Below are 225,033 nucleotides of genomic sequence, written 5' to 3'. Positions count from 1 at the left end.
AACCAATTGAACTAAAACAGCACACATGGCTGGGAGGACCAAGGTCAATTGCAGGGACTGTGGAGATGGCTCATCCATTAAGAGCATTTATTGCTATCTCAGAAGACCCACAGGACACCTAACAAACCTTTTTAACTTAAATTCCAGGTGGACTCTGCCCTCACCTGGCCCCTGTGGGAATTGCATGTACATGGTGGCAAAACACCAGAAGTATAAAGAAAAGCACCACAAAATATCCCAACATGCATTAAAGGAATTATCTCTGCTGTTCGGATATCACTCATGTTATATTTCAAGAAAACCAGAGGCAGAATGCTTTTCATTTCTTTATTTCTTTTATACAATTTTAATTTATTCTTATTTCTGGAAATGCCTGGATCAATATACTTGTGTTTCCCTTTAATTTGGTGTACATTATGATTTCATGAACATGTGTGTATAGTGTACCACATTTTACTGGTAGCTAAATATATGACCTCAAGCATACAATACATCTAGTTTTTCTCTATTATGTAGTGGGTATACATGGAGCAGGCTATGCCATCCACATCCAGGTGCAATCCTTCTGTGTATCCCTGAGGCTCATGAATGGAAAATCCTTGTGCAGCCTGAGCTTCCTGGAACTTACTGAGATAAGTACAAGCCTGTGAGTTCTGGGTTTACAGGAGTGTGAAACCTCATCTGACTAAAGAAGAGTCTTAGAGTGAACAGTTTGAAATTTATTTTATTCAGAAAATACATTCATTTTACTCAATGGGGGCTTTCAAACAGCATCATTATATACAGTGTATAGCCTTAGCAAACTATTAAAACAATGACAAGATAAAAGCAATAACAAAAATTAACACAACCTTAAATGAAAATGAAGAAAACCAAAAACCAAAGCATAAATATCCCAAGATATAAAACAAAAAAAATTGTGGAAATTACAACTTTCTTTGGAATTTCATTATGGAAGAGCAAGAGCGATGAGGAACTGGCTTATTCTCTGTAGAGAATTATCTTCAGCAACACTTGCCCATGACATGGTGTCAGCATCAGCACTGCATTAGAGAGGATCTTATGCTTTTGGTGTGGTCTGTCTGGATGGCAATGTGACATTAACACAGTCTTTCTTGTCAGATTTCCCATCACATATGGACTCAGGGTTTTTAGTAATTTATTTTGTGTTCTCTGTATCTTAGACTTATTTCTGACACAAACTTTTCTCTGGGGATAGTGAGCCAACAGATGTGGATCAGATTATGGCTGGATCCCCTGATGGTAGGTTGATATTTGCATCACTAGTGAGTTCAAAGCTGAAAAGAGGTGGCATTTTCTGAGGAGGCCTTGAACCTGGAGTGTAGAATGTCATGCCTTCAAGGTGTCCTGGCTGCTTCTTGCCTTCTCATTCTTCTTAACAGGTGCTGTTATGGAAAATCATTAGAAAAATATGATTCAGAAACAGTTTTGCTGTGCCACTGGCAAGAAAATCAGGGCCTATTCATCCGTAGTAAACAAAAGTTAAGGAAGGAAACACACCCCATGAACACCCTGCTGTTGGAGATGGGGCTCAATGGTGGATTACTTGCCTGGGACATAGTATTTCTGCTTCAGCAGCTCCATGTGCAGGAAGCTATTATCCTGGACTGTAGTCTGCTCCGTTCCTGCTGGAGGTTTTCAAACCTAAGGGAAGAAGGCAGCAAGAGCAGAAGTCCATGGGGGCGGTGGAGACCTGCCATGTCAGCTTTTGAGCCCCAACTAGATCTACTAAGCTAGACAATCAAGCAGTACCTTTCAGCTGAGTTAATTCCCTGCTTCCCCAAGGGAAAAGGGTCAGAGAGGTCCTGGGCAAGATTTTTTTCTCAGATTTTAAAAACTGCTAGAAGTTGAACTGGAAAATACACACCGTGCTGGATTAGAAAAAACAGCATATTTCTCCAACAGTCCAAAGACATCATTTTGGAGAAATATAAGTATGAGAAGGTCTGAGGCACAGGTCAGGATAGATGCAGCTGACCTTGATTAGATACCAGGTGAATGTGAACTTCCTGGAAAACTCTATGCCTGCCTTCTAGTGGAGCCTATACAGCAATGCAGAATAGCCTTTGATTATTCCTAAAGCTCAGACCCCTGCATGGGATTAAATTGTCAACTCCTACTCTGTTTATGACCAGTGTAAATCTTGTCATGAGAAACTGATAAACAGTGCAGAGAGCCAGCAATCAGCAGTAGGCTGCTGTGTGCTATCTACCAAAGGGTAGAAACATCTCTGAAGTGATGTTCCTGATGAAAAATAAAGTTGCAAGAGGATGCACTTCCCTTCATGATTGATGATCCCCTCTAGGTTTCTGGCTACCATGGAAATATTTGTGAAGAGATCTAACTTAAGAGATGAGATACTCAGCCGGGCGGTGGTGGCGCACGCCTTTAATCCCAGCACTCGGGAGGCAGAGCCAGGCGGATCTCTGTGAGTTCGAGGCCAGCCTGGGCTACCAAGTGAGTTCCAGGAAAGGCGCAAAGCTACGCAGAGAAACCCTGTCTCGAAAAACCAAAAAAAAAAAAAAAAAAAAGAAAAAAGAGATGAGATACTCAGAGCATACTAGAGGTCTCAAAATGGAAGAAGGGCACACAATCCACATAAGACAAAGGAGAAAGCATATTGTTTCCAGGACATAAGTTCCTGTTGACTGAGCCAGTAACGACACTCTGAGGTGTTCTTTCCCTGGCGGTGGCTGGAAGCTTTGCCAATGGAACAGAAACTCAAAGAGGACAGAGATCCAGGTACAGTGAACCCACTTGGATCCACCTGCTTCTGGAAGCCTAGGCTCCTACCTCATCTGGTACACAGTGAAGTGATGCTGCAGCTTTACTGCCAAGTCCCTTTGCCAGGTGAGCAGCTCCTTCTGCTTCAGCAGGGACTGAAGATTTTCCTCAAGTCTTTGATGTTCCTGCTCATTAGAAGATTGTGTTTTTAGGAGAGGGTTTCCTGCACCCATGAACATACAGAAGCATGAAGACACACACACACACACACACACACACACACACACACACACACACACGAGAACACATATATGTACATGGATGCATACATACAAGCACACTACATTGCATCCTTTTTTAGTTTCCTAGATAACACTGATGTAATAGGACATCACCTGGGATAGTATGGAGAAGAAAGTGACCTTTCATTGACCCACAGACTCTCTACTCATATTCCAGCCCATAGGCAGGAAAACACAGGAAACTCTGAGCACAGGGATGTGGAGAAGATGGTGTTCTTTTACTCTGTTTTGATAATTTTCATTTTATTTTTAATTTATATGTGCAGGTGTTTTGCCTGCCTGTGTGTCAGACTAGCACATGGGAGAAAAACTCAGTGGACCGATAAGTCAATGTAGTGCTTGCCTTATAAACCTGTACACCGACAGGTGAACCCCAGGGTTCCTTGACCAGTAATCTAAGCTCTCCTAGCAAGTTCCCAAGTCTGTACATTGAAGGCTTAGTTCCCCAGCAAAGGACCACTGGATGGCAGTGGACCAGCCCCTTGCTCTCACTCAATGCTTCTCAGTGTCTCCAAGGGCGGCAGCTTCCTCCTAAAAAAGCTCTCTAAACCACAGGTTGCCTCAATTTAGGCCCAAAGGAATGAGCTCAGAAAACAAAACAAAACAAAAATGTCTAAAGTCAGAAGTCTATATTAACCTTTTCTCCAAGTAATATGATTATGTCAGGAATTTCTTTGAGTAACAGAAGGTTGATTAACTCACATCCAAAGGATTGCATGTATTATTCCATGCTTCACAATATTCCATGGACCACATTGTATGTTTTTCCTAATGAAGGATGGGCATCTGAATAGTTTCTAGCTGGAGGTGTTCTGATGAGTCCTGCTGTAACCCTGTTGACCCTATTCTCTGAGGACACCTACTTTACATTCTGGAATCAATGGACCACTGGAGTCTGCATTCAACATTCTGAATAATTATATATAGCTTCTCACAGGGCTGCACCATCTTACACTACTAGCAATGTCTGAGAGTTCTCATTTCTCTCAACCTTCCATCAGGCCGATTTTAACTCAGTATGAAGAAGTTTGGAATAAAAGCAGGTTCTGAGTGCTGCAGACACAACATGGAGTGGGTGCTTTAGAATATGAGGAGCCTAAGGGGTGCACTGAGACAGCCTCTCCTCACACCTCAGCATAGCTGTGGGACTTCTGCTGGGCTGAGATGCAGCCACAAGCACCTCTGCGGTGCAGAATTTCTTAGAGAATAAAATCCAGGCCAAGCTCCATGGTCAAGATTAGCTGAACCAAGGTTAGGCAATGGTGAAAGGAAAATGGCGGCAGGCGATGAGGAGAAGAACAAAACAGGATGCAGGGAAGTCATCAGTGGTCAGCCACCATTCACCCAGAGCAGAGAAGGACACAAACCCTCAGGCACCTTTCCTGCCTCTCAGTAACCTCTTTCTCACCTTCATGTACCCTATTACTTTGTTTTCTCCAGAGGATTTCTTTGCAGATAAATAATTCTGCCTCTACAAAGACCTGAAAAAATTGTTAGCTTGCATCAATTTTGTGGCCTTTTGTTGTTGTTAACTGTGTGGACATGCAGAATGATGGGCAGCTCCATCTGTTCTTTGACTGATGAAAAGCGGTACTAACCAGGTTAGGCACAGTACTTTCTCATTAAGTCTCTCTCCATCATTGTTAAAGATGTTCCATTGTTCCATGAGTGAGTGAACATACACATAGAGGCTCAAACACATATTCCCATACCCCATAGAAACACATAAGACAACACATAGGCACACACACACACACACACACACACACACACACACACACACACACCCCTTTCTTGAACCCAGAAGGGCAAGGGAGAATACTGGAATCTTGCAACACCTTTTGTACTACAGGGAGAGGGAGTGTGTCCTCCCTGTTGTCTACAAGCCTCTTAGACTCAGCCAGGCTTTTCTGCCCTGGCCTGAGCTTGTTTCCCCTCCTAGGGAAGTTTTTATCGCCAGACTCACTGATTGTACAAATAAATAACAACCTCTGCACAACTGAGTTTGACCACACAAGACCAAGTGCCCATGGAAGATGGCTGGACAGGAAGCCTCCCGATAGATCCAAGTTGACCCATCATAGACTCCTCCCAAAACCTACCCAGACTCCTCCACAGAAGGCAGTGATAGACCAGAGAATGGAAGTCACCCATTGTCATTACCCAACAACTTTTGACCAGATTATAGTGCATGTTATATTAAAACAGCCCAGGTCAGACAGTAGGAGGCTACCTATGTCACCCACAGCACTTTCCTGAACTACAGCACTCTATAAAACTATGAGAAGGGATCTTTCCTAAGAACACAGCCATATACATGTTAGAGTGAGCATCAAAATGTCAGGTTCCATGTGTGAAGCTAGTAAGACAACCCAGACATTTCCTGGGAAGTTACTTCTATGCCGTGAAAGAAGAGAAGTCTACTTATTAATTTTAAAATAGATCCATTGTTTGGCTTTTGTAGGGGATGTTCCTCCTTCCATACTGTTTCTGCCTCTGATCTCATATGACCTATGCAAAGCAAGTGAGACCCAGACCCTTGACCTCACTCACTCAGATCTCTGTGCTACTCCTTATGTGGCTCCCATCATAGCACTGCTCTTTCCATACTAGCATATCAGTGAGTGAAATGTGATTTACCCGTCTCCCTCGATGGACTGCAGCTTCTAGCAGAGCAGTAGGGTTTCCTTGGCAGTCATGCAATGCCTTCCAAGAGGCTAACTCCCCAGAAAGACTTGTGAATGATCACAGAAATGAACTGTTGGATGGGATGGGTCAGGTGGATAAGTGAGTAGATGGTTACATGGGTGTGTGTATATGTATGTGTATGGTTAGACAGGTGGGCAACTTGGCCCTCCTGCTTCAACCTACCTGCTTCTGCTTTGTCCAGAGGTCATAGGTCTTCCCATAGGCCTCCACATTGAGCATCCTCGCCTCGTCACAGGATTCTTGTAGTAAAATATGCTCCCTCTGCAGCTTTCTGTTGTTCTTTTTCAACATGCTCACTTTTTCCTTTAGCTGAGTCCATTCCCTCAGGAGCTGACTGTAGAGGGTGCTGAAATATCACCAAAGATGATGAGTTCCACCTGCTTCTGCACTCCTGATTCTAATACCATTATTCCTGCAAGGCCCCACATCCCCATCCCCATGACCCTGGGCAGGAACCCACATTAGTCATGCCAGCATCACTCAGGTGCAGGCCAAAGCCAGAGAATAGCCAAATTCCAGATAGATTCAAACTGCTTCTGAATACCCTGACAGCAAAAGGGATCCATGTACCTATGAAAACTGGATCCTCCACCTCCCCCACACACACTCTGGTGTTTAACTGTTCACAGTATTGGGGAAACATGAGCAGGTAGAGTCAAACCATGCTCTAAGGCGGACAGAGGACCCAATGGGAATACATTCCATGCACGCTTCCCATAGAAACCAACTCTGTAAGCTCCTGCCAGAGCCACAGCAAACATTCATGGTGCAAACCATGTTTTCTCTCTGGAAGCTCCAGACTTTGACAGGAAAATGTTGGGGGTGGGGGGGCTCTAAGACTCTTCACTCTTAGGAGAACTCAGTTTAGGAGGCACAAGTCCATGAGCTATGAGGCAGGCTGCTTGCTAAGAGGTCAGACTAGAACCACAGCCCACCTTTGTTCAAAGGTGTAGAAAGGGAGAAGCTGCTGTGGGATGTCTCCTGTATGCTGTGAATATTTGTTTCTCGCATTGGTTAATAAATAAGCTGCTTTGGCCTATGGCAAGGCAGGATGGAACCAGGCAGAAAAATCCAGGAGAGACAGAGAAGGAAGTCAGAGGTGGAGGAGATACCAGCTGCCACCCAAGGAGCAACATGCCAGCAGCCTGGCCATGCAGCAGCCATGTGGCAAACATAGATTAACAGAAATGGGTTAATTTAAGATGATAGAGCTAACTAGCAAGAAACTTAAGCCATTGGCCATACAGTTTGTAAGTAATATAAACCTCTGTGTGTTTATTTGGGACTATTTGACTTCAGAGGTGAGTAGGACAGATTTCTCCTGACAGCTGGGTCAGGCAGGACTGGAGAAACTTCAGACTAACAGAAGCAGTCCCTACCAATTTTTGGAGTCCCATCTAAGTTAGACACTCACCGGTAGGAGGTGGTCTGCTCACTCAGCTCCTTGCACTTGTACGAGGCCTCACAGATCTCCTTGGGGAATTTCTTGACATCTGACATCTCCTTCTCATGCTGTGTTTTCAGCATCTCAAGCTCAGATATCAGCCTGTGGTAGGGCATGGCCCCAGGAGCAAAGAACCCCATGAACACGGGTGTCAGGGACCACATGAATTAAGGTTCTGATTTATACTACCCTAGCCCACTGGATTTCACACCCTGAATTCTATGTACTGGACCTCCTGATGTGCATTAGACTTGCCTCACTGTCCCAGGGCCAGGAAAGGCCGGGTGTCAATAGGAAAGGAGACAGGACTACATGAGCTCCCTCAGTAGGCCTGGAGGGGTAGACTAGCCAGCTAAGAGGGTCTGAGGAGTCTGTGCCACAGATCGGGGTCTATCTGAAATCTGCAATGACATTTCCACTGTCTTGAGAACAGAGATTCTTTCTCCTTACAAGGATATCCAGAACTCAAAATCAATAGTGCCATGAAGGAGGCACTACATGAGGATGGCTTTATAAACTCCCAAGGGGATTCCAATGAGGCACCAGGGTGAGCACAAAGCTGAGAGCAGTGGTGCTCAATGTGGGGCTCCCTGGCCTCAGCACGTACATCACCAGAAATCTTTGAAACATGTGAATATTCAGGCCTACTATCAAGCTCTGACTCACAGGATCTGGAAGGACACACACACACACACACACACACACACACACACACACACACACTGTAAGTAAGCCTCTCAAAGACAGTACCGAACACACTCAGACACACAATCCTCAGCACAAAGAGATTTATTACCCCACAGGACAAGCATGGCATTGGGAGCATGTCTCTTGATCAGGCAAAGGCAGACAGCAAGCAGCAGGCTTTTTTCAGCAGTGGGTTTTTAAGAAGAAAACGTTAATCTGTGCTAGGGTGAGTTGTTGAGATCTGATTGGATCAGTTAGCCAGTGTAGCCAAGTAATGAATTTTGATTATGAGATTTTGGTGTTTAGTTTCAAGAATGAGTCAGTGTCCACTAAAGGGAATGGACTTTGGGGACTAAATTTAGGAATGTAATCTAATGGTTTATCAAGGGAGAGGGAAGTGAAAAGGGAAAAACCTGCCACTGCCATGTTTGGGCCCCTTAGAGAGCACTTCACACACATAAACAAACACACAGTTAGGATGTCAGAGAAACACAGGTAAGTGGCATTGTCTCATAGTATAAGGAACAAGCTGAGAGGAGAGGAGATGAATTCCAGGCCTTCTGGTGACACACAGATGGACTGAGTAGGCCCACCAGGCCATTCAAGCTGCTGCCATAGCAAAAAGCAAAAATAAATATCAATTCAGAGCACTGAGCATCTCCTAAAAGCCAATGCCTGTCAGGGCCTCTTGAAATGCATGTTGTGATCTTACACCCTACTGCCCCTCTCTGTAGATTGTGATTCAGGGCACAAGCTCTGGTTTTCATTGGGAGGATTCAGAACAGACTATGTCCTATCTCAATCATACAGGCTTCAGTTCTGCCTCTCAGATGCACTCAGGACACAGTAGGTTCAAGACAGTCACCAGAGAAAAGGGCATGTTGAGTACCTGTTGTTCAACTCATTGTTGTTATAAAGGGCCAGGAGTTCCAGCAGTTCATTCCTCTCATTGGTCATCATCTGTAGCTGAAGGGTCAGTTTATCCACCTGGTTCAGCTGTTGCTCCTGCTCAGTGAGGAAGAAGGGTGTGGATGATGCCTTCCTAGTAGTCCCTGTAGGTACATAAACACAAGTGAATTAGTCCAGATGAATGGCATAGGGCCAAGAGAGATCATGTGGAGTCCCAAGAGGAGTCCTGAGGAAGAGGAAATGCAAGGCACCCAGGGAAGCCCTCAAAAATCGGAGCAGATATTCTTAAACTGGGGACCATAAGCCATGTGTCTATCTCTAATCTCTAGGGATAGATCTATGCCTCAGGCCCTACTGCAGCCCCACTGTCCCTGAAAGGCATAAGCAAGGCCAGCCATGTTGGTTTGGAATTCTCACCAGATACCTAATGTGATGCAAGAAAGTTCTGGACTGCCTGGTGCTTCTCATCTCTCAGCCCTGATAATCTGTGTGCAGGACTAAAAGCAACTGAATGTCTCAGACCTGGGGACATGGATGGAAAGTTTCCCTTCCTGGTATTTATATCAGATATCCATGAAATCTACAGAAATCCACTGAGAATAAAGTGTAGCAACATGCTACCCTGATACCTCATTAGTGGTTCTGGGCCTCCTTTAGCATTATTTGCCAATCATAATGAACTGGAAAAGGTCCCAGCATAGCAGCTGCATCCCTGACATTTCCTGGCCCTCTGCCCTCAGAAATCCTCCACTTTGGATCTGCTCTTTAGCAACCCAGGTAAGCTGCATAGGGCCATTGCTTCAAATGTTCACAGCTACTGCACCCCATTAAGAGAAGTACCAATTGTGGCATCAACTCCTGCTTAGAAAACCAGTGCTTTCTATGTGAATCAGTGTGCTCAGTTTTGCCAACATGTCAATTGGTGAACCCTGTGAGCTCTTAATAAATGCTGCAAGGGCAGTTGGCATTGCCACAACACTGGTGATTTCACAAAAGATGCCAATGACTCTCCAGGATACAATAGAATTTCCAGAGAAGGGACTGTTAGGGTCACTGCTAATGTCATCACCTATCTGATAACAAACTCTTCCCCAATTCACCAAAAGCCAAGCTCCTCTTTCCAGCAGCCTTCCCTGAGACAGAGCAGGGCCTTCAGCACCTCGTCATTTCAATCCAGAGATCTCAATGATTCATTAGAATCTAGTTCATTCTAATTCAATAGTTCATCATGTATGGAGGGCAAGACTCAATTTCCAAACACTGCCCAGGAATGGCTCTTCTCATCCTGAAGAATGCTAACTAATAAGATGAGAAATAGAGGATACTAAGAAATTAGCTCAGGATAATGAGGAAGGAAGATCAGTTCCACAAGGTGAACAAGCACTTCAGAGAAGATCCACAGGGCTGTTACAATGTATGGGGGTGGTGAAGGATTATGTGGGTCCTGTCAGAACAATGATAATCATATAGGTAATGATGAAACTTTTGCCAAAAGCTTCAGCAGAATACATTCTAACCATCATGATGTTAGCAAAGGAGTTATCAATTATTGAAAGGTATGACTGAAAATACCTATGAACTGGGCATCCACAGGTGAGCCCTCTGACACCAAGAACAAATACTTACAGGAAGAGTGATGTCCCAGTTTGCACTCAAGGTAGAGGGAAGAGGACTGGAGAGTGAGAGGAAAGAAACTCAGAAACCTTAGGGGTCACTGACATGCAGCAATACTTGGTGGCTCCTGCCCTGATAGTGGGTTGTTATTTAAACTGTGAGAACCTCTAGCTCTGGCCAGAGGACTTTACTCTCCTTGTTATTAGTGACACACACCAAAAGACATCCAGTGTGGGTGAAGTACAGGGCTGGTACTGAAACCTCTTTAGTCCCTCTGTGCTTCCTTCCCACTCAGAGGGAAAGCAGAGGGCCCTCAACAGAACAGCTGCAGCCTTGACCATCCCTGGCTCTCTGCCAAACTAACCTTGAAAAATCTTCAACTTTGTTCTGCTCTTGAAGAACTCAGAGGACTAGGATAGGCCCATGGCTTCTCAGAAACTCTCACCCCCTTAGCCCCACTCCTAAAAGGATCAGCTGAAGCCTTCCTCTTTCAGGAAGCTCCCCATCCCTTTCCCAGGACTCACTGTGCTTTCCCCAGAACCATTTATTTCTTGATGTGTGGCATGGAGACTGAAGGCCATCTTCCTTCTGCCTCCCTTTGGTCTCCATGTGCTCTCCATCCTGTCTCCCAAGAATCCTGTTCAGTCTAGTCAGCATGTCTGTAGGTGAAACAGGAGACACTGCACAAATGCCCCAATGACAGTTGGCGTTGCCACAACACTGGTGACATCACATGGAATGCCAGGGCTCTCCAGGATACAGTAGAATGTTCATGTGCTGATGTCACATGGTATAGCTGTTACATCCCTGTCTCATACCTCACCCAAAAGTGACTTGAAACCAAGGTGCCATTTGCAGGAGCCTCTGGGTTCACAATGGAAGCCTTTAGGTAGATCCTCCTTCCAAAGCCAGAAATCTAGGCCTCTGCTTCATTAGAAACTTCATCTAAGTGAAATTGAAAGCTCATTTTGCATGCGCTGTCTAGGGTTGGATTTTCTCCTCCTCAAGATTAATAATCAAAAATTTGAGAAAGAAAGGATGCTTAGACATGAGATCGGGATAATGGGGAGTAGTAGGGATGAGACCTCTGAAGTGAACATTCACCCAGGGAAGATCCTCAGAATTTTAGAGATTGGTGGGCTCCAAAAAAGTCACATGGTTATGAAGATTCCCCCAGTGTCAGTAGAGCTCACTCAAGCTGTGAGTTTGTTAGTGGGATGGTATCTTAGTGTCATTTGATTTGCATTTTCCTGATGGCTAAGGATTTTGAGCAATTCCTTAAATGTCTTTTGGCCATTTAATATTCTTCTGTTGTGAATTCTCTGTTTAGAAATGTACCCCATTTTTTTTAAGTTGGATTCTTTGGTTTTTTTGATGTCTAGTTTCTTGAATTCTTTATATATTTTGGAGATCAGCCCTCTGTCAGATGTGGGTTTGGTGAAGATCTTTTCCTATTCTGTAGGGTGTGATTTTGTCTTGTTGACCCTTTCCTTTGCCTTACAGGAGCTTCTCAGTTGCAGGAGGTCCCGTTTATTAGGTGGTGCTCTCAGTGTCTGTGCTGCTACTTTTCTATCAGGTTCAGTGTAACTGGATTTATGTTGAGGTCTTTGATCCATTTGGACTTGAGTTTTGTGCATGGTCATAGATAATGGATCAATTTGCATTCTTGCATGTGTCAACATACAGTTATGCGAGTATGCCAGCACCATTTGTGGAAGACGCTTTCTTTTTTTTTTATTGTATAATTTTAGCTTGTCAAAAATCAGGTATTCAGCCGGGCAGTGGTGGCGCACACCTTTAATCCCAGCACTTGGGAAGCAGAGCCAGGTGGATCTCTGTGAGTTCGAGGCCAGCTTGGCCTACCAAGTGAGTTCCAGGAAAGGCGCAAAGCTACACAGAGAATCCCTGTCTCAAAAAAACAAAACAAAAAAAAAATCAGGTATTCGTATGTCTTTGCATTAATGTCAGGGTCTTTGATTCAATTCCATTGATCTATGTGTCCATTTTTTGCCAATACCAAGTTATTTTTATAATATAGCTCTATAGTAGACCATGAGGTCAGGGATGATGATGCCAGGCATGCCTTCATTGTACAGGATTGTTTTGGCTATCCTGGGTTTTGGTTTTTATATGAAGTTGAAAATTGTTCTTTTTAGGTCTGTGAAGACTTTTGTTGGGTTTTGATGGGGATTAAATTGAATCTGAAGATTGCCTTTGGTAAGATCTCCATTTTTACTATGTTGATTCTACCTATCCAAGACCATATGAGAGCTTTCCATTTTCTGATACCTTCTTCAATTTCTTTTTTAAAAACTTAAAGTTCTTATCACACAGGTTGCCCCAATGTATTTTATGTTGTTTGTTGCTATTTTAAAAGTGGATGTTTCTCTGATTTCATTCTCAGCCCATGCATCATTTGTATATTTTAGGTCTACTGATTTTTTTTAGTTTGTTTATCTTGTATCCTGCCACGTTACTGAAGGTGTTTATCAGCTGAATGAGCTCCCAGGTAGAATTTTTGGGGTCACTTATGTATACTATCATATCATCTGAAAATAGTGAATGTTTGACTTATTCCTTTCCAATTTCTACCACCTTGATCTCCTTTTGTTATCTTATTGCTCTAGCTAGAACTTCAAGTAAAATGTTGATAGATTTGGAGAGAGTGAGAAGCCTTGTGTTATTCCTGATTTTAGTAGAATCCCTTTGAGTTTCTCTTCATTTAGTTTAATGTTGGCTGTAGGCTTGCAGTATATTGCCTTTATTTATTTTTTGTATACAATATGCATATCTATTTTTAATTTTATTTTATAATTTAATTTAATTTTACATATCAGCCACCGCTTCCCTTGTTCTCCTCTTTCCCGCCGCCCAGCCTTTGCCCCAGCCTACCCCCATTCCCATCTCCTCCATGGCAAAGACTCCTCTGAGGATTGTGTTCAACTTGTTAGATTCAGTCCAGGCAGGTCCAGTCCCCTCCTCCCAGGCTGAGCCAAGTGTCCCTGTATAAGCCCCAGGTTCCAAACAGCCAGTACATGCACTGAGGACAGGTCCAGGTCCCATTGCCTGGATACCTCCCAAACAGATCAAGCTAATCAACTGTCTCACTTCTCCAGAGGGCTTGATCCAGTTGGGGGCTTCTCAGCCATTGCTTCCCAGTCTATGTGTTTCCATTCGTTTGGCTATTTGTCCCTGTGCTTTTTCCAATCTTGGCCTCAACAATTCTTGCTCATACAAACCCTCCTCTATCTCGCCAATAGGACTCCTGGAGCTCCACCTGGGGCCTGGACATGGATCTCTGCATCCGATTTCCTCAGTCATTGGATGAGGTTTCTAGCACGACAATTAGGGTGTCTGACCATCCTATCACCAGAGTTCAATGTTCATGAGGGAGATCGGTCTGTAGTTCTCTTTCTTTGTTGTATCCTTGTTTGGTTTAGGAATCAGGGTAATTGTATCCTCATAGAAGGAGTTTGGTAATATTCCTTTTGTTTCTATTGTGTGGAACAATTTAGAGAGTATTCGTATTAACTCTTCTTTGAAGATCTGGTAGAATTCTGCCCTGAAACCATCTGGTCTTGGGCTTTTTTTGGTTGGGAGACTTTTAATGACTGTATCTATTTCATTAGGGGTTATTGGACTATTTAAATAGTTTATCTGGTCTTGATTTAACTTAGGTATGTGGTACCTATCCAGAAAGTTATCCATTTCTTTTAGGTTTTCCAGTTTTGTGGAGTAGAGGTTTTTGAAGTATGACCTGATGATTCTCTGGATTTCCTCAATGTCTGTTGTTATGTCCCCCTTTTCATTTCTGATTTTGTTGATTTGGTTGCTCTCTCTCTGTCTTTTGGTTAGTTTGGATAAGGGCTTGTCTATCTTGTTGATTTTCTCAAAGAACCAACTCTTTGTTTCATTAATTTTTTGTATTGTTCTCTTTGTTTCTATTTTATTGATTTCAGCTTTCACTTTGATAATTTCCTGGCATCTATTTTTCCTGGGAGCTTCTTCTTGCTCTAGAGATTTCAGGTGTGCTATTAAGTCACTAGTGTGAGATTTCTCCAACTTATTTATGTGGACATTTAGTGCAAAGATTTTCCGTCTTAGTACTGCTTTCATAGTGTCCCATAGGTTTGGATATGTGGTGTCTTCATTTTCATTGATCTCTAGGAAGTCTGTAATTTCTTTCTTTATTTCTTCCTTAACCCATTGGTGATTCAGTTGAGTATTATTCAGTTTACATGAGATTGTAGGTTTTCTGTAGTTTTTGTTGTTGTTGAAATCCAACTTGAGACCATGGTGGTCTGATAGAACAGAGGAGGTTATTCCAATTGTTTTGTATCTGTTGAGATTTGTTTTGTGGCCAAGTATGTGGTCAATTTTAGAGAAGGTTCCATGGGGTGCTGAGAAGAAGGTATATTCTTTTTTGTTAGGATGGATTGTTCTGTAGATATCGATTAAGTCCATTTGAGTCATGACATCAGTTAAGTCCTTTATTTCTCTGTTAAGTTTCGATTTGGGAGATCTGTCCAGTGGTGAAAGTGGGGTGTTGAGGTCTCCCACTATTAATGTGTGGGGTTTTATATGTGATTTAAGCTTTAATAATGTTTCTTTTACATATATGGGTGCCCTTATGTTTGGGGCATAAATGTTCAGAATTGAGACTTCATCTTGGTGGATCTTTCCTGTGATGATTATGTAATGCCCCTCTTGATCTCTTTGGATTGATTTTAGTTTGTAGTCTATTTTGCTTGATATCAGGATGGCTACGCCCGCTTGTTTCTTAAGACCGTTTCATTGGAAAGTCTTTTCCCAGCCTTTTATTTTTAGGTAGTGTCTAACTTTGAATTTGAGATGTGTTTTTTGTATGCAGCAGAAAGATGGGTCCTGCTTTTGTATCCATTCTATAAGCCGATGTCTTTTTATAGGTGAGTTAAGTCCATTGATATTGAGGGATATTAATGACCAGTGATTGTTCATTCCTGTTATTGTTTGGTGGTGATGTGTGTGTACTTCTCTTTGTTGGGGTTTAGTACTGTGGTTTTATCTATTGCCTGTGTTTTTGAGGGTGTATCTAACTTCCTTAGGTTGGAATTTTCCTTCTAGTGCTTTCTGTAGGGCTGGGTTTGTGGATAAGTATTGTTTAAATCTGGCTTTGTCATGGAATGTCTTGTTCACTCCATCTATGATGATTGAAAGTTTTGCTGGGTATATTAGTCTAGGCTGGCATCTATGGTCTCTTAGTGTCTGCGCTACAACTGTCCAGATCCTTCTTGCTTTCAAAGTCTCCATTCAGAAATCGGGTGTTATTCTGATGGGTTTGCCTTTATACATCAATTGGTCTTTTTTCTTCTCTGCTCTTAATATTCTTTCTTTATTCTGTACGTTTAGTTGTTTAATTATTATGTGGCAAGGGGACTTTTTTTGGGGGTACAGTCTGTTTGGTGTTCTATAGGCTTCTTGTATCTTCATAGGCATTTCCTATTTTAAGTTGGGAAAGTTTTCTTCTATGATCTTGTTGAATATATTTTCTGTGCCTTTGAGTTGGTATTCTTCTCCTTCTTCTACCCCTATTATTTGTAGGTTTGGTCTTTTCATGGTGTCCCAAATTTCTTGGACATTTTGGTTCATGACTTTGTTGGCTTTAGTGTTTTCTTTGACTGATGAATCTATTTGTTCTACTGTATCTTCAATGCCAGAGATCCTCTCTTCCATCTCTTGCATAATGTTGATTATACATGCATCTGAAGTTCCCAAACGTTTACTCAGATTTTCTATTTCCAGCATTCCCTCTGATTGTGTCTTCTTCATTTTTTCTTTTTCCCTTTTCAGGTCTTGGACTGTTTCCTTTATTTGTTTCATTGCTTTTTCTTATTTTCTTTCAGTACTTCATTGTTTTCTTCCAGGACTTTATTGATTTCTTCTAATTTGTTTGCCCTTTCCTCTAGTTGTTTACAGCATTCTTCCCATTTTTTTGTCTTTTCCTCTACAGAAGCCACTACCTTCTTCATGATGTCATTCATGAGGCTGTTTTCTTCTGCTTCTTCCAATTTCTGATGTTCAGTTCTAGGTGTTGGAGGAGGGCTAGGGCCTGGTGATGCTGTATTGCTATTCATTTTGTTGTATGTGTTTCTGCCTTGACGTCTGCCCATCTCCTTGTGGTTCGTTCTTGGCCTTATCCGCACACTTGGTTCAGACAGAGCTGACAGATTCAGGAAGTCTCTGTCTCTTGTCCAGATGGAAGCTCTCTTGTCCAAATTGGAAGTCCAGGGCAGGATGGGAGCTCTTGTCCAGAAGGGAAGTCTGGGGCAGGATGGAGGATGGGAGCTCTTCTCTCTCTCTCTCTCTCTCTCTCTCTCTCTCTCTCTCTCTCTCTCTCTCTCTCTCTCTCCCCTCCAGAAGGGAAGTCCGGGCAAGATGGGAGTTGGGGGCCGGCCTCTAAGTCTCAGGAAGTGGCTGGGGGCTTGGGCAGATGGGCGTGGGGGCAGGGTGTGGAGATTGCAAGGTCTGCCGGGGGTCTTGGACACAAACTGTTTTCCTCCTTTCCCTTCTGCAGGACAGCTCTTATCTTAAAGATCATGAAATCACTCAAACTTATGCTTTTGACATTTCTCAGCCATGAGCCACTAAGTCATTTTACATGCTGAATATTTACCAAATCACTTGGAGAGGTGAATGATAAGAGTGCAGTCCGACTGATGCAAGCTCCCTATCCATGCTGAGTCACAGGATTGCCAAGCTGGTGACCTGATACACTGTCAACATTATTACATACCACTTCCTCACTGGGACTAAACACAGCCAGTTCTGCGGGATAGAAGTCAACTCTAATCTAGCTGTCTGTGGAATTGACTTGACTAGGGTCCCTGTCACATGCAAGCAGCTGTATGATTTTGAGAAAGTGACTCTCTGGTTGTCATTTTAATTTTCTCCTCTTTGCAATAAAGCAGCGCTATCTGGTGGCCTCCCAGATGGCCAAATGGGTTTTCTGCTCCAGGAAAGAGGATGTGAGGCGAGGTCAGATAGGATGAGGCAAGGTGAGACAGAAAAGAACTATGGGATGGCAGGTGTGCAGCTCTGGCCACAAGGCCTTCCTCTGTAACTCATGAGCAGACCACGGAGGCCTGAGCACCCACTTGTCCTGTGTTGAGCTGGAAGCCTGCAATGTGCAGAACCCCAGTGTTGAGAGGCTCCACAACCTTTGTCCCCATTGAGACACTGCGGACCATTCCCACCAAAGCCACATCCCACCAGAAAAGGCCAGCCTCCAAATAGAGCCCCATGCAACACATCCAGTCATAAATGGCATGTGAGGCTTAAGCCCGCCCCTGAAGCACTCTGGCCCAATGAGCATCCACGCAGAGACTCTAAACCTCCCCCATTCCACCTGTTCTTCCGGCCTGGTGCATTGAGCATGCTCAGACTTGAGGACGTGAAGGAACTGCTGAGGAGCTGCTGAACCATTGTGGAGGAGGTCTGTGCAGTTCATTCTGGTGAAGGCCGCCCCAGGCCAGGGTGGCCAGGCTCAGGGTCTCTGAGGGGTGGACCACACGGGTGGGAGACCGCCATCTCCTCAGAGTCTGGACTTCCTCACAGCCCGGGTTCTGGGGAGGCTGAGGTGAAGGCAAAGGCCTTCTTGGCAGCAGTCTCCTCTTAGGCCAGGTCTAGTGAGGGCTAGGGCAGTCTTCTCAGAGCCTGGAGACTCCTCACAGCCCAGTTCTCATGAGGCCGTGATGCCTGCTGTGAAGATCCAGGATGGCAGGATGCAGTTCTGAAAGAATGATTATAGGCTTTCCTCCAAATTGTTATAGGCTTAACCTTTTCTGTATTTCTTTACTTCATCTAGTGCCTGTGGGATCTGCAATATCCCTTTTCTCATTCCTTATGTGAGTAACTTTAGTATTCTTTCATTTTTCTTCTAGTGTGTCTAGAGATTTATCAGTGCTATATAGATATGTATCTTTCTCTTACTTCTTGTCATATTTATTTTCAATTTATTGAATTTTAAAAATTGACTAGGGGCTTCTTAGTCACTTTCTTTTTAGTATTTATACAAAATTTATGTCACATATTACAAATTACTTAAGTCAGGTGTTAAGTATTTCATACCTATAATCCAAGCCCTTGGGAAACAGGATTCCACGAGTCTGAGAACAGACTGGGCTCCACACGTAGCCCTGGCTACACTGGGCTATGCTACAGAGTGAGATCTTATTGTAGAACATACACACAAAATCCAAATGTATTCACATTCATATACAATCATTTAATGTTTTAGTTTTTTTCTAATTATGGTTTAGCTTTATTCCATAAATTTTGTTATCTTAAATTTCAACTTCGATACTTTTACTCTCACTATGACTTTCTCTTTTAATCTATTGATTATTTTAAGAATGAAATGTTTAATTTTCATTTATTGGGGATTATTAAGATATTGTTCTGCTATTAATTTATATTTTAATTTCCCTGTAGTCACATTGCACACATCACTTTATATCAGGTCTTTTATGTTTATTTAAACCTGTTTAGTACCTTGTAACATGGAGTGTGTTGAAAAGTGACTTGTGTGTTCTGGAAATGTTGTCTTAAGCTGTCATTTGAGGAGGTGTTCTGCAAAAGTCTGTTAGGTGAAATTGATTGACAGCAGTGTTCATGTTCTCCTTATCCTTAACGACTTTCTCTGCTTCTTTCTTATTTTCTCCTTTTATAGTACAAGAACTTAATTTAATTATAATTTAAATTTTTTCTTATTACCCAATCTTATCCTGTGGATATATCAAGGGTAAAATGGAATTTTCTGTTCCAAATGCATCATCTTTAACCCTTGTTATATAGGAACTTTTGTTCCTATGTCAAAATTGCACTGAATTATTCCATATGTTCATGTTTTTTAAAAGTCAAAAACCTCATTCATTTGACTTCTTATTGTTTAGTTCATGTTAACAAACGGTAGAAAGTGAAATTTGATTTTTTTAACCTATGCATTTTTTCTTTTTTTATTGATTCTTTGGAATTTCATACCATGTACCCCAATCCCACCCATCTCCAAGTCCCTCCATATCTGCCCCTCACTCTTTTAGAGTCCCCCCACAAAGGAAAGAAAAGGGGAATATAAATGAGACAAAATAAACAATAATTAAAAAGAAGAAAAAAGTAAAGCACTTCACTCCCCCGACCCCCATCTTTCCCACCTCTCCATCATCTCTCCATCATCTTAGTGGCATTGGGAGCTGCTGTGTCTCATGCAGGTCTAGTATTGATGGTGTACTGAAGCCAGGGACCTTGAACCTGACCAACATTTCATTACACAATGAACATTTGCAAGTGAAGCTGTTGGACTTTCCCTCCTTTTGTTCTGTCGACTCCCATCTCCAACTTTAATTGTGGATTTGTCAGTTTCCATCCACTTTCTCATCCAGGTTGGAGGATTCGTAGTTAAATACTTTTCAAGTGGAGTGTTCTGTCTGCCTGGAAAATTGATCCTTTTTCACCGCATACATGTATATTATAATATTTGTGTTATTCATAATAGATACTTTCCCTAGTAAAACGTATTGTTCAGCAGTTTACTTTGGTAGAAACATGGGTACTAGGACATTTTAAAGAATTCTGCCTTTTCCTGCCTCCTAACTCTGACACTCTGCCCATACATTTGTTTTCTATTCATCATAGAGTGAAATCCTTTGTGGTTGTTTATCTAGTCTGGCAATTTCTCCCATCTAGACCTTTATGTTTAATGCAATTACATGGTTAATTTGAGTCTTCTATCTTGATAGTTTTAACTTCACGGGTTCTGTCCAAAATGTCTTTCTGTGTCTGCTTTTGGGTTTTTATTCTATGTATCCCCTCACCTAGCTTGCTATTCAGACATCTTTTAAGAAAATTAATAGCTGTTTTTCATGCACTGTAGGCCCATGGGATACTAAACTCAGAGCTCCTTCCTTGGTGACATGTCAGAAGCTGCCAGAGCTCTGGAGCTCATCTATTGTGTGTTATGTCAGCCAGACCAAATAATAGTTTATAGTTTACAGATTATTCATGCCAAAATTTGTCTTTTGTTATGGTGGACTTCAAAGCTTTTGTAATCCTTAATTAAACATACATGATGAATGACAATATGATGATGGAATTTAGGCACACTGTAACTTTCAGTGACTAAAACTAATGAAATGCTAAGAAAGCCCTTATAATGTTTAAATTTTATGCAGATTTATTTGCATCAACTTTATAAAACTCAGATTTCTTACGTGGTCCAATTATTTTATATACTGGTGTTAATCTTTTATGATTCTAGGTTCTAGAATGACTTTATAGTACTTATAATTTATTTAATTACAATCCTTTATTCTTATAACTGAGAGTGTAAGAACGAACTGACATCATGTATAGCATACATGCAACCCTCTCTGCCTCTCTGGTTCCATAAAACTCAATAGGGAAATTTTGAGAGAATACTTTTAAAATTCCACATATGTATTTATAGGGGGAGGTATGTGCACAGGAGAGCAGTTCTCACAGAGATAAGGAGAAAGCTCCAGATTTCCTGGAACTAGGGATATTGGTGTTTGATTATGAATCACTGTGATGGGTGATGGGAACTGAACTCAGGTTCTTTGAAAGAGTACAGTGTGTGTTTTTCAGTGAGGCCACTCTAGCCCCATCATTCAAACATTTTAAGAGAAGTTTAGAAGATAGTAAAAATGTAGTCATTATGTTTAGTTTTATAAAAATCTATAAGCCCTTATGCATATAAGTAATTCTTTTTCTGTTTTGTTACTTCTAAAATTAATCTTATTATTCTGTACATATTAATTATACAAAGTCACTAATTTGTTCATATACATCCCCTCACTACCCTGTTATACTCCCTCCATCTAAAATATGTGCCCTCACGCTTCCTCAAAAATTTTCCTCCTACTATGATATTTTTTCTAGATTCCATTTATGAGAGAAGGTATGGGATATTTGTATTTTGGAGAATTGTCTATTTCTTAAGTTTGATGATACATAGTTGTAACAATTTTCTTGAGAATTATATAATTAATTTTTTCTATAGTTTTTCTTTCTTTATTGAATTATCTTGCATTATTTATGTATAACATGCTTTCTTTATCCATTAGTGTATTGGTGGTCTTCTAAGCGCATTCCATAAATCATCTGTGTTGTAGGTAGCACAGTGATAAAAATTATACACAAACCCACATACACACATATACATGATTCAGTATAGTGAGTTCACTTTTAGAAGTAGGCACACCCAGGAGTGACACAGCTAGTATGTCTTTGTTAAATTTTCATTTATAACCATCATTATAGCATCCACAGTACCCAGGATGTTTTATTTTACAATAAACATAGCATATATGATCTTTTTTACACTTCCTATGCAGCATTAAAAAATTAGATTTGGTGAAAATTGTAATCATTAAAAAGACACTTAGAGCTGGAATTACGGGGCAATCTAAATATTATTCATCACCAAAGGATCATTTGTCCTCTTCTGTGTTTCCATTTTTTTTTTTTTATTTTACTAGTGTGAGAATGGGTCTGGGGACCCAAGAAAATGACCACATAATCTGTAGCTTTTAAGCCAGGCTGTAATTCCTGCTGCAAATTTATTTTAATGCAAGTGGCTGCCATGCCTTCCTTACTCTGAGTGGTCAGAGCTTGACCTCATATTACTGCATGGCTGGTTCCCTCAAAGTGGTCCACTTGGTAAGCAGAATGCACTTGTGAGTACCTAGTATAACTTTGCACACATATTTGTATCTCACATGTATGTTGGCATTTGAGATACTGTCTCAGATATGGTCATTATGAAAAATTGTTTTCAGCATGCAGAAAATGAAACTCTGCTCTTTATCTTCTACCATACGCAAGCTCTGCACCAAATGCATCATAGATGTCAAAATGAGACCTGATACCCTGAAATTGTCAAAAGTCACAGTAGAGAAAATACTCCCACTTCCAAGAACAGGTAAGGGATTTCTGAGTAGGACTCTCATCCAATAGTAAATGAGGCCAAAAATCAACAAATAGGATCTTATGAAATGATGACTCTTTATTTCAGCATAAGCAAACATAATTGAAGTGGTGGCTACAGAATATGAGAAAATCACTGGTGCAATAGTGACATGGGAGTCACTGTTGAATTAACTTCCTTCTGATCTCGTGAGGCCTGCACTATAGGAAGGAATTAATACCTAGTACTGTGTACCTGGTCAAAAGTCACTGGCTTGACAGGTCATAACCCTTAAGAGGATGCTACTATTGTTATTTTGTGTAATAGCAACTGCTTTGTAAATATTTCTGTTTCTACAGCTAGATCTCTTCAGCTCTCAGTCTTGGTCAGAGGTCCTTCTTTCGGTAGTGGGCATCAGTGAATGCACAGCCTCATAACATTAGAATGTTGAAGTGACCATGAATGCTCATTGCTAAATGGAACCTGTAGATTAACCACTTCTGTTAGACATAGGAAACATCGTGGAAATGGGCCCTAAGTGTCCTGACTGAGCGTGAGGGGAACTGCTGTGACATGCTGTCTTTTGGACATGACATAAGCCATTGCTCACTCACAAGAGCTGTGATCACCTGAAGCTTCAGGTGACCATGTTCGGGACTGACTGTGAACATACCTATCTGTCCTGAACCAGACAGCTGGAAGAGGCAGTCTGCTGGTGGAAGACAAAGCCTACTAAGCCTTTGTCTCAGTACGGAAAATAAAAAGGAAGCCAGAAGTTGGCCATTTATATTACTTATCAGTTACCCTTTACCTGTCTGCCTTCCAGGAAAGACTGTGTAATTCCTATTCCCTCAAATTAATGAGTTTATTGAGGTTAATACGGGAGAATAGGTATGGAATTAATTATAAGAATATGAATAACTTTAATGTGTGGTATCACAAAGTCTCACATTAGAATGGGTGACTCATGAAGACTAGAACTCTGAATGTGTCTGCATGACTTGTTTGCAGCTGAATGAGACAGAGTGTCTCATTTCTTCAGTTCTCCTTAGTTACTACCTATTTAACCTTGGGAGTAGAAGGGCCTTGTTAATCCTGTAAGTTTCAGCTTTCCCAGCCATAGTTTAAATTGCTGGTTATTGTGAACCTCCATAGAACTTTCTGAGACTTAAGGAAATAGCCCTACCCAGGGAAGAGCACATCAGTTGGATACTCAATATCAAATGATCAATCTTGAAAACATATATTCTAGCTATACAGAATGATTGGTTTACATTTAGGAATATATAACTGCATGCATATACACATATGTGTATATATGTATATGCTTATAACAGCAATTAATGAAACGGCAGGTCATAAATTAGAAAGAGAGCAAGGAAGAATATAGGGAAGGTTTACAAGGATGAATGAAAAGAGAAAATAATGTGATTATAGTCTCAAAAATAACAGAAAAGAATATCATGTCATAGTAAGGAAAATTGTTATGCAACACTTTACCCTTAAACTGTTAATTGTTTCCACAAGATCACTTTCTTTCATGGAGCTCTGCAAAGGCTGGAGAGCCACACACCAGTCCTGAAGTCCCTCATGAAACAACCATTTAATTTTCATCTCTTCTGTAAGCACAACTCCTGAATTGGCCATAATTTACTGCTTCTCTCATACATATATTTTTGTTTCTTTTTTTATAAGAATTTTTTTCATTTTATATAACAACTACAGATCCCCCTCTCTTCCCTCCTCCCGCTTTTCCAGAATTTCTCCCTTCAACCCACCCCGTACTCCCTCCTCCAACAAGGTAAGGCCTCTCATGGGGAGTCAGCAGAGACTGGTCCATTCAGTAGAGGCAGGTCCAAGCCCCTCGCATTGCATCAAGGCTGTGCAAGGTGTACCACCAAAGGTAGTGAGCTCCAAAAACCAGCCCATGCACCAGGGATGGATCCGATACTACAGCCAGGGGGCTCCTTAAGCAGATCAAGCTAAACAACTGTATTGATTATGCAGAGGGCCTGGTCCAGTCCCACAGAGGCTCCATAGATGTTGGTCTAAAGTTCATGAGTTCCCTCTAGTTTGATTTGGTTGTCTCTGTAGGTTTCCCCATCATGATCTTGACGCCCCCTTACTCATAGAATCCTCTTCTCTCTCTTTGACTGGACTCCCAGAGTTTGGCCTGGTGTTCGGCTGTGGATCTCTGGATCTGCTTCCATCAGTTACTGGATAAAGGCTCTATGATGACAGGGTATTCACCAATCTGATTACTGGACTAAGACAGTTCAGACACCCTCTCCACTATTGCTAGTCATCTAAGCTTAGGTCATCCTGATGGAGTCCTGGGAACTTCCCTAGCACCCAGTTACACCCTATCCTCATGATTTTTCCCTCTATCATGGTCTCTCATTGCTCCTCCACTATGTCCCTGCTCCAGATCGACCATCCTGTTCCCTTATTTTCTCATCCCCAACCCCCCACCCTCCATCGCCCCCCTCCTCCCCAGTTTACTCATGGAGATCTGCTGTGGATATTTTTCTGTATAAATAAAACACTGATTGGCCAGTGGCCAGGCAGGAAGTATAGGCGGGCCAAGCAAAGAAGAGAATTCTGGGAAGCAGAAGGCTAAGGAAGGGAGTCACTGCCAGCCACTGCCATGACAAGCAGCATGTGAAGATGTTGGTAAGCCACGAGCCATGTGGCAATGTATAGATTTATGGAAATGAATTAATTTAAGATATAAATACCGTTAGCAAGAAGCCTGCCACGGCCATACAGTTTGTAAGCAATATAAGTCTCTGTGTTTACTTGGTTGGGTCTGAGCGGCTGTGGAACTGGCGGGTGACAGATTTGTCCTGACTGTGGGCAAGGCAGGAAAACTCTAGTTACAGAGATCTCATCTATTTTCCCTCCCAGGGTGATCCATGTGTCCCTCTTAGGGTCTACCTTGTTACCTAGCTTCTCTGAAGCTGTGGGTTGTAGTCTGCTTATCCTTTGCTTTACATCTAGTATCCACTTATGAGTGAGTACATATCATGTTTGTCCTTCTGAGTCTGGGTTACCTCACTCAGGATGACATTTTCTAGTTCTATCCATTTGCCTGAAAACTTCATGATGTCATTGTCTGTTATTGCTGCATATTATTCCATTGTGGATATGTACCACATGAAAACTTCATGATGTCATTGTCTGTTTTTGCTGCATATTATTCCATTGTGGATATGTACCACATTTTCTCTTCAGTTGAGGGTCTTCTAGGTTGTTTCCAGGTTCTTGCTATTACAAATAATGCTGCTATGAACATAGTTGAGCATGTATCCTTGTAGTATGACTGAGCATTCCTTGGGTATATACCCAAGAGTGGTATAGCTGGTTCTTGAGGTAGATGGATTCCCAATTTTCTGAGAAACCTCCACACTGATTTTCCAAGTGGCTGTACAAATTTGCATTCCCACCAACAGTCTAAGAGTGTTCCCCTTGCTCCGCATTCTCTCCAACATAAGTTTTTATCAGTGTTTTTAGCTTAGCCATTCTGACAGGTATAAGATGATATCTCAGGGTCATTTTGACTTGTATTTTCCTGATGGCTAAGGATGCTGAAGATTTCCTTAACTGTCTTTTGGCCATTTGAGTTTTTTCTGTTGAGAATTCTCTGTTTAGATCTGCACTCCATTTTTAATTTGATTGTTCAGTATTTTGATGTCTAGTTTCCTGAATTCTTTACATATTTTTTAGATCAGCCCTCTGTCAGATGTGGGGTTGGTGAAGATCTTTTCCCATTCTGTAGGCTCCCATTTTGTCTTATTTACCATGTCCTTTGCCTTACAGAAGCATCTCAGTTTCAGGAGGTCCCATTAATTTAATTGTTGCTCTCAGTGTCTGTGCTACTGGTGTTATATTTAGGAAGTGGTCTCCTGTGCCAATTCATTCAAGACTACTTCTACTTTCTCTTCTACCAGGTTCAGTGTAACTGGATTTATGTTGAGGTCTTTGATCCACTTGGACTTGAGTTTTGTGCACGGTGACAGATATGGATCTATTTGCAGCCTTCTACATGTTGACATCCAGTTATGACAGCATGATTTCTTTTTCCATTGTATAGGTTTGGCTTCTTTGTCAAAAATCAGGTGTTCATAGGTATGCAGATTAATGTCAGGGTCTTCAATTCAATTGATTGGTCCACATGTCAGTTTTATGCCAATACTAAGTTGTTTTTATTACTATAGCTCTATAGTAAAACTTGAGGTCAGCCCATCTTGCCCCGGACTTCCCTTCTGAAGCACAGGTGAGTGCCCTAGCTTGCCCGGACCCCATCCCTGGGCACCAGCCACTCCGGGGAAGACCTGTCCAACTTGGCCCCAGGTTCTGGCCACTCGGCAGGTTCCCTTCTAGCCCCACCTGGAAGGATCCCCTTCTCCAAGACCCCTGACAGACCCTGCAGTCTCCACGCCCTGCCCCCACGCCATCCGCCTGAGCCCCAAGCCTCTTCCTGAGACTTAGAGGCCGGCCCCCAGCTCCCATCTTGCCCCGGACTTCCCTTCTGAAGCACAAGTGAGTGCCCTAGCTTGCCCCGGACCCCATGCCTGGGCACCAGCCACTCCAGGGAAGACCTGTCCAACTTGGCCCCAGGTTCTGGCCACCGGGCAGGTTCCCTTCTAGCCCCACCTGGAAGGATCCCCTTCTCCAAGACCCCTGGGAGACCCTCCAGTCTCCACGCCCTGCCCCCACGCCCATCCGCCCGAGCCCCAAGCCTCTTCCTGAGACTTAGAGGCCGGCCCCCAGCTCCCATCTTGCCCTGGACTTCCCGTCTGGAGGATACAGAGAGAGAGAGAGAGAGAGAGAGAGAGAGAGAGAGAGAGAGAGAGAGAGAGAGAGAGAGAGAGAAAGAGAAAGAGAAAGAGAAAGAGAAAGAGAAGAGAGCTCCCATCCTCCCCCGGACTTCCAATTTGGACGAGAGAGCTCCCATCTGGACAAGAGAGAGAGACTTCCTGAATCTGTCAGCTCTGTCTGAACCAAGTGTGCGGATAAGGCCAAGAATGAACCACAAGGAGATGGGCAGACGTCAAGGCAGAAACACATACAACAAAATGAATAGCAATACACCATCACCAGGCCCTAGCCCTCCTCCAACACCTAGACCTGAACATCAGAAATTGGAAGAAGCAGAAGAAGATAGCCTTATGAATGTCATCATGAAGAAGCTAGAGGCTCGTGTAGAGGAAAAGACAAAAAAATGTGAAGAACGCTGTAAACAACTAGAGAAAAGGGCAAACAAATTAGAAGAAATCAATAAAGTCCTGGAAGAGAACAATAAAATACTGAAAGAAAATCAAGAAAAATCAATGAAACAAATGAAGGAAACCGTCCAAGACCTGAAAAGGGAAATAGAAAAAATGAAGAAGACACAAACAGAGGGAATGCTGGAAATAGAAAATCTGAGAAAACGATTGGGAACTTCAGATGCAAGTATAATCAACAGAATGCAAGAGATGGAAGAGAGGATCTCTAGCGTTGAAGATACAATAGAAGAAATAGATTCATCAGTCAAAGAAAACACTAAAGCCAACAAAGTCATGAACCAAAATGTCCAAAATTTGGGACACCATGAAAAGACCAAACCTACGAATAATAGGGGTAGAAGGAGGAGAAGAATACCAACTCAAGGGCACAGAAAATATATTCAACAAGATCATAGAAGAAAACTTTCCCAACTTAAAGAAGGAAATGCCTATGAAGATACAGGAAGCCTATAGAACACCAAATAGACTAGACCCCCCAAAAAAAGTCCCCTCGCCACATAATAATTAAACAGTTAAACGTACAGAATAAAGAAAGAATATTAAGAGCAGCAAAGGAAAAAGGCCAAGTGACATATAAAGGCAAACCTATCAGAATAACACCCGATTTCTCAATGGAGACTTTGAAAGCCAGAAGGTCCTGGACAGATGTAATGCAGACACTAAGAGACCATGGATGTCAGCCTAGACTAATATACCCAGCAAAACTTTCAAACATCATAGATGGAGTGAACAAGACATTCCATGACAAAGCCAGATTTAAACAATATTTATCCACAAACCCAGCCCTACAGAAAGCACTAGAAGGAAAATTCCAACCTAAGGAAGTCAGATACACCCTTGAAAACACAGGCAATAGACCACAGCAGTAAACCCCAACGAAGAAAAGTACACACACATCACCACCAAAAAATAACAGGAATGAACAATCACTGGACATTAATATCCCTCAATATCAATGGACTTAATTCACCTATAAACAGACATAGGCTTACAGAATGGATACGAAAGCAGGACCCATCTTTCTGCTGCATACAACAAACACATCTCAAATTCAAAGATAGACACTACCTAAAAATAAAAGGCTGGGAAAAGACTTTCCAATCAAACGGTCTTAAGAAACAAGCGGGTGTAGCCATCCTGATATCCAGCAAAATAGACTTCAAACTAAAATCAATCAAAAGAGATCAAGAAGGGCATTACATAATCATCACAGGAAAGATCCACCAAGATGAAGTCTCAATTCTGAACATTTATGCCCCAAACACAAGGGTAACCACATATGTAAAAGAAACATTATTAAAGCTTAAATCACATATAAAACCCCACACATTAATAGTGGGAGACCTCAACACCCCACTTTCACCACTGGACAGATCTCCCAAACCGAAACTTAACAGAGAAATAAAGGACTTAACTGATGTCATGACTCAAATGGACTTAATAGACATCTACAGAACATTCCATCCTAACAAAAAAGAATATACCTTCTTCTCAGCACCCCATGGAACCTTCTCTAAAATCGACCACATACTTGGCCACAAAACAAATCTAAACAGATACAAAACAAATGCAATAACCTCCTGTGTTCTATCAGACCACCATGGTCTAAAGTTAGATTTCAACAACAACAAAAACTACAGAAAACCTACAATCTCATGGAAACTGAATAATACCCAACTGAATCACCAATGGGTTAAGGAAGAAATAAACAAAGAAATTAAAGACTTCCTAGAGATCAACGAAAATGAAGACACCACATATCCAAACCTATGGGACACTATGAAAGCAGTACTAAGAGGGAAATTCATCTTTGTGAGTTCGAGGCCAGCCTGGTCTACAGAGCGAGCTCCAGGAAAAGCGCAAAGCTACACAGAGAAACCCTGTCTTGAAAAATTAAAAAAAATTAAAAAAAAAAGAGACCATGATAAATGAAAACCCCATCCGAATAGGAAGAAGCAAAGTGCTAGAGAGGTCCCCAGAAATCCACAAAGATACCTCCACAATAGACTACTGGCAATGGTCGAGAGAAAGCCCGAACTGACCTACTCTGGTGATAGGATGGCCAAACACCCTAATTGTCATGCTAGAAATCTCATCCAATGACTGAGGGAACCGGATGCAGAGATCCACGGCCAGGCACCTGGTGGAGCTCCAGGAATCCAACTGGCAAGAAAGAGGAGGGTTTGTATGAGTGAGAATTGTTGAGACCAAGATTGGAAAAAGCACAGGGACAAATATCCAAACAAATGGAAACACATGAACTATGAACCAATAGCTGAGGAACCCCCAACTGGATCAAGCCCTCTGCATAAGTGAGACAGTTGATTAGCTTGAACTGTTTGGGAGGCATCCAGGCAGTGGGACCGGGACCTGTCCTCAGTGCATGAGCTGGCTGTTTGAAACCTGGGGCTTATGCAGGGCCACTTAGACTGGACCTGCCTGAACTGAATCTACCAGGTTGAACTCAATCCCCAGGGGAGTCTTTGGCTTGGAGATGGGAATGGGGGGTGGGCTGGGGTCAATGGGGGGCAGGAGACAGGAGTACAAGGGAATCCGTGGCTGATATGTAATATTAAATTATAAAAAAAAAACACGAAGTACAAACAATATAAAAATGATAAATCACAGTTGACTTTCTACAACCTCGGTGTTCCCTGAGAAAACTGAGCTCATCAATCTTCCTCCCAACTAATCTTTTCAACATTTATGATTTCCTAAAATAAATTAGAAACTGGGAATTAAAAAAAAAAAAAAAAAGCATGGAATGTTGCATGCTCCACCTGCACATGCACAGTTCAGGAGCTAGGCAAGGGGTCTTACATCATCAATGCGCACTGGTGATTGTGTGCTACGTGTGTGGCATGGTCACGCAATCTGTGCATGTGTGGCATAGCTCCATAAGCCCACTTGTGCATGTCCACGAGAACCCTTAAAGAGCCAGACACAGACGCTCAACAACCCCCCCCCCCGCCCCCGTTCTGTTCTCTTCTGTTCCCTCTATCTCTTTTTCCCTCTCTCTGCTCTCTGTACGTGTCTCCCTGCAAGGGCCTGGTTCTTCTGCCTCCCCTCCTCCTAATAAAGCTCTGAAACTGGGTTTTTGTCGTGACTTGTGACTTTTCCACATGGTAACCAGCACTGCTTATCATTTTTAAAACCATCAGAAACAGCAGCCTATAATTGAACCTAAGCTGTCAATCCTAAAGGAATTAGTTTCAGAACAGCTAAAAATAGGGCACATAGAACCATCCAAAAGTAAACATAATACCTTCATGCCTTATTGCCAAGAAATCAGGACACCTACAGCCCCCTGCAGGATCTTTGTTAATGGTCTAATGGGAAAAAAATGGGGTATACACAGCCAGGCCTCCCCCACACTAGTGCTATTCCTCCATCTTATTACATACCAGTGTTAAATATTAAGAATTGCTTTTTTCAATTTTCTCTGGTGCCACAGAATTGTTACCATTTTGCCTTTACTGTGTGGGAACCTCATATGCATAACCCAGCTAAGAGGTATCAATAGACCGTTTTGCCCCAAGGAATAAAGAAGAGCCCCACTATTTGCCTCTTGAGGTGAGAAATGTTAGTTTAGCATGCTGGGAGCTGGCTAATAATATTAAGGCCAACTAAGTTTCTATATTATTCATTACAGCTAACATTTTCAAGTTAAACCAAAGAAGGGCAGAGGTTATGGCCTTTGACTCTTCATTTTTTAAAAGGTTTGGCATAATATGAAAGGCTATTTGATCCCTCCTGTATGCTCACACATGCCTTAATTGGCAGGGTAGTATTGTTAATCCTTATTCCCTTAAATGTCTCCTGCAGTGTATGTGAAAGCAGCAGGCAGCAACTCTTCAGGTGATACTAGCTCTTAGGCATCCTTCTCACTGTGCTCCCCAGGAGATTAGGAGATTATGCACACCTGTTTATCTGAAATTCAAAAGGCTATCGCCTAGTCCCTGGACCCTGGCAGCTCTCCAGGAATGATGCTCTTCGAGGGCTGGTAGTCAATGACGGGTAGGAGCTTGTTTGACAGGCCAACCTAAGATAGGTACGGTCTGATTCCAAGTCCTCCTGAGGCAGGGTCAACAAGGCTTGAGCAAAGCACTCTGGCTCCCACTGAGCACCCACATAATAAATAGAAAAGGATGGATATGTAGGAAGATAAGGCCTATAAAGGCCAAGAGATGAACCAACCTGGAGTCTTCCTGAGGGCCTAGCAACAGGCACTGTCAGAGGTCCTGATTGTGCCCAGCCAATGAGGTATGACCACACAATGTCATTGGATCTCAACGCAGCAGGGGTTCTTAGAGGGGAGTATATAAGGCTCTCTCCATTTCTGAATAAATGAGTCGGCTGTTGCCTTTTACCTGACTCCCATGTCTGTGCCATTGACTCCATGCCTTCTTATACTCTTCCCCCAAGGGACCCACTAGGACCCAGCAACAATAAACCTCTCCACTTCATCTCTCTCCAACTCCCTTTGTCTGCCGGTAACTATGATTTCCCAATTAACACTTTACAGGCAGGCCAAATTTACAATGATTTCGTCTCCACCCACGGGCCTTAACAGGGGTCATGTCTGCTGGGCAGCCTTCCTTCTAGTAATGGTGGGCATCTCATAAGCCTCATCCCTGGTACTATTTGGCCTCCCTACTAGGCCAGAGGACTCAACAGCTACCAGAATCACAGGCCACTAAGACCAGAAGACCAGAAAGGAAACAGAAACCAAGGGAAAAAAACATTCATCCAACAAAGACAAACTCAGAAATTGGCACCTAAACCTATAATTACCCCAAACCCAGATGCCTAGAGGCCAGCAAATGAATGCAATCAACAACAGCCAGGGCAATATATCACCAGAGTTTAACTATCCTACTATAGCAAAGCCTGAATAGTCCAACACAGCTGAAGAACAAGAAAATGACCTTAAAACCAATTTTATGAAGATGATAGAGGTCCTTAAAGAGGAAATGAATAAATCCCTTTAAGGACATCCACGAACTGCCAGCCCAGTGAGCAGAAGGGGAAAAATGGGGATGGGGTAATAATGAGGTCATGAGCCCCACCAGCCTAGCAAGGTGATGCGAGGGCACTCAGTCCCCACCCAGGTCAACCAACTCAGCTACCATCCAGGTCCAAATGAAATGTTTTGAGTCAGTCCACCCCAATATCCACTCCATGAATGAGATGTTGGAGCACATGAAGGAAGCTGGTCTTGCAGAACCAGAGCTACGTAAGATCACCATGACTCTGAGCAACAGCAGAATAACTGAGGAGTCTTGGTGATGATCCAGTACTGATGTTGTGTTAGAAACCAGGTGCCTTTCAACCAGACCATCAATTCATTGCAGGGAGTATTTGCATGTAAAGCCGTTTAGGTAAAAAATATACCACGTGACAAACTGTAGGGTCCGATGACACTATAGCTAATGAATATGTGGAGGAACGAATCAGTGCATTCACAGTAGAGAGGGGTGGACCAGAGACATGACAACAGCAACAGTTGCAAGAAGGCAGCAGTCAATGGAGACACAGGTCACTGCCCAGGAGGGTCAGAACTGGTGTGCAGCAGCCAGGAGCTAGTGCAGACTCAGCCCCCAAACAAGCTGCCAGCCACATAATCATCTTGGCTCTGAGCAGTGACAGGATGTCCAAGAAAAATGGATCATTTTGCGGATAGGATCTCCTCAAAAGACCACCATGGTCTGTACTTTCCCAGGAATCCATATTGATATCAGTGGTTCATACTGCTACCCCAGGCCACGATGAAGCCTGAGGGACAAGTGGATATACATGATCCATGCTGCTGCCCAGGGCTATGCTTGGACTGTGGTCTTGCTGCAGCTGAGGGCTGTATTGACCACCAAAGGCCATTCAAAGGCCATTCAGTTATCCAAGGCCATGTTGATCTCGAGTGCTGTGCTGCTGTCAAGGGCCATGTCTGGACACATGGTCCTGATGCGGCTAGAGACCATTTTGTTGCACATGGACCATGTTACCACCTAAGGCAGTGAGGATGTCCAGGGTCTGTGCTGCCTGGAACCTTGTTGATGTTATGAGATCCGTCTGTGGTCTGTGCTGCCATCTGAGGCTAGGTTGGTATCCATGGGACAAGCTGCCACCAGAGTCCATGTTGGTGTCCACGTCCTGTTTTGCCCTGGAGGTGATGTTGATGACCTTGGTCTGTGCTGCTACTGAGGGTGTACATGATGGTGGACATAGCCTGTGCTTCAGCAGAGGGCCATGTTGATGTATGTGGTCAGTGCTGCTGACAGAAACCAGGCAGTAGTCCTTGGCATGTGCTGATGCTGAAGACCATGTGGATATCTGTGGTGCATACTATTGCCAGAAACCATGTAGAGGCCCAGGATCCAAGCGTTCCCGCTGACTGTGAGAGGCAAAGAAGCTACTTTTGCAGTGGTACTGATGACTACACACACATAGTTGAAAAGAAAGAACAAAGGAGGTTTCTGTGACGACTCCTATCCCCACCTGACAAACCCCGCCCCCCCCAAAAAAGGAACAGCCTAAAAAGAAAGTCATCCAAGGTAACTTCTTAAAAACTGTGGTAAGGATGCTGAAGTGCAGCTCTCCACAGCAGATGGCTTCTGGCCGGGAGCAGTTGGAAGACTCAGTTTCTTTAGGGGGCTGGAGACTAGGAGTTTGACCATGCTCCAGTGAGTATATGGACAACACAAACTGCACAAACTGAACTTGGCATTTTCCTTTCTTTCTCTCCTTTTTTTAGAGGGGAGGAGGTATCAGGGGTAGAGGGTAGACATGAGTGGACTGGAAAGTGTGGTTTAGGTGCATGAAGTGAAATTCCCAAATAATCAGCAGACATGTGTTTTAAAAATTGTGTTTTGAACTTCAAATTAATGAAATTGAAGATACTGTAAAGAGAAAGAAGAAAAAAAGAAATCCAGGAAAACACAAAGTTGTATGAAATGAGTAACTCCTTCAAGGAAAACACAATTGTAGGAAATGAAAAAAAATCCCTTAAAGCCGAGACAAAACAAACAGGTGAAGGAAATGAATAAAACTGTTCAAGACCTGAAAGTGGAAACACAAGCAATAAAGAAAACACAAACTGAGAGAATCCTGGAGATGGAAAAATCTAGGCAGGCAAACAGAACTACAGATGCAAGCATCACCAAGAGAATACATGTGATGGAGAGAAAAATCTCAGGCGCAGGAGACACAATTGAAGAAACTGATACACTGGACAAAGAAAACATTAAATCTAAAAAATTCCTGACACAAAACATCCAGGAAATCTGGGATACTATGAAAAAACAAAACCTAAGAATAATAGGAATAGAAGGAGGAAAGACTCTCAGCTCAAAAGCACAGAAAATATTTTAACAAAATCAGAAAAGACTTTCCTAACCTAAAGGACATGCCTATAAAGGTATAAGCAGCTTCCAGAACACCAAATAGATTGGACCAGAAAAGAAAATTCCCTTGCCACATTAATAATCAAAACAATAAACATGCCACAGATGGAAACCACCCACAGGCCACCCTTGGCTGGCTGAAGACATTCATAGGTCCATTGTGATGAGCAAATGTGTGGTGGATAAACGGAAAAGAGAAGTGGAATGGTTCATGTGCTGTGGAACAGAAGAAGTGAAGGCAGTGAGGAAGGAGCAGACTAATATGGGTGGCCTACCATCATGGTTGATGTCCTTGGCTGTGGTTACTACCAAATACCTAGGGTCTGGCCAGCCACCTAAGGCCATGTTTGTATCCAAGAACCATGTTGCATCTGTTCCATGCGGATCTGGGTGGCCACTTGGGGTCATGATGACTTCTGGGCCTCGGGCTGAGGTTGAGGGCCTTGTCTGGGTCCATGGTCCTACTGCAACCAGGGCCTGTTAATGTCCATGGCCCATATTGCCACCAAAGGCCACGCAGATGCCAGGTCTGGGCCGCCACCTGTGGCCACGTTGCTTTCTGAGGGCCCCGTCACTGGTGGGGTCATGTCAATTTGAGTAGCCGCACTTCCACCCAGAGCCATGATGATGTCCAGGCCTGGGCCATGTTTGGGACCGTGGCCCTGCAGCACACAGGGTCTGTGTTGATGTCCATGGCTTCAGTTTGTCACTGAAGTCTATGCAGATTCTGGGGTAAGGTCAACCACCTGAGTTCAAGATAGTGTCTGAAGACCATGCTGCCTCTGGGGCCATAATGATCTGGGTGGCCTGTACTGCCACATGGGGCCATAGTGACATCCTGAGTAGAGCTGCAGCTGAGGGCCACGTCTGGGTCCATGGCCTTACTACAGCCAAGGACTGCGTTGATGTCCTCGGCTCCTGTTACCATGGACTATATTACTACCAAAGGCCACACAGATGCCAAGTCTGGGCTGCCACCTGGGGCCATGTTGTCATTCAGGGACCATGTTGCCACTAGGGTCATGTTGATGTCAGTGGCCTGTACTGCCATCTGGAGCCTTGGCGACATACAAGCCCGGCTGCTGCCAGCTCTGGGTCCATGGTCCTACTATAGCCAAGTCTGTGTTGGAACTCCGTAGCCTCTATTGCTACCAAAGGTCAAACAGATGCCCAGGGTCTAGGCCACAACCTATAGGTTGTTGGTATCTGAGGGCCATGCTGCTGCTGGAGCCATGCTGATCTGAGTGGCCTGTGCTGCCATGTAGGGTCGTGGTATCATCTATGCCCAAGCTGTTGCTGGGGGCCATGCATGGATCTATGTCCACACAGCAGCCAAGGAGTTGATATCCATGGCACCTTTGGCTGGGGAGGGTCATGCAGATGCCCAGGACCTAGTCAGTCACCTGAGGCCATGTTGGTATCTGATAGCCATGCTGTTACTGGGACCATACTAATCTGGGTAAACTGCGCTGCCACAGGGGCCATGGTAACATCTGGGTCCAAGCTACTGTAGAGGGCCATGTCTGAGTCTATGGTCCTGGTGCAGTTGGTATCTAGTGAGGAGAAAAAAGCCAGTTGGGCTGGCAGGGCCAACAAAGCCTTGGCGGTTCGCATAAGCATACCCAATAACAACTTCCCTTAAGCCAACCTGGAGTCTACTGCTGCGCTCGGTGACCTACGAACTTCTGATTGATGAGGCCAATGAGAAGCCAACACAGCCAAGGAAATGGCTGATAGCCAATGGAGTGCCAGGAGGGAGTATTTAGGCTTGCCCCACACCAGCAATAAAGGAGTCTGCCGATTGCTTCTCACCTGACTCCTGGTGTCTGCGTCACTGAATCCACGCCTTCTCTCCCTCTCCCCAAAAAGGTGTTCACGTGGTTCAGCCCGTAACAACTGGCGCACAAATGTGGGGCTGGTACCCATGCAAGCATTGGTATTGACCCCATGTTGGTTAGAGTCAATTTTTTGGTTGCTGCGATCTTTATGGGTCCCGGTTTTTGCCCTTTGCTATTGGTACTGCATCAGAAGTTCCTAGGTCTGGTGCATACCCTGTCATTCTTCCTCTGGATGTCCCCTTCCCTCCATGGTGCAGTTCGGGATCCCATGCTCGGTGATTGTTGGGTGAGTTGGCCCCTCAGTGTTTTGTGTTTTCAGGTCCCTTCGGAGGTGAGCCTTGGAACCCCTCTCCCCCTTTCCCTTTCTTTGTCCAGTTAGGGAGGCATGTCGTTTTCCTTTCAGTTTGCCCAGTGGCTCCATGTAAGCGCTGACCCCACAGAAGGTGGAACCCAGGAATGGCTCCCAAACACTGATCTCTGTCCAGAGTCATGTGTGGGCTTATGGCTATAGCCTAACAAACCATGAAAATCTCACACTAAGCATAAAACATTTGGGTCCAACACATTTTCTGCTATTGTCCTCTACTGTCTGCTGTTTTCCCTCTCTTAGAAGTTGGGCAATCTCATCTCCCTGCCTCCTGAGGAAGGAAGCCCCTCCATCTTTGGATGATGAGGAAACAAGCCAGTCATACCCAACAGCCCCACCCAAACCGCCTTGTGTTTCTCCATCCGCCCCTGCTCCCCTTCCGGCTTCTACCCCTCCACCACAATGTCTTTGACAGGAAATCTGCCCTCCCACTTGACCTATTCAGCTCCTCCCTCCACCCAACCCCTCACACATCCGATCTCAACCCTCCTGAACTGATAGAAGATACACTGAACCTGATAGAGGAGAAAGTAGGGAAAAGCCTTGAACTCACCGGGCCCAGAAGACACTTTCCTGAACAGAACACTGAGCACAGACAGTGAGATCAAAACTAATAATGAGACTTGATGAAAATTGAAAAGCTTCTGGAAGGCAAAGGACACCATCAATAGGACAAAAAGCAGACTACAGAATGGGAAAAGATCTTCACCATCCCCAATCTGACAGAGGGATGATTTCCAATATATATAGAGAACTCAAAAAACTAGACATCAAAGAACCAAATAATCCATTTAAAAAATGGGTACAGATCTAAACAGAGACTTCTTAACAGAGGAATCTCAAATAGCCGAGAAACACTTAAAAAAAAAAAATGTTCAACATCCTTAGCCACCAGGGAAATCCAAATCAAAACAACTCTGAGATTCCATCTTACACCTGTCAGAATGGCCAAGATTAAAAACACAAATGACTGGCTGGAGAGATGGCTCAGAAGTTAAGAGCACTGGCTGCTCACAACCATCTGTAATAAGATCTGGTGCCCTCTTCCGGCATGCAAGCATACATGCAGGCAGAACACTGTATACATAATAAATAAATAAATAAATCTTTAAAAAAAAAACACAAATGACAGCTTATGTGGGAGAGGATGTGGAGCAAGGGAAACATTCCTCCACTGCTGGTGGGAATGAAAGCTTGTACAGCCACTCTGGAAATCAATGTGTTGGATTTTCAGAAAATTGGGACTCAATCTACCTCAAGACCCAGCTATACCACTATTAGACATATACCCAAAGGATGCTCCATCTTACCACAAGGACACTTGCTCAATTATGTTCATTGTGACTATATTCATAATAGCCAGAACCTGGAAACAACCTAGATGTTTCTCAAAGAATGGGTAAAGAAAATGTGGTATATTTACACAATGGAGTATTACTCAGCAGTAAAAACCAATGAACAATGACATCAAAGAAACTTACAGGCAAATGGATGGAACTATAAAAAAAAAAAATCATCCTGAGGTAATCCAGACCCAGAAAGACAAACGTGGTATGTACTCACAAGGGGACATTAGCTGTCAAGTAAAGGACAACCATGCTACAATCCACAGACCCAGAGAGGCTAAGTAACAAGGAGGGCTCAAGGGAGGAAGCATGGATCTCCCTGGGAAGGGGAAATAGATTTTGTGGGTGGACTGGGGGTGAGTGGGGATGAGAACAGGAGGGGTCAGGGAATGGGAGGGACGGAGAGAGAATAGTGGGAGATAGCTAGAATTGGGGTTCACTGGGGGTTGGGGGGTATGGGTGGGGGTTTTTGTCCCACCAGCCAGCTCCCAAATAACCACACAGAGACTTATTAATTATAAATGCTTGCCTATAGTTTAGGCTTGTTACTAACTAGCTCTTACAACTTAATTAACCCATATTTCTTATCTATGCTCTGCCATGTGGTGGTAACTTCTTTCTCACAGCATATTCATCTTGCTTCTCTCCACATCCTTTTTGTACACTGTGAAAACACGTTACTCTCACTGTTAATAAAGAACTGACTGGCCAATAGCTAAGCAGGAAAAGATGAGGCAAGTCAAACTGAAAGGATACAGGGAAGGTGTGGGAGTCCACAGAAGTTTCCTAGTGAAATCTGAGCTTGCTTTACCCAGCAAAACTGCCTAAGAGGATGACTGACCTTGTCTCAAAAAAAAAGATGACTGTACCACAGGCCTGGGTACCAGGAATTTGGAAGGGTCTACATTTGACTGTATCTAGCAAGAGGGAAGTCTTTTGCCTCACCCCTTGGCATTGTTATAAATAGCCCTTTTGAATAAGGTTCTGGGCTAGTGAGATATTGATCCAGGACCTCCCAAAGCTAGCCTGCATTTCTCTTTTGCCTCTTCTCGGCTAGGCCTATCTACAAGTTCCTTATTCCTCTCTCCTCCTCATAGGAACCCTGGAAAAGGTAGGAGCTGGCCTCCCATAGTAAGGACAGAGTCACCAGGAGACTTGGAGAAAAGACTTTTATGCATCAATCAGGTCTAGTACAGGAAAATGCTAGACCACTGCTAGAAAGAATAAAAAAGAAAATCTTTCTGAAAGAATACTTAACACTACTTGAAAGTCATGGATCACCCCACTGATAGGCCCAATAGTTATCATCTTGCTCGTTTTCATATTTTGTTCCCAACTTTTCAGATTCACCAACTTCCTAACCAAGACTCTACCAACTTTCACTGGCCAGAGGGTTGCAGAATTCTCATGGCAGAAATGGGTAACAACCACTGACTGACATAGATACCACCTCTATGGGTCACCTCCACCTCCCAAATCATAGATCTTTGCCCCCAAATGGCAAGAAAGTCCTTCCAGAAATAACCTTATCCCCAACCCCTATGAAGACCCACCTATAAAATTCCCTGCCCTGAACCTTCTCTAGCTCAGTTCATATCCCTTCCGAGTTGGGATATGTTGGGCTAAACTTAGTTTGACTTGCAGACGTTCTACTCCCCCAACCCTGGTCAAGGAACCCTCTGCTGGCTGGGAGCCTACTGGACCACCACCACCGTCCCAACCCACTCCCCGAGCCCTGCTGCTCGTTTTGATAAAACCATAACCGGCCCAGAGTCAACACTGCAACTCCCCTACTGAGCACACTACTACCACTACAAGGCAAGGCTGAGGCCCTTGCTGTTCCAATAAACAGTCTCAGCCTGTTGGGATGGAGTCTGTCTTTTCCCTGCCTTACTTCCCTTGGACAAGAGGCAGGCATGTACCAACCCCACCACCAGCACCCCATATAGGATATGTATTACTCCACAAGAAAATACTCTGAAGGTGGAAGCATTCTTGGGCTTACTCTGCACACTACCTCACAGTCCCGACTGCGAAGGCAGCCATGTATATTTGGGCAACTGGGAACCTGTAAACTTACTCCTAGATTGTAAATATCAGCATATAAACTACCTGGAGAAATGTAATTAAAGAAATCCATCAAGGAGCTAGAAATAGTAGAGATTATTCACCCAGACCAGAGCCCTTTCTACAGCTCAGTATCACCTGGGAAGCCACACACACAGTTCCCAGAGAATGACAAATTATAGTGTTAGCTATGGGAGTTCCCAATCCATGCCACTGCGCCCTACAATGCTCTTTGATTGAACTGATAGAAGTCAGAGTCTCTCCATGTTGTGTGAAACTGTACTAATACGTTTTTCAGTATTGCCTTGGCTCCAGTACCTCAAGACTGATTTGCATTCACTTGGAATGTCAGATGTGGTGGACCTTTCAGAGAACTCCCTAGAGTAACTTAATAGCCCTACTGCTTATTATGGCATAGTGGCCCAGGACCTTGTTTTTTATTAGCCTGCCAATTCTCTGAAGAGAGGTTTCACTACAAAAATGACATAACGCTAACCTCTGTTTTACAGAATTAGAAAAAAGCATCTAAACAGGCAGGTGCTAGAATGAGGCTAGATCAACCCACACAAAGTACAAGGGCTAGGCACAGCTTTAAAGTCTTGGGAGTATTATGGTCCAATGAGACTGATATGACACCTGACAATGTAACTGAAAAAGTCCTACAGCAGTGATCACTCACGCTGGGGTGGGCGTTAGTGATTTGGGGAGGAAAGGAAGAGATGAAGTCCTGAGTGGGTGTTGTTGACATGGGCACAGCACATCAAGGACCCCAATGCCTCAGACCCATGGCAAAGCCTTCCTGGGTGGGGCTCAGAGGAATGGCGAAGCTTTGCTTGGCCCAAGTACCAGTGTTCATTCACCAAAGATTGACCACTGTATGTAAAAACTATTAGCCTGAGCTTCCTTCTCCAGGATGTTTACAGTCTGACACTGCTCCCCTAGGAATCCTACACTAAGATTAGCTAGGCCTGCTTCCTTCAGATGTATACAATGAACCCACCTCCTCAATTCAGATGTATAAAATAGTTTCCTAGTTGCTGCTAGTTTTGGCCTGTTCCCATCAGATCCCAGGTTTTCTGTATGTATGTCTGGGATTATCATTTCTTCATTTCCTATGTGTCCCCATCCCCCACAACCTTAGGTCAATTTCAGTCATTTCTGCTATTCATCCGCATTCCTGTAAGTCACCTCAATAAAGCTCATTGGGTCAAAGTCAGACTTTACTGATACCTTCACGTCCGCCTTCTGTTAGTTCCCTATCTGGGGAGAAGAGACGTTTGTTCCTGTCTTCCCAGGTAGTGTCACACACCATAACTGGTACCCTAATGTGGATGTACAGACCAAAGAGGAGTTGTAGAGGAGTAATCCTGTTGTCCTGGCCATGGACATCAGTATGAAATCAGGAGCCTGAACAGCCTGAGTGTAGAATTATCTGGGGGGGAAAGGTGGATTACAGATGTGATAGGAAATAAAAGAAATGACAAATTATATCACCCAGTTACAATGACAAAGACAGCCTGGTTCTGGGACAACCAATCAAACAGAATTAAGACCTGGAAACAGACCAACAAAGTTATAGCCACTTAACTTGTAACAAAAGTGCCTAAAACACACAATTCAAAAAGCTTATTTGCCAGGCGGTGCTGGCGCACTCCTTCAATCCCAGCACTCAGGAGGCAGAGCCAGGCTGATCTCTGTGAGTTCGAGGATAGCCTGGTCTACAGAGCGAGATCCAAGACAGGCACCAAAACTACACAGAGAAACCCTGTCTCAAAAAAAAAACCAAAACAAAAAAAGGCTTATTCAACAAATGGTGCTACCATACCTTTCATCCTATACAAAAATCAACCAGGGCTAGGCAAGGTGGTGCACGCCTTGTTTCCCAGCACTTAGAAGACAGAGACAGGCGTGTGCCTGTGAGATGAAGGCCAACCAGGTCTATAATCAATTCTAGATAAGCCTACATAGTGAAAGACCCTGTCTCCAAAAATAATGTTTGAGAAATCCACTCAAAGTAGACCAAAGACCTTAATTTAAAACCTGAAGTTGCTCCAGGAAAACACGGGGAATGCGCTTTAAGATGTTAGTGTATACAAGAACTGTCTGAACATAATTCCAACAGCACAGAAACCAGCTCGGAGAAAACTGCAGGGGCTACATGAAATTCAAGTTTCTTTGCAACAAAAAACACAGAATGCGAGAAAAATCTTTACCATCTATACTCAGACAGAAGGCTAATATCTAAGATTTACAAAGAACAGAAAAAAATTAAATACCAAAAGAAGCAAAATTTCCAATCAACTAATAAGCTAACGAAATGAACAGGTAGTTCACCAAGGCACAAACACATGGACTGCAAGTATTTAAAAAATAAAAAAACGTTCAGGAGGGCGGTGATGGTGCACACCTTTAATCCAGTACTCGGGAGGCAGAGCCAGGTTGATCTCTCTGAGTTTGAGCCCAGCCTGTTCTACAGAGTGAGTTCCAGGACAGCCCAGGGCTACACAGAGAAACCCTGTCTCAAAAAAAAAAAAAAAAAAAAAAAAAAAAAATACAAAGACAAAGAAAAAAGGCGAAGGAAAAAAAAAAAGAAAGAAACTGTGTGACTATCTCTAGCCATCAGGAAAATGTAAATTGAAACTACCTCAGTCAAAATGGCTATCAGGAAATCTGACAAATGCTGGACAGGGTGTGAGGGAAGAGAAATCCTATTCACTGCTGCTGAGAGTGCAAATGAGTTTAGCCGTTATGGAAATCATGGAGAGGTTTCAAAAAATTAAAACTAGATCTACCACATGACCCAGCTATACCATTCCTGTACCCAAAGGGCTCCATTTACTAGCAGAAAGACAACTGCACATCCATGTTTCCTGCTGCTATATTCATAGGAGCAAGGACATGCAGCCAGTCTAGACCTACCAAGAAACAAAACAAAAATGTGATACATACACACACACACCAGAGTATCACTTAGTTGTGAAGAAAAATGAAATGAAATTTGCAAGAAAAATGTTGTGAAAAAAAATGAAATGAAATTTGCAAGAAAAATGAGCCTATCTAAAAAGTATATTAAGTGACTCAAACTCAGACAAAAACTCCTATATTTCCTCATATAGAGATCCCACCCTATAATGTATAACAAAAGCAAACAGGTATAAAGTCTTAAAATCTAGGAAGGAAATCAGGAGAGTAGTAACTTGATAAGGACAGACAGATGGGACAAAAGGATAAACAGGACACAGAAAAGGAAAGGAGTCTGAGCGGTAGGCCACATGAGGAGATGGGGGACCAAGGACGGGGAAGATGGAGGGCATATTTATTCAAGTATGTCGATAATGGCGTTCACTTTTTAAAAAGCTGAACGGAGCAGCCTTGTGGTTTTGTAGACAGACACAGTAACTAGTAACTGACATGGTACGGTCATTGAGAAAATCCTGCAGCGGCCTGTGACAATGGATAGATTCTGGGGTACTGGTGTACCTTCACACCTCACCCTCCTTCAGTTGCTCAGCGCGGCATAACTTGACAGGGAAGCATGAAATCAGAACACAAGGGAGCTTGAGGTTTTAGATAGGGTCTTAATGTGCAACCCAGGCCAAGGCCAGCCTTAAATTCTCAATTCTCCTGCCTCAGCCTGAGTGCTAGGACTGTAAGAATGTGCCACCAAATGCTTTTAATGGTTTTGTAAAATATCGAGTTTATTCATTTTTTGACAATTTCATACATGTAAACAATCCATCTTGATCATCTGTACCCAACACCCTTTCCATCTCCCCCAACATGACCCTCTTCCCTCAGAAGTTTTGAGGAAACGTAAGATTCTTGTGGGACAGCTTAAGCAACTATGTGCCTACTGTCCTGAGGCCTACCCCACCTGAAGAGACAGTTTCAATGGGTTTCATATCCCTGTCATGGAGAGGGATATAAGCCAATATCCACGACACTGGAGCAACCGCTTGACAAAGAGGGAAACCCTGGAGCAGGTGGAGCAGGTGGGATGCGGCAGAGTCTGTCCGCTTCACAGCCGGTGAAACCAGCGTATCTGAAAAAGGTTGGAAAGCTTTGCTCCAAGTCTCTAATAAGGTGCCACAAAATCACACTACAGAAACGGCACAAATACTTAAATGGTAGTTCATGTTTCAATAAAGACACATGTACATAAATGGTGCTTCCAGCAACCATAAAGTTGTTAAATAAAAACGCCAATGTGAGGGTGGTCTACCTTCCCAGGAGTTGTTGGCCAGACAGACAGACCCCAGAGGTCCCCACACTATACCGACTATTGTCACTATCCCCCACTGCTAAAGACGCCACATGCTCGGACTTCAGGAGACTGGAACACCAACCTGGGCTTAAACCAGGATACACTACCCCATCCTCAGTCGTTAGCCGCCAGTGCCAGGGGCACTATTCAGGCCACAAGGAGGAGCCTATTCCTACAGCCTGGCTTTGCTAGGGACCCCAAGTGCTCCATTATCTGCTTGTTACACGGGTAACAGCAAATTCAGTGTTGGTGCAATCAGCACAGGTAAAGTCAACATTCTCCCAGTTGTCTGTCCAGCCCACTCCATGTTAGAACTCTCCATCGGGTCAGAAACCCCGGGGATCAAATAAATCACACATTCAAACAATGGCAAGACCACCACTGCTTTGCTAAACACAGATGTACCCCATCAACTACTGTGGTGGTTTAAACGAGAATGGTCCTTACACATTTGAATGTTGGGTCCTAGTTGGTGGAACTGTTTAGGAAGGATTGGGAGGTGTCATCTTGTTGGGAAAAGGGGTGTCACTAGGGGTGGGCTTTGAGGTTTCAAAAGCCCATCCAGGCCCAGTCTCACACTCTGCCTCCTGTTTGTAGAGCAGACGTAAACTGCTGCTACAGAGCTCTGCCTGTTTATCTGTATGCCTGCCCAGAGGCATATCCCCGCCATGATGATCAGACTCACCCTCTGACACTATAAGGAAGCACACAACTAAATTCTCTATTTTACAAGTTGTTGTGGTCATGGTGTCTCTTCACAAAAATAAGAAAGTAAACTAAAACAATTATCCTCTCAACTATTTATGTGTATTGGAGTCATATTGCAGCTGCCTCTTCTTGCATTGGGCGGCAACCACTGTAGCCCATGATGATGATACTCTGACTACTGCACACATGGTGAACTCTCTCTCTAGTCAGGTAGGTATGCCGTAAAACATTTTGCTCCCTCCATCAGTCAAAGTGAAGAAATTTCACAGATCTCCCCACTATCAACAGAGGCCCTCCCATATGAATAAAAGCCCAATATGACAATCCTGTTCTAAACATGAGCTTCTGGTAGAATGGGAACCCATAACCTGGCCTAACGTGCTACCTTCTGGGCATCATGAAATTGGACCTAATCCCGACATGGGCATTTATGATTATGACCCACTGTGCCTAGAAAGACAGAATGAGAGACACACTACTATTAGTAGGTACATGGATAGAGCTGTGCAAGAGTACTACAGGTAAAGCAAACCACATTGACAGGGCTTTCTACTCCTGTACGAGGGGATACATCTACAGCCACTCCTCCAAGTCCTCTCTGAGCTGTCAGCCAACTCCTATCTGTAACCTAGCTGTTATCCCAAAGCAGCCACTAACCACCCATCCAGTGTTCGTTATGCAAACCTAAGAACACCCGAGAACCTTCCCCAACCATCTCATCTTCATTCACGATGTAGGCTGTCCCTCAGGATGTTCCCATTTGCCACCTTTCCTCTTTGAGCTATGACCTAACTGAGTATGCTCAGGAGGGAATGCATCAGTCTCCAACATGCCTTCCCTTTATTATTACATGAAGGCTTCCCAAATCAAGTGCCCACTGTTTCTTTGTTGGGGAGCATGTCCAGTGTGAGAACAATATATAACCTTTGTTCTCCTGTACATGGTAATAAAAATGCTTTACTCTTTTATGCCTCAGCTGTGGTCTTGCAGCTTGGCACTCACCAAGATGTGAAGCCACTGTCTTTGTCACAGGAATACCAACTTTCTGTATTTAGTCATTAGGCAGGAGCCCTATTATCAGAAATCTAAGCAAAGCCCTGCCTAAGTTTATTTTCAAGTTCCAAACCACACCTATACAGATGCTTCTTAAACCAAGAAACCTGGATATTGGAAAAACAGGCTACAGACTGGCTCTGGGTATATGCACAGCTGTGCTAGGGATCTGTGTGTGGACACTGGATACCAGAAAACCCAGTTAAGATGTGATACTTGCACAGATGTGCAAGATGTTTTTGACCACTGGCTTAGGTCACTACCATGGGGGTATGTGCCCTTCTGACTGTATCACTTAAGGAGTATGCATCCATGGCTGTAGTCTTTCCTCTTGTTTTGGCACAGCAGCCCAATGGCTCAGTTCTCAGGGGGGAAGATGAACATAATACCTCTTTCTAAGGCTCAGGACTATGGAAGAAGGTGCAGACAGCGCTGGAAGGTGGGAAACTGGGTCCAGGCCTCATAACCTGTCTTTAGAGACCCTGGCTCAGAGGAGGCAAGGATGTAAGCATCAATACATGGAATGTCAAACCACCAGAAGTGAGAGGGCTGTTACCATGTCCTCCAGGTAATGGGCATGCTCCTATACTCAAGTAGCCTCCTGGAGGGATGGTTCATACTCCCACCTCTGGCACTTGCTAGCTCTGACAAAACACAATCAGGACTGGTGAGTCAGAACAGCTACCCACGTCACCCACCACTCTGTAAGCTTACTAACTGGAGAACTGGAGTCATTCTTTCGGCTGTCGGTACCATCACAATTTGAAGACAATGTTTACATGAATTCATATACATATAGCAGCACACAGTGATACAGCACACAGAGATTTGTAAACACTAAACCTCTTTACAGCAAGAGCTCAGTATGCCTTTACAGGATCTGAATGCTGTCCATTTACAAATCTTTAAAAGGCAATTTTGGTTTCCTTTAATAAAATCTAGCCACCATCGCCGGGCAGTGGTGGCGCACGCCTTTAATCCCAGCACTCGGGAGGCAGAGCCAGGTGGATCTCTGTGAGTTTGAGGCCAGCCTGGGCTACCAAGTGAGTTCCAGGACAGGCACCAAAGCTACACAGAGAAACCCTGTCTCAAAAAACAAAAACAAAAACAAAACAAACAAAATCTAGCCACCATCATACCTTAAATGGCAGGGGCCATTATTCTGGGCTGGTCTCTAGTACCCAGTTCCTATATAACAAACTGCAATCTGCCTTGGTATAGAAACAAACCAAAACCAAAACCCTCAATTTGGAAGCGGGAATGTTCTAACTAGTAGCCGGATTTTAGTGTAGATGGGCTTCACTGAGTCACAGGCCACACTGTTCAGACCATGTCAACTTAGGCAAATGCCTCATGTAACCAACCAATCAAAAGTTATTTCTTCCCTATTTCCCTTCTCAGTACCCAAGGGTGCTGCCCTCTCTGTAGTCAAGATCGAAACACTTCCTATTTAGAACACACCCAGACTTGCGAATTTTTCTTTTTGACACTGAAAGAGCATCACAGGGACCCTGGACCCATCACCCCAGAACCACCTTCCCCCAGTCGCAGGTAGGGAGGACCTGCCTCTTTTCACTGGCCTATCTCACTGCTTCTTTTTTTTACTTGCCGGACTGTCTAAAACTTCAATCTTGCCTCTGCCACCTTCTGCATTCGGAAGCTTTATGGTGTCTATGGTGACTTCGGAGGGGATGCAGTCTTCATCTTCAGACTCTGAGCTGTCCTCAGAGCCGTCCTGTGAGCTCTCTTCTGAGCTGTCCTCTTCTTTTGAATCTGACCGGTTCATCTCAAATAAGGCCACATCCTGTAAGAAGTGTCAGGTTGAGAAATCTACTTCAGGGCAGTTCTGTAACATGTTCTAGTAAAGCAACAGCTAGTGCCGGGCGGTGGTGGCGCATGCCTTAATCCCAGCACTCAGGAGGCAGAGGCAGGCCGATCTCTGTGAGTTCGAGGCCAGCCTGGTCTACAGAGCGAGATCCAGGCCAGGCACCAAAACTGCACAGAGAAACCCTGTCTCAAGAAACCAGAAAAGATAAAGCAGTACAGCTGGCCCCAGGGAAGGCTCGGCAGGTCGAGGTGCTTGTCCAGAGGACCCCAGTTCAGTTCCCAGCACCCATGACCAACCAAGTGGCTCCTAACACCTCAACTCCAGCTTCAGGAAATCTAACGTTCTTCTGGTTCTGCTGGCCCCCACGTGCACCCACCCACCTAGGTGCCGGACACACTGACGTGCACACAAAAAATAGTAATTCTTAAATAAAAGCAGCAGAGGAAGCTATCAATATCCATTATAAATTCTGGAGCGCAGATTGGGCTGTGTGCTTAATTATAAATGGCACGTCCATGTTCTCAGGTGCCAGAATACATCGTAAGAGAAGTTTGAAAGATTGATTTTACTTATGCCTTTAAAAATGCTTTTCCTAGGCAGGAGAGATGACTCAGCAGTTAAGTTTACTGGCTGCTCTTTCAGAGGGCCTGGGTTCAATTCCTAGCAACCACACAGTGGCTCAAATCTGCCTGTAACTCCAAAGGATATGACACCCTCACACAGACATACATGCAGGTGAAACACCAACGCACATGAAATTAAAAAACAAAAGGGGACTCCTCTTGCCTAGTACACATCCAACAGCATTCGCTCAAAAAATGGACTACAGCAGTGGTTCTCAACCTTCCTAATGCTGTGACCCTTTAACACAGTTCTCCATGCTGTAGTGACCCCCAGCCAGGAAACTATTCTCACTGCTACTTCATAAATGTAATTTTGGTGTTACAATCATAATGTAATATCTGTGTTTTCCAATAGGCAGGTCGAGACCCACAGGTTGAGAAGCACTGGCCTGGAGTCAGGCACGACACTGGACACTTCAGACTTAAGTGACACATCTACCATCCCAACCTGTAACCCCAGCAGTGGGGATAGGCAGGAATGACAATGAGGCCAACCTGGGCCACAGGTAAGGGCTGCCCCCCAACCCACTCCCTCAAAAACACTCCACAACTCTTGCCTTAATGGGATTTACATTTCTGAGCAAGGGTCAGCAAATTACAACCAGCAGGCTAAATCCTGCCTGCTACCTAATTTTGTTCAGCTCTTCAACTAAGAATGGTTTCTATACTTTCAAAGTGACAAAAAGAGGGAAAAAGTATTGAATAAAAAATGAAATTGTAGCATGCCACAAGCTTCTGCCACCACAGACGGAGCCTCAGGCACAACTTCCTACCATGAAAAAAATGGTCCCCTTGAACTCTGAGCCAAATATATAGCCCTTCCCTTACAAAAGGGTTAGTGGCCGTCACTGTACCAAGCCCTGCTTCTTTGTTAACGTCAATAGCTGTGCTCAGCACTGAACAGCAAGTAAAACAGGGTAACGTGACTGTGCAACTCCCAAGTACATTCCACCATCTTGCCTGTGTGAAGGTGTTCACAAACTTTAAAATAACCTTTTATTTTAGAACAAAATTTCAAAGTATCACTCTTTCCCGTTTTGGTGACAAGCACACTAACTCCATCCCATGAAACAGAAATAGGGCACAGTTACCATCTGTATGATGTTTCCGGATGTCCCATCAATATTCTCAATATTGAAGCAATCAGCTGGAGCAGCCGCCATTTCCTTTCGTAGCTTTTCATTTGCCTGGGCCATCTGTGGGAGGAAGGCCTGAACCTGGTCTAACACTGTGGAGAGCAAACACAGCATGCAGACGTTAGTAAATCCCAGACTCCACAACTCCCGGTCGAACACTTCAGAGCAGAGCAACAATAAATCCACCCACTTTTTTTTTTTTAATAATTTATTTTTATTTTATTTGCACTGGTGTTTTGCCTCCAGACATGTCTATGTGAGGGTGTCAGATCTTGGAGTTATAGACAGCTGTGAGCTGCCATGTGGGTGCTGGGAATTGAACCCCGGTCCTCTGGAAGAGCAGTCAGTGCTCTTAACCACTGAGCCATCTCTCCAGCCCAATCCATCAACTCTTAACATCCGTTTGCTTCTCAACTGCCTGGGGGGGGGGGGGGGGGGGGTAAGGGGAGATCGCTGGGGATTGAACCAGGGCCTTACTTTTGCTAGGCCAGGGGCTCTGCCAATCAGTTATATTCTCAATCTCGAAATTCCCAAAGCAACAAGATCACACATTTCAGCAATTATTACTCAAATGTTTTGTGTTTCTCTTCCATCCTGAAAGTATAAAATTCTACAAGGCTGGTATTCAACCTGAGCTTTCACTCAATTTGCAATTCTGAATTCTATTTAATGCATCCAATTTCACCACCATCCTAGCTAGTTTAGTCAACTCCACACCAGCTAGTCATCTGAGAGGAAGGACCCTCAACTGAGAAAAGGCCTCTGCAAGACCTGGCTGCAGGACATTTTCTCAGTGAGTGATCAGTGGGGGAGGGCCCAGCCCATTGTGGATGGTGCCATCCCGGGTTCTGTAAGAAAGCAGGATGAGCAAACCAGTAAACGACACCCCTCTGCGGCCTCTGCATCAGCTCCTGCCTCCAGGTTCCTGCCCTGACTTCCCTCAGCAATGAACAGTAATACGGAAGTGTAAGCCAAATAAACCTTTCCTCCCCAAGTTGCTTTGGTCACTGTAGGACAGAAACTGGTACCACAATAGTGGGGTATTGCTGTGACAGACCTGACCATGCATTTTTAGGATTGTGGAAAAACTTTGGAACTCTGGGCTGTTAAAACCATTAAGTATTCAAAGTTTGGCGACCTGTTCTGTGGGAGTCTGGAAGATAAGAATGCTGAGAGAGCAATGCAGATGATGGAGGACTGGCTTGAAAAGTTTCAGAGGTCAATTTAAAAGTCCTTTAATGACTCTGTCTCTGCCCCCCAACACCATAGGGGTTATAGGTTCATGTGGCCACACAGCGTTGTAAGTGGGTTTTAAGGATCTGAATTCTGTTCCTCGTGTTTCTTAACAAGCACTCTTAGCCTGAGCACTCTCCTAGAGCAAATAACTGCCAGGTGTGGTGGCACACACCAGTGTAGGCAGAAACAGGAGTATCTGTGTTAGAGGCTAGCATGATCTATATAGAATGTTCTAGACCAGCCAGGGATAAACACGGGAAGACTGTCCAGGAGCAGAGAAAAAAAGAGTAACTAAAGCTAGACGTGGCAGCAGTAACTGTAATCCTAGAATTGGGAGGTGGGAAAATCTGGAGTCAGGATCACTCTCAGATACACAGTGAAGTTTGAGACCCTGCCTCTAAAACGAACAGATAAATACATAAATAGCTAGGCCTTTTAGTGAAAGCACATACATCACAGCTACTTGGTACAAGGCAAGAAAATCTCAACTTCATAGCCTGCCTGGGCTACAGAGGGAGTTTGGGGCCAGCCTAAGCAACTTAAAAGAGACCCTGTCTCAAAACAGAAAAATTCTCCTGGACAGCGGCAGCACACGCCTTTAATCCCAACACTTGGGAGGCAGAGGCAGGCAGATCTCTGTGAGTTTGAGACCAGCCTGGTCTACAGGAAGTTCCAGATCAGCCAAAGCTACACAGAGAAATTTAGTCCTGAAAAACAAAAGAAATACAGAAAGGGCTGGGAATACAGCTCAGCACAAGAGTGCGTGCACAGCCTGACGAAAGTTCTAAGTTCAAGTTGTAACACCACCACCAAAAAACAAGGCACATTACTGCATCGAGCACTGGGAAGGCGGAGACAGAAAGATCTTGACTGGACTTCTGAAAATAAAGGGGAAGGGCCCATTACACAGACACTGATGACTTTATGAAAGCTATTTCGACAGTCTCAACGAGGAGCACGTTTATCAGCATGCAATTCAGCAATATTATCGTGTGATTAATGAAGGGGGCTGGCTCTGTTAGTTTGTATTGTTAACAAGATTTACCATGTAAAGGTGTGAGGGGTACAACTGATGCTTGCAATCCCACAACTCAAGAGGCTGAGGCAGCAGGGTCACAATGAGTTCAAGGCCAGCCTGAGCTACATAGGGAGTTCTAGTTTAGCCTTTAGAAGACATGAACTAACATGTGTTCACCCTAGACAGGGCTCTAACAACAGACTAAAGCAAAGACTCCCCCAAAGAGCAACGTAGTGAGCCAGTGAGTTTACTGGGCTTACTCAGAGCAACAAGAGTGACAACTCATAAAAGCTGCCTCCCTGCAGCTCCCTGCAGGAGTCACATGCAGCTAGGCTTCACTATTACTGTGGATGTAATCCTTAGGGAAGGGGTCTTGGGATTCCTGCAAATTTACTTCCAGAAGCTTGTTTACTGTCTATATCCTTTTTTTTTTTCTTTTGTTTTTTTCAAGACAGGGTTTCTTTGAGTAGCCCTGGTTGGCCTGGAACTCGATCTGTAGTCCAGGCTGCCCTCAAACTCAGGAGATCTGCCTGCCTCTATCCCCCAAGTGCTGAGGTTAATGGCGTGCACCACCACTGCCCAGCTTCCTTTGTTATCTTAAAAGTCTCTTTGGCCGGGCGGTGGTGGCGCACGCCTTTAATCCCAGCACTCGGGAGGCAGAGCCAGGCGGATCTCTGTGAGTTCGAGGCCAGCCTGGTCTCCAAAGCGAGTTCCAGGAAAGGCACAAAGCTACACAGAGAAACCCTGCCTCAAAAAACCAAAAAAAAAAAAAAAAGTCTCTTTACACTATTTAAGAAAATGTTTTAATTTAGGAGTGAATGCTTCAATTCTGAGGCCACTTCTATGCTACATAGACTGTCACAACAGTTAACCAATAGTGGTGTTCTCCATAACCAAACTTAATATTCTAAAACGTGAACAATAAATGCTTTTTTCAAACAAGTGAAGTCTTGATAACTGCCCAAGCTGATCTCCAACATGTTGCAATTCTCCAGCCTCAGCCTTCCAACTGCAGATGTGGGACATCTCACTCAGCCAGCAACATTATTTTCGGTTTAAAGAAAAAAAAAAAAATGTATTCTGAAAAAAGTGCAGGCAGGGGATCAAGACGAAAAATCCTATTTCTTCAGACAATGACTTACACAATATTAGACTTGCTGTATTTGACTCTACAGTTTGATATAAGCCATGAAGACAGACTATTCCATCAAATAAAGGACTAATTAGCCGAAATTGGAGGAGCGCCCCCTAGAGTGGAAAGGTAGTACTTACAAGGGCTCCTCTGCATCCTAACTGTTTGAAGAGCAGAAGTCTTCTTGGAATGAGGCTTAGAGCTGATGAGCAATTGGTCCCAGATACCTGAAAACACACACAATTTACATCATAAATACACTGCAACTCAGTGCTGGGATGACCCTCAGCCCTGCAGAACAGTGAGAGGGGGACATCAGCAACAGCTCCTGTGACTGTCTTCAGTCTGGACCATTCGATACCTTGAGGGAGAAGGGGCAAACACTCTTCTACAACATTTTGATTCTTCATGTACAACCATCTCCCCCTCCTCTGTTCAGTCCATCTCACTCATCTCCATCACTCATCTGTAACAAATGTACATCTGATTCCACCTTCTAGATTAATAATAATAGTAAGCCGAGTGGTGGTGGCTCATGCCTTTAATCCCAGCACTCGGGGAGGCAGAGGCAGGCGGATCTCTGCGAGTTCGAGGCCAGCCTGGTCTACAAAGCGAGTTCCAGGAAAGGCGCAAAGCTACACAGAGAAACCCTGTCTCAGTGGGGGGGGGGGGGGGGGAATAATAATAGTAATACTAACAAGCTAGCACTGTGGAGCAAATCTTTAATTCTGGCACTCAGAAAAATAATAATAGTAATACTAATAAGCTGGCACTGTGGAGCAGATCTTTAATTCTGGCACTCAGAAAACAGGCAGGTGGGTCTCTGAGCTCCAGGCCAGCCAGGGCCACATAGTAAAATGTCTCACAGCAGCTGCTCTTGCAGAACACCAGGGTTTGATTCCCAGCACCCACATGGTGCTCATATTCATCTGTAACTCCAGTTCCAAAGGATTAGACACCGTGGGACTTCTTCAGGCACCAGGCATTAAATAAATAAAGTTTAAATAATGAAGTTAACAGAACGTGGACCTGCAATGATAGTCTTCACAGAGTTTAAAGTCAGAAATGGCAGGAGGTGATGGCACGTGCCTTTAATAGGCAGAGGCAGGCGATTTCTGAGCTCAACGACAGCCTGGTTTACAGAATAAGTTCCGGGACAGCCAGAACTACACTGGAGAAATCCTGTCTCCAAAAAGAAACAGAAATCAGAAATTGGGCCAACAAAGACAGCTCAATGGACTCAGGGGCTTGCCTCCCAAACCTGAAGACCTTAGTTCCACCCACTACCCACATAAAAGGAGAGAAGAGCCTCCCCTCTACATACCTGTGATCATAAAATAGAACCAAAAAGTTACAAGCTATGCAGAACTGGGCAAACTGAACCACACTGAGCACGTTTCTTCTTTTACAGAACATACTTGTCTGCGAGAAAGCGTCAATCTAAACAAAAACACCCCTGGAGAATTTTGTGCTTGCTCGCACCTGTCCCGCTTACCCATTCCAAACAAACCAACTGTCCAGCTTACCCAGAGAGCTTTGGGACAGACACTGACCACTCAAGCCTTTGCCCACTCTGCTTTTCACACACAGAAAATCTCTTTACTTTCTAAATCAAAAAGCCTGTCACTCCCAATGCAGAGATGACCCAAGAGCCTCCGAAGTCTCCTGAAAGCCTAGCGGTTTGATTAGTGTCAAGTTCGGAGGAAAGCCAGAGCTTGGAGTCAATATCCAGCTTTGCTGCTTTCCTGCCAGTGTCCACAGTTATCTGGGTAACACCTTGCCGGTTTCATCATAGAACGGGGTCATCAGGATACCTCCGCAAGCGGTGAGGCTTGAGTTTGTAAATTCCTGACACTGCCACTACACAAGCTTTAGCAATCGTTATTGTAACTCCTTCAGACACACTGGATTCTTAAATCATGTCCACGATACTTAATAAGCAGGCCCAAGAACTTTTATGCATTCTATTCATTGAAATTCTATGGGCAGTCTCACCTGTTTGAATCAAAATGTGGGAACAGAGGCCTAGAGAAAGCAACTTTCATAAAAGCCCCACTGAGTAAGGATTTCAACTTACAAATTTTCTTTTTGTTTTCGAGACAAGGTGTCACGCATTATAACTCTGGCTGTCCTGGCCTCAAGAGATCCGCCTGCCTCTTTCTCCCACGCTTTTCTCTTCTGTATCACACTATCTGAAATGCTGAGTGGATTTCCCGCACACAAGTCTCCCTCCACCAAGGTGACACTAAGGTAGTGAGTGCCTAAGGCAAAAATTATTAAAAATGGTATTCATCTGTTACCTACCATCCCGGGTGGGCCAGTCCCGGTCCTCAAGCATAGTCGACCCCCGCGTCCAAGCTTCGCAGCATTCCCCACCACCACCAATGTGCTCGACCCTGCAGCATCCCCGGTCCCCCGCAGCTTCCCGGGCTCCTCAGCATGCCGCCCCGCCCCGCCCCCCCTACCGAAGCGACCCGAGCTCTGCAGCGTCCCCGGTACCCCAGCCGGGTTCCAGCCCCCCCCCTCCCGCAGCGTCCCAGGCTCTGCTAGCTCCCGGTCCCCCCGCAGCGTCCTGGGCCCTGCTAGCCCCCGGTTCCCCGGCAGCGTCGCCGGTGCCCCCGCAGCATCCCGGGCTCTGCTAGCCCCCGGCTCCCCCGCAGCGTCCTGGGCTCTGCCAGTCCCCGGTCCCCCCCGCAGACGCTGGGCTCTGCCAGTCCCCAGTCCCCCCGCAGCGTCCTGGGCTCGGCCGGTCCCCGGTCCCCCCGCAGCGTCCTGGGCTCTGCCAGTCCCCGGTCCCCCGCAGCGTCCTGGGCTCTGTCAGTCCTCGGTCCCCCCGCAGCGTCCTGGGCTCTGTCAGTCCTCGGTCCCCCCGCAGCGTCCCGGCCCCGCCAGCCCAGCCCTGTCTCCGCCGCCGCTCACCTCCCGAACCCTCGCTCCCCGCGGTCAGCAGCTCCCTGGACACCGTGACCTCCGAGCAGTCTCCAGAAGACGACGAAGCTGTGGGGCCGGACACGCGTTCGCCGTGGAGCTCCATGCTTGCAAGACAGCACGAGAGACGTGAACCCGGATGGACGGAGGCGCGGGGGCGGGGGGCGGGGGGCGGGGGGCGGGGGGCGGGGCCAAGGCGGCAATTGGCGGAAACTCGGAGGTGGGCGGCGACAATGGGGGGGGGGGACAGGGCGGAAGCTCGTGCAGGAGGCGGGGCTGGAGCCTCGGGCAGGCGGGGCCGGAAGCGGGGGTGGGGGAGCACACAGCGTGGGCGGAGCGCTGCGGAAGCAGAAGCACCGTGGGGGCTGTTCCTCCCCCGCCCGGGGATCTCCCTTGTTATTGTTATTGTTGGAAAAGCGTCAGCAGGGCTTGGTTTGGTAAAATAAATTCAAGCCGATGAACGCAGTGTGAGGCCTTTGTTATTTTATTTTTGTTCTTGTCTGGGGAGATTTCTGTGGTCTTGAGTTGTGGCAATCCTGCTTCAGTCCCTCAAATGGCCAGGATTATAGGTGGGAGCCACCATACCCAGCTGCTCTATCCTGTTCTTAAGAAAAAAAAATTATTTTATCATACTGGCCCAGGTGGGCGTCAAACTAACCACACTGCTTCAGTGTGTACTTAGATCTACCAGCACCCATCACCATGCTTGATTTAAATTATTTGTTAAATGAAGCTTCACTGAGTTACTCGGATTGGGCTGGTAGTCAAGGTTGGGCAGCCTCCTAAATAGTTTGCTTCACAGACCTGGACTACCAGACCCTGTTAAATTTACTATTGAATTGTAAACACAAAATTCAGCATTATGAGTACTGTTTACATTGCTATGCAACAAGCCTTCCAAACATTTTTCATCTAAAATCCTAAAAGATTGTCCCAGGTGGTAGTTAAATGGTAAAGTGTGTAATGGGGGGGCCTGAGTTTGGTCTCCAGCACCAAAACAAACAATTTTTTAAAAAGCTGAAACTAGACCCATTGAACATTGATTCCTCCTTTTTTCCTGACCCTGGTACCCAGGTTCTGCCTTCTCTTTCCATATAAACAGAATCAAAAACCACTTGTTTTTGTGACTTTTATTTTACTGAAAATAAAACCTTCAAGGTTTACTGGAAAGGATTCTTTCTATTTTGATGTTGAATAATATGTCATTGAATTATGTACCACATATTCTTTGTGGGGAAAGGGATTTGTTTGGGAGGACAGGATCTCACCATATATATATATATATATATATATATATATATATATATATATATATATATATCCCAGGCTATAATGTTGAACTCCAGGTTATCCTCAAACAATCCGAAAGTGTTGAGATTACAGACAGACAGGCTTTGTACCAGGGCTAGTTCAACAGCACATTTTTTTTATCTTAGATATTTGAGTTCCACCTCATGCCTGCTGTGAACAAGGAGCTGCAGTGAATATGTAAAAGTTACTTCAATTGTAGTAGCACACTCCTTTAATTCCAGCACTCAGAAGGCTGAGAGGCAGGTGAGTCTTTGTGGGTTCAAGGCCAGCCTGGTCCACATAGCAAGAGCTAAACCAACTGGAGCGGCAGGGTAAATCTGTGTCTCAAAAAACTGTGTGCTGGGGACGGGGGTTGGGCACATGGCATGGAATGGGTGTAGAAGCCAGGACAACTTGAGGGAATCAGTTCTTTCCTTCCACTTTGTTGATCCTACAAATCAAAAAAACTATAGACACCTTTACCTGCTGAGCTATCAACCAGCCCAAATAACACAATTAAAATATGATCAAAGGGCTTGAATATGTCGAGCAGTGGTGGCACACACCTTTAATCTCAGCACTCAGGAGGCAGAGCCAGGTGGATGGATCTCTGTGAGTTCGAGGCCAGCCTGGTCTACAGAGTGAGTTCCAGGACAGGCACCAAAACTACACAGAGAAACCCTGTCTCAAAGAAAAAAAAAAAAGGCTTGAATATATATTTCTTCTTTTCAAAAGTGGGAAAATTTTTATTGTTCATTTCTTGCATCCGAAATACTCTTCAATGACATTTTTAGCCTGAAATTATTTGTCATATTCCTTCCTCACAACAAAACTGCAACCAATCACTTGAACATTTGTCTTGGGCCACATCTGAGCTCACACACACCATACACAGACACACACAAGTACAGGAATGCCCCCAAACTGGCTGAGGGACTAGAGAATATGTTACGATCCCTGAAAGTAGTACGCACGGGATAGGGACCCAAGTGGGCTAGGATGGCCGCTGCCTGGCCTGTGCTGTGGTTAAAGAGACATACAAATGAGGCTGTGCTGACTGCCAAGAACTGTTCCAGGAAAGAGGTGGATGCTTTCCTCCACACCGGATGGAGCTGGGGGTGGAAAGGGGGAGGAGGAGCCATGACATCAGTCCCCTTACTTCTGCCCCTGATTTCTGGGATCACAGGCTTTTGCCACCATCAACTCCATTGTTTTAGTTCGTTTGTAAAGACAAGGTCTCAAGTAACCCAGACTGGCCTCAAACTCACCGTGTAGCCAAAGATGACCTGATACTCCTGTCTCTACTCACCACACCTGGTTTATGTAGTTCTAGGGTTCAAACCCAGGGCCTTGTGCCTGTGTACTACACAAGCACTCTGCCAACCAAGCTACATCCCCAACCACTGTATTGTTTATTTAAAAAGTCAAAACAATTTTGTTTACTTCCATACCTTTTCAATTTTTCTCCTGAGTAAAGTTCCTAGGATCTTGTCCTAGGACAATAATGCATTTAACACTGGCTTTTCAGCCTCTGCTCAAAAGTACTTATAAAATACGTTGAGAATTAGGACACTAGCCCTGCATTCTGGTAGAAATGTTTACTACAATGCAGACATACTGTAGAGGATGGAGCCTACCTCTAGGTGGAGACATGCCCTTGTCTCCTCTTTAAAGAGTTAATCCACTGGGGTAGGTGAGGACTTGGCTAGCAGACCACCACTAGGAAGACTGCTTCATCTTAAGGTAGTTTGCTTTTCCTGTCCAGAATTCCCACCCCCTAACATGTCTCCACTACCTGAGCTGCCTTGCGGTGCTCCCAAGCCAGCCTGCCTTTCTGAGGCCTATTTCTTCTTCTTCTTCTTTTTTTTTTTTTCAGATTCTGACCAGAGGATGTGCTTTGGGCGTCCTTATCTTTTGCAAAGCTCCCCTCCAGGGCATGTGGCTCCATGCCACTGTGTGACTGACCTCCTTGAGGCCTTATCTCAGGCAACATGGGGTTTGTTCCTTCTCTTCTCCATTCTCCTTCTCCTTTCAAGCTTGGGGGTTCACCTGGAGTTTTCCTTTTAAACCTAATAAATTGTCCCCCAGCTTCTGTTGGTGTCCATTCTTAAATGATTTTACCAACAAAACTAAGACCCCTGAGGAAGGTCCCCGATTTCTCAGATATTCTGTAACAGCTCTGCTGGGATTCCCAAGGTTTCAGGAACGTTCCTTTCCTGTCCTTTAATTCTTCAATTGGCAGAAAAGACTGTTCCTGTGACTCTGGACTGATCAAGACAACACAGCAGACGTGAGCTGGAGCGGGGCACATACAAGAATTGAGCTGTGGGAGAGGACCGGCTGAAGGAGAGGACCAGCTGACGCGCTTGTTTTCCCGGTTGGCAAACTGTGTACAGCTTGTACTGTTTCTTTTCCTCATCCTACAGCTGCAATCTCTTTTGATCTATTTCCTGTTGAGAATGTTTTGCAAGTTTACACATGATGATTACAAGCGGGTATAGGCCCTCCAGTTACAGGCCCTATCCAGGACAGAGAGGTCTCCATTATCATAAAATAAATACCTTCACATGGTCATAATATCTGCTACTCCCTTTGAAATGGCCCAAACAGAACACTACACAGTGGGTATGAACTTCAGATTTATTTAGCCAAGAACTTGGAAGGGATAAGGCCAGAGATGGCTTGTGGAGACCTGCTGTGGGCAGTTACATCTTTGTACCTCTTTGCTTGCAGGAATTCGGCAGAGTACAAAGCACCTGCTAAGTCCCTATTCTTCCATTCTTCTTCTGCTTGTTTTGCTATAATTACTTTTATAGATAAATTGTAAAAGCAATGCTTGTATTCCTACTCTGCAGATTCCAAATGGGTGCATTTTCCCTCTTTTTTCTTTTTGATGGGGGTGCACTAGGAATTCAACCCAGGAATTTTTTTTTTTTTTGAGACAGTGTCTCATTGTGTTGCCCTGGCTAACCTTGAACTCACTATGTAGTGTTGAGTATATTTTATCACACTGAGAACCCCAACACTGTATTATTTACTAGAAAAACCTGTTTCTAGTTTTGGTGTGGCTCAGCTCTAGTATACACCTTTAATCCAAGAGCTTTCTGCTTGAATATTGTAAACAGGATTAAATAAAGTCAACCCATGGGTCAAGAGGCAGAGCAAGCAACCAGTTTACAGGAAGAAAAAAAAACCATAGAGAATAAGAGAGAGTCGGGAGGACACATAGACCCACAGGAAGTAGAAGGGAAGGACATTCAGTTTGAAGCGTTTTGTTAGAGATGGTGTAGGAGAAAGGCCTTTTTTTCTGGGACATCAGCAGAGGAGGGTCATCTGGGTACCCACTCTGCCTCTGAGCTAGCAGATATTCACTCCAGCGTCTGGTTCCCAAGTCTTTTTGGTAAAATCGAACAATTGAGATTTAGTTAAACCACAGTGTAGACCAAGCTGGCCTTGAACTCACAGATATATACTAGCCTCTGCCTCCTGAATATTGGGCTTTAAAGGCCTGCTCCACCACACTTGGATTTTTTTTAAGATTTTATCTTTATGTGTATTAATGTTTTGCCTGCATGTAAGTGCACTCCATGTGTGCATGATGTCCTGGAGGCCAAAAGAGGGAGCCATATCTCCTGGAACTGGGGTTTACTTACAGTTGTGAGCTGTCATGTGGATACTGGGAATTGAACCTGGGTCCTCTGCAAGAGTAGCTAGTGCTCTTACCTAGTGAGTTATCTTTCCAGTCCCATCTCTTTCTCTTCTTTGTTTGTTTGTTTTGTTTTGTTTTGTTTTTGTTTGTTTGTTTGTTTGTTTTTCTGGAAACAGGGATTCCCTCTGTAGCTCTGGCTGTCCTAGAACTTACTCTGTAGACCAGGTTGGTCTTGAACACAGAGATTCCCCTGCCTCTGCCTCCCAAGTGTGTGCCACCACTGTCCAGCTTCTTTATTGCTTTTTAAAATAAAACTTTTAGTTTAAAGATAGAAATTCCAGGCTAGCCTTAATTCATTATCTAGCCTAGGCAAGCCTTGTAATCCTCATGAATCAGTCTCCTGAGTTGCTGGGACATGGGCCTGTGTCACCAGGTCTGGCTTTTTTTTTCCCCCTTTTCCTGAGATAGGGTTTCTCTATATAGCCTTGGCTGTCCTGCTGTCCTGGAACTCAGTCTGTAGACCAGGCTGGCCTCAAACTCACAGAGATCTGCCTGCCTCTGCCTCCTGAGTGCTGGGATTGAAGGTGTGCGCCACCACCACCCAGCTCTGGCTTCTTTATTAGGATTTTTTGTAAGGTTTTATTTTTAATTACATGTATATGTGGGTGTACTATGTGGATGTGTGCAGTGTCCCCAGAGGCAAGAAGAGAGTGTTGAGTCCCCTAGAGCTGGAGTTACAGGTGGTTGTGGGCGTTACACCATGTGGGTGCCAGGAAATGAACTCAGGTGCTCTGGAAAAGCAGTATGCCTTGTGTCCTTAACTGCTGAGCCCCCTCTTCAGTCCCCATATTTCACATATTTTTGAAGATAAGCCAGAGGAACTGGGCCTGGTGGCACAGGTTTGCAATGCCAGCTACCAAGAAGCAGGGTGATTACAGAAAGTCTGTGTCCTAGCAAAAACTCAACCAAGGCAGCTTAAAGCATGTAGTATGCAGTTAAATGCTTTTTTTAAAAACTAAATATCTTCATTTATATTATATGAATGTTTTGTCTGCAAGTATGTCTGTTTGCCATGTGTCCCTCAGAACAGGGCATCAGATTCTCTGGAACTGGAGTTAAGCAGCCGTGAGCCACTGTGTGAGTACTGGGAGTTGAACCTGTGTCCTCTGCGAGAGAAGCCAGTACTCTTAACCACTAAGCCGTCTCTCCAGCATCCTATGATTAAACTCGAAATTAAATAAATAACATCCAGCACAGTGGTGTAAGCCTGTAATCCAGAACACTTGAGGACTGAAGCTGAAGGATTTCAAGTTTGAGGCCAGCTGGAGCTACCTAGCTCTTTTTTTTTTTAATTAATGAATTATTCCACTAGGAGTAGAACCAGAATCCAAACCAAAATGTAAGTAAAAGCACCATCAACAGAAGAACTTCCAGATGAGTTCATTCATTCGTTTCAAGTGGATAATTATGGAAAATTCACTTAGGGTTGGCAACGTCAAGCAAATATGAGGTAATAACATACCTGACGGACTCTGAGAGGTGGAAAGCTTCATGAGTTGGTGGTTTGCATGCTGTTTAAGTATTATTCAATGGCTGCTGTGGAAACAAAGAGGCTCGATCTGTCTGGTGAGTGTAGATCAGGGCATCTTCCTAGTTAAAAAGAACAAGAAGCTTAAAGCCTGGAGGCAAGAACTCAGTGGTCAAGGTTGATAGAAACCTAATGAGTGCACAGGGCAGAGCACCTTCTAAAGACACTGGGGGCAGGGACATCTCAGACCATGATCCATGTGCTCATGGGAGAAAAGCCCAGTTAAGGGTCCATCACCAAGAGACTCAGCTGTCAAACAGAAACACCTCTGGTCATTCCGGATGTCCCGCCCCCACAGCAGTAGTTCTTTTTGCTTTTCCCTTGGTGTGTGTGCATGTATTTGTGTCTGTGTGTGAATGCAAGCATGGGTACGTCCCGACACGTGGTAGATGTCAAAAGACAACCTTGGTGTTGGGTCTCACCTTCCAGCTTATTTGAGAAAAGGTCACTTGTTCACCTCTGCGGATGGATGAAGGACTAGCTGCACTGGGAGCTTCTGGGAGTTCACCTTTCTCATCTCTCATCTCGCAGCTTTGTGTGGGTTCTGGGGGAGTTGAACTCATGTTCTCAGGCTTGATAGCAACTGCTTTACCCCCAGGCCATCTCTCTAGCCCCTTTCCTTCCTTTCTCAACCCCATTCCAAAAAATTTTCCCCTTGACTATTGATCCTTCCCATTTCAATCTATTATTATGTCCCCTTACATCATGTCCTGTATTGACTCCGTAAACACCTCCAAACTTCAGAAGATGCTTCTGCTCTGTAAACTATGGCCCCTCAAATGTCCCCTGGCTTCATAGATGCAGGTGTTGTATCCTGTGTTAAACTGTCTTCTCTGATATCAAGGCATTGGTAAACTCGGAGTGTTTATCATTGCTTTTTGGGGGTACTGGGAAAGAAGCCCCCAAAAGCAAGTGTTCTGTTAGTGCTCTACACCTCAATTCCAAACTCTGGAGGTTATTATCTGTTTCATGGATGTGGAGTCTGAGAGTAAAGCCTCAACTTATCGTTCATGAAGTATGACTCAAAACAGCACCTCTACTGCAGGACTACTACTGTTGGACATGGCTGTCCCATGGCTCTCATGAACCCCCATATCCATCTCCATGACAGAGATCCATTCTTCCAGTTGATCCTTTTGTCTCCTTTCCCACATTTCCATGAGCATCCTGCCTTTTACCTCTCCTTCCAAACAGACATGTCCAGAGCCCAGCACCTTCTTACTGTTTCCGGTTTGACGCCCAGGGCTGGGCTGGGCCACCATACCCCTCACCTGGATTTATGAGGAACTGTCTTAGGGGTGGTCTGTCCTTCTTCTCCCCACAATCCCACTGAAACCAAACTTACAGTGGACTGCTACTCAGATTCTTTCAGGGGCTCTTTCTCTTCATTCTAGACACAGGATTGTGCCCGTTTCTATTTCTACCCCCACCCCACCCCCATGCCATTTGTATGCCAGGCAATCATTGTACCCTCTGAGGTACATACCAGCCTATTGATGTCTCCTGAATACAACACATTCATTTCTGTCTCAGGACATCTGTGTTTGCTGGATTTCCCCCTACATATCATAACTGCTTTCCTATTTCTTTCTGCTCAAGGTATGAAATTTTCTCTGATTTTATTGTAATTGAGGAGGATGTTTACTCCAAATGAAACAAAGCCCCTCCTTCTATGGCCTCCCCATCCCCACTCTGAAACTCTTCTTTTGGGGGTAGGAAGGTGACAAGGTCTCGCTCTGTAGTCCTGGAACTCACTCTATAGACCAGGCTGGTCTTGAACTTACAGAGATCTACTTGCCTCTGCCTCCTGAGTGCTGGGATTAAAGATGTCTGCCACCACACCTGGCCCAAAACTTTTAACTCTGCTTTCTTAGTAATTCTCACCATATGGCTAGATATACTTAAATTTTTGTTTTGTTTTGTTTTGTTTTGTTTTCGAGACAGGGTTTCTCTGTGTAGCTTTGGCCTTTCCTGGATCTCACACTGTAGACCAGGCTGGCCTCGAACTCACAAAGATCCACCTACCTCTGCCTCCCGAGTGCTGGGATTAAAGGCGTGCGCCACCACTGCCCAGCAAAATTTTTATTATATATATTGTGTGTGGATGTGTGTGCATGTGTGTGCATGTGTGCATGTGTGTGGATGTATGTGCATGTGTGTGCATGTATGTGCATGTGTGTGGATGTGCCACAGAACATATGTGGAGTCAGAGGATGGCTTGCAGGATGTTTGTTCTCTCTTTCTACCAAGTGTGTCCTGGGGACTGAACTCATTTTGGGCTGGGTGACAAGTGCCTTTACTGGCCATCCCACAGGTAAATATTTTGTAATGTTTGAACACAAATCCTGTGAGATAGACACTCATTTATTTTTCCATGAATGAAACCAGAGCTGTAGTCCCACAGCAGAGGATGGGGATTCACATTTAATTAAGTATTTAATAAGTATTTGTAGATGGATGAATGATGACATGTGTTTGGCACATAGGAGTCTTGTAAAACCTACTTGTGTGAATACTGTTGGGTCCCAAACCCTGGACAAATGGCTGAGGTGCCCATTAGCATATCAAAGCAGATGCTAGCCACCAGCTTCTCCCAGCATCCCTTAGTCCTACCTATTACAGGGTATGGCTGGCATACCCGCCCTACCCTAAACTGCCCTTCCCCCAGCTGCCCTTCACTATATAATCCAGCCATTTTGGTTACCTGGCCCTTTTGTCTACCTTTTACCCTCTTGGCTCAGGCCACCCGTGAGGTCAGCAGCTCCTTTCCCCTGTCCTCACAAGGCCTAGCTCAGTCTAGCCATGTCCACTCTGGACTCCCCCAGATGTCCCTGCCTCTGACTATGCTGACCCACATATCTACAATAAACTTCTCCTCCAACATACCTAGGAGCAGCCATGTCCTTCCTTTTTTATTTCTTCTTCTCCTCCTCCTCCTCCTTCTTCCTCTTTTTCTCATTCATCTGGTGCTGAAACCTGGGGGAATGTCATAAATGAGTTCCCTTCTAGGGAGCTCAGCCATTCTGAACTAAGCTGCGGATCTGACTCTCCTAGGATATATATGGATCATTTGTTTCTGCTGGCTTCTGCCACCCATAAGATTGGATTCCAAATTCTAGAGCCAGATTCTTCAGCTACTGCTTCCTTCTGCTGTGGGATGTCTTTCTGCATACTGTAAATATGTGTTGCTCTCATTGGTTGATAAATAAAGCTGTTTGGCCAATGGCGAGGCAGAATAAGTTTAGGCGGTACATTCAAACTGAAGACAGAGATGAAGAAGGGTGGAGTTAGGGCAGACACTTCGAGCCACCTAAAAAGCAAGATGTGAAAGAACTGGTAAGCCATGGGCCATGTGGCGATACATAGATTAATAGAAATGGGTTAATTTAAATGTAAGAGCTAGCTAGTAATAAGCCTGAGCCACTGGCCAAACATTTATAAGTAATATAAGCCTCTGAGTGATTATTTAAAAGTGGCTGTGGGACTGGGTGGGACAGACAAAAGCCTCTGATTACATCCTTCCACCTTTTTTCTAACCATTTGCCTCTAGTCTACTCCTTGTAAGTGTCTCTCCAGACTCTGGCCTGCTATGCCCTCCACATGGGCACCTCTACACTCTGTACGTGTTTCTCCTCTGGCCTGCTGCACCCACGTGTACATCTCCCTTTTCTCCTGCTCTCTCCCCTCTCCTCTTCTGGATAAGTGTCACCCCTACCTGAATTTGTTTACTGTTACTACGAAAGCCACACCAGTGTGCCAGGAAGCTCCTCTTGCCCCCACTGGGCTCCAATAACAAGGACAAGGCCTTTCCTCTATGATTTGGAACATTCTTCAATCTGACGAGTTTCCCATTCTGCTTGGGGATGCCCCATGGAAATTCTTGTCTCACTTCATCTCTTCCCCAGGAGCTGCAGTCCAGCCTTCAGCAGCCTGGGACCCTTTTCCTTCCTTCCTCCCACTCTACCTGATCTTTCTCTCTTGTGAGCCTTCCTGGGTCTATACATTGTGAGTTTCCTTATCTCTTCCTTCTAGAAACTGCAGCCCTAAACTTCTGTTCTCAGCTTCCTCCTAAAGTTTCCTCCAACCCCTGGGATCTGCCTGCTCTGTCTGTTTCTTAATCCCTCCTGGCACCCACCCAAAACCCCCACTCCCTGCTCCCCCCCCCCCAGCTTCTGCTCTCAGCACCCTGTTGGAGCTTATAGAAATTCCCTCTGCTTTCTTCCTCCATGCACTCAGGCTTTATTACTACAGCTTGGCTTCTGTATAGATCAATGGCCAAAAACTGGCACACTTGATTTCTGAATTCTCACAAATCGTAACAACTGCCACTGCACAAACAAATGATCCCAAATTTTTATATCTAAACTTGCTCTGCTCTACGTTTCCAAGTCTCTTATCTCTAAGGTTCTACTTCCTACTCTGTTTGTTTGTTTGTTTGTTTGTTTGTTTGAGACAGGGTTTCTCTGGCTGACCTGTTACCCACTCTGTAGACTTAGCCTCACAGAGATCCGCTCTGCCTCCTGAGTGCTGGAATTAAAGGCATGTACAACCACAGCCCAACATCAAAAGATCTAAGACTATGCTGTAAACTCTGTCTTAGGATTTGTAAGTTCTTTGGGTATGGTTTAAATATCTATAAAATCTTTGACAAAATTTGGATTTAAACTTATAACAAAAAAGCTTATAATTAAAAATCTATACATGAGTATATATGTGATTCAACTCTTGTCTAGAATATCCTGTGTATGTAACTTAGATTCTACTCTTGTTTAGGAAAATGCATGTTTTTAAATAGCAACCATGTGGTTCTCCTGCATCTTGGCTGATGACCTCATCAATATGGAAGCAACCATGTGACTGTCAGCCATCTTTACTAAGGTTAAAGAGTGAGGGGATCCCTGCAGGTGTCAGACAGGGAAGTGAACTGCTCAAAGAGATAAGAATGAAAACCCTGTGCAGATTGACTTCACCAACTTGGATCAGATTTCAGGGAGCCTAACCCCAGATGGTTCATTGTAGGTATATTTAAACATAATATAATTTGGAAAAGGGTCTCCAGTTAACAAAATTCCCATAATTCCAATTCCAGGTGTACAATAAAGCTTAAGATGTGACTACACAGAAACTCTTTTTACAAAGTACATATGACCATGAGGGTGGGTTTCTTAGTTAAAAGACCTAGAATCTAGTGTGGTCTCTGAGGATAGCATAGAGGTCATCCGGCCATAACGAATGTGTGACATCTCCCCTAAGGATGGATAATGGTCTAGGGAGGGAAGAGTCATAGGGAATAATCATTCTGGGGGATTAGGGTGGGGGCTGTCCCTTCAGATAGTAAAAAGGTCACCGGGTCATTAACAACCTCCACTCTCAGCTTTCCGGATGGAATGGAGGTATTTGATTTTATCTCCTCCATTGAGGAGACACTCCTGCATGATTAACATTCTTGGTTCTCTTAGTGTTCTCTATGAGTACAAGGCCTTTCTGCCCTCTACAAAAAAAAGTGCATGCCATGTGACGTCACCATCTTAAGATGGCAACATGGTATAAAGTAACAATTACAAAACTTCCCAGTCTTACTGAGCCCTCTGCTTATCATTGTCTCTCCCTTCAGACTTAGGAAAGAACAGACCTCTAAAATATTTTGGACCAGTATGGATTTTTGTATGATGATAAAATTTTAAAGCTATAAAGATCTACTCAGAATAACAAAAATTGGCTTAGAGATTTACACCTAACTACTTATGTCTTTGCTAACTGTTCAACAACAGACTTCTACAATAGTTATATAAGTAACAGCATACGTTCGATAAATAAGATACATTTGGTAAATAAGATTTATACATTCCTAGGGTCTACTCAGGTTCACAGTAATGTTTGCCTAGCTTCTTTGTCTTTGTTCACTCTGTTAAGCTTTAGCTATTTGGATAAACTAAGTCATGTAGGAAACTATGATATTCTATAATAGTATACTGTAAAAGTCCCCAGTCTCTCTATGGGCTGTATTTATGGTTTAAATCTTCAACTCAAAATTTTAAGGCTCAAACTTACAGAGATAAGTCTGTAAATCTGTAATCTTATGAAAGCTACAAACTTACAAACTATTATGTAATTCATTTAGTAGCAAGCTTTATTTAGTTTCCTGTATGTGTTTTCAAGGTTAAGCCTAAACTCAGGTATACTTAATAGATAGTGGTCCTCAAACTCTTCAGAGTTCTGCAGAATATGGTTTAAAATGTTAAAGAAAAAGCTTCCTATTATAGAGACACTTTCAGGGTGATTGTCCTACTCAGCCTGGTCAACGGTCAGTCCCCCACATTCCTCCTCTACAGGAAAATCTCTCAGACCTGGGTCTGACCGTGGAAGGCCTGCTGCTGTGTGGTGGCTGAAGATTAAACGCTGTCCCATATCAGGGCTGAAGACCCAACACCACTGCCTAGCCATGGAGACAACAGGAGCCTAGAGCAACCTCCATAATGGGGAAGTTTCTGTCAATTTTTAATTGATACATTTTAATTATACCTCCTGCTATAATTTATTCTTCTCAGGTCTCTGATGATATTGACTGACTGTACTAGCAGCAGCAAGCAACCAGCCCCTCCCTCAAGGCTACACCTCCCTCAGGCCTCACTCTCCTAGAGTTATTACTAGGTCTCCAGCAGAGAAGGACAGTTTGCCTTGCTAACAGACTCCTGAAAAGAAATAAACCCACAAAACAGGTTTCAAAGTAACTTTTTACTATTCCTTTATTTAAAGGAACTTGCTTTGCAATGACCGCTCTCAGTAACCAACTGCCTGTGTCTCATGGTAAATGGTTGGATGGGAAAAAAAGCTTAAAGTTCATACGAGTTGTAAGAAAGTGATTTAGCCTGCAGTGGTAGTGCATGCCTTTAATCCCAGCACTCAGGAGGCAGTGGCAGGTGGATCTCTGAATTCCAGGTAAGAAATGTAAAAAAATAAAAACACGTTTCAGATTTCTTTCCCTCTCTATGCTATTGTTATATTAAGACTTAAACATTTTCGAGTTTTAACATTAATCAATGAAGCTCTGATGAGTTGTTGATCTAACTCTGATAAGCACTGGCTACTATTATCACAGTCACAAGCCCAAGATTTTAAATTTCCTTTGGTTGTCTTAGAAGTATATAGACTTAAAAGTGCTTCTCATTGTGCTAAAAACATCTCTGTCTAATCTATATATTCAGCCATCTGGAACGAGTGTTAATACTTTTTTTTTTTTTTTTTTGGTTTTTCGAGACAGGGTTTCTCTGTGTAGCTTTGCGCCTTTCCTGGGACTCACTTGGTAGCCCAGGCTGGCCTCGAACTCACAGAGATCCACCTGGCTCTGCCTCCCGAGTGCTGGGATTAAAGGCGTGCGCCACCACCGCCCGGCTGAGTGTTAATACTTTTAACCCAGAATCATTTTGGGGTCCCTGAGTTTCTCCTATAACTCAAAGGCATGATGAGTCTACTGCCTTCTCTACAATGTGGATTTTAGTACAGATTACAAACAGTGGTAATGTTAACATATCTAAAACTTTTATCTCTTTTTAAACTTCAAAAAGTTCGTGTGTTAATCCCACCAATGAAGAATAAGCCCACTACCACAGTTGAAAGCCAAATTTGAAGCAAGCTTTAATTAAATACTGGGCAGGTAGATAAGCTCTGGGCAAGTCCCAGGTACCCAGAAAATGGCCCAGAATCAAGTAGGGCAAGGGCTTAAGAAGGAAAATCCGTAATTCATTGCACTTTCCATTAGGTCCAATCAGGGGCAAGTGTACATCCTGATGTATTTCTTTCCTATGTACTTCTCACCACATGTGATCAAGCTCATCCGGTGCAGATGGGTCAAACAAACTTGTTTAGGGGAGTGAAAACATGTGACTTGTTATCTCCCATAAACAGTAGCTGCCAGCATTTCAGGAACTATCTGTCCTTGGGCAAGGGGCTTGCAAATCAGAGACATTTTCGTTCCATGGATCTCTAAGGCATGGTAATTAAAACTTAAAATGTAACTTTGGCTCTCAAATAAGCTTCAGGGAGTCAATGTGGATCCATCCCTCACAGTCAAATGGACTCTAGGTAAGTACTCTTGTCAATCAACAGACTCACTTACTGCCTATTCTTGAGGGTAGGATCTTTCCCTGGTCTTGGAACTCCCCTCTCCCAACTGCCAGACCATGGGTCCAAAAGTTTCAAATGTACATGCAAGATAAAATATTTCCCCTAAACTCCTTAACTTTACCGTCTCTCCGTGGTCTACCTGTCCCAGTAGATTTCAAATCAACTGCCCACTGCTCCAGCAACTTGTCAGCCCCAGGTGTTCCCTTGGAATCTACCTCTCAGGTGGCTCCAAAGCATCTAGCCCCAGGCAGTCCAGCTTCATAAACTGCTCAAACACTGCCTGCACTTACCTAGCCCCAGATAGTCCTGCAGAGCCTAGACAGTAAGCAAAACAACCTTTATTCCTCTCCCTCTCTCTCTTTCCAGCCTTAGCCAGAACCCCGCCCCTTACCCTAAACTTCTCCAGCCCAGGGACTGTAAGTATAATCAAGCCATTTTGGTTACCTGGCCCTTTTGGTCTGTACTATACTCTCTTGGCTAGTCTCTTGACCCAGGCCACCCCTCTTCTTGGTCAGAGGTTCCTCTCTTCTCTCCCTTCTCTGCACATGGACCAGCTCAGTTTGGTGATGTTCACTCTGGACTCTCCTACATGTCCCTGCCTCTGGCTATGCTCATCATATCTAGGAGCGGTCATGTCTTTCCTTTTTTATTTCTTCCTCTTTTTTTTCATTCAAATACCCAGGAATAGTAGTGATAATGGGGGCAGAAAGCTTGGGTCCTTTGCTGCAGGGGCTGTGTGACATTTGAGTGATAGCACTCCCTAATGCTTTTGCTTTGGGGGTATTGTATACAGTTTGTGGGATCACTCGCAAGTAGTTCACACTGGTTCTTTGTGTGTGTGCACATGTGTGCATGCAGAGGTCAGAGTACAGCCTCAGGTGACATATCTTGGGAACCTTCCACTTTTTGTATGAGTCAGAGTCTCACATTGGCTTGGGACTTTGCCAAGTAGGCTAAACCACCTGCCTATTGAGCTTTCAGTAATCTACCTATCTCTACCTCCCTCTCACTGGAATTAGAAGTGCATGCTACAGATGTCCAGCTTTCTTTTAAAAAAGGGGAAAAAAAACAACAAAGATTTCCTTAATGTGATTCTATGTGTCTGAACGTTTTGTGAGCATGTACGTATGTGTACCATTGTGTGCACAGTGCTTGAGGAGGCTGCAACAGGGCATTAGATCCCCTGGAACTGGAGTTACAGTTGTGAGCTGCCATGTGGACGCTGGGAATCAAATCAGGACCTCTCCAAGAGGACCAAGTGCTCTTAACTATTGGGCCACCCCTCCAACTCCATGCCCAGCTTTTTACTTGGGTTCTGGGTATCCTGGCTCAGGTCCTGACATTTGTGAGGGAATCATTGGGCCAAGTGAGCTGTCGGTTTCCCTTGCTGCACACTGTAGTTCTAGACTGAGTGGGTATCAGAGCTATTCACAGACATCTCAGGGGGAAGCTCAAGAATCTGTCTTTGAACAAGCATTTACTCCTCAGCTCCCTTCTCAATTATAATGGCATCTTAATAGGGTGAACAAAATGGCTTCTTCCCAGTATCTGATCCCATGAGTCTCAGCGCTCCCTCAATTCTGCTCAGGCCTTCTCTAAAGTTTAGAAGTCACGACTTCACAGGTAAGTGCCAGTACCTGCCCTCTTAAAAATTACTTTTACTCCATCTCAGGCTGCATCTCTGTTCTGGGAGTTGAGCTCAGCAGATCACTCTCTAGTGTTTTGAAGATTTTCAGTCCCAGGCTCATCATTCAAACACATATTCAACATTTTGACTTTAGTGACATTTAAACTCAGTCTACCTAAAGCAACTCAAATTGTCCCCTTCTGATTTCCTAGTGAACAAAAGTTCTCTGGAGAAGCTATCTCCACAGTAACATTCCTGCAGAAGGCTTGGCCTTGCTTGGCTAGAACCTTCTGATTCTGAAGACAAGCAACATTGTAAGTCAATTGAGATGTCTTAGGCCTTCTAATATCAATGATCTTAACTCCGTATCTCACCTAACACTCTTATTACTAAACTTTTCAGAGGCCAGCCACAGCAGTACTCATCTGTAATCCCAGTATCTGGGAGGCAGGAGGATTGCCATAAGTTTAAGGTCAGCCTAGTATATTGATACATAGAGAAACCCTATCTCAAAAAGACAAAACAAGGGCCTTAGGAGATGGCTCAGTAGGTAAGCGTGTTTGCTGTGGAAGCAAAAGGACCCATGTTCAAATCCTTAGTACCCATATGAAAGCCGGCCAGCTGTGCCAGCATGTCCCTATTGTGGTCCAAGACTCTGAATCAACCCAAGCGACACAAGAGGTTACCAAAAAGCAAGATTTAATGCAAGGCAGCATAAAAGAAAGAGGGAAGAAAGAGGCCGATCAATCAGGATCACAAAACAACCTTGGAGCTGAACTACGACTGCAGTGAGTTGAAGCAAGTATTTAAGCATAAAAATCATAGACATTTGTTGACAAGTTACAGTTCCAATTTTCACCAGTCGGAGTTCAAAGATTGGGGGCTTTCCTTAAGTGTTTCATCGTTGTCCATGGACATCCAGTACAAGCTTGTCAGTCCAACCAATCAGATTCATTTGTTCCTTCTGTTGTTAGGAACAGCCATGGTGTTTCTAGAGAACTAAAGATGCGTAACAACTATTTCTATGGTTTCCGGAAGAGGTTGGTCAGCCATTGGAGAGTTTCCAGCTCCCCTGAGGCTTGGGAACCTGAACTTTATTTCACCCTACAGGTAAGATGGAGTCTGAAGTCAAAATGCCAGCACTTAGGACTGGTGCATTTGGTCTGTATCCAATATCCCAACACTTGGGCAGCAGAGAGGGCAGACTGATCTCAACAGCCCCCTGATTAGGTGTCCTAGTTCACTTTCTATTGCTGTGAGGGGAAAGTAGACAAAAAACAGCTTGGGGAACTCAAGCAGGTCTGGGACCTAGGGACTGGACCTGAAGCAGAGGCTGTGGAAAAACCCTGCTTACTCAATTGTTCCCCAAGGTTTGCTCAGCTCGCTTTCTTACACAACCCAGGGCCACATGCTTAGGGGTGGCACCTCACACAGTGGGCATGGCCCTCCAGCATCAATCAGTAATCAGGAAAATGCCCCCACAGCTCTGTCTAGAGGTAAATCTGATGGAGACATCGTAATTGAGGTCCTCTCTTCTCAGATGACCCTAGCCTGTGTCAAGCTGACATAATACCCAAAACCTAACAAGCATGCCAGATTAGCTGAAACAGCAAGCTTCAGGTTTGTTCAGAGAGCCTGCCTCAGAAAACAGGCTGTAAAGTCACACACACACACACACACACACACACACACACATGCACATACACAATGCATAACTGTAAGAAAAATTAAATCATGACATTCATAGGAAGATGAATGCAACTTGAAATCATTATGTTAACAAAACAAAACAGGACAAACCCTGCATGCTTTATCTCAAATGATTTCTGTATGCCATTAAGTATGTGTACATAGACGTGTCTGCGTGTTTATACAAACTTCTCAGAATCTAGCTTAGCCGACTTCTAGCCTCCTGGACAGCTTGAGAGTGCTCTGAGGTGACATCTGAAAGGGATTAGCTTGCTGTGCTGGAGCCCACCTCTCTGATGCTCCATATTTATTGGTAAATGTATTGTTTTGTGAATTTCTGTTCCCTGCTGACTACAGAAATTTACGCAACCCCTTCCAGGATGGAAGGTGTCACTTAAGGTAATGGCTCTGTGTTCTCTAGGCCACAGTGACTTGTATTTGGCTCTTGGTTGTCTGTCCAACTTTTCATTCATTGGGCTCAGAATGCCATTTCTTCCAAGAGAGCTCTCTTAGCCGACAGAAGACAGGCCCCTTGGTCCGGCGCCGACCACCTCCATCATCGCTGCTGAACCTCAGCTCTGAGATACTTGCTTCACCTTCAAAGTCACCAATAGTTAGGCAAAAGGAGTTAGGAATGTGATTCCTGCTGCCTGCGTGAGCCAGGACCTATCCAGGAGGGGGTGCTTCTTTAGCAGAGTTCAGTGAGTTAGTTTCAGGATGAAAACTGAATTTCCATTTGAGTTCCAAGTTGAAGCTCAACGAATTTTAAAAATCCACACCAGACTGTGGTATACAGAATGAAGCGTATGAGCAGAAAGCTGCCTTCACAGCCAACTGATTGAGATGGGCAGTACTTGGAACCTCTAAGCTTTCTCAGGAAAAATGGCAGAGGTTGACTTCCAATGGGTGTTTTTGTATGGTTAGTTTTGGTTTTTCGAGCCAGAGTTTCACTGTGTAGCCCTGGCTGTCCTGGAAGTCACTCTGTAGACCGGGCTGGCCTGGAACTCACAGAGATCTGCCTGCCTCTGCCTCCCACGTGCTGGGATTAAGGAGTGCACCACCACTGCTCCCTATGGGTGTTTTTGAGTGGAAATTTTAAGAGACTCCATGAGCAAGGGAGACACACTTACCTGTTAGACTTTCTGACCATTTTTGGAGCAGCTCATTACTTTCTAGTAAGATGTAGTTGTGGGTGGTTTGAATAAAAATGGCCCCCACAGGCCCATAGGGAGGTGTGGCCTTGTTGGAGTAGGTGTGGCCTTGCTGGAGGAAGTGTGTCAGCTGGGGCGGGCTTTGAGGTCTCAGATGCTCAAGTCATGCCCATTGCGATCCGGATGTAGAAATATCAGCTCTTTCTCCAGCACCATGTCTGCCTGCCTGCATGCTTCCCGCCATGGCGATAATGGACGAAACCTCTGAACTGTAAGCCAGCCCCATTTAAATGTTTTCCTTCCTAAGAGTTGCTGTGGTCATGGTGTCTCTTCACAGCAACAGAATCCTAAGATAGTAGTTAAATCAAAACAGAGACATCTGGAAATGCCACGGAATCACTGACATTACCATGTCCCAGGACAAAACTACAGCCATTTAGTTTAAGGGTTTTATTGGCTTTATCTTCAGATTGTAAAACTAGGCCATACATACTTCATTCCTCAAAATACAATGAGCGTTCCAGTGAGGTAGGTGGAGGTTTCTTTCACAGACACAAAGGGGCTGAAGAAAGTGGAAAGAAGCATGTGATGGGCCGGGCGGTGGTGGCGCACACCTTTAACCCCTGCACTCGGGAGGCACAGCCAGGCGGATCTCTGTGAGTTCGAGGCCAGCCTGGTGTACAGAGCGAGCTCGATCCAGGACAGGTACCAAAGCTACACAGAGAAACCCTGTCTCAAAAAAAAAAAAAAAAAAAAAAAGAAGCAGCAGCAGCAGCACAGGAGCAGACTGATCATTTGAAAGTTCCTCCCCTTGTGATATATGGAGAAACAACATCAGATTGCCTTTGTGCCTTTGTGTAAGGATTAAGGCAGAGGCCGCTTCATTACCATGCCAACTCAAACAGCTGTTTCTGAGAAAGTGGAACAAACAGTTCCAGTTAGTGGTAAGTGACTCCTTTTTGGGGTTTAGCAAAGAACTCCATATGACTTCCTGCAATTTCTATTCAGCAGCCATATTTTTCATAGTAATGCTTTCATTCCTAAAGGTATTTTAAAATCCTTTAAAGATTTTAAATTTTATTTTAAATGAGTATATATGTGTGTGTAGAGACTGGGTATGTGCTCCTGAGTGCAGACTCCTGTGGGAGCCAGAAGAGGGCTTTGGGTCCAGTGGAACCGGACTTTCAGATGTGTGCTGGGGGAGAGTTGTGGAGGTGGGTGCTGGGAACTGAATTTGTGTCCTCCCTCTACAAGAACAGAACCTATTTTTAACTGCTTTTTAACTGCTAATCATCTTTCCACCCTCCCTCCCCTGACACCCCCACTTTAAAATCCTTTAGAAAATGTTCTAGGGCTGGGCACAAGGGTACATACTGTAATTCCAGAACAGGAGGGGTAAGAGTTTGAGGCCAGGTTGGAGAATGGTGGTCTCTGTCTTTAATCCCAGCATTGAGAGGCAGAGGCAGGCAGGTCACTGTGAGTTCAAGGGCAGCGTGGTCGACAAATCAAGTGCCCAGCCAGCCAGACCTACACAGTGAGACTGTCTCAAAAAACAACAACAAAAAGAGTTTAAGGCCAGTCTGGGCTGCACAGACTTTGTCTTCTAGAGTTCAACAACAGCAAAAACCCACAAGAGAATGACTATTTTTTTTGTTTTTTTAACACAAGGTTTCACTATGTAACCTTGGCTTTCCTGGAACCTGCTCAATAGAGAAGGCTGGTCTCAAGGAGAACCACCTGCCTCTGGGATTAAAGGCGGGTGCCACCATACCCAGCCTGAAAGAGTGTGTGTGTGTGTGTGTGTGTGTGTGTGTGTGTGTGTGTGTGTGTGTGTGAGACTGCAGATGGCCAAGAATCATTCAGCAGCTCCCTTACGGGTCAAAGTTAAGTTCAAGGTTTGACTGTGACACAGAAGAAGAAAAAGAAGGATAAACAGGGCAGTGTCTACCTCAAAAGCCGCTAAATCACCGCTGTCCCAGTCCGGTGAAAGCTTTGGTTTGAGGCCATAGAGTAGCCTCAGGTTAAAACCGAGCAGCTTTCCCCTGGAGTCGGTGCCCTAGGGCTCACACCTTTGTGGGGTGGGGTGAGGTGGCGGGAGCCCCACCAGCTGAATCGCACATAATAGGTGCCTAACAAACAGTCATCGAAGCAGCTCCCGGTTTTCCTTGGCAGATTCTGGCTCAAGCCTACCTCGACTACCAAACTCGAGCGTGGGCAAACTGAAAGGCTCGGCTGGGCAGCGCCCGCCCGCCCGTGCACTTGGCTCTGACCCTGCCAGGCGCTAGGAGGGCGTGACGCGCTGCCCGCACGTCTCCTCCCCGTCCTTTGGCCTCCGAGAAGCGCGCAACGACTCCCACGTCCTCGGTTGAATTCCAGTCCGTAAGGAACACGAAGCCGGACCCCGGCGAGGCCCGGGGCCGACGGAGCGGTGAGCCGAGGATGCGCGGGCTGGGAGGCGGCCCGGAGGATGCGCGGGGGCAGCCTGAGCTAACGCTGCCAGCGGGAGCCCAAGCCCGCGAGCGGCTTGCCAGGGCGCGGCTGCGGATCCGGGTAGCCGCCGGGCGGCCACATCAGCGGCGTTCGGCGGGCTCGGCGGGCTGCGCGCGTGCGCGGGGCGGGGCGGGGCGCGCGAGTGGCCGTGGGCATCGGGCGGCTGTCAGCGGCGGGCCCGCGGGGCCGGGCCGGGCTCACCGACTCCGGGGGTGTCGCCGCGCTGGGGCTCGGCGGCTCCGGCGTGGCTCGGTGTGTCGGAGGGTGTTAGAGCCGCGGCCGGCGGGATCCGAGACCGCCCCGACTCTGCCCAGCCCTGCCCGCCGCTGCCCTCGGGCTCTGCGTCCCACTTGCTCGGGAGGCCACGGTAACCAGGGGCGCACACCGAGGGATGTAGGAAGGTGAGCTCGGATGCAGATGCTGGGAGGCGGGCGGCGCTCACCCCTGGAGCCCGCTTTGGGGCTCAGCAGCGTCGCCACCCCGTTCTTGGCTATATATGAGTGTACAATATGTCTCAATTTCAGAAGCCTCAGTGTTCATTTATGGCGAGAGCTGGCATGTTCGGATGTGTTACATATTATATTCTTAGGTATGTTACACCTATGCCCTCTTTTTGTAAATGGACGTTTGATCCACTGATACATCAGGTGGCGAACGTGCTACTTATCCCTCCAAAATGTGGCTTTTCGTACATTCATCTAGTTTTGCAACTGTCACCACTATCCAGCTTTTTTTTTCCCCTCCGTAATCTCCAAAAGAAACCCCGTACCTGTTAGTTGCTACCCATTCCCTCACTGTGCCAACCCATTGACAACCACTAATCTTTCTGTTCCTATGCATTTGCCCTTAGTGGACACTAATGAAATCTAACAGTATTTGGGGGTTCCCCGCCTCCTCCATTTAAAGACAAGATTTTGGCTCTTCCCTTAGGGGAGCAGTTCTGCTGTATAGTTCAGGCTAATCTGAATTCGCGGTCCCCTTGCCTCAACTTCCCAAGTGGTGAGATCACAGGCTTTTGCCACACCCACCTAGTGTGTGTGTGTGTGTGTGTGTGTGTGTGTGTCTGTCTGTCTGTCTGTCTGTCTTTTTTTCTGGCTTCCTTTACATAGCCTAATGTTTTCAAAGCTCATTCATGTTGCAGAAAGTGTGTGTCTGTTCTGTACTTTTTTAAAGCTGAATGTCTATCCGGATGTGGTCACTATCACATCCATTCACTAGTTAATGAAGTTGCATTGTTTGTCACCTTTTAGCCATTGGATATAATTAATGCTGCTACAACATTTGTGGATGTGTGCTTTCAGTGCCCCTGAACACAAACCTAGGCATGGAATTGCTCAGTGCTTAACTTTTTTGAGAAACTTTTAGGCTTTAATCAAAGTTGTTGCTGAATTTTATCCTCCCACCAAACAGTGCATGAGGGTTGCGGTTTCCTTAAATCACCAACGTTTGTCAGTTTTCACTGTTTTTTAGCCACCCTAGTGGGTGTGACTTGGTATCTCTTTGTGGTTTTAATTTGGATTTCAGACCAGGGATTAAAGCAGTCTTTCCCATGCTTATTGGCCAAGTGTGTGTCTGTTCTGGAGGGACGTCTAATGAGATCCTTTGCCCCTGTTTTTGCTCTTTTTTGTTGTTTTTGTTGTGGTTGAGTATAGGAAAAAATTCTAGATTTTGGATCAATGCAGGTCATACTTGGGTAAAAATTGACTAAGTGCCGTTTGAGTCTTTCAGAACACCCTTTACCTGGTAATTCTTGGGCATTGTTGTCCTTTCTTATTTTTAGATTTTTGGCTTTCTTGAGAAAAGCCACAGGAGGTCTGGAACTGGGTCCTGATGAGACTTACGTTACTGTTTTCCTGTATCCTGTGTTAGCTTGAAAAGTCCAACTTATCATTAACTACAAGTAATTTATGGTGGATGTTGAACAAATTACTCGAACAAAATTTCATGTGCGTCTGTCTCAGTAAAGTGAAAGGTCTTTCTCCCCACTTCAGTTTGTGTAGTTCGATTGCAGTTCTGACATGTGTGGATGCAAGATAATTTGTTTGCTTTTTGAGGTGAAGTCTCTCACGCTAGCCCTGGCTGGCCTGGAATTCACTGTGCAGACCAGGCTGGCCTTGAACTTGCCGCAGTCCTCTTGCCTCTGCTTCCCAAGTGCCGGGATTGCAGGTGCGCACCGGCACACTCAGTGACATCATTTTGCCGGCGCTGAGGTTAAAAGTCACCTGGAAATGAGTGAATGCTACTGTGCTTTCTGCATGGTTGACTGCGGAGTGTGTACAAATCCAGCCTCAGTCTTTCTTTCAAAAATTAGTAGAAGGGATGACATTTCTCTGAACTCGGGTTCAAGATCAAGTTCTTGACCTCATTGCTGCTAAAGAAAAAAAAAATTTAATGAAACTTGCTGAATGGTGAAGAATAACTGTATTCAAGACCATTGTAGCAATATAAGGGCCATGACAATGGGCTTGGCACTGGGGGGACAGATTGGGTTTAACCCTGAGTGAGCTGTAGTTAGCAGGAATTTATAGGTGAAGAGCAGGGGCAGGGGCCCTGGATAGAGATGTATAAGAGGAAGCATTCCCAGTGAGGGGGATTCTGGGTAAGTCATCTTAGGATGATGATTCCTGCCGAAGACAAGCCTGGGCTCTGGGACACCTTGGTGAAGGATGAGGACCTACCTCCATCATGGGTTCTGGGACACCTTAGTGAAGGATGAGGACCTACCTCCATCACATACCTGGGGAGGACATTCTAATTAAACTGGCTCGGCAAGGCTCTTTGCTAAAGATGAAATTTGTAAGATGTATGGAAGACTCAGGAAACTGAATAGTTTGGTCATGCAAGCAATCTGTTACTGTTGAAACATATGCTATACAATTTCAGGAGCTTCCTAGAAAAGGAGGTTAAAGATTTCTCAGGAGAAATAATGGAGAGCAAGGGGTGAAAAGGATGGGAGAGACGGCCTAATCCTGCTGTTCATCTGTAACTTACAAAGCAAGTAATCTTTAACTGTGCTTATGCCTCACAGCCTTTATTAGAAATCAGCTGACGACGTCACTATGTAACCTCAGTGTGCTTTTGCTTTGATTTACCTGTGAGCTTAACACTGAAAGTATAAATATCGATCTGTTGTTGATTGTCCCCCGCATGCCCAATAGATGCTTCCCCTCAGCTCCCTGCAGTCTTAACATCACTTGTTGAGAACAGTTCCTTGTAAACCGGGCATGGTGGTACATGCCCGCGATTTCAGCACTGGATCTCTTGTGAGTTTACGGTGAGCCAGGGCTGCCTCCTGAAACCCTGTTACAAACAAAGAAAATGACCCCCCAGCAAAAGTGTCTACAAGTAGGTGGCCGTGCAAACTGACATGTTTGGGGGAATCGATCCCTGGTTGTTTTTTGTTTTTGAGGCAGGGTCTCTCTTATGTAGCTCTCGCTGTCCTGGAACTCCCTATGTAGACCAGGGCTCCTAGAACTCACTTTGTTGACCAGGCTGGCCTTGAACTCCCAGAGATTCACCTGCCTTTGTCTTCCTAGTGCTGGAATTAAATGTACCACCATTCATACCTCAATCCCTGGGAAATGATGGTCTGAGTTGGTTTGCCTGATTTATGTAGTGGACTTCTAGGGACCCCCTCAGCTCTGTGAAATTACTGTAGTTAAGTTTATTTACCTTTAAAATGCATAGAAATGAACATTGATAATCTCTGTGGACATGTGTAATGTATGTATATGTGTATATAGATATACATATGGGAGTGGCTAGTTTATATAGATATACATATGGGAGTGGCTAGAACTGTCTAACTCTATTTTGATTTTTAAATTTTTTGTTTGTTAGTTTGTTTTGCTTTTTAGAGACAGGGTTTCTCTGTGTAACAGTTCTGGCTGTCCTGGAACTGGCTTTGTAGACTAGGCTGGCCTCGAACTCACTGAGATCCACCTGCCTCTGCTTCCCAAGTGCTGGGTGGGATTAAAGGTGTGCGCCACCACCGTCCCACGATTTTTAAATTATTTTTATGCATGTATGTTTTCATCACATGCTTGCCTGGCGCCTGTAGCAATGGAAACCCTAGTGGTTGTGAGCTGCCATGAGGGTCCTCGGGAAGAGTCGTTAACCACTGAGCCATCTCTCCAGCCCCATCTATTTTAATTTTAATGTGGGTGGATTTAGTCATATTCCTTACTTCATGATCAGCTACTAAGGACATAGGAACTTTGTGTTAAGGAGGAACAGGACAGGTAAGTATTGAAGACTGTTTTAGCCAGGCTTGGGAAGCAGAGGCAGGAGGATCGCTCTGAATTTGAGGTCAGCCTGGCCTATATAGTGAGTTCAAGGATAGCCAGGGCTGTGTAGAGAGACCTCTGTCTCAAAAATGAAACAAAAGCCGGGCGGTGGTGGTGCACGCCTTTAATCCCAGCACTCGGGAGGCAGAGCCAGGCGGATCTCTGTGAGTTCGAGGCCAGCCTGGGCTACCAAGTGAGTTCCAGGAAAGGCACAAAGCTACACAGAGAAACCCTGTCTCGAAAAACCAAAAAAAAAAAAAAAGAAAAGAAAAGAAACAAAAAATAACTAAGAAAATTAAAATTACAGAAAGTACATTCTAGAGTGTTTTGGGCAAAACTTGATATATTTCAGAAAGTGTGGTTCAGATGATGAAGAGGAGAGCAGGAACAAGAAGTAATTGGAAGGCAAGGCTGTAGTAAGGACAGAGATTTTGCTCCAAAAAGATGTCTGAGTAGGAAAAGTGGGGAAACCTTCTTTACTTAATTTAGTTCTCACTCTTTTTTCCCAAGTTCTGGTCGTTATTTGCCACTCTTTTTAATATGTATTCTCAAGGACTTATTTTTGACTGAACTCAGAGTTAGAAGTGGAAGCTCCCAGTGAGGATAGCCTACGTCTCTTAGCAATCTGTTCCTGGTGTTTATCTTCATTCATATTCCCCCCCCCCCTCTCTCTCTCTCTCAATCGTCTTTTTTTTTTTTTCTTTTTCCAATACAGGGTTTCTCTTTGTTGCCCTGGCTGTCCTGGAACTCCCTATGTAGACCAGGCTGGCCTCGAACTCAGAGAGATCCACCTGCCTCTGCCTCCCAAGTGCTGGGATTAAAGGCGTGCGCCACCACTGCCTGGCTGTCCTTCATTATCTTGGTCATCATGAGTTTAGCATATCCTGCAGCCTCCTTGATTTTCTTAGTTTGCTGTTTCTTCAGAGCAATATGTCAGCGTTTGTGGTGCAGGATACCGGAAGTAACAGGACTCTGAATCTTCGGTGCTTTGGTCCTGGGCTTCTTCCCTTCTTTGTTTAAGGGCTCCCTGACAACATATTGGCAGGCATCATCTTCAGAGAGGCTGAAAAGCTTTCGGACTTTGCTGGCTCTTTCGAGCCCCAACTACCAAGGCGAGGTCCAGGAGTATTCCTCCCCTCTTCTTGCAGTAACCAAGTTGAGAACACTCAGGTTGCATCCACAACACATCCTCGAACACACTGGTGCTTCCTCTTGCCAGTTCTCTTTGGTCTATAACAAGAGTTCCCCTCACTGAACAGCGGGCGACTCTGCCATGGGCCAAGACACCTTGCTCCATGGGAAAACCTCGTTTGTCGTTCCTGCCACTGATTCGGATCACGTAACCCTAACACTCTTTACTCAGTGCATCAGCAGCTACCTCTGTGGCCTTGTGCTTCTCTCATAAAATGTACAACATTTGCATTTCCTTCACCTCAGTGGGTTCCTAACAGCCCGTGGCTGGGAAGGAGACAGGCATCTTTATCTAGACATGACTGACTGCTTAGGAGATGCCACAAAAAAAGAGACTTCTTTTTGAGACAGCGTCTCACCATAAACCTTGCTGGCCTGGAACTTACTATGTAAACCATGCTGACTTCAAACTCATAGGAATCCACTTGCCTCTGCCTCCTAATGCCAGGACTGAAGGTGTGTTTTGCTGCACCGGACCCAGTCCTTTGTCTTTCTCCATGATGGCCTCTCCTAAGGCCCAGCAGTAAGTCTAGGGTTACTGTCATTCATGTCGGGAGTTTTTCAACATACTAATTACCTCCCCCTCCAGAGCCTAGTAAAATTAAGATCAGGCCTGGGGGTACAATCCCGTGACAGCATGTTTGCCCAGCTTGCAGGAACAGCTCTTCAGCAGCAGCAGAAGTTGAGATCAAGCAGAGTACGGTGGGGATGCCTGTAGTTCCGGCTGCTCTGGAGGCTAAGGCATAAGGTTCCCGAGTTTACCATCACATCTAAAGAGAACAATAGAGATTAGACTTAAAATACTGATAGAATATTCTAAGATTCACTTCTGGTAAAGCCAGACTGGAGAACTAAGCTTAAACCCACACTTGGTTTCTTTTCCTTTTTTGTTTTTTTATTTTTGGTGTATGTGTGCACGTGGTGTGAGCATATGCCTGTGCGGTTGTACGACAGGTGTCTTGCTCAGTTAGTCTTTGCCTGATATCCTTTAAGTGAGGGTCCCTCATTGAACCTAGGCATCTGCTGACAGGTAGCAAGCCCCAGCAATCATCCTGTCACCATCCTGGGGTGACAGGTACAGGTGTGGCCACATCTGGCTTTTTGTCATGGGTGCCGGGGATTCAAACTCAGGTCCTTGTGCTTGTATAACAAATGAGTCCTCTTGCTCAGTGAGCTATTTCCCCGGCTCTGAGTCAAATTTACTCACTCAGATGAAATTGTAGTGCCTGAAAAACTCCAGGAAGGAAAACCCTGGGCTTTCCTGAGCTTAACTGATAGGCATTGGATGGAAAGGAGGTACAGGCAGGCTCATCAGACCTCTGTGAGTTTGAGGCCAGCAAGCTCTATATAGCAAGTTCTAGGCCAGCCAGGGCTACGCTGAGACTCTGTCTCAGAAAGTAAATAAAACAGAAAACAAGAATATGTTGTATAGCTGGGCGGTGGTTGCGCACACCTTTAATCCCAGCACTCGTGAGCCAGAGGCAGGTGGATCTCTGTGAGTTCGAGGCCAGGCTGGTCTACAAAGAGAGTTCTAGGACAGCTAAGACTGTTACAGAAACTTTGTCTCGAAAAAACAAAAACAAAAAAATGTTGTACATAGATACTGCTAGACCCTAAGGGTTAGGGGCTGTTATTGGGATTTGGTTAGCTTTCTTAAGGAATTTGGGTTTATCTTAGAGGAAATAAGATGCCATTGAGACTAGTCAAGACCTGGTTGATGAGATTACTATCTTCTGAAGATCTCTAGGTTCTTTGTCTTTCTCAACTCACTCATGAACTTCAGATTTCTGGCTAGTGATACAGGTATTTCCAGAATCTCATTCCAATCCGAAGAATCTTCCCATTGTTTTTGTCAGTAAGACCTCCCATTTCATAAAGTTCCTTGTTTGCCTTCCTTTCTTGGCTCCAAGATGGAAAGGTCTGAGAGCAGATCCTGCTTCGGCCTTTTCACATCGAGTCTGTTAACCAGCATATTACCTAGTGCATAGTAGGGACTAAACACCTTTGTAACCAGCATAATACCTGGTGCATAGTAGGGACTAAGCTCATGTTCACTGAATTTCATGTTAGACATTTATTACCCTAATATTTGAAATATACATTGTGCTCCTAGTGTGGTGGCTCATTTCTGTGATTCTAGCATGTGGAGAAATTGAGGCAGGAGGCTTGTCATGAGTTTGTGGGCAGCCTCAGAGTGAAACCTTATCGAAAAAGAAAACAAAACATAACAAAAGGGACGGGGTCTTTTGCCACCAAGCCTGGCAACCTGGATGGGACCCCAGAACCCCTAGAGTGGCACGAGAGAACCAACCCCTTGAAAGGAGTTCCCTGACTCATGACGTGATACACACACGTTCACAGACTACATATATGTACACATATACACACACACATACACACAAATAAATGTCAAACTAACTACAACAATGGCACTGAAATGTGGTGTCACACACTGTAGTTCTGGCACAGAACTCCGGGTTGGCCTTGTCTTCGCAGGAAGTTCCAGGCTAGCCTGGACTACATACTAAGATGCTGTCTCAAACAAACAAACATCTCAAAGAAACAGCAACAAAAGACAGAAGGGGAATATTTCCCAGGAGCAGGAACGGCTTTGAGGTTTCTAGTTATACTGCCTTTAACAAAATGGTTTTATTAGAATGTTTTCTCAGTTGAAATACTAGGGTAAAACTAAATTCACTTCATTAAAAGATAATCAACCCAAAGTTTTCTCTTACCGTAAAACAGTGGTAGGGAGGATGGGAAGGTGCTGGGGATGGCGAGCTCTCCAGCAGGCCCAGCCTTTGGAAGCAGGAAGATCAGGAGTTCAAGGTCATGTCAACCACATAGTGGTTCCACGCCAACCTGATACACCCCAAACCCTGTCTCAAAACAGCAGCCGCAACGGTGAACAATAGTTACGGCAGTAAGTCTTTGTTTTTCCTGAGAAGTCTAGAAGAACGGTTCAGGTCGCCCACAGGAACAGGCGCTCTGAGCACTAACAACAGCGGCTTTGTACAGACGCTGGGGACAAAGGGATAAGATGGTTAAAGTGTATCAATCACCAGTCCGGGGGAGAGGTTTTGCTCTTGGAAGTGGTGAAATTAGGACATCCATACGCCAGAAGAACTTAGGGGAAGAATTTGGATGATGTCAGTCGTTTCTAGAGAACGTTTCCGCTGTCACCTTACTGTGACTTCACAGAATTCAACCGAGAAACCGAGCTGTAAAGGTAAGAGTCCTTTGGTGTACGGTTCTGATAACTCGGAAGAAGTTTTCAAAGTTTCGTGAGAAGTAGAGAGACTTCAGTTCAAACTCGTTATTTGTAGATTTTTGAGGTATTGAAACTTGGCTAGTTTTGTAGTAAGTTTATAGAGATATATTTTAGACTGGACCGTCAGAATCGAACTTTGTTAATATGCAAATGGCCTTATAATACTCACTGAACTAAACTGAAGCTGTTAACGTGTAGATTTCTAAAATGTACTTCTCTGCGCATGTGCACGCGTGTGCGTGTTTGTGTGTGTGTGTGTGCGGGGTGTGTCCCACGGGCACAGGCGGAGGACTGAGGACACCTTGCAGGAGTGGGTTCTCACCTTACGCCATGTGGGTCTTGGCAATCGAATTCAGGTCTTCAGGCCTGGTGGCAAGCACCTTTATCCACTGAGCCATGGCACTGGCGCTGTGTAATTATACCTGAGGAACTCAGACGTTGGAAAGTATTATGCACAAACTTGCTCATTTCATTGCAGTGTAATTTAGTCAAGAGAGTCAGCTCTAGGGAAATGATTCATTAAAATGTGCCAGCCCTTTGAAGGGATTTCACCGGCTCCCTGGCTCTTCCCCCAGGGGTAAATGCTTTGAGCACTTAGATGCCTCTGTGCTTTCCTCCTGGCTAGGAATTCCAGGTCTTCTCTGGATGACCAGCCGATGTCTGGTCACTTGAGTGTGTGACTTTGACCTCGCTGTTCTCTGTGTGTGGCTTTCTGTCTGTCCGCCATTGTATCCCCCTTCTGTTTGTCCTTCTGTGTATGGCTTCCTGTCTGTCCACCATTGTATCCTCCTTTTCCTGTTTCTCCTCCCCACACCCCAATTTCTTTGAATCCTACTTGTCCTTTAAAGCTTTCAGTCTGGTGGGCACATTTGTCAAGTCCTGGGGAGTACATGAAATTTTGTATCAAGAGCTCATAGACAGGCACAAAACTGAGTAATTGGGTGCAGGGGGTAGGTGCTTCGTCTGTTTCACGTGACATGTAGAAACAAAACTGCTGTGGCATGCATATCTGAGGTGTCAGAAAACGTGTGTTCACTTATTACTTAGTAGACAATAATACCAAGTGAGTTCACCTGTGAACCAGAGTGGACTCTTTGTACCCTTGGCCTATCTATGTGCTGGCTACAGGAACATCTGGAACACCACAGTAGCTTCTATGTGTCCCGCTGCCAAGTCAGAAAGCCCTGACAATCTTACTAACTTTATAACTGTGGGAATATTACTTAGACCCCTTGTGACTCAATTTCCCAAGTGTAAGTTATGAATATATAGCAAGAGGCCAGCCTGGGCAAATTCCAGGATAGCCTGAACTACATAGCAGGACCCTGTCTTAAAAGCATTTTTATAGTAGTTTTTAAAATTATTTCAAAAAATAAATTAGAGATCTCTGTTCTCTAACCTTCCTACATTAGTGATGTTTCCTTTTAGAGCTCCCTGCTTCCATCCAGTGTAACTTAGTGGTAGAGCATGTGCTTCACATGCATGTGCTCGTGGGTCCAACCCACATCCCCCACACAGGCAAACAAGCTAAAAGACTGCTGTGGTTCCTTAATGGCTAACACTGTTCAGTAGATGGATGTACTTTTTTCCCCCAGGTTTTTTGTTTTTTCAAGACAGGGTTTCTCCGTGTAGCTTTGCACCTTTCCTGGAACTCACTCTGTAGCCCAGGCTGGCCTCGAACTCACAGAGATCTGCCTGCCTCAGCCTCCTGAGTGCTGGGATTAAAGGCATGCACCGCCACTGCCCGGCTTCCCCCAGGTTTTTTTGTTTGTATTTTAGGCAGGGTTTGAACCTAGGACATGCTAGACAAGCACTACATCCCCCTTTTGTTTTTGAGACACATCTGACCATGTATCATAAAGTGACCGGAACTCCTCCACAGCCTGGGCTACCCACAAACTTGTCATCCTCCTGGCTCAAATCTGACTTGAGCCAGCTCAAGCCTGACTCAGGCTTATGACCAATGCTTGGCTCAGCGGGCCAGTTCCTAGTCAGCGTGGTACCTCCCACCCAGCTTACGAAGATGTTCTGATAAAGACTGACCTGTGTTCCCCTGGGTCTGCTCTCATTTCTACCATCTCTGGACCTGAGAACAGTGTGCCAAGGATGATTGTCTCTGGAGACTTCATTCCCACAACAAATAGTTCCCTTTGTCTTAACTCTTTATTTACCTTGCAGATAATCTATGTAACAAAAAAGAAAGAAAAAAAAAAAAGAATGCTGTGCTGTAGACTTAGGGAGTAGGTTTTTGAGTATGTTCTGGGACTGTTTCATACATGTACACAATGCATTGTGATTGCGCTCTCCCCTCCCCCCTCCCTTTCCTGCCTTCATGTCTTTTTGTTTTGTCTCTGTCTCTCTCTCGGGGTTTGTCCAGGTGCGTCTGTGTGGCCATGGGATTGGAAATAAATATCCACTGGAGCTGAGTTGGGGCAAGTTCTGACAGTGAGTGGGTTCACAACTTAAGACAGTGGCTCCTCCTCCAGAGGCTACCAGTCCACAGTAGTTCACCAGTAAGGGGTAAGAGCCATGAGCCCCTCCCCCATCCCCACTGACTGCTGAGAGCTTGTCCTGGGCCGGCCTGGTGTAAGGGAGCGGTCTTATCTTCAACTTGGAGTTGTGCTGGGATCCCTTCCTCCAAGGGTGCCTTGTTTTGTTTTGTTTGGCTTGTTTTGTTTTTATCAGTTTTCAACTGATAGTCAACTAAGAAATACTTAGCCTTGACCAAAGGTAGAGGAGAGATGTGATTGCCAGAGTAAAGATAGGAAAGGCCAGGTCGTTATTTCAATTTGATGCCAAGATAATTGAGTAACCGGACACACCGGGTCCCTCTAATTGGCCTAATCAGCGTGTCGACGTTCCTAGTGAGTTTGAGCACCTGAACTGACAGGGAACACATAGCTGCGGGGTGTGAGGTCTGGTCTCATCCCCCCGGAAGGTGCCCCTGTGAAGGTGTCCCTGCTTGGGAACGTGATGGTCGTTGTCTGAGTTAGACCTGCCTCAGCGTGGGAGCTGTCCTGTGTCACTCATCTCTCCACCTAAGGAGGTGAAGTACTTCAGTGCCTGGGGCTCGATCCTGTGGGAGTCCTGCTTGTTCAGGACAGAAAATGAGAACAGGCTCTCGGGAGACTACAAGTACTGAGTAGACATTTGGACTATCAAAGTGATCAGACTTTGTATCATTTTCAGCTAGCCTACAGAATACTGGAATTCGTCATGACACTTTCATACATGTGTATATGACTTTTTTTTTTTTTTTTTTTTTTGGTTTTTCGAGACAGGGTTTCTCTATGCAGCTTTGCGCCTCTCCTGGAACTCACTTGGTAGTCCAGGCTGGCCTCGAACTCACAGAGATCCGCCTGGCTCTGCCTCCTGAGTGCTGGGATTAAAGGCGTGCGCCACCACCGCCCGGCCATATATGACTTTTTATGGGACATTTTCAATCTTAAAATAGAGAATAAAAATGGAAACTGTACATGGAGCAAGAAATCTTTTTGTTTGTTTGTTTCTCTTTTAAACTTTGTTATGTTGGCTTTGTCCTTTCTTGATCTTTTTCTCTCTCTCTTTTTCCATTCTGAACTTTGACCTGTTGGCATCTTTTGTGTACCTGGCCATTCTGGAAGGTTTTATTTTACCTTTCAGTTTGATTATACAGTGAGTCAAATACAGGTTTGTTTGTTTTTGGTTTTTTTTTTTTCTTTCCTTTTTTTTTGGTTTTTTGAGACAGGGTTTCTCTGTGTAGCTTTGCGCCTTTTCCTGGAACTCACTTGGTAGCCCAGGCTGGCCTCAAGCTCACCGAGATCCGCCTGGCTCTGCCTCCCCAGTGCTGGGATTAAAGGCGTGTGCCACCACCACCACCACCACCACCACCACCACCACCACCACCACCACCACCACCTGGCCAAATACAGGTTTTAAGTTGGTTTCAGAAGTGAGTTTGCATTGAAAAAAAATTGAACACTAAAGGGGGTGGGGGTGGAGGGTGGTATGTGAGAAGGCATATAAAGTGTGCGTTGGTGTGGGTTACCAGTAACAACCAATTTTCACTGATGAACTACTCTTTCTTAGTCTCTCCATACGTCTGTTCAAGGGCTCCAAGAGCTTGGGAAACTGAGGAAATGTGATTCATATTATTCTTTTTTTTAAATAGTAATTTCTGTTATAACTAATTATTGGAAAGAAGCAATTAAGTTGGGCATGGTGCCACACACTTGTGATCTCAGCACTCTGCAGGCTGAGGCAGGAGGGAGGATTGTGAGTTTGAGGCCAGCCTGGGCTCTATGGTGAGACCCTGTGGCAAGAAGCAAACAAAACAACCAGGAGCTGAAGATGGGGGCTAGAAGGGAAATGGAGGGGCCAGATTTAATGAAGGTTGCGTGCTTTTAGTTTTGGACTCAGTGTGAAGGGAGTGGTGTAGCTAACAGGATTCAAGAAGAACGCCAAACACTGTGGGGCACGTCTGTAGTCTCAGCACTTGGGAGGTGGAAGGAGGAGGATCAAGAGTTCAAAGTTCTCCTTGTCTGCTTAACAAGTTCAAGGCCCACATGGATTATCTGAGACCGGACTCAAGAAAAAAGAGGAAAGAGTTGATCTGAGGAGTGAGGGGCGACCATGGGATAACCATTTAGAAAGGACAGGAGAAGTGGCTGGTCAGAGCTGTCCTCTAGATCAAGATCACAGCGTTCATTAGAGGAAGGGTTGGGGAGGTGAGAAGCCTGATCTCTCACCTCCCAGACTGTCGGTTTGTTTTTATACCACAGCTTGTCAAAGGACTTGAGAGAATCAAAACTCTAAAGGGGGTGGGGGTGGAGGGTGGTATGTGAGAAGGCATATAAAGTGTGCGTTGGTGTGGGTTACCAGTAACAACCGATTCTCACTGGTGAACTGCTGTCTCTTAGTCTCTACATACATCTGGTCAGGGCTCCAAGAGCTGGGGAAACTGAGGAAATGTGATTCATTTATTCTTACATATGCCATCCTGTCACAGGTAAGTGTTGAGTCAGCTTGTAGAATCACCTTATGAGAAGTACTGATCTTGCTTGAAGTTTTTTTTAGTCAATTTCACAATATACACAATACACACTATTTTTATTTATATTTGAGGTATTATCTGAACTGTAGCCCAGGTTGGACTTGGAACTCACTACGTGGCCCAGGCTGACCTTAAACTTACGGTAGTTCTACACCTGGCTGGCTACACATTAGTCTTAAAAAAGAAGTATAGTTGGCCATGGGAGCCAGAGGCAGGTGGATATCTGTGAGTTCCAGGCCAGCCAAAGGTGTGTGTGTGTGTGTGTGCGTGCATGCATGCGTGCGTGCGCGCGCGCGCCTGCATATGTGTATATACATATATACATATATATACATACATATATGTGTGTGTGTGTATATATATATATATATATATATATATATATATATATATATATGGTGAGACCATCTCTCAAGAAACAGACAGCAACAAAAAAATAGAAGTATAGAATCAGTAGTAGCAAAACTAGGAATAGGAATGTATTAGATGAGTAAGTTGATGGTGACTTTGAGCTTCAGGTGTGACCGGAAATTTCCTTTCTATGAAGTGAAAAACAAATGTTTTGACTTTCATTAGAGAAAAGCAAAACAATCGAGTTTTCAGCAAGATGTGGTGTCACGTCTTCCATTCTAACCCTTAGGAAGTAGAGGAGGGGGCATCCTTGGAGATTTTAAGGCCACCCTGGGCTACATGAGAGCTTGTCTCAAAAAACAGGCCCACCATAGGTTTAATGTTGCATTTCTTTAATCCCAGTACTCACAAGGCAAATTTCTGAGTTCAAGGCTAGCCAGAGCTAGATAGTGAGACCTCGTCTCAAAGAAACAGAAGTCTAGGCTTCAGAGGGCTCAGTCATTAAGGGTGAATGCTCCCCCCAGAAGACCGGAGTTTGGTTCCCAGAACCCACATTAGATGGCTGGGGCTGCTTCTAATTCCAGCTCTTCTGGTCTCTGTGGCACCCACACATCCAAAGCATACACTCACACAGACACACATACACATTTAAAAAGAAAGGAAGGAAGGAAGAAAAAAGAAAGAGAAGTCTAAAAACAGAACACCCCCCCCCAGGCTTCAGTAGCAATACCTTGTGTATAGTTTCTGAATAAAGTTTACTGTGCCTTTATATGGGGTGCTAAGTGGTGTAATATTCTCCAAAACTGCAAGTAATTAATGAACTTTACATGTCAGTTGCAAGAGAGTATATTTTGGCAGTTTTTACAGACTACATGTAAGAATATTTAAGACAGCACAGTAGAAGTGTGGTTGTTTAAAAGCAGTTTTTCAACTCAAAACGGTTCTGTGATCCACCTTCTCTGCCATTACAAGCCTGTGTAGTCTCTTTTTATTTCTTTTGCCTTTTAAAAAAATGACTTACATTTTTATTTTGATTGCATTGGTGTTTTGCTTGTATGTCTGTGAGGGTGTCTGATCCCCTGTAACTAAAGTTAATAGACAGTTAGGAGCTGTCATGTGGTTGCTGGGAATTGAACCTGGGTCCTCTGGAAGAGTAGCCGGTGCTCTTAACTACTGAGCCATCTCTCTAGCCCTCTTCATTTTGTGACAGGATCTCTCTATGTAGTCCCAGCTGTCCGGGAACTCACTTTGTAGATCACGCTGGCCTTGAACTCACAGAGATCTGCTTTTCCCACCCTAGTACCCACACCCAGCCCTGCTTCTTAAATTAAAAATAACTACTTATGCATAATTATGTTTAGATGATTTTTCACATTTCAGCTGGTTGTTTTGACAGGGGCTAGGTATGACCTAGCAAAGGATACTTGATGGAGTACTATGTTTATGTGGTCCTTCTCATTCTGTGGGCACATCTGTATTTATTCTGTCAACATTTTCTTAGTAAATATGAGGTGATTTAAGAGTTGATTGCATGTTAGTCGATCTGGTGATTTGATGTTTGGTTTTTTTTTTTTTTTTTTTTTGAGATGGGTTTTATTAAGCAGCTTGGTTTAGGCTTGAATTTGTAACCCCCTCCCTTCCCCTGCAGGGTACTGGGATTGCAGGTGTATCCATCATTGCCCCCTGCCACCCTTTAAAAGGGGGATCTTGCTATTTTGCCCGTGATGGCCTTGAATTCTGGCCGCTATCCACCAGCGGCACAGACCACAGTTGCACATTCTCAGCCTTCCACATGTGTTTGGTGTATCTGTGTTCCAAGTTCCAAGTATATATATATTTTTTTTATTTCTTGTTGTGAGCCTAGCCTTTAATGGCTGATCTATCTTTTCTTTTTTCTTTCTTTCTTTTTTTTTTCTTTCCAGAGCTGAGGACCAAACCAGGGCCTTGAGCTTGCTAGGCAAGTGCTCTACCACTGAGCTAAATCCCCAACCCCCCATCTTTTCTTTTTTAAAAATCTCTCTCTCTCTCTCTCTCTCTCTCTCTCTCTCTCTCTCTCTCTCTCTCTCTCTCACACACACACACACAGAGACAGACAGACAGACAGAGACAGAGACAGAGAGGGGGGGATGAGAATATGCTGGAGATTGTGGTCCTGAGAACGAAATTGGCTTCTCTGAGTCTCCTGTCATTTGAAAAGTCTGAGATTCAGCACACGAAGGGTTTGTTGTCTTCACTATTATTTCTTCAGGCGTCAACACAGTTTTACAAGCGCTTAGCCTGCCTTCCAGCTATGCAGCGCTTTCGGGCTGTGGCATCTGACCACGTTTTACGGTAGTCTGCTGGCAGTGGCTGTTGTTGAGAAACCACTGACTCAGGCCTGGAGCACCCCAGCCTTCTGTCTGTGCAGCATCCAGGGCCCCAAGTGTTGTATGGTGGCCAGTTGCCCTTTCATGCTTCTTGAATTTTCCCCAAGTTGTCGAGAAGGTTGACGTCACCTCCAATTACCTAAGTCAAACTTGTGAGTTCTTGAATTCAGTTCAGGTGGAAAGGTTCCAGTTGAAGCTAACAAAACCAAGATGTTTCTTAGATGCAGGCTCTGTGTACTTTAGCCCCAAAGGAGATGCTGCTTTTAAGTGTGTGTGTGTGTGTGTGTGTGTGTGCACATGGGTGCACTGTGTATACATGTAAGTGCAGATGCCCATGGGGCCTAAAGGTGTTAGATTCCCCTGGAGCTGTTACTGGAGACAGTCTGAGCTGCCTGATGTGGGTGTTGGAGCAGAACACGTTATTTATTGCACGTTAGAGGTAAACATAATCAGGCAGGACAGTGTTTGGAGGAATATTAATTCTTATATTTCTGAATACTTGTAGATCAGCTGAATAAAATAATGATAGGTAAAGCATGTAAATTATTGTAACATCCCCGTTTTTCACCGATATGCACAGGATAGTTGCTGACTCAGTCCTTCATTCTTTACACTTTTGCCTGGGAATAGATTTTTTTCTTGAGCTGCAGCAGCAGAAGAAAGTCCTCCATCTGCCCCCATCTCTGAACATTCTAACTGGATGCCACGGCCAATCGGCGACAACAGAGAGAGCACATTTGGAGTGGTGGAGAGCTCCTTCACGTTGTCGTGTTGTTTACTTTCTTACAGACCTTGTGCGCGGTAGACAAGCGCTCTACCATTCAGCTACATCCCCAGCCCCATTTTTTTAGACATCTTGCTAAATTACTCAGCCTAGTCTTGAGCCATTAGTATTCTTGTCTCACCTCTGTGAGTTTGAGGCCAGCAAACTCTATATAGCAAGTTCTAGGCCAGCCAGGGCTACGCTGAGACTCTGTCTCAGAAAGTAAATAAAACAGAAAACAAGAATATGTTGTATAGCTGGGCGGTGGTGGCACACACCTTTAATCCCAGCACTCGGGAGCCAGAGGCAGGTGGATCTCTGTGAGTTCGAGGCCAGCCTGGTCTACAAAGAGAGTTCTAGGACAGCTAAGACTGTTACAGAAACTTTGTCTCGAAAAAACAAAAACAAAAAAATGTTGTACATAGATACTGCTAGACCCTAAGGGTTAGGGGCTGTTATTGGGATTTGGTTAGCTTTCTTAAGGAATTTGGGTTTATCTTAGAGGAAATAAGATGCCCCATTGAGTCTAGTCAAGACCTGGTTGATGAGATTACTATCTTCTGAAGATCTCTTTAGGTTCTTTGTCTTTCTCAACTCACTCATGAACTTCAGATTTCTGGCTAGTGATACAGGTATTTCCAGAATCTCATTCCAATCCAAAGACTCTTCCCATTGTTTTTGTCAGTAAGACCTCCCATTTCATAAAGTTCCTTGTTTGCCTTCCTTTCTTGGCTCCAAGATGGAAAGGTCTGAGAGCAGATCCTGCTTCGGCCTTTTCACATCGCGTCTGTTAACCAGCATATTACTTAGTGCATAGTAGGGACTAAACACCTTTGTAACCAGCATAATACCTAGTGCGTAGTAGGGACTAAACACCTTTGTAACCAGCATAATACCTAGTGCGTAGTAGGGACTAAGTTCATGTTCACTGAATTAGTTAGAACTAATAGATTAATTTCATTTATTACCCTAATATTTGAAATATACATTGTGCTCCTAGTGTGGTGGCTCATTTCTGTGATTCTAGCATGTGGAGAAATTGAGGCAAGAGGCTTGTCATGAGTTTGCGGGCAGCCTCAGAGAAAGACCTTATCAAAAAAGAAAACAAAACATAACAAAGGGGACAGGGTCTCTCAGCAGGTGCAGGCTCTTGCCACCAAGCCTGACAACCTGGGTGTGACCCCAGAACCCCTAGAGTGGCGCGAGAGAACCAACCCCTTGAAAGGAGTTCCCTGACTCATGACGTGATACACACACATTCACAGACTACATATATGTACACATATACACACACACACACACACACACACAAATAAATGTCAAACTAACTACAACAATGACACTGAAGTGTGGTGTCACACACTGTAGTTCTGGCACAGAACTCCGGGTTGGCCTTGTCTTCACAGGAAGTTCCAGGCTAGCCTGGACTACATACTAAGATGCTGTCTCAAACAAACAAACACCTCAAAGAAACAGCAACAAAAGACAGAAGGGGAATATTTCCCAGGAGCAGGAACGGCTTTGAGGTTTCTAGTTATACTGCCTTTAACAAAATGGTTTTATTAGAATTTTTTCTCAGTTGAAATACTAGGGTAAAACTAAATTCACTTCATTAAAAGATAATCAACCCAAAGTTTTCTCTTATGGTAAAACAGTGGTAGGGAGGATGGGAAGGTGCTGGGGATGGCGAGCTCTCCAGCAGGCCCAGCCTTTGGAAGCAGGAAGATCAGGAGTTCAAGGTCATGTCAACTACATAGTGGTTCCAGGCCAACCTGATACACCCCAAACCCTGTCTCAAAACAGCAGCCGCAACGGTGAACAATAGTTAAGGCAGTAAGTCTTGTTTTTCCTGAGAAGTCTAGAAGAACGGTTCAGGTCGCCCACAGGAACAGGCGCTCTGAGCACTAACAACAGCGGCTTTGTACAGACGCTTGTACAAAGGGATAAGATGGTTAAAGTGTATCAATCGCCAGTCCGGGGGAGAGGTTTTGCTCTTGGAAGTGGTGAAATTAGGACATCCATACGCCAGAAGAACTTAGGGGAAGAATTTGGATGATGTCAGTCGTTTCTAGAGAACGTTTCCGCTGTCACCTTACTGTGACTTCACAGAATTCAACCGAGAAACCGAGCTGTAAAGGTAAGAGTCCTTTGGTGTACGGTTCTGATAACTCGGAAGAAGTTTTCAAAGTTTCGTGAGAAGTAGAGAGACTTCAGTTCAAACTCGTTATCTGTAGATTTTTGAGGTATTGAAACTTGGCTAGTTTTGTAGTAAGTTTATAGAGATATATTTTAGACTGGACCGTCAGAATCGAACTTTGTTAATATGCAAATGGCCTTATAATACTCACTGAACTAAACTGAAGTTGTTAACGTGTAGATTTCTAAAATGTACTTCTCTGCGCATGTGCACGCGTGTGCGTGTTTGTGTGTGTGTGTGTGTGTGTGTGTGTGTGTGTGTGTGTGTGCGGGGTGTGTCCCACGGGCACAGGCGGAGGACTGAGGACACCTTGCAGGAGTAGGTTCTCACCTTACACCATGTGGGTCTTGGCAATCGAATTCAGGTCTTCAGGCCCGGTGGCAAGCACCTTTATCCACTGAGCCATGGCACTGGCGCTGTGTAATTATACCTGAGGAACTCAGACGTTGGAAAGTATTATGCACAAACTTGCTCATTTCATTGCAGTGTAATTTAGTCAAGAGAGTCAGCTCTAGGGAAATGATTCATTAAAATGTGCCAGCCCTTTGAAGGGATTTCACCGGCTCCCTGGCTCTTCCCCCAGGGGTAAATGCTTTGAGCACTTAGATGCCTCTGTGCTTTCCTCCTGGCTAGGAATTCCAGGTCTTCTCTGGATGACCAGCCGATGTCTGGTCACTTGAGTGTGTGACTTTGACCTCGCTGTTCTCTGTGTGTGGCTTTCTATCTGTCCGCTATTGTATCCCCCTTCTGTTTGTCCTTCTGTGTGTGGCTTCCTGTCTGTCCACCATTGTATCCTCCTTCTCCTGTTTCTCCTCCCCACACCCCAATTTCTTTGAATCCTACTTGTCCTTTAAAGCTTTCAGTCTGGTGGGCACATTTGTCAAGTCCTGGGGAGTACATGAAATTTTGTATCAAGAGCTCATAGACAGGCACAGAACTGAGTAATTGGGTGCAGGGGGTAGGTGCTTCGTCTGTTTCACGTGACATGTAGAAACAAAACTGCTGTGGCATGCATATCTGAGGTGTCAGAAAACGTGTGTTCACTTGTTACTTAGTAGACGATAATACCAAGTGAGTTCACCTGTGAACCAGAGTGGACTCTTTGTACCCTTGGCCTATCTATGTGCTGGCTACAGGAACATCTGGAACACCACAGTAGCTTCCATGTCTCCCGCTGCCGAGTCAGAAAGCCCTGACGATCTTACTAACTTTATAACTGTGGGAATATTACTTAGACCCCTTGTGACTCAGTTTCCCAAGTGTAAGTTATGAATATATAGCAAGAGGCCAGCCTGGGCAAATTCCAGGATAGCCTGAACTACATAGCAGGACCCTGTCTTAAAAGCATTTTTATAGTAGTTTTTAAAATTATTTCAAAAAATAAGTTAGAGATCTCTGTTCTCTCACCTTCCTACATTAGTGATGTTTCCTTTTAGAGCTCCCTGCTTCCATCCAGTGTAACTTAGTGGTAGAGCATGTGCTTCACATGCATGTGCTCGTGGGTCCAACCCACATCCCCCACACAGGCAAACAACCTAAAAGACTGCTGTGGTTCCTTAATGGCTAACACTGTTCAGTAGATGGATGTACTTTTTTCCCCCAGGTTTTTTGTTTTTTGTTTTTTCAAGACAGGGTTTCTCCGTGTAGCTTTGCACCTTTCCTGGAACTCACTCTGTAGACCAGGCTGGCCTCGAACTCACAGAGATCTGCCTACCTCAGCCTCCTGAGTGCTGGGATTAAAGCCATGCACCGCCACTGCCCGGCTTCCCCCAGGTTTTTTTGTTTGTATTTTAGGCAGGGTTTGAACCTAGGACATGCTAGACAAGCACTACATCCCCCTTTTGTTTTTGAGACACATCTGACCATGTATTATAAAGTGACCGGAACTCCTCCACAGCCTGGGCTACCCACAAACTTGTCATCCTCCTGGCTCAAATCTGACTTGAGCCAGCTCAAGCCTGACTCAGGCTTATGACCAATGCTTGGCTCAGCGGGCCAGTTCCTAGTCAGCGCGGTACCTCCCACCCACCTTACGAAGATGTTCTGATAAAGACTGACCTGTGTTCCCCTGGGTCTGCTCTCATTTCTACCATCTCTGGACCTGAGAACAGTGTGCCAAGGATGATTGTCTCTGGAGACTTCACTCCCACAACAAATAGTTCCCTTTGTCTGTAACTCTTTATTTACCTTGCAGATAATCTATGTAACAAAAAAGAAAGAAAAAAAAAAAAGAATGCTGTGCTGTAGACTTAGGGAGTAGGTTTTTGAGTATGTTCTGGGACAGTTTCATACATGTACACAATGCATTGTGATTGCGCTCTCCCCTCCCCCCTCCCTTTCCTGCCTTCATGTCTTTTTGTTTTGTCTCTGTCTCTCTCTCGGGGTTTGTCCAGGTGCGTCTGTGTGGCCATGGGATTGGAAATAAATATCCACTGGAGCTGAGTTGGGGCAAGTTCTGACAGTGAGTGGGTTCACAACTTGAGACAGTGGCTCCTCCTCCAGAGGCTACCAGTCCACAGTAGTTCACCAGTAAGGGGTAAGAGCCATGAGCCCCTCCCCCATCCCCACTGACTGCTGAGAGCTTGTCCTGGGCAGGCCTGGTGTAAGGGAGCAGTCTTATCTTCAACTTGGAGTTGTGCTGGGATCCCTTCCTCCAAGGGTGCCTTGTTTTGTTTTGTTTGGCTTGTTTTGTTTTTATCAGTTTTCAACTGATAGTCAACTAAGAAATACTTAGCCTTGACCAAAGGTAGAGGAGAGATGTGATTGCCAGAGTAAAGATAGGAAAGGGCAGGTCGTTATTTCAATTTGATGCCAAGATAATTGAGTAACCGGACACACCGGGTCCCTCTAATTGGCCTAATCAGCGTGTCGACGTTCCTAGTGAGTTTGAGCACCTGAACTGACAGGGAACACATAGCTGCGGGGTGTGAGGTCTGGTCTCATCCCCCCGGAAGGTGCCCCTGTGAAGGTGTCCCTGCTTGGGAACGTGATGGTCGTCGTCGTCTGAGTTAGATCTGCCTCAGCGTGGGAGCCGTCCTGTGTCACTCATCTCTCCACCTAAGGTGGTGAGGTACTTCAGTGCCTGGGGCTCGATCTTGTGGGAGTCCTGCTTGTTCAGGACAGAAAATGAGAACAGGCTCTCGGGAGACTACAAGTACTGAGTAGACATTTGGACTATCAAAGTGATCAGACTTTGTATCATTTTCAGCTAGCCTACAGAATACTGGAATTCGTCATGACACTTTCATACATGTGTATATGACTTTTTTTTTTTTTTTTTTTTTTTTTTTTTGGTTTTTCGAGACAGGGTTTCTCTGTGTAGCTTTGCGCCTCTCCTGGAACTCACTTGGTAGCCCAGGCTGGCCTCGAACTCACAGAGATCCGCCTGGCTCTGCCTCCCGAGTGCTGGGATTAAAGGCGTGCGCCACCACTGCCCGGCCGTATATGACTTTTTATGGGACATTTTCAATCTTAAAATAGAGACTAAAAATGGAAACTGTACATGGAGCAAGAAATCTTTGTTTCTCTTTTAAACTTTGTTATGTTGGCTTTGTCCTTTCTTGATCTCTTTCTATCTCTCTCTTTTTCCATTCTGAACTTTGACCTGTTGGCATCTTTTGTGTACCTGGCCATTCTGGAAGGTTTTATTTTACCTTTCAGTTTGATTATACAGTGAGTCAAATACAGGTTTTTTTGTTTTTGTTTTTTTTTCTTTCCTTTTTTTTTGGTTTTTTGAGACAGGGTTTCTCTGTGTAGCTTTGCGCCTTTTCCTGGAACTCACTTGGTAGCCCAGGCTGGCCTCAAGCTCACCGAGATCTGCCTGGCTCTGCCTCCCGAGTGCTGGGATTAAAGGCGTGCGCCACCACCGCCCGGCCAAGTACAGGTTTTAAGTTGGTTTCAGAAGTGAGTTTGCATTGAAAAAAAAATTGAACACTAAAGGGGGTGGGGGTGGAGGGTGGTATGTGAGAAGGCATATAAAATGTGCGTTGGTGTGGGTTACCAGTAACAACCAATTTTCACTGATGAACTACTCTTTCTTAGTCTCTCCATACGTCTGTTCAAGGGCTCCAAGAGCTTGGGAAACTGAGGAAATGTGATTCATATTATTCTTTTTTTTAAATAGTAATTTCTGTTATAACTAATTATTGGAAAGAAGCAATTAAGTTGGGCATGGTGCCACACACTTGTGATCTCAGCACTCTGCAGGCTAAGGCAGGAGGGAGGATTGTGAGTTTGAGGCCAGCCTGGGCTCTATGGTGAGACCCTGTGGCAAGAAGCAAACAAAACAACCAGGAGCTGAAGATGGGGGCTAGAAGGGAAATGGAGGGGCCAGATTTAATGAAGGTTGCGTGCTTTTAGTTTTGGACTCAGTGTGAAGGGAGTGGTGTAGCTAACAGGATTCAAGAGGAACGCCAAACACTGTGGGGCACGTCTGTAGTCTCAGCACTTGGGAGGTGGAAGGAGGAGGATCAAGAGTTCAAAGTTCTCCTTGTCTGCTTAACAAGTTCAAGGCCCACATGGATTATCTGAGACCGGACTCAAGAAAAAAGAGGAAAGAGTTGATCTGAGGAGTAAGGGGCGACCATGGGATAACCATTTAGAAAGGACAGGAGAAGTGGCTGGTCAGAGCTGTCCTCTAGATCAAGATCACAGCGTTCATTAGAGGAAGGGTTGGGGAGGTGAGAAGCCTGATCTCTCACCTCCCAGACTGTCGGTTTGTTTTTATACCACAGCTTGTCAAAGGACTTGAGAGAATCAAAACTCTAAAGGGGGTGGGGGTGGAGGGTGGTATGTGAGAAGGCATATAAAGTGTGCGTTGGTGTGGGTTACCAGTAACAACCGATTCTCACTGGTGAACTGCTGTCTCTTAGTCTCTACATACATCTGGTCAGGGCTCCAAGAGCTGGGGAAACTGAGGAAATGTGATTCATTTATTCTTACATATGCCATCCTGTCACAGGTAAGTGTTGAGTCGGCTTGTAGAATCACCTTATGAGAAGTACTGATCTTGCTTGAAGTTTTTTTTAGTCAATTTCACAATATACACAATACACATTATTTTTATTTATATTTGAGGTATTATCTGAACTGTAGCCCAGGTTGGACTTGGAACTCACTACGTGGCCCAGGCTGACCTTAAACTTACAGTAGTTCTACACCTGGCTGGCTACACATTAGTTTTAAAAAAGAAGTATAGTTGGCCATGGGAGCCAGAGGCAGGTGGATATCTGTGAGTTCCAGGTCAGCCAAAGATATGTGTGTGTGTGTGTGTGTGTGTGTGTGTGTGTGTGTGTGTGTGCGCGCGCGCCTGCATATGTGTATATACATATATACATATATATATGGTGAGACCATCTCTCAAGAAACAGACAGCAACAAAAAAATAGAAGTATAGAATCAGTAGTAGCAAAACTAGGAATAGGAATGTATTAGATGAGTAAGTTGATGGTGACTTTGAGCTTCAGGTGTGACCGGAAATTTCCTTTCTATGAAGTGAAAAACAAATGTTTTGACTTTCATTAGAGAAAAGCAAAACAATCAAGTTTTCAGCAAGATGTGGTGTCACGTCTTCCATTCTAACACTTAGGAAGTAGAGGAGGGGGCATCCTTGGAGATTTTAAGGCCACCCTGGGCTACATGAGATCTTGTCTCAAAAAACAGGCCCACCATAGGTTTAATGTTGCATTTCTTTAATCCCAGCACTCACAAGGCAAATTTCTGAGTTCAAGGCTAGCCAGAGATAGATAGTGAGACCTCATCTCAAAGAAACAGAAGTCTAGGCTGCAGAGGGCTCAGTCATTAAGGGTGAATGGTGAATGCTCCCCCCAGAAGACCGGAGTTTGGTTCCCAGAACCCACATTAGATGGCTCTCAGCTGCTTCTAATTCCAGCTCTTCTGGTCTCTGTGGCACCCACACATCCAAAGCATACACTCACACAGACACACATACACATTTAAAAAGAAAGGAAGGAAGGAAGAAAAAAGAAAGAGAAGTCTAAAAACAGAACAGAATGCACCCCCCTAGGCTTCAGTAGCAATACCTTGTGTATAGTTTCTGAATAAAGTTTACTGTGCCTTTATATGGGGTGCTAAGTGGTGTAATATTCTTCAAAACTGCAAGTAATTAATGAACTTTACATGTCAGTTGCAAGAGAGTATATTTTGGCAGTTTTTACAGACTACATTTAAGAATATTTAAGACAGCACAGTAGAAGTGTGGTTGTTTAAAAGCAGTTTTTCAACTCAAAACGGTTCTGTGATCCACCTTCTCTGCCATTACAAGCCTGTGTCAGTCTCTTTTTATTTCTTTTGCCTTTTAAAAAAATGACTTACATTTTTATTTTGATTGCATTGGTGTTTTGCTTGTATGTCTGTGAGGATGTCTGATCCCCTGTAACTAAAGTTAATAGACAGTTAGGAGCTGTCATGTGGTTGCTGGGAATTGAACCTGGGTCCTCTGGAAGAGTAGCCGCTGCTCTTAACTACTGAGCCATTTCTCTAGCCCTCTTCATTTTGTGACAGGATCTCTCTATGTAGTCCCAGCTGTCCGGGAACTCACTTTGTAGATCACGCTGGCCTTGAACTCACAGAGATCTGCTTTTCCCACCCTAGTACCCACACCCAGCCCTGCTTCTTAAATTAAAAATAACTACTTATGCATAATTATGTTTAGATGATTTTTCACATTTCAGCTGGTTGTTTTGACAGGGGCTAGATATGACCTAGCAAAGGATACTTGGTGGAGTACTATGTTTATGTGGTCCTTCTCATTCTGTGGGTACATCTGTATTTATTCTGTCAACATTTTCTTAGTAAATATGAGGTGATTTAAGAGTTGATTGCATGTTAGTCGATCTGGTGATTTGATGTTTGGTTGTTTTTTTTTTTGTTTTTTTGTTTTTTTGGGTTTTTTTGAGATGGGTTTTATTAAGCAGCTTGGTTTAGGCTTGAATTTTAACCCCCCTTCCTTCCCCTGGTACTGAGATTGCAGGTGTATCCATCATTGCCCCCTGCCACCCTTTTAAGAGGGGGATCTTGCTATTTTGCCCATGATGGCTTTGAATTCTGGCCTCTATCCACCAGTGGCACAGACCACAGGTGCACATTCTGAGCCTTCAACATGTTTTTGGTGTATCTGTGTTCCAAGTTCCAAATATATTTTTTTTTATATTTCTTGTTGTGAGCCTAGCCTTTAATGGCTGATCCATCTTTTCTTTTTTCTTTCTTTCTTTTTTTTTTTTTTCCAGAGCTGAGGACCAAACCAGGGCCTTGTGCTTGCTAGGCAAGTGCTCTACCACTGAGCTAAATCCCCAACCCCCCATCTTTTCTTTTTTAAAAATCTCTCCCTCTCCCTCTCTCTCTCCCTCTCTCTCTCTCTCTCTCTCTCTCTCTCTCTCTCTCTCTCTCTCTCTCTCTCTCTCACACACACACACACACACACACACACACACACACAGACAGAGACAAAGACAGAGAGAGGGGGGATGAGAATATGCTGGAGATTGTGGTCCTGAGAACGAAATTGGCTTCTCTGAGTCTCCTGTCATATGAAAAGTCTGAGATTCAGCACACGAAGGGTTTGTTGTCTTCACTATTATTTCTTCAGGCGTCAACACAGTTTTACAAGCGCTTAGCCTGCCTTCCAGCTATGCAGCGCTTTCGGGCTGCGGCATCTGACGACGTTTTACGGTAGTCTGCTGGTAGTGGCTGTTGTTGAGAAACTACTGACTCAGGCCTGGAGCACCCCAGCCTTCTGTCTGTGCAGCATCCAGGGCCCCAAGTGTTGTATGGTGGCCAGTTGCCCTTTCATGCTTCTTGAATTTTCCCCAAGTTGTCGAGAAGGTTGACGTCACCTCCAATTACCTAAGTCAAACTTGTGAGTTCTTGAATTCAGTTCAGGTGGAAAGGTTCCAGTTGAAGCTAACAAAACCAAGATGTTTCTTAGATGCAGGCTCTGTGTACTTTAGCCCCAAAGGAGATGCTGCTTTTAAGTGTGTGTGTGTGTGTGTGTGTGTGTGTGTGTGTGTGTGTGCACATGGGTGCACTGTGTATACATGTAAGTGCAGATGCCCATGGGGCCTAAAGGTGTTAGATTCCCCTGGAGCTGTTACTGGAGACAGTCTGAGCTGCCTGATGTGGGTGTTGGAGCAGAACACGTTATTTATTGCACGTTAGAGGTAAACATAATCAGGCAGGACAGTGTTTGGAGGAATATTAATTCTTATATTTCTGAATACTTGTAGATCAGCTGAATAAAATAATGATAGGTAAAGCATGTAAATTATTGTAACATCCCCGTTTTTCACCGATATGCACAGGATAGTTGCTGACTCAGTCCTTCATTCTTTACACTTTTGCCTGGGAATAGATTTTTTTCTTGAGCTGCAGCAGCAGAAGAAAGTCCTCCATCTGCCCCCATCTCTGAACATTCTAACTGGATGCCACGGCCAATCGGCGACAACAGAGAGAGCACATTTGGAGTGGTGGAGAGCTCCTTCACGTTGTCGTGTTGTTTACTTTCTTACAGACCTTGTGCGCGGTAGACAAGCGCTCTACCATTCAGCTACATCCCCAGCCCCATTTTTTTAGACATCTTGCTAAATTACTCAGCCTAGTCTTGAGCCATTAGTATTCTTGTCTCACCTCTGGCGCCTTGGATTACAGGTATGAACCGCCATACCCAGTGCCAATTTGGGTTTTAACCTATGGGAGCCAAGAACTACTTACATATCACAGGAAGTACAAAGGTGCCTGCTGTCACATAAGAATTGGTAGTGGGAGACCAAGTGGATACTTTTTTAAAAAGATTTTTATTTATTAATTATGTGTCCAGTGTTCTGCCTGCATGTATCCCTGCAGGCCAGAAGAGGGCACCAGATCTCATTACAGATGTTTGTGAGCCACCCTGTGGTTGCTGGGACTTGAACTCAGGACCTCTTAGCCTCTGAACCATCTCTCCAGGCCCCCTAAATGGATACTTGTAACTCTAACAAGCTATTTTAAAAAACTGTAGCTGGGTGTGGTGGCATATTTCTTTAACCCCAGCACTCAGGAGGCAGAGGCAGGTGCATCTATCTCTGTGAGTTTGAGGCCAGCCTGGTCTACAGAGCAAGTTCAGGATGGCCAGGGCTATTACACAGAGAAACCTGTCTTAAAAAACAAAACAAAACAAAAGCAAAAAAACAAAAACAACAAGTAAATGTAAACAGGGCTTTATGTGGTAGTAATAATCCCAGCACTCAGGAGGCGGAGGCAGGAGGTTTGCTGCAAGTTTGAGGCCAGCCTGGTACATGTGCAGAGTTCCAGGCCAGCCAGGGCTGCATAATGAGATACTGTCCGAGAAACAAAAACCTGAAATAAAAATTATGAACAGTGTGATGTAATGGCTATTTTTCACTGTCAGCTTGATTAGATTTGTAATCACCATGGAAACACATCTCTGGGTGTGACAGTGAAGACATTTCCAGACATGTGTACTGAGGAGGGCATATGGGGGCACAGTTTCGTGGACTGGGTCAAATTGAGTAAAAACGGAAATCAGGTTGAGCACATGCACTCTGCCTGCCTCCTGACTGGATCCCACTCGGCCATGTACCTCATGTTCCTGCCTTCCTGTCTTCCTTACTGTGAGCCAGATAAGCCTTCCTCCCCTGAGCTGCTTCTGTCAGGGGCCAGTCACAGCATCGAAGGAGCGGGAGGGGGATGCTAACTGTGTTTGGGTCATTTTAACGTTTGCTGTTCTCTACTCTCTGTGCGTTAATCTGGGAGATTTTCTTGAAGTGGCATACTTTCAGTAGGGTCTTTGAAGTAGGCAAAAGTTCTGGGTGTTAGGGACAGTGTGGTAGAGAGTATAGAAGTGAGGGAACTGTAAAGGAGTCTGGGAATATAGCTCAATTGATAGATTGCTTACCTAGCATGGGCAAGGACCTGTGTTCAATTCAGGAGAACACACACACACACACACACACACACACACACACACACACACACGCTTAGAGCAGATTTTGGTTAGTCTAGGTAACCTGCAAAAACATTGTAGGGAGTCCAGTGGATAAGAATGATGAAATCAAAGGGTTAAAAATGAGAAATGGACTGGGCCTGGTGGTGTCCATCTTTACTCCCAGCATGAATCCCAGGCAGATCTCTTTGAGTACTAGGATAGCCTGGTCTACATAGGGAATTCCTGGCCAGCCTGGTCTACACAGTGAGACTTTGTTTTGGGGAGAGGGGAGGGGAAATAGATTGAGGGACAGAGAAGAAGAAAAGAGGGAAGGAGGGAGGGAGAGAGGAAGGGGAGAGAAAGCAGGAGAGAGAGAGATATTGATTGATTGGTGAGGACTTACATTTATTTTGATTTGAGTCTTTAAAGGAAAATTGAGCAGCCATGGCATTATTCTGCTGTTTGGGTGCTGCATAAAGCAAATTAAATAGAGCCAATCCTTGTCTCTAGAACCTTCTACACAATTAAGTACTTAGTGGATATTATTAAAGGAGTTAACATTTTTTAAGTAAAACAAGGAAGTAATTTGTTTGCTATCAGGCGAGTTTAGTTTGGCATGACCCTTCTGAAGCAAACTTGAGAAAGTGCAAGGAGCAGGATGCATTCCCATAGACGGCAGGAAGACCGCATGAAGCACTGGTAGCCGGTAGCCCAGGCCTCGAACACACCTCTTTTCCCTTTTAAAAAGAAACATTTTAACATGAATGCTGAAATTCTCATGATCCAAACTGCTTTTATGCAGAGTGTCTGGTGTTTATTTCTAGTAAGTGTGTCACCCTGGCACAAGTCTTTCACTAGTGGTAAGCTGTAGCAAGACTTTCAGGGAACATAGAATGAACTTTTCCGTAAACCTAAATGTGTAGTATTTTTAACTTTCAAAACCTTTTATTTATCATCATCATTATTGTTGTTGTTACTATTATTATTATTATTATTATTATTATTATCATCATCGTGTGTGTGTGTGTGTGTGTGTGTGTGTGTGTGTGTGTGTGTGTGTAGGTCAGCGGACAGTTTTGTGGAGTTGATTCTCCCCTTCAACATTATGTGGGTTCCAGAAATTGAACTCGGAGTCTTCGGCTTGTATGACTGGGCTACCAATCACCCTTCGTTGCTGAGTCATCTGACTGGGCCCCAGGAAGTACTTTTAACTTGGTAAAATTTGTGAAGAAATTGTTCTGGTTTTTGAGATTCAGATCTTCGGAAACTGTTATTTTGAAGCTCTTGACCATTGATTGGAACCTTCAGTTTCTCATTGTGTCAGAGAGACTCTCCTAAAGGAAAGACGGTAGCCATCTGGGGTCAGATCAGCTGGCTTATTCCTCCTGGTGTGTGTGGCTGCTGCCTTTATTCCATCAGCCCACATGAATCATGGCTAGACCCGATGCCAGCGGAGATAAAGATGTGTCATCCTTATTAGTGTCTAGGAAACCATGGCAACAGGTAGAGCTCATCATCCTCTCCTAGGAAGGGAGCAATGTCTGGGATTAATGGTAAGATCTGCCTCAGCACCACTCACGCTGGAGCACTCTTTAAAAAAATTAGTTATTTTATGAGTATGAGCATTTTGTCTACATGTATGTATGTATACCGTGTGTGTGCCTGGTGTCTGAGATCAGAAGAGGGTGTTGGATCCCCTGGGGCTGGAGTTGCAGGTGGTTGTGAGCAGCCATATTGGAGGTGGGAATTGAACCTGAGTTCTCTGCAAGAGCACCAAGTGCTATTAACCACTGAGCCAGGACTCTAGCCCCAAACACTTTTATAAGACATATGCGTGACTCAAAGAACAGTAGTAAATGCTTGCTAAGACCATGAAGTTTAAGCTACATAGGTGGTACCCATGAAGGGCCCCCGTGCTTTTATACCATTCCTCAAACAAAACCATTCTCTTGAATCTTGTCATGGAGCCATCCGTTGCAGTCCATTCTTTCTCTCTCTAGTCTTTTTTTTATCTTTGCATTTTACACAGGGTTTCTTCAGGGTAAGTGCTCAGGGTGGAATTCTAGGGTTGTAGGGTTGTAGTGTGTCTTCTGCTTCCGTTTTAGTAGGTCATGCCAGGTTGTCTTCCACTGCTAATCACCATTCTTGCTTTGACTAGTTGTGTGTGTATTCACATTGTTTACACACTAGTTTATAGGCAGACTTTTCTGTCTCACCAGCTAGCTCTCAAATAACTACATGGAGACTTATCGTTAATTGTAAATGCTTGGCCGATAGCTCAGGCTTGTTACTAACTAGCTCTTACAACTTGAATTAACCCATTTTCATCAATTTACTTGCTGCTACATGGCTCATCACTTGTTACCTTATCTTGTACACGTTCTGCTTCCTCTGTGTCTGGCTGGTGATTCTACCCTTCATCTTCCCAGCATTCTCTGTCTGGCTCTCCCATCTATACCACCTTCTCCCTAGCTGTTGGCCATTTAACTCTTTATTAAACCAATGAGAGCAACACATCTTCACAGTGTACAAAAGGATTGTTTCACAACACTAGTTCACATTCACATTTGGTCTTCAGGGTAGATCAGATTATTGAATGTATTAGAAAGTGCTTCTCACACTTGATTGTGTATGCAAATCACCAGGGATATCAGGAAAAGTTTATCTTCTGACTTATGTCTCCCCCACTCCTTTCTTGAGACAGGGTTTCACTACATAGCCCTGGCAGCCCTGGAACTAACTGTCTAGACCAGCTTGGCCTCAAAGTCAAGGAAATCTGCTGGTCTGCCTCCAGAGTGCTGGGACTAAAAGTGTGTGCCACCACACCTGGCTTCTCTCTCTCCTTGAAGTCATCTGTATCTGGGTCTGGTTGTGCATACTCTGGAGAATGAGGCAGGAGGATTACAAATTCAAGGTCTGCCTGCACAATTCAGTGAGACTCTGCCTCAACATAAAAAAGTAAGAACAGCTGGGGTGATAGGTCAGAGGTTGAGTGTTTACACAGCTGGTATGAAGTGCATTCAGTCCTCAGTGTTACAGAAAATAAAAGCACTCAAATTGTTAATAATATAACATATTGAAATAATATAAATGGCACATATCTTAGTCCCTGTTCTGTTGCTGTGAAGAGACACCATGACCAAGGCAGCTCTTATGAAAGAAGCATTTAATGACAGGCTTGCTTACAGCTTTAGAGGGTTAGTCCATTATTATCAGGGCAGGGAGCATGGCGGCACACAGGCAGGCATGGTGCTGGAGTAGCTGATCTTCAGGCAGCAGGCAAAGAGAGACACTGGCCTGGTGTGGGCTTTTGAGGCCTCAAAGCTCACCCTCCAGTGACACACCTCCTCCAGCGAGGCCAATCCTCATCACCCTGACAGCTCATCAGCTGGGGCCTAAGTATCCAAATCTGTGAGCCTCTAGGGGCCATTCTCACTCAAACGTCCAGAGCATATAAATCGTATGTATACTGTGTTGTTCAGGGACCGATGACAGGGACAACCAGTAGTATATATTCAGTACAGATACTTCCCCCCACTTTGAGACAGGATCTCATGTGGCCCAGGCTGGCCTCGAACTCCATACATCTGAGGATAAGTTTGAACTTTTGATTCTCCTGCTTCTACCTCTTTAGTGCTGGGATTGCATCATGTACCACCAAGTTCAGTTTCTGTGGTTCCGGGCCTTAAACCTAGGACATATGTTTAGGCAAGAACTACACCAGTGAGCTATATCACTAGCCTCTAGATACATCCTTTCCCCAAAATGTTTTCCATCTGTGATTGACTGGATTTACAGATGTGGAACAACCCTGGTATATGGAGGTCCAACTGTAGTACTTAATCTAGCTACTAGAGTCCTGGTGTAACTCCATAGGACGTCAGTACAGTACCCTAATCCTCTGGGGAAGTTAAAAAGAATACAGGACCCATATAGACATAGATATTCTGAGTCAGGAGGCGTGGGGTCTTAGAGCCAATGCAGTAAGAATATTCGGTATCAGGAGTTCCCAGGCTTCCCCAGTATTAAAGTAGAGGGGACAGTGAAACAGGTAAGCCAGTCCTGAGCACCTGCTTGTCTCACAAACCCCCATCTGTTTTTCCTGTGGTCAATCACCCCACCCCAGGAGAGGACACACTGAAGAATGAAAGTGTGGTTACGTCAACAGTACAGTCTAACTTGGTACATGAGTAGTAGGCAGTGGGCCATGTGTCCTGTGGAAGGGTATGACAGCCTGGGGGCGTCTGAGAAACATCTGAGGCCTCTACGTCCTTTGTGACAGACACGGCCATGTTGTTACTGTGTGGTTAGGCGCTGCCCAGGCAGGGGCCATAGCCTTGCAGCTCCGTGCCGGTTGGTGACTAGCTACAGTAGCAATCTGTTGGTCTTTTGAGACTCCAGTCACTAGCCAGCTAGTCAGAGACTACTTGGGGACTGTAGCCCACAGCAGACTTGAGGAGCATGGAAGGGCATTACCAGCTTTGTTTTGGTTGGCCTACAAAATGGAGGACTGAGTATTTATCATCATTCTTTTGAGTTATTTCCCAAATAATCAAAAGAATATATTCTTAAGTCAATTTAATGTGTGTGTGTGTGTGGTTTTTTTTTGGTATGTGAGAATGATAGATGAGTCTAACCTAATTTCATTTGTGGAATAAATGCCCTGTACTATATTCAGGATACCTATAAAATGTTTTTTACAGTGAATGTCAGCTTTGTCTCTTCTTTTTTTAATTTTTTTTTTAATTTTTTTTTCTCTTTTTTTTTTTTTTTTTTTTTTGGTTTTTCGAGACAGGGTTTCTCTGTGTAGCTTTGCGCCTCTCCTGGAACTCACTTGGTAGCCCAGGCTGGCCTCGAACTCACAGAGATTCGCCTGGCTCTGCCTCCCAAGTGCTGGGATTAAAGGCGTGCGCCACCACCACCCGGCTTCTTTTTTTAATTTTTTAATTTTCTTTTTTTGAGACAGGGTATCTCTGCATGTCCTGGAACTCACTCTGTAGACCAGGCTGGCCTCAAACTCACAGAGATCTGCCTGCCTCTGCCTCCCAAGTGCTAGGATTATAGGCATGTGCCACCACTGCCCAGCTAGTCTCTTCATTTTTTTTTATTAGAATGCTTTATTTATTTGTTCTTCCCGTAAATTTTTGTCATAAAATGTCAGCAATTTTTTCAAATTCAAGCATTTACAAAAATAAAAATAAAACCATTGTAAGTGGGCTTCTTTTACTTTTGCAAGTATTCTAGGAGGTATTTTGCCTCCCTAAAAAATGTCAAGCTGGAGTTTCCCACCCTTCAGCTAAGTATCTAAGTTCAACGTCATACATTGCAAAGATCTTAAATTCCACTTATAGTCTCTATAAAAATCAGTCCCATATTCATGAAAACATAACAACATAGGACTTGTTTTCCTATTCCGTGGCTCCCCCCATCCAGGGAAGAATTGGCTGATGGGCAGGGGGTGGAAAAACCACTTCCCAGTCTAGAAGTATAACAGTTGTTATCAGGATGCTGCCTTTGCATCCATTCTTCCCTCATCCGGATCATCTTCCCTGCTGGCTGGAAGGCCTGTGGGAACCTCCCATAGCCCAGGAAGTTATTCTAAAAAAAAAAATCTTCTCCTGCATTGTTCACAAGGCTCATATACCCAAATCACCATTCAGAGGGCCTGATCGTCTCTTCATATTTTAATGAGAAATGTGTAATAACCTTTAAGTAAAAGAATATGGTTTATTAGTTAGTATTTACAATTAGTATAATGGTGTATACTTTATTGTGTCTTTTATGTTGACATGTATAAGTTGCTGAGACTATTTATTTATTTACTTATTTATTTTGGTGCCGAAACGCAGAAACAAACACCATTTAGTTTTGAGTCCTCTCCATGGTGACTGGAACCATCACCTTTCTTCCTCTTCCTCCTCCTCCTCCTCCTTTTGGTTTTGTTAGAAGGACGGTCTCACTATGTAGCCGAGGCTGGTCTCTATCTTTGGGCAGGTCTACATTGGCCTTCTTAGTTCTACTACCACAGAGTGTACCCCAGGTCCAGCAGATGCCATTACTGCATTCTTAAATGTATCCACTGTAGAACTTCAGAGTCAGTGGGAGACCTCATACTGGCTTCAGTTACGTGAAGTATACAAAAATAAAAACACTTTTAACCAAGAGAAATTACAAAACGTTTCTGTTTGTTTGTTTCATTTTTGAGGCAGGATCTCACTGTGTAGTCCTGGCTGGCTTGGAACTCACTGTGTAGTCCTGGCTGGCCTTGAACCTTTGCCTCCTGAGTGCTAGAATTAAAGACGTGCACCACCGCACCTGGCTTCTGCACTGTATTTTTGTTTGTTTGTTTGTTTGTTTGTTTCTTGAGATAGGGTTTCTGTGTGTAGTTTTGGTGCCTGTACTGGATCTTGCTCTGTAGACCAGGCTGGCCTCAAACTCACAGAGATCTGCCTGGCTCTGCCTCCCGAGTGCTGGGATTAAAGGCGTGTGCCATGACTGCCCGGCTCTGCACTGTATTTTTATTAAAAACCACTTGTATGTCACAAAACAGATCTGCGTCCAACTCATGGAATAGAGTGTGACTCCTGTGCTTGTATGAAAATCAATATAAGTGTAGTTAATCGAAGTTTTACATTTTATTTTTTTTTTCTTTGCAGATTGAATCCCTCTCTGGAACTTCTGAATGTTTTTTTAACTAGTGGGAACATTTTCTACACAGCAAAGCCAATGGCTTAATTTTGGCAAGTGCTGGTGTGGCTTTGGTTCTGCTATGCTTCACGAAGCTTGAGTCTGAAGGATACAGGGCTTTCTGGGATGACAATATGACTCACAGTAAAGGAAGATCTGTCACTCACAAGACAAGTGGCAGTCCAGACACTGGAGGAGGCTTTGTAGACTGGACTTTAAATTTCAACACAATTCAATCGGACAAGTTTTTAAACTTGCTTTTAAGCATGGTGCCAGTCATTTACCAGAAGAACCAGGAAGACAGGCATAAAAAAGCAAATGGCATTTGGCAGGAAGGATTGTCAGGTGCAGCGCAGACCTTCAGCAAGAGATCAGAGCCACATCTGGACTACCACGAGTTCTCGGAGCAGGCCTTCCACGGTGGCAGCGGGCACGCTCCAGCCAGCTGCAGCCCCAAGTATGACGACTACGCCGGCTATAACTACTGTGATGGGAGGGAGGCTTCGGAAACCACCGCCATGCTACAGGACGAAGATCTGTCCAGTGAGGGCGATGATGTTATTGTGGAAACAAACCAGAAGCTGCCGAGGGAGTCCAGCGGCATCATGGCTCTGCAGATTCTCGTGCCGTTCTTGCTGGCTGGGTTTGGAACAGTTTCTGCCGGCATGGTTTTGGACGTAGTACAGGTGAGTGTACATCTTTAGGTTCATTGTGTGTGTGTGCATGCGTGCGTGCGTGCGTGCGTGCTCGCTCGTGTGATTCCTTACATGCTTTGACCTTGTTTTGTGAGGCAGGGCCTCTCACTTGTACCCGGAAGTCGCTGACTCAGCTGGCAGCCGGTGAAGCTCCGAGGGCCCGGCCTATCTCGGCCTCCTCAGCATTGGGGTTATGTCGGTGCCACCATGCTTGGCTTTCTGGGTTTTTAAAAATTAATTAATTGATTGATTAATTGATTAAATAATTTGAAACAGGAATTTCCACATGACCCTGCCTATCCTGGATGGACCAGGCTGGCCTTGAACCCACGGAGATCCAATTGCCTCTGCCTCCTAAGTGCTGGGATTACAGTGTTCTATCACTCCCAAGTGGCTTTCTTTTTTAAAACATAGGTTCTGAGGATTGAATCTAGGTTCTTCTGCTTACTCATTCCAACCCCTTCCTCCCTGCCTTCCGCTTCCCTCCCCTTCCCTTCTTCCTCTTTTCCTCTCTTCCCTCATCACCTCCCTCTTTCAGTGGGTCTCACTGTCTAGCTTTCACTGGCCTTGAACTTACAGTCTTTTCTGCCTTAGGCCCCCCAACCCAGGGTTAGAGGTGTGTGCCTACATCTGGTTTGACTTCACGTATTTTTACTCAAATGCTTGACATAGGATACATGTCTCAAACATTTATCTATGCAGTACTGAGCCTGGAGCATTGTGTGGTAGGAGCCTGAGCGATATCCCCAGCATTCAAGCGTTATTTTAGATTTAATTTGTTCCTTTGTGAAGTGAGTGACCTGAGAATTCTGTTATCTCTGCTAACTTCTCTTTTAGAAGTTAGAAAAGAAAAACAAAACATTGTCGTCTTTTCCCATGCTGTGGATTGAACCCACATTCCAAAGAAAGTAACTGTTTATTACAAACCCCAAAATAAACCGAGTGAAAGAAAAGCCCAGTAAGCAAGGAGTATGTTGAAATATTCTGTTTTAAAATAAAAACTTCCACATGCTCATTAAAGTGTGTTCAAACAATGTAGTGCTAAAATAAAGACCAACTTCTGTTCCCCATCTCCACACCCAAAATGCTCCCCTTCTTTGTCTTCATCTCCCTCCACCTCGTCTACCTCCTCCACCTCCTCTACCTCCTCTACCTCCTCTACCTCCTCCACCTCCTCTACCACCTCCTCCTCCTCCACGTCCCCCTCCTCCTCCACCTCCTCCTCCACATCCTCCTCCTCCTCCACCTCCTCCGCCTCCATCACCTCCATTTGTGTGTGGTGCTGGAGATAGTGCCCAGGGCCTTATCTGTCAGGCAGGTCTTCAATCCTGCTCCCAGTGACTGAGACACTTTTACACTTGTACTTACTGTGTGTGTGTGTGTTGTGTGCATATGGTGCTAATGTGGAGGTCAGAGGACAACTTACAGGAGTTGGCTCTCCCCTTCTCTGAGGGGTCTGGGGTAGAACTTGGGTAGTCGGGCTTGTCGACAAGTGCCTTGACCCACCCAGCCGGTGCTTTTCACATGTCCGTACTAACTTTGAACCCCAGATGGATTCCCACCAGGGTCTGAGGAAGATGGATGGGATGCCTGACTCTCTAGGTCCCAGGTCTTCTTTTATTTGGAGCAACCCCCAGAGCAACTTTACAGGCAAACAGCAGGGGCTTGTTTCCCTGCTTAGCTGATGGATTTTCTTCTGCCTTTCTCACCTGTTACCAGTGACAAAGGTCTTTCTGCCGTGAGTAGATATGCCAGTTCATGAAGTCCTCTGCTGGGTAATCCCATTTTAATTGCATTTGTAAAATACCCCCTGTGTTATTAAGCAGTTATATGATCTTTTCAGTTTAGGAAGCAATTTTGTATCTGTTAACTTTATGGTGTTTTTCCTTTTTTAAATTTATTTTTTTAATTACAGTCATGATATTCATTAATTGCACTCATGATATTACATTTGTGGTATTCATTGATCACACTCACATTATTCATTCAATAACTATATTTATGATATTCATTAATTACATTAATTGTATTGATTTATTACATTCATGATATTATGCCCTGATACTACGGTCCATTTGTGGGGTTTTCCCATCACACAAAACAGATTCTATACTTAGAAAATCACTATTCTATATTTATGGTGTTTTTCTGAGGCCACTTATTGCTATGTTCATTTCATAGATGGAGACGGTGACATCTCTGAGATCCGACTCCTCCAGGATCTCAGCCAGCTGTGACAGGTCCATCCCCAGAGGCATGAGTTTTGTTTTACCGGGCATGGTGGCACACCAGGGGAAGCTGAGTCAGGAGCATCACGGGCTTGAGAGCAGCCTGTTCCATTGTATAGGGAGTTGAGGACAGCCGGAGCTACAGAGTGACGCCTTGTGTTAAAAGACGCATTTCCAGTTTGGTGGTGGTTTTATGATCCTGTGTTAACGCTTCCCTTAGCTTCTTACCGTAAAATGAGGACCAGAACCTAGGACTGCGAGTTGCTTCAGATGTTAACTTTCAGTGTTTTCTTTCTTTTTCTTTTTCTTTGTCCTTCCTTCCTTCCTTCCTTCTTTCCTTTCTTTTTTTTCTTTTTTTTTTTTTTTTTTTTTGACCTTGGGATGTCACCATACCTCTTGGAATTTTCATCTCCTCATCTGTAAACTTAGTAACAACAGTGTAATTTTCTTACGGCATTGTTCGAAGTAGTGCTGGAACCCAGACTCAATTCCAGATGACCCAGTCCCGTAGCCTGAGCTCTTAGCCGTTAGCTACATGGGCTCTGTCACCATGAATTGATAAAGTAACTGGGAACGGTGGTACATGTCTGGCATCTAGTATTTGGGATGCAGAGGCATGAGGATCACAAGTTTAAGGCTGGGCTACAGGAGTGAGTTAATGGCCAGCTTGAGCGGTCTTAAAAACTCAAGGGCTGGTATGTGGCTCGGTAGTAGAGTGCTTGCCTAGTATGTGACAGGCTGTGGGCTCCTCCATCTTGAGTACTGCCAATAAAAGAAAAAAGTATGACACAGTAACTCTTAGGAGCCTCAGGGTTAGTGGTAGTTACTGGTGTTAGCTGTAGAATGGGATGGAGTGATGGCAGATGTTAAGCCAACACCAACCGAATCTTCTCAAGTCACTCCGATCCTGACCCCAGGAGGGTACATGTTTGTGATTTAGATAACCAGTGCTGCCCTTTAAAACATGGAAGCAAAGCCAGGTGAGGTGGTGCACACCTCAATCCCAGCACTCAGTAGGCAGAGGCAAGCAGGTCTCTGAGTTTCAGGCCAACCAGGGCCACGTGGTGAGACCCTGTCTCCACAGCAGTGATAGCAAAAACAAGAAATGAGACGCAAAGTTGGAAATAAACCCTGGGGTCTTTAGAAATGCCCTTGTTCTGAAGAGTGGTTGTTTTCTTTGTTCCACAGCACTGGGAGGTGTTCAAGAACGTGACTGAAGTCTTCATCTTAGTCCCTGCACTTCTTGGTCTCAAAGGGAACTTGGAAATGACACTGGCTTCTCGGTTATCCACTGCGGTAAGGTTTCCCTACTTCCTAGCACGTGTATTATTTATTCCTCTCTCCTTAGAAGAGCCTGTGTGATAAGCGGGTTGTTTTCTCTATCTGGTAAGTCTCTGCACCTCAGAGTTGTACCCTGAAAATCCTTGGGGTCCTCTCCTCTGAGAATATAGGTCTGCTTTCTCTTATCGCCAGAAGCAGCAATATGTCTGCCTCCTTTGATGCCAGGCCACACTGGCAGCTTTGATTAGTGTGCAATGCATGGGGTGGGCAAATTCTGAGAGTGTATATGGTGTGTGGTTGGTAGAGTTGAAAGTAGAGCTGGAATCCTATGTATTCTCTTCTATAATCTGACAGATTGAATATATAGTGCTTTGTTTTTTCCCAGATAGGGTCTCAAATTTACTATGTAGACCAGACTGGCCCTGAACTCACAGAGATCCTCCTGCCTCTGCCTCCTAAGTGCTGGCATTAAAGGCATGTGCCATTGTGTACATGGCTATGTCCTTTCATAGTCTATAACCCTGATGTTGATTTATCATCCGTTATTGGATATGTAAACACTTTCTAATGGTCTGTCATTGTGGAAAGATATGATGGGAGCTGGAGAAATGGCTCAGGGTAAGAGCACTTACTAGATTTCAGTTCTCACCACAGGGCAGGACACAGCTATCCATAACTCCAGTTCCAGGAGATCTGATGCCCTCTTCTGGGCTTCAGGCACCAAGCATGTGGTATGCATACATGAGGCAAACACTCACAAGTAAATAAGTGATGCTGAATATTCTTTCTTTTTTCTTTTTCTTTCCTTTTCTCTCCTTCCCCGCCCCCTCTTTCTTTTTGAGCTAGTGTATCATTCTATAGCTCTGGCTGGCCTGCAACTCATTATTATGTAATCCAAACTGGTCTTAAACTCAAGAGACCTTCCTGCCTCTGCCTCCCAAGTGCTGGGATTGAAGGTATTTACCGCCACACCTGGCATGACAATTAATATACGTGAATGACGGTGCAGGCATAAAATTGACATAAATCTGAAGTAAAAAATAAAGTAGAACAGACCACTTGTTAGATACTGATTTATCTAGTGATTTACTTAAAGCACAGCTTATACTGCCTATTTGCCAAGCATGACTTCACTTGCTACCTGAAACAGAATAATCTGGAAAAATACCTGAAACAATGCGTCGTTGCCCTTAACAACCTGCTGACCGCCATTTATGCTTCTATAAAATCTTGCTTGCCTGCCCCACCTTGTGGTTTTAGTGTATAAAATGAGACTACAAACCGTACCTGGGAACTTTAGGAACTGCCCTGGCTTCGGTCCACTGGTGACGACATCTCCTCTCTTTCACTCTCATTGGTGCTGAGGTGCTTATTCCAAAGATCCCCGTAACAGATCATTTCAGACATCCATAGAGGAGTGAAGAAAATAAAGGCAGGTCGTGTGGTGAAGGGTAATTCAGGAGGGCAGCTAGCTGCAGGTCACGTCTATGGAGATCACTGATCTAAATACAGAGCTCATCCTTCTGAGAGGATGATGTGAATCAGTCATATCAGGATCTGAGTGGAGAAGACCATTCTGCAAACCTCATTTAATCAGTGTAATAATGTCAACGGGTTTTGTTATTAAAAAATTGTATGTGTAAATATTTTGCTTGAATGGATACATGTGTAACGTGTATGCAGTGCCCCCAGAGGCCAGAAGAGGGCATCGCTTCCTTGGAACTGCAGTTACAAATGGTTGTGAGCAGCTTCACAGGAGCTGGGATTGAACCTGCTTTCTCGGCAGGAGCAACAAGAGCTCTTAACTGCTGAGGCGTCTCTCCAGCCCCAGCGTCAGCTCTTCATAAGCATTCCCCATAGGTCTTCTTTGTTGCTTTGATTTGTTTTTCAGACAGGGTCTCTACGTAGCCCTGGCTATCCTGGAACTCACTGTGTAGACCAGGATGCCCTCAAACTCACAGAGGTCTATCTATCTCTGCCTCCTGAGTGCTGGGATGACAGATGTGCTCAATCATGCCCAGCTTAGATATGGTTTCTTTAACAGTTGGGCTTGGGGCAAGAATACAATGGAGTTTCATATGGCATATATTTACATAGTTTAAGATTAAATAAACTTGAAAAATTTTACTTTTTTTTGTTTTTGTTTTTGTTTTTCTCTGTATAGCCCTGGCTGTCCTGAAACTCACTATGTAGACCAGGCTGGCCTAGAACTCAGAGATTCACCTGCCTCTGCCTCCGAATTGCTGGGAACAAGGGCATGCGCCACCACCACCTGGGAATAAATTTTCTCTTAAGATCTGAAAGTCCAACCTAACATTTAGAATTCATGATTTTCCTGGGTTCTGTTCTGGAACATGATATTGTGGAGAGAACCAGACCCTGGTCCAGGTTTGTGTCTCCTCCACTCCCACCTTCGGGTTTCTGTTCACACTTGGAAAACCCTGAAATCATAGCATTCAGGAAGCTAAGGCCTGGGGGGATTGTCGTGAGCTTAAGGCCTGTGAGGGCTACACAGAAAGACCTTCTCACAAAACAAAATACTACCAAGGGGCTAGACAGATGGCTCAGGAGTTAAGAGTACATGTTGCTCTTACAGAGGACCTGCTTTTGATTCCCAGCACCAACATGGTGGTTTATAATCATCTAACTCCAGTTCCAGGGGATCTGGCACCCTCTCTGACCTCTGAGAGCATACATGTGGTACATATGTGTATGCACAGGCTGCCTTAGTCAGTGTTCTGTTGCTGTGAAGACACACCATGACTGAGACAACTACTATAAGAGAAAGCATTTAGCTGAGGGCTTGCTTATAGTTTCAGAGGTTCAGTCCATTACCAGCATGATGGGGAGTTTGGTGGCGTGCGGATAGGTGCTGGAGCGCTAGCTGAGGGCTACGACCTGATCCATAGATAGAGACTGAGCTTATCATGGGCTTTGGAAACCTCCGAGCCCACCCCCAGTGATACACTTCCTCTAATGAGGCCACACCTCCTAAGCCTTTACTCCTTGCAAATTGTGCCACTCCCTGGTGACTAAGCATTCGAATATATGAGTCTATGGGGCCATTCTTCTGTTTGGTTTTGGTTTTGGTTTTTTGAGACAGGGTTTCTCTGTGTAGTTTTGGTGCCTGTCCTGGATCTCGCTCTATAGACCAGGCTGGCCTTGAACTCACAGAGATCTGCCTGGCCCTGCCTCCTGAGTGCTGGGACTAAAGGTGTGTGCCACCACCACCTGGCCTATGGGGCCATTCTTATTCAAACCACCACACAGGCAAAACACTTTTACACATAAAATAAATAAATCTAAAAGCAAGACGAAAGAAATAAACAACAACAGCCAAACACCAAGGAGGTGGAGCTAGGCTTGGTGGTGGGTGCCTGTAAGATTTAGGAGGTGGAGCTAGGCTTGGTGGTGGGTGCCTGTAAGATTTAGGAGGCTGAAGCAGGAAGAACATGTATGTGTCTGAAGGTAACCAGGGCTATGTGAGAAGTCAGTCCAGCTGGATTACATCATCAGATCCTGTCTCATGATGTAAAACCAAGCAACCAACCAGGCGTGGTGGCTTATGCCTTTAATACCAGCCCTCAGGAGACAGAGGCAGGTGGATTTTATGAGTTCAAAGCTAGCCTGGTCTACATAGATGTTCTAGGACAGCCAGAACTACATCATGAGACCCTGTCTCAAAAAAAGGGAAGAAAGGAAGGAAAACCAGGCAATCCCTCCACACCCCTCACCACAGTGGCAGTAGAAAACCAATGTGGAAGAGAAGCTGTACATTTAAAAGGATGATCCTTAATATTCTACTCTGTAAAACAGTGCGGGTATGATAGCACTTGCTAGTAGCTAGTCACTGCCCACAGAGAAAGTGGTTATTTTTCTGGAAACTTCTGGAGTAACCAAAGGTGCTTGGAAGAGGGTGAGTGTTTCTTCCATGGCGTACGACAATTAAAGTCTCTTACCCACTTTTGAAAAGACTCCGAAACTGGCCTGGTGCTGACACGTGGGTGGAAATTCATTCTTTTCCTCTCCTTCTGTTCCTGTATTGTATTTTCTTTTTTCTTTCTTTTTTTTTTTTTTAAAGATTTATTTATTTATTATGGATACAGTGTTCTACCTACATGGATGCTTGCAGGCCAGAAGAGGGCACCAGATCTCATTATAGATGGTTGTGAGCCACCATGTGGTTGCTGGGAATTGAACTCAGGACCTCTGGAAGAGCAGCCAGTGCTCTTAACCGCTGAGCCATCTCTCCAGCCCTGTGTTGTATTTTCAAACCCAAGGTTTAAGGATACATTTTTCTCAAGTGATGATGTGATACAATAAATGCATTTACAACTCTTAAAATTAAAAAATAAGGGGCTGGAGAGAGATGGCCAAGTGGTTAAGAGCACTGGCTGCTCTTCCAGAGGACCCGGGTACAATTCCCAGCACCCACATGGCAGATCTGTAACTCCAAGATCTGATACCCTCACACAGACTTACATGCAGGCAAAACAAATAAAATAAAAAAAATTAAAAAATAAGTTCCAGGGCTGGAAAGGTAGCCCAGTGTGCAGAATACCTGCCTTGCAAGTGTATGGATCTGTGTGGGGTCCAGAACCTGGTTTTTAAAAGCCAGATGTGGCGGTGCATGGTTGTAACCCCAGGACTGGGGAGACAGAGACAGGGGAACCCCCGAGACTTGCTGGCCCGTCAGCCGGGCAAGTTTGGTCAACTGCGATGACACCTGGGGAACGACATCTGAAGTTGTTGTGCCCTGGCCTCTGCGTGCATGTACACACAATGGGCATGTGCACCTGCACACACAAAAATCCATGCATACACCACACACACATGCACACAGCACACACACATGCGCACCACACACACACACACACAGACACACACACGATTTCTTAAACTAATGTAATAATGAAATTTTGATAAATGCTTACAATTTAAATTTCATGCTTATTCATTACTCCAGCACCTTATTATTTAATAGTGGCATTGACTGACATGCTGAATTTGGGTTTTACCCCTTGGTCATTTGGCATCCAGATGGAATGTGTGTTGGTTATATCCCGGCCTTTGCCTTTAAGAGGAAAAACAAAAAGCATGTATGGTGTTTACTGTGGTTTTGAGGAAGAACATGAGGATTGCCGAGACCCGAATCCAGGAGGTGTCTTCCAGGAGTAACTGAGGAGAGGTCTTGAACAACCCGAGTGTAAGCATTTGAGGAGGACGAATGTTACTGGAAGGGAGCTAGAAGGTGGCTTCTGCTGCACATGGTGCAAAGCGGACTTTGTTCTGGTAAATGCAGTTAAGCATACAAGCATTTAAGCAGCTTGACCACTTTGCCAGGAATAGTGAAGTTTTGGTTCCGTTACCTCAAAGAAAATTGTTCTAGGAGCATTTGTTGTTCTTGAGCCCTGTCTAGCATTTGTTTAGACTCACAGTAGATAAGCTCTGCCATTCTGTTTTGAAATAGGTATGCTATAGGGAATCCAGTTAAAGAAGAATATATTTCAAATAAGATTTGTTATCTTTAATCCACATGTTTTTGTTTGTTTGTTTGTTTTTGTTTTTTTTTTAAAGATTTATTTATTTACTATGTATAGTGTTCTGCCTGCACGCCAGAAGAGGGCACCAGATCTCATGGTGGTTGTGAGCCACCATGTGGTTGCTGGGAATTGAACTCAGGACCTCTGGAAGAACAGTCAGTGCTCTTAACCTCTGAGCCATCTCTCCAGCCCTTTAATCCACATGTTAATGTTAAGTCTCATAGAGGTGAATCTATTTTTTTTTGGGAGGGGATGAGTATCAGAACAGTGTGGGCTAGTTTTATGTCAACTTGACATAAGCTAGAGTTATCTGAAAGGAGGGAACCTCAATTGAGAGAATGCCTCCATAAGATCCAGCTGTAAGACATTTTTCAATAATTATTGATCAGTGGGCCAGGGACCAGCCCATCGAGGGTGTTACCACCCCCGGGCTGGTGGTCTTGGGTTCTATGTGAAAGCAGGCTGAGCAAGCCATGGGGAGCAAACCAGTAAGCAGCACCCCTCCATGGCCTCTGCATCAGCTCCTGCCTCCAGGCTCCTGCCCTGCTTGAGTTCCTGTCCTGACCTCCTTCAATGAAGAACAGTGCTGTGGAAGTATAAGCCAAATAAACCCTTTCTTCTCCAACTTGCTTTGGTCATGGTGTTTCATCACAGCAATAGTAACCCTAACTAGGACAGTCAGGGTCTCACGATACAGCCTTGGCTAACTTGGAACTCAGCATGTACAGCAGGCTGGACTGGTACCTGTGGTCTTTGGCCTCTGCATCCTGCATGCCGGGATTGCAGGTGTGAGAAAGCTCACCCAGCTTGGTCTTCATCATTTTTAAAGTTTTACTGTGGTGTCTCTATTTTGTACTAAATATTTTCCTCATAAGTCTGGATATATCAGGTTTTCTGTTCCTATTTTATGAGTTTTTTTTTAAAAAGATTTATTTATTTATTATGTATACAATGTTCTATCTGCATGTACCCCTGCCTGCCAGAAGAGGGCACCAGATCTTATTATAGATGATTATGAGCCACCATGTGGTTGTCAGGAACTGAACTCAGGACCTCTGGAAAAACAACCAGTGCTCTTAACCTCTGAGCCATCTCTCCAGCCTTTCTGTTCCTATTTTAGAGAGGAGAGTTTCAAAATGGTGTAGAAGCCCAGGACTAGGAGGAATCCTGTCACTGAGGTCCCTAGTTGAGGGATCAACCAGAGCCTGTCTTTACGGAGGTAGGGCTAGAGTTACTATGCTCTTAGGTTAAGAATTATGTCAATAGGTCGGGCTTGGAGGCACATGCCTTTAATCCTACCAGAGGCAGAGGCAGTTAGATCCTGTGAATTCAAGATCATTCTGGTCTATATAGTGAATTCCTACATAGTGGGACCCTGGAGAGAGGGATCAAGGGAGGAAGAGAGGGATGGAGCAGAGAATGAATTGTGCCACTACAGATATTTCAGTCATAATGTAAATGAAATAAGAAAGTGGGGGTCTGGGGCTGAGATAGGAATATTCCAGACTATGCAAAGGGACAGAGGCTAAGTTGTTGTCGATATGCTGGGTGGATAGTCTTCCTGTGTGTGAGAGTCTGTGGAGGCATGCCATGTGTATGCAGGTGCCCTTGGAAGCCAGAAGAGTATGTCTCATTTGCCTGATGTGGGTGCTGGGAACTGAACTCTGGTCCTCTGTAATGTGCTCTTAACTGCTGAACCATCATCTCTCAGCCCATTTTATTTTTGAAACAGAGTTTTTCTGTGTAGGCCTGACTGTCCTGCAAGTCTCTCTATAAACCAGACAATCCTTGAACTCAGTGATCTTTCTGCCGCTGCCTCCCTAGTGCTGGGATTAAAGGTGTGCGCCACCACTTTATCCTGGCTAAAGTGGGTATTTGTTGAAGTATTGTATTTTAATGTCAGCACCAGCAGCCTGTTAGAAGTGTACATTTTGGGACCATTCCAAAACTACTGAGCCAATGAACAGCTAGTAACCTGTCTTAAAATGGACTCTCTAGGGGCTGGAGAGGTGTCTCAGTGATTGCAAGCACTGGCTGCTCTTGCAGAGGACCTGAGGCAGGTCCCCAGCACCCACATGGTGGTTTACAACTTCAGGTTGTTTGTAAATCAGTTTCCAAACTGGTGTTTGGAGCTCCAGTTTCCGGGGACTAGGGTGCCTTCCTCTGACCTTTGAGCCCTGCATTCCCGTGCTGCACATATTTACATGCAGCAAAACATGCACAATGTAAAATACATCTGAAAAAGTTAAAGAAGTTCTCCAGAGGTTGGTACAAAGTACACTATGTTTTTTGTTTTTGTTTTTTTTCAGAGCTGAGGACCGAACCCAGGGCCTTGCGCTTGCTAGGCAAGCGCTCTACCACTGAGCTAAATCCCCAACCCCATACACTACGGTTTAAGAGGCCTCGTGTTAAACAGCACTGGGAGCCCCTGGGGTTGGGGCCAGGTGAGAGAGGGGAGATCTTAGAACACGAGGTTTGCGAGCTAGCCAGGGGCCAGCTGACCAAGGTCTGGTGGCCTGTTGTAAGGACTTGGCTGCTTTGTGGGTTGGGGCCCATGGGAAGGTTTTGAGCAGAGGAGTGATGTGACCTAATAGGCAGTCTTAACAGATTGTTTTGATTGTAGGGTTGAAACATGGGCAAAGTGTCCAGTCTGTTGCTATAATGTAGGCTGAAAGTGGTGTTGATTTGGATTATGGTGGCACCAGTGGATGTGGTGAAGTTGGTGGGACCTAGAGCTAATTGCCAGAGAATGACAGAAGATTGGCGAGTAGTCCCTCTACATTCTCGTTATCTGAAAAGGATAAAACAACTAGTTAGTAGATGGAAAAGTGCTAGCTAATGGCACTGAGCTGTGATCGTAGTCGTCACCTAGAGAGGCTGGTGTCACACACGTGAGGCTGAGTTTGTGCATCCTCAGACTGTCGCTGGTAAAGTCACTCCATGCTAGTGACTCCTTGGAACAGCCGATCCTCACCGTCTCCTCTCTCTCTTGCTGCTCTCACGTCTTTTGTTCTTTTTCACCTACTTGTTTTCATTTCTTTTCCTTTGCTCTTCTTCATAATTTAAAGGTTTAAAAATATTTAATTGAAATATTTTTTCCTTTTTCTTCCTTCTATCCCCTCCCATGTCTGCCCCCATCCATACTTCCTCCCAAGTTCATGGTCTCTTCTTTTTTTTTTTTAATTTAAATATGCATTGGTGTTTTGCCTGCATGTCTGTCAGTGTGAGGATGTCAGAACCCCTGGAGCTGGAGTTACGGACAGTCTCGAACTGCCACGTGGTGCTGGGAATTGAACCCGGGTCCTCTGGAAGAGCAGCCAGTGCTCCCAACCGCTGAGCCATCTCTCCAGTCCCATGGGCTCCTCTTCTTTAAGCCTTGTTGTTACGTAGACGTATAAACACACACAGAAACACAACTTACTGAAGCCTTTCAGTATTTCCTGGATGTACATGTTTCTAGGGCTGACCACTTGGTACTGAGTAACCAATCAGGAGACTCATCCCCGGAAGACTGATTTCCTTCTCTCAGCAGTTGGTACTTGTTGTGCCTCTACGTCTAGGGGTGAGGCCCTGTACGACTTCCCCTATCTACATTGTGATAGCAGCTGGTATCAGAATTGTTCAGGTTGTTTAGGCAGCCATGTTGTCAAGATTTCATGGATGTAGCTTCCTTGTCCTTTCTAGAAAACACCACCTCACAGCAGACTTTGTTCTTCTGGTTCTTACAACCTTTCACCTCCTCTTTGGTGGTCCCTGAGTCTGTCCCTGGGGTCAGTTATGTTGTAGATGGATCCGTTGGGGCTGGGTACCCTATGGCCAGTTGTTCTCTTCACTTTGGCAATTGTGTGGTTTCCTGTAATGGTCTCTGCTGCACGAGAATCTTCTACACTTCTCTGTGGCTATAAGGGTAACTCTTTGGAGTACAGTTAGGAATTATACTGGCTCAGGAAAGTACCAGAAGTAGGTTCATCTCTAGGATCCGTGACCTCATGAGCTGTGTGTAGTTTATGGACCTGTGGTAATGTGATGGTTGTTGGTGGGTGGGATGACCAGAGAAACAGCCTAAGCGCTGGGTTGGGGAGAGAGCCGTGTGAATGTGGCAAGGGAATGTCTGGATGCCCATTATTTCTGACTGCCTCCCAAAAATCATGGCTTCCCCTTTCTCTTGTATTTCCCCAATTTTAGGTAATTCCTGTCATGCAATAACCTGGTTGTTGTATGGACAGGAATTTTGTGGAATGTAGGTCCCGCCTTGGAAGAGGTGGATAGTGATGGTACCAAGTGAATCTGCTACTGATTCCCTAAGGGAGTAGTCTCATTCTGTCTCTCTGCCATCCTTGATCTCTGTAGGCCCTAATACATGTGTGCCTCTGCTCCCTGTTAATGACTGCAGAGGCTTTATGTCTACTGCTTTTTATGGAGTCGCTCAGATTGCTAACTGCAGCCATCAGCACCTTTTTTATAATCTTTGCCTGCCTCCTCAGCTCTAAATCTGAGGTGGATTCACTCTTTAAACATTGCTTTCTTGAATAGAGCCTAGATTGTTAGAGCTATGGACATGATTGAATCAATAATTATTGTCAGCTTTAGTAAGTAATCTATAAAGGCTGCATGAATAGTTAGTTATTCTAAAGCACTGAGAAACCTCAGTATTTGCATTAGCTGGATACTTTGAGGTCAAAGTCCAGAGGGAGATTGCAGAATAAAAAAATGGTTTCTAAGCTGAAGAGATGACATATTGATGTGACACTTACCCTGCTGGTCTGTTTCTACTGAGACAGCACTAGTCTGTCCATAGTTAAAACTACCTGTAAATATGATTTTATGTGTTTCTGTGGCGCTGGACATCCAGCCCAGGTCCCTGTGTGTGTGTTATAATATTTGTTTAGTGTGTGTGTGTGTGTGTGTGTGTGTGTGTGTGTGTGTGTGTGTGTGATATCAGGACAGCTTGCAGGAGTCACCCCCCTCCGTCTCCTACCATATGGCTTCCAGGAGTCCGGTTTCAGTTGCCAGGCTTGGACAGTGAGCACCTTCACTGCTGAGTCATCTCACTGGCTCCAGATGTTTTTATAACATTTGAAAATCTTCCATGACTAGATGATGGATAATTAAAATCTAACTCAATGTAATGTATTTATAAATGTGTATGTGTGTATTGCTAATGATTGTCCATTGCTTTCCAAACAACTACATTACAAAAACTTGGGACATTTGGAAATATATATATATAAATATATATATATATAAATATAAATAAATATATATATATTTAATCCTGAGTAGTTGAGAAAATTATCTGGGCCACAGAGAAGTAGAATATGTGAATATTAATCTTATTTAGAAAAGTATTCTTCCAGTTACCAGAAACATGTATATATGTTTTGATAACTGGAAGTATATAATAAAAATCTGTGAACTGAATGAATTCTTACTGCTAATAATTATACTCATGATTCAAATACAGAATTATGTACACATGAATGATTTGTTTATATCTTGCTCTTTGGCCAATAACTCTTTGGATTATATTAGTTTTATGCTATGGAGTTATGTACTAACAGCTCAAAATTATAGCATTATTATTTCTATTGGGCCTCATTATATCAAATTTGGCATGTGAGGATGATAATTGATGTAGTTATAACATCTGCCAGTAGATGGATGACTACAACTTGTCGACAAGCCAGACAGTCAGCTAGTGGTTAGTTCAGAATGTTCTAACACAGGCTGCATGCAGCAGATTTGTTTTGTTTTGTTTTTTGTTTTTCGAGACAGGATTTCTCTGTGTAGCTTTGCACCTTTCCTGGAACTCACTCTGTAGACCAGGCTGGCCTCAAACTCACAGAGATCCACCTGCCTCTGCCTCCCGAGAGCTGGGATCAAAGGTGCGTGCGCCACCACAGCCCAACACACACAACAGATTTACTAAAGGTGTGTTTGTGCTTTAAGATTTGGGCTTTGTTTAAATAGAGCAGACAAAAGAGTGATGCTAATATCCTCCTTAACAGGTAAATGTTGGGAAGATGGACTCACCCATTGAAAAGTGGAATCTAATCATTGGCAACTTGGCTTTAAAGCAGGTAAGTGACACATTTATTCATAGATCTTGGGTGTGAAATTTACCATTTGTTTCATGAGACACTAAAACAATACCCTGAAAAGGTGATGAAATCAGTTGATGGACATGGCCTTTGAAAGTTACTCTATTTCTAGAAACTGATCAGCTTCTTCCAAATGTAAAACAGTATAAGTACTGAAAACCACGCAAGTACACCATAGCTGTAATAGAGTCAGCTTTTGTATTAATATTTATACAAATGGTTAAGAATTCATTCAGTACTGTCTTAGTCACTGTTCTAGTGCTGTGACAAGGCACCATGACCAAGGCGACTCTTACAAAAGGAAGCTTTAATTGGGGGCTTAGTCCATGATCATCGTGGCTGGAGGCAGGCAGATACAGTGCTTTAGCTGAGAGCCTTACATCCTGATCTGTGAGCAGCAGAGAGAGACTGGGACTGACGAGGGCTTTGGACACCTCAGTGTCCTCTCCCAGTGACACACCTCCTCCAGCAAGGCCACACTTCCTAGTCCTTCCCGAGCAGTTCCACTAGTGGGTGACTAAGCCCTCAAGTATATAAGCCTGTGGAGGCCGTTCTCATTTAGACCACCACATGTGCTGTGCTATCTCCTACTCTTATTTATGACTGTGATTTTTGGTGGGGAGACAGGATCTCATGTATCCCAGGCTGGTCTTAAACTTTGTATCCAGGTGAGGATTCTCCTGCCTCCTGAGTGCTGGGATTGCAGATGGAATCACCAGTCCTGGTTTATGTGGTGATGGGGTTTGAACCAGAGCCTGTGTATCCTACGGGAGTACTCCAGTGATCCACATCTCTAGCCCTGTCTTTATGTTTTTTGAGACAGATTTCCACTGTTGCTCAGGGTGACTTTAAACTCAGACAGAACGCTCCTGCTTAATTTCTGAGGCCTAGCATCATGCCCTGCTTTTTGTGTTTTGTTTGTATTAGTTTTTGGTTTTGAGGTGATAACACTGTTTCTCAGTCTGATCTCAAACTTCTGGGTTCAAATTAATCTTCCTGGGTCTACAGGAACAGAATACAAGACCGCCTTCTTTAGTTGTTGGTTTTTTTGTTTTGTTTTGTTTGTTTTTGTTTTTTGTTTTTTGTTTTTAGAGATAGGGTTTCTCTGTGTAGCTTTGGAGCCTGTCCTGGAACTTACTCTGTAGACCAGGCTGGCCTCGAATTCACAGAAATCCACACATTAGTTGCTTAATTAAACTGAGCTCTTTTCTGGATATCGTGGTCACCCATTTGTTCATGTTGATTTTCCTTAGGTAATGTTGCCGTTGTTCATATTAATAAGTTCATTCAGTTCCCAGTAACATATGTAATGAACCAGGAATTATGTATCTTCTGTGGCTCCTTCTGCTCTGAGGTGTTTCTGCCTCTTCATCTGTTCTCTCCTGACTCTTAAGTAAATGACTTCAGCTGTCATGAGTAACTCTTCAGCTAGTGTGAGCAGCAGGAATATGTACTCGTTTTTAATGTTAGCTCAGCTAGGCCATAAGATTGAGAACATGGTTGTGGGAATATATAATTTCATGCATTGCATTTCAAGGACAAAAGAGTTCCTGAAATAAAGGCCTTTTCGTATCTGTGCAGTTTATTCTAAGTTGTAGGATTGGAACTAAGAAAGTCTGAGCCCTAACCTCGCCTCTCCCTCTAACATAAACCAGCTGTAAGCCTTTGTTAACTTACATAACTGTTCTGGGCTTCAGTTCTGTCTTTTCAGTCTTAGTATTTTGTTAGAAAAGTCTAAGAACATTTCAGCTTGACCATGTAGGAATCTAGGCGGGCTGGTAAAAACATTTATGGACTGGACTAGGTAGGAATATCAGTATATCAGTGGGAGAGTGCTTGCCAAACCCGCAAGAAGTTTGTCCCCAGTAACAAGAAAAACACAAAACTAAGACCCTTACAAATATTTATAAATCAATAGAGTTCTCTAACAAATCAAGAAAGTGAAAATATATTGATTTAAATAGTGAACACTGAAGCCATGACTGTCATGAGTGATCTATACAGGTCACTGTGACAGTCCCCACCTCAGCCTTTGGCATTCTGTCTTCCCATAATCTCCACCCTCCCTTGCCATCCTCTTTTGCAACTGTTGTTTAGGATGGTTGCCAGAGATGGCCGGGAATGTTCTGGTCCTAGTTGCCAAAATTCAACGCCCCTTTGGCTTCCTCCCCCAAGGATGTGTGATAAACAGGGACCTTGGACAGATCCATCAAGACACAACAGGTGCCCAACCAGTGAGGCTGTGGTTGGTTGGAGTGTTTGCCATAGACCAAAGGAAGAGGAGAAGATGCGGCTGTGGGCTGGGTTAGGAGAAAGGTTATTTTCTGCATGAAGCTTCACCAGCGATGCTTGTGAAGATGAATGTGGAGCGCTTGGTTAGGACGGACCTGGAGAGATGGCTCAGCAGTTGAGAGATGTACTCTTCTTCCCGAGGACTTCTCAGCACTCACCAGGTGGCTCACAACCATCTGTACCTTCAGCTCCAGGGGATTCATCTTTCAGTGTGTGGGGCAGGGGCAGGCAGATCCCTGTGAGTTGGAGGTCAGCTTGGTCTACATAGTGAGTTCCAGGGCTGCATAGTGAGACTGTCTCAACAGCAAAATTAACAAAGACCATGTGGTCCTGCATTCCACACCTGTTGCCGTAGATTGGGGGGATTTGAGAGGCCACTGCCTTAAGTATTATAATTTATTTAAAAATGGCGAAGATGCCGGGCGGTGGTGGCGCACGCCTTTAATCCCAGCACTCGGGAGGCAGAGCCAGGCGGATCTCTGTGAGTTCGAGGCCAGCCTGGGCTACCAAGTGAGTCCCAGGAAAGGTGCAAAGCTACACAGAGAAACCCTGTCTCGAAAAACCAAAAAAAAAAAAAAAAAAAAAACCTAAAAATGGCGAAGGTGACCTTGGCAGGTTGGAGCCAAGGAGCCCCAGAGTCATGCCACACAACAGAACTGACATGGAAGGTTTATTGGGGAGATAAGAGCTGAGGAGAGAAGAAGAGAAGGGGGCAGAGACCAGTCCCTGGGCAAGAGAAAGAGATGGAAGGTGGGCAAGGCCCACCTTTTATAAGGGAATGTAACAAGTGCACGCAGGGGTTGCTCTTAGTGTTTGCAGCCGAGGACATATCCTGTCAGGACCCTAAGGTCCTGGACAGTACAGATGCCTGAATGCTAACCTTAAGTGCTATTAAAACTCCAATCCAGTAACCTCTTTAAAATGAAGGCAGTTCCATTACCATGTACAGAACTTCTGACTGTCTTGTAATGATTAACTAATGAAAAGGTAATGTTTTAAAAATCACTGATCTGGATTTTACAAACTATTTTCAGGTCCAGGCCACAGTGGTTGGTTTTTTAGCGGCCGTGGCAGCGATCATATTGGGCTGGATTCCAGAAGGGAAATATTACCTCAGCCATTCCATCCTTCTGTGCTCTAGCAGTGTGGCCACTGCCTTCATTGCGTCGCTTCTGCAGGGTAGGTGAGCTCGTGAGTGTCTGCTTGGCAGTTTTTGAATTTTTAATAAAAGGATTGATTTCCCAGGATGGTGACTTTTTTTTTTTAATTCATCTATTTATTTTACATCCTGGCCACAGCCCCACCCACCCCCACCCCCATACTCCCCTCCCAATCCCTTTCCCCCATTCCCCAATCTCCTCCTCTTCCATCTCCATCCAGGAAAGGGCAGGTCTCCTGTGAGCATCAATAAAACATGGCATATCAAGTTGCAGTAAGACTAAGCACTTCCTCATGTATTAAGACTGTGCAAGACAACCCAGTATGAGGAGTAGGGTCCCAAAAGCCAGTAAAAGAGTCGGAGGCAGCTCCTGTTCCTGCTGTTAGGAGTCCCACAAGAGGACCAAGCTACACAGCTGTAACATGTATGTAGAGGGCCTAGGCCAGTCTCATGCAGGCTCCCTGGTTGTCAGATCAGTCTCTGTGAGCTCCTATGCATCCAGGTTAGTTGATTGTGTGAGTCTTCCCATGGTGTCCTTGACCCCTCTGGCACCTACACGCCTTTCTCCTCCTCCGCAGGATTCCCAAACTCCGCCTAATGTTTGGCTGTGGATCTCTGCATCTGCCTCTTCCTCCAGGATGGTGACTTTTTTTTTTTTTTTTTTTTTTTTTTGGTTTTTTCGAGACAGGGTTTCTCTGTGTAGCTTTGCGCCTTTCCTGGATCTCGCTCTGTAGACCAGGCTGCCCTTGAACTCACAGAGATGCGCCTGCCTCTGCCTCCCGAGTGCTGGGATTAAAGGCGTGCGCCACCACTGCCCGGCGATGGTGACTTTTAAAATGGTATTTGTTCATGATGAAAATGGCCACATAAACTTTAAATAATCTTAGTTCAGATGTATTTTTATGTTACTATTAATTTATTTATTTGATTTTTCAAGACAAGGTTTCTGGCTGTCCTGGAAATAGCTCCGTAGACCAGGCTGGCCTCAAACTCATAGAGATCCACCTGCCTTTGTCTCCTGAGTGCTGGGATTAAAGGCATGCACTATCAACACCTGGTTTATTTCATTATTTGTAAACACAGTGGAGAACAGGTTTTTGAGGTTGTCTCCTTGGCTATAGGTGCTCTGGCTCAGTTTTCAATAAGAACAGTACAATGGCTCACTGTTGTCCCTAAGAGTTAAGAAAGGCCTTCCTGGAAATCACCTGGACTTTCTGGCCTGTCACAAGATTTCTAGGAATTCTCAGTTTTAAAAGCAATTCCTCATTTAAATTATTGGTTGAGGGTACTTCCTGCACTCCCAGAGGACCTGAGTTCAGTTCCCAGAACCCACATGAGGCAGCTCACAATTGCCTGTGATTACAGCCCAGGGTAAAGGGTGACTCCAACACCAACTGCCTCTGAGGGTCCCTGCACTCACGTGTGTACTCTGTCACACAAACACACAAGTATGCACATTAAAACACCCTGAACTTTAAGTGACAATATAAATATAATATAACATAGCATATTTATGGTTATATGTTAAAAAAAACAGAAGTTAAAAATTAACTGAGCTGGGCAGTGATGGTATACACCTTTGATTCCAGCACATGGGAGACAGAGACAGGAGGATCTCTGTGAGTTCGAGGCCAGCCTGGTCTACAGAGTCAGTTCCAGGACAGCCAGGGCTGTACAGAAATCTTGTCTCAATACCACCCCCAAATAAAAATTAACTGCATTAGAATTTACAGGATTGCTTCTTTATATTTATTGATATGAGCACTATACGAGGCACCTTGTATGTTGTGGGATGTAGTCATCAAGCTCAGTGTTTACTATGGTTTTTTAGCTTCGTTTTCTGAGACAAGGTTTCTCTGTGTAGCCCTGGCCGTTCTGGAGTACTCTATGTAGACCAGGATGGCCTCAAACTCACAAAATCTCCCTGCCTCTGCCTCCCAAATGTTTGTGATCTAAGGCATGAGCCATCAGGTCTGGATAGTTCTAGCTGCTTGCTCTATCTATCTGTCTATCTATCTATCTATCTATCTATCTATCTATCTATCTATCCATCCATCCATCCATCCATCCATCCATTCATCCATCCATCCATCCATCCATCTATCATGAGCCATCAGGTCTGGATAGTTCTAGCTGCTTGCTCTGTCTGTCTGTCTGTCTATCTATCTATCTATCTATCTACCTACCTACCTACCTACCTACCTACCTATGTTTTTTTTGAGACAGAGTTTCTTTGTGTAGCCCTGGCTGTCCTGGAACTCACTCTGTAGACCAGGCTGGTCTTGAACTCAGGGATCTGCCTGCCTCTGCCTCCTGAGTGCTAGGATTAAAGGCATGCACTTGTTGAGTCTGAGTTCATATGCAAAAACGAAGAGCCTTTATTGCAAGCTAGAGCTTGGGCTTCCTGTCCATTCCAACACAGCAGTTGGATAGGGAGAGCACTGAGATCAGTTATGGCAGGGTTTTTAAGGAGTAAAGGATGGGGGTGTAGGGGAATTCCAGATTCAGATGGGGGTTGAACTCCTGATTGGGCAGGAGTGAAGCAACAGAAGTTTTGTCAAACAGTATTGGTATTAGTGTTGCTGCAAGGAAATTGGCAACATATACCGATCATGTAAGCTATCTTTTATGTCCTAGAGCATTTAGTACTTGTTTGTCTCAATTCTGATTGGTTCTCTGCAGGGTACAGTTTGTGGTTTCTCCTGGTTATTGTAATGGTGAGGCCTAGTCCCAGTATTGTTAGTCTGCAGCCTATTATAGCTGCACTAATTTTTGTTTGTTTGTTGTTGAAGACAGGGTTTCTCTGTGTAGTTTTGGTGCCTGTCCTGGATCTCTCTCTGTAGACCAGGCTGGTCTTGAACTCACAGAGATCCGCCTGGCTCTGCCTCCTGAGTGCTGGGATTAAAGGCATGCGCCACCACCGCCCGGCCACTGCATTAATGTTGTTAGGCCTCTTCATTCCTGCTCCCTAACACTTCACTGTAAGACAATACGATGAAGCATTTTTAGTTACCATATATGAGTGTATTTGTTTTGTTACTATGCTTATAAATAGGATTTCTCTTTTTAGTGTTTTCATTCTTCAAGGGTTAAAATGAAAATCTGTGGTTTGATATATATATATATATATATATATATATATATATATATATTACATTTAAAGCATATGCCTCATTAAATTCAAAATTTTAGTTTTAACGTAATTTTACAGTAAATGCAACAGTGAGCGGATGATATTCTTCTGGGATCTCTTGCAGTTTGCTGAAGGGCATTTTGCCAAAGGGGTTACAGTAAAATATTTTGTTTGCTTAATCAGTTTATTTGAGCATTCTAACTGGAACTGGTGTGCTTTTTCTCCAAGCTGTGTATTTCAGTGTTTGGGGAATGGATCTTCTGAGGCAGCATCAGAAGTAACGGGTGTTCTTTCTCCTAGGAATAATAATGGTTGGAGTTATCGTTGGCTCAAAGAAGACAGGCATAAACCCTGACAACGTGGCCACACCCATTGCTGCTAGTTTTGGTGATCTGATAACTCTTGCCATATTAGCTTGGATAAGTCAGGGTTTGTACTCCTGTCTTGGTAAGTTGACTTGAAACTAAACATGGCATTATTCAGTCTTTAAAAGTCATTGTTGTAAAATGTCATGAATCCCTGGTGACCTTCATCTCTTAGAACCAGTGGTAGAATTGACTAGAACACTGTAACTTGTACATTTATTATGTGTTTTTTTTCTCTTACTAAGTTCAGAATGCTAAGAAAATGTTTATCCTCTGTAAATTCTGTTTCTTCCTTTCTGCCCTGCCCGGCTTGCTTTCTTGAGGCGGCCTCATTCATGTAGCCCCAGGCTGTCCTCAGACTTGCAATATGGACAACTCTTGATCCTCCTGTTTCTGCCTCCTAACTCCACCTCCCAAGTGTTTGGGTACAGGTGTGTGGGATACAACACCTAGGTATCCTTTAAAATTTTACAGTGGAGGACCGTAGAAGTTCTGCGTGCTCCCATGTTTACACTTCCTGCTGTTGAAGTTTAACACAAGCGTGTCATACTCCATGGTGTCTGTGCTTCCTTCTTGTTGGAATCACCCTACACTGTTCTCTTATGAGTTTTGAACATGACAGTACAGGGTTACCATGTTTTTTTTTAAAATTTACCAGTGAGTTATTTTTCCCACATCAAAACCCTATACTGATAAGTAGCTTCAAGACAATTAAAAACAAAACAAAAATCCTGAAAATTAGCCTGAATACTAGGTGAAATTAGAGTCATCTTATATATACATTCCTGATGAGTGCTGATGGGAAATGTGTAGAATCCAATGAACTATTTTAACTGGCTCGTGTGCTCTGGGACAAGTGGTAGTGAATGTGATTTGTGCACGTGAGTTAAAGGCAGAATGTTAGTTGTGCTTTCATTTTCATGCCAAGTTTGTGTGTGTGTGTGCACATGCATGTGTCAGATGTCCAGTTTAAAAAAACCCACAACTTTACTATAATAAAATTATTTACAAGCCAATCCCAAAGCAAATATTTATTCACAAATTGCCCATGAGTTCTATACAGCCTTATGATATAATTTTGAATACATCTGAAGTACATTTAAAGTTTGAAGAGGAGCTTCAGATGCATTTTGAACCAGAGAAAGGCTTTATCCTGTCAAACGCAATAAACTTTGTATGACTTTGGCAGCAGCATGGAAAACTTCATTCAGGATATGATTTGATGGATGACATAAAGACATACTGTGTATGTTCAGATAAGTCGTTTCTCACTTGAAGATAAAGATACATCGCCTGAAATAATGGATAAGACAATAAACGGCCAGTGCTGTGAACTACCATTGTGTTCCCATTGGCTGTGGCTCTTGTCACTGTACAGTATGCAGTGACTGACCCTCAGGGGAGTGTTCCATTCCCTTTCCTCTCAGGAAACACAGAAAAGGGGAGTTATGTTACTAAAGAAATAACCCTAAATCTTGTCTAAGTTTTGTTGTTGGGATAATAAATTGATTCTGCTTTTTCCTTCTCTGAATTATCATGCAATTTTAGATACAGATGCTACACTCAGGGAGTAAATGTTAGCTTATAGCTGGTGTTGGAGAATGTGATGTGTTATTCTCTTGCTCTGTTAAACTCACTGCCCAACCCACAGGCAGACATCTGAGCAACTTATAGTCCTTACCCTGAAGGCCAGGCTGTTCATTGTAGCGGAGAAGGGAGGTTGTCTAGCCAGGCATGGTGACGCACACTCGTAATCCCAGCACTTGGGTCGCTGAGGAGGGAGCACTGAGAGTCTGGGGCGGTAGATGAGAACGTGTCTCAAGACTGTCGTCAACAGGAAGCCAGTAAGAGCCTGAGCAAGGTACTCGGTGCCCTTTGACCAACATCTGAAGTTAGAAATGTTTCTCCTGCTTTGAGGAGGAGATAAGAGAAAAGGGACACACACACACACACACACACACACACACACACACACACACACACACACGAGGATGAAGAGGTTTTCCCAGCACTATTAAGAGGATGGAAATGCCACAGACTAACTGGGTGTGATGGTGCATGCCTGTATTCCCAGCACCCACATGGCAGCTGTCACATGACACATGACATCACAACTGTCTGTAATTCCAGTCGCAGGTGATCTGATGGCCTCATCTGCCTCCTTGTGTACCAGGCATGCAAGGGGTGTACAGATATACTTGCAGATAAAACACCTGTACAAGTAAATTCAATAAATAAAAGACACGATCATAATGTGCTGTCATTTAAATCCTTCAATATTTTGAATGTTACGTGGTGCCACACTAAGCTTGGGTCTTGGCAGGGTCTCACAACGTATCCGAGGATGGCCCTCCAACTCATGCTGCCTCAGCTTCCTGAGTATTGTGACTATAGGTGTGAGCCAGCACATGAGGAGTAAGAGAAAAATGCAGCTACCATAATCTTAGAAAACAGTGTTATTAGGCATTGTTTAGGATGTTCTGGGCCTTTATTTGTCTTCTGAAAGTTGGCTTTGCAGTCTTACAGACCCTTTTCATGTCATCTGTGTAACTGATGCCCTCAAGGGATTTTCTTTTTAATGGGCTACCGGTTAATTCTGCCGTTAACTTAACAGCTTACAGGTGTTCTGAAATGTCACCGTGTTTGGATTGCCAAAGTGTCTGCGTCCTGAGCACTAGGGGGCCTCAGAAGATCAGCAGTTATGTGGCTGGCATTTTCATTCTGAATACAAAGATTAGAAGCAGGCAGAGTTAAATTCTAAGATCACATTCATCTTGCTGCGAAGTTATTTTCTGAACTACACTGGAAATGCTAAGCAGTGTTTAGAGAAGAAAGAAGGATCTTTTTGGTAGTTGTAAGCTTTGGCTATGGAGGCTACACACTGCATGGCTCAAAGAAGTGGACATAGGAAAACTTCAGTTCATGAAGAGGACACAGCATTTGTAAACATATATGTACCCACGTCAGCATTCCTAATATAGGGAAGTTATTAACAGGTTGGAAGAGAAGTAGAGGACAATACAAACCCAGTGGGGGTTTCAGCACCTCACTTTCGACAGTGGGTGGGTCATCCAGATGGAAGCACAGTGAAGAAATGCCGGACTTGGAGTGGACACTAATCCGCAGGAGCCCGACAGCCTACAAAATGTTCCTCTCAACAGCTGTGTGATGTGTGTAGACCATTTTCTAGAACAGACCCCATATTAAGCTATGTACAAATCCTAACAGATTTAGAAATCATGTGACATCTTTTGTCACCATGATGGGGTGAAACTAGAGAGCAGTGCCAGAGGGAAAAGTGGAAAAGATATAAATATATAGAAATTCAGCAGTACACCCCAAACAAGTAGCGGCTCAAAGAACTCAAAATGGAAACCAAACATCTTCAGCCAGATGAGAATGAGAACAGTGTTCCAAAGCTACGGGATGCGGCACAGGCAGTCCTAAGGAGGACGCTCATGGCTATAAACACTTGTATTAGGAGGACGCTGAGGAACAAACTAAACCAAGGTCTGCAGGAGTGAAGTAAGGACGCAGTATAATTAAACCAAGCAGGAAAGCTGTGGAATAAACAACAAAATGAAAGAAATGGACAGAATCTTAGCTTAGACCAAGAAGAGAAAAGACTCTAAAGACCAAAAAGGAAAGCACATTGTAGTCGGCACCTCAGAATGGAAAGGCTCACAGGGGCTGTGATGAAGAGTTACGTGCTGAAAACCTAGCCTCTGGAGAATGGGTGCATTTCTATAAACGTGAACCCTCTGAGGCTGAGTCAGGAGGAAATGGAAGACGTACATACATGCATACATACATGCATACATACATGCATACGTCTGCCTGTGCTTATCTGGATTGTTCTAGCACTTTATTGAAGTGGCTTTCAGGACTTTGTGGTTGGTCAGTGATTGTAGCTTTTTTGTCTAAATACAGTACTACCCCTCCCCCCATACTTTAAAAAAAAAAATCCTTTTTAGTGCACTACAGGAAGTCAGTGGACCAGGCAGTAATAGAGTACTTACTGTGTCTGCACCTTTCTGTTTGAAATACAAAATTCTTGACAATATTGTGGTTTTTTTTATTTGATTTTAATTTTTTTGTAGTACCTTTGGTGCTGTGTACATGATAGATGCTGAATAAGTACTGTTTTTACAAACTTTTGAAAATGATTTAGTTAATATGATTAGAATTTATTCAAATGGCCCTCTAATTAGACTTTGGCGTGGTGACTGTGCAAGAATATGATTGATTGTAACAAAAGCATCCTTTGCATGAGGACCCAGGATTAGTGAAAAAGCGTAGGGTGTCTTGGCTCGGTAAAGAGCTCTGGGGATTAGTAACACTTCGGAAAAGTAAAAATGGCAAGAGAGATCTGATGGAACGAGAAGACGAACTATGTAATGTGGCCTCTGCTTATGTGATTATGATGCATTCTTATGTGGTTTGCAGGGGAAAGGCACAGGCTGTGCCCATTCATAGGGCAGTCCTTACCCTTGCAGGAGTCTTTAAAAGCTGTCAGAGTCTGTCAATGGGCCAGCAGCTAGAACATCTGTACACAATGGCTGTTGGCTGTTCCTTTGTTCTTGTTTTCATATTTCTTTTCAAAGCAGTGTTGGAGCTTATCAAGAAAAGGTTTTCACATAGGTTTAAGCTTTGGCATTAGGGGAGAAGACGCATGTAGGAAAAGGACAGTGTCCACCTAAGATGTAGGTGTGGGCTTCTCAAGAGAGAGTTGCATCCAAGTGTCTTCTACAGTGGGCTAATGGAGGAGTTTGGCTGCTAGAGTGTGAAGGATTTCTAAGGAACTCCTTAGTGAACCATGAGGTGAGGCACATTCCTGAGGACCATGGGATAGGAGTACAGGCTGATTAGGTACAGCCACAGGTCACGAGGGTGGAAGAAAAATAGGAGGTTTTAACTGAAGGAGCTTGATGAGCGTGTGTGAGAGTCGCAGAGTTTACATCTGGGAAGGGAATGGGGTTAAGTCACAGGTCATCCAGTTTGGTCTTAAGCATGGGTCATTGCTATTTTCACACTCATATTTGAAACATCCCTGCAAAAAGGAATATTGTGTCCACGCAGTCAGTCTTCATAGCAAAATTTGTTTATTCTGCTGGAATTCTTGACTCTGAGCTGGAGAAATGTTAACCAGACTCAAGGGTGAGAGGTTCCTTTTTCTTCCCACACCCCTGTATTTTCTCTGCTTCCCTACCCTGCCTCAGTTTCTCCCTCTGGGACCTTGGCTCCTTAATCTTTAGGATTTCTGAGGCCAAAGTCTGCTTTTTGTAACCTCTGTACTTCTAAATAAGAATGGAGACCTTGAAATCCAGGGAAGTGTTGATGTGTCTGGTCAAAGGGGGGTGTGAGAAGGTCCCAGCATGGAGATTAGCGAGGATTGTCACTGGGACTCTGGAAGGGAGGATGTTTTTACTCAGGATACTAAGCTACATAAACAATGAACACACAGAAACGGACTTGATTGCCTAATCCTAAAATCAACACCAAACTATGACTTTAAAAAATGATTATGCACCAGGCTGTGGTGGTGTATGCCTTTAATCCCAGCACTGGAGGCAGAGGCAGGTGGATCTCTGTGAGTGTGAGGCCAGCCTGGTCTACAAAGGAAAGTTCCAGGACAACCAGGGCTGTTACACAGAGAAACCCTATCTCGAAAAACCAAAACCAAACCAAACCAAAAAAAAAAAAAAAAATTATTATGTATCTGAGACCATGGTGACAAGTCATTAAAACATGAGGCGAAATTTGACATAGAGTTGACCAGGAGGACTGAGGACACATGGCCCCGGTCTCAGGTACGTGTGCAGTATTCTGCCCTTCTCTTTGCTTGTTGATTGTGTGGAGAAGTGGGCTGTGTGCTGTGGCATGCAGAGCTCAGAGGACAGCTGTGGTCTTTGGTTCTCTCCTCTGTCCTGTGAGTTCTGAGCATCAGACTCAGGTCAGTCACTGGGTGGCATCTTTCTTGTCACGCTGTCGCACGGGCCACGCGCTCCTCTGTCACACCAGCGGCGGCTCTGTCTGTCTCCTGCTGCTGAAAGCCTGTGAAGGCTTATTTCATTGTTTTTGTAGGCTGACTCAGTTAGCTTCTTGTAATCGGTTTGAACACACTGATAGTAAACTCTAAGATACCGGTAATGCATCCGTGTCTCATTAAGGAAAGAAATCAGGTACTTCCTTGGTGTCATTTAAGAGTAAGTCCAGGTTTAAATCTCTGCTTCACTCTCCCTCTGTCTTCTGTCCCCTCTCCATTGTACGAGTCTGAGCCTGTGCCTGCCTGAAGTCTGTCTTGTGAATCTGTCCTATGTGGCTATGTCTGTTTCTGAGTGTGTCTGCCCCCGTGTGTCTGTGTGTCTTTCCTTGTCTTAGTTAGGTTTTCTGTTGCTGCAATGAAACACCTTGACTAAAAAGCAAGTTGAGGAGGAAAAGACATTGCTGTTCATCACTGAAGGAAATCAGGACAGGAACTCAAACAGGGCAGGAACCTGGAGGCAGGAGCTGATGTAGAGGCCATGGAGGGGTGCTGCTTACTGACTTGCTATACCTGACTTGCTCAGCCTGCTTTCTTATAGAACCTAGGACCACCAGCGCAGGGATGGCACCACCCACCATGGGATGGGTCCTCCTGCATCAATCACCAATTAAGAAAATACCTTACTTGCTTGCTCTTCTTTGAGATAAACTAGTTTGTATGTCAAGTTGACATAAAACTGGGTAGCACAGTCCCTAAAAAGCGATTTTGCTCCCTTTGAGAGCAACAAGCAGAAAGTTGTTCAATGGAGAAGGAATGAGGGGTACTTTACAGAAATCTTTGATGGAGTTTTACAAAGGATGAAGTCACTGACTCCAGCCGACCCCGATAACAGTATCACAAACATCTTTGCTCACCAAACAATATCCATATGTTATAGTCAACATTTATGGCGGATATTTGTTTTATAAGACTGCTTGTTTCCAGCAAGTGATTATTATAACACACATGCATTACTTTTTAGTCAGGGCCATCAGAGAGTACATAATTTAAGATTACAGTTATGTGTTAGCTTGGGTTGATTACGTGGGAAATCCAAGGAAGGAAGGTTGATTGTTGCATTGTTCTCTTAAAGGCCAGTTAAACAGGCTGAGTACACAGTAGGATAGCATTCTTAAGTGACCTCAAGATGTATTATTAACTCTGGCTGTGAGGTCCAGCAAAAACTCTTAATGTAAGTTATTTATGCCACAGTTTCTGGGCTTAAGAGTAAGACCTCTTGGGCTATAAAAAGAATGTACCAAGTTACATATAGCTAGTATGGCAGAGTATGAGAGCACTGCCTCAGAGAGAACCCATGGTGGAGCAGGTCAATGGAAACTAGAGTGTGGTTGTAGTGACTGATTATTTGATTATACGTTAAACTAACAGCAGGAACAGAAAAGCAGTAATACAAACCAAAGCATAAAACAAGACTTCGGCTACTGAAGGATAGAGATGTGGGACTTAGCTTATGGCTACTGATGGATAGAGATGTGGGACTTAGCTTTATGGCTACTGATGGATCTAGACGTGGGACTTAGCCTTGTACATGAGAAGTTGTGTTTTTCTCTCATTTGAAGAGAATGTTAACATCTAACATTTCACAGGTTAAAGTGACTTTGTCTTCAGGATGTTCTTGGGGCTGAAAGACTCAGGAAGAGTTTATTCTAGAGAATAAGGCCATGATAACATTTTGAGTTCTGGGTGGAGAAGGTGTCTCTCTTCCTTGAGCAAACTCCAGATCTGAGTAAGACCTGATGGTCATTCTGTGCATAGTGGAACACACCTTTAATCCCAGCACTAGAGAATCAGAGACAGGTGGATCTCTGTGAGTTCGGGGCCAGCCTGGTCTACCTAGTAAATTCTAGGTCAGCTGGGACTACATAGTGAGACTCTGTCTTCAAAACAACAAAAACAGAAACAAAACAAAATCGACAAATCTTATCATTAGTTTTCACTGGGCATGCATCCCTTCTTTGTAGCGGGTTAAGCCAGGCTGGTGGCATGGTTCCGCCTCCTGCGTTATGGCAGATGCAGAGCAGACAGGCTGCCACTGTTCCAGGTTGTGGACTTTATAGTTCTATTTACCTAGCGGTACAGGAGAGTGGAACAGCAGTGTTTTTCTCTCTAGGTGAGATGAGTCATGAGTTCCTTTAACAGTTTCTTTACTGATCTGTTGGGGACAACAGAATCTGTGCTCTTTTGAGTCCACCAGTCATTTTTCAGTCACCTACATCTTGTTGGGTGGCCCATTTCTTTCTTGGGTCTGAATAAGATTGGCTTCTGGTGAATACTGGGACATAATTACCAGCCATTTCTGTAGCCTCACCTACCAGCATTGCTACAGCTGTCGTAGCTTGTAGACACCTCTGCCACCCAGAAGCTGTGTACTCCAGCTGCAGAAGTAGACTGAGGCTTGGGGAATGTCCCCTTAATTTTAGGTAAGGACTTTTAATACCAAGTTTTATTATTGAGCTGTGTATAGGCTGATTTCCAAGGCTGGAGTTGACAGGAACAGGTCCCTTATCTTTTGAATATTCCTGTCAATACTGGTTACTACAGAAGTCCATTTAAAAGGGGGTTAAGACAGAAAACGAAGTCTTTATATCGAAAGAGAATGCACATTTTTTGACAAAAAAAAATGACCAGCTTTTCTCTTTTTAGGCAAGATCTCAGAAGCAAAATCGGATTTTCATTCTTCACATTACCTTGGGAAAGTTGCCTGCTAAAGCTCTGTGGGAGCTGTCAGATCCAAGCTATTTCAACCCCTTGAGAGTAGCAGGGCCCCCCTTGCTGGTCATGGTGTGTTCTAGAGCCTCACTAACTTGGTGTGTTGGCATGAAGAGCCCAACTTACCTTGCCTACCACTGTGTTTGAATGCTTTATTTAAAGCAGTGTGGCATCTTTGAGTGATTTTTAGAATGTCAGTTCTCCAAGAAAGTGTGATGGTTGTTAGTGGACATTTTGGGGGAAAAGTATACCATATGTGTCGCTATTGGTTTCAATATTAAGGCACTCCACATAGTTAAAAGAGAGGTTTATTTTGTGGGGTAACTTACAAGTGAAGGGATAGGTAACAGGGTCCGGGAAAGGTGTAGCGCAGTCCGGCAGTGTTCTCTGGAGAACTCAGCTCGGTCTACCTCCAGCATCCAGGGTCCAGGAACCAAGAGAGCCCGCACATCTGGATCTCGGGTCTTCAAGGGCCCTTTCTCAGCTCCGCCTTGTAGGCGTGACCATTTGAAGCCTCAAAGGGGGTGGTACTTCCAGGTCGAAGCTGGATCGGCTACCCACTACATGTTACTGTGTTGGTCACACAGAAAAGGCTGGTGTATAAAATTTGTCACTCCACAGTTGAGAGGGATTTAGATGAGAACAAATGCCATTCATGAAGTGATGCAGAGGTAGCTGGAGAATGCTGCCAACTCTACACCGTGGGAGCTGGGGCCGCAGAACTGTGGAATACTCCACAGTTCGGGAATCGGAGTAATTTGCACAGCTTTGGCTTTGTGCGTCTCTACTTTTCTGGAGTTTATTACAGCACTGGATAAGCACTGCACATGTGAGCTCTTGCTGGGTGTGACGGTCCCAAAGTTTCATGTGTTTTCAGTTGTGTAACAATTCCAAATGAGCAAAGATGTGGTGGCTTGAAACAGTGCTGTTTTAATGTCTTAGTTGTAGAGATTAGACACCCAAAATCACACAGGACAGATGCCGAGGTGTGGGCAGTGATGGCTGCTTCTAAATGTTCAGGGGAGAACCTGTTCCCTCCCTTTCTGTCTGGCAGCTGCCGGCTCCTTGTTTTCAGTGCCTCTCTTCACATCGCTCTCTCTTCAGTAGCTGGGTCTGTCCTGTCTCCTCCTTACATGGATGCCAGTAATCACATTTAGGGCTCACCCAAATCATCCACACAGACTTCTCATGTCAAAGTCTTTGACTTTGTCATATCTGGTAGCATTCAGTTTCAGGGTCTCTTTGTGGGTCAATACACAGCTTAGCACAGTACTCATGTATTGAGATTTTCATGCAAAATATTACTCCAGCCGGGATCTTCTAAACATGTTTCATTTAGAAAAGGGACATTGTCTTACATTTAATGTAATGCAGAAGATTGTGTTTGGCTTTTAAATGACCCATTTTCTTTTGCTAATTGTGTCATTAATGGTTTTCTAAAAGTAATTCTTTAAGTTTATGACATTAATTAAATGCCAGATTTAAAAAGAACACAGTTATAGTAAGTTATTTGGAAGTTTTGGTTTCATGATGATTTTCCCTTTTTTTTTTTTTTTTTTTCCAGACAGGGTTTATCTGTGTAGCTTTGCACCTGTCCTGGAACTCACTCTGTGGACCAGGATGGCCTTGAACTCAGAGAGATCTGCCTGGCTCTGCCTCCCAAGTGCTGGGATTAAAGGTGTGCACCACCACTTTATTTTATATATATATATTATATACATATATAATATATATGTATATATATATATATATAATGTATACACTGTTCTGTCTGCATGTATGCCTACACACCAAAAGAGGGCACCAGATTTCATTACAGATGGTTGTGAGCCACCATGCAGTTAATGGGAATTGAACTCAGGACCTCTGGAAGAGCAGCTAGTGCTCTTAACCTCTAAACCATCTCTCCAACCCAATTTTCCCACTTTTTTAATGCTTAAGAAACTTACTTGGCAATATCTTTATACTTTCAGAAGCGTGCAATCATAGCAATAGCCCTGAAAGTCCATTTACAGATCCTCAGCCTCACCTGCCTTAACATTGTGTCCTGTTTGTGGTATATTTCTCCTTTTCTGTTTCCCTGCTTTACTTTCTGTTAATGCCCTTGACAATCAGGTGACACACGCCATGCAGCCCTCCCTCCTGTGTGAACAGCACAGTGGGATTTTCATAAGATCCTTCTGTCTTCACCCATTCCGATTCCAGAAAGTTTGACCATCCCTAAAGAAGCCCGCTATACATGAACACGTTCCTCACGATGCTCTTCCCTGGCTCCTGGCAGTCGCTGATCTAGTGTCTGTCTGTTGCATTTGCTTCTTCTGACGTTTCATACAAGTGGGATTATAGTATGTGACCTCTGATGCCTGGCTTCTTTCATTCAGCTCAGTGTTTTCAGGATTTACGTATATTTTCACAGGAGCCAGGGCCGAACTTCAGTGCTGAAGAATACCCCAGAATGAGTTAATGACATGACTGAGTAATGCTCTTGGGATGGATATACTGCATTTTCTTCATTAACCACTTGATATATGCTCAGATCATTTCACTTTTGCAGATAATGCTGCAGTGAGCATTCACTTATGAGTTCTTATGTGAAAAGTACGTTTTCAGTTCTCCTGGGAGACTAGATCTAGACATCAGGTTGTGGGTTATGTGGTAACTTGGTTTAACTTTTTGTGGATCCCCATGAGTACTCATTATTTTTAATTTTTTTCCTTCCTCTTTGAAAACAGGGCAGCAATGAAGGGTGGGAGTGGGGAGTACTTTTCTCAGCTCCAGATGTCCCTTCAGATGTTTAGGTAGAGGGTACTGTGGTTGAAGCCTGTAGTGGAGCTTCTGTTTGGACCTGAGCATGATGCTGAGGTGAGCTAACCTGGCAGGAGAGTCTTTCCTTCCGTGTCTAGTGCTTTTGATGCTTTTAGCGTCCCCTTGGTGATATGGAGATTGTTGGAAGCATTAGGTGTCCTGTGAGGTAGGAATATTTCCAACTGGAATGTTATTTACCTTCATCTGTGGTTTACAAGGACCACTGGGAATCCCTTCAATAAACACATGCTTTTTCATCTTTAAAAAAGTAATGTCGAGGAGCCAGTGAGGTGGCTTAGAAGGGAAGGCCCCTTGCTGCCAAGCCTGATGACCCGGATCTGATCCCATGGTGGGAGTTGTCCTCGGACCTTCGCCTGTGTGTCATGGAATACAGGCATGCATGTGCACATGTACATACCATGTAAATAAATGTAAACTTCACCAAGAAGTAATGGAGAGACTGATAACAAATCCAGCATTAGTCATGCTCTTTTAAAATGGAAGGAATGTAAAACTAAATTTTGTTATCATTATTGTTCATTTCTTTTATTTATTTTGAGACAGGGTCTCACTGTGTAGCTTTGGCTGGCCTAGAACTCAGAATGTAGACCAGACTGGCTGGACCTTGTAGAGCTCTGTCTGTCTCTGCCTTCTGAGTACCCACCGTGCCTGGTATATCATCATTTTTAATCTGTGACGGCAAGTCCAGGCAGAGCCAATGAAAATAATATTTGTTTAGACACTTTTAGTATCTATAATAATGACTTATTCCTGTAAATATTAATTCTATAAATATTACTTATTTCCCCTAGTGGGGAAAAGTGAAGAATTTTAGCTTTATCTAGTAAAACATCTTTAGTCATAATGGGATCTTTAACTATCTTAAGCGTAAATCAGTGGTTCTCAACCTTCCTATTGCTGTGGCCCTTTAATACAGTTCCTCATGTTGTTGGGACCCCCAACCATAACATTATTTTCCCTGCTACTTCATAACTGTAATTTTGCCGCAGTTGTGAATCATAATGTAAACATCTGATATGTGGGATGTCTGATGAGTGTTACGCTTGTCCCTGCAACCTCAGCACTTAGGTGGTGTAGGCAAGAGCATAGGAGTTCAAGGCCATCCTCGGCTACATAGTAAATTGAGGACAGCCTGGAGTACATGAGACCCTGTCTCAACAAAACAAAACATTCTTCTTAAGTTTAAGGTTGTGTGGCTCAAGGACTATGAGATCAACTCTGTCTTTAAGTAATGAAATCCTTGCTGAAGAAAATAAGTATTTTTGTTACAGAGAAGAATCCAGGAATATCCTGGCTGAAATGTTCATAATAAGACTTTGGTTAGCTAAAGTGGTATTTATAAATCTTAGGATAAGCCTGGTGTGGTGGCACACGCCTTTAATGCCAGCACTTGGGAGACACAGGCAGGCAGATCTTTGAGTTTGAGGCCAGCCTGATCTACAAAGCAAGTTCCAGGACAGCCAGGGCTACACAGAGAAACCGTGTCTCAAAAAAAGAAAGTAACAACAGCAACAACAAAAACCCTTAGGATAGTGTAATGATTTAAATAAAAGATAGGCGATTTCCAACCATAAAGAAACATAAAGAATTTGTGACTCAGGCTCATAGAGTTAAAGTTCATGCTGGAGAGGCTCTGCACACACTTGTAATTTAGCTCATTAAAGTAACATCAACTTTATAATTTCATTATCTCACTCTTGTAGTTGGTAGAGAGCTAACTAAAGTTGTATGTACTATATAAATATTTACTTTAAAAATTGTCATCTATGCCGGGCGGTGGTGGCACACGCCTTTAATCCCAGCACTCGGGAGGCAGAGGCAGGCAGATCTCTGTGAGTTCGAGGCCAGCCTGGTCTACAGGGCGAGATCCAGGAAAGGCGCAAAGCTACAGAAAAACCCTGTCTCGAAAAAACCAAAAAAAAAAAAAAAATTGTCATCTTTTACATTTAAAAATTGTGTTTTGTTATGTGTTTTGCCTGTATGTATGGAAAAACTTCCAGGGATTGGAAGTGTTGATGTGTCTGGTCAAAGGGGGGTGTGAGAAAGTCCCAGCATGGAGATTAGAGGATCCTCTCTGGATGGGACTCTGCAAGTGAAGATGTCTTTACTCAGGATACTAAGCCACATAAACAATGAACACACAGAATTGGAATTGATTGCCTATTCCTAAAATTAGCACCAAACTATGACTTTAAAAAAATTATCATGCATTTGAGAAGTCAAACTTGAGGTAAAACTTGAGGAGGACTGAGGACCCCATGTGTGTGTGAAGTGCCCATGGGGGCTAGAAGAGGGAATGAGACCCCTTAGAAATGGAGTTTCAGATTGGTGTGAGCTGCCATGTGGATGCTGGGAATTAAACTTCGGTCCTCTGGAAGAGCAGTCAGTGCTCTTAACCACTGAGCCATCTCTCCAGCCTTTTTATTTCCCTTTTTAAAAAACTCTTCATGTGTGTGTCTGTCTATGTCTGTGGGCGGGAGAGTATGTGTGTAGGTATGTGTGTGCACCAAGTGCTCATGTGGAAGTCAGTGGGTAGCTTTCAGGAGTCCGTTCTTTCCTCCCAGTCGGTTCAGGATCAAATTCAGGTGTCGGGCTTGGCTGCAAGTACTTCTCTCTGAGCCTTCTTGCCAGGCTACTTTTGCTTGCTTTTGTGTTGTTCTTTGTGGTTGGCCTTGAACTTGTGATTGTGTGTGCACCACCATACCAAGCAAGTCACCTTATTTATACATTTAATTCATTAGACTTGTAAAAGTTACTTTAGGTACTTGAAAAAAAAATTGTGAGAAAAGTAATCTAGAGTAAGGTATCTCAGAGATTTTCATGCAATCAAATATTCCAGACTTAAATTTTTGGTGGCTGCTGGGCACCATGAGCACAGTGCTGTTCAGTGTCCTGTTGTGCTGTTTCCATACGCTGTGTTGGACTTTATTAATGTGGGCTGTTAACTGTGGCTTACGTTGAGCTCTGTGAGGCCTGATTCAAAGTTATGTTGGGAAGTGTAGAACAGACCTTGTCCCAAGGCCAGGGTTACTCAGATGGGCCTTTTGGGTCTCTGCTGATTGCTCTCAGTGTTCCAAGGGGCCTTTTTGCCTGGTGGACTTTTCATGATTAGTGTCTGCAGACTGGAGGGCTGCTAGGCTGTTCTCCTCTGGCTGTCCATGCAAACGGAATTCACCCTGTGCATGCTTGTTTATCATTCACTTCCCAAGCACTCCCCTGCTGTGTCCTGTGAATTCATGCCCCAGTCTCACTCTCTGGGCCTTTAGTAAGAAAGCTGAGGCAACTTGAGGATTCATTTCTCCCCTTGTCTCTGATCTTGCAGTGTCTTTTGTCTGGTGTTAGGAGATAGTACACACACACACACACACACACACACACACACACACACACACACACACACCTACCTTTCAATCATTTCTGAGAACTCATGTAAAACTTTGTTTAGAAATGGGATGAATCAAGTCTGTGAAATGCTGTGCAGCCAAGCCTGATCTCAATAAGGAGGTGGGAAATAAGAGGCCGGATGAACAGTGGGGACCCAGACATATGCCACAGAGAAGGAAGGTGAAGTCTTGGCAACCATTAGGAGTGGGTGAGGGGGTGGGGGGAGCAACTCTCCTGTTGCTTGTCCATCCTGGTGTCCTTGCTTCTCTTGTGTGGGCTGTGGTGTTGTCTCACCATAAACGTTTGGGAAATTCATGTTTTCTTTCACTTACATTATTTGATATTTTAAAAGAACATCTTACTGTGTAACACAGGTTGGCCTGGAGCATGCAATGTAGCACAGGCTGCCCTTAAACTTGTGTTTCCCAGCTGCAGCCTCCTGATTGCAGGGCTAGGGGAATGGGCCACCATACTTGGCATCAAATTTTGTTTACAGTTCTAAATTTGGGTATATAGAAAATGTAAGACACTTAATATGATGGATAATAAATCTGGTAAAAATGTTTCTTTTGACAGTTTAGATTTTATATTGGAAAGAAGAGGGGTTGAAATGTCTCTTTTTCTTCATTCTAGAGACATATTATTACATTTCGCCGTTAGTTTGTGCCTTTTTCTTGGCCCTGACACCTATCTGGATTATAATAGCTGCCAAACACCCAGCTACCAGGACAGTGCTCCACTCAGGCTGGGAGCCCGTCATAACAGCAATGGTCATAAGCAGGTGAGTGTCGGGGGCGGGGAGGGAGAGGAGTGGTCATGTTCTGTGTAGGATGTACGTACTAAACTAGTTTTTGCATTAACCGTGAGGCATCAGTTAGCTGAATCCTAATAGGGTTGCAAAATGGAATATTAGCGACCCAGAATAACGCTGTTACATTTCTGTTGCTATGGAAAGATGTTCAGTCCACAGTTGATGAAAAAAAAGTGATCTGGGAAAGAGTAGGGATGTCCTGTGAAATGTGGTGAACTAAGAGTCTTGTGCGATATTTGGATTTGGATAGTACAAAGATCAAAATCCAGCATGGGAGACCCTGCAGAGGAGGTAGAGGATGACAGCTGTGCTTCTGTTCTTGAGACCAGCTTTCCAGAGCGTAGGAGGACAGCGAGCATAAGGAGAGCTGTCTCTAAGAATGAGAAAAACAACTTTGTGGAATTGATTGATGGTGACTTCGTGGGTTTGATGTATCGAGAAGGGCTCACCGTTGATTGGTGGATGTAGAGAGAAGGCATTTGTGAAAGCTGTGAGATGCATCCTCATCTATTGTAGAAGTCACTAAATACAGTTCTAAAACTAAAAATGAGAAATAGTGTTTATGCATGCTACTTAGAAACCTAGAAGCTACAGTGGAAACTAACTCCTAGTGTAGAGAGGGTCTGGGAATGGGGCTGAGAACTACTGTCGGATGATGCCAGAGCTTTTGGTCGGCTGCTTGGACTGCCAATTCTATGACAGCATGTGGATCATTTTGCTGCAGGTAGATTGCATTTCCTGGAAGATTTAGGCAACAGGTTTCTAAACTGTTGGGACTGGCAGTGTCTTACAGTGAATAAACCACAGACTGAAGGTAAACAGTTAATAAAGGATTAAATAAGGCTCCAAGTTCCACTGAGATACTGAAAGTGTATGGCTTGCCATGGTGTTATAGTAAACACTGTCTCATTTCCCAGAATTCTCAAGCTCCCCTCTTTCTGTTGCTACAGCTCTCTGGTAATACAGTTGCAATCCATCTAGTTTTAGCACAGCAGAAACCATGCCTGTAATGCCTGCTTACTTTAAAGATGAAAAGACACTGCTTTACAACTAGTTTTTAAATTGGAAGAGTAATGGATGACATGATGAAAAAAATGGTCTGATCCCAGCACTCAGGGGGCAGAGGCAGGTGGATTTCTAGGGGGCTAAGGCTAGCCTGGTCTACTAGCAAGCTCCAGGCCATCCAAGGTTATTTTATAATGAGACATTATCTCAAACAAAACAAAACAAAAAATACTATGTGCAGAAGAATATGAAGAGACCATTAGTCCCATTGTTTTAAGCCCTTAAAATAGTTAACAATGCCTTATAGGTCCTTCTTGATAGTTTAGTGCAGTTAACATATGTATAATCTGGGAATTGTGACACCTGCCTATAATCCCAGCACTTGGTAGGCTGAGGCAGGAGGATTGCTATAAATAGTTCAGAGATGTCTTGGGCTATATATCAAGACCCTGTTCCCCAAAGGGGAGGCAAAGATAAATCAAACAAACAAACAAACAAAAACTAATGCACACACACATTTTATCTGATGGTTATGGTATTTATTGTTTATTTAGTGTGTATAGTCTGTGTGTGTGCTGGTATGGGCAGCTGTGGAGGCCAGAGGTCAGCACCAGGTTCAGAGTGTCGTCTTCTGTTGTACCCTGTTTTTGTTTTCTATCTTAGTCTTTGAGGTGGATACTCACTGAACCTGGAGAGCCCTGATAGGCTGCTAGGCATGGCTTGTCAGCCCCCGAGATCCTTCTGTGTCCGCCTCTCACTCCAGAGATGACAGGGTCGCCGCCCACACCCTTTGTTTTTGTGGGCGTTGGGCTCTAAACTCAAGGCTTTGTGCTTCCATAGCTAGTTCCCACCCACTGACCACCTCTCCTGCCCCCACGGCCATGTGTTGTTTCCAGCTTTTTACTGTTAGCATTGGTTTCTACTTGGAATATTCTTCCTTTTGCCTCATTTTATGTTGCATAAACATTGTACTATACAAAGTGGGGTGTTTGAATGTCAGAACTACTTGAAATTCTTTTCCGTTCTTCTTCCCTAATATGTGGTTTTCTTTCTCTCAGCATTGGGGGCCTTATTCTGGACACAACTGTATCTGACCCAAACTTGGTTGGGATTGTTGTTTACACGCCAGTTATCAACGGTAAGACTTGAAGGTACTGCCTCATGATGACGTCACTGTTAGGGTGTCTTCCTGCTCCATCCATTTATTTCTTCAAACTCAAGATGTAGCTCAGAGTGGACATTCTCTTCCCCGGTCTCAGTACATAAAACACTCCTGGAAAAGAGCTGTTGCTCAGTCATTTTTGTTACATGTTTTTTGACAGGCACACCTAACTTTTAAGGTTAATGTGACAAAATACAGGATTTGGGTTCTGAGTTGTCCGTTCCCTTTTTGATTTACCTACTGTTCTTACATTTGCTTTTGCTGGTTATCTTAGAAGAAGCAGAATTAGCCATATATGACTATTCCTTAAATTCATTCCATTCACCAAGAGCTGCAACTCTGCTAACATCTGCAAGCCCTGCTTCACCATTTTCTTGTCTATAAAATGGAAATTATCATCTTTGTATTAAATATGTATAGTATATACATTAAAGAATCGTGTTAAAATACTATGATTTTGTATGAATTATACCTAACAAGACAATTTAATCCATCTCTACTGGTGATCATTAAGTTGGACTTTAGTATAGCCTAGATCAACATAATTTGAAAAGTAATTCTACCTTGGCATACTATATATTTAGAATATATTATTTTTCTTATTTTAAGAATTCACTTTCTGTGGCCGGTCATGGTGGCACACACCTTTAATCCCAGCACTCAGGAGGCAGAGGCAGATGGATCTCTGTGAGTTCAAGGCCAACCTGGGCTACAAATCGAGTTCCAGGACAGCCAAGACTGTTACAGAAAAACCCTGTCTCAAAAAAACCACACACCAAAAAAAAAGAATTAACTTTCTATATTTAAATAAAAATTTACACAATGACATGTTCTGCAGAAGTCTAATTTTAGATCTGAAATTTCTGCTGAACATTGTAATTTTTGTCTACCTTTAGAATGTCAACGACATTTCCCTATGACTCTCTCTCCCAGCTGTCGGGTGCCACCATCCGCCTCCTGTCATCCATCCTTGAAATCCTGGAACCATCTGGTTCTGCCTCTTTGACTCAAACATTAGCAGACCTTGTCCATTGCCCTCCCCCCCACACACACACACATGACTTGCTTGTTCATTTGTGTATACAATGGCGTGTCTCTCCATTGCAGTCTGAGGGTGTCACACTGAGGCCGTCCATCCGAAAAATGAAGTAACCTTTCTGAGTTACTGCCTACGCAGTGTAAATGTCACCAGTGTGAGAGCTGGTATTCGCAAGGAGAAAAGACCAAGTCCATGATTGTCCAACTTACACAAGCTGTATGTTGGGGTGCACCCAGACCTGGCCAGCCAGCTGCCTCCCTGGTCTGGATTTGAGAGAGCAGCCCCTGCTGGCCTCTAGAAGTCCCTCTTCTGGGAGAGATAAGGCATTTGTTTACAGGGTGAGAGGGTTGGCAACTGGGTTATACATTGTTAGAAGGATACAGTGAGGCAGGAAGGAACAGAGGCAAGGGTGTACATCAAGTGAACAGGGTTGCAAGCAGTTTTCACCAGAAACAGGAGCTCACTCTTAATTACAAGTAGAAACCCAGGACACACAGGGACTCATCCCTTAGCTAGGACTTAACCCAGGACACATGGGGACTCATCCCTTAGCTAGGACTTAACTCAGGACACACAGGGACTCATCCCTTAGCTAGGACTTAACCCAGGACACACAGGGACTCATCCTTTAGATAGGACTTAACCCAGGACACACAGGGACTCATCCCTTAGCTAAGACTTAACCCAGGACAAACAAGAACTTCTTTTTAACTGTCTTAGCTGCAGGTATATTTTCTGTTTGGTCTCCATTGACCTGCAAGGCGTTTGTTCCTGTTTTGGTGTCACATTGCTCTTCCATAAGCATTGTTTGTGTCCTGTCAATCAGAAGATGACTTTCTCAGTGGGTCACATCAAATCCAAATTCTTTCAAAACCCTTGGTACACTGTTGAACTCAGTGATCCCATCGGAGGCACCAAACGATTGCCATGCTGCCTAGATTCTTGTACTGTCCTAACAGAGACTCTAGCCCTCACTCCAGAATAGCTGTCTTTCCTTCCACCTCTTCCTACTCTGTCTTTAGCTTAAGGTGTTATCGGATTGACCTGTATTGCATAACTTCGGGGAACTGAAGTGGAAATTACCCATTATTGGCAAGACTTCTGAGACTCTTTTGGTTGCTTCACCTTTACAAGGACCCGATTTAGAGCATCATGACAGGCTCTCCTTGGAGGTCTGTGCTGTTAAGTCCTTTTCTGTATGTCCACAGATGCCACAATGAGCTCATCTTAGACTAAATTCCACCTTTTGGAAGCAATGGTAGAGAAGATTCCATACTCTCAAATGGGTACAGTTCTTAGAACAATTTTATTAGATTTTTTTCATTTTATTATACATGTGAGTGTTTTTGCTGGCATGTAAGTCCGTGCACCACATGTGTGCTTGGTGCCCACAGAGGTCAGAAGAGGGCACTGGATCTCTCAGAACTGGAGTTATAGATGGTTGTGAGCCACCATGTGGGTGCTGGCAATTGAAACTGGTTCTCCTCACAAGTGCTCTTAACCACTGAATAATTTATAAATATGCAAGGGATGTGCTGCTTCCCCTCCCCTTCTCCTCATAATCTAATATTTATTATGTATCTACATAAGTGTCAAGTAACTGTAAGTCTTTAATGCATGTTATACATAATCTAATCCTCATGTAAGTAATTAGTCCACGATTAAACATCTAGTGAATGTGGTGAGTCAAAACTTCAAAGCCAGCTCTTCCCAAACCTGCAGTTCCCTTTCTCTCAAAACATACAGCTACTAATCTATCCGACACACATATGCATGTGTTTAAAGCAAAGCTTATCTGTGTTGATGTGACCGAGATGTCATTAAATGTTTACATGCCTCAGAACGAGTAGCATTTTAAAAATCATTGGTCACACTTGCTCTGTAAGACATTAGTAAGTACAATTTGAGAAGTGAATTCTGTGGTCAATTAAGTTTGGTAAAATGAAGTTAACAGAATTCTTGACTACAGGATATCGTAAGCCGTTCTTGGGCTAATATCTTCTGCGGCACTTTTCGTTACTTCTACTGGAAGTATTGGAGTGTCTGGATCTAGCCTTCTTTCTACCCGAGACTATGCATGATGAGTACTGAACTAGGCATTATGTAATATTTATTTACTTATTTACTTACTTATTAGGCAACTGGAGGCTGAGCCCAGGGCCAGGCATGTGCTCTAGGTAGTCACTCAGTCACTGAGATTTAGCCTCAACCCATAGTCTATTTTCTTTTTAAATATTTTATTAATTCTTTGAGAATATCACACAATTTTGATCATATCCAATCCCCACTCCCTAACTACTCCCAGATCCCTCCCCATTCCTACCTCCCATCCTTCATATCCTTTTTTTTCTTTTTTAACAATCTATCACCTCTAATTTGTGTTAGGGTGTGGAGCATCCACTGGACACATTGTCAGTTTACCAGGAACCACACTGTCTTAATTAGGGTTTCTATTGCTGTGAAGAGACATCATGACCACAGCAACTCTTATTAAGGAAAACATATACTTGGGGTGGCTTACATTTTCAGAGGTTTAGTCCATTATCATCATGGTGCAACATGGTGGTATACAGGCAGACATGGTGCTGGAGGCGGAGCTGAGATTCCTACATCTGGACTTGCAGGCAACAGGAAGTGATCTGTCTCACTGGGTATGGCTTGAGCATATATGAGAACTCAAAGCCAGCCTCCACAGTGACACACTTCCTAATAGTGTCACACCCTTTGGGGGCCATTTTCTTTCAAACCACTACACACACCGTTAAAGAAAATTGACTTTACTTACTCCAGAAGTTGTTACTGTCCATAACTCCTCAGTTAGGGGTAGAGGCTCAAGAACCCCTCCCCACTCTATGCAAGAATGTTTACTAGGAGCTAGGTTGTGGTGGCGCACACCTTTAATCCCAGCACTTGGGAGGCAGAGGCAGACGGATCTCTATGAGTTCAAGGCCAGCCTGGTCTCCAAAGCGAGTTCCAGGACAGCCAGAGGTGTTACACAGAGAAACCAAAACCAAACAAACAAACAAAAGATGTTGACTGGGGTGTGTTCAGGCGACACAGCTACTGTGAGTCCATGAGTGCAGCTGTCTGTCCTGTGCAGAACACACTGTCTTGGTCTGCTCCCCCGGACCTTTGATCTTGCAATCTTCCTGCCCACTCTTCCAAAGTGGTTCCTAAGCCTTGGGGAAAGGATGTACTATGGATGTCCCACTTGTGGCCAGGTATTCCACTGACATTTGTCCTCTGTACTTTGACTAGTTGTCAGTTTGTCTGGAAGCCCTGCTAATCTGTGGGTAGAGTGATACAAATGTAACAAGAGGGCAACTCCATCCTTTGTCCTTTTAGCATAATAAAGTGAAGGGTTCACTCCTGGAGCCTGTACACTCCCAGACATGGATTCTTGCAAGATTGATAGTACCAGGCATGTGTCTCTTCCTGTGGACTGGTCCTGAAATCCAAGCAGAAGGTGGTTGGTCACTCATCTGTGTCACGTTGCACCTATGGGCACATCTGGTTTATGCCAGTCTTTATTGCAGTTCACAAATTCGTAGCGGGATAAGATGGTTGGCGACTCCCCCATCAAGCAGCCCACATCACACTTTCCAGGACTATGAAACCAGCCAGAGGAAGAGAGCTCCCTGGGTCAGCCCCAACTTGATTCCTCCAGTTCTGTCACCAGTGCATATGGTGTCGTCAGCAAGAAGGTCTTAACATTGAGTCCTAGTAGGTAATCAAGAACACTAGCTATAGCCTGTATTGTTTGGGGGCACTTCCCAATCTATTTTCAAATAATAATATACAACTTTGTGTATAGGATCAGAGACTTGTATCAACATACCCTTTTGTCTTCTGTCATACTTTCCTTTGTTTAAGCCCTATAGTACATTATTATTACTTAAGCTTTAAATAGTTTTAAGTTTTTTTTGTTTTTTTTTTTTTTTTTTTTTTTTTTTTTTTTTTTTTTTTTTTTTTGGTTTTTCAAGACAGGGTTTCTCTGTGTAGCTTTGCGCCTTTCCTGGAAATCACTTTGGAGACCAGGCTGGCCTCGAACTCACAGAGATCCGCCTGCCTCTGCCTCCCAAGTGCTGGGATTAAAGGCGTGCGCCACCACCGCCCGGCTAGTTTTAAAAATATTAAGCATAATAAAAATGGTATTTTCTATGTTTTCTTATCAGACTGGCATTTCCAGTTCTTTCCTTTGTATACGTGTCTACTTCCATCTGAATGGCATATATTCTCCATCTGCTTGAAGAAGTATTTCTGCTTGAAGAAGTATTTCTTTTTTTTTTTTTTAAATAGGGCAAGCCTGAGGAGAAAACACAGGTTTTAGGCACAGTCTTGCCCAGTGTATTCCTCTTTCCAATCTCTCTCTTCTGTTTTCATCTTTAACAGTACCTGTTTGAATATCTTTCACCTGTATAGAGCAAACTCTGACTTTGTTGATCTCCTTGCAGACTGGGTACCATTCCATCAACTCCGTCTCCATCCATTCCTTTAGTGTTTCTTCTATCCCCTGGGCCTTCCTCCCTTCTGCTTCCTTCCTACACATGTGCTAAGTCTTTAGCAATCGCCTCTCCCTTCTGGAGTTCTGTTCTCTGCCGATGGTCACGGCAGCTCTCCGAGTGCAGTCCTGTCCTTCAGTTCACTGACTTGTTTTTATCCCTTTCACTGGACATCACGGCTTTTCATAGGCTGCCTGCTGACCTGATTTCTCTGTCCATGGCGTGTTTTCAGGCTCCATCCTCAGCTGTTTGATGTTTCTTACTCTCACAATCCTCATGTCAGCCTCTGAAACTTCTTTCTTAAGTCTCCTGCATTCTACCTTCTGTTGAAGTGTGTATATTCTTCATAACTGTGTTCATGATCATCCCCAGTGCTCTCTCTTCATCTTTTTTATTAAGGACATTGTCCAGTCCCCAGGCTGGCAGTACTGCCAGGGAGTGTGTAAGAAGCACAGACCCTCGAGACTGGCTTGGGAGCTCTGGGATGGAACCCCTCATTGACTCAGAACTCAGTCTCTTTTGTCACATGGTTTTAGCACTTCAGTCGTGACTTATATGTTCATTTCCAGATTCGTACTTTTTTTTTTAGACATAGTCTTAATTTGTAGCTGAGCCTGGCTTTAAACTTATCATCCTTCTGTCTTAGACTGCCAAGAGCTGGGATTGCAGACTTAAGCCCCCATGCCTGGCTCAGATCCCTACTGTGAGTTGGTATTTTCACATGGAAGACCCAAAGCTCCTAAGGAGCTCCTAAGCTCTCCTTCTGTGCTTCCTGCATCTATTAAGTGGTGTGATTATCTACCAGTATTCCATCCAGGGCAGCTTCAGTCCAATCAGATAAGGTTGGTTCCTCCCACTAGCTTTGTGCTACTGTGGCTCCAGCTCACTTTGCAGGCAGGTCACCATTGTAGATTGAGGGGTTTGAGGCCGGGTTGGTGTTCACCTTTCTCTTCTGGTAGTGTGGAGAGTACCTTCCAGTGCCATAAACAGTAGTCAGTAGGGGTGATGGCTCCAGGTAGGTGCCAACATTGACTTTTGTTCAGTGAGTTGTGTTGGGTTGTCTTCAGCAACAGGGCCTTCTCTCAGTTTGTAGAGAGCAACCAATAGCCTTGGCAATAGCCTGGATTGTTTGGGGGTTCCCATGGGGCCCCTTTGGCCAACAACTCGATTAGATGTAACCCCTTCCCTGCACTGGAAGCTTCATGTGGTGATGAGAGATGTCTGGTTGGGGCTCTGTCTCCCTGTTATTTGATTATTCCATTTAGACCACCTTCGTATATGTATATATTTTAGGAGGTCTCTACTGTATTAGGTTTCCATATGACCCCTCAAATGGCTCTTAGTTTTAGCTGTCCCTCCCTGTACTCCCCCTTCCTCCCCTCCTTCCTCCTCCTTCCCATTTGATGTTTCCATTCCAGTTTGCCCATCCCTAATTTATATATTCTATGTCCCCTTTCTAGGGTGACCCAACCCTCCCCACTAGTTCCTTACTCTGAACCTAATTTCTGTTTATATAGATCGTAGCCTGCTTATTGAAACTTAACAGCTAACATCCACATATAAGTGAATATATACTATATTTGTCTTCTTGGGTCTGGGTTACCTCACTCGATAATTTTTTCTAGCTCCATCCACCTACCTATGAATTTCATGATTTCATTTTTTAAAAAAAGCTGAGTAGTATTTTTGTTGCATAAATGTACCACATTTTCTTTATCCATTTATCTTTTGACAGACATCTAGTCTGTTTCTAATTTCTGGCTATTATGAATGGAGCAGCAGTGAACATGAGCCAGTGTCTCTGTAGTAGAATGTAGAGTCCTTTGAATCTGTGCCCAAGATTGGTACAGCTGGATCTTGAGGTGGATCAATTCCCAGCTTCCTGAAGAACTGCCAAACTAATTTCCACAGTGGCTATACCAGTTTGCAGTCCCACCAACAATGGATGAGTGTTCCCCTTACTCCACATCCTTGCCAGCATGAGATGTCACTTGTTTTGTTCATCTTGGCCATTATGGCTGGTGTAAGATGAAGTCTCAAAAGTAGTTTTGATTTGCGTTTCCCTGATGATTAAGGATGTTGAATATTTCCTTAAATGCTTCTCAGCCACTTGAGAATACTCTGTTTAGAACTGTACCCCATTGTTTAAGTGCGTTGTTTCCTTGATGTCCATTTTTTTGAGTTCTTTATATATTTTAGATATTAGCCCTCTATTAAATGTGTAGCCAGCAAAAATATTTTCCCATTCTATAGTCTGCCACTTTGTCCAAATGATGATGGCTTTTGCCACACAGAAGCTTTTCAGTTTTATGAGGTCCCATTTTTTAGTTGTTCTTAGTGTCTGTGTTATCAGTGTCCTGTTTAGAAAGTATTTTCCTGTGGCAATGAGTTCAAGACTAATTCCCATTTTCTCTTTGATTGGATTCAGTGTATTTGGCCTTATGTTGAGGTCTTTGAGCCATCTAAAGTTGAGTTTTGTGCAAGGTGATAAGTATGGATTTTTTTTTTTTGCATTCTTCTACATGTAGCCATCCAGTTTGATCAGTACCATTTATTGAAGATACTTTCTTTTTTCTAGTGTTTATTTCTGGCTTCTTTATACAAAAAAATGAGGTGTCCATAGATATGTAAATTTATGTCTGGATCTTCAATTTGGATCCATTGATCAACATGTCTGTCTTCATGCCAATACCATACTGTTTTTATGACTACAGCTCTATAGTAGAATTTGAGGTAGAGGATAGTGATACCTCCAGCAGTTCTTTTATTATTCAGGATTTAAGTTTTAGCTATCCTCTTTTTGTTTTGTTTTGGTTTGGTTTTGGTGTGTGTGTGTGTGTGTTTCCATATGAAACTGAGAATTGTCCTTTCAAGTTCTAAAGAATTGTGTTGGGATTTTGATGGGGATTGCATTGAATCTGTAGATTGCTTTTGGTAGGATGGCCATTTTTACTATGTTAATTCTACTGATCCATTAGCATGGGAGATCTTTCCATCTTCTGATATCTTCTTCAATTTCTTTTTTGAATGTCTTAAAGTTTTTATCATACAGGTTTTGAGACTATTGTGAAGGGTATTGTTTCCCCAATTTTTTTCTCAATCTGTTTGTCATTTGTATGTAGGAGGATGAGTTAATTTTATATCCAGCTACTTTGCTGACAGTGATTATCATCTGTAGGGTTTCCCCAGTGGAATTTTTAAGGTCACATATATACTATCATATCATCTGCAAATAAGGATACTTTGACTTTTCCCCTTCCTATGTGTATCCCCTTGATCTCCTTCAGTTGTATTATTGCTCTAGCTAAGACTTCAGGTACTATATTGCATAGGTATGGAGAGAGTGGACAACCTTGTCTTGTTCCTGATTTTAGTGTAATTGCTTTGAGTTTCTCTCCATATAGGTTGATGTTGGCTATGGGCTTGCTGTATATTGCTTTTATTTTGTTGAGGTATGTTCCTTGTATCCTTAATCTCTTCAGAACCTTTATTATGAAGGGGCATTGCATTTTGTTAAGGGCCTTTTCTGCATTTATTGAGATGATCATGTGATTTTTATCTTTCAGCCTATTTATATGGTAATTGCATTTATCAATTTTACCCATGTTAAACCATCCCTGCATCTCTGGGATGAAGCCTACTTAATCATGGTTGATGTTCTTTCAGATGTGTTCTTGTATTTGATTTGCAAGTATTTTGTTGAGAATTTTTTCATCTTTATTCACAAGGGTAACTGGTCTGCAATTCTCTTTCTTTGTTGGGTCTTTATGTGGTTTAGGTATCAGGGTAACGGTGGCCTCTTAAGAAGAATTGTGTAATGTTCATTCTGTTTGTTTCTATTTTGTGGAATAATTTAAGGAGCATTAATTCTTTGGAAGTCTGGTAGAATTCTGTGCTAAAACTTTCTTGCCCTGGGCTTTTTTTGGTTGAAAGACTTAATTGCTGCTTCTATTTCTCTAGGGGTTATAGGTCTGTTTAAATTGCTTGTTTGATCTTGATTTAATGTCGGTAGGTGGTGTATATCAAGAAAAGTATCCATTTCTTTTAGATTTCCCAATTTGGTGGAGTATAGGTTTCTAAAGTATATCCTTGAGATTCTCTGGATTTCCTTGGTATCTGCTGTTATGTCCCCCTTTCTATCTAATTTTGTTAATTTGGATCCTCCACACTCTTCTCTGCCTTTTAGTTAATTTGGGTAAGGGTTTGTCAATCTTACTGATTTTTCCCAAAGAACCAACTCTTTGTTTCATTGATTCTTTGTATTGTTTTGTTGTTGTTTCTCTTTTACTGATATCAGCCCTGAGTTTGGTTATTCCTTGCCAGCTATTCCTTTTGGGTGTTATTTCTTCTTTTTGATCTAGAGCTTTCAGGGGTGTTGTTAAGTTGCTAATATGAGATCTCTCCAGTTTTTCTATATAGGCACTTAGTGCTATGAACTGGCCTCTTATAACCGCCTTTACTGTGTCCCGTAAGTGTGGGTATGTTGTATTTTCATCTTCATTCCATTCTAAAAAGCTTTCGGTTTCTTCTTAATTTCTCTCTTGACCCGTTTTTCACTTAGTGGCGAGTTGTTACAGTTTCAATGAGTTTGTAAGCCTTCTGTTATTTCTGATATTGTTGATAGCCAGCTAAAATCCATGATGGTCATATAGGATGTATGGTATCATTTCAATTTTCCTGTATTTGTTGAGTTCCATGATGTAGCGAGAAGAAGGTAGGCAGGCATATTCCTTTGTGCTTGGGTAAAATGTTGTGTAAATATCTGTTATGTCTATTAGGTGTGTGACATCATTTAGCTTCAGCATTTCTGTTCAGCTGTTGTCTGGATGACCTCTCTGCTGGTGACAGTAGGGCACTGAAGTCACCCCCATCACTGCGTGAGGGTCAGTTAGTATGTGATTTAAGTTGTAGTTCTTTTATGAACTTGGGTGCTTTGTGTTTGGTACATAGATGTTTAGAATTACAATGTCTTCTTGGTGGATTTTTTTCCTTTGACAAATATATATAGTGTCCTTCCTATCTCTTTGGATTAGTTTTGGTTTGAAGTCTATTTTGTCAGATACTAAAATGGATAAAATTGGTTGTTTCTTGGGTCCATTTGCTTGGAATATCTTTTTTCATCCTTTTACACTGGGATAATGTCTGTCCTTGATGTTAAGGTGTGTTTCTTGGAGGCAGCAGAAGATGGATCCTGTTTTTGTATCCAGTCTGTTAGTTTATGTCTTTTTACTAGGTAATCAAGCCCCTTAATGTTGAGAATTATCAATGAACAGTGTTTGTTGTTCATTGATACGAACAATATCATATTGTTATCTTATTGTTGTATGGGCCTCCTTCTCTTGATTTGCTGATCTGAGATTATTTATTCCTTGTCTTTTCTTGGGTGTGGTAATCTCTTTTATGTTGAAGTTTTCCCTCTAGTGCCTCTGTAGAGCTTGATTTATAGATAGATATTACTTAAATTTGGCTTTATTATGGACTGTTTTTCTTTTTCCATCTATAGTAATTGAAAGTTTTGCTGGGTATAGAATCTAGACTGGTGTCTGTGGTGTCTTAGAGTTTGCAGAACATCTGTCCAGGCCCTTCTGGCTTTAGAGTCTCCATTGAAAAGTCAGGCCTTACTCTAATAGGTCTGCCTTTATATGTTACTTGGTCTTGTTCCCTTGCAGCTTTGAATATTCTTTCTTTGTCCTTTATGTTTAGTGTTTGGATGATTATGTGCTGAGAGGACTTTCTTTTCTGGTCCATTCTATTTTGGTGTTCTGTAAGCTTCTTGTATTTTAATAGTTAGGGAAATTTCCTTCCATGATTGTTGTTGAAAATATTTTCTGCGCCTGGGTTTCGTCTTCTTCTGTTCCCTCACATTATTATTAAATTTGGTCTTTTCATAGGGTCTCAGATTTCCTGCATCTTTTATGCCTGGATTTTTTTAAATTTAACACTTTCCTTAACTGAGATATCCATCTTCTATCTTGTCTCAACCCTGAGATTCTCTCTTCTGTCTCTTGTGTTCTGTTGCTGAGGCTTTCCCTCTGAGCTTCCTATTGGACTTCCTAAATTTTTTCTATTCCAATTTTACCTCAGTTTTGGCTTTCCTTAGAGATTCTATTTCTACTTCCATATCTTAAACTATTTTCATTTTACTTTGTGTTTGCATTTTCACAGACTTCACTAATATATTTATTCTGATCCTCTTTAAGGTCCTTGAACATATCCATAATGGCTATTTTACGTCCTTGTCTTGGGCTTCAGCTATATGATTGTAATTCTTGGTGTTGATATCTGGCCTTGTCTTTTTGGTTGTGAGCCTAGCCTTTAACGGCTGAGCCATCTCTCCAGCCCTGGCCTTGTCTTTTTGACGTGGGGTTTCAGTTGCCCTTTTTGGATCTTAGGATCATGTGGTAACTTGGATGAGTCCCTGTCAGGTGTGGTTACTGGGGGACCCAGCTAGAACTTGTTTCTAGGTATTGGGGAGCTGACAGGAAGATATGGTGATAGGCTAGAAGGGCTTAGGGCTGAGAGGGTCCACAGGAAGGAAGAAAGCTGGGTCTGCCGTGAGGATCTGTGGAGTCCACAGCGAATGGAAGACGGGCCCTTGCAGGAGTTCTGCTACAGGGCTGGGCATGAGACTGAGTACTTGGAATTGGAGGATGGGAAGGAGCGTGGGATCACCTCCCTGATTCCCTGGCTGGCATGGCCAGCTGGTTTCCAGGGAGAGAGTGCTTCAGCTCTTAGTGTCCGAGACAAAGGAATGAGGTAAGGAAGGAAGGCTGTAGAAGATCTTAGTACCTAGGGATGGGGGCAGAGGAGGAGGAGAGGCCACAACAGGTAGTCTGCTACAGAGCTGGGGATGGCACTGTGGAATTGGAATTGGAGGATGGGAAGGGGCGTGGGATCACCTCCTTGATTCCCTGGCTGGCATGGCCAGTGGGTTTCCAGGGAGAAACTGCCTCAGGTGTTGGCAGGTGAGGCAAGGGGATGGGGTGAGGAAGGAAGGCTGTAGGAGAAGCATACTTTGCCTTTTTTTTAATCCTACATTTGGTCATTATTTTTCCTGAGTAGATCTCCATAAATTATTTCTCTGATCCTTCACTCATTCAGTTTATCTTGCCGTTTATTTGCTATCAGAAATAATCTTGGCTGGTGAGATGGCTCAGTGGAGGTAAGGCACTTGCCACCAAGACTGAGTGTGATCCCCCAGGATCTGCATGGTGGAAAGAGAGAACCGACTCCTGCAATTGTCCTCTGACTGTTACAGTCATGCTATGGCATGCAGCTATCACACACACACACACACACACACACACACACACACACACACTAAATATAATAATAATAATAATAATGATAATAAATAGTTATCTTCCTAACAAACCAGATTGTACCCATTGCTCAAAGATCAAGTTCTCTTTCTGTTTCCTGGAGAATAAAGTATCAGTTATTTAGCCCAACATGCTGGGCCCAGTCCGCCCTAAACTCCGCCTCCCAGGCTCACCCCACCTCCCTGCCACACTGAAGTTGCCCATGCTGAGTGGCTTGCTCTTTCTCAGCCTGGCGCACCACTTTGTACACCGTGCTTTGGCACCTGCTCACTTTCTCCACGGTGTGTCTACAGCCACTGCCGATCATCCAGATCCAACCGCAGCGGCGCACCTACAAGGCGCATGCTCAGAGTTGTTTCTCCCTTTCTGTGCTTCCCTGCCGCGCTTTGAGCAGTTGCATTGTGGCACGTGTTTATTCTGAATGATGACTTCTGTTTTCTGTGACTGAATGATGCCCACAGTGCTAAGGTTTGGCAGTTGTTGAATGAATAAACGTGTGAGTTAAGGAGTAAATTCCATTTTGCTGCAAATTACATGTCACTGAATCAGAGGAAATTATCATGCTAAATAACACAACTTAGATCATAAAACAAAGTCATAGACGTTAGAGGGAACTGTTAAGGTACATTTAAGGAGGTAAAAGTAGGAAAATGGTTCCTTCCATTTATATTAAGGTTTTAGCAATGATAGCAACATTTATTTATTTTCTTAATAAGTACTCCTATTTATAAGTAGAAACATTGGCTTAATATTTAAATTTTCAGCTCTTCTGTGTGTTCTGCTCCCCAGACTCTTTATGTAGGAATATATAGGCAAAGCATCTTTAGATGTTAAATGAGAAAGTTAAAGATTCAAAAGTGAATTATTTGCAGGCAGAAGAAAGAGTTGAGGGCCTATGACATGGCTCAGTGGGGAAAGGTGCTTGCCACCAAGCCCAACAATCTTGAGTTCAATGCCTAGAACCCACATAGTAGAAGAGAACCAACTCCTGCAGCTATCCCCTGACCTCCACCACACACACATGAACACACAAATACGTAAACAGAAGTTAAGAAAGAAGAAAGAGTTGAACTATGTATCCATCCTTAGAAGAAAGGGAGCAGCCATTTACTTGGTGATGAAATCATTTAGGAGTACAGCTTGGTTAGAGCCGGCTAAGTTAATGAAGGTGTTCTAGTGGAGTGTTATGAACAAAGTGAATGAGAACATGGCTGAATCCTGAGAATGCACTATATGGCATTATTTCCTTCAATAAAATCCACAAGCATGAAAAACTAAGCATTGTGCTGTTTGGGAATACACAGCTTGAGAAAATGGGAAATGCAGAAGTATGGAAAACAGTGAGGTGGCGGTGACGGGGAAAGGCGGGGAGGCAGAGATGCTACAGGTGGAGACTAGGACATGGGCACGCTTAGTGTGGGATTCTTTGTAGTCCACATTTGCTGATAAGTGGAATTTTTGGTTGTTTTTTTTTCCCGGGGGTTGGGGTTTGAGACAATATTTCTCTGTGGCTGTTCTGGAACTTGCTTTGTAGACCAGGCTTGACTGGAATTCACAGAGATCCGCCTGCCTCTGCCTCCCTGTAGGTGTGTCTTTATTTATTAAATATTAGAATATTTAAAACTTTGGAAGCAGCACCTGTAGGTTTTTTTGTTGGTTTTTGTTTGTTTGTTTTGTTTTGTTTCTCGAGACAGGGTTTCTCCATGTAGTTTTGGTGCCTGTCCTAGATCTTGCTCTGTAACCCAGGCTGGCTTCGAACTCACAGAGATCCACCTGCCTCTGCCTCCCAAGTGCTGAGATTAAAGGCGTGCACCACCACTGCCCAGCCAAATTTTTTAAAAAAGATTTATTTATTTATTTGTTATGTATACAATGTTCTGCCTGTGTGTATGCCTGCAGGCCAGAAGAGGGCACCAGATCTCATTACAGATGGTTGTGAGCCACCATGTGGTTGCTGGGAATTGATCCTGGGTCCTGTGGAAGAGCAGCCAGTGCTCTTAACCACTGAGCCATCTTTCCAGCTCCTGTAGATTTTTTTTTTAAATTATTAAATTGTTGACAGTGGAAAGAGGATTAGGATAGAAGTCTGAAAGAGGACCTTTATCTGAGATGAGCAGTGTTAGACAGGGCTTTTAACAAGTAGGCAGAGGAATGATGGAGGCCAGATTGTGTGAGGGGCGGGAATAAGGAGTGGAGGCCGTGAGAGTAAATCCGTTCCAGAAGCCTTGGAAAGACAGGCCAGCCATACCTTACTAGAGCAAGTGAGAAAGGATCCCTGAAGAGAGTCTGGTGAAACAGGGATGGGAGACAGGGAGGGGGATTAAGAAGAAGGGGCTCACAGCCGACAGCCTCACTTGTCCCAAGTCAAGTAGGGAGATTTCCCCAAGACAGTGTTTCTCAGCCTTTTTCATGGCTAACACCCTGGGCAGAAGGAACCACTTGTGGCCATTCTGAGGACTTAAGGGGTTGTCTCAGCTACCTGTTTTTATACACACGGGGTGGGAAGGTCTAACTAGGGCAATGTTTTTAAGCTGGTTTGCTTTTTTCGTTATCACTTTCTGAAGGAGCATTTAAAATAATTTCCCCTAAAAATGGCTATATAAATAAACATTACATGTATCGTTTTATATCCATTATATACATATTGCATAGTACAAAGTTATACATATGCATACTTATCACATGGTTATATTCTGCATATGTATAGAGAATATATATACTTTATACACTAAAGGAATACAGTATTTCTCCCCTACTCTTGAACCTATTTCTGCCCTCATTAGAAAACGCATGAGCTAGGGTGGAAAATACGGAGAGACTTCATCAGTTATTAGCCAGCTTATGCACAGTGTACTCATAAGAAAAGAGTAAATAAAGTGAGTGGGGAGGGGGAGTTAAATATACCTGCCCTTATCCAGGTGGAGGAGCTTTGCCTGCACTTGAAATACATGAAAATGGGGGACATGTCTCTTCATCCCCATGCATATCTTGAAACCGAAGACTACCGCATATGAGCACTGAGGGGGAGTCCTGCTCGGTGGGTGATCTTGTGGGGGTGTGGAGTGGCTGAGCACTGATGGGGAGTCCTGCTTGGAGGGTGATCTTGCAGGGGGTGTGGAGGGACTGAGATACACAGTACACATGGAAGGTGCTGGATCACTTGCCAGGCACACTAAGGGCATAATTTGATTTTTAAGGAAATGAACTTTTATATTGGGTTCCATTGAAAATGTACAAAAAAATTCTTGATAGAATCTGAAATATAATCTATGATGTGAATGTGAAACATAGAGTTTCAAAGGAGCCCCTAGACGAACCTGCTGATAATCTCTTCTTAGCATCAGGTATTTTACCATTAATGAGCTTATTCTAGTGTAATATGCCTAAAATTAGGTCCTGTGGACACTGAGAAGTCTCACCCTTTAGTGTATTGACAGGCTGTTTCTACTGACGTTTTTAATTTATACAAAGCTGTCTTTAGATGCTTTCTGCCATCTCTAATAATGCGGTTAGTGTCTGTAGAATTTAAATAATTCAAAAGCTGTGTTAATAACAAGCTCTTAAAAGCAACAGTGTATAAAACGGTTTCAAGAAAGCATTCTTTGACATCAAAGAAAGCTATTCCAAGGTAATAATTTTGCAGCAATTAAAAAATATACTCAGCAACCCTGACAGGATCCTGGAAGGCTCCACTTACTGTCTCTTCACTAATAACATTGTATTCCCTTCCTCTGGAGAAGCAGTGTTAGCGAGGAGGGCTTTGAGGTGACTGTTAGCTCACATACAGTACCAAGGAAGTGATAAATGGTTGCTTCTGTAGAGTTCCACCAAGGCATCTGTGGCTTTCAGAGAGAGCTACAAGTGGTCATTAATAGCTCAGTCTCAGGAAAATCACAGCTATGGTAGATCGACTCAAGCTTAATAGCGCATGCTATCTATGTCTGCACTGAAGCATTCCACGTCTAATAAAACACCAGATGGAACATTACCCCGAGAGAGTCCCCAGCGTGAAGAAGAGGAAAAACAAACCGCAGTGTATGCATTCTGTGGAAGTAGCTGCTGTTGAAAAATGTTCTCTGCAAACTTTGGCTGTGTATCAACTACATTCTTACAGTTCGATTCTGCTGCATTTTGAGAGGCCGTGAGCAGAAGTCCGTGGATGATCACAAGGCCCCATTTTAGTCAGTTTCTTCCTTTCTGCGTCCCCAGAATCTCTGCAGAAGCACTTCAGTTCTGTAGGACTCTTTCAGTTGCTGGGATGCTTAATTTACTATTAGGAGAATGAGTTACTGGCCCTGTGTATGTTGTGTTAGCACATGTACACTTCATGTTAGTTACGGGGTGCTCGCTCTCGTTGTTGACTGTCAGCAGTGAGCTTTGACTAGAAAGCTCCGGATGTAAGAGCATAGCTATCATAGTCATTAAGTATGGGCTGGGACTAGAGCTCAGTGGGTGCCACACTGAAGACCTGCATTTGATTTGCCCCGGAACCCATATAAAAGCTGGGCACCATAGCGTGTGCCTGGAGCGGTACCTGTTTTCTTGGCTCTCCTATGGAAGAGACAAGAGGATTCCTGGAGGCTTGTAGCCAGCTAGCCTAGGGCACACAGTTACAACAAGGACAAGAAAGAGACCCCTTCTCAAACACCTGACATTCTTCTTTGGCTTCCACATGTGCATTGTGACACACTGTACATACATACACACACACACACACACACACACACACACACACACACACACACACACACGACAAACTCAGCAAACAAGCAGAAGTCATTTTAAGTTGGTATGGATACCAGACTGGGCATGGTGATGCCCGCCGTAGGTCCCAGCACTCGGAAGGCAGAGGCAGATGGATCTCTTGAGTCTGAGACCAGTCTCAAAATTATTCCAGGTCAGCCAGAAGTACACAGTAAGACTGTCTCTGTCTTAGGTAGGGTTTCTGTTACTGTGATGAAACACCATGACCAAGGCAACTTGGGGAGGAAAGGGTTTATTTCAGCTTACACTTCCAGGTGATAGTCCACCACTGAGAGAACTCGGCAGGAACCTGGAGGCAGGAGCTGATGCAGAGGACATGGAGGGGTGCTGCTTACTGGCTTGTTCCCATGGCTTGCTTAGCCTCCTTTCTTATAGAACCCAGAACCACCAACCCAGGGATGACACTACTACACACACAGGCTGGGCCCTCCCCCGTTGATCATTAGTTGAGAAAATGCTCTACAGGCTTGCCTGTAGCCTGATCTTATGGAGGCATTTTCTTCATTGCGTTCCTCTCGGATGACTTTAGCTCATGTTGGCATAAAACTGTCCAGCACAGTGTCTAAAACTAAAACAAGACATCAAATGAATTGAAAAGCAGTACGGTTCCTCCTTGCTAGCTTCTGACTGATAAATTCTACATCACGCTGAGTCAAGGACCTGCAATAGGAAACACCATGAGTCATGAACATGCTATTTATGCAAATTGCTTATTGTTCTTGTGGTTAATTAACATATATCACTATGTTCATAATTGTGTTGAATGTCTCCAATGTGTACATTATTTATTTCAATGTCTTTGTACGGATTGTCCTTATTTTCACATTAGAAAAGGAAGTGTCAGAGGGATTTCTGTCACTGGAGTGGTGACAGTGTTGGGCTGTGTTCAGGCCCTTGAGCTGGAGCTGGAGTAGAAATCTGCAGGGAACAGAGATCTGCTTTCATGTGCCTTTGGTGACTGCCTGGACATGTGGCCTTTAAACATAATTTTAAAGAAATGTGTTTCCTTTGAAGAGTGCCCAGAACACTGTGTATAAAAACACATTTTTAATATTTTATGATAAACTGAATTAATTAATTTGTTTTTATATTTAGTTTTGTTGCGGTGGTGTGTGTGTGTATGGTATGTAGTGTGTGTGGTATGTGTAGTGTGTGTGTGGTGTGTGGTGTATGTGTTTGTGGTATGTATGGTATGTGTGTTGTGTGGTTGTGTGTGTGGTATGTGTGTGGTGTGTATGTGTGTGTGATGTGTGGTATGTGTTGTGTGTGTTATGTGGTTGTGTGTGTGTGGTGTGTATGTGTGTGTGTTGTGTGGTTGTGTGTGTGTGTGTTGTGTGTTGTGTGGTTGTTTGTGGTGTGTGTGTTGTGTGGTTGTTTGTGGTGTGTGTGTGTGTGCTGTGTGTTTGTGTGTGTGTTGTGTGTTGTGTGGTTGTTTGTGGTGTGTGTGTGTTGTGTGGTTGTTTGTGGTGTGTGTGTGTGTGTGTGTGTGTGTGTGGTGTACACCTGGAATTACAGTACTGGAGAGACTAAAGCGAGAGAATTTTGAGTTTGGCTACATAGCAAGGTCCTGTCTCAGACTAAGACAATCAACACAGTGATTTAAAATGTAGCTCAGAGGGGCTGGAGAGATGGCCCAGTGGTTCAGGGCTCGTACTGTTCTTGCCCAGCTCAATTCCTAGCACAATGTCAGGCTCCAGGGGCTCCGGCACCTCCAGTTCCCGGTGGTTACCTGCACTCACATGCAAATAATGTCCCATACACATATAATTAAAAATAAAATAAATTTTAAAAACATAAAATGCCATTTAGGACTGGTGAAATTTGCTTTTAGTGAAATTTATTACTGGCTAAATGACATATGAAAATGAAACTATGAACCTAAATTTAGTTTAAAATCAAGCCATAGTTTTAGCTTTTAAAAATATAATAAATTGCTTTATTTTTAGTCCAATAACAGTAACAATAAATTAGCTTCTCTGCTGGAAAATGGCAAGTTCATACTTTTTTGTTATTGTTTTTCTATTTATGTTTTTTCTAATTATTATTATTAAAATAATTAAATTCTTATTTCCACAATAAATTAGCTTTATTAGAATGTGTTGAATACCAAAATTTTGCTGGATGTCAGACATATAGTCACTCAACTTGTATTTTTAGTTTTTGAGACATCATCTTTTTTGTATTGTTTGTTTGTTTGAGACAGGCTTTCTCTGTGTAGCCCTGGCTGTCCTGGAACTCTCTCTGTAGACCAGGCTGGCCTCGAACTCACAGAGATCCACCTGCCTCTACCTGCTGAGTGCTGGGATTAAAGGCGTGCACGGCCACATCTGTCTCCAAACTTGTAATTGTGAATGTAATCTTATATATTCCCAGGCTCGCTGCTTAGCTTTGGAAGCTGCTAATATTAGCTTTCTCCATGCTAAGTTACCTGTTGCTGGTTCTTTCAAGTCATCTCCTAAGTTGTCCAGAAGAGAATCCATCTTCAGCAGCAACCACATAACCCTGTCAGAGAAAGCAAGCAGCCTCACTGGACTGGAACACCGGGATTCATAGTGGGTGTGTGTCTTAGTTCCCTTTCTGCTGCTGTGACTAAGCACCATGAACAAGGCAACTTAGAAAAGACAGCATTTAACTGGGGACTTGCTTACAGTCTCAGAGGGGAGAGTCTGTGACCACCATTCAGACCACCATAGTGACAGTCCACAGAAGAGGACTTCATCAAACCTACTGGCTCTTAGCACCCAGTTCAGACATCCTCTTGGAATGTTACTTACTCTTTGCATCCAAAAAGTCTCCCTCTCTAATAGTCACACATTGCAGAATGACATCCTGGCCAGTGAGTGACCTCCTATATGATGATAGTATTAGTTTGTACAGCAGCCTTAGTCTATGTAGCTGATCACTCTGTTATGTAAGAAGAAATCGAACAATGAGTCCGACAGAGTATACAACCCCATCATTAATCGATGTATGACTATTCAGGTGGAGTCCTGATGGATTCATGTTATCATTTCCAATTCTAGCACTAGAACTAAATAGACAGTTCTTAAAAGATGTACACATGGCCAGCAACATCAGTCAGAGACATACAAATTAAAACCACAGTGACCCAGGATGTCACTCCAGTAAGAAACGGCTGTTGTCAGAGAGACAAAAGGAAAACAGTGGTGAGGCTGTGGGAAGAACCTTGTATTCTGTTGGTGTGAACGTGAAGTAGTGTAATCACTGAGGAAAACAATGTAAAGGGTCCTCAAAGAGTTAAAATAACCACATGATACAACAGACCCACTGCTGGGTACATTTCCAAAGGAAATGAAATCAGTATGTCAGAGACATTTGCACTTCCCTGTTCACTGAAACACTCTTCACAAGAGCTAAGGCATGGAAGCAATTTAAGCACGTCAGTGGATGAATGGATAAAGAGAATGTGTTACAAACGAACAGTGGGGCGCTGTTCAGGGTTAGAAGAGAATACAGTCTGGTCACTGGTGATAACATGAATGAAATGAGATTATTGTTGAATGAAGCACGCTAAACCCAGAGAGACAGGTCCTGTGGGATGCCAGTCAGGAGACTCTGGGAAAGTTAACTTCCTAGAATCTGACTGTAGAATAGTGGTCACCAGAAGCTGGGAGAGCAGCAGTAGAGAATGGGGAATGCACTGGTCCATGGGGAAGGCTCTAAGTCCCTGCCGGAGTGGGAAACCCTGTGGTGCTCTTGTACATGGAGATGATTACAAGTAACATGTATTTCAAAAGCTAGGAAAAATCGTTTTTAATGCTTATCATTTTTTTTCCCAGATAGGGTTTCTCTGTGTAACGGCCCTGGCTGTCCTGGAACTCACTCTGTAGACCAGGCTGGCCTCAAACTCACAGAGATCCACCTGCCTCTGCCTCCCGAGTGCTGGGATTAAGGGTGTGCGCCACCACCGCCTGGCTAATGCTTATGATTTTAGTATTGATGACAATATAATAAATATTTAAGAAGATAGATACAGTTAACAAACATTACAGCATGTATCACAACATCACATGGTAATTCATTAGTGTGAACAACCTTTATGGTGTCTTATTTATTGGTTGAAATGGGTCTGGCGTATGCTGCCCGGGTTGGTTTTGGCTCTGGTAATCCTCCCACCCTGGTTTCCAGACTGCACCAGCACAAGCAGCTCTAGTGTTTAAAGCAAAGGCACTCTTCTGCATTAAAAAAAGATTTCTGAGCCCAGAGAGGTGACTCAGGTGTTGAGAGCATTTGCTGCTGTTTCAGAGGACCTGAGTTCGAGTTCAGTTCCCAGCACCCACATGGCAGCTCACAGCTGCAGGGAATCTCATGATGCTCGCTCTCTTGACCTCAGTGGACATCTGCATGCATGTGGCACATGACATCTATGTGTACATGGTACATGACATCTGTATGCACTGGTACATATGCTCACACTCAGGCTTATACACAACCACATAAAATAATAAATAAATCTTCAAAAAACACCTTTTTAAGAGAAGCTTTCCAGTTCTTTTTATTTCATATTTCTTTCTGAAAACATTCTTCCAGTTGGTACACATAAGACAGCCTTTTTTTTTTAAGTGTGGAAGAGTGAAATTGCTAGGCTGTAGGGCAGGGCGTGCACATCACCTTTATTACATGGTTTGCCTAGGAAGTCTAACAAATTTAGACACGTGTGTGTGTGTGTGTGTGTGTGTGTGTGTGTGTGTGTGTGTATGTGTGTATGTGTGTTGGGGATCCGAGGTCCTGTGCTCTCACTGCTTACTCTATCTCTGAGAGCTTGGTATCAGAATGTTGGGCTCCATGTATTATCACCAGTTCCTGTGCCCAGAGTTAATCTTCCCTGCCTGTCCTGCTGGGGGAGAAGCACTTACACTGCTTCTGTTCTGTTTTTCTTTGATGCCTGATGAGATTGGGGCTCTGCTGTTCACTGTTGATTTCAGCTAACTTCGTACATGTGTGTGAACGTATGTGTATATGTGTGTGTATAGTGTGTGTGTGTGTGTACACGCACGCGCGCGCAGAGGCCACAGGAGAATGTCAGGCATCCTGCTCCATCACTGTCTACCTTTCCCCTTGAGATGGGGTCTCTTACTGAACCTGGAGCTCCCCAGGTGGCCAGCAAGCCCCAGGGAACCTCCTGTCACCAAGTTCCCACAGAACTTGGATTATAGGCATATGCCCATTGTTTACACGGATGTCGGGTTTAGAACTCAGGGTCTCAAGTTTGTGTGGCAAGCTCTCTTACCCACTGAGCCCTCTCTCCAGCCTCTGGATTAACTTCTTTGGTGAGCTATCTGCTAAGTTCCTTGTCCATTTTTCTGTTGATAGTTAGACATGTTGCGGGTTCTCTCCACTTTGTGGCTTGTTTTCCCTCTTTGCCTAAAGTGTTTTATGGTGAGCAAAAGTTTTAAATTTTATAAACGCTTCCTTCATGTTTTCAGTTTTGTTAAAAAAAGAATTTCCACATGTATTAGTCAGTATTCTCTAGAGAGTGAGAGTGGGAAGGGATGGGGAGAGAGTGAGAGGAAGGGAGGGAAGGAGAAAATAAGAGACAGAGAGAGATGCTAATTTACTAGAGTGTAGTTGGACTTTCTTTGGACCACCAGCTCCCAAATAATGACACAGAGACTTCTTATTAAGTAGGAAAGCTCAGCCTTAGCTCAGGCTTGTTTCCAACTAGCTCTTAAAATTTAAATTAACCTGTTTATATTAATCTACATTCTGTCACATGGCTTGTTATCTCTCCTCATTACCGTATGTCTGACTTGCTCCATGCCTCAGATTCCTCCCAGAGTTCCTCTCTTTCCCCGGAATTCGGAAGTCCTGCCTATTCTCTCCTGCCTAGCCATTGGCCACTCAGCTCTTTATTAAACCAATCAGAAGGTGCCTTAGCAGAGACACATCTTCACAATGTACAAAAAGATTATCTTACAAACTAGAGAAACTGGCCCATGCAATTATGGAGGCTGAGAAGCCCGTCAAGAGGGCAGTTCCAGTGAGCCTCAGACCCAGGAAAGCTAGCGTGCATAGCTGTCGGTGTGAGGCAGAAGGCTTCAGAACCCAGGGGCCCTTGTTGCAAGAGTTCTTCTGACAGGAGGGCACCCCAGCTCCAGGAGAAAGGTCCTTTTCCTTCTGTCCAGGTGCCAGACACTGGACTCCACTCACTAGGAATAGTTCTTCCTCAGTCTTCCAACTCAGGTGCTCATCTCACGGAGAAACACCCTCCCAGCCACACCTAGGAATGATCCTTCACCATTCACCCGAGTCCTTAATCCCATCCAGCTGATTAGCTCTCTCACCAGCCTGCTACAGTTGAGCAGTTTTGCCTTTTGGATTATGTTTTTAATTCACCTGGAATTTGGTTTTCTGTTTTGTATGAGAGTCAGAACCAGAACCATGGTTGTCTTACACACCCACGGCTCACATGGCTTACTGAGAAGCTAACTGCGTGCTCCACCCTGCAGTACACCCAGCTTGTATGTGTGTAGGGTTAGAGCTTTAGTCGTGACTATTAGTTGTGTCAGGTTTTTCTTGCCCCATGTATTCTTATAATCATGTTACATTTCCCCCTCCATTTACTTGTTAATGAATTATATTAATTTACTTCCAGATGTTAAATTGGTCTTTCATTCCTTGGATAAGCCCAATTTGGTTGTGATGTATCACACATTGAGTATTTTGCTGGATGTGATTTGCTAATAGTTTAGAATGGAAGTTATTAATGATATTCCTATAGTATCTTTTTCGTTTCTGTTCACTGGAACAGTGATGAATTCTGTTCAGTGCTCTATTTTATATATTGGACTGCTTCTTAATGTATAGCCATGTGTATCTGGGGGCAATTTGTTCACAGGAGTGCAGTATAGACACTGACCCCCAGAGCTGGTGCTCTATGAGGTTATGAACCACCTGTGTGGGTCCCTGCAAGATCAGCATGGGCTCTTGAGAGCCACCTCTGAGGCTTATTTACTTCTTTATTTCTAAGGCAAAGTCTTACGCTGTAGCTAAGTAAGGCTGGCATAGAACTCACAGTGTATCCCAAGCTGGCTTCAAACTCGCCTCAGCTCCTCTGTCTCTGCGCTGGGATCACAGGCAGAGTGACCACACTTGTTCTCTTCCAATCTGGGTGTTGACATGTGGGTCTCCTCTCCTTCGTTCATTTGTTCAAAGACACGGCTTCTGGTTTACTTTTTTGCCGTGTTTTCTCTTTTATTGAACTGTGCTCTTCTGCATATGCTTCCTTCTTTCCTCTCTGTTTTAGTACAACGTTTTCAAGTTTTAAAGATGTGACCATGATATCACTGATAGGAGACGTCCTTCTGTATAAATAGAAGCAGTGTCCTGATTTCAAAGGACTGCTCTTTGCACCTCCCCTGTACTTCAGTGTGTTATATTTTTATTAAATTGATTGTTTTCCCATTCTCTTGTGATCTCTTCTTTGACCTGTTATTTAGAAGTATACTGTTCACTTTTGGAATATTTGGGCAGAGGAATCCCAGATGTCCTTTTCTTGGTATGCCCAGAGAGCACCCTTTACATGTTTCAGTCATTCCAAACTCAAGAGACTTGTCCTGTAGTCTGTGTTTGGAGCAGCAAGCCCATGGGTACTTTGTAAAGTGTGCCTGGTGGTACTGAGTGTCCAAGTATTTTTAGTGATAATTCTCAGCTGTAATGCTGTCCCCAGGACATTGGTACTGCTCCTTCAGTTTTCTTCAGCATTATGTGTATCTGGTATGTAATTTTTCGTATTTTGACTCATCTGTGTTTCATCTTTTATTGTGTGTTATACACTTTCCCCGATGGATTCTTTAATGTGTCAACCGCAGTTATTTCAGAATCATTGTCAAATCATTTCAGTACCTGGATCTGGGCATGGTAGCCTATGCCTGTAATCCTAGCATTCGGGAGGAGGATCAGGAGTTCAAGGCCATAGCAAGCTCAAGGCCAGCCTGAACTACAAGAGATCCTGCCTCAAATCGCAAATGATAATGATAATAATAACAATTATCATTTCAACACCGAAGCATCTCTGGGTCCGGTTTTGGTGACATCTTAACTCCTACAATGTGCTGCTGTTTCCTTGGTGGCTTTTTTGCTCCTCTCTTGTAAGGTTTTATTACATGCTTGACATTGTGTATAAAGGGCCACTGGAAACAGAGGTAAATGTTATTTGTGCCTAGAAATGAGCAGTCCTTTGCTTGCTCGTGTGAGGTTAGGGCAGTCCTTGTACTGTGGTTCCTTCAGTATTCTTGCTTCGCTCGTCTTTCCCAGTGGGCTCCTGCAGCCCTGTTCTTGGTGTGGCTGAGTGTGGGTGGCGTGAAGTGATCATCTGTCTGTGTTCTTGCTCTTCCTCCTGTGGCAACATGCTGATGTGCTTTCCTTCTCTGATGCAGCCTAGGATTCCCTTTCCTCATCTCCACAGTCCCTAACCCTGGTCCTGAGAGGGGGGCGTTCTCAGCGTTTCTCTGTCCCCTCCCTCTATTGGCGATCAACCCTCCAGGTTGGTCTTGAGCAGAAGAGGCTCCAGCAGCTGTCAGCCTTTGCTGACTCTTCCTCCTGTGTCAGCAGAGCGCTGCCCGGGTGGGGAGCAGCAGATGGAGCGTCTCCTTCTGTCTCTTCCGCCTTGTAGCACGAATCTTAGAAGGTCTTATTAATAAAACAAACCTGGGGCCAGGTATTGGGGTGAGCGGTGGAGGATCAGAGAAGCAGAGGAAGCCACAGCCACCTCACCTTGCCAGTTCCTCAGCTGATCCCATTTCCTCAGACTGGAAGCCTCTGAGTCCTCATCCAGAATGAATCTCAGCCGAACTGCTGCTCAAAAGCCTAAAAGCTTAACCAGGCTCCAGTTCCTGGTCCTTACGCATTAAATACCTTTCTACCATCACTTCTTGGGATTAAAGGCATGAGTCACCATGCCTGGCTGTTTCCAATGTGGCTTTAAGCTCACAGAGATCCAGATGGATCTCTGCCTCTGGAATGCTAGGATTAAAGATGTGTGTGCCACCATTGCCTAACCTCTATGTTTAATATTGTGGCTGTTCTGTTCTCTGACCCCAGATAAGTTTATTAAGGTGAACAATATATTGGGGGACACAGTATATCACCACACTGCCTCACAGGGAGGAGGAGAGGATTTGTGTGGCACCAGGTCTGGAAGTGGTTAAGACAGTCCCATGAGCTTGGCTCTTCAGTCTTGGATTTACCCCCCTTGGTCTGTCTCAGAAGCACCCTTTGAAAACTCTGGAAGGTCACTAGTTAGCCAGTATGGAGTCTAGGACAGCAGCTTCTTTAATGGCTGTGCTGGCCCACGTGCAGGGTGTAAGGATTTGGAGTTTGTATCTCTTCCCATTTGCTTTTGTGGCTGGTGTCTCTTCCTCGCTGACTGCAAGTGGAGAGAGAATTCAAGGGTCCTGTCTCACCTTGGAATTCACTCCATACCTCGGCATTAACTCTACTGCCTGAGTCATGGGGAGGCTGCTTCTAGGTTGAAAATGGGACTTCCCCGAGTAATTTTATTCAGCTCCTAATTCACTTTCTTTAGTGAGTTGAGAAAGTATCAAGCCTGTCAATTTGAATAAATCTAGCTTGTTTTTTCTCTCATTAAGGTGACAAACATGAATATCTTGTTACCTAGTTTTGTGAAGTGATTGCAAGGACGATTTTTAAAATTACCTCTTCTGGTCTACTTTCACATCAGACAGCTAATCAGATTTGAAAATAATGAAGGTATTCTTGATAATAATGAGTTTTGGGTTATCCATCTGAACATTAAAGAAACCAACATTTTAGGAAAAGTTTTGTTCCGTTAGCCAAGAGTGTGGCAGGAAGAGGCTTGCTGTGGTGGACTGACGAATTGTTTGAGTGAAAGGTAACCTGACTGTTTCTCCCAACGTCTCAGGTATCGGTGGCAATTTGGTGGCCATTCAGGCTAGCAGGATTTCTACCTACCTCCATTTGCATAGCATCCCTGGGGAACTGCCCGAAGAACCCAAAGGTTGTTCCTACCCGTTCAGGACATTCTTTGGTTCAGGTAAGTGTTTGTGGGGTTGTGTGGATTTTGTCAGGAACTGCTGCAGGCTGAGATGGCAGACAAAATTGGTTGAATCGATATTTTGTGAGTGTTGTGGTGAGCTAATCTCAGAGGACAGAGGCCTTCTGTGTCCCTAAGTCCGTGTGTACAGGTGTGACATTTGCACTTTTTATTCCCATCTCAGTTGGTTAAGAAAGAGGAACCATACTCTTACATTTTTGGTATGAGCCTAGCTTTTAACAGCTGAGTCATCTCTCCAGCACTTGGGAGGCAGAGGCAGGCGGATCTCTGAGTTCAAGGCCAGCCTAGTCTACTGAGCAAGTCCCAGGACAGCCAGGGCTACACAGAGAAACCCTGTCTCAAAAAAAAAAGAAGGAAAGAAAGAACTGTATGCACAAACACAAAGCACCAGTGACTTAGGGACAGACAAACGGACTTTTCTTCCTGTACTACTGCTTTTTGACTCTTTAAAATGTGGACATTTGCTCTGAAACAGGACATTAGGAGACAGACAGCTAAGTGATGGGAACAATCCATTACTTACATGAGCAGATATGTGACTGCCAAAAAAACTGAGATCATTGTTTCGCTACTTTATATGTATGGGTGTGGCCTGTAAGTGTGTCTGGGCATCACTTGCATGCCTGGTGCTCCTGAGGCTGCAAGAGGGCATCAGGTCCAATGGGACTGGAGTTTCAGAAGGTTGTGAGCCACCCCATGGGTCCTGGGAACCCTGGTCCCCTGGAAGAGCAGTCAGAGCTCTTAACCACTGAGCGTCTCAAGTCCCTCCTTGTGATATCAGTGATGGAACAATAAAAGACATAAAATTGACGTTCCACTTTGCTTCTGTTTTTATGACACTAATGTTCTTCAAAACAAGGTTTGTTTTGTTTCCCGGGACAGGGTTTCTCTGTGTAGCCCTGGCTGTTCTGGATCTCGCTCTGTAGATCAGGCTGGCCTTGAACTCAGAGATCCGCCTGCCTCTGCCTCCTGAGTGCTGGGATCAAAGGCATGTGCCACCACTACCTGGCTCAAAGTAAGTTTTTAAACAGCCATTTTTTATTTGATTTTATAATTATACCTAGTAGGGGAATTCCTAAAAATTAAGTGAATTGTAAATAGAGATTTATTCTTAACAGTTGAATTGATGTGATGCTATAGAAATGAGAAAGTAACCTTCAATTTGTTGTTTTGTTTTTCTGAGATAGGGTCTCACTGTTTGGCTTGGGGTGGCCTTGAACTCAAAATGCTGCTGCCTCAGCTTCCATAATGCTGGGGTCACAGACATCCGGGGTTGTCCTCTGTCCATAGTGCTGGGGTCACAGACATCCAGGGTTGTCCTCTGTCCTGCCTCAGCTTCCATAGTGCTGGGGTTGCAGATGCCCAAGGTTGTCCTCTGGCATGGTGACTTGGATTACCATGTCCAGTTGATAGGTTCTTTTTATTTTTCCACCAGTACTGAGGGGTTGAACTTGTGAGTGCTTGACAAGCAACCCTCCACTGAGCTGTATCCCCAGCTCTAACCTTCCGATTCTATTGTCAATGCCATTTGCCTTTGATGTTACAGGAGTGAACAATAAGTCTGCCCAAGTTCTTCTGCTCCTAGTGGTTCCGGGCCACTTGATTTTCCTCTACACAATTCACCTGATGAAGAGTGGCCACACCTCTCTGACTGTAGTCTTTGTTGTTGTGTACCTACTTGCTGCTGTGCTACAGGTAAGAGGACAAACTTCTTCAAATCTTTCACTCTCAGATTGCTGGGAATCTGTCCTGATGGACTTCTGCAGTACACAACATAGTTACCATTTCAGAACTACAGTACACAACATAGTTACCATTTCAGAACTACAGTACACAACATAGTTACCACTTCAGAACTACAGTACACATCATAGTTACCATTTCACAACTACAGTACACAACATAGTTACCACTTCAGAACTACAGTACACATCATAGTTACCATTTCACAACTACAGTACACAGCATAGTTACCACTTCACAACTACAGTGGACAACATAGTTACCACCTCAGAACTACTACTGTGCACAACATAGTTACCAGTTCAGAAGTTGGCTGAGGCCTTTGCGTTGACTTGATCTATGAACACTGAGATCCACCATTTCTGATACAGCCTGGTGCACAGAACCTTTGAATTGCCTGGTTTCACAGCATCCTTTGCTGGTAATCCTGCTCTCTTTGACATATCTTCCAATCGGTTCTTGAAGCAGGGAAAGGAAGTGCATTTGGGGGCTGTTCCTAGTGTCTTACCCTACTTTTTATATTAATAGGTTAATTGATACTTTTCCTTTTTTATTTTATTTTATTTTTCTATCATCAGCTTGATACAGTACAAATTCTTATCCTAATAGTGAAATGTTTCACTGAAGCTTGCCCAGTGATTGAGTAAACCCAAAACTTATTATAAGCCACAGTCATCCTAGAGTCCCCTATGCTATATATATGGCCTCTCTGGTTCTGTGGGTTGCAGTCTGATTGTTCTTTGCTTTATATCTAGTATCCACTTATGAGTGAGTACATACCATGTTTGCCCTTCTGGATCTGGGTTACCTCACTCAGGATGATATTTTCTAGTTCCATCCATTTGCCTGCAAATTTCATGCTGTCATTGTTTTTCTCTGATGAGTAGTACTCCATTGTGTATATGAACCACATTTTCTTAATCCATTCTTCATTTGAGGGACATCTAGGTTGTTTCCAGGTTCTGGCTATTACAAATAGTGCTGCTATGAACATAGTTGAGCATATTTCTTTGTGGTATGATTGAGCATTCCTTGGGTATATGCCCAAGAGTGGTATGGCTGGGTCTTGAGGTAGATCGATTCCCAATTTTCTGAGAAACTGCCATACTGATTTCCACAGTGATTGTACAAGTTTTCACTCCCACCAACAGTGGAGGAGTGTTCCCCTTGCTCTGCATCCTCTACAACATAGACTGTCACTAGTGTTTTTGATCTTAGCCATTCTGACAGGTGTAAGGTGGTATCTCAGAGTCATTTTGATTTGCATTTCTCTGATGAATAAGGATTTTTGTAATTTGGAAGGCATGCTTTTTTTTTTTCTGTTTGGCTGCTTATATTGCCAGTGAGAATAGGTACCATCTACTCTGAATTTTTTGTATGAACTTGGTTTTTATCTGTTTGTGTTCACATGTGTTTATGTGAATGAGTGCAGGTGCATGTGTGTTACCTGCATGTGTGTGGCAGTCGGAGGACAACCGTGAGTGTCGATGTTTGCCTTCCACCTCGCTTGAGACAGTGTCTTGTGAGTCACTGCTAGCTGTCTGTGGAGCTTCCGGGCTCTCCAGTCTCCGCCTCCTGTTCGCTGTGGGAGTGCTGGCTTCCAGATGTGCGTCTCTACACCTGCAGACCTGGGTCCTCACTCCTGCAGACAAGCTCTTCATCCTCTGAGCTGTCTCCTCCTCACTAGGTGACCTTTGCTTCACAGGCTGCTTTTCACTCACTGTCCTTTTTCTTGTCACGTGCTGGTAGTCTTGAAATCATGTGCTGATATACTCTGCCGTGGGTATATTTTGTCTCTTTCCTTTGACGTCATCAGTTCAAAAGCTCATGGTTTTCAATTCTGGGGAAACCTTCTTTAAATATTACTTTTTGATGAATTTTCTTTTCTTTCCTTGATACGTAACCCAGGCCGGCCTCAGTGATCCGCCGGCCTTCGCCTGTGAGTACTGGGTTACAGTAGTGATCACCATGCCTAGTACTTCATGGAATCTTTATGGTCACTAGACTTACGTCAAACTTTCTTTTAAAAGTTCTGTTTTAGCCGGGTGGTGGTGGCGCACGCCTTTAATCCCAGCACTTGGGAGGCAGAGGCAGGCGGATCTCTATGAGTTCGAGGCCAGCCTGGGCTACCAAGTGAGTTCCAGGACAGGTGCAAAGCTACACAGAGAAACCCTGTCTTGAAAAAAAAAAAAGTTCTGTTTTGTTATCTGTTTTCTTTTTAGGTTTCTTCTCCTTCTGTGTAGGAAGTAAAAGCCTTTTAATTTTAGAAATTTCCTTTTATGTGAACAAACCCCCACCTATGTTCTTGTACACTACTCTAATGAAATGTATTAGTTCTCACACAAACACTGGCACACAGACACCCATGCACACTCACTCACACACTCACAGATAAAATGACAGAGGAAGGGGTCCTGGCTTGGAAAAGGAAGGGGATTGGAAGTAGGGGAGGGCCACAGAGGGTGATGTATGGGGTGTCTGTGTGAATATCAAAATGTATTTTGTCTGTGTGTAAAGATATCATAATGTAACCCATTATAATGCATAATTAATATATGCCAATGACCAACATTTAAAGGTATGCTCCTATGATAAATGTACTCATTTTAAAAATTCCATAGTACCCAAAGGCTCTACTTCCTTAGATCTGTTTCTTAGACACCATCACTTGGAAATATTTTAGCTATTTTTTTATGCCATTATTTGTAAGTTTTAAAGTTACATGCCTAAACTTCACGTTTATGACTTTGACTAAAAAATAAAAAGTGAGGGCTTTAGGGCCATTATAATGTCCCATATTTCCCACATAACTTATACTACAACTTTTAAAAATATGAATTATCTGTGTGCAGCTAAGCCTATTTTAATATTTTTATTGTAAGGCAGATGGTTTGCTCGGGCTGTATTTCTTTGTTTGTGTCTTATTTTTCTTTCCTTTTTTCACTTGGGTCTCTCTCCGTTAACCTAGTCTCAGTGTTCGCAGCTGCCCCACTGTCTCACCTCAGGCTCCTGGTGAACCTCATAGACTTGGTCCTCCTCCAGAGAGAATCCCAACTCCTTCAGAGGAGATTCAGATAATGCCTGGGGTGGAGTTTGAATTTGGCCTTCAGGGAACTTGACTGGAGGAATGAGGCTGGGGAAGGTGGATAGGGAGTGTTCCAGGCAGAAGAAGCTGGATCGATACCACTGATACCACGCTGATGAAACAAGCTGGCCTTTGGAGTGTCTGCTCTCACATGCCCGTGCACTGAGCGCGCAGTGTTATGGAGATTGGTTCTTTGCCATGAAGCAGTGATTTCCAAAGTGCAGCTCAATCCAGTGCGTATAGAAATAAAAACGAAAACTTCTGTCGGCCGGGTGTGCTTAAAGTGTATTTTATTATCTTTATGATTGCTTAATAACAAACATGTTAGCACTGTATTTAATAAGTATGCTCAGATATTTTCTACAAGAGTGCAGCATAGTGTGGGATTCTAGATTGCTGAATTAATACACGGAATGAGAAAGGACAGAACTGTGCCAGAAAAAGGAAGTTGTAAACAGAATCCAAGGTGGGGAGGTGGGGTGAGATGAGGTCTTACGGCAGAGTAAGCCTGGTGTGGGAAGGCCCTAAATGCCCCAGAAGGGAGGCTGGGATAGGTTCTCTCTCCAACAACCAGATTCCGACAAATTCTCTGCAATTCTTTCTAGTCTTCCAATTTTATTTAAGCCACTATTTTTTTTTTATTTTCTATTCATTCAGTAAATCTTCATTTGAATCGATGAAGGGGTGGCTCTTAAGTCCCGAGAGCAATGAATCCAAGCACTGTTGAGGGACTTGTGGTCCTGACGCTCTGGGAACACACAGCGTGCTGTGGTGTAAATGCTGCCTGTGTGAGGTTATCACCCACACAACCACGTTCCCAATGCTTTGGCTGCTGTGAACTTGGGTTGCTCAAGAGCTGGTCATTTATTGTCATGTTTCCCTGTTCTCCTCAGTCCTGGGGGAAGCACCCAGGTCTGGTCTGCCCCGCCGTTTCTAGAGCAGGTTCCTGTGGATGGCTCTCCCCTGAGGTCAGGGATGTGCCCATGTCTGCATTGTGTGCTCTGCTGTCTTCCATTCTTCTCCGTAAGAGGAAGAAAATAGAAGTCGTTTTCCTGAGATTATTTGCAAAATATTTTATTAACAAAAGATTTAATTTTAATCGTGTGTGTGTGTGTGTGTGTGTGTGTGTGTGTGTGGTGTGTGTGTGTGGTGTGTGTGTGTGGTGTGTGTGTATGTATGTGTGGTGGTGTGTGTGTGTATGTATGTGTGGTGGTGTGTGTGGTGTGTGTGTATGTATGTGTGGTGTGTGTGTGTATGTGTGGTGTGTATGTATGTCTGGTGTGTGTGTGTGTGTGTGTGTGTGTGTGTGTGTGTGTTGTGAGTAACTGCAGAGGCCTGAGGCAGTGGATCCCTGGAGCCCAGTTACAGGCGGTCATGAGCTGCCTGATGTAGGTGCTGATTTGGAAGAGAAATGCCCTCTCTTAACCTCCAGCCCCTGATGTAACTCTTAGAATATACTTACATGCCCCTCCCCTTTCTGAGACAGGCTCTCTCTGTTAAGTAGTCCTGCCTATCCTGGAACTTGCGGTGTAGACCAGGATGGCCTTAAACTCCCCTACCTCTCCCTCCTGAGGGCTGGAATAAAGATGGGTCCCACCACCTCCAGCCTCTCATGCCCTTTTTATGGCCTTCGCCTAAATCCTTACCAGTGAGGGCTGCCACTGGAGCCGATGAGAGAGCAGTTGCTCACTTACTGGTCTCACGGGTCCCTTCTGCACAGGGCAGTAGCAGCCACTCGGTTTTGAAGAATGGATGAGTTGCTGGTGTGGTTAGCTGCATGGTAGGGCCTCCCAAGACTTAGCTTGTTATTACCGTTATTAAATTGATTTTACAGACTTCATTTTGCTTTGTGTGTGTGTGTGTGTGTCTATGTATGTGCATCTCTGTGTGTGGTATGTGTGCGTGCATGGGGAAGCCTGAGATCGAGCAGCTTTCTCCTGTCACTCTTTAGTTTCTGAGACAGAGTCGCTACATGAACCTGGAGTAGTATCACTGTTGGGCTAGCCTCGCTGGCCAGCAAGCCCGATGGCCCTTCCTGTCTCCATCTTCCAGTGTAGAATTGCAGACACACACACACACTGCTGTGCTCACACATTGCAATGCCCATTCCAGGAATCAGAACCCAGGTCCTCCTCTATACATAACAAACACTGACTGAGCCATCTTCCTAGCCCCACACTGTCATGTAAGGCCAGAGTGACATGCTCAGAGATGTTCATACTAGGTAGACCATCAGTCACCTGCTTTTTGAGTTTTTCTTCATAGTAGAGAAAGGTTGGTATCAATCTGCCATCCCATATTAGTCATCCTAGATGACTAGCTGTGGGTAAGCGTACAGTCATTGGTTTAGATTGTCCTTCTGCACCTCAGTTTGAATCTCATAGACCTGGTGTGTTTCCTTACACAACTTCAAGGAGACTGGCTCTTCCCTTGTGAGCATCAGCTCCTGCTGATGTGCTGTTGACTGCTCACAGCCTGTTAGAATCCAGAGTGCAGTTTGGCATTCCATGCCGCGATGGACTTCACAGGCTTGCCTTCTAAGTCCTAAGAATCTATCTTCTTCCCAGTTTGCTTTTAGCTTCTTTTGCTCCCTGTCTTTCTCAAGTGGACAGAGTCTTGACAGCACCAACAACCAGGCAAGGCACAAAGACACCTGCCAGCCATGTTGGCACCCTCGGTTCATTTCCTACCAGTTCCCCTGGGTTACATCCTAATTATGCATCTTCTGTCTGTGAAGACGCAGAAGTGTGAGACAGATGACACCCTAGAAGAGGCACCAAGACTGCCCCAGATAACTGAAAAAGGACAGTTTTTTGAGACAGTTTTTCTCTGTGTAGCCCTGCTTGTCCTGGAACACTCTCTGTAGACCAGGCTGACCTGGAACTCAGAGATCTGTCTGCCTCTGCCTCCTGAGTGCTGGGGTTAAAGGTGTGTGCCACCACCACCCAGCCATGTCTCCTTATTTTACAATCCACTTATTTCACCATTTGACTAAATACAAAAACTCTTCTGTCTTACAATTTTATTGTATTTTTCCCTTTCATTGTGTGATTATAGATGTGTGCAGATCACACTAATGTTCTGGTGCTAAAAAGCATTTCAGTGGGGAAAGAAGAAAGGACTTTCCTAGCCTTTGATCCATACTGAAGTCCAAGGAAGTGCTTATGCATACAACCCGTACACAATGACTTGAAATCATCTGTCAGTGGAACCTTCAATAATTTCAGGCACTGATTGTCTCCTAAGAAAGTGAGATCATTAAGAATGCTATGAAAATTCTAAAAGAATGAAACTCCATAATAAATTTGTCATTAAAGTTGTATTATATAAACCTTTGCTCCTAGGACAGAGAAAAATGTTTCTCTTGTAGCTAGAGAGATGGCTCAGTGGATAAGAGTGTGCACCGCTCTTCAGAGGACCTGAGTGCAGTTCATATCCAGTGGCTCACAGCTGCCTATAACTCCGGCTCCTGGAGACCTGACGCCCTCTTCTGGCCTCTGCAGGTCCTGCACTTGAGTGCACAAGCCCTCACATACACAGAATTGAACAGTCAATCTTGGAAAAGGTTCCCTTAATGTTAAGTGACAACAGATTCTCCGTATGTAAAGTTGGAAATTAAAAATATGAGGATTTTATTAGGTAATGTGCGAGTCACCGTACAAAAGAAACAGACCACACTGTCCCTGTCCCTGACAGACCACACTGTCCCTGTCCCCACGCATATTAGACATTAGGAGCCAACCAGAGAAGAGGCCAAGGCTGACTGACCTCTTATTTACGTGTATTCTTCTGTGACTACAGTCAAACTTCTGTCTGTCTGACTTTCATTCTTAGAAAATGCTAGGATTTTTTTTTTAAAGAAAGGATCAAAGGGTATATGTTATAGCTGGTAAGAAATGAGTTATTATCAGCAAATATAATATTGGTCTTAGCAACATGTATATGCTTCTCATTAACAAAATTTAAAAGACAAATTTCTTTGATTTTTGTTATAACTACATCCTAGATTTGGATTTCATAGGTACATACAAATTATACCATCTTCTATTTCCCAATAGATTCATATTCTAAATAAAAGTATTATTCTCTACAAAACCCATACCCACTTTATATGCAAGCAGATAAACCTCCTTCGTAATAGGACTTAATATCAGGATATTGGCTAATAACTTGCTTTTTTATAAGTAATAAAAGCTTGTGATTATTGAAGTATATAATGTAATGTGAGCATGCCCACAGCACTAATGGGACAGAGTAAGAGCTGTGGTGGGATGAGCTGTGGTGGGATGTGCCCAGGCTGGGAGCACGGACAGCAGCCTCCTCGTGCTCTCCTTAGGATGGGTCAGTGACAGTGTCTTCATGCTCAGGTCTCTTTTATGTCACCAGTGGGAGCTACAGCGTATCAGAGTGGCAAGACACGATGGGTGGCAGTGCAGGTCAGCACCCGTGGAACCATTCTGAAACGCTGCCGCGTTCCCCGGAGTGACTTCTCTGACTCACAAAGCATGATGCTGAGTGGTGACAGCCTGGCCTCACTTGGACCCTCAGGGCAGCTCCCCCCTCCCCCGTCCCACTAAACAAGTTCATTACCTCGTCTCGGGAAGTTGTTAGTTCTGGGGAGTCTTGCCGTCCCTGTGCACAGAATGTGCACACTCATCCTCTGGCCTGGCGGCTGTGACAGTTGCGTAGCTGATACGTAGCCTCCTGTTAAACGGCAGAGCCGTAGCTTGAACTCTGACACTTAAAGGAAAGAGCCAGCCAGACAGGGCCTTGTATCAGCCTGCTTGGTCTCATTCTCTCTCACCCACATTCTCTGTACTTATGTGTTCCTTAGGATTGAAATCTATCAGATTTCATTTGGGAAGAAATTCTTTATGCTTTCTTGGTTGTTTTTTGTTTTGTTTTGATTTTTTTTTTTTTTGATTTTTGGAGATAGGGTGTCTCTGTGTAGTTTTGGTGCCTGTCCTGGATCTCGCCCTGTAGACCAGGCTGGCTTCGAACTCACAGAGATCCGCCTGCCTCTGCCTCCCAAGTGCTGGGATTAAAGGCGTGCGCCACTACTGCCCGGCTGTCAAAGGAACTTAAAGCAGTCCTTAGCTACTCGTTACAATGGCTGAAAACCAGCCAGTTCTCCTAGGAGCTCGGGACGGTTCCAGTCTCAGTTCTTGCCTTTGGTCCTCATCACGAGAACCCTGCAGCCCTCCCCAGCCTCCTTGCTTCTCCTTGAGATGCCGTCTGTGGGCACTTCCAGTTAGTGTCTGTTAGCACAGTCTTTCCTGCCTGCTTTCTTTGTGTTGTTGAATTGTTTGTAGAAACCTGGGACAGTGTCCAGACAAACACTCTGAACAATAAACGTTAAATGACTGTGAGACAAATTAAAAATAATCATACACACACACACACACACAGACAGGGTTTCTCTGTGTAGTTTTGGTGCCTGTCCTGGATCTCGCTCTGTAGACCAGGCTGGCTTTGAACTCACAGAGATCCACCTGGCTCTGCCTCCTGAGTGCTGGGACTAAAGGCGTGTGTTACCAATGCCTGGCTAGATATATTTTACGAAACAATGAGAAGGATTTTCACCTCTGACAGCTACATTTTGTCCAGATTTGACTTAGAAAGTAGGTCTGCATGGTTCCAGGGGCAGCCAGATTGCTTCCCTGTAGTTTAGCTATGTCCCCTATAATGTTAATTCCAGTGCAGCCTGAAGTGTTAGCAATGGTTTTGGTTGGGCAAAAGGAAGTCCAAAGACACATTACTATCTTTAATGATTTATTTTTAGTTTATGTGCTTTGATGTTTTGCCTGCATGTCCGTGTGAGGGTGTCGGGTCTGCTAGAACTGGAGTGACAGGTGTGAGCTACCATGTGGGTTCAGGGAATTGAACCCGGGTCCTCTGGAAGAGCAGCCAGTGCTCTTAACCACTGAGCCACCTCTCCATCCCCCACTTTACTATCTTTATTATTTATCCGCTGTAATTATTTGGGGTAAGGAAATGAAATCATGGCCTCAGAGCCCTGGGTTTTTTTATTTACTACGTTTGCAAAAGTGCGGGGCCATTTTGTTGTTGTTGTTGTTGTTGTTGTTGTTGTTGACAGCTTCCAATTGTTCCTGAGGCTTGATGACTTCAGTCTCAGTACCACCAGCCGTCACCACATCTGTCAGGCTGTTGGGGAATCCTAGCCTGGGTCAGTACAATAGCTCCACAGAAACATCACCCTTACTCCTGGTTGGCATTGGAGAGCTTGATTCTTAGGCAGAGCACAGAGCCAGGAATTGAACAGGATATGGGATTTATAGAGATGGGAACACAAAGGAAGGTTCATAGAACCTTGTTCACATTGTTACAATGTAACATTGTTTCAGTGGTCTGTAGGTGTAACCGTCTTGTTAAATAAGAAACACAGAGCCAAATACAGAGTTAAAAGCCAAGAGGTCAGAGCAATAGCTAAGAGCTGAGATTAAAAACCTTACCCTTCACTGCCGCTGCTGTCCTACCTCTCCACAAGAGAGAGCTAATTCCTGTGTGTTTGTCCTTTTTATTGACTCTCTATTCTGCCTTCTCATTGGTTGTAAACCCAACCACATGACTTCCTCATCACTGCCTATCTATACAGACCTCCAGATCTTCTATGGTTGGTATTGAGATTAAAGGCGTGTGTCTCCATGCTGGTGATATCCTTGAACACACAGAGATCTGCCTGTCATGTGACAAGAATTAAGGGTGTGTGCTACCACTGCCAGACTTCTGCTATGGCTTGCTATTAGCTCTGACCCCCAGGCAACTTTATTTATTAACATACAAATAAAATCACGTTTCAGTACAAATAAAATATCACCATAGTGGTCTTGGCTGGGACTGTCTTTGTGCAGTCACACAAAATCTTCAGTTAATAGGCCATCCCCTGTTGTGACTGTCTATCCTATGCATGGCGTCCTAGCACTGCTAAGGTCCCCTCCACTTGTACAGTGGAGGATGTGGACAGTGAGGATGTGGAGAGTGGAGGATGTGGAGAGTGGAGGATGTGGACAGTGAGGATGTGGACAGAGGAGGATGTGGACAGTGAGGATGTGGACAGTGGATGGACAGTGGAGGATGTGGACAGCGGAGGATGTGGACAGTGCAGGATGTGGACAGTGAGGATGTGTACAGTGGAGGATGTGGACAGTGAGGATGTGGACAGTGAGGATGTGAACAGTGCAGGATGTGGACAGTGGAGGATGTGGACAGTGAGGATGTGGACAGTGAAGGATGTGGACAGTGAGGATGTGGACAGTGGAGGATGTGGACAGTGAGGATGTGGACAGTGGAGGATGTGGACAGTGAAGGATGTGGACAGTGAAGGATGTGAACAGTGAGGATGTGGACAGAGGAGGATGTGGACAGTGAGGATGTGGACAGTGAGGATGTGGACAGTGAGGATGTGGACAGTGGAGGATGTGGACAGTGAGGATGTGGACAGTGAGGATGTGTACAGTGGAGGATGTGGACAGTGGAGGATGTGGACAGTGCAGGATGTGGAGAGTGGAGGATGTATACAGTGGAGGATGTGGACAGTGAGGATGTGTACAGTGGAGGATGTGGACAGTGAGGATGTGGACAGTGAGGATGTGTACAGTGGAGGATGTGTACAGTGGAGGATGTGTACAGTGGAGGATGTGTACAGTGAGGATGTGGACAGTGAGGATGTGGACAGTGAGGATGTGGATAGTGAGGATGTGGACAGTGAGGATGTGGACAGTGGAGGATGTGTACAGTGAGGATGTGTACAGTGCAGGATGTGTACAGTGAGGATGTGGACAGTGAGGATGTGGATAATGAGGATGTGGACAGTGAGGATGTGGACAGTGGAGGATGTGGACAGTGAGGATGTGGACAATGAGCCTCCATCAGCAGCAGGTAGACCTGCAGACCCCTGTAACATATGTGTGAGCCTCCTCAGGATCCAAGCTGATGATGTCAGGCTTTAACACCTGCCAACTTCTCTGAGCTGCCCCAATGCCTAACTCACATTTCCAGAGTGCTAATTAGATTAATTAGTGTCTCTTACCTTTGTCCAGTAAACTAGCCTCTGCTTTTCTCCTGTCTGTCTGCTAAGCATGAGAATACATTTTCTCAGGTTCAGATTTCTCAGTTATTTCTGCTCTTCCCTTTTATGCCCTCTCCATACTACTAAGACAGAGTTTTCTTTTCAGCTTTTCCCCTTCCGTCAGAAAAGTTCCTAATTCCATTCTTGTCTCCATTGTATTGTTTTTGAGATAGTACCTGCCTGTGAGGTCCAGGCTGGGTTTAATTTTGCCATCCCGTCTCAACTTCCAGAGCACAGGAATTACAGGAATGAACCACCATGCGTGGCTGCGTCCGTATCTTTCTCTATTATCCTTGATCCCCTTTTCTGTTTTTGTTACTGTGGTGCATAGCCCTCCTGGGCACGCTTCTCCTCATGGCTGTGCTCTGTGTATTTGGAGCTCTGACTTCGGCGTGTTCACACTAAGTACGTTCTTAAGACTTTTTTTCTGTGGCTCAGCATTGTTTCTGAGAGTCTCTCACACATGTAGCTGTTACTCATCTATTTTACTGTTACAGATTGTATGATATCCTTGTGTGAATATTATATAATGCATTTACTCTTTTTAATTTTTAATTTTATGTGTATGAGTATTTGTAGACAGAATTTTATGTCCTGCCATCAAATAACCACACAGAGACTTATTATTAATAATAAATGCTTAGCCAATAGCTTAGGCTTGTTACTAACTAGCTCTTACAACTTAATCCATATTTCTTATCTACATTCTACCCCGTGACTCAGTACTTTTCTTTAACATGGCACGTTCATCTTCCTTCTCCCCTCCTCTCCTGGGGACTCCACCCTTCTTCCTCTTAGTGCTCTCCCCCTGTCCACAAGTCCCACTTAACCTCTTCCTGCCTAGCTATTGGCCATTTAGCTCTTCATTAAACCAATGAGAACAACACATCTTCACAGTGTACAAAAAGATTTTCCACAACAAGTTCTTTTGGCCTTCATGCATGTACACCATGTGTGCAGTACCCTCAAGGGCCAGAGGAGGCCATCAGATACCCTTGGGCTAGAGTTACAGCCAGTTGTGAGCTGCCATGTGGGTGCTAGGACTTGAACCCAGGTCCTCTGGAAGAGCAGCCAGTGTTCTTAATTGCTGGACTGTCTCTCTACCCCCTACTCACTCTTCTTTCACTGAGCCTTTAGCTCATGACTATTGAATCTAAGGTGTGTTACTGTGGGTCATCTGTGGACAGAAAGCTTTATGCACTTTTGTGGCATGGACCCCTTGGGAACTTTTTAATATTATGGGTTATCTTTAATAATATGGGCTATAAATAACGTTTTAGTTTTTTTTTCTCTTGGTACTGGGGATTGAACTCTAGGTCTCAAGTGCAGTAAGACATCCTGACATTAAGCTATGTCCTCAGCCTCCCAAGTCAAGTTTTTAAATGCACACAGGGAATTGTAGTCATATGAAAGAAAATGACATTTTCCTCTCTCCAAAGTACATGCATATCCTAGAAACATTTTGTATTGTCCAACAGTCATAAATTTTTTCAGGATAAACATAATACAAATAAAAAATAATAAAAACTGTACACATATACTGTTCATTAACAGTTTTTGACACTGGGTGGTGGTGGCATACACTTTTAATCTCAGCACTTGGGAAGTAGAAGCAGGTGTATCTCTGTGAGTTCTAGGCCAGCCTGGTCTACAGAGCGAGTTCCAGGACAGCCAGGGATACACAGAGAAACCCTGTCTCGAAAAACAAAAAACAACAAAAAAGAAATTAATATTAAAGATTTTGTTGTTATTTTAAGGCATGGTTTCATGTGGCCAAGGTTGACCTGTGTAGCTGATTATGACCTTGAACTCTTGGTCTTCCAGCTTCCACCTCACAGATGTGAGGGTTGGGGTTACAGGTGTGCACTGCTGTGCCTGGCTTAAAGACTTATTATACTTGGGACTTCGTGCCCTCCCCTATTGAAACTAAACAAACAGTCAAGAGTGAAATAGTGTTTTCCTAGGTTATTTAACTTTAGGAAGATGTCTGTGTAGTCTTTGAACAAATGCCAGGTGTATTTAAAATGCTAAATGTGTGAGTGCCTGGCTTGCTATGGGCTTTCATCCTTTGCTCTCACTCTTTGCAGGGCTGATGCGTGTGTGACCTGTCTGAGAGGTGTGCAGATGGGAATGGAGGGTGTTGAGAGCATCATTACATCTTAGCAGGAGGGAGGAGGGAAAGTCAGTGTGAAAGGCGCTGCCCCTGGCTGTGAGGTTATGGCCCAAACTCCGTGACATATCAGCCATTTCCAGTCTTGCACTTGGTGATTGGAGAAGGAACGTGGAGTCCGGCCAGCTCTTCAGAACTCAGGCCTGCTCTGGTCTCAACCGCACTGAACTTTCACAGGAGAAGCAAAAGCTTCCTCCTTGCACACTTCTGAAACGTCTAGACTGTCGGCTGCTGCTCAGGAGTCCAAGGGGCACGTTTTGGCTTGTCTCTTCTCAGAAGCTAAGAAGGACTGTAGCAAGAACGGCTGCAGCCTACCAGGAATCACCATCTGCCAGCTTGGGTCTTTCTCAGTTTATTTTACTCATTCCCTTTTAAATTTTATAAATTATACTTATTTACATATTTGTATGGTGTGTGTGTGTGTGTGTGTGTGTGTGTGTGTGTGTCTATCAGAGGAGTACTTACTTTCAAGAGTCCTCTTCTTCCACCATATAGGTCATCGAGAGTGAACTCGTGTGTGAACACTACACGTGTGCCACAGTGCACGCATGAGTCAGATGGTCCTCACCTTCCACCCCATCTGCCACAGCACATGCCAGAGCAGTGCTCCAGGGCCTGCCCTGTCTCTCCTCCCTTCTCCCTGTAGGAGACTGGGATTGTAGCCTGGCTTTAAGTGGGTTCTGGGGAGCTGAACTCAGGTGCTCACACCTGCAAGCCTGTGCTTTAACAGGAGTCATCTCCCCAGACCTTCAGAAAAGATTTTTGTTTGCTTTTTCCAGTAGCCTTAGGGCACCATCAATCTGAGAGCCTTTAAAAATAGGCAGCTTGAGGCTATTCAGGTCACCTGGGTCACTTGATGCTGGAGTCAGTTCCTTCAAAGACCATTTGTGGTGAGGGATTTTTTTTTAGGGATAATTTTTTTTCCCCTCTCCATGTAATCAAATTTCCTCCTCTTCTTGAGGACAGGTTTACTTCTTACACAGGGTTTTAGTTTTAGTCTTTGAATCTTCTATTAGACGCCCCACCTGGGGGAGACTTTGTTTTTCCCTTCTGTTCCCTGTGCCCCCGCTACTGTCAAAATAAATAAATAAATAAATAAATAAATAAATAAATAAATAAACAAACAAACAAACAAACAGACTGAGCACGTCATGAGGAGCAAGCCAGAAAGCATCATTCCTTCATGGCCTCTGCATCAGCTCCTGCCTCCAGGTTCCTGCCCTGTTTGAGTTCCTGTCCTGACTTCCTTCAGTGATGAACGGTGATATGGAAGTGTAAGCCAAATAAACCCTTTCCTCCCCCAAAATACAAAAACAAACACCTGGGAGGGCCTTGGCTGCTGGAGAGGCAGAGAGTGCATGCAGATGGCTGGGTGAGGTTTGTGTCCAGTGAAGCAGCGTCACCTTAGGACTTAGGGACCACCTCAGCATGCCTTTGTCCCTCTCCCTCTGAGGCCTCTGAGTTTTCTTGTCAGTTCAGTGATGCCTTTGAAAAGACATTGCTTACAAAATTGGCTGAGCATTTGAAGTTGTTCTTTTTTTTTTTTTTGGTTTTTCGAGACAGGGTTTCTCTGTGTAGCTTTGCGCCTTTCCTGGAACTCACTTGGTAGTCCAGGCTGGCCTCAAACTCACAGAGATCCGCCTGGCTCTGCCTCCCGAGTGCTGGGATTAAAGGCGTGCGCCACCACCGCCTGGCTTGAAGTTGTTCTTAATGATTGAGTTATTTGCCATGCTGCTAAAAAGTAAAGCCTCATGTCCTTCGTTTGGGCAGGGGTGTCCCTTGTTTGGGAGGGGGTCCCTCTGGGAGGAAGTATCCCTCGTTTGGGAGGGGGTGTCCTCTGGGAGGGGGTGTCCCTCGTTTGGGAGGGGGTGTCTCTTTAAGGCTTGGATCTGGTTGTGTTGTATATTAATCTACAGGAAGAAACAATTCTTTTCCCAGCAGCCCCCAGTCTGTTCAACAGAGCCGGGTTGGGATGGGGAGAACACTGCAGTCTTTGGAGTTTCACAGCCTCAGTTGGACCTCACTCTCAGTTACTGTCTGACCAGCCAAGTGACTTCAGTCTTTCTCCATCCAAGTTTCCCCTCTGGAGAAACTATCTCTGCGAGAACAATTCACACCATAGTCCTCAGGAGCAAAGGCCGTCAAATGTTAGCACCGCTCAGCCCCTAAACCTCACAGAAACAACTCTGATCGGAACGACATTTCATCTGAATAGCAGAAGTAGACTGAATTCCTGCTGAATGATGGTCCTGAATTATTCCCAGACATTTAACTACTAGATTTCAGCGGTAGCCTCAGCCTGGAGACGGAACTAGAGAAGGCTGTTTTCTAGGGGCATGAATTCAACCTTTGCAAAGCCCAGTTAGGAAGAACTGTCCTCACTTCTATTTCTGAGGGTTATTTGTGTCATATTCCTAAGCATTCCTCCCCAAAGCAATCATCTTGCTTCACACAGTGCACAAGGCTGCTGTGGGTAGTCAGCATGAAAGAAATGCTAATGCATGCGAATGTTGATCCAGCTCAAAGGAAGAGCCGGCCTAGAAAGTCAATAGCGTCCAAAGCAAATATATGTTCTTGTGCCTACGTATTTATTTAAATTCTAGACAGTACATTTATAACTTGCATAATTAACCAGGGCTACAAAGTTGCCTTTTCAGAAGGCATATTTACCCAGAGAAGATATGCATATTTCATAGAGAGCAGGCGATGTTAGAACATAGTGTGCCCTTGGTTTGGTATCTGATGTGGAAAGCGTTTGTTCCTTAATCAATGATTTAATTTTGAGGCAAAACAAGTTGCAGTAAGAAGACTCAGACACCATTTTCATAATTTACACCAGAGACCCAAGAAAACACTAATATATTTTGATAACCTGAAAAAAGAAGTTTTAAAATATTTAAACCTGTTTAAACTATTAGTCGTTAGAACATCTTCAAAAAGAAATCATGTAAGAAGTTGACTTGATTCTGTGGCCTCTTGTGTAGAGGAAATGGAATAAGAACGTGGAAGAGAAAACACGAAGGAGATTGTGTGTGACCGTGTATGATGGCAGGCTCCTTCCCTTGTAGTTACAGCTGGAGCACACTGTCAGGGCAAGTCCATCCAGTTTAAAGGGAGGTTCAGAGGTGAAACGTCCCAGTGCTCACACGCTTGTTCCAGTCACCTTTTAAATAAAAGCCATGGATTCTGAGCTGCGGTGCTGATAGTGCTAGTGTGTGTGGCGTTCTTAGAGGAACCAGGCAGCGCTGTAAGCCCCACACCGCAGCCCTGTGAGGTGGGTGTCAGCGGCTCATGTTAGAGGCTCGGGCAAGGAAGACGTGGCATGTCTTCATCTGCGGACAGCAGCAGTTACCCGTGTGGAACCTCTTAGCCTACTTGTCGGCCTTCACCTTAGTACTTGGTCAGTGCCTTCCCAGTGTCTCAGCTGCTCATGTTCTGAAGTACAGCCATGCAGGAACTTGTAAGATATAGATAGCCATGCATTTATTACTCAGCTTTAGCAACCCTTAAGTTACTGGAAGCAAATATTTCAAAATGATAAATAAAAATACACCGTGTACGAGCCACCCACACACCACTCCCTGTCCCTCTTCATTCCTCTCCAGTGCTCATCAGAGCCATAGCTTGTCATTGTCCTTGCCATGCCTGTCCTAACGTGTGACGCTGTTATTTTTAACATCTGGAAGTGTATTAAAGTGTTAACACTTTCCAGAGTTTTCTGTTGCTGTTTATAGTCAACCTAATGCTTTTGAGACAGCGTCATCTAGTCCTGTTCGTTTTAGAATCTGTTCACTTGTGTGGCCTGAAACTTGATGTAGCCATGCTTGTCTAGGTCATGTTCGGCTCCTGGCCTTTGGAACATGAATGGTGTGGTGAAGGTTCTCGCTCACCCGTCAGTACACTCCTGCAAGAATTTCTCTGGTTTTCCACAGGTATCCCAAGGTTTTGCTCTTGACCTTTTGGGAACGCCCAGGGACCTGAGATCTGAAGAGCCGAAGAGCTGGTTCCTTAGTGGTGAAAAGTTTATCCTTATACTCGGGTGGTTCAGGGAGTGAGAAGAAAGCAGATTGTTGTTTCTGCATGGAATCTACATATGAGTGCGTACAGGTGATTGTCCTCTAGGAGAGTGAGCCAGGTCCATGCCTGTGACAGGTCGAGGCTCCTACCTGCTGAAAGGCAGTGCTGAGGAAGAACTTGGGCTTTACGACTGGGCAGATTTGAATCTTACTCAACCTGTAAGCTGGGTGTTTGTATCTTACCAGGGAAAAAACCTTCAGATAAGCACAAAACAATCCTTATCACCCTCAGTTTTTTATTACACTCGTTTTTAAAGGTTGTTCTTATTTTATGTGCTCATTAAACCCACAGTGGAACTGCTGACCTCAAGTACTCGCACCCAGTCATCTTTCCCCTAAAGATGCTTGCCACGCAAGCCTGGCAGCCTGAGTTCGATCCCAGGAACCCACTCCACAAGGTTGTCCTCTGACCACTACACGTGTGCCACAACACACGTGTCACCCCCCACCCGCACCCCCAAATCAGGGGCACACAAAGATTTTTATTAAATTTTCTTGTTGTGTATTTACATGTATGTTTTCATGTTTGTGTGGATGCATGTCTGTGTCCCTTGTGTTGAGGCCTGAGGACAGCCCTGGATGTCATTCCTCAGGTACCCCCCCGTGCGCACACACACACACTTTTTCAGACTTGGTCTCTCACTGGCCTAGAACTAGCTGAGGACTGGCCACATCGGCTCTGACCGGCCAGTGAGCCTGAGATCTTCCTGTGTCTGCCTCCCCGGTGCTGTGGTGATGGGCATGCACCACACCTGCCATAACATAGGCTCTGGATTGAACCCTGGCCTTCACATCCGCAGGACACTTTAAAGGCGCTGCCTCCCCAGCCTCCTAAACTTTCTTAAGCTGAGTAGCTGCTGCTTACAGATGGCTTCGCTTTTCTGACTTTACCTCAACCTTTTTTTCTTTAGATTTTCCCCTGCCTTCTCATTTTCTTCTTCCTCCTCCATTTATTTATTTATTTGTTTATTTATTTATTTATTTATTTATTTATTTATTTATTTATTTATCTATTTATTTTTTCTTTCAGAGCTGAGGACCAAACCCAGGGCCTTGTGCTTGCTAGGCAAGCGCTCTACCACTGAGCTAAATCCCCAACCCCTTACTTATTCTTCTAGTGTTTCCTCTGTCTTCGGGACCCCGACCACCTCGGCAGTGGTTTTCATATCTTGGTTTCTTATGCTTACTGGGCATCTTCCATGGGCATCTTTCCTTTGTGTTTCATGAAGATTCATTTTCTTCCGTATTATAGACTTTTTGCACTCAGTTGGCATGTGTGGCCCAGGAAAACCTTGAGTGTGGTCAACTGCAGCCCCTAATTTCCCAGCACTAACACTTTGAGCTGGTGGTCTTGGGCAGTTTTCTTACAATCTGTCTGCTTCCGTTTTCTCCTGTGCCAGAGAAGGATGATAGCCCACACTGTGTTATAGACGTGGTCTGAGAATTAAATCAGTTTGTGTGTGGTGGACCTCTTTTGAATGCCACATGGTCCCATTATAGGCCATTTAAGAGACAGTGTTTGCTTTTATTGTAGCTTACATCTTATTTTTTCTGTGAGATAAGCATGGAATGGAATACACAGATTAAAACACTATATTCCACTTTATGCTCATCCCACGGGAAAACCAAAATGATTCATGTCCCTTGTTATCAGTGTGGTCAAACATCTTGGATATTGGCTCTTGTGTTTCTTATTTCCCTTGTCGGATTATTTTTCTTATGAACTGTAGGAATTCTCAATAGTTTCTCAAAATATTCTAAACACTAATTCTTTGTCAATTAAATGAGAGGCAGCGATATTTTATAACCCTGGGGCAAGATTTTCATTTATTGAACTACAGAAGCATTCACTGCAACTTAGTAAGTTATTCATTTATACATGTGTTATTTATGAATTCACCCCAAATCAAGATCAGAATGATACTCTCTTATATTTCCTTCTGAAGTTTTTCTTTTTATTCATTTTACCTGCAATTTCTGTTGAGGTGTGGAGGGAAAAAATAGAAAAAGTTCGTATTCTCTCTCTCTCTCTCCCTGTCTCCCCCTCTCCCCTTCTCCCCCTCTCCCCCTCTCTCCCTCTCTCCCTTGTTGTCCTGGAACTCACTCTATAGACCAGGCTGGCCTCAAACTCACAGAGATCCGCCTGGCTATGCCTCCCAAGGGGATTAAAGGCGTGCGCCACCACCGCCCGGCCTGAACTCACTTCTTAATGTGTAGTTCTATTCCATTGTTGTCTGAGACAGTGTACAATATTGTTTCAACTTTTAAAGTTCATTGGAACTTGATTTTTGGTCTGTCATGTGATAGTCTTGGGAGATGTATGTGCTGAAGAGCAGAACATGCTGTGTGCTGCTAATGAGTGACACAGTCTATACATGTGGTTAAGCATTTGCTCTCTTGTCCAACCCCAGTGTTACTTAGTTGGTTTTCTATCTGGGTTATCTGTCCATTGAAGAAAGTGGGGTGTTAGAGTTCCCATTGTTACTGGATTAGAGTCTCTCCCTTATGTCTAATAATATTTCTTCCTGTATTGAGGTGGTCACATGTTGGGTGTGTGTATTTGCAGTTCCCATGTCTTTGTGTTGAATCAATCCTTTCTTCCTTTCATGATGACGTTCTTTGTCTCCTTGATTCTGCTGTTTAAGGCCCGCTGTGTCTGGTGAGGGCAGCTGCTCCTGTCCCACACTGTTCCCGTGTGTGTGATTGGGTTTCCAGCCTCCTCCTTTAGATGCTGTGTATCCTCACTGGAGTGAGTCTTCTCATAAGCAGCACATCATGGGGGCTTGCGTTCTCTTTGTTGCATGAATCCTGATTGGTCTTAATAAAAACCCAGAGTTTTCAGCCTGATCAGAGGAACAGAGCCACCACCTCTTACCTCACCAACTCCTCAGCCTGAAAGAGCCTCTAGTTCCTGTCTCCTCCTGCCTTATATTCCTTTCTCTGCCCAGCCATATCACTTCCTGTCTCAACCTTCCTAGTGCTGGGATTAAAGATGTGTGCCACCACTGCTCTGTCCTCTGATCCTCAGGCAAGCTTTATTACAAACAATATATCACCACACTCTTTTAATCATTTAGCCAATCTGTTTATTTTGATTGAACTTAATCCATTTAAATTCAAGATTATTGTTTATAATTATGAACTCTTTTCTGTTGTTTCACTAATTATGCACTGCTCACTTTTCATGACTTTTTCTTTATGATTTAGTAACTTTGTTACGCTGTTTAATTTCTCTTCCATATATCTGTTCTTCTAGAGAATTTTGTAATGTTCATTTTTGTGACAGATTCTCAAGTATTTCTTGGATGGCTGATTTAGTACTTCTGAGGTTCCTTGGATTCTCTGACTTATTTTCTTCTGATTTTGAAGGATAATTGTGCTGGGTATAGCATTCTTTCTTGGTTGGCAGGGTATCTTTTTTCTTTTACTATTTTGGCTGTATTATCTCATCCTCTATTCTCTCATATCTCATTTGGCCTGTAAGATTTCTTCTAAGAACTCTGCCACAGGAATCTGCTCTCAGTCTTAATGGACCTTTGCTTATAATGTGACGTGACTGTTCTTCCTATTTTTAGGATTTTCTCTTTGCACTGTACCCAGTCATTGATATTTTGACTATAATGTGCTTGGTGATGATCTGTTTTGGTTGACTCTAGCGACTTTTGAGCATCTTGAATCTGTATATCGGCTTCCCTTAGAAGATTTAGGGCATTTTCCACTATTATTTTGTGAAATGGGTTATTATTACTATCATTACTGTGAGTGTGTCTGTTTGATGGGAGGGTGTGCATATGCTGCATTGTGTGTGAAGTCAGAGGACAGCTTTGGTTCTCTGCTTCTGCCTTTACCCAGGCTCCAAGGATTGAGCTTGGTGGTCAGGCTGGCGGTGACAAACACTGTCCCCACTGAGCCACCTCACCAGCCTGCAAAATGGGACTTAATACTTTTCCCCTTTTCTTTACTTTCCAGAGTTACCATGATGCATATTTGCTAACAGTCTCCCATATGTCTTAAAGGAGCTCTGTCTGTCTGTGTCTGTCTTTCTAACTAGGTTAATTATAAAAGCCCTGCTTGTGTTGGTTTGTTGTAAAAGAATTCTCTTTTATTTTTCATTTAATTGAAGTTTTCGGTTCTAAGGGGTTCCAGCTAGTTCTTATTTTCTGTCTTTTCTGAATTTTCTTCTTTATAGTGTTGATCTCTGGCCTCCTGCATCTTGAACTAGGTTTTGTTAGGAATGTTATTCTGAGTTCTTCTCAGCCTCTCGGAGGTGTTCTTCAAATTGAGATCATTTCTGGAGAATTACATTCTCCTTTGCAGGTTCCGTGTTTCCTTTGCATTCCTTGTAACTTGTTGGTGTCTGTGCAGCTGGTGTGTGTGTGTCTCTTCTGATCTTGTGAAGGACCTTCCGTAGGAAAGGATGTTTGTGTTTAGATGGGACATAGGACGCCAGTCAGCTTGGGCACTTGTGGTTGGTCACGGAGACCCCAACAGCATGGTCTTTGTGCGTTTTCTCCCTCTAACTGATACCAGCGTGGCTGTGAGCACCTTTGCAGTCAGATTGCAGCCTGAGAAAGCTGTATGACGCTGCAGTGGAGGTGTCTTCAGGCTCCACTGAGTCTGGCTGCGATGACTCTTTGGTGACAGTGGCATGTGGAGAGAACGGTCTACGTTCTGTAGGGCAAGTGCAGGTGGAACCAAGGAATGACACCAGTCGCCACAGGATCTCCACAAAGGAGATCTTCCCAGGACTCCCAGGTTTCTATGGGAGATGCCTGGGACTGTAGCAAGGCTGTCATGGTTCTGGAGATACAGGGTGGGCTGGGCTAGATGGGCACAGGTGACACCGGGCCCTGGCTTTGCAGGCTCTGGAACACAAAGGAGATTGTCCCTGGGTCTGGCTGTGTGGTTGTTATGGTTGGTCTGGTGTTAGCGGGTGGGGGAGAAGGCTTTGTCTAATTCCTCTGGGGCGGGCACAGGTGGACTCTGGATTGTAGCTGTGGCAGCCTACAGGATACCGAAGGGGATTCTTCCACCAAGTGAGACACACACTGACCCAAGGCTTCCGGCGGGCCAGGCATTTGGCTGCTGGCTAGAGCTGCGTCTGAGCAGTGACTGTCACAGTATATATTCTGGGTTTGGAGGAGCTACAAGGGAGTGCCTTCTTTGCAGCTGAGGTGTGACTTTTAGACTAACCAGCTCCTGGAAATGGGTCTAAAGCTTGTGGAGTTAGGACTGCAGGCCGCTGGTCCCAGCTACTTACACCGTTCTGCGCTGAGGTTTGTTTTTTGTTTGTTTTGTTTTCTTCAAATAAGAAGATAGACACTCAGATTCATAAGAAACCTGCCCGAAGAACAAATTGAGATTCAAATCCAAATCTTTTGGTTTTGAGACAGAGTTTCATTATGGTAACTCACTCCGTGGCCCGTGAACTTTTAGCAATCCTTCCTTGTCTCTCAAGTGCTGAAATTACAAGTCAAATTCCAAATCTTACAGCACCTAAGTTCAAGATTCTAATATTCTCTACTTCCTGTACACCCAGAGTGTCCGAATTAGCTTTATGTGACTGCCAGGTAGCCTTGGCCAATGAAGCCGTCAGGAAGCATCAGCCTCACGCAGGGGGCGGGCGGCAGCACTCAGAGCGTGATGTCTGTGGCAGAAGTCCAAGGGCATCCGGCATTCAGCCCCAGGGATCTGATCTTTGGTACCAGTCTCTCAGATTTGGGCAAGCCACCCTCCTTCCGGGTAAAGGGGTCAGAGCTAGAATGGTAACCCAAGGCAGAGATTGGTACTATGTGTGTTTTCCAGAGGAGAAAACACCACAAACCACAGCTGGATGAAGATGAGACGCTGCAGGTGAAAGCTGGGATGCTTTAAGCATCTCAGGAATCCATGCTCTTTGTTGTTGTTGTTGTTGTTATAAAAAGATTACCTTCCTGTTAATTAGCTGCCTCTTTTCAAGCATGGTTCTTTACCTGGACATGTGCTGTTCCTTCCAGAAACAAGCAGTTCAGGCTGGTGGCCATGTGAAGGGCGGGAGATGCAGGCGACAGTGGTCATCTCTGGTTCTCTCTTGCAGGTGTTCACCTTGCTGTGGATCGCCGACTGGATGGTCCATCGCTTCTGGAGGAAAGGGAAGGACCCGGACAGTTTCTCCATCCCCTACCTGACGGCACTGGGTGACCTGCTTGGGACAGCTCTGCTGGCCTTAAGTTTCCATTTTCTCTGGCTTATTGGAGACCACGATGGAGACGTTGGGGACTAATGGATCCTAGAAGCTGTTGCGGGGTCACCCAGGAGGAGAACACATGGGCAGCCACTGCGCCCCTCCCCAACGCTCTTCACCTGTTGTGTGACTTATGCCGGGGTAGTCTGCGGTTCACCCTGACTCCATAATGGCCTTAACGTGCTTTTTAAGGAATTTGTGCTGAAACCACAATGAACGGTATTTGTGCTGCTTTTTGTAGAATAAATAATTTGACAGAGACATAGATACAAGCTCACACTCTGAAGTTAATTAGGAAAGAATATAGGATGTTTACAATGAATAATTTTGAAACCACAGAGCTAGCAGAAATATACTTTATTATTAAGTTATAGCGCGAGGTTAGAGGCAAGGGAGCCTTAGCTGCCTTTGCCCTACAGCTGTCTCCCTGCAGCGGATGCTGTGACGGGAAAGGACCAGCCAAGCACCCTAAGTGTTAATTACGCCCTCCTCCGCGGGAGCAAGGCTGCCAATCACTTATTCCTAAACTGACTGATTCCTTCTGCTGAACACGTGACAAACTGACTTGTACTCGTGTGTAAAACTGCCCTGTGCCAATGTTCACTTTATTTCAAGTTCTCAACAGGTGAGGCTTTAAGAGAGGGGCTCGCCATGCCGCCCCCGCAGGTCTTCAGTTTGCGGGCCTCTTGCTCTGGTTCCCTCCTCCTGGCTCTAAAAGCAGTGGGCCGTTTTGTTCATTTGGAAAATGTTGATCTGATTTAGAAAATGGTCATCAGAGCAGAAAATCAGTTGAGCTGTATTTGTGGGCACAGGATGGTGTGTGTGTGTGTGTGTGTGTGTGTGTGTGTGTGTGTGTGTGTGTGTACATACATGTGTGAACATGTATGTATGCATGCATATGTTAAAGAGTGTGAGCATGTATGAACATATGTGAGTGTATGTGTGCTCATGTGTGCATGTATGTGCACATGCGAACATGTGTGAGCATATGTGCATGCGTGCGTGTGTGTGTGTGTGTGTGTGTGTGTGTGTGTGTGTGTGTGTGAAGAGAGAGACAGAGACAGAGACCAGAGAGAAAGACAGATATAGACAGATAAACAGACAAAGTAATTCCTTTTTCTTAAGTAAGTACCATTTAATAAAACAGAGACCTAAGATTTGGGAAGCGCAGGCGCCCCTGTTGCTCTGTTGGGCCCCCTGCCTGTCTGTCATCCCTCCAAAGGAGATGCTGTGGCTTACCTCGGTCAGCATCTCATCACGGGCCCATCTACAGGGACCATCTCATTTACGAGGCTGTAGTTCTCAAGCAGTTCCCTGAAGCTCCAGCCTGTCTTCTCACAGCTGACTTGCACCTGGCAGTCGATGGGAAGCTCAAGAGAACTGCAGTGCAGTCTTTGAAGACCGTTAAATATCTAACAATTGAAACTGCCGAGGGAGTAGAGTGCCGTGACGTGGACTGTCACGGTGAGTTGGTGGTGTGTGACCAGCGGGTGGTTTGTAAATACATTGAGGAGGTATTCTTGTTATTGTGGAGGCTGTGGTTTAGAGTTCTATATTTTTGCTTACTTTTAAACGTCATTCAATTCTTCTGCCTTATAATCAGACTTTGAAGGCATGGTTTGAACTAATTATGGATCTCTCCTTTAGAGAGTTGTAATGCCACAGAGTGAACATTCTGACAAAATAAGCATAAAGTTTACATTGATGAATATTTAGTTGCAAAGATTATTTTATGTTTTAAAAATTAATATACCTTTCTTTTTATTATAAGGTATTTGTGAATTTGGCTGTACGTTCTTTTGTTTTGAGACAGTCGTGCTGTCTCCCAGGCTGGTCTTGAACCTGAGGCCTACCCACTGAGCTTCTTTTTCCTGGACTCGCAGAGTCAGTCCCAGTGTCAGCACTGCCAACAGTGTTAGGCTGCTGTGTCTGTCACACGTTCCAAGACACATGCAGATGCCAACAGCAGTCCTCTCCTGTCTGGATCTTAGAGCAGGGACAGAGGGATGCAGAGGAGTGACATTTTTAAGATTGCACAGTTGCAAAGTGGCCGGACTGTTCTAGACCTGTAGACTTTGTTGTGTCATCTGTACCCAACCCCCCAAAGCACATAAACTATCCACCTCCTTACCTGAGAGGAAGCTGGCTGGAGAAAGTCCAGTCCAGTGTTCCTAGTCTCCAGAATTGCAGGGATGCCTCCACCGGATGTGTCTTGGTGGTCAGCACAGCCAGCTCTGAGGTAGTCATGTTCCTAATGTCAGAGAGACTGTAAAGGAAATAATGAATATTATACCTTATAAAATGTTTTCCACTTTATGATGAAGACTTTAGATTAAAAAACAACACCTCATTTCTTTTCCTTTTATTGTTGTTTTGTTTTTCGAGACAGGGTTTCTCTGTGTAGCCCTAGCTGTCCTGGAACTCGCTCTGTAGACCAGGCTGGCCTGAAACTCACAGAGATCCTCCTGTCTCTGCCTCCCGAGCACTGGGATTGAAGGCGTGCGCAGCCACCGCCTGGTGACGCCTCTAAGTACCAACTGTCTTCCTGGAGCTACTGTGCCACGGGAGACTAGCGGGCAGCTGATGCTCGGCCTTTGTCAGGACAGTAAACCGTCTAAAATGAATGCAATGGGCAAAACCAAACGCGGCCTGAGTGGGTTGTAAAAGGATATACATTTCTTTAAAAACAATTGCAGATCTTTGAAAGTCTTCATGTAAGCATATAAGTTTTATTTACCCATAAAATTTATTATCAGTCTTAGGTAAACTAACAGTATTTTTATACCACGAAAAAACCCTACTTTCCAAAATTCTTTTTCCACTAATTTACCAGGCACATTCTACACATAGCTAAATAAATCATATTTTTTTATTCTTGACCATCCACCTTTTTTTTGAAATGTCCAAAGTTTCTTAGAGGCTAATAAAGTAGAAACACATGGTGGATGTCTTGTGGAGACATCAGAAAACCTCACACCATAAGCTGTCCGTGATGTAGCCAAATGAGTCCTTTAGAGTCTCCCAGTGGTAGGGCATCCCTTCCTCCCTGTGTCTAAGATATAGTTTACCCACTGACAGTGGGCTCTGGCACCTTGGAATTGTGTAAACCCAGTCAAAATAAAATGTGAGAAGCATTTCCTTGTGCTGCTGTGGTTCCTTTTTTAATTACCCTGCCAGCTACAGAACCTGGAACATGTCTGGAAAAGCCCCAGAGGGTCCAGGTGGTCTGCACCCCCCCAACACACACTGTGTTTATGGAGCGTGGTACCTGACTTTGATGAGAGCCGCGCCTCCAGCCCACTGCTCCGCTGTGCTCCTCCGGTTGAGTGCTCCTCCGGTTGAGTGCTCCTTCGATTGAGTGCTCCTCCGGTTGAGTGCTCCTCTGGTTGAGTGCTCCTGCCTTCCCTCCATCATCTCTCACAGAGCTGGGTCATCAGTCCCTTCTAGACAAGGCCTGGCTGCCTAAACAAAGCTCACAGTCTCTGTCTGTCTGTCTCTCTCCCTGGCCCTGAGCCATGGAGCATGGCCTGTGAAAGACACATGCCCACTCGGCCCCGTCTACGTTTCTAGCCTCGTTCGGTGGCAGGAAGCTGAGTCCTCCGCGGTCACTTGTGCTTGGGACAGAGATGTGTCGCCCCCAGATAACTGAAAGTACATTCATCCAGTGATTAATTCCAACTAAGTCCAGTGATTAATTCCCACCAAAAAGTGTCACCTTAAAAAAAAATAACAAACCAGTTGGAGGCAGAGGCAGGCAGATTTCTGAGTTCAAGGCTAGCCTGGGCTACAGAGCAAGTTCCAGGACAGCCAGGGCTACACAGAGAAACCCTGTCTCGAAAAACAAAACAACAAAAATCACATGGGGAATTAAATGTGGCTGATCACATGGATGAGCACCTGGCTGTCTCTAACTCGCCTCCGGGATCTGCCCATGCTGCCTTCCCTACACTTCCTGAGGCTCCTCGTCCACTCTTCCCCCGGCTCTTTTCTTCTCAGTTTCTCAGTGTTGGGATGCTCACCTGTGTCTCCCCGGAGTCTCCTTTATTCCCCCAGGCCTCCTACATCGTTGTTACAGCATCTATGCTAATTCCTAATGTACTTTCCAGGTTCTAGCCTCTCCATTGAGTTCCTCATCTGTACCTCCCAATGGCAGTGGACGGTGCCACTTCTTAAATGATCGGCAGCTGGGCACCACAGCTGTTTGGACAGCTGTCCCACCAGCTGCAGCAGTTTTCAACAGACCACTGTACCCAATAGATACAGGGTACACCTTAAAGCCGACTTCCCTCACCCACGCAGAAGTAAGTCAGGAAGACCAACAATCCAAGGGTGAGGCAGCCCGCGGAGGGGCAGCTAAGAGACAAGAAGACATGTAGATGCTCCTCTTTACAATCAAAACAAGGCTAGGACTGGGGAACTGGTGTCGGGATCTCAGGACTTGGGAGGTAGAGGGATAAGGGTCAAGGTTGCAAGATCTTCCTCAGCAACAAGTCAGGTTTGAGGCAGCCTTGGATACACGAGACCCTGCCTCAAAACGAAACATGAATTAAAGTGATCTTAGCCTTCTGGACGCAAAACTGAATAAACCATGTTCTTGGCAAGGCTGTAGGGAGGTGGACAGAACTGATGGTAGTTGAACTGGATGGTAACAGACTGTAGAGGAGATTCTGGCCATCAATCACAAATGCACTTAGCCTTTGATTGTCCAGTTTCCCCATTACCACTGAACTCTATTTACTGCCTGCTACTCCGAATAAAGTTTTATTAGAATGCACCCGTGGCTACTTCCCATCTCCATGTAGGACTGAGGAGCAGCTAGAAACAGCACAGCTGACCCTTTAATGATGTGTTCGCCATCCCGTGCCTCAGAGAACTCCTCACAGTGGCCAGCTGGGGTCAGGCTGGGGAGGACTCCCAGCCTGGGGCTGGTCCCTTTCACAGTGTGGTAAGTCACTCTCCATAGCTTGGGAGTTCCCAAACCTGGCTGTCTCTCGGGCCCCTCTAGCTCCTTCCTCTCTTGCATAAGGCCCAGCAGACTCCAGAGACATTGACTTACGGGCTTGTTTGGGGCTTCTGGGCCAGCCCCAGGTAGGCAACTCTGTGAGTAGATCAGTCTTCCCGCCTAGAATGTGTTGTTTTGGGGTGACCCTCACGTCCGACAGGACAGCTTCAGAGCTCACTTAGACTTAAGCCTCAGCTCTCTCCTCAACCTTCTGATTGTAGCACTGTGTCTGGACCTGAGCATCTGAGGGTCTAGCCTCAAAGGGCTCCACACCCTCCTGCAGGTTCTGGGCCACATGTCTGGCAGCCCTCTGGGTGAGGGTGGGGGATTGTATCTCTAAAGGCCTTCAACCACCATTGCCCTGGTGGCCCTTGCAGATGTCCTTCCTCTGCTTGGTATGGTGATATTTTCTCTGATCAGTCTTTTTTTTTTTAGCTTTTATTTATGCGTATGCAACACGTGCAGGTACCCTTAGAGACCAGAAGAGGACACTGGATCCCGTGGAGTTGGCTAGTTGTGAACCACCTGACACTCTGACTGGGAACTAAACTCAGGTCGTCTTGGAAAACCTGGAAACACATTTGACGCCTGAACCGCGTTTCCAACCCCTCAGGTCAGTCTTAAGAGAGCTGAGCCAGGCTAGGAATGGGTTTCACGGAGCACATGTGACCACACTTAGCATTCTGTTCTGGGCCCCTCACTGTCTCAACCGCCACAAGTGAGTGTGTGAAAAGCGGAGATCCAGCCCACTGGGCAAGCTATCACAAGTTAGGAATGCAGGACACGTAGCCCAGATGTTCAGAAGACCGTCATTCTACATGTATGCTGTAAAAGCCCACATGTCAAGTTTAAATCAACGTAAGTTAGCCCAGGCACAAGCCGAGATACTCTGCGCACGACTGGCCGTTAACAAAGTGCAGTTTCTTCTGATTCACAGGAAGCCGGTATTTATGAGGGCAATGGGTGCTGGATGTTTGGAATGAATGGTCTTAAGGAAATGCTCAAGGCAAAGAAATCCACTCGGTTTCAACCAAGCCGGTTCTGAAGAGCTGTGTCAGTATAACAAGCAACACTGATGGGATCTTTCTCTCTTGGTGGAAAACAGGAAGTTAGCTGGAATTACACACTTGACAATGAGGAAAACACACAAAATATGGTCCCTAAACACTTCAGGGACCCTGAATCTTCACTTGTGCTCATTGGACAAAAGTGCCTCTTCTTAGGTCCAAAGAGGGCACCCCTCAAGCCCCAAAACGGCCGTGCCACTGACAGGGTTGCGGGTTGCAGTCTGGGCTCTACTCGGGCTGGACTGACAGGTTGCTACTTCAAATCAGCATTCCTCAGAAACCTTGTGAAGGGGGTTCCTGTTTGCCAGGAAAGGCCATTACTTTCTTATCCACCACCTACAGCCCCCCTCGCTCCGGAAAGGGGTCTAGTTCTCTATTAACTCAAACAAGACTCCCACAGATCAAAGCCTCACGCTAGTTCCCAGGCTGTCCCAGATAACTGGCCCACCTCCTGCCTCACCATCGCCCCTCATAACTGGCAGCACCCCACCCTCCTCTTCCTCTGACCCTAGAGAGAGAGGCTTAACAGCTGGAATAAACCTTCCCTGCTCTGCCCACTGAGTGGTCTAGTTTGGTGGGTATACTGCTCCTTCACTTAGGCCTGTTTCCTCCCTCTTTCTTTATGGTTTCAGGGATAAACCACTCCACAGGCGCTCAGGGAGTTTGTAAAACAGTTTAAAATCAAGTTGTGGGGGTTGGGGATTTAGCTCAGTGGTAGAGCGCTTGCCTAGCAAGTGCAAGGCCCTGGGTTCGGTCCTCAGCTCTGAAAAAAAGAAAAATAAATAAATAAAGTTGTGTATGAGATCAGGGTCCCCGCAACGAATATTTTTTTACCCAGAAGCCCCATGTCCTAGAGGGCTCTGGAACATGCCAAACATACAGCAAACCTACATCAAGCCTTGTTAACAGCAAAAGAAACAGCTGGAGACGAAGGATGAGAAGTGTGTTTGCAAACTGCTGTGCTGATGTGCTGAGGGTGAAAAAGCTTGGGATGGACAGAACGTAGTCTCCCCTTGTGTGGGACTGACCGCTACACCAGAAGGAAAAACAATAGCCTAAGCCGCCACCACAGGGGGATCTATGAGCTGGTGGGTACACAGGACAGAGACTTGCCGGTGTGGACTTTTCCAGATTCTTTTGGATCTGAAACACTTCACACATATTACTTAGGTAAAATATCTTTTCAACGTTTTCTTTGAGACTCAGCCTCACTGTGTCGTCCAGGTTGGACCTGGAACACTCTGTAGACCAGGCTGGCCTGCAACTCACGGAGATCTGCCGAGTGCTGGGATTACAGGAATGTGCCACCACCGCCAGCAATGAAAAAGCATTTATTTTTAGAGAAAATTTATTCTTAAACAAAAATTACTTCAACCGTTGGGCCCCTGTTCTCACGATCTGAACATACACAGCATTGGTATTCAACATGAACATTTTCCACTTGAAAATAAGCTGAAAGGAGAGATGGCGCTGTGGTACAGAGCCCCGGCTGCCTTAGCAGAGGACTGGGTTCGGTTCCCAGACCCCCATAGTGACTCACAACCACCTCCTGTTAAAGTTCCAGAGGACCCAACACTTACTTAATAGCTTTTTTTTACTTTCAGGCAAATAGGTCCTCAGCTCAAATTAGTATTTAATTATTATATCCAACATTAGGAATGGAAATACTTTGTTTTGTTTGGCAATGAGGACCTGTATGTGTGTGTGTGTGTGTGTGTGTGTGTGTGTGTGTGTGTGTGTGAATATAGTGTTTGCACATGTGTGGCCTCCAGAAGTTAACACTGGGAGTCTTTCTCTGTCCCTCTCCATCTAATTTTCTGAGGCAGTCTCACTGAGCCTGGAGCATGCTGCTTCAGCTAGACTGGCTGGCCAGGAATCCCGGCCTCCATTCCCCATCTCCACCAGTTCTGAGGTTGCAGACACAGGTCGCCTTGTCTGGCTTTTGAGAAGGTGCTGGGAATCCAAACGCAGGTCCCCATGCATGTGCTGCAGGCACTGTAACCCACAAGCCACTGTCCTGGCTCCAGCCCCGCCCCCTTCACCCTTCGTTAAAGCTGTGAGCGTTGTTCTTACTCTTCCAGGAAATAGAAGGTGTTGTGTGCAATCGGGGCCTTTTAGTCTAATACAATTCCGGACTGTAAGTAACAAAGACTAGTAAATGAACTTGGGGCCAGAAGAATTCTTGCCCATTGCCTACCCTTAGGCGTCTAGCTTTTGGTGATTCCCACAGACAAGCTTTCTAAAGCCTTCTGCCGGATCACGGATTGCCAGTGGATTGGCATGGAATGCTCCAGCCCACGCTGCCAGCTCCACAGAGGCCCTGAGGAGGCTGCAAACAACCTCTTTGCTCGTCTCTCTCCTCCTTCCCCACAGCAGCTGGCCTGCCTGGACACTCCTCTCTTCTCTGTTGTGAAGCTCGGCCCACTCCTTTCCTGTAACACGTCCCCACATTTTTTTCTTCAGCATCAGTACGTTTCTTCAGTGAGCCCCAAATCCAGATCATCCCTTGGATGCCCAAGTCCTCATCCAAATGGCAGTGTTTGCATATGAGCTCTGAACATCTTCCCATATAGTTAATATCCTTCTGTGGTTGGCTTTGAGATAGGGTTTCCATGCTTGGCCTTTAACTCCAGTCCAGGTGTGGGCTGCCCAGCCTGACCTCCTGTGTATTTTTTTAAGATTTATTTATTTATTATGTATACAATGTTCTGTCTTCAGAAGAGGGCACCAGATTTCATTATAGATGGCTGTGAGCCACCATGTGTGTGCTGGGAATTGAACTCAGGACCTCTGGAAGAGCAGCCAGTGCTCTTAACCTCTGAGCCATCTCTCCAGCCCTGTCCCATGTATTTTTAATCATCTTTAGAATACTCACTGGACTTGGTACATTGATTCCTTTGATTATTGTGAGTTCTGCAAAGCACTTGGAAGTGAAGTTTTGTTTTGGGAACTTTCTAGAATCTAAGGATGGTGGAATCTGTGTGTGGTACCTCACTGGATATGGAAAGTTGTGTATAGCTCTCTGCTCTCTGCTTATGACCTTCATAAGCCTCCTTAGAGAGCACAGCCTCTGCTCACCCTCACCAGCCCTTCTGAGCTCCTCTTTTCCCGATAACCACCTGCAGGGCAGGACCTCCTGCCTCCACCTCTCTGTTAGCATCCCAAGCCCCCAGCACCTCCTGCCTCTGCCTCTCTGTTAGCATCCCAAGCCCCCAGCACCTCCTGCCTCCACCTCTCTGTTAGCATCCCAAGTCCCCAGGACCTCCTGCCTCCACCTGTCTGTTAGCATCCCAAGCCCCCAGCACCTCCTGCCTCCACCTCTCTGTTAGCATCCCAAGTCCCCAAGACCTGCCTCCACCTCTCTGTTAGCATCCCAAGCCCCCAGCACCTCCTGCCTCCACCTCTCTGTTAGCATCCCAAGCCCCCAGCACCTCCTGCCTCCACCTCTCTGTTAGCATCCCAAGCCCCCAGCACCTCCTGCCTCCACCTCTCTGTTAGCATCCCAAGCCCCCAGCACCTCCTGCCTCCACCTCTCTGTTAGCATCCCAAGCCCCCAGCACCTCCTGCCTCCACCTCTCTGTTAGCACCCCAAGCCCCCAGGACCTCCTGCCTCTCTGTTAGCATCCCAAGTCCCCAGGACCTCCTGCCTCTGATCCCTGTTAGCACCCCAAGCCCCCAGGACGTCCTGCCTCTACCTCCCTGTTAGCATCCCAAGCCACCAGCCTTTCATTTCTCTCAGTTCTCCGGCTTCTGGGCTACATCTCTCTTGGTCTGCCACCTTTTTTCTTGCTTGCTCTGCCTCTTCCCTTGTTTTCCTGAATCTAATGACATGACCAAATGAATGCAGCTCTCATTCTGGATTTGTTTTCCCATCTCTGAATGAAGTGCCTATCCAAGCCTTGTTATTCACTATAATTTGGCAAATATTCAAAGCCATCTCTCCCCTTGATTCAAGTCAACAAATGTTTAGGGAGCGTCTGTGTTGTGCTAAGCATTGTTTTAGGAGGTGTAGGTCATCGGAGAAGAATTTGGACACACTCTTGCAGAATGGAACTGGACAGTAACATGCACACACACAAGAAACTGAAAATGAATAGTCCATCATTTCAGACAATGACAGAATCAATAGAGTAGGGGACGCCAGGCACTCACGATGTTCAGGAAACAAGCCACCTCTCTATAGGACCTTGGGCATTGGTCTGTCTTTGCAGGAGTCAAACCTGAAATCCCCCAGGAGTCGAGAATTTAAGGTGGGAAGAATCATATTGTAAAGGCTTTCAGGAAGAACGAGTGTGATCTGGGCAGCAGCTCACCCAGTGAGGTTCTGTTTAGGACAGGAACTGTATCACATTCTTCCATTGTCCATAGCGCTGACCTTCAGCACAGACATAACCACATACTGTTTGCCACAGGCGAACAATTTTCCCAAGTCTCCCCAAGACACACTTGTGGCTTGAGAGAAGGTCTTCTGTTGCTTGCTTTGTGTGTTGGAAGGCTCTGTTAAAATGTGGGTGCTGCTCATAGGAGGTGGAGACTCCACTCCCGCCCTGGGATGTCTGTATTTCTTTTCTCTGTAAATCTGAAAGGGCAATCTCCATTTTCTTTTTTTAAAGATGAATTTTTGTTTCTGTATATGTGTGTATATGATCACATGTGTGCAGGTACCCACGATGGTAGAAGAGTGCATTGGGCCCCTGGACCTCACTTTATAGATAGTTGTGAACGTCCTGTATAAATTGTGGGTGCTGGGGATTGAACTGGGTCCTCAGCAAGCACAGCGAGTACCACCTCTCCAGCCTCTCTTGTGTTTCTTGTCACAGTGTTTAACTTAGCATGCCCATGCAGAGGAAGCAGGTGGGTTACAGACCAGTGACTCCAGTTTACCTTTTACGATTTCTCAATAGAAGTCCATCTTGGCAGCCAGCACGTTTTATCTACAGTGCGTAATGAGAATGGCTTCCCACGGTAGCCATCCCAAGCCTTACGTACCTTTGGTCTCAGCCATTCTGGATGAAGACAGCCTGTTTCTCTGAGGTGTTTCCTGGCATTTCCAAAAGACTGTTGTGAATGCCACACTTGAAGTCAGACTACTCCCAAAGCCCCCTGCACATTGTTAAAAATCATCCAGCTACTTCCCAACTGTGGGTTTTGAAAGAAAATGGCCCCCAAAGGGAGTGGTACTATTAGGAAGTGTGGCTTTGTTGGAGGAGGTGTGTCACTGTGGAGGTCAGCTTTGAGGTCTCAAAATGTGCTCAAGCCACACCCAATGTCTCAGACCACTTCCTCTTGCCTGCAAGTCAAGATGTAGGCCACTCAGCTCCTTCTCCAGCACCATGTCTGCCTGCATGCCACCATGTCGCACCATGATGACAATGGACTGAATCTCTGAACTGTAAGCCACCCAGTTAAGTTTTTCCTTTATAAGAGTTGCCATGGTCCTGGTGTCTCTTCACAGCAATAGAAACCCTAACTAAGACACCAACAAACCATTGATTCAGGAAGGTGGGTGTCCTTAAGACTAACAAGGCCTCAGGTGGGCTGTAGCTTGGGGGTCCAGGATCTCAGCAACTCAGCAACTACCAAAGCCACTTTGGGCTAGTGGTCTCCGGGTTCTTGTGAATTCAAAGAATGAAATGCATGGGCTGCCGAAGGGTGAGGTTCAGAAGGCAGGCTTATAAGGTTATAGGTAAATGTCTTGGGATGGCAGAGACACTGTATAGCAAGAGTGTGTCCCAGAAATGGCAGGCCACCGAGCTTTCAGCCCAGAGACATTTGACAGAAACTGGAGTGAGACATGCGGAGTGGGGTGGATGAGGAATGTCCCCACAGGCTCATGTGCTTGAACGCTTGGTCCCAGCTGGTGGTGCCAGGGGAGGTTATGGGACCTTTAGGAGGTAGAAACTTGCTGGAGGAAGTGTCACTGGGAGTGGCCTTAGGGCTTATAGCTTTGCCCACTTCCTGTTCTCTCTCTGCTCCCTGTGTGGATAAAAACGTGACCAGCCTGCATCCTGTGCCTGTCACCGTACCATAACTTCCACACCATTATGGAATCTATCCCTCTGGAGGCACAAGCTAAAATAAAACCTTCTTTTCTTAAGTTGCTTTTGCCAGTTTTTTGTTTGTTTGTCTTGTTTTGTTTTTCGAGACAGGGTTTCTCCGTGTAGTTTTGGTACTGTCCTGGATCTCACTCTGTAGACCAGGCTGGCCTCAAACTCACAGAGATTTAACTGGCTCTGCCTCCTGAGTGCTGGGATTAAAGGTGTGTGTCACCGCAGCCCAGCCAGGGTTTTTAATCACAGCAGCAGAACATTAACTAATAGTCTTCAGTCCAGGATGAGCAGGATCCTCCAGGTGGCAGGATCCCATGAGGTGTCCAGTGCCTCTCAGTTTCAATCACATCCTCATGTATGGTTTCCATGCAGCGTGCTCATTTAGGGGGTGGAAGGTGACAGGCCAGATCTCCCTTCTGGTATTCCCAAGGACGGAAGTGCCAGGAACAAGACTACAAGACTCGTGACTGCTCACTCCCAGGATGCCTACAGTGAATGCTTGGCCGGAGCTTTCTTCTGCTCCCAACACAAGGAACTTCATGGCAGGCATGCGGAAGACACCGGCCCGCCGACCTCACATAGCGGTCACCTGCAGCAGGCTCCATCCAGGAGCCCAGAGACTTCTTCATACCAGCCAGGCTCGGAATCAGTGCCCAGGGTGTGCTCATAGACCCACCCTCCCCTAAACCTGGGGCTGACTTTGGAAAATCAACTTTAGAGGTCTTTACATTGGCCTAGGTTCATCACACAGAGCGCTGGGTTTCACACAGACAATTTCTCTCCAGTATATCATTGTACTCTGACCAAAATCAACTTTGAGGGTCAGTTTCCTCCTCTTTAAAACAGTAGTGAGATTTCACTTAAAGATTTGAGGAATTTAGCTGGGCGGTGGCGGCACACACCTTTAATCCCAGCACTTGGGAGGCAGAGCCAGGAGGATCTCTGTGAGTTCAAGGCCAGCCTGGGCTACAGAGCGAGATCCAGGACAGACACCAAAACTACACAGAGAAACCCTGTCTCAAAAAACAAACAAACAAATAAACAAAAGATTTGATGAATTTAGGAATAAAATACACACAAGGGCTGAACGGATAGTAATTTTTTTTTGGTAACATTAAAATATATTCATTTGTTTTCAGTTTGATGCAAAATCATAGGTGATGCCCTTGGATTTGAAACTTGATCCCATTCCTTACAGAACAGCACAATCCTGGGTTGCTGTTTATTTATTTTTATTTTATACATACGAGAGTTTTGCCTACATGGATGTGTACTATATGGTGCAGTACCCACAGAGGCCAGAAGATGGCATCAGATCCTCTGCTATGTGGGTGCTGGGAACTAAGCCCAGGTCCTGCAAAAGCAGCAGCACCCTTAAATGGGGAGCCATCTCCCCAGACCCACTATTTATGTATGTATTTTTATTCCTATTTTATTTTTTTCTGGGTAGTATATTTAATCCCAAAGACTCAGGTTTCTTTCTCGTTTACAAAACGAAGTAGCAATGCCTGCCTCATAAGACAGCCAAGAAATTCAAACAAGATAAAGTCAAACTAAGTAGCAGTGAGGTGGTAGAAGGGACATGATAAATGTCACTTTCTCCAAACGATTTATACAAGTTTCAAATAACAACAGCATAGGACCCAGAATTACAGCACCCGAGTCATCCATGGAAAAAATGATTAGAAAGTGTCTCTCACTCAGAAAATAAGTTTTGTGACCTGAGAAGTCCACTGGAGCACAGAGGGCCCTTCCCAGGGGTATGGACTCCGACTCCCTAGCGTGTGCCAAGAGGCCTGGTCTTCAGCTCACTTGATAGACTTTTTAAATCATAAGTTTAAAGAATCAGGAGCCAGAGACAGAGAGAGACAGAGAGAGACAGAAACAGAGAGACAGAGACAGAGACAGAGAGAGACAGAGACAGAGAGAGAGACAGAGAGAGAGACAGAGAGAGAGAGAGAGAGAGAGAGAGAATTACACAGATATGACTGTAGCCGGGAAACTTACCCATCTGTACAGACAGTTCTCGAACAGTGGATTCGGTTGCTGATACGAAGCTGGAAATGCTTCCGAGGAGAAATGAAGGACAGGCCCGGGCCGTTTTCATATTTTCAAGGTCTGACCAGTTTAACGGAAGCAGGCTGGCAAACGCTGAAATCTTACCTTTCTCACCAAATCCAAAGAAATTACAGTTTTAAAAAATGGATAGTTTTAGAAAGCCCCCCCCCCCACCATCTGTAAAGGCGCCTATTTCAAGAGGTACGCATCCCACCCCCACATTTCTTTAATTCATCACAAAGCCGGCCCTGTCCAAGCTGCCTCTGAGAGCTAAGGGGAGGGGCCCCCAGGTGCTCAGGGCACTGCAGGGCCACCTCTTCGGCAGTAGTCTCGCTCAGAATGAGAATGGGAGCGCACCTGAAAAGTCAAAAGAGGTGGGCATTTCAGGTTAAAATCCAGCCTGGGCTACACCAGCACTCCAAGGTCAGGGTGGACTCCATAAACAGCATTAAAGAATCAAAAAGTAGGGTCAAGAGCCCGGAGGCTAAGTGTGCTGACTGCTCTGCATTTCCAGAATCCACATGGCAGCTACAGCTGGAGTCTGTAATTCTGGTTTCAGGGACATAATGCCCTCTTCTGGCTGAAATGGGTACTTCATGCTCGTGGTGCACAAACTTATGGACAGACAAAACACACATACACATAAAAATAAAATAATTTTTAAAATTAAGAAGAACAAATAGTAAGATAACCAAATACCTTTATGTTTAAGAGGCGAAAAAGGGGAGGCAACAGCTATGGGAGAATTCACTGGAGGGCTGAAGCTTAGGTGGGTGTGGCTTGTCTAGCATACAGCAAGCTCTGGGTTTGTCTCCAGTACTGCAGAAACCAGGCACAGTGATGCATGACCATGGTCCCAGCACTTGGGAGGGGAAGGCAGGCGGATCAGAAGCTGGAGGTCATCCTTGGCCACATGAAGAAGGTAGCCTGGGCTACATGAGATTCTGTAAAAAAAAAAAATACAAAAACAACATCAACAAAAAGAAAAGAAAAGAAACAAAAGAATCCCACAGGAGTAAGAACCACAAGAAAGAAAGAAATAGACTAGTTGAAGCCCTCCATCCTGTCCTTGGAAATTTCCAGAAGTATTTCACTTTATTTTTAGTATATGTATGCATGTGTGTCCATGTGTGTCCATGTGTGTGTCCGTGTGTGTCCGTGTGTGTGTGTGTGTGTGTGTGTGTGTGTGTGTGTGTGTCCGTGTGTGTGTGTCCGTGTGCATACATGTGGATGCAAGAGGTTGACATCATATGTCTTGTTCTACCACTGTCCACCTTATTTTTTTGAGGCAGGGTCTCTCACTAAGCTAGAGTTCACTGATTGCCTGGACTGACTGCCATTAAGTCCAGGGTGCCTCCTTTCTTTGGCCTCCTAGCCCCGGGATAGCAGGCATGTGCCACCATGTCTGGCTTTCATGCGAGTGCTAGGAATTCTTGTTATTTATTAAGTGGCGCTGTTTACTGTGTGAGAAAAGCCATGAGGTACAACAAAGCCCACTACAAGAATTTATTAAGGGGAGGAAATAGAAGGGGGTGCTTAGGCCTATGGGAAGATCATGCAGAAAGGGGAGGAGGGATATATGGAACCTGCTTCTATAGAGTCCCCTGCACATGCACATATTGGACATAAGTAGCCACGCCACACATGCACATAGATTACATGATCAAGCTACATGCAAATCACGTGATGCGTGGATTATGTAGGAGGTAAGGCCTTGGGATGACTAAGCATCTTGCCAGAGCATGCATGTGGTTATGTAGCTGGGGGAGTGGCTAGGAATTCTAACAATCCTAACTCAGTTTCTCATGCTTGCATGGCAAACACATTGCCCACTGAGTCATCTCTGCCACCCCCATAAATATGGGGAATTGTTACCATCGGTGGGATGAAGCTTGTGTTCTTCAAGATAGGATGGGGTGAGGCCCAATGACTCCACACAGTAAGCTTGAAGCCAGGTGTGGCTCATGAGGTTCCCCTTCCTACACAGCTACATCATCTTCAACACACAACCTCTAACCTTGGTGCCTTGGTGCAGAGGAAAAACGTCTGTCTCCCACCAGAAGCTGTTGCACGCTACAACCTTTTCACAGAAAACTCTGACACAGTGGAGAAAGACAACGTCACAACATGCAACAGGGGGCAGTTTACATTGGTCATTAGACAAGTGAAACTCCAGCTGTCCCACGAGGTACTGTCCCAGTGTGGATACTGCCAAACGGGAGCTGAACAGTTAACTGTGCGGATGGCTGATGGGGGAGACCTGGTTTCTCACTGCCAGGGTGGGAGGAAATCAGGAGGAGCTGGAATGACCCAATGGAGTAGAGAAAGGAACTGAGGGGGACCAGGCATGGGAATGGCTTGCATCACTTTTATCCATGGCCCAAGTTAGCGGCAAGGGATGCTGGGAAGTGTGGACTTTCTGTCTGCCCAAGAAGAGGGAAAGGAAGTAAGGACTGACCATAAACCATTAGTCTTCACCTCAGAACTCAAGACATTTGACTTGATGTTCAAGGATGATGCAGTCAGAAGCCTGAACAGCTTGAGGCTTCAGGAGACACAAAGCCAAGAGTCAGTGTTTCCAGCTACTCATGAGTCACAGGGGCCCTGGCCAAGACAGCAATAACCACATGTAACTGGACTGCCTCTCCCAGCACCAAGTCCACTACCAAAAAGTAAAGAAAGAGGGTCCCACACCAGGCCAACCTGTGTACCATTCCTTTGTTTTCTATTACCGTGACAAGACACCATGA

General features: G+C 44.4%; 3 protein-coding genes and 1 long non-coding RNA gene across 10 annotated transcripts; 2 read left to right on the top strand and 2 right to left on the bottom strand.

The window, feature by feature from the left end:
- Nucleotides 1-1,142: 1,142 nt before the first annotated feature.
- LOC131894821 (disks large homolog 5-like) lies at nt 1,143-11,115 on the bottom strand. Of its 4 annotated transcripts, none has more exons than XM_059245111.1 (7): nt 10,935-11,108; nt 8,777-8,939; nt 7,171-7,302; nt 5,919-6,102; nt 2,815-2,930; nt 1,572-1,665; nt 1,143-1,406 (listed from the first exon to the last, which is right to left on the bottom strand). In XM_059245111.1, exons 1-6 carry the CDS (start codon nt 11,065-11,067, stop codon nt 1,593-1,595), a joined length of 801 nt encoding a protein of 266 aa, XP_059101094.1. In that variant the 5' UTR covers nt 11,068-11,108; the 3' UTR covers nt 1,143-1,406; nt 1,572-1,592. The 4 variants fall into 4 exon arrangements, 3 of the variants coding, with proteins under 3 accessions (XP_059101094.1, XP_059101095.1, XP_059101096.1); XM_059245112.1 differs by lacking the exon at nt 10,935-11,108 and adding an exon at nt 9,426-9,740; XM_059245113.1 differs by lacking the exon at nt 10,935-11,108 and adding an exon at nt 9,637-9,726.
- A 10,911-nt stretch (nt 11,116-22,026) lies between these two features.
- Nucleotides 22,027-23,144, top strand: LOC131894970 (uncharacterized). Its single transcript, XR_009375066.1, has 2 exons — nt 22,027-22,384; nt 22,877-23,144. It is a non-coding gene; the product is annotated as an uncharacterized LOC131894970 (long non-coding RNA).
- A 24,333-nt stretch (nt 23,145-47,477) lies between these two features.
- Nucleotides 47,478-56,766, bottom strand: Nopchap1 (NOP protein chaperone 1). Its single transcript, XM_059245397.1, has 4 exons — nt 56,596-56,766; nt 53,817-53,903; nt 50,246-50,382; nt 47,478-48,507 (listed from the first exon to the last, which is right to left on the bottom strand). Exons 1-4 carry the CDS (start codon nt 56,708-56,710, stop codon nt 48,289-48,291), a joined length of 558 nt encoding a protein of 185 aa, XP_059101380.1. The 5' UTR covers nt 56,711-56,766; the 3' UTR covers nt 47,478-48,288.
- A 21,266-nt stretch (nt 56,767-78,032) lies between these two features.
- Slc41a2 (solute carrier family 41 member 2) lies at nt 78,033-211,240 on the top strand. 4 transcript variants are annotated; one of them, XM_059245110.1, is made up of 11 exons: nt 78,033-78,150; nt 114,266-114,982; nt 118,408-118,515; nt 130,052-130,123; nt 133,471-133,615; nt 137,029-137,175; nt 152,692-152,839; nt 154,933-155,012; nt 182,568-182,699; nt 184,267-184,415; nt 207,960-211,240. In XM_059245110.1, exons 2-11 carry the CDS (start codon nt 114,431-114,433, stop codon nt 208,143-208,145), a joined length of 1,719 nt encoding a protein of 572 aa, XP_059101093.1. In that variant the 5' UTR covers nt 78,033-78,150; nt 114,266-114,430; the 3' UTR covers nt 208,146-211,240. The 4 variants fall into 4 exon arrangements, with proteins under 4 accessions (XP_059101093.1, XP_059101092.1, XP_059101091.1 ...); XM_059245109.1 differs by lacking the exon at nt 78,033-78,150 and adding an exon at nt 78,357-78,613; XM_059245108.1 differs by lacking the exon at nt 78,033-78,150 and adding an exon at nt 97,492-97,609.
- The last annotated feature ends 13,793 nt before the right edge of the window (nt 211,241-225,033 follow it).

This window comes from Peromyscus eremicus, chromosome 18 (genome assembly GCF_949786415.1).
Source record: "Peromyscus eremicus chromosome 18, PerEre_H2_v1, whole genome shotgun sequence".
Classification (NCBI taxonomy): Eukaryota; Metazoa; Chordata; class Mammalia; order Rodentia; family Cricetidae; genus Peromyscus; species Peromyscus eremicus.
Note: the sequence above shows the minus strand (reverse complement) of the source record. Positions and strands in the feature narration are given on the sequence as shown.

What these genes read in the sequence shown, in the direction of transcription:
- LOC131894821 (XM_059245111.1), bottom strand. Translation starts at nt 11,067, where the DNA reads ATGCTGACTAGACTGAACAGGATTCTTGGGAGACAGGATGGAGAGCAC. An exon ending in AACAATGAGTTGAACAACAG is followed by an intron (nt 7,303 to 8,776) that starts GTACTCAACATG and finishes GCCCTACCACAG; the next exon opens with GCTGATATCTGAGCTTGAGA. An exon ending in GAGCAGACCACCTCCTACCG is followed by an intron (nt 6,103 to 7,170) that starts GTGAGTGTCTAA and finishes GTGATATTTCAG; the next exon opens with CACCCTCTACAGTCAGCTCC.
- Nopchap1 (XM_059245397.1), bottom strand. Translation starts at nt 56,710, where the DNA reads ATGGAGCTCCACGGCGAACGCGTGTCCGGCCCCACAGCTTCGTCGTCT. An exon ending in GGGGAGCGAGGGTTCGGGAG is followed by an intron (nt 53,904 to 56,595) that starts GTGAGCGGCGGC and finishes GTGTGTTTTCAG; the next exon opens with GTATCTGGGACCAATTGCTC. An exon ending in CCGGAAACATCATACAGATG is followed by an intron (nt 48,508 to 50,245) that starts GTAACTGTGCCC and finishes CACTTCTTACAG; the next exon opens with GATGTGGCCTTATTTGAGAT.
- Slc41a2 (XM_059245110.1), top strand. Translation starts at nt 114,431, where the DNA reads ATGACTCACAGTAAAGGAAGATCTGTCACTCACAAGACAAGTGGCAGT. An exon ending in GCAACTTGGCTTTAAAGCAG is followed by an intron (nt 130,124 to 133,470) that starts GTAAGTGACACA and finishes AACTATTTTCAG; the next exon opens with GTCCAGGCCACAGTGGTTGG. An exon ending in ACAGCAATGGTCATAAGCAG is followed by an intron (nt 152,840 to 154,932) that starts GTGAGTGTCGGG and finishes TCTTTCTCTCAG; the next exon opens with CATTGGGGGCCTTATTCTGG.